This window comes from Equus przewalskii, chromosome 13 (genome assembly GCF_037783145.1).
Source record: "Equus przewalskii isolate Varuska chromosome 13, EquPr2, whole genome shotgun sequence".
NCBI classification, from domain to species: Eukaryota; Metazoa; Chordata; class Mammalia; order Perissodactyla; family Equidae; genus Equus; species Equus przewalskii.
This window is the reverse complement of record NC_091843.1, coordinates 37,441,263-37,700,936: the sequence shown is the minus strand read 5'-3', so window position 1 is coordinate 37,700,936 and position 259,674 is coordinate 37,441,263. Positions and strand designations below refer to the sequence as shown.

Sequence of the window (259,674 nt, the reverse complement as noted above, 5' to 3'; positions counted from 1 at the left end):
TTCAAGAAAATCAATTTCTGTTGTTTAAGCCACCCATTCAGTGGTGTTTTGTTATGGCAGCCCTAGCAAATTAATATATATTCCACTTTTATGTATTCAAGTTACCTTCCAAAAGGGCGCTCTCTGCCACCTATGATGAGGTACAATCTTTCTAGTGGACTCTTTAGCAACTCACATCAAAAGCCTTCAAATTTGACCCATCCTTTTGAACCAGTAATGATGCTTCTGGAAATTTATCCTAAGGAAATGATTGAGGAACTCTGTAAAGATTTAGCTACAAGGATGTTCACTTCAATACTGTTTATAGTAGGAACAAAATTGGAAATTACCTAATTGCCCACAAATAATTAATTACATAAATAAAGAAATAAATATTCTAGCTAAGAATATTATGAAGCATTTAAATTGATATTGTAGAGGAAAAATAGTGACGAGTTTGGGTATGAATCTTATGCCATCATGATGATGTGTGAAAGGTCACATTGCTTGTTTTACCAAATCAAATTAATTCTAAACTTAATTTGAACCACATACTTGGACAGAATGGGCAAAATGTCAACTGGGTCTCCTCTCACCTTTTTTCACTCAGAGGCCTTTGCCTCTCTCCCCTTCCCATCTTAGGCTATCTAAGAGTAATGTCCTCAATAAAATGCTCTTTGTAAAAAAAAAAAAAAAAAAGCCACAATGAGGATTAGCTTTAAAAGGGACCCTCCTGAGGCAAGAGACTACACAGACCTATTTAATCTGTGAGGATGTTAATTGTATCTTGTTCTACTGCCCGTGTATTCCCTTGCCTCAGGTGCAAAATCCAGGCTTTGAGAAGGGATTTATATTTGTTTCCTCCACACAAGAGGGGATGTCACAGGAGGAGGGCTTGGTGTGAAAAAAGGATAGCTCCCCAAGTCTAGGAGAAGTGACCAAACAAAAGGTACAAACTTGTAGTTATAAGATAAATAAGTCCTGGGGATATAATGTACAGCATGGTGACAATAGTTAACAATACTGTATTGTATATTTGAAAGTTGCCAAGAGAGTAGATCTTCAAAGTTCTCATCACAAGAAAAAAAAATTGCAACTATGTTTGGTGATGGATGTTAACTAAACATATTGTGGTAATCATTTGAATTATATATATATATCAAATCATTATTTTGTACACCTAAAACTAACACAATGTTATATGTCAATTATATCTCAATTTTTAAATTAATTTTTAAAAAAAGAAGTAACCAGAAGCTTCTGAGTTTTTGTCCATTGGAGGAAATGGTGGCCCAGCCAGTGTAGAGCACCACCATTCTACCTAAGCTTCCCCCTCCACAAACAAACACACACACAGATAACAGCAGAGGCTGGACACTATCTTGAAAGCAAAGTGTTAACACCTTAGTCTTGGGACCAGATCCACATTCCTGACCCCAAATAAGCCTGGAATTCTTATATGGAAAATTCCAATAACAATAGATATGTAATTGCCAGCCAGATGGGTGGGAGGTTGAGACAGATTATCAGAATTGGAGGATGTTACAGACTGAATGTTTGCATTCCCCCCACAATTCGTATGTTGAAGACTAATCCCCACTGTGCTGGTATTTGGAGGTGGGGCTTTTGGGAGGTGAGAAGGCAATGAGAGTGAGGCCCTCATGAATGAGCTTAGTGCCCTTATAAAGAGACCTCAAAGAGCTTTCTAGCCCTCCTTCCATCATGTGAGAACACAGCAAGAAGATGGCCATCTAGGAACCAGGAAGCAGGGCCCTCACCAAATACTGAATCTGCCAACACCTGATCTTAGACTTTCCAGCCTTCAGAACTGTGAGAAATAAATTTCTATGGTTTATAAGTCTATGGTATTTTTGTTATAACAGCCAGAACAGACTAAGACTTAACAAATTGACATTTCTCAGAATCTCTCTGCCCTAAAACACACACACACAAGTACAAATATATGCATAGACTCACACACAGAATATAAGCCTTCTAAATTAAAAGCATTTAGACCATTCTATTTTCATTTGTTTATCATTTAGTTTGTTCCTTCATGGGCTAGATGCTGAGAGTAAAAGTCCCTAGCCTCCACGAGCTCAACAGTCTTGGGAGAGAGGGGAAATTGATAATGGTAATACACTGAGAAATGGTACGACAGAGGTTGCAAAAATAGTGTGTTAGGACAGAAATGGGCAGAAACCCAGAGTTCAGTAAATTCTTCTAATAGAAGCTAACTTTAGAAATAGGTTTAAGAGTTAGTTAGGCCTACAAGAAGGTAATGGCATTCCAACTGCAGGAAACAGTTGTGTCTACATGTTATGTTTGGAGTCACAGAAGTAAACTATCAAGGATATGATGGTGTATGGTGTATTAGTTTGTTGCTGCTGTAACAAATTACCACAAAATCAGTGGCTTAAAAACCACAAATTTATTATCTTGTAATCTGTAGGTGAGAAATCAGACACACAGAAATCTCACTAGGCTAAAGTCAAGGTGTTGGCAGGACTGTTTTCCTTTCCGGAGGCTCTAAGAGAGAATCTGCCTCCTTGATCTTTCCAGCTTCTAGAGGATACCCATATTCCTTGGCTTGTTGCCCCCTTCCCATCTTCAAAGCCAGCAATAGCCAGTTGAGTCTTTCTTCCATTGGATCACTCTGACACTGACTCTTCTGTCTCCCAGATAATCTAGGCAAATCACTTTATTTTAAAGTCAGCTGATCAGCAACCTTAATTCCATCTGCAACCTATTCCCCTTGTCACGTAACATATATTCACAGGTCCTAGGGATTAAGATGTGGACATCTTTTGGGTACCATTATTCTGCCTACCTCAGATGAGAATAAGAGAAAATGAGGCTGGAAATGTAAGTAGAGGCTGGATCAAGAAGGACTATGCATGTCTTGCTAAGGATTTCCAGCCTTTAATTCTATAAATAACACAGAGAAATTGAAGACTTTTAAGGAAAAGGGTAACAAATCTGCATTTAGAGAGATTGCCCTGTAGGCAATGTGTAGAAGAGAGATTAGAGTAGGATATGATTTGAGAAAGGAGCCCATTTAGAATACCTGTGAAGTACATAATACTGGTGAGCATCTCCAGGGCCAGAAGTAAGGCAGAGGCAGTAGGGATTGGGTGGGAAGGATGAATTATTTGAGAGATATTTAGGAATTGGAATTGACTTGATGTGGTGATAAACTGATTTTAGTGCATTAAGTTTCTTATTTTGTGATAAAGTAGATCATGATTTCATTCACCAAAATGGTGAATTTTGAAGAGAAGGCAGGTCAGATAGATTTCTTGTTTTATAGCTATTGTTGTTGTTGGGAAGGTAGTACAAGAAGGGGGAGAATGGAGACGTGACCTACCCTAATATGCAGTACCTCCTTCTACCTTATAGTAGAACCTATGACTTTTAGCTGGGCACTTGGTTGCCAGGTATAAAGACTTTTCCCAGCCTTTCTTGCAGCTAGGTGTGGTATGTGCCTCTGTTCTAGTCAATGAAATGTAAGCAAAAGTGTTGAATAGCAACTCCTAGGAAACATTCTCAAAAGACAACTAGCACATACTCTTTGCCTTCTTTTTTTTTCCTACTACCTCTACCTTGCTGTTTAAAGTGTGGGTGGAATGGTGGAATAGAGCTCCAGCAACTATCTTGGATCTAGAAGCTGAAAATCACACACTATTGATAAAAGCTGGAGCTAAATGCAAGGAGATTGGATCCCAGAACACCAAGAAGCAGCCATAGATTTCGTACCATTGGGCTTTTAGGTCAGAGAGAAATAATATGTCTATCTTATTTAAACCTCTCCTGTTTAAACTTATCCTAATTCAGACAAGAAGATTCTATGAACTCTACTTTGTCTTGCAAATGCCCACTGGAACTCCAGTGTTATTCAATACCTTGTGCTAAGGGTCATACATTACCTTATTGAGTCCTCACGTGGATCTTGAGAAGTGTATTTTATTATTACGCCAATCTTTCAGGTAAAGAAGCTTTAAGATAACTGTGTTGCCCAAGGTCTGCCAGCTATCTACTACCCTGCCTTTCCTCACACAAAAAAGGTTTGTGCCCAACATGTTAGGTACAGGAAATACAATGGACCAGAAACAGAAATAATAAGGAATAATAACAGTAATAATAAGGAATAAGTTCATATCCTCCTGAATCCCTTTGCTTATATTTCTCAACTTCAAAATTAAAAATTCTTTAAAAATTCAAGGAAGATATTGTCATTTTTACATCATTAATGTGCCTGGTTAACTTCAGCTGGGCATAGATTGTAGTAGTTGCAAATGATCATTTGAGCAAAGAGAATACTTATTGTTTAATCTAAATCTGAATCTTCACACTTGAAGATTCCTCTAGTGAAGGAGCCGCAGGGGAAGAACCAAATGATGGAGGGTCAAAACGTAGGGTCAGAAGGAGGACGGAGAAGGTAGTCCCCTAATCCAATAGGACTGGTGTCCTTATAAGAAGAGGAAGAGACACCAGAGAGTCTCTCTTTCTTCACACAGAGAAAAGGCCGTGCGAAGACAGAGCAAGAAGGCAGCCCTCTGCAAGCCAGAAAGAGAGGTTTCACCAGAAACGTCTCCTGACAGCACCTTGATCCTGGACTTCCAGCCTCCAGAATTGTGAGAAAATACAATTCTGTTGTTTAAGCCCCCCAGTCTGGGGTACTTTGTTGCGGCAGTCCTAGCAAACTAACACATCCACCCAGAAAAGAAGTGCTCTCAACGTCCATGTTCCGGGATATCAGACCTCACTCATTTGTACCTGCAAAGCTGCCCACACATCTTGCATGGATTTCTCTAGGCAACGTTACACCAGATTTAGTGATTTACCTATGAATTCCATAACACACTTAGAGAGTTACACTCATTAAAATTACATAAATTACTTAACTTTTGATTTTGAATTTTATGGCTCTTATTTATATTACCCTAAAAAGGTTTTTTTTCGTGTACTGTTTTTACTTAGTCCAGTAAGAACTTCAAATGTTTTTGAATATTTATTTCCTTCAGCAAATTTCATACTGAATATTTTCCTCTTCATAAGGAATGTGTCTGATCAATGTGAAAATCAAGTTTTTAATCTTCTCTGTTAAGTCCATTCTCAACTTCTAGTTTCAGCCTGTAGTATAGTTGGGAAAGTGGCTAACCCCATATAAAGCTTCCCTTCCTCACTTATACAGAAAAGGGAAATAATTTGCATTGATTGAGATCAAATTTCTATCAACCTAAAGAGTGGCAACTCAGAGTGAAATTTAATTTGTGAGTGTTCTATACTCAGACCTGTGAATAAAGCAACATTCATACCACCATATACGTCTTGAGTCCTCAGGAATCTGGTCCTTCCTCATTTCTAAATACGTGCTGAACAGAGCAAAGAACAGGTTAGTCTACTCAGTAAGCTGCAAGAGCAGGCTTTAGCTGTAGTTGTTCAGGGAGTTCAGATTGTGCATAGAACTTTTCTGGATCTAAACATTTTTAGTTAAATGATATTTATTGTCACGATTTCAGCAGATTAATATTAGAGAAAGAAAATTGCACATTTTTTTCAACTAAAATAGGAGAACAGTGGAAAAAATAAAAATAATTAGCAAAGATTTATATGAATGACAGTGTAATGATGATTAGCAGCTATGCAATCAAGAATCACATGTTCTCGACGAACCTATGACATATGATAATCACTGGCTGAAGTCTCTCAGTATGTATAGCAGTGATTTGTTAGTTTGGGATTGGCCTTGTCTACAGCCTAATTTACCTGAAATCTATTTTATTTTGTTGCCCAGGATTCTAAACATGGTCTATTTTCCAGCTTCTGAAATAACATATAAAGCACTTTTCATTCATCAGTATCAATTAAAGGGGTTTCTTTCAAGAATTAAAATTGCATATAATTCAGTCCTAATTCTAATAGCTTACAAATTCTCATCACTGGTCTTGGAGGATTTATTTTTCACTAAGCTCCGATATGATTGTCTACTGCGTCCAGCCAAAATACAGAGTAATACATTTTCTAAGTTTCATCATAAGGTTTTGAGCATGGTTTTGTAAGCACATCACGTTGATCTCACTGGCACATTCAAAAGTTCTACCAATAGTAATAAGTCGCATTATATCTAAGAATTTACTATAGATAAGACTTCTTTTCACCCTGTATTTCAATTTGAAAAGAATCTTCTTACTTTACATTCTAAAATCATAAGAAGAATAGGACATAGAGAGACCCAGTAGTGGTCATCCAGTCCAAAACTTTCATACGAGAGATGTGGCCCAGAGTTGAAATAATATGCCCGGGGCCACATAGACAGGTAGTGGCAGGATCATATCTTCTAATCTGTGGTCAACTGGCTTTTCCACACATGCCTGAGCCCATAACACTCTTGCTCATATAGTTTACATATAGGCTTCCTTCTTTAGAAAATAAAAACATTGTTAAAGCAGGAATTGGGTCAGCATTCTATCCTTTTAGTCATTTATCCAAAGTCCACTGACAACTTGTCACAAAGAAAGTCTCAGGGCTCAATTTCTCCTGGCTTAAACTGAGATTAAAAGAAATATGAGGTTTAAGTATTTGAATGAGATTTTACATCTAGAAGATAAAGCTGCAAGAAAACTGGAATCAAGCTGGTGTTCGCCCCAGACCCGCTCCCAGTCCCAAGTCAGCAGAGGGAGCACTGGGAAAGGGGAGAGAACAGAAAAGCACCTGCATCTACCAGATGTCAGACTAGCTTGTTCCTTCCTTTCCATCACTTCAGCTGCTGGGTCAGAAAGAATAATAGAAAACCAGGCTTGTTGAGGCATGCTGAGTTCATCTGGCATGAATTTCTGGAAGCATATATCCAACTGAAATATCTCAGTTCTCTCACAGAAAAGGTACAATTAAAGATTTAAGCCGAATTTTTCTGGAAAAAAGTATCTATTCATGTGTAAGTAATTCCTTGCAGATCTTGAGAGCTATAAATGTCTATGGTGAGTATGAAAGTTACTTCATAGTTCTAGGTGAAGAAAACATCATATTCTTTTCCTGTCATCGAATTAAATCTCAACCTAAGCCACCACTCCTCAGGTTGATGGAAATTTAACCTCAGTTAATACCGGGCCTACATCCCAACCCCAGGGAAAAGACATCAGGTTTTACACAGTCCAGAAAACTTAAAGCCAGCCCTCTGATCTTTGGTCCAGACTGGTCACAGCTGATAGGCTCTCTGCCCAAGCCCACAGGGTCTCTTGCAGGAAGGCAGCTCTGCTGCTCCCTGAAACTTGCCTCCCAGCTTATGCTGGGGCTCGTTCCCAAGGCTGGGAACCCCAACACCAAAAGTTCAGGTTCCCACTGTACCACAAAGCCATTCCACAATGAGGACAGGCACATCCCCCCGGGGGTTACAAGGCAGCAGCACAGAGGGACTGGTTCCTGGTCCCCACTACTTCATGGAGCCCTCCCTCCCCAAATAAATCTCTCTTTGCTGTCTCCATAGTAGAATCTCCCTCCTTGGCCCTTGCCTCTCTCCCCTCTCCACGACCATCTCCCATAAGCCCTTCAGTGTGTTTAGGCTTTGTAAATTCATTGTAGTTTGACTTTGTATTCTGTGTACTTTTGCTTTGGCCCTGTTGAACAAAAGCTCAAAGAAAGAAAGCAGAAAAGCATTCTTGGAATAGGACAGGAAAACAGTGAGAATGAAAGGCAAATTAATATTTCAATACATTATCCTATCATGTGTGTCAATTGTAAGGTGTCCTTTTTACTAAATTATTTGAAAGTAGATATGACAGAGGCCACTTCCCCCTCTTCATGTTTCTGAGGTGTGCCTCCTGCATTCACAAGTTTAGGGCAATTTGTGATTGAACTCTGAGGTCAAGAAGCATCCTTGGGCAGTTTCTAGACAAATGGTTGTCTGTACCATTTGGGGGGCATCCTCACTAATGTGCTCTTGGTTAACTGTTTTAGGGCCATAGACGTGAATTATCATATGTCCCCTATGTTGGTGAATGGCACCACCTTCAAGCTGAGGTTCTTAGATATCTTTTCTCTTGACAGCCACTCCACCACCAATTCTACACTTTCTGGTCATGCCGAACTGCTTGCAATTCTCCTAAAAGTCATGCTCTCTGCATATATGTCTCTTAGGCCTTTGCATATATGTCTCTCTCTGCCTAAAATAATGTTTCACAGCCTTTTTCATATTATGGTGCACACAAAAAAAGATACTATTTGTACAACACACAGGGATAAACTGGAAAGAATTTGGAGCTATGTATATAGACCTTGTTGAAAAAAATTCAGTAAAGATATTTAACAGGTTATCAAAACATTATAATGAGAAACTTTAGCTTCTCATTTAAACATAACTTTTTTATTTTTATTTTGAAATAATTCCAAACTTACAAGAGTTGCAACAATAATAGTACAAATAACTTTTTTCCTGAAAGAGTTGAGAGTAAATTGCCAACATGAGACCCCAGCAATTGCTTAAAATTTTAGTGTATAATTGCTACAAACAAGGATGTTCTCCTACATAACCACAATACAACCATCACAATCAGGAGATTAACATTGATCCCTTACTATCCACTAATCTGCAAGCCCTGTTCAAGTTTTGACAATTGTCCCAACGACACGAAAGGATCTAGTCCACGTTGCATTTAGTTGCATTTGCCTCTTTGGTCTCCTTCAATATATAATAGCACATCAGTCTTTCCTTGACTTTGATAAACTTGACTCTTTTGCAGATTATAAGGCCAGTTATTTTGTATAATGCCCCTCAATTTGGATTTGTCTATTTCCTCATCATTACGTTAAGATTATATATTTTTGGCAGGAATGTCACTGAAGTGACATTGAATCCTATCGGGTGATACACAATTTCATTTGTCTCATTACTGGCGATGTTGACTTTAATCATTTGATTAAGGTGCTGTCTGCCAGATTTCTCGACAGTAAAGTTGCTTTTTCCCCTTTGTAACTACTAAGTATTTTGTGGGTAGGTATTTTGAGACTGAATAATATCCCTTTCCTCACCAAACTTTCATCCACTAGTTTTTAATATTCATTGATGCTTCTTCACTGAATTAATTATTACTATGATGATTTCAAAATAGTGATTTTCTAAGTCAACAATTCCCTCTACATTTATTAATTCTCTTTGCCCCAATTATTTATTCATTTGCTCCTATTGGTATGGACCCATGGCTTCCTACTTTATTCAATGGGTTATAATCTGTTATTATGATGATTTATTTTGATGCTCAAAGTATCCCATGTTTGGCCACTGGGAACTCACTCCAGCTGACTTCTATGTTCTTTTCATGTCCCATAATTCTTTGAGCACTTTTTACTTTCTGACCTAACCAGATATTCCAGGCTCATCTTGGACTTTCCCTTGCCCTGCCCTGGAATCAGCTATTTCTCCAAGGAGTCTTGGTTCCTTTTAGAAGAGAATGGTACTTAGAAACCAAGATATAGGCACTAGATATGTTTGCTGCTATTGCTCCCAGAGAGAGACAGAGAACATATGTATGTATACATATACATAGTACATTAAGTATACACATACATTATATGTATGTAATACACATATTTGCATCTACATTTATTTCTGTATCTATGCATCATCAAACCGTAAGTTCACACCATTACCTCCAATTCCAATCCAATACCACAGAGCTCATTCTAGCTTTCTTCCTTTTCCATATTTATGACTCTTTTCTCTGATAGTGAAAAACCTGGCTCCCATTATCCTCGATGTATTTAATTATTGACTCAATCCTGCCTGTATATAATCAATTTCCTGCTCTGCCACCACTCCCTCACAAAGATGTCCTCCTTACCCTGCTCAGCCTCTGAAACACTGCTGGCCTATCACTGCTCCCCGAGACCCCTCTCAGGCAGAGGCCCTCCTCACCCTGCTGAGCTCCCAGGCAAGCCATTACCACCCTTCTGCACAGATGCCCTCTCCACCTCAATCAAGCTCTGACACATGGTGCCAGCCCAGCAAGCACCCTCCTCACTCCACTTAGGTTCCAACAATCATCACTGAGCCATCAACTCCATCCCCCCAACCTAGATACCCTCTTCACCTCACCCAAGCACCCACACCTTGTGTCAGGCTGTCGCTGACACCACCCTCCTGTGCAGAAGACCTGCTCACCTCCCTTGAGCTCCCAACAACCACATAGGCTACTACCATCTTTCCCCTCATGAACACCCTCCTCACTCCACTCAGGCTCTGATAACCCCACGCCAGGCAGCCATCCCCACCATCACACCTTTCCCTGCTCACCTCACTCCGATGCAGATGCCTACCTTACTTAGCCCTACCTAATAATTTTTTAATTGAATTACTTAGCAAAGATGAAAAGAAGAAGGAAAGGGAGAGAGGTAGGGAAGGAGGAAGAGGGAGGGAGAGAGGAAGGAAGGAAGGAAGGAAAGGAGGAAGGACGGAAGGGAGGGAGGAAGGAAGGAAGAAAGGAAAGAAGTTTTATAATTGAAATGGACACAAGAAACTCCTAATCAAGATTCTTAAATGACAATCTCTTCAATTTTTTTAATATTCACCATCCACAGAAACTTTATTCATGAGTAGGTGGATGAAAATTTAAAATAGTTTTTATAACCATTTCTAAAATGAACCACAATTGAAATGATATTTAAAGAATCTAAAACCTCTGCCTTTTCTTTTATTGGCAAATGAAAGCATGCCAGGCTGAGGGAACAGCTAGTGTAAAGGTCCCAAGGAAGCAAGAAGTTCAGTGGGCTGGAGATTTCTGACAGAGGAAGGGAGTGGTAGGGGAGATTTCTTGTGCTAATACAAAAGGATTTCAAATTCAATAAAACTTTGCATATCAAGAACTTAAAAATAATGAAGAAACTCTTATTCACAATCTATGCTATAATAGTTACCTTGTAGTTACCCTTAGATCCCACCAAAAGTATATCTCAGCTGCAGAGAGAGAAGTATCTGATACATATGAAGATAATAATTCAGGAACACCCCCCACCAGCTGTGCCCACCAGGAACCCCTGCCTAGCCCCTCTGTTTTATCTTCCAGACCAGCTATACTCTATACTCATTTAACTCCTGGATCACTAGTTATTCCATTGACTCTACTTGGCCTTTGTCCCCAACAGGCAGCAGCTGGCTCCTGAAAGAGATGTCCAGCTAGTGGATGACTTCCTTGGGCTGCACTCAGCACCTTGTGTTGGGGCAGCAAATGCCAGCTATCCTTCAAAATTTTCGCTATTTGTAGGGATGACGGGGCTTGTGGTCACACGCTGCTCCATTATGAATGCCCTCTCAGGAGTTCAGCCCAGGGATGCTCTTGGCCCTCTTCCCAGGTTGCACCTGAGCATATCAAGGGCTGAGAGGATTAACACCTCCCACATACCCATAATCCATTTGAGACACACTGATTGGATTCTTCTCTCTCCTTTTTCTTCCCCTCTTTGCCTAGATAACTCTTATTCTGATTTGGAATTCACTTTGGAAGTGAGTTCAAAATCATTCATTCAATTAACATTTATTTAAGGAGTGTCTACTAGGTACCCCGTTAAGTTGTGGGAATGCAGCCATGAATAAAACAGACAAGGCCCCAAGCTCAAGGATTTTACAGTTGATGGAGGGGGTGTTGGGAGAGCAGACAATAAACAAACAGACGGAACCATCAAGAATGATTAGCGCTGAAACATGAACGACAAGAAGCAAACCATGTGAAGATCCAGGGGAAGAACATTCCAGGCAGAGCAAACAGCTAGTGTAAAGGTCCTAAAGAAGAAAGGAAGCCAGTGGGCTGGATAATACTGACAGAGGAGAAGAGTAGTAGGAAATGAGGGGAGAGATCTGACAGAGGCCAGATAGTGCAGGGCCTTGAAGGCCAGGCAAACAAATTTAAATTTTTTTTTTTTTTTGGAGGAAGATTAGCCCTGAGCTAACATCTGCCACCAATCCTTTCTCCTTTTGCTGAGGAAGATTGGCCCTGAGCTAACATCCATGTCCATTTTCCTCCATTTTATATGTAGGGCACTTGCCACAGCATGGTTTGATAAGCAGCGTGTAGGTCCACACCGAAATCCAAACCAGCAAACCCCAGGCAGCCAAAGCAGAACGTGCGAACTCAACTGCTATGCCACCGGGCGGACCCCAAACTTAGATTTTTAAGAGCAATAGAAACCATTGGAGGATTTTAAACAAGAAAGTAAGATGATGTAATGTCTTAAAATGTACAAGATGACTGGCTGCTATAATTACGGACTGAGGATAGAAGCAGGGAAGCCAGTAGGGGTCTACACAGTAGTCCAGGGAAGAGACAATGATGTCTGGGACTGAGCTGGTAGTAGGAGATATGAAAGGAAGTGGGTGAATTCAAATACATTGGGGTGTCAGGGTCAAAAGTAACTTGCAGATGGACTTGATATGGGGTGTAAGAGAACTAGAGTAATGAAGAATGGCTCACAGACTTCTGGCTTGAGCAATCAGGTGGATAGCAATTTCATTTACTGAAATTTGTCAGACTGGGAGAGGAGGCAGGTCTGTGGGTAAAAATCACAAGTTCTGTTTTGGACATGTTAAGTCTGAAATTCCTAGTAGACATCTAAGAAGAGCTATTAGGTAAGCAATTGGATATAGGGGGCTGGAGATGAAGGAAGGGTCAGGCCTAAAGATATAAATTTGGAAGTAATTTGCACATAGTATTTAAAGACATGAGATAAGATGACACAGCAAGAGTGCATACCCAGAGAATATGTCTCAAGACACAGCCCTAGGGCACTCCAACATTTGGAAGTTAAATGGAAGAAAAGGAAAATGAAGAGGAAGAAGATGAGATAAATACATAAGTGAGACTGAGAAAGAGCAGTAAACAAAGTAGTAGAAAAATCAGAAGAGTGTGATGTCTTGGAGGCCGAGACAAGACAATGTTTCAAGAATGAGGGCTGCTTTAACAGAATACCAGAGACTGGGTGGCTCAAACAACAGGTATTTATTGCTCACGTTTTTGGAAGCTGGCAGTCCAAGATCAGGGTGCCAGCATGGTCAGGTGCTCTGCGAGGGCCCTCTTCCTGGTGTATAACTTTTTTCCCTGTATCCTCACATGGCTGAGAGAGAAAGCTCTGATTTCTTCATCCCTTTAAAAGGGCACCAATCCCATCATAGGGGCTCCACCTTCATGACTTAATATAACCCTAATTACCTCCAAATACCATCATTGGAATTAGAGTTTCCACATATGAATTCAAGGGAGGACACAAATATCTAGTCTATAGCAGATTGATACAATTAAAAAGTTAGACAATAACAAGATTTGGTAACGATGTGGAAAAATTGGAACCATCATACTTGCTGGTGGGAAGGTAAAATGGTGCAGCCACTTTGGAAAACAGTCTGGTTGTTCTTTAAAAGTTTAAACAGTTACCATGTGACCCAGCAATCCTACTCCTAGATATAAATCCAAGAGAAATGAAAACATGTGTCCACATAACATCTTGAACACAAATGTTCAGAGCAGCATTATTCCCAAACGGAAACAACCTAAATGTCTATCAATTGATGAAGGGCTAAATAAAATGTGGCATATCCATTCAACGGGACATTATTTGGCAATAAAAAGGAACAAAGTACTGATACATGGTACAACATGGATGAACCTTGAAAACATTTTGCTAAGTGAAAAAAGGCAGATACAAAAGACCACATATCATATGACTACATTTACGTGAAATGTCCAGAATAGGCAAATCTATAGGAACAGAAAGTAGATTAGTGATTGCCTATGGCTGGGACAGAGAAGGAGAGGGAAATGAGGAGTGACTGCTAACGCGTACAGGGTTTCTTTTAGAGGGACAAAAAAGTTCTAACACTGGATTGTGATGATGGTTACACAACCCTGTCAATATGCTAAAAACACTGAATTGCACAATTTAAATGGGTGAATTGTATCGTATGTAAATTATATTTCAATAAATCTGTTCAAAAAAAAATAAGGGAGAGGTTACCTAATGCAAATACTACTGAGGTTAGATCAGCTAAGATTAGAATAGAGTAGAGACTACTGGATTGAGTAGCATGAAGGTCATTTGTGACCTTGACAAACAAATGTTTAGTGGTGTGATGGAGACAGAAGTCAAATAGGATGGCCTGAGAGGAAACAAGAAGTGAGGAAGTACCATCAAAGAAGTTTTGTTGTAAAGGGTTGCAGAGAAACAAGGTAATGGCTACAGAGGGATATGAAATAAAGAGATGGTTTGTTTTCATTAGGTGACAGATAATAGAGCATGTTTGTTAATGAGAATGAATCAATACAGAGGGAGAAATTGATAATGAGGGGAGAGAAAATGTTTGTTGTTGAATCCAAGTCCTTGAAAAAGGGATGGATTGAAAAGCACAAATGCAAAGGTTGGCATGCATTCCTTTCAACAGGAGAGAAGGCACAGATGTCAGCAGACTGTAGATAGTGCTGGGAAGCTGAGAGAGGTGCTGCTATTTTCTCCAGGAGGCCTGAAGCAAGGTGATCAACTTAGGGAAAGGACGAAAAAGTATATTAATTACACTGCTGTATAACGAAATTACCCCCCAAAACTTAGCAGCTTATTAGATCATGTTTTCCACACACTTTCCTGGATTTGATCCTTGCCCAGAACCAGTTATTAAATTCAGCATCATTTGCTTTTTGGAGATGCTGGAAATTTTAAGACCAGTAAGTCCTGCCTCCTTCGTGTTTAACCATCTTTCCTTTAACATATCTCTCTCCTCTCAACATTGTACTATAAGAAGAAACTATAAGAAGAAACCAGGCAGCATCTTCAACATTCTGACTGGAAATTTCCTTACCTGAATCACCCAGTTCTTTAAGTACATTTGCTACTTTCCACGTCAACACAGCTAACAGTGTTGCTAAACCTTCTGCCTCTACGTAAAAAAAGATCCCCTTTCCTTCAGTTTCCACGAATATTTTCCTCACTTCCCTTTAAGCCTTCACCCACAGTCTCCTGAAAGGCCACAAGGCTTCTTCTAAAAGACTCTTCAAGACTCTTCAATTTTTCTCTAAGATTCTCCTCAAAATCCTTCCAGCTTCTGCCTACTGCTTGGTTCCAAAACCACTCCCACAGTTTTAGGTCTTTGTTACAGAGGAATACCACTTTCAAGTGCCAAGATTTGTACTAGTTACCTATGACAAATTACCCCCAAACTTGGCAGCTTAAAACAAAAAAATATTTATTATCTAATAGTTTCTGTGAATCAGGAATTTGCAAGTAGCTTAACTGGGTGGTTCAGGGTCTCACTAGAGGTTGTCATCAAGATGTCAGCCAGGGCTGGAGGATCTCCTTCTGAGACAGCTCACTCCCACGACTTTTGGCAATTGGCCTCATTTCCTTGTCATGTGGCCCTCTCTATAGAGATGCTTTCACTCCGGAGTGAGTGATCCAAGAGAGAGGGAGAGCAAGGGAAGCGACATCGCTTTTTATGACATTGTCTCAGAAATCATGCACAGTCACTTCTTTTTTTTTCAGTTCTGTTGAGGTATAATTGACAGAGAATATTGTAATATAGTTACAGCGTACAATGTGATGAGTTGATATATGTATACATATACACAGTCACTTCTGCCATATTAGTTCGTTTGAAATGAGTCATTAGGTTCAGCCCATACTCAAGAGGACATTAAGCTCCAGCTCTTGAGAAGAAGATTATCAAAGAATTTGTGGACATATTTTAAACCACCACAAGGAGGAATGGAGGCTTGTGGAGAGAGATGATGAGAAATAGCTGTTTCCGAGAGTAGGAGAACGAATATAAGATTGAGGGGAAATTTAGAAGGATTTCCAGGAAATTTGGAGTTCTCGTTTAAGATTTGTGCTGATGAATTTAAATGACCAGTGAGCCCCCTGAATTCGTTGGCTGGGTTAGGTGCCTCTATCACATGCTCCTACAGCATCCTATGCTTACCCCTATTATTGCTCTTATCAGGCAGGTTTGCAGTGTTTGTGTACTTGTCTGTTTCCTCCACTAAATTATGATCCTTTCAATGTCAGAAACTGCGAACTATCCCTAAGATGACAGGTATTCAATGAAAATTTTTGAAATAATTAAATCTTTTTCAAACTCCTACCTTTAGGCAAAAAAATAAATAAATAAAACATGAAAAAGGAAGCCACAAATAAAATCTTTAAAACAAAAAAAAGGGGCCGGCCCCATGGCCGAGTGGTTAGGTTCGCACGCTCTGCTTCCGCAGCCCAGGGTTTCACCAGTTCGAATCCTGGGCATGGACATGGCACCGCTCATCAAGCCATGCTGAGACAGCATCCCACATGCCACAGCTAGAAGGACCCACCACTAAAAAAATACACAACCATGTGCTGGAGTGCTTTGGGGAGAAAAAGGAAAAATAAAATCTTTAAAAAAGAAAAAAAGGAAGCCACAACAAGCTGGAAGAAAGAAGAGGGTGAAGATAATAGGATAGATGGGTACTTGAAGCATCCCAACATAACGTGGAAAGAGAGGAGCAACACTAAATTTGCCACAGAAACTAGCTTATTACCACCCTACCTCCAGTTCTCTAGGTTTGCCTCCAGCCTAAATTCGAGCTAGCTCTGCACTGCTCACAATCCAGGCTTCCAGACCCAATTCTAACCAAAACATGAGGTGGAGGCTTGTATTAGTTTTTATCATTGCCGTAACAAATTACCCCAAACCTAGTGGCTTAAAACAACACAAATATAATATCTTATAGATCTGTGGGTGAGAAGTCTGCCACGGGTTTCCGTAGGCTGAAATCAAGGTGTCAGCAGGGCTGCATTCCTTTCGGAGGGCTCAAGAGGAGAAACTTTCCTTCTAAATGCCACTCACATTCTTTGGCTCATGGCCCCCTTCCTCCATCTTCAAAGCCAGCAATGGTAAGTCTAGTTCCTTTCACACTTCAAATTTCTCCTGCTCCTTTCATTGTCCCATCTTTCTCTCTATCTCTATCTCTATTTCTCTTCCTCTGACTGCAACCAAGAAAGGGACTCATATGATTAGACTGCATCCATCCAGATAACCCAAAATAGTCTCCCTATCGCAAGGCCCTTAACCTTAATCACATCTATAAAGTACTTTTTCCATGTAAGGTAATACATTCATAGGTCTGGGGATTAGGAGGTGGACACCTTTGGGGGGGCATTATTTTGCCACAAGGCTACAGAGATAGAAGAGGAGATACAGGTGGGAGATAAAGGAGACCACACGTCCGTACAGATCGTGAAGCCAATCTTGATTCAATTCAGATAAGTGCTGAAGTAAATTTTTAATTTTGACCACTCAGCTTACTTAGCACTGCGTATGAGGTTGAGAATTCCAGATGGTGAAGGAGGGCAAAGGAGGTAAGAGGAGAGTGGGTAATGCATCCAGAAAATACCACAGACAAACAAGTTTCTGTGCCATAAAACTATTCTGTGGTTTGGTGGTTTCAAAGTTTAGAATCACAAACACACACAACCATATATTGCTTTTCTTCAGTAAGTTATGTATTTCAAAATAGCTCAAATTCCTTATTTTTCTTCCAAATGCAATGTTCCATTCACATGCCACCAGATGGCAGAGAAGAGCAGGGAATAAATTCCTAAACACAAACCTGAACAGCTCCTTTTCTTATTCTTGTAGAAGTCCAGCTCTCTGGACAGGGGGCAAACCCAAACATCTTAGAATAGAAAAGCACTTTATTTTTAAAGGCTTCCAGAGACATCAGTTTCACAATTTTCCTCCAACTCATATTTGGGAAGCCTTTTAAAAATGTATATCAAAACAATATAGCCAAGATGAGCTCAGAATAGTTAGGCAAATTCATAAGTTCAGAAAAAACAAAGAATCACACTGGCTTAAAAAGAAACTATCAAAAACAAAACAAAACAAAAGTCAAAAACACAAAACCTACTGCCTTGGCCCTGACTTCCTTGCCTGACATCCCCACGTGGCTGTCCCTCAGGCATCTCAAGTTCAGCTTGTCCCACACTGAACTCACCATCTTCCTTCCACACGCTCTCCTCTCCTGCTCCCTATTTCAGTCAAGAATACTATCATCCGCCAAATCCAGAAACCCTCAAGCCATCCTTGACCTTTCGATAACCCTTAACTTGTACAGAATGAGTATTTTACCATCCCTTTTTCTTCATCTACTGGTTTGGAAATAATGCACAGTTTATATTCTTTCAGTAGTTATCCAAGAAATTACCACAAGCATATTTAATTTATCAAAACTAAAGTTAATGAATATCTTTATCCTGTCCTTAGATGATTTGAGAATCATTTAAAATGCATTATCCTCCTTCTGGATTATATTATGGTTGTTGTTATTATTGTGTATTTTAATTGTTTAACCCCACTGGGACATGATTATTACTGTTTTATACAATCAGTGGTTGTTTAGATTTACCCATGTGTTTCCAGCCTTCTTTGCTCTTCTTTCCTTTTTGCATCTCAAATCTTCCCTCTGGGATCACTTTCCTTTTGTCTGAAGTACATCCTTTAGAATTTCCTACAGTGAACATCTGCTGAAGATGAACTCTCTCAGCTTTTATTTGTCTGAAAAAAAATGTCTTTCTTTTGCCCTCATTCTTGAAAAATACTTTTGTTTAGTATAAGCTCTAGATTGGCAGATATTTTAGGTCAGCCCTTTAAAGATACCATTCCACTGTCCCCTGATTTCCATTGTTGCTGTTAGGAAGTCAACTACTAATCTAACTGTTGCTCCTTTAAAAGTAATCTGCTCTTTCCCTCTGGTGCTTTTGAGATTTTTTTTCTTTGCCTCTTATTTGCTACAGTTTCTATGAAGGGTCTTGGATGGATTTCTTTTTATTTGTCCTACTTGAGATTGTTGAGCTTCTTTAATTCATTCTAAAATATTTTCAGTCATTATATCTTCAAATATTGCCTCTGCCCCACTTTTTCTTTCCTTTCCTTATGTAATCCCAATTAAATGAATAAGTCCTCTTATTCCATCCACCACATATCTTAATTTCTCTTCTATATTTTCCATCTTTTTATCTCTCCTCAAAACATTCTGTATAATATCTTCTGACCTATCCTCTAGTTCACTAATTCTCTCTTTAGCTTTGCTCAATCTTCTGTTAAACCCCTCAACTGAGTTTTTATTAGGTTATTTATTCATCATTTCTAGAAGTTCTATTTGGTTTTTTTTCCAAATATTTTCTGCTTCTTTTTATAATTTCCTCTTCCCTGCATATATTTTTAGGCTTGCATTTTATCTCTTTAAACATTGTAAGCAGAGTATTTCACCTCTTTAAACATCGTAAGCAGATGAGTCATAGAAGCCTAGGTTATATGGCAGTAATAAATGACTCCAAAATCTCAACGGCTTACAACCACAAACATTTTTTTTTCTCTATGTTCACTGTGGGTCAGCTGCAGTACTGACCCACGTCTTCTTTGCTGTGGGACCAAGACTGAAAGATACGTCATTATGTGAATTGTTAATGCTTGGCATGGGAAAAGGGAAAGACAGTATGGGCAAGCACATGCTGACTCTTAAATCTTCTGCCAGGAAGTGATATATATCACTTCTGCCCCCTTTTCAAGTACAATCCTCTTGTAAGGAGGGACACCAAATTTCACGAATAGTAAAAAGTCTATCACAGCCCACCTTTCTTACTGTTAAATATGTAGTTCCCACCCACTGTCACATACAAATATACTTACCTCCTCCTCAAGGGAGAAAATCCTAAAGTCCCACACAGTCAATGCTTTGAGCTCAAAGTCCAAGATTTCTGAGTGATAAGTGTTCATTTCCACACCAGGTCTAGACAAGGTTCATTTTCACCTGATACCTGTGAACTAATAATACAAGTTATGTGTTCCACACCACCCAAAAATATACCCAATAGTGGAATAGGGTCTGGATAATTACAATAAATCTGGTACTGAACCTCTCAATCTCAAGTTTTTGTGCCTGATGCACAGTTAGCCAATCACTGAGCAATTGGTGCTTGGAGATGGAGAAAGTTCTATCAAATTGGCCAAAATGAGAAGGCAGGAGGATAGGTTCTCTCAAATCCACCTTAACAAGAGAAGAAATCAGGGACAGAAGGAGAGAAGAAGCAAAGGGGTAATACTGTTTCTTTCACTCCAGATAAGACCCTGGGCAATCTGACTTCTGGGGTCAAGGGCAGCTGGGGGCTGATCATCTGGTGATCTAATTCCCTGAAGGCATTCTTTTCCTTCTGCCAAACAAGCTCATAAATCCTTGTGACCCTTGAGTCATCCCTCAGGTTAAACAAGAAAACAGCAAATTGACAAGATTAACTCCTTTTTAAATAGTCTGTGTGGGGAATGAGGTTTAAAGGTCTTATTAAATATTTATGGTAATGCTCAGGTACCTGGTTTCAAATATACCCATTTGGAAAAGAGAAAGATGGAAGACACAATCCTAAAATCCCAATGGACAGACAATTACAAGGGGTTCCCGCTCTGGGGAAGGGGAATATTTCTTGAAAAGGTCTTGATTTCACTCCCCAGGATTGAGTCCCTAATCCATTGTTCACCATGGCTCTTGGTTCTGCCCTCTGGCAGGATGTTCCTTTTCAGTTATTCTTGGTCACTGTGAAGAGGGCATTGGAAAATATGCCCTTCTTGGGGACTTAGCAGCTTCCTCTGCACCTTTCCTTCCCATAGAATATTGGGGCTGACAGTCACAGACTCTTTTAATCCAGGATGGTGGTACTTTTGATGTACAATTTTTTTCTCAAAAACATACTTGATTTTTTGACCTATTTTAATCAGTTTGCTATACTAAAAGCCATATCCACCCTTGTTTTCACACACTCCTCCCTCATTCAAGTTCATTCAGATACTTGAGCCTATCAAGCTTCTGTTGGGATAGACACACCCTTAGTCTGTTTTCCTTGATCCTTTTGTCAAACTAAAAAGGACCTAGTAAACATCACTTTAATCTGTTCATAGGTTTTTAACAATGAGTGTATGTTCACACTCTTGATGTGATCCTTGCTTTAGAGGCTAAGAAGTTTTAGACAGACTTTATCATTCAAAGGCCTTAGTTTTATCTTTTACCAGATGGAGATGAGAATCACTTATATCTTCCAAATCTGCAAGTTCTGAATTTCCGTGTTCTCTTAATTTCATTTCAAACTAAGGAATTAACTTCTTTTTCTGCCTGCAAATCAGCCAATTCTTTGTTGAGCCCATCTCTTGCTTGTCATATCTAATCCATCAAATGCAGCCAAAGTAACTAACTCACAATACCCTCTATTTTTCCCAAAAATCTTCCCTCAAGGAAAACTACAGACTTAGATGACTTCACCATCAGGTTCTACAAACATTCCAGAGAGAAATAAGTCCAACACTATCCAAATTCTCTCAGAGAATAGAAAAAGACAGTATTTTCTCCAATTAATTTAAGAGGCTAGTGTAACTGTGATACCAAAATCCACTAAGGACAGTAAGAAAAAGAATGTACAGGTAAGCTCACTGAGGAACATAAATGCAAATTTCCTAAACAAAACATTACCACACAGAAAGCTACAATATACAAAGAGGATAATGCATCATGATTAATTTGTTTATCTAAATAATACAAAACAAATTTAGCAATATAATATCAATTAATATTATTAGCCACAATAACAGAATAGAGAAGAAAAAATATGATCCTCCTAATAATGACAGAAAATGTATTTGATACAAGTTAATACCTATTCCAGATTTTTAACCATAAATCTTAGTGAACTGAGAAAAGAAGAGAATTTTCTTAGCCTGAAAGATGTATTTACAAAATATTACAGTAAACAACAGACTTAATGGTGAAATGTTTAAAGCTTTGAAACCACTTCTTATTCAACATTGTATTGGAGGGCCTAGCCATCCCAGTAAGGCAAGAATGTGAAATAGAAGAATAGAGATTGGAAAGAGAGAAACAAAACTATCATTATTTATACATGGTAAGAACACAAATGTAGAAAATATAAGAATATTTAAGGATCAACTATTAAATTAATAAGACATTGTAGTAAGATGGCTAAATATAAAATGAATCAGCAAAATCAATTGTATTCCTATATATCAGCAACAATTAAAAATGAAACATTTAAAAAATACCAACTATGTTGGCATATCATACATGAAATATCTAAGAATAAATGTTTAAAGATATGCTAACCTCTATATGAAAATTATAAACTTTATTGAGAGAATTTACAGACCTGAATACATAGAGAGACATACTATATCTACAGAATTTGGAGACTCAACATTGGAAACATTTCATCTCTTCCAAAATGAATAGATTCGATGAAATCCCAATAAAAATCACTAGCAGTTTATTTTTAGGACTTAAGCAGCTAATGCTAAAATTTATAAGAAAACACAGAGGATCACAAAGGGCCATGATACTCTTGAAGAAGCAAAACAAGTTGGGAGGACTTATTCTATAACATCAAGACTAATAAAATATAGCAGTTAATATACTGTGATGTTGATGTAAGAGTGGTCAAAAAGACAAACAAAACTAAATAGACAGCCAGAAATAGACCTACACATATAGACCCTTCATAAATGACAGAGATGGCCCTGTGAAGTAGTAGGAGGAAAGACTGTCTTTTCAATAAATGGTTCTGGGACAATTAAATATCTGTGAAAACAAGATGAAATTGTACTTATACCTTACACCATAAAAACATCAATTTCAAGTAGATCGTAAACCTAAATGTGAAAATCAAAAGTGAAAAGCACATACGTGGACACACACACATATATTTGCATGGTATATATAATGGTACCTCTTCTTTACATATATAATGGAATACTATTCAGCCATAAAAAAGAGTGAAATCTTGCCGTTTGTGACAACATGGTTGGAACTTGAGGGCATAATGCTAAGTGAAGTAAGTCAGACAGAGAAAGACAAACACCATATGATCTCATTTATACGTGGAATTTTTAAAGCAACAACAACAACAACAAGCTCATAGATACAGAGAACTGATTGGTGGTTGCCAGAGGTGGGGATTGGGGGGTGGGCAACATGGGTGAAGGGAGTCCAAAGATACAGACCTCCAGTTATAAAATAAATAAGTCATGGAAATGTAATGTACAGCATGGCAACTATAGTTAACAATATTGTATTGCATATTTGAAAGTTGCTAAGAGAGTAAATCTTAAAAGTCCACATCACAAGAAAAAAAATTCTTGTAACTATGTATGGGAATGGATTTTAACTAGGGTTATTGTGGTGATCATTTCATAATATATACGAAATGTTGTACACCTGACAGTAACATAATGTTATATGTCAATTATACCTCAACAAAATTTAATTTTAAAAAACTGAAAAGCTTTTAAAAGATTATATAGGAGAATATCTTCACGACCTCAAGCCAGGGAATAATTTCTTAAATAAGATGCAAAAAGCACTAAGGATTGATAAATTCAACTACATTAATCTCTGCTGACCTTAGGAGTGAGAGAGAAGATAACGAACTGGATCAGAAAATGACAGCAGAGTAAAACGTTAGAGGGGTACACCCAAATGGACTGAGATGCCACAAAGGTGGAAAAGAAGTGGCCTGAAATGGCAAGGGGGAGATAGAAATAAATAGATGATAGGTAAGTAGGTAGGTAGGTAGGTAGATAGATAGATTAGATAGAGAGAGAGAGAGAGAGAGAGATAAAGCTGATTCTCATTATGTATGGTAGCTGTGTTCTATAAAGTCGCTGTGAACAATGAACTAGTCAATACTGAAACATTGCTCCTAGAGGAATATAGGGCTAGGTTCCTGTGAGCCAATTACATAACCTGTTTTGAATGTTCCTGTCTAAAGATACCTTATTTAATATACTCATGGCAACAACAGTATATTCATGCCAGAATGAAGCTTCTCTAACATAAATTTTCTCTATAAGGCACATCACAGCCTTCCTGCACCTAAGAACAATAGACAGAACTTCAGCATTACACTTGGGGAAGTATTTTAAAAGTGAAATCACCAACCAAAAAAAGCACAAAAACATGAAAAATATGGCCCTAAATAGACTGCAAAAAGGACACTTGTTCATAGTATGAGAGATGAAACAAGAAAGCAGAACAGTTGTCTTGTTCATCCTCAACTGGGAACATGCTCAAGGAGTGATTCAAATTTTTCACCACTCTGTACATATCTGTGAATGACCAAGAAAATGCTAAGATTTTGGGGTTACAAATAAATTTTAGTGAGTAGGAGAATTCATAAAAATGAAATCCTAGACTGAGGATCAACTGAATATATACATTCTCTGAGAAGCACCGCTTGAAGCTCTGAATGAGATGGTCAAAAGGGTGCAGGTGGTGTACCTTGCTTGGAGGGGCTTGCATTCTGAGGAACAGATAACGACGACAGTGATGAAAGGGTTATTTGGAATTAACGGACCCCGACACTCCAAATGAAACTCAAATAAAAAGTTCTTTTGGAGGTTTATGCTTTGACATATTCATCTGTCCATTGCATCATAGGACACTGATTAGGTCTGGATATGAGGATACATTCAACATGTTCAAACATCATTGTGTCCCAGACTGTTACTTCCTTAGGATAATTCTTAGAAATAAATGTGAGCTAATATTTAGCCACAAACAAGGTTGCTGTTTATAATGTGGTATTGTTTGTAAAGGACGGGGGGAGACCATCAACAGGAAACTTATTAAATTATGTTCTATCCTTAAAATAGGTTATTACTGTTAAAGGAGTAGTATCTTTGAAATAGCCCCTGATTTGTGTTATCAATTCCCACTTCTACCTCTACACTCCCCCTCCAAACTTGATCAGCCACCATCAAAGAGACATAAGAGAAAGTAGGATCCTATAAGACAGGTATAAAAGTAGGTATTGTCAAAAAATAAAAGATTACTTTAGCTGCCCTCTAACAATCAAGCTAGCCACCAGCTCAAAGAGTTCTTCCTGTAGAGTGAAGAAGATACACTTTCCCCTATTAAAACTTCTCCCTAAAACTGGAATTGAGAAGAGCTTGATGGATTTTGGAGAAGGGGAGAGATATGAGATAAAGTTGAAGAGGTAGACAGGAACTATACCATATAAGACTTTGTAAGCAATAGTTAAGAATTAGAATTTTATTACGATTGCAATCAGACACTGTCAAAAGGCTTTAGGTAAAGAAGTTGTGTGACCTTATTTATATTTTTTCAAAATTCACTCTGATACAGTGTGGAGAAATGATTTGGAGGAGGTAAAAGAAAATCTAGGGAAACAAGTAACTATACTATTGCTTTAGTCCTGATAAGAAATGATGATGGCTTGGACAAGGGTGAGTAGCATAGTAATGGAATGAAAAGGATAGATTTAAGACACATTTTGGAGAAGGCAATCCTCTAAATTGCTAAAATTGATTGCATTACAGTGGCGATATTAAGATTATTTTCCTCCTCATGTTATTTCCCAAGTTTCTAAAAATAATTTTATTACATTTCAAATAAAAAATGTTTACTTTAAAATAATTAAACCCTAAAATAAACAAAGAAAGTACACAAGATACTTCTAAGCAGATTCATGCCTAATATTTGTAGGGTCCAGGACAAGAGCATAAATGAAAACCCATACCATATCTCTAAAAATTTGAAATTTATAAAACAATCTATTAAATAAAACATTTAATCCACATAACTTGACAAAATTAAAAAATGTGTAAAGCTATAATTTTTATATGACTAAAAATTGACAAAATATCAAAGACAATTGAATTTAAGTATTACTGTACGTGTCTGGATATAATATTGATAGCTGGCAATGTATGGATGAATAATAACATAAAGACATACATAATTCATAAATTATAATATATTCCATAAAATTTATTTTTCTTACCATAATTTCATCAAAATCACTACTTATGTTGTTATAAACAAGCTTATAATTTGTGTCATATTGCCAGTAAACCTCTAAAAGATTCAAAATAGAATGTAACTGGGGGCCAGCCTGGTGGCATAGTGGTTCAGTTTGTGGGCTCCACTTCAATGGCCCGGAGTTTGCAGTTCTGGCCCCAGGTGCAGACATGCACACTGCCCATTGGGCCATGCTGTGGCAGTGTCCTACATTCAAAGTGGAGGAAAATTGGCACAGATGTCAGCTCGGCAACAATCTTCCTCAAGCAAAAAGAGGAAGATTGGCAGCAGCTATTAGCTGAGGGCCAATCTTCCTCACCAAAAAAAAAGATTATAATTTATTCAAAATGTATAAAATTTAAAGATATTGTCATCAAAAAATATATACTAAATGTGAAAAATCAAAAATTAAAATTGTTTTCATTTTTGTTTTCAACTGTTATCTTTTTTCTAAACTGTCCAAAATTACCTATAAAATTAAAAGGCAATATACAAATTATAATGAACAAAAACCAAAATTTAAGTAAAAGTATTATAATAAAGTTGAAATGAAATTTTCTGAAAAATTAATTAAATCCTATTATGTATTTTTACAAAAATAGAACTCCTCACTATTCTAGGGTTCAAGGCTCATCCACTGCCAGTGTCAACAACTGACATCACATATGTTATGTCTGGACCTTCACATGTAAGAGTAATATAAATTGTTTAATATTGCAAAATATTCCTCAGCTGCCATGGACCACTATTATAAATATCACCCTAATTTGTGAGTAGAACCACAAGTTGGAATACAAAGAGAAATAAGAAAATAGATGGTTAGCAGTACTGGAAAATGATAATTCATTATGCAAGAATCTATTACATTTATGCTAAATTAATTAATTCATCTTTTCTCTCACCTAAGAACTTTTCCTCAAATCCTCCCCATACTCCAAAGCAGTATCCATAACCAACATCAAGAGCCCATGACATTCAGACATAATCACCTTTTGTTTAGAGGACACAGGGCAACTGATGGAGAGAAGTGTATCTGGGGCCTGCATGGCATTAGTCATCAGAGTGAATGTTTGGATTACAACTTGTTCTTAGCATTTGTGATATGGGGGTCCTCTAAGTACAAGACCCAGGGCAGGGGCCCCTCTCGCCCACATCTCAGGGTGGTACTCTAAGCTTTAGTAAGTAAACAGACCATTGAGGATCTACTGAAATCTAAGGAAAAAACAATCAATTCAAGCAGGTTAATTATAACAGCTTTCCTTTCTTAAAGGCATATAATGAGAGAGCTGTTAACAAAGTCAAGAGTCCTTGACGGAGGTAAAGACAGCTGCAGCAGGGTGAGAAAAATACAGGAAGCCTTTCTTTACCAAGCTTCTGGTATAACCGATCAATTAGAACACAGATGACTGCAACTCTGAGTTTAGATACTACTTAAGTTTTTCAACGTACTGTTCAATCTTGATTTTCCCTAATATGGTAGAACTTTGGGCTCAGAGAATCATCTAAAGTGCTAGTTTATGTTTATCAAGGTGTATCAGATTAAAGACAATAAAATGTGTTTTATAACTAAAAATAAAGCTCATCATATAATGTAATGAGAGAGAAAATATCGAGTCTGCAAGGGCTCTGGAGAGATGGGAGAAATCAGAGACTTGGTTCTTTCTTTGGATACTTTTATCAACTACATTGCCTGCTGTCAAGGCTATTGGCCTCTAAACTAACTTTTGCAATTAAAACATCAAATTTTAACTGAGGCAAATAAAACTTTAGTGCTTGCTAAAGTTTATCACCAATACAGACAGCACAGTATTATACCAAAAATTTAAAAAAGACTCTAGTGTCACCACTTCTCAATTTCTCACACTCACTCTAGACTTCTTTTGGGAAGGGATGCAGCAATAGAAAACAACTAATTCAAGAGCCAGCCCTGCTGGCCCAGTGGTTAAAGTTGAGAGCTCTCACCACTCTGGTGGCCCGGGTTCGTTTCTCAGCCATGGAACCACACCACCCATCTGTCAGTTGCCATGCTGTGGTTGCAGCTCACAGAAGAACTAGAAGGACTTACGACTAGGATATACAACCATGCGCTGGGGCTTTGGGGAGGGGAAAAAAAGAAACGATTAATTCTGCTCTTAACCTGGATTATATTTTTCACTAAGGGATATTCTAAAAAACAACAACAAAAACTACCACTTAATGAATATCTACGATGTGCTATCATTAACCTTCAAAATCTGCTGAATGGACGGCAATATTCACCTCTTAGAAAAGTAATCAAAAACTCAGAGAGAAGCTCAAGGGGACCCAGCTGGGTCACACGGGAGAATCTGGGTTCAGAGCCAGCTCTGTCTAACTCAAGCTACCTCTCTAAATCTTCACCAACATCACAGATGGCTAAGATGATTTCTCACTATCCACCAAACCTGTGGCCACTGCTAGTTTTTGCTTGTATCCTATGTACAGAAAAGATATTTGTTTTTCAATAAGCCCTGCAGTCTTCCAAAGTTTGCTACTCTCTATACTTCAGGTCCAAACAGGTAAATAAGCAATGGGGATACCGCTAAAAAGGGACTGGGGAGAGAAGAGGTATGGACCGCACTACTTTGACCACAGCTGCTCTTCAGGTTCCTGAAGTAGTGCACACTCCCGTTCCACCTTTCCACCTGCTCCACCCAGCCAGTGACCTGGCAGGGTTCTAGAAAACATAAATACACAGTTTCAGTGCTGTTGACTGCCTGGAGATTCTGAGGTTTTTATTGGTTAGTTTGGTGTACTGGGTGGGGAAACAATTGATTTGCATGGCTTAGTTCTAAATTTTGGGGCTTCATCACTGAATCCTTGTGCTAGGAAATATTTCAAAATGTTGCTAGTCTAGCCACTAGGCCAACCCAGAAATATCTTCCTTCAACCACACTTGATAGTCCACAACCTTGTTTCTCAAAGCTGTCAAACACTCTCACTATAAGGAAATATTTCTTATATTTAATCTAAATCTCATTTTTTCAGTCGTTTGTAACAATGAGCAATAGCTCCTTTCTTGTAATAATTTTTCAAAATAAGAGGGCTTTTCAGTCCCCACTTTTATTTAAGCAGCTCAGTTATCAGTTTCAACCTGGTTGATGAAAGTCTTATATAATAATCCATACTTTCCTAGATAATTTGGGGTTAATTTCAACTTTAGAAGAATTTTTATTAATCTCATAAATTATGGCAAAATCAGGAATAAAACCCATCTCTTAACTGATAGTAAATTCTCTAAGAACAACTGTTCATGTTCACTAATAATTTTCCAGGAATATTTAAATCAAATGTCTGATTTTGGCAAAGCTAATTTTAAAAAAAAAAACTATAAATATATGTATGCCAGAAAATGCCACAGATTTTCAAGGTGCATTCTTTTTTTTTTTTTTTTTTTTTTTGAGAAAGATTATCCCTTAGCTAACATCTGCCACCAATCCTCCTTTTTTTTGCTGAGAAAGACTGGCCCTGAGCTAACATCTGTGCCCATCTTCCTCTGCTTTATATGTGGGACACCCGCCACAGCATGGCTTGACAAGCGGTGCCATGTCCGCACCCGGGATCCAAACTGGCGAACCCCAGGCCGCCGAAGCAGAATGTGAGAACTTAACCGCTGCGCCACCAGACCAGCCCCTCAAGATGCACTCTTATTATCATCTCTGCAAGATGATCAATAGCAACATTTGGAACACATCTTTTAAATAGCTCCATCTAATATCACTGCTGCTGAGACTTCTGACTCCTCCCTACTGCCTCGTCAGTGACCTCAGATCCTGCTGGATTCCAGAGCTCGATCCTCGGTGCAATGATTCCAACTCCAGGGAGGAGCTTCTGAAATGAAGCTATAGATTGTTTGGTGGACAAATAAGCCAAGAATAGAGGGGGGATGTTGTGACCTGGAGAGGCAGCTAACATGTCATCTTTTGACAGAGAAATAAACGTAGAAAAATAACCATGGAAATGAAGAAAGAAAACATGTAGAAGACGAAAAGAATAGCAATAGAGCCAGAAATTTCCAACAGGTAAGAAATTGGAAACAAATCTTTAAAATGCTAAAGAAAAATCTTGCAAATGTGTTTTTCAAATGCACATTTCATGTTTAAATAATCCAGTTTTAAAATATGTGAAGATCACTAAAAATTAGTAGTCGTGCTTTCATGCCTAATTATACCAGATGTCTTCTGCTTATGTGATCTGAAAAACAACCCCACAGCTTTAGAATGTACCATTGTAAGAAAATTATCAAGAGAAATTACTAAAAGCTAGTATTGGCATCATGGGGTTATTTTTTGTTTTGTGAATAAAAACTTGGTATACTTATTTTCACGGGCAGAGTTTAGCTCTCCTTTTTTGATGCATTTAATATATTGTAATTTTAAAGAATTAATAACCTCAACATCTCTATAATGATAAGTCAGTCATTAACCTTCAAAGAAAATTAAAGCCAATTCAGACAATCTGTGTTGGCTTGATTTTAAAAGCAACTGTTAGGCTTTGGGAAATGAAATGTGTACATTTTCCTAACACTTTATACGGACTCAGCCATTGTCAAATTCAAGGAGAAACAGGTAAACTATCTCCAGCAGAGAAAATCAAAACACATGTATTAAAAGAATGGATGGGTCTAATATGATCCCAAATCTTAAAAGAGAGCACACACTTCTGCAATAGATAGACGTGAAATCTGATTTTCTGGAATGGGTGAATGGCTGAATAGTATAAGGAGTTTGCATGATGTAGAATAACCAGGCCAATTACATTTTTTAATAAGGCTGTGAGAGAGTAGGCATTTGTTTCTTGATGCTTCTTATGGTTACTTAACACAGTACTTTGTTCTTAGAGAAAGCTCTAAGATGTGTCTTTATGGAGATTCTAGTTCTATTTGTTTTCATTGAACACAAATGACTAATCTGATTTTTTTTAAAAATGAAATGATGAAATAAACCAGAAATACTGCTTTGTGTATGGTTTAGAAAGTAGAATTCTTTATTCCTGGCTCTGCTACTAACTATGTAACCATGTCACTGAGTCTCACCTGCCTTGTTTGTAAAATCAGAATTAAAGTATGATTCCTATTTAGAGTACAGGACGGCTGTAAAAACCAAGTAAGACAGCCCACTTGTCGGTGCCTGAATTCATGAATGAACTAATGAATGGGGTACTACTTTAAAATCATTAAGCCCAGGGCCGGCCCCATGGCCAAGTGGTTAAGTTCGTGCGCTCCGCTGCAGGCGGCCCAGTGTTTCGTCGATTCCAATCCTGGGCGCAAACGTGGCACCACTCATTGAGCCATGCTGAAGTGGCATCCCACATGCCACAACTAGAAGGACCCACAACTGAGAATATACAACTATGTACTGGGGGGCTTTGGGGAGAAAAAGGAAAAAATTAAATATTAAAAAAAAAATCATTGAGCCCTAAGCAGGTGTGAGATGTTATCTACAACAACACAGCCATAGAATCTATATTCCTAGAGGTTTAAGGAAAAGAACAGAGAGTTCTATGGAGGGGTGCTTGCAATGTGGTCCTGCCCTATTTGGGGTGCCTCATACACACACTTAGAGAGGTGGAGGGTGTACAAAACTTCATGCTACCAAGGCCACAGATTCCCTGAAGTTACACAAGAAAAAATTTTTAATATAAAAGAAATAGAAAATGTTCTATTCACTCACTTTTAAAATTAAGAACAAGAAGTACAGAACTTTATCCAATCTATCTAAAATAGGAAGCAGCAGAAAATAGTGGAAAGAGCATGGTACTCTGAGAGCAAGAGACCTGGGCTCTGGTCCCTGTTCTGGCCAGTAATTAACTGCAAAGCTGCAACATCTGTCAAGCGAGAGGTACATATTAGAAGGCCTGTGGACTCTCTCCCAGGTCAAACACCATAGCACCAAATGAAATATAACAAATAATCCAAAATGCGCTTTAATTTTTCCATGTTATGGACAATTAAGGAAAAGGGGAGAACAGAAAAGAGAAGGAGACAGGCAGAAAGAGAGGAAGACAATGAGAGGTGTGGAAAAAACACAGAGAGACCAAGGAGCAGACACACACAAGTCTACCCCCAACATCCCCCACCCCCAAAAAGAGTTGCATGAATAAGAGATAAAGACACACACTAACAAAAAGACATTCCGAGACAGAAATAAATATGCAGATAGAGACTCTAGTGGAGTAGTGTTCTTATTTTGTTTCTCTTGAAATTTTAAAACACAAACTACAAAAAAATGTGTAATGTAATGTTGTACTTTTGCATTAAAAGGCATAAGTGGAGCCAGTTCAAGGCATGCGCCTCATGAGCTAGAACCTTCAATCAAGTTGAAAGTTGAAGATTACTTACCTCTGCCACATGACACTCATATTTTTTGGCAAAATGTCACTTGGTAATTTGAGATCTCACACCCTTGGGTCATTTCCAACCAAACTTTGAAGATGAACTTTCCTAAAATAGAAATGTATCCCAAGAATTTTTTTATGAATCAAGGCTTAGCATTATTTTGCTTCCAGATAAGCAGGATTTAAATATTTGAACTTAATAGTTACCAACTACGTAAAGTGTAAATCCCACATTGCCATTTACTTGCCACATTGGGGATTTTCCTGTTCTTCTTCTCTGTACTGTGTAGAGGGCACTGGGTAATGTAACTGCAGCACTCCCCTTTGATTCCCTCCCAGATGAGGCCCATCTGACCTTCTTCTGGCTTTTCTGGGCTTCAAGCCTCCACAGGAATTTAGAGACTGGAGCTAATTTGTACTTTGCTACTAATCAGCATAGAAAAGAGTAGAGGGGTCTCTACCCAGTTTCAGACCTGCTATTGCAGGATGGTGAGTGATCCCCATTCACTCAGCCCAGACAACCCAGATCAATGTGAATGGGCAACACAAGGGTTCTTTTTTTAGAGGTATGCATTTTGGTTGGGGTTTTTTTTTTTTTTTTTTTTTTGGTGAAGAAGATTGGTCCTGAGCGAACATCTGTTGCCAATCTTCCTCTTTTTTTGTCCCCAAAGCCCCAGTACATAGTTGTATATCCTAGTTGTAAGTCATGCTAGTTCTTCTATGTGGGATGCTGCCACAGCATGGCTTGATGAGTGATGTGTAGGTCTGCACCCAGGATCAGAATCAGTGAACCCTGGGGCTGCTGAAGCAGAGCGTGCGAACTTAACCACTTGGCCACAGGGCCAGACCCCAACACAAGGGTCTTGATGTTTATCCCATCTCTATTACCAATCTGCTAGGAACACTGTAAAATTGTGTGAATTTCTACATCTGTAAGGAGAAAACTGTTCTTCGGATCTGTCTTTGCAGGATTCACAGGAAGCTTTTCTTTCTTGTAGACCATAAGAGCTGAGAAGAAAAAAAGCACAAGACTTTGCTGTTTTGTTTGGTTGTAGCTAAGCTCTTGAGCCTTTCTGTACTTTGGCTTCTGTCTCTGAAATGGAAACATAACACTGCCACCTCCTTCCAGCAGACTTGATGTTGGAGAAAGAAACAGTGCACCAACTATGAAAGCTCTCACAGCTCTCCAGAGGGAGGGAGTCAGATCAGTTCAGTCTAAGCGACCGAAACACTCAACACAGATAATAATGACAGCAATAATGAGCACTGGAATTTTCGCAGAATTTAACAGTTTATCAGATGTTTTAAATATATCATTTCATTGGCCCTTATAACAAGGTGTGAAATAGGGAGGCCATTTTTAAAATTAACTTGACAGACGACAAAATTCAGGCCCAGAGAAGAGGAGTGACTTGCCCAAGATGGAACAGCTAGTTAACAGCAGGACAAGCATCTGACAGGAGTCTGGTGCTCATTCCAGTGTATCAAACTGTACATGCAGTGATTGCCTATTTCCTTCGTTCCTTTCCTACTCCAAGTGAAGCTTGCTTGTTAGCGGGTCGCTAAAAGCAAATAAAGCTTTCTATTTCTCATTTATAGTTCCAGTTCATCGACTGTCATAAAGAGCTTAAATCTCTCTTGACATTCCCCTACAGCCAAGATCTGTGAACTCTAGGGCTGTTGAATCCCTGAACACTCCAAGCCCTAAGCCTTCATTTCAAAGACCACTATTCATAAATTTTGCTACTTCTACTTATCATGTCACATCTGAGCCACAGATCAGTTCCTTGGGTCCTTCTTTACAAAATATGCTGTCTTTATCACCAGTTTCTATTCATCTGTGGTATTTTTATGGTGTTCCTCATTGTGGTATCTTGTTAAAACCACGATAGACATAAGAAGCATTCTTAAAGTGATTTTTTTCCAGTAAGACTCTGTTAAGCCTTTGAACTCAGAAAGAATGTGAGAGCAGTCCAGGGTAATTTCAAACAACAAATAAAAGTTTGTTCTCTTTCATTCCTATTGCTCAGCTTCCTTTATCAATGTTATTTATGTTGTTTTTCTCAAATTCCTAATGAATAAACCAAGATGAAGGGTATTTGCTTTTCCTTTGCCCTCTTTCAATGTATCCTCTTTGGGCCAGAAATCTCAGCATTTAGAATGGTGGGGAGTTCATCATGTCTGCTGTGTATCCTGGTATGAATAATTCCATTGAATACAACCACCTTAAACCATGCTGAGCCATAGAACAATCGCCCCCCTTTCCTCTGGAATTCAGAAGAAGAAGGAACCCCATGAAGGGACAATTGGAGGAATGCTTTCTAAATAAAGTTAATTTTGAGTAATAGCTCACTAGGATACCTTGCCTTGATCTCCAGTATCTGAGCAATGTATCCAGAAACTGCCTGTGCAGAGAATGGCTTTGCCCCTGCAGAGTGGAAGAAGTACAAAGAGGAGAAAGCATACGCTATTCTACAGCAGATGTGATCTATGATTCCAGCCCCAGAATAGAGGCTATAGACTAGCTCTGGGTGGAGCTGACAAATTTTACTCAACACACATACACTGAGCACCTACTATGTGCTCTATCTTGGGACGGAGGGAGAAATTCACTTGCATGATCTCATTTAATCCTCACAGCACCTCAGACAGACATTGTTTATCCCTACTTTAGAGATAAAAAACTGAGCAGGAAGGGTGATTGATATGTCAAAGTCACAGATACCAAGTAGCAATGCTTCAATTGGAACCCAACTCCATACATAGTACTCTGGATTCCACAGCACAGTCCCTATCCTTGTAGCTTTTATAGTCATTTGGAGCAGATGTGTGTATATCCAGATAACAATAGAAAAAAAAGACAGAAGATAAAAAGGATGGAAATGTACACTTGGGCTGCCTTATACAGTGAACTGAATGTTGTCACATTCCCTGCCTCATTAGCTCTACAAGCTATACTGATGGGACAAATAAAGCATCTTGAGATGAAAGGAAGGCCAGGATACAGAGAGACCCTCTATATTTCTGTCTATGTCCTCTCAGAGACACTATTCCACCTATAGAATTGTCCAGGTTGTTAAGAACTTGCATTAATATTCCAGGTTCTGTTTCATCTTTTAGGATCTCAAGAGCATACTCAAGTCATTCATGCGTTTCCATCAAGCACAGACAAAGATCAGGGAAGATTAAACCCTCCTAATTACACTTGGAAGCCTCAGAACAAAGTGCTTCCCAAGAACTGATGGTCAAAATATCCACCTATAATGAGAGTAAGCTTAGAAAAGCTCTTCTTACAACTCTGACATAATGGAACTTTCCCTAAACCAGCCAGCATCTAACAAAACCAATGCAAAGAGCAACAACTCTGCATTTTTCTACTTTGAGTTCTGTCAACTCCCTTCTCTAGCCTTGCTCCTATTATTCACAGCCTATACTGTGGTCTTAATTGTGGGCCTTTTTGGAAACCTCTCTCTCATTATTATCATCTTTAAAAAGCAAAGAGAAGCTCAGACTGTCACCAACATACTGATTGCCAATCTCTCCCTCTCTGACATCTTGGTGTGTCTCATGTGCATCCCTTCCACTGTCATCTACACTTTGATGGACCACTGGATATTCGGGGATATCATGTGCAAACTCACCTCCTATGTGCAAAGTGTCTCCATCTCTGTGTCCATATTCTCACTTGTGTTAATTGCTGTTGAAAGATATCAGCTGATTGTGAACCCCCATGGCTGGAAGCCCAGTGTATCTCATGCCTACTGGGGTATCATACTGATTTGGCTATTTTCCCTTCTGTTGTCTATTCCCTTCTTCTTGTCCTACCACCTCACCGATGAGCCCTTCCACAACCTCTCTCTCCCCACTGACCTCTACACCCATCGTGTGGCCTGTGTAGAGAACTGGCCCTCCAGAATGAACCAGCTCCTCTTTACCACCTCCCTGTTTATGCTCCAGTATTGGGTCCCTTTGAGCTTCATCTTCATCTGCTACCTGAAGATTGTTATCTGCCTCCGCAGGAGAAATGGGAAAGGGGACAGGAAGAGGAAAAGTGAGAGCTGGCTCAGTGAGAACAAGAGGATCAATACAATTTTGATCTCCATTGTGGTGACCTTTGGGGCCTGCTGGTTGCCCTTGAACATCTTCAATGTCATCTTCGACTGGTATCATGAAGTGCTGATGAGCTGCCACCATGACCTGGTATTTGTAGTTTGCCACTTGGTTGCTATGGTTTCTACGTGTATAAACCCCCTCTTTTATGGCTTTCTCAACAAAAATTTCCAGAAGGACCTGCTAGTGCTTATTCACCACTGTTGGTGCTTTGCACCTCAGGAAAGATATGAAAATATTGCCATCTCCACTATGTACACAGATGAATCCCAAGGATAATTAAGATTGGCTCATACATCAAGAGGTATATAAAAATTGTTAACATTTAATGATAAAGCCCTTCTTGAAAGGGAGATGGAGAGGTAATGGCTGTGGATAGGGCAAGATGCATAAAGAAGAAGCCAGAACCAAAAAAAATGAGCAACTTTATACTACCCAGTTTTGCTTTAGGCCAGATCTCTCTGTGTCATACATCTGCCCAACACACACACATACACACACATACACACGTGTACACACGCCACCCTTTTTCTGTTAGGAGAATAACTCTAAATACGCAAACTATCTAGCTGCTGTCATATGTGGCAAAAAAATGACAATGAGAAAGTCAGAGAGGCAAGCAGCATTGATGGCTGGCGAACAAAGTTCCCAGATACTGTTATTCAATGGAATATCCACAAAAGTTATTACTAATTATATGGCTAGTAAAAACAATGCTATAGCTCCTTAGCATTGAAGCAATTTCACTCTCAAATATGGAAATTGTAACTTTCAATCATGTAACTGTTCGATTAATCAGCCAAGTCAGAAAGCCCCATCATAATATACTAATCAGCTAGCAATGTAAGTTTGGATTGAAAGCTGAGGGAATGGTTTTAACTTAAGGTGTAAACTAAGTATTGTAATTATAATTAATTCCCATGCCTGAATGAGATTCTCTAGTTTATGATAACAGTATATTTTCTTCACTAACAATTCTGTTAGCACTACTAGAACTGACCACAAACTCTTTAGCACTGTAATTATACTAGAAATCATATTAACTAACTTATTAATGGCCAACATAGATAGAGCTTTCATTATAAAATAGCTATTTATCCCTAATTCTTTATGTAGATTAAGTTGGGATCATTATGACTCTATCGTTGGGTCTGAGGGATTTCATCAATAGCACTTAGAAAATTAGCTGCAGATTTTTTAAAACCTCTCGTAAATCTTATGACTTAAACTTTTCAAAAATATCCCTTATCCCCAGAGAGTCGCTTACGTAGGAGAATCAGCTAGATTGTTTATCAAAAGGCTACTAAGCTCTAGATTGAATGGCCATCAGTTCAGTGACTTCTAAATCATGACAGCTTTATCTCTTCCTTGGATAAACCTCCCTTGTAATACTAAATTTGAGCTGCAGCTTATTTGCATGTTAAAAATGTAACTGTATTTTCTTCTGTCTTTTGAATAAAGGGTAATGTTTCTCTGAATACTTGTGATTTTTCTATTGTGTTTTTTTTTCTTGCACATTAGCCTTGGTGTTTTTCTCTCCTGAAAAATCTCTCTTCTCTCTTTCTCTCTCTCTCTCCCCCTCCCTCACTACCTCACTCTCTCTCTTTTCCTTCTCTTCAGGATTCCTATTCTTTCTGTTACACAATTAAAATGAACAACAAAGTCACCGCAGGATACCCAAGTGAAATAAAATGTAACCGTCTCACAGAATTAGGTGCAAAGAAAAACTTGTCGAAAAACCAACTTCAAATGGTATCAGCTTAGATAAAGATACAGGACTGCAGCCCCTTGGCCCATAAAGCAGTCAACTCTCCCTAGATACCTTTTCTATCTCTTCCGACAGATAATGGTTAGTTCTATAATTAAGATCCAACATGATATTTTACTTACTTGGTAAAGATACATTGATTCTAGTTTCCATTACTAAAATGATTCTGACCTAGCCACACACTGAAAGCAGGAAAGGGCTTTCATCAAACTCCGATACCACTCCCTCTCCTCACCTACACACATGCTCCTCTGACCTTGACCCCCACCCCTCCCATCTATGATTAAATACTATGGTGTTCTTTCTATCTCCACGATAAGAGCTATTTCCTTCTCCTATAAAACTGATTTGTCTTTTCTTCTAAACTTTTCTTGAGCTTTAGTGAAACAAAAGTCACTAATGATATGACTATCAATAGTAGTCTTTCTTGTGCTTAATTTTACCTCAAAAAAGTAGTAAATTAAATGTACTACTTAATGTATGCCCTTACTCTTAAGGGGCTTACCTTCTGACAGGTAGGAGAGCACGGGTCTATAAACAGCTACTTAAGAAGATGTAGTGAAAATACAACCAAGTGTTGTGGGGTCCAGAGGAGGTAAAATTCATTCTTGAGAGAATTCAAGGAAGGATTTCAGGAAAGTCAACCTGATTTCCTGTTTCGTGGTATTTGTGGATGATTCACACCAATTCGGTCTGCTGTTGAGCCACTTGGCGAATGAAATAAGGCCTGATTTTCTCACTTGCCTCCGCAGTTGTCAGATGGGCCTCTATTCTCCCTTCTAGGAATCTTCTGAGATTGGAACTTCATGATGTACGCCAAAGAGCCCTGGAAACAGGGTTTCCTCTAGACAGTGCCCCAGAAATCTGCTCCTCTATCCCCTGACCTCAAATCTTTTCAGATTGAGAGTAATATGTCAGATCTTTAAAAGTTACCAGAAAAGACAACTATTAGTGGGATGAATAAATATTTATGACATCAAAAAATTAGTAAATTAACTATCTGAATGTATCTGACCAGTGAACCAGAGCTAAATGAGAAAATGTTCCAACATCCTTGCAACAATGCCCCGAAGTTTTCTCTCTGCCTCTTTCTGAAGATCCCCCAGGAGCAATAGGCAGGCAATTTCTAACAGAGAGAATCAACAACATAAGTGATTTAAAACAAAGAATACACAAATGTGGTTTAAATGCATATGGCACATATTTTTCTACGATGGAAAATGCAATGTTCTGAAAAAAGTATAAAAAACTTGACAAAGCAACATGTGTGAGGCTTCAACTCAAAGAAGTTGCTCCCCGCTCTATGCTGAGCACAAACACCATAGTTCACCAGCCCAGCGGAAAGAGTCAGTCTCTCCTCCTGTAAGCTTTGTGTTTTGTAAAATAATAAATCAAGAAAAATATATTAAGTCCTTACTATAGAAAAAGTGTATTTGGTATAGAAACAGTGTAAGACACAGCTTTAAAGAGTTTACAATCTAGTTGAGGCTTTAAAGAGTTTACAACACACCAGAGGGGTAATTCAACATCTCGGTTTTGAAGGCTTTCCTTCAAGGAAAGCTGCCTAAAGGTTGAAAGCTGCCTAAAGGAAAGTTCAGAGTAACTGAAGGCAGAGTTAATGTCAAAGGACTCAATTTACCTGTATACCCGCAAGTAAGAACGTACAGAAGAAGAGAAGAAGCGTCCTAGGTGAGGGATCAGGGGGGTTATTTCAAGACTGATACGCCCAGGAATTCCTGAAATCCTCCCTGAAGTCACTTATGCAATAAATGTGCTCATGCTATAAACTGGAGAAAGAAGATGACAAATATCTCCAGTGGGCTAAGGAAGGCAAAGCAGGTCTCTTTTCCCCATTTCTGTGCCCGAATCAAACTCCTTGTGGAAGCAGGGATGGTGCTTCCTTGCAGGAGAAGTAAAAGGATGTGTGGTGACAGGAACACATGCACCTTACATCTGGTTGTTGACTGTTTCGTACGAGTCTCGATTTTAGGTAGATAAATTTGTTTTTCTCAACTAGACTGTGAACTTTCACAGACCTTGACCTACATCTTTTATTCCTTCTATATCAGCCCCTCACTGCCCCCTCAGAATATTTAAGATAGGACTAGGCAAGGAAAAAATATTTAATACATGTAGATTTTCAAAGTTTTTGTTTTTTTGGGGTTTTTTTTTTTTTGCTGAGGAAGATTTGCCCTAAGCTAATATCCATTGCCAATTTTCCTCTTTTATTTTCTTTTTGTGTGAGCCACCACCACAGCATGGCCACTAACAGATGAGTGGTGTAGGTCCATGTCTGGAATCCGAACCTGGGCCACTGAAGCAAAGCGTGCCAAACTTAACCACTAGGCCACTGAGGCTGGTGCTAAAAGTTATTTCTTAAAAAACAACCTAGGTAGTCATAAATTACTTATTGAACGCCTGAACATTTTCAAACTTATGCTTTACGAATTATCCAATGAGAGCATAAAGACATAAACTTAATTACATAGAGATTATAGTAATATCAATAAACCACAAAATCCTTGAGACTCAGTTTAAACGTTTCTCAACAACCTTCTCTGATCCCCCAGGGCTGTTAGGATCCCCTAGTCACTGCTCTCATCATATTCTGTGTATATCCACCATGTAGAATGATGAAAGCCTGTTTATATGTGTGCCTGCTCCATAGGACATGAGCTCCTTGAAGGCAGGGACTGTGTCTTAATCACTGTAGTGGCTCCAGTGACAAGTACAGCATCTGTGCAAAGTGGGGACTCAATCAATAGTTGCAAACTGTAGATGTAGAATAAATCTGGGGACAACAAATCTTTGTTTGGAAGCGGTATGTGGATCGTAAGTGGGACCTGGACTCCCTGGACTCAGTACCTGAAGAAGTAGAACGCCAAACCTCCACCTGAAAGATAAGAGCCGGTGCCCAGGAAATCTGCACTGGCAGGAGGACAAATACAAACACACCTTGGCTCCAGGGGAGGCTCAAGGGCAAAGTGGACTTTCATGGCTCAAACGTTATTTGCCAATAAGAACTGTGGCAATAAGAGCCAGCTAACTGGGCAGGTCCTGGGACTGCAGGAAAACGCTCTATTAACTTCCAATTAAGTAAGTTGACAGGTTCTTGGAGCAAAGAGCTTTCAGAAATGAAAGGCCAGTCTTCCAGGGCAACCAGCCTCCAGGACAGTGGCACCATTATGACTCTATTAGAAGAAAAACCAGACTCTCTACAAAAGGCCAAGCCAGGGCAGAACTTGGTCTTTTTAGGTGAGCTGCATTCTTCTCCACTAAGAGAACATAAAACCTGAAAGCAAAAGTTGTTGATTTGAAGGCAGTCTTCCTCATCTTGGGATCCCAGAAGGTGCTTTCTGGTTTTTCACAGCAGCAAGAGTCCCTGACTCCTAGACACTGTCACCAGACAGCCATCGCCTGATGATTCGACTTTTACACTTTTCTATCTCCTGCAAAGTTTCTCAATTTAAAAACAAACATTTTAACGTGTGTGTGCACACACACGCATGCATTTGTGCACAGCACCTAGAAAAATGTCTGACAGAAAATATTCCAAAATGTTGACAGTGCTTATGTCAGGTGTCTCTATTTCTTTCTTTCTTGTTCTATCTCACCTTCTATCCTCCCGTCCTCTCTTTCTTTGTGCCTATTTGCTCATCTATATTTTCTACGTATTCTACTAGGAACGTGTATTATTTGTATAATTTTTTCAAATGGGTGAGAAAAAGATAAAACCTTTAAAAAAACAACTAAGAATCCAAAGTCCCTGTGGGTGAGGCTGCTGTGGTACAAGAAGTCAAGAGACATGGGGTCCAGTTGGGGATTGGGAAAATCACTTATCCTTCCTAAGCTTCAGTCTCCTCATCTGTAAAATGCATCATTCATTCAATATTTAATAAGCATCTACTATGTGATTAAATACAATAGTGAACAAGATTTACAAAATTCTCTCCCCTCGTGGAGTTTACAGTCTATCAGAGATGATACACTCTTCAAAAGTAAATTGTGACAAGTGCTATCACAGAGAAAAATATAATACTATGAAGGCACTTAGCAGAAGGAACTAACCTAGTCTGGGGGAATGGGGACAGGAAGTAGATAAGGGAATCTTCTGGGAGAAATAATTTTAAAATTGAGATCCAAAGGATGATTAGGACTTAGCCAGTCAGAGATGAGACTGGTTATGCTCTTAGCTGCTTTGTAATTCTGTGATTCCGTGTTCTAAGCTGTGTTATTGAACGACAGAATCCAAAGGGCCATCTGTCACTCACCTTGTCCCTCCAATCATTAACTCACTTAATTCTAAAAATACTCTTGTAGGTAGATAATGTTACTCCAGTTTACAAATGAGGAAACTGGTAGTTAAGCAAGTTGCCTGAAGTCACACAGTGGTAAATCCTGATCTATCTACTTCAAAATTCCATCCTCTCCCATTCATCACTCAGCATCACTTACTGACTACCTGCCAAGTTCTCTGCTAGACATTGGAGATAAAGGGAACAGTAAGACCGGGCCCCTGCTCTTCAGGAACGCGCTGTTTGAAGGGGGACTGTAAGGAATGCAGACAATTACAAGTCAAGTGCTTAGAAAGAGGAAGAGTGGGTCTATGCCTTTTCGTCAGGATCTAATTCTCTACCTCCCTGAGGAAGCCAGTGGGTACATGATCACTAACAAAGGCTATACAAATTGGTAAATTGGCAACGCTGTAGCTAAAGCCCAGCACCCTCGAGGGGCACTGACAGACAGTTCTGTCTGCGATACCATTAGGCCCTGCCAGTCTGTTCAGATGAAAATCTTCCAGGGGAATGAGTCTCCAAAACGTACCCGTTCATCTTCCTGTGCAGAATAGGCATGTTCTCAGCCACCCAAATTGATGAGGAACTTTAGCAGTAGCATCACAGGCTCCTAGAGAGAGACAGATATAAGCTAAATCAAGCCTGCCATAACCATGAAACACTCCATGAAAATTTTCAGACAAAGCCCCTCCTTACCCTTTTGTCTTCTGAAAAACACCGTCTCTCTCTGATTTCAGGGAATTGAGGAAAGCACAAAACCAGGATTTCAGAGATGCTCCAGGAAGAGCTATAGATAGGAGCTCTCAGAAACAGATGTTAAATCTAATTTGGGGGCCTAATAAAGATGCTGAGCGTCTAGCTTTGTGGAATGGGCATGGGATATGGCTTATAAGTCAATAATTCAATGAAACCTAGACCGACAGTACTGTGTGGAGGGACCTCAACTGTGAGGGAACAGTTCACAGATCTCAGATGCTTACTCATCCTTTAGAGAGGCCACCAGGAGCATCCACTGACTCATACATTCAGACCTACAATAAAAAGATAACTGAAAATAAAATTCACTATCCTTGAGTCTGGATCAGAAAGCTAGGACAAGATGATCAGTCACTATGCGTTTTTTAATTATCTGCACTACGTGTGTTTTAATCGTCTTGTATTTTTAAGAAGTAAAGCAAAGCTCACACCTTGATCTTCCCAAGGTGGCCCTTCCACTCCGGTTAGGATAGTCATTTATTTTGTCCACAAGATATGGTCACTTCAGTCTCCAGGCCTTTGCCCGGGGTGCTCTTCCTCTGGTCTGGAAAGCAACCAGTTTTGACCCATAATTTCCTTCAAGGTTTAGTCCAAAACTCACCTCCCCTAAAGAGCCTTTCCTCAGCAGCCCTGACTCACACTGTGCCTCCAGTCCCTTGACCCCCTCAGCATGTGTGCACAAAGTCACCTATTCCTGCTGCCCACCTCTTCTCTAATTCCACACATAGTACTCTGCCTCCAGGCTGCCAGACTGCCCTAACCAAACTGGGAGCACCTCACCCACAGATTCAGGCCTTACATCTCTTGAGTCCCCTTGAGTGTGCAGCACAGGGCCAGACCTACTTGTTGGTGAAGAAAAGACTACCTAGAGACTCCCTATCAGCTAGAGAAGGTTCAAACTCTAGCAATTACCCAAATTCCCCAAGTCCTAATATATAACAGGATTGAGAATCCTTTTATCCTGCTAATCCTGCCAGAATGAAGAAATTAAAGATTAGTATCCAAGAAGGAAAAAGAAAATATTCATTATTTATCTATCTTCTCACGAGTTCACATGCAGTATCTGTTTTCTTACAAAGTTCCACACAGCTTCACTGTTTACAATTACTAAGAGCTGTATGATAATTCATCAAATAGATATACAATATTTTACTAATCATTTCTGTGGTTAGACATTTAGATTGCTTTAAAGTTTTTCACATTATAAATGACACTGTGATGAAAAGACACTGAAATAAAACTTGGATTGTATTTTGTATTATTTCCTTAGGATAGATTCCTCAAAGTGGATCTGTCAGGACAAAGGTTATGAACATTTCTATTATGCCTGATACATATTATAAATCTAGGATGAATTCTTAAATACCTCTTGCCTCCAGGATATTATAATTCTACTGATAAGAAATGGAATCCTCTTATGGTAAACATTTTTTAAGGCAGCCAGAATAGGAAGAACCAGTCCAGAAAGCAGACTCTGGAATCAGACGCCTGGGTTCAAAGCCCACTTCTATCACTTGCTGACTGTATGGACGTAAACAAGTACTGAATCCTTTTGAGACAACACACATAAAGCACGGGGTCTGGCGCAGAGTGAGGGCTCAATAAATGTCAATCATTATTACTGCTTTTAGATTACCAAAAAGAAGATGAATCTATAATTCGACAAGCCGAGAATTATTCTCAATAATAGAGTAAGAATAAGCATAAAACAAATGACAAAATAATACCCCTGTACCTAGATCATAAGTAAGCAGCTTCATTTACTGTGAATACTATTTACATTGCTGTGGTTATTAATTACATACAACTAAAAATAAATACCATTTTACTGAGTGCCTATTCTCTTTTAAAACTTTACATACACTGTCTCATTTAATCCTCACAATAACCCTGTGCGGTGGTAGTAACAAGAATAATAACAACAGCTAATACTTCCCAAATGCTTATTCTGTGTCATGCATGGCTCTAGGTAATAACTTAATCATTATAAACCTATGAAGTAGGGCTTTTCATTTTACTATTGTCCTCCTTTTACAGACACTATAATTGAGGAACGTGGAGGTTAAATAACTTGTTCAAGATTACATAGCTAGTAAGGTAGATATTATTATGCCCATTCTATAATTAGAAAATTGAGACCTGAAAATTGCCTATAAAGGTAAATAATAAGGGCAGGCTTTGAAGCAGTGTCTGTCGGACTCTTAAGGTCACATTCTTTTATTTTACCACTCTGCCATCTTCATGCGGATTCTCTGTGTACAGAGAATGCCCCGTGCAAGATAGCCAATGTTTAGGTTTGGCTTCCCGCATTCTTGCCTTCTTTTGCCATAAGCCACAGTATACTGAGAACGGTCTCAATTTAACGTGCTCCTCTGAGAAGAATATAATTGGGAAAGCAAGCCTAATGCAAAAGCCCCATACACTGAAAGATGTCCCTTAAAACGATTCTCTCTCCTGAGGCATCTGTTGCAGTCCTAGCAAGCACGGCTGAGAGTTCCTAAGGCCTACTTTTCAGTTACTCGGGGCGTCCTAAGTATCAGCTGCTTCTGACAATGCTACTTCAAAAGGCTTTCAAATTGATGCTACAGAGAGGTCTCCTCTTTCCCTCCGCCTCAGAAGCTCTCAAAATTCTCACCCCTGGGAGAAACAAAGCTGCTTCAAACCTCCCAAAACACCTTGAAAATACTCATTTGCAGAGACTGGACTCACAGGAAGAAATCTGGACTGAAGTCTTCACTCTCCTTTTTCTTTATTGAGGTAACATTGGTTTATAACAATATATAAATTTCAGGTGTGCATCATTATATTTCAACTTCTGTATACACTACATCGTGCACATAACCAAAAGTCTAGTTGTCATCCGTCACTGTACACATGTGCCCTTTTATCCCTTTTGCCTTCCTCCCACCTCCTTCCTCTCTGGAAACCACCAATCTGTTCTCTGTCTCCAAGTGTTTATCTTCCACATCTGAGTGAAATCACACAGTATTTGTCTTTCTCCATCTGTAAGTCTTAACTCTTGAATGAACTGACTGTTTAATCTTGGGCAAATTATTTCCCTTCTCTGTGCCTCAGTTTCCTCTTCTGTAAGATGAGGAGTTGGATTCGATGGTTTTCCAGGTGCACTACGGCTCTGATCCAAGGATGAAAATGAAAGTGAGTTTGGAGTCTATAGCAGTAAAATCCCAGGAAGGCAAGAGTTGTACGAAATCCCAAAGCCCAGAACAGGTTTGCAACCCTTAACTGAAAGCAGTCAGGGCTGGTTTAACTTCAACAGTGGGGAAAGAGCCCTGGGATCTGATTTAAGAATGTGAGTCCTTTGAGAAATTATTTAATACAGAATTGTAGGATTTGGTGGAGTGAGAGAGGTAAAGGATAGAGCACCTTTGCAAAACAGAGCAAAGCAGCATCCAAACCCCTTCCCTATTTTTTCCCTATACTGCAGGTGGGAGCGAAGACAGGATCCTGCTGCCACCTTGTGGCATACTGGGCAGCTTAGAAAGAAAGGTTTACTGAATCTGGATTCCCCAGTCTAAATCCCCTTCAAGAAACCACATCCTCGTCCTTCCTTACAATTACACAGAGCTTGATAATTCACAAAACATTTCCAACCCAATTATCTTATTTCGTTTTCCCAGCAACAAGGTGGAGTGGCAGGAAGGAGGTACAATTCCATTTTACTATGGGAGAAATCAAAACTCAGACAGTGTGACTGACCTAAGGCACACCGTTAGTAACTGGCAGTCAGGACTTGAACCCACACCTCCAGACTCTAAGTCAGGTGACTCATTCACTCTGCTATGTAGGTGTCAGGATGAAAAAGGTTTAGGTATGCTCTAGGCCTAGGAATTTGAGAAAGGAAGCCTTAGGAAGAGGAAAGCTCAATTTCTTCTGCAGACACAACTGGCCACAGGCGACAATCAGGCTATATGTCTATAGAAAAAGCCATCCAAATAAGCCTGGACTCCTGCTTTCCTTCCTGGTTTGCACATTCTTGGTTAACATCTCTAGGCCTCTCCAGCTGCTCTCCCTCCCTCTGCCCCCAACCCCAGCCTACCCATCGAGGCTGGAGACTCATTTATAGCTAAATGCCGAACACCAAATGGATCCCAGGCAAGGAAGCCACAACAACCAGATAGCAAGAACGAGTGGGAGCTCTGCTCTGTCCCTGGGTTAGGGTTCATAATATTTGTAGCTCAGCCTAAATTTCCTTATAAGTTTTGGTGGGAAGCCAAACTGGCTCGTCTCATAATGATGTCGTGCTCACTAAAACCCAAGGGACAATGCTGAGGTTATATGAATGCCAACTGGCATACAGGAAAGGGCTAACGTTAATCTGAGAGTTTTCAATTTCTCCAAGGCAACCACAACTTCTTTGACATAGAATTGCAAAGCCCAGTACCTAAACTTTCCACTACCACAGGTATTCTTTTAGATTCATTCATTCATTCATTCATCTAAGTGAGTAGAGCCCATTCACTAAATGAGTCAGGCACTGTGATAATCCCTTTGATTAGGACTTTGTTGTCTAGTGGTGAACAGAGGGAAATAAGGAAAGAACATAATTACAAGTGCATGTGAGATATAAATATTAAGTGCTTGGGGGTTAAGAGGGAAAAATAGGATTCCTTCTGGCTTGGGGATTAGGAGATTGCGGACAAGAAGCGGATAAAGAACAATTTCACAGATATATAACACATAAAACCGTTCCCTGCCTTCTCTCTTATTACTACTTTGCTCTCACCCTACCATATTTGGAACATAAGTTTCCTTCAGTAATTTAAGGATTAAGAGTTTAGGCTTTGGAATCAGAGAGCTCTTGGTTCTAATCTCAGCTCTGACACATTAGACAACCTTGGGCAAGTTATAGAACTTCCCCAAGCCTCAGTTTCCTAATCTATAAAGTAGAGATTATAGTAATACTCATTTCTAAAGGTTTTTGTGAGAGTCAAGTAATAGAATGCATGCAAAACACGTAGCTTTGTGCCTGACACACAGTAAAGACTTACTGTATAGCAAATAACATTTATTTATCTCTGTGCCTTTGATCATGTTGTTTTCTTTGCCTGACATTCTCACCACCTTCTCAAACTGTTTTACCCCTATTTCTCCGTTAGAGCCATCACGAAAGTCTTTTATTGAGTGCCCCAGGTCCTGCTAGCTGTTCCCCACTAAGTGCTCAGAGCCCTGGTCCACACCTCCTTTACAGTTTTAGCTGATATCAACTTGTATCTGTTTGTAAGTCTGCCTTTCAGGTTTGTGAGGCTCCACAGGGCAGGAGATAGGTCTTACTCATTCTGCCCAGCACCTATCACAGGAAATGACTCATGGTACTACTGGAGAGATCATTGTTGAATAAATAAGATTGTATTTGAGGTGGACCTTAAATAAATAGAAATTAAAGCATAGCTCTGGACCACCTTTTAAATGTGAACATTAAGCTATTAATGTACATTAATAGCATTGGAACCCACTAGAATTGATTATCAAGGATTAGCCTTTAAGATGGGCTGACAGGACCAAAGTGGGTCGAAATATCATTAGAAGAGGGTGGCAGTGGATGCATGGATGAATGAAAGGAGCCTGGAGCCCCGGTGGCAGCTCAGGAAACAGGTGCAAGACTCCCTTGCATAGTGAGGGACACTTTGGGGGTATCCAGTGGAGGAAGGAAAGGAGTCACTTTAAGAGTGGATAAGACGGGGCTGGCCCCGTGGCTGAGTGGTTAAGTTCGTGCCCTCTGCTTCAACGACCCAGGGATTCGTGAGTTCGAATCCTGGGCGCAGACATGGCACCACTCATCAAGCCATGCTGAGGCAGCATCCTACATGCCACAACTAGAAGGACCCACAACAAAAAATACACAACTATGTACCAGGGGGCTTTGGGAGAAAAAAGAAAAATAAAATCTTTAAAAAAAAATAAATTAAAAAAAAAAAGAGTGGATAAGAGATTCAAGGATGGAAAAAAGAGGAAGACAAAAGACAAACATCACAATTTTTCCAGGATGATCCTAAGGGGAAGGCAGCACAATATATCACGTAGAAGGTCACCATGTAGTCTTAAAGGGTTAGTCTACAGATTATAGTTTTCTGCCTGCTCATCATGAAACCACTCTCTATCTTCAGAGAAGCAATCTTGTCTTTCATTACAACAGAAAAAGACGCCTCCAGGTCCTCTTTAGGTGCTTAGAAATTTTTCAGCCATTATTTCTTCAAATATTTTTCTGGTGTTTCTGCCCTTCTCCAACTCTAATTACATATATGTTAGACCATTTGATATTATCCCACAGCTCCTGGATGCTCTGTTCATTTTTTTTCCAGTCTTTTTTCTCTGTGCTTTATTCTGGACCGTTTCTACTGTTACGTCTTCTAGTGTCTAATCTTCTCTACTGCGTCTCATCTGCCGCTCATCCCATCCAATGTACTTTTTGTTTCAAATATTGTATTTTTCATCTCTAGATTTGGGTCATTTTTTTTAAATCTTCCATTTTATCTCCTTCTTATACTCATGTTTTCCTCTACCTCTTGAACAAATGAAGCATATTTATAATAGTTGTATCAATATCTTTGTCTACTAATTCTGTGATCTCTCATTTATAGATTCTGTTTCTATTAATTGAATTTTCTCCATGTCATGATTGTATGATCCTGTTTCTTTGCATGTCCAGTAATTTTTCAGACATGTCATTTCCCTTCCTTTAGAGATCACAGCCCATGATGCCTGTTGTCCAATGTCTGAAAACTGTTGTTTTATATATCTTGTTGCGTTTTTAGTTACTTAAAGTGAGAGGGAAAATTGTCCTCCTGATACTTCATCATGGCTGGAAATGGAAGATCTTGCAACCCCAAATAAATGAATGTTTCTAGGCATTAAGCATCAATGATTGCTAACATCACAAAAAGAGAAATAACAAGACACTGTGTACATCCTGATGACACCACGTCATGTATGAAGTTGTCTTGCAAAAAAAGCATATATCAAACCTGAATCTGATCAAGCCTGCAGATTCAACTACCAATTTACAGGGAATACAGAAGACAGACGACATCTTAAACTACACCACAGGGATACAATCAACAAAATCAAAATTGCAGGAAACTCTATAGGACAAACAACTAGTTTTTTCAACAATTTAAATTATAAGAAAGTTTAAAATGTGGATGGAAAGCTATAGATTAAGAGATTTAAAAGATATATCAATCTATTGTCATGTGTGGACATTATCTGGATCCTGATTCAAGTAAACAAACTGTAAGAAAAAATTATGACACTTATGAAACTATTGGAAGTTTGAACTCAGACTAGAGAGCTGATGATATTAAGGAATCATTATTTTTAGGTGTGATAATGGTATTATGATTATATTTTGTAGAAGATTCATCTTTTAGAGAAACATTCTGTTATATTTATAGATGAAATAATATGATGTTTAGTATTTGCTTCAAGTTAATATGTCAGTAGCAGGTGGGTGGAGTATAGATGAAATAAGATTGGTTATGAATAGGTAATTACAGAAGCTGAGTGATGTACATGTTTGAAATTTTCTATTATCAAAGAATTTTAATTTTTTTTTAAGAGCCACAAAATTGAGATATAGGTTTTAAATCTGGCTTTGACATCATTCTGCTTTGTACCTGTGAACCAATCACTTCCCTCCAGGCTTCAGCTTTCTCTATAAAATATGACATATAAAACTCATTCCAATACACTTTCCATTATCTCCACTTATGAGCTATGTGACATGGGAAAGTTACCTAATCTTTTTAAGCCTCAGTTTCCTTATCTGTAAAAGATGATGAAAATAGTAGCTGATTTTTAGGACTACTTTGTGGGTTAAATTAGGTATTGTACGTTAAAGCCCTCACCATAGTGCCTGGCACAAACTAAGCACTCGATAAATATTATCTATCATTGTTGTTATTATCTCTTGCTACATCTAAGAAATACCAACAGATGAATTCTGAACATTTTTTTAAATGAAAGAAGTCTATAGTTTATTATTTCCTTATCCCTTCCTTCTCCATATCTCCTTTCCTTAGGACAAAGGCAGGGAAAATCTGAAACTTCCCCTCTAAAATTCTATGGAACAATGTGCCCAACAGCACAAGCCAGGAGAGAAACAGCTTGGCTCTCCTTCCCAGTGGGAGTCATTGCTGTGGGTCTGGAAAAACGGAGGCGCCACTTTCATCATTTTCAGAATATAGTATGCAGCTGTTCTTCTGGTATGCCACACATCCTGAGGTTGGTCCCAAGGGCTAAAAACAGAGCTCAGGCGATCGGTCCAGTGCCGCCAAGATCATTCTTTTCCAAGGTGGCCCCATTTCAAATAAAATGGGCACTTTGTATGTACCCCTCTTCTAAACAAGAGTTGGTCTTCCCCACCAGGCTGTGAGCTGCTTGAGGGCAAGGACCTTGTCTAATCTATCTTTATAGTTTATGCCCTTAGCAAAGCACCTGGGACAGAGCAGGTACTCAAGAAATATTTGTTGAGTGAAAGAATTAATTGTTGGGGCTGGCCCTGTGGCTGAGCGGTTAAGTTTGCGCCCTCCGCTTTGGTGGCCCAGGGTTTCACCAGTTTGGATCCTGGGCGCGGACATGGCACCGCTCATCAGGCCGCTCTGAGACAGCGTCCCACATAGCACCAGAAGGACCCACAACTAGAATATACAACTATGTACTGAGGGAGCTTTGGGGAGAAGAAGAAAAAAAGAAAATTGGCAACACGTGTTAGCTCAGGTGCCAACCTTAAAAAGACATACAATTAATTGTTTATTGTTTTGTTTTATTTGGAGTGGGGCAGGAATGGGAAAGGAACATTAATAGGCATACAAAGAACTGATTGTTGAAGGAATCTTTCTAACAGTTTTCGTCAGAGAGTACAAACTTGTTCACAACTTCCAATTCACTTCTTCTCCTTATTTCCCACTACTCATCTTTTAATAACTCTCTTCCATTCCTATGAGTGACTTACGGTTCCCCAAATACACCCTTTTTTTTTAAAGATTTTATTTTTTTCTTTTTCTCCCCAAAGCCCCCAGTACGTAGCTGTATATTCTTCGTTGTGGGTCGTTCTAGTTGTGGCATGTGGGACGCTGCCCCAGCGTGGCCCGATGAGCAATGCCATGTCCGCTCCCAGGATTACGAACCAATGAAACACTGGGCCGCCTGCAGCAGAGCCCGTGAACTTAAGCACTCAGCCACGGGGCCAGCTCCCAAATACTCCAGTGAATATTCTTCCTTCTGAGCCCGTGGCCCATGTTCACACCATTCCCTCCACCAATTTGTCTCCCACTCTCTCTCTTTCTCTTTGTCTCTCTCTCTCTCTCTCTCTCTCTCTCAGAAGAGAACTCTTTCACTCTTAATATGTACATCCTTCAAGACTTGGCTCCAGTACCTCCTCTTCCATGAAACTTTTCTCAACCACTATAGCTGAAAGGGGTACTCTCTTGATTTCCTATAACACTTTAGAGTTAGCTTGAGGCATTCATAATATCCTATCACGTGCTGTCGTTAGTTGTATAGCTTTCATAACATTTACAAGACTGAGGGCAAGGGTCATCTTTGGATTTCTTAAGCATCCAGCATAGTGTTTTGTACACACCAGGCATCTGATAGTGTTTAATGCATTATTGGCAAAACTTTGCAGAATAAGAAATATAATCATTCAACCCAATCTAAGGTATAAAACAAGTGAGCCTTAAAAAGTGTGTTTCATCCATAAAATCTTTTTCCTTAAAAAGTGAACACATTGTTTTGGAAGTTTTCCTACCTTATTATTATCTGCTTTATTAGGCAATATCCTCTATTTCTAGAAACCTGAGGAAAAACTATCATGAGTCCTTTATATTATTTTAGTCAAGTAAATTTAAAAGAAAAATTCACATTAAAAATAATAATTTCACATTTTCTTCAAATTCCGAGATAAGACAGCCCAGGGTATTAAAGAACCAAGATAGGGAATCACTAGACAGTTGTATAACCTTGGCCAAGTCCTTGGTTTTTCCAACTATTGTCCCCAAACTACTTCTCAGCATAGTTATAGGGTACAAAGGAGAGGAAAGCATTGAGAAACTATAAAATATTAAATAACTTTAGGATATTATTCTTCTCAAAGGTAAGGACCAGGATAGAAGTAAATCTCATTTCTTGAAATTAAGGGTGAGCTGAGGCTTCCTTGTTACTTGTTACAAGTTACTTGTTACTTATAATTGGTTTATTTTCTCTCCCAGATGATATACTCTTTGACTGCCATCAGATATTTACCACTTTGTTGCCCTTCCTCTCTTTTCATTCCTTCTAAACTAAAGATTAAGATGTATAAGCCAATGACATCCCCCACCACACCTATTCCAGCAAGCACGTTCATTGTGGCCTCATCAGTGCCATTTCTTAAATTTATCATATTTTATTGCTGGAGCACACTTAGATCATCTAGTCCAACTTTCCCATTTTACACATGAGGAGCCCAAAGTCTAGACAGAGTATACTATTTGTTCAAGGTCACCCAGCTAGTGTCAGACCCCATAGTAGAATCTTGTGTTCCTAACTCCCAGTTCTCAACAATACATTCCACAAAAGCCTGGGCACACAGATGGCCATTAATAAATATTTTCTTGAACTGAAATGAATTTAATTGCCTATTCTTTGTTTGACGAAACAAGTTAGCCACTACCTGGTTGAATGTAGAAGGAAGAGGTGAAAGTGCTGTTCTGAATATTATGGTTAAAAGGCAATTTGGTATACACTCTGGGGCAGACTGACTGAGTTCTGATTTGGACTCCACCACTGTCCATCTGTATGACCTTGGGAAAATCATTTTACATTTCTTAGCCTCAGCTGCCCCACTTTTAAAATGAAGGTAATCACAGAAACTACCTCAAAGGGTTGTTTATTCACTGAATAACATTTGCTGAATACCTGCTATGTGGCAGGTACTGTGTTAGATGCTGAGGATACAACAGTGGACAAGAAAAACAAGATCTGACCCTAGCAGCTAATGTTCTACTAGGATTAAAGGGTATAATCTACATAAAATGCCTCGTGGAGCCTGGCACCTAATAAATGTTGAATAAAAGTTAGTTGTTGTTACCATTATTATTTAAAATGTACTCTTTATCCATATTTAAAAGGCAAATCAGCAAATAAACCTCACAAAGAGACAGCTCCAAGCAAGATTTTAGGGCATAAAACAGCTCACACAGCAGCATTTCATGAGGAAAGATATTACCACCATGGCAACATTTTCCTGAATTCCTGAAGAGCACTTGCTTGACACTCTGGAGGGTTCAGGCATGGTCTGCAAAAACACCCTGTATAGAGAGTCATGTAGTGGGTGGAGAAAATCCTCTCCAGTTTATGTCCAAAAAAGATAACTCCCTCTACAGAATCATTTAATAAAACTTAATGTATAAAATCTTAAATTGAGAAACATAAATTATGGGATAATTACTTGTATTACAGTGAGAGTCATCAAAGATTTCTTTTCAATACCAACCTCCCTAGCATATTCAAAACATGATGTACTGTTCAAAATTCCCCCATGATTAACCAGCACATGAAAAGATACTCAACATCCTTAGACAATTAGGGAAATGCAAATCAAAACCACAGTGAGGTACCACTTCACACCCACTAGGGTGGCTATACTTTTTTAAATGGAAAATAACAAGGTTTAGCGAGGATGTGGAAAAATTGGAACCCTGTACATTGCTGATGGGAATGTAAAATAGTTCAATCTCTGTGGAAAACAGTTGGTGGTTCCTCAAAAAGTTGCACATAGAATTACCATATGATGCTGCAATTCCACTTATAGATATATACCCTAAAGAACTGAAAACAGGTACTTAAACAAGTAGATGCACATGCATGTTCATAGCAACACTATTCACAATGGCCAAAAGGTAGAAACAGCCCAAATGTCAATGGATAACCAAATTGTGTAATATAAATACAACGGAATATTACTCAGCCATAAAAAAGAATGGATTACTGATATATGATACAACATGGATAGATCTCCAAAATATTGTGCTAAGTGAAAGAAGCCAGATACAAAATGTCACATATTGTATGATTACATTTATATGAAATATCCAGAATAGATAAATCCACAGACAAAGAATGCAGATTGTGGTTGCCAGGGGTTATGGGGAAGAAGGAATAGGAAGGAACTGCTTAACAGATAAGGGGTTTTACTTTGAAGTGACGAAAATATTTTGGAACTGGACAGAAGTGTGGTTGTACAACATTGTGAATGTACTAAATGCCACTAAATTGTTCATTTCATAATGGTCAGTTTTATAACAAATATTCTAAAAAAAAAGAGAGAGATGTTATCCACATGGCCTATAAACATATAAAACTGTGAGAAAAAAATTACAAGTGATTGCTTGGCTATCTCAGAAACCCATATAAACAGGGCCTATAATCTATTCACAGGGAAGGAAGGAACAGAGAGCTCTTACTAAAATCCTTGTTTCTTCCTGTTAAAGGATCATTTTTAAGGTGCAATTATGATTGTCACACAAATATAAAATGAGCAAAGGTTTTATTAAACTCATTAATTAAAGAGAGAACCAGTAAGAAGTTAAAAACTGGTTCAAAAAGTAAACAGAAATACTGAGATAAATGTGTTAATAGATGCAAAACTAGCTTCCTGTGTGTGGTGGTGGCGGTCTATTGCACCTCCACAAGATAAAATTTGCATTACCCTCAGTTTCACACAATTTTACAGAGTTTAAAATAATTCAAAGACAATGAAAGGTACAGATCATTAGAGAATCAGATAACTTGGAAGGATACACTAGTCAATGTCTAGCATTCTAAAGGATACCCAGTAAGTTTTTTTTCAAATTTCACAGTTTTTTCTGGCATTCAAGGTAATTCACCACCTTGGCAAATGGCTTCTCTGCTTTGGACTTCAGATCCTTCTATGCTTAAAAAAAAATTTTAAGGAGGAATTAACTTGGATGACCTGAAGCTTGCCTTGATCTTTGACAGCCTGGTAAAAACCAGCTTCCAGGGACCAGATGTCGAGTCAGGTTCTTACAGGTACAGAGCCCATTAAGCCATCAGTACTCATGATCACAGCACATAAATTACTTCTCTTCTGATGGAACATGCCATCCCTTGATGAGGGAGACTATATTTCTAATGAATCATTCCAGACAATTTGCCTTTTTGCACTACTACTGGAAATAGGATTACACTGAATTCTCCCAGCTCCTGTCATGACTAACAAGCATCACTGGTAAACAACTGACTGAAACTAGAGACAGTAGTCTGGAGCTATGAAACAAAATAAAATAAAGAGGTGAGCCTGAGTGAGATGCTCAAAAAAATACTGGCTGAGTTGAATGGCTTTTAAAATTTTTATACCGTGTGTGGCGCTGTAATCAACTGCACTTAGTTTACTGTATTACAGTAATTCTGCTTTACTTACTTAGAGATTATTACTTAGGGAAACTGATTCCTGAGGATCACACTTAGGCTACACTTAGTTTACTATAAATGTCATATGACATTCATGTTTCTTCCTTTCATTAGTACTCTCCCACTGCTCAGTGCTGGGCACACAGTAGGTCCTCAATCAAAACTAACTGTTTAATCATATAATTTATTACAGAGAGGGGAAATCTATACTTATCACAGAGATTTTCAGCTTATTCATGATTCAAGAAGTTTCTCTATTTATTGGACCTAAATTCTTTTTACTGTATTTTAAGTGTCTTGATCAATCCAACACAATCAAAAGCACATCCACCAACAGTGTGTAAAACAAAAGTCTTAAGATTCCAAGAAAAAATGTCCTGTTCCACATACCTCTCCATAAAGATCTACAGCCCTGCATAGATCCTCCACCGAAGTCAATGCTAAGATTAATATTAGATTTCTGAAATCAGTAAAATTGTAATCCTGACCCAAGCAACTGGATTGAGAGGAAGGGTGGCTACAATTTCCTCAAAATGCCCAAACCAAAATTCTTTACATTCCAGCTAAAAACGCTTTGCTCACCATGAGACTTCAGTTTGTGTCCTGCCTTCTATCTCCTCGTTTTCATTTAGATTTGACGCATAATTATTAGTGGTTAACTCAGGGTCACATTTTTTTTTTTGCCCTTCTGTTTGGAGGATACACAGTCCCCAAGTGTGGTTAATTGAAAGCTGGGGCTGCACCAAATAGGGCAGAATAGGGAGACCCTTCCTCATCCCTTGCAGTTGATACCCTAGCCTTTGTGCACACAGCTGTCACTCCAGCATATGCCCCTCCTTGCCAGAGAGCAGGGATCTACCTCAAACAAGCCCGGCCTTGAGGGGCTCTTTCTGTGAGGACAACAAGGAGGAGAAAAGCAGACAGACAACGTGGAGGCTGTGAGTACCTTTGAAACCAAGGCTGCTGGTTGGCTGGGTTTTCTCATATCATAGTGATACTACAGATGAGGAGAATCAAATGTTTCTAATTCCTTGGGGGCAGAACAGAGAATACAATCCTGATGCTTTTAATTTACAGGAAGTCAGTGCAGCGGTTTACCACTTCTGCTCTTGGGACCAAGTACATTCACTCACTCACTCAGACGCTCATCAATAAATACTTACCTAATGTCTATTATTAAGGCACTAATGCAGGAGGGAAATCAAAGATATACTGGAACTCAACATTTCCTGGCTCCAAACATCTGGAGCTGCTAAAGTGCCCGCACTTCCCAGTGCTCCTCTCTTTGGTCAGACAGACCTTCTGAGTGCCAAGCTGGGCATGGGAGACGGGAGTGAGGGCAGTCCTTTCACTCTCTTCAATGTTATCAGGGCCCTTGACTCGGCACTGGGGAAGCCAGGTAGAATTTGAAGAAAGATCTGCAAAAGTCCTGCTGGTGGTTTTGACTGGAAACGACAACCAGCAGGGAAAGATGGAGAATAGTTGTACTGATATAGCCAGAAGGAAAGGAAGAATGTCGTGTGAAAAAAAGAGAAGAGTACTAAAAGGAGAACAATGAACAGCTGATTTCTACCAAGCATGGAAGTGGCATTTTGGCTCACATTTTAGAGCTCAGCCTGGAAGGTCTAGAGCCGATATCTACCTGGGAAGGATCCCTAGAGGAGGAGACTGGACTAAAAAGTCTGTTTTGTACCTTATGCTAAATGCAGGAGAGTGGATGGAGACAGCATAAACATTACTGAATACGTACTTGATCTTTCCTTCCATCCCATAGATTCAGTCAAAAACCTAAGGAAACCCAAGGAATTTGTTTTTGTGTACTGGGTCTATGGCTGGTCTTTTTTCTCTTTCTTTTCTGCCCTATTTTCCAAGTTTTCTATAATAAGAATGAATTTTTTTAATAGAAACGTTTAAATAAATCATTTTACAAAAACAGAACAAACCTCCAGACTTGGAGAGAGGGCCCTGGGTCAGACTGGACAGGGCTGAGTGGACCAAGAAGTCCCAGAAGTCCCAGGGATCTTAATACTAATAGCTGCCAAGGTCTGAATCTGTTGGCTTTTCTGAGTCTAGCCCCAACAAGGGGATCATAACATCTGCCTTCCTAACGTGCTTGTTCTGAAGACTACAAGATTAATGTGTGAAAGCATATGTATCAAGCACTTAACCAGTGTGAGATAGTATTATTCCAGTTAAAGGCAACTTCCTATAAAACTAAAAGAGAGTAGGGATAGATGTAAAGAAGGTAGAGATTTACATGATTTCTCCTCTACTTTAGTTCAAATGAGATCCATAGAGTAATTCCAACAGGCAAAGGCTCTCTGCTCAGGACATCTGAAGCAACAATGGAAACAAATTTAGCAATAAGAATCCTTACTCCACGTCAGGTGACTTGGAGCTTTGTGAAATCTTAGTTCCTAGAATTGAGTTCCTCAGAGATCTTCCCACCTTTCTGACCCCTTTGGGAAAACACTGAAACCCAACTGACATGGAAGTGACCTAGCAAAGGTATATTTGAAACTAGAAGAGATCAAATGATTTCCCCTAAGATTGGTCCTGAGTTTGGTTTCAAGTTCTCACCTTGATGTATTTAGCTATCTCCTAGAGGATTTGGAGAAACTAATTAAGTCTGACAAGAAGCAAACAGTAAGAATATCAGGACAGGCCTATGGACTTTTACTGATGCTAGTTCATGGCCAAATCTGTTTCTCATTCTGGCTCCTGTTTGCACAGTGCATTAGAACAGATGATGTCAACACCAGCCGAGAAGACAAGTTATCTCAATACTCAACTCCTGGCAGGAGAGTTTGTGCCCTGATTTATTTTTAGTGCTTTTCTACCTTAGTAATCTAGTCAGCTGAAGAAAAGCCAGCAACCTGACTGTTCTCTGAACTCACTACCCTTATTTATCCCTTAGCAATTATCAAGACATTTAGTCACTTGGGGGAGAATCTACTAGGAGTTTGGGGTCCCATCATTTGCAAACTTTCAGAGGCCACAAAGGATTACTATCCCAACCCAAGTGGAAGTGTGGGCCTCAGTATTTCATTGGTAGCAAGCTTTTACTCAAGGGAGAAAGGCAAAGAAAGTGAGTTGCTAACAAAACAAGTATGTATGGCCTATCATTTTTATCAGCAGGGTGGAGGATGGGGTGAAAGTCAAGAATTCTGCTTTTCCTTTCATGAAATGCTAGACCTTAAATGAGGGCACACATTCTGCTTATCTTACACATCAAATTGACTGTTGCTAGGAGCTCACAATGAATAGTGAGTGCCTTTTCACCAAGATGCAGCAAGTGAAATATCAAGAGATTAATCAGTCATTTCCACATTTTTGTATTTGGATTTAACCCCAAATATTTAATTTTACTTCAATCTCATACAGCTTGTGAGGACAGATTTATCCAACACCAGCTGTCCTCATATTTAAAAGCTGCACCACAAAGATAAAATTAGAATCAAGTGAGGATCATATTCCTCAGCAGGAATTCTGCTCTATGTCCCACTGATGCCCTGAGCCACAACTGACAAACTAAATACCAGGATTATTGTTGTTTTTCTTGGACATTTCCTAAGCAGCCACAGTGTGGTAGAAACTGTAGATCACAAAAGAAGGCCTGAGGCCCTAAGCTCAGAATTATACCCATGGGTAGAAAATTATTTCCAAGGTTGTTTCTCACCAAAGTGGGAGGAAGCATGTACTGTTTTGACAGAGCAGGGAATGAGTGAAGTCAACCAGCACTACCCCTCCCCCCTACTTTTTTGGAGCTTTCCACTTCAGGAATTTTCCAAACTTGTATGAGGCTCAAATTAGACTGAAGTCTGGGTAAGGTACAACTGTTCATTAAATCAAACAGGAAAGACCAAATGTCATCATCTTGGTGTTAGATATCTTGTGTGAGAATGTATTGCATAAAAAAAAAAATAGGAATGAAGAGTAATCTCAAGATTCTAAAATATTATTTGTTAAATAATCACCTTGAATGAAGTCTAATTGTAAAAGTGTAGCTGTAAAGATACATTGTTAATGTTCTAAATTCAGTTTGGAAGATCATATTTCTCAACAGTTATTTTATAAGAGGAGGAAGCAAAAGCGGCCAGTAAAAACATGAAAGATGCACAACCTCACTTATGGTTAAAGAAATGCAAGACTACAAAACAATGAGATAGGGGCCGGCCCTGTGGCGGAGTGGTTAAGTTCACGTGCTCCACTTTGGCGGCTCATGGTTTCACTTGCTCGGATCCTGGGCGCAGGCATGGCACCACTCATCAGTCCATGTTGAGGCGGCGTCCCACATGTGACAACTAGAAGGACTCACAACTAAAACTATATACAACTATGTACTGGGGCGATTTGGGGAGAAAAAGAAAAACAAAAAAAAAACAATAAGATATCATATTATGAGGATTGTGAGGAAGCTATTCTCAAATAACTATTGAGAAGGTACCATTTTAGAAAAGAGCAATTTGGATCTTACTATTAAAATTTTAAATGCATGTGCTTTATTCCCCTATAATTCCACTCCTGTAGATACACTTACAAAAGCATGCAAAGGTGAATTTACAAAGATGCTCACTTAAGTATTGTTTTTAATAGCCCACATATTCTTCAACAGGGAACTGACTAAGGAAACTATTAAAAACCATACGAAAAATACTATGTAGGAATTTAGAAGAATTAGATTTTTATGTGCTGTTATCAAATGGTGACCCAGATATATTAAGTGGAAAAGCAAGCTGTAGAATAGTCTGTATTGTATTATCCCACTTATGAAAAATAAAATAAAATTATATACATAGCTCTATGCATGTACAGTGGAAATTGGAGTAGAAATTGTAGAAATTTGTAGAAACTAGAGACTGGAAAGGATCAAATTTTACTTTTCACTTTAAACCTTCTGTACTCTCTGAATTTTTAGACTTTTTGCCCTAAGCACCTACTACTTTTATTTTTTAAAATCTTTTGGGGGCTGACCCTGTAGCCTAGTGGTTAAATTTGGTATGCTCTGCTTCAGCAGCCCAGGTTCACAGTTTCAGATCCTGGGCAAGGACCTACACCACTCATCAGCCATGCTGTGGCAGTGACCCACATATAAAATAGAGGAAGACTGGTGCAGATGTTAGCTTAGGGGTAATTTTCCTCAGCAAAAAAAAAAGAAAGAAAGAAAATCTTTTGGCACTCAAAAGTTTGTTTCAAATTTCTGGAAAATTTATTTGCATGGAATATCCCAAGTCTCTGAAAGTACCTTATGAATCAAAAGAATTAAATTATACTCAGAGTAGTTTTAGCACTGACTGTATTTTACTGGATTCTAATTCTCGGAAAATTAGTAATTCCTGTAGTTCAGTAGAATTGACCAGAATTTCATTCAGTTACTAGGACAGATAACAAAGAGGAAAATATTTTTATATATCACTTTTATTTTGAAAATAGATTTGACCTTCCAGAATATATTTCTTCATACATTGGTGTCATTTCAATGATTAGAAAAGATTTAATGTCATATGATCTAATGTCAAGAGAATACTAAGTATGACAGTACTCTTAGGACATTAAATTCCTCCAAGACATTGAAAAATGGACCTCTGATCTCAGGTTCAAGAATCCAGGGGCCGGTCCGATTGCGCAGCAGTTAAGTTCACACGTTCTGCTTCTTGGCGACCCAGGGTGCACCAGTTCAGATCCTGGGTGCAGACATGGCACTACTTGGCAAAAGCCATGCTGTGTTAGGCGTCCCACGTATAAAGTAGAGGAAGATGGGCATGGATGTTACCTCAGGGCCAGTCTTCGTCAGCAAAAAGAGGAGGATTGGCAATAGTTAGCTCAGGGCTAACCTTCCTTAAAAAAAAAAAAAAGAATCCAAGGCCATAACATTGAATAAATGGCAGGCAAGCATGTTCTGAGGTGGGTAAGCAGTCTGTAACTTCTTAAATGGAACAGAAATTTAGATAGTGGAGTGTTAGTGTATTTTGTCGGGGCTACTGACTTACCTGATCTCAACCAGCCTTAGGCTGGAGATAAGTAGTTAAGGATAACTACTTAAATTATCTGCATTTTTACATACTGCTCAGAAAAGCCCACCACAGGTGGAGACTAAGGTGGCAATTTTAATTTCCTTTTCTTACTTTTGGTAGACCTTGTATACAGGATGGATTCTCCATGATGTTACTTTGAATATGTAAGTGCGTAACTTTGAAGTTTTTTTGCAAAAGGACCTCAGGTGCATAACACATGTAGTAAGTCATGCTTTGAATTATGAAATAACATGCATGGCATCTTCTACTTTATTTTATTTACCGGTTCATTTCTTTATTTCTTTTTAAAAATAGAATGAATTCTGTGAACCAGTTATCAACCCAAGAACTGGAACAACACAAATAACTTACATTATCTATGTGCTCCTCCCCTATTTCTTCCCCCAACTTCCCTCAATTGTACCACTATCCTGTATTTTGTGTTTATCATGTCGGTGCCTTTTAAATGGACTTATCGAGGGTATATTATTGTATCTTAAGTCACAATAGGAGAATTAAACAGAATGAATTCGTTCATTCATCCATTAACACTACAAAGAATTTGATGAAGGATTTAGATGGTATTATGCATTAAGGAATCATTGCAGGTTCCTGTACTGGGTATAGAGTGACATGCTAGGACCTCTACTTAAGGGAGATTTATCTGTCTTGTATGAGACAGATGGGGCAGAAGTGCACCGTCCCAGAAGCGAGTGTAGGAACCAGGGACAGCCCTGAGATTAGCCTGACGTCCTCTCTCAGTTCTCCCTAAACCCCAGCTTCTCAATAACCTCCCTGAAAAGCTCCTGCTCAGCCATGTGTCTACTATCATGACCCTTCCATCTCCTGGCACCTCAAGCTGCCCCTTGCCTCCATGTGCTTGTCACTGTCACACTTCTCTCCCCTACTCTGTACTCAGCTTCTCAGTCTCTCACACAGTTCAACATTGCCAAGGTGACAATGAGCTAAATTAAACTGTGCTAAAAGAAGAAAGTTAGGGAGGAAAGACGTCCTGGTAACCTGTCCTAATGACCCTCTTCCCCGCCCCTTGTATAAGTCTTCAGTAAATTTCTTGAGAGAACTGAAGTGGGTGTCATTATATCATATTCTGCAGTGAGGGGTCTGGACCGAGTGAGGATTTATTATTTGTATCTCCCAAATATTTTTATTTACGGAACACACATTCAGTTCTGCTTCTGCCGAGGCCTCTGATGTGGGTCTTTGGGGCTTTGGCCCAAAGCTATTTCACATCCCCAAAATGAAATCAACACAATTATCACACATCTCTCTCACATTTTGCAAACAGCTTTTTACACACTGTCCAGTTCAATTTATCTGAATACCACATATATTTTCTTATCTAAGCAATAAACGTAAACCACTGTCAAAGTTAAGTTTCTAATCCAGTGTCCTGTGTACGAGAAGATTATTGGTGGACATCTCTGTTCATATCCTTATAAGGTCTCTTCTAAACCCAAAGGCTAGTTATAAAGTAGAACCTCAGGCTTTTCATTAAAACCCAGGTCCCCTTTCCTCCTCTTTCCCAAGAAGTACACAGGTCAAGGAAGTATTTTTCTTAAGGTTAAGGCTAAGAGCTCTCTGCTCTAGAGATGGACTGTGTGAATTTTATTCCTGGCTCCACTGCTTACTAGGTTTGTGACTTTGGGCAATTTGTGCAACCTCTCTAAGCTTATGTTTCCTTATTTGAAAATGAGAATAATACTATCTCTACATCTTGGGGTTTTTGTGAAGAATGAATGCGAAAATGCATAAAAAGTGGTTAGTACAGTGCCTGGCTGATAACCTTGTTTTACAGTTGTTAAAAATCAAGCTCAGAGAAGATTGTGTATGGTCTTTTTTTTTTTTTTTTTAATTTTCAAAGCCTGCTTAATGCTGCCAATTCTCCTGTCCAGGACTGTTCTAGTTACACAAGCTCTAGCACATGCCACTGTCCATGTGGTGGGTAACCTGACTCCCAGCTAAGGACAGTATGCGGTCTTAGCTGTCCTTGTGCACACACTATTCCTCTTGGCAATAATTCTATGTGTGTGTGTAGAGCAAACAAAAATGGAACAGCTTCTTTTAAAAATCGGGCATGATCTTACAAAAACTTGCACTTAAGCCAGTGGCATCAAAAGGGCAAACATCCTCTTTCTATTTTAGGTTAAATATCAAAGGAAATAAAAGTTTTGGGGTTAATTATCAGTCTCTTCTGAATTTACCAGGATGCGAAAGACATGAGAAGGAATCTAATCTCCACTACCTCCACGATGACTCGCCAACTGGCTTGTCTGCTTCAGAGTGCCACCACTGGAGAGGCTGTCATTTGGGTTAAAGTAATGGCTCTTCCTGTTTAAAGACAAATGGAGGGATGGAATGTATTCATGGAGAAATCCGTGTCTTTGTCTGAACCAGTCTATTGGAGGATTAGCATAAAACAACTGAGTCTTGATGTGGGCTTGAGGAAGTGATAGCTTTGGACAGCTAAGGCTAAAGGAAGAAAACACTACAAAGTGTGTGAGGGAGACGGTTCCAGGGAGCGAACAGACAAAAGAGGAGGGGAGAGTCCGCAAAATACAAAGTTTGTCAATTTGGCAGTTTTGCCAAAAGTTGGATTGAAAGTTGTTGATTGCTTCCAAGACAGTAAGGCTCTCAGCTCCAGGCAACTTTTCTCCTGACACCTCTCATCAGCACAATCACTGCAGGTGCAGAAGAATGAGACCACAAGTATTGTAGCTTATTCTCCTGGAGTCTAGGCTTCTGCCGCCACTGCTCCTTTGCCCCAGGGCTGGCTCAATTTCAATATTTCATCCTCAAATACTTAAAAAAAATTCCTAAACCCAATCTTTAGGTAAATTCAAAAGTTCTCTAACAAAACAAAGTAAAAAGAAGCTTGCCACATAATTCATGCCAAACATTTGTTTATCTTAGTATTTGAGCACTAAGACCTGAGTTTTTTATAGAAGACTCCCACAAATTGGGTCTTTTAAAACTACTTCCTGTACTGCCATAACTGAGGGTCCAAGAAACCACAAAAAAACAAAGTAGGGGAAATTTTTCTTTAAAAGAGAGAGATGATTCTTGGAACACTTGCTCTTAGAGCTCTAAACCTCCATGTGAGAAAGCCCAGCTATCCTTTGATCACCATGCTTTGAAAAGTCCAAGCCACATGGAGAGGTCCTGGAGGATGAGACACCATGTAGGGGCAGGTGCAGAGGGAGAGAAAGACCAAGTAGTGCCAAGGTGCCATCATGTGAGTGAAGGAACCATCTTGGAAAAATGTACTCTCTAGCCCCAGCTGCTCGAGCCGACACTACATGGATCAGAGATGAACTTGTCCAGCTAACTCTTCTCCAATTCCTGATCTAAAACATCAAGCCACAAGAGAAAGACCATATGCTCCCAAAAGAGCCCCTCAGTGAACAAGAGTTTCAAGATATGTCCCAGTTGTTTCCAAGCCCACTAGGATCTCTGCATCAGGGGGAGGAAGTAGTGACACTTCTGACCCATGACCAGGCATCATACCCTTTGTTGGAGAAGCAGCCTGAGAAGGGCCGTGAGCAAAGCAGACCTTGACAACAGGAAAACAAGTACAGTAAAGGTTGAGCCACATAGATAACCAAATAGAAGTCTGTATGCTAGTTACAGTGCAGTAGCTGTCTTTTAAAACAGCTTCATAGAAAAAGTGGTTTTACATCAAAACACAATTTAGCTATTGGAGGAACCATGAGCACTAGGACAGTGAAAATTTTACTCTAACATGGACAGACAGTATTGATAATCTCCTTGAAATTTGACAAAACACTAGGGAAGAGGCAAAACATTGTGTGATCAAGTAAAATCTCTAGTCACCTAGAAAGCAATAGCTCACCCTTCACATTAGTTTAATGTGTTAAAAGTAAAAAGAGGTCATTTCTTTTTCTGAAATGCTGGAGAGACAACAAAAAGACAGAGACAGAGCCACACGTGAAGGCAGTCTGGTAAAGAATCAAGAGATCCGGAAAAATAAAAATCCACTGTTGCTAGAAAATGGTCTAGATAAACTGGGGAAGAAATGGTGAGGCACATTTTTAGAATTTCCTGAGTACTAAACTTCTTTACGAACTTTTCAAAACCATTATCAAAATACTCAGTTGATGTCAAATATCATCTTCTCTTCCAAAATCTTGAATATGGTTGCAGGTCAAATTCATTCATTTTTGCAGCAACTGACATCAGTGGACCACAAAGAGCAGGAGCTCTGGACTTGCTTCAAAAGTGATGGAAATCATTACACATACACACAATTCACAATTCCTGTTCTGACTTAACTCATGTACCTCTTTCTTCAATAATTTTTTCTCTTTCCTCTTGCTCTGTTAGGTAATAATATGAAATAAAAAGCACATATCTTCTACAATATCTGTTGCTTTGTGGACACTTCAAATTAATTATCTTTCTGTGAATAAAAGTTACTTAGTATGGCATCTGTTATCAAATAGGAGATAAATATTTTAAATAAAGACTAAAATCATAAAATAGGCAAACAAAAGAAAATAAATCAGAACAATACAATAAACTTCTCAATCAAATCAAATAACTTAAGTAACATTTAAAAGGAATGCACTAAGTTTAGCTTATTGTGTGAATTTTCACTAATCATTTTACGGTGTGGATTTTCAGTAAGTATTCTCACTAATGTGACATTTTAAAACATTTGAAATATGATACATTGCTAAACCTGCATTATCTCACTTCTCTTTCCTCAATTTTTCCCTATTGTTGCTACTATCATATTCTTCTGTTGCTCACTTTTAAATGGATCTAACATTCTATTTTTCAGACCGCTGAGCCTACATTATATCCATGAAGCCAGTGTAACTCTACAGACATCCTAGCTATTTAGGCAATGTTATAAGGGCATCATTATTGTTCATTTGTCTGATCTCTATGTATCTTGCCATCTTTCCAGGGTAAGATTGCCAAGGTCTTGGACTCTTCATTTGGTGGAGTCTAATTCTGTTCTCTTTACAAAGAGCTAGGGTTACACTCAGCAAAGGTTACCATTTACGTGAGACACGAAGCCTGCTAGCATAACTCATCACCAGAGTAAAACCTCTAGCTATTTTTTCTCTCAAGGACATCCCCAGTGCTACCTAAAATCAAGAAGGAACACTTCAGGACAGGTCACATATATGGCTCATACACACTCTGAATCCACATTCTCATTTTGATACTCTAGAGTGTGGTATTATTCCATAGCAATAGAGCAAAAGGGGTTTTTCTTTGGAAAATCTTTTCTATCCCCTAAAGGAAAATACATGAGAATCAAATGTAAAGACTACAGCAGCTTTAGCAAGAGAAGTCAATACTTAAGAGGGAGCTTCCTTTTAGAAATTATTTCTTTTCTGGAAAGGGGAGGCTAGTTCTCATGTCTGGTTTTGTTTTATCACTTACCTAAATGAGTTCTGAAAGATTTATTTTCATAAATAAATAACATTTTAAACCGTTTTACTTCTAAAGCTCAGCTCATCTTTCAAACCTCTGCATTCCAGAGCAGCAGTCTAAGCCACAGCCCTAAGTGCTGACTGCTTTTGCTTTTAGTGCCAGTGTTCATCTTTCTTTCTCTTATCTTCTGATAGAATTTCATCTATTCTGGTAATTATGAAAATCAGAGATTTTTAAAGCGTGATCACACCCTGAAATTTGAAAAATATTTTAAAAGAGAAAATAGATCTAGAAGAAATCTTAGGGACCATCTCACTTCTCACTTCTCATTAGATATGAGAAAACTGAGACCCCCAAAGGGTCTTGCCCAAGGTCAAATAACTGATTAATGACAGATCGAGAACCAAAATCCAGATTTCCTCAATCCTAAATTTGTGCTCTCTCTCCCACACTACCTGGCCTTTCTCTCTATTTTTATCCATATCTATACGATCTTTGGACATAGATTGCTTAACTCATGCTAACGAGTGGCATATCCCAAAGTAAAATTCAGGGCATCTTTTGGTTCCATTAGTTATCATTGTCTTCTTTCATTGGTTAGAAGATGAGGGACAGCAGATGGGAAGAACTGCCTGGCCTCGTCACTTCATGGATTAATGATAGCATGGGAACAACGATAGCATTGTTCATGCTTAGAACAGGAAGCATCTGGAATGTGAAGAGGCCAGTATGACCTTCCCTTTATAAGGATTGGATTTTCTTTTTTTTTGTTGTTCTCATAAGCCTGGGAAATGGGACAGTTTCAAGGTGGGCAAAAACCTGAGGCCCATTCACCACAAAAACTATTCTGCTGATGTTTTCTAGCTTCTCCTTTGAGATGTGCCAAGGGGCTTAGAGGAAATTCTAGCCTCTTGAACCAACTGACCTTATATTTATTTATAAGACATGTTTCTTCCAAGTCATTCCACAAGTTTCATACACAATCTCTCACTTAATCCTTCTCTTCCCATGGGGGGAAGCATTTCATTTTTATCTTCCTGCCACAGTCAGAGTTTCCCTGCTGTTTATAAGGTTTCTCTCCAGGGTCTGATACTTAACTTTTAGAATCTCTAGAAGCCACAAACATTCTCAACTGAGGTCTCAGCCAATATTGGTCACAAAGCAAATTCATTCATTCAACTAATACTTATTTAGCATCTCCTATGTGCCTGCCACCCTCCTAGGCACTAGTGATACAAGAGTGAACAAAACAGACTAAGTCCCTGCCCTCATGGAGCTCACATACAAAGTAAAAGGACTGTTCCATTACCCAGTGAATTCAGAACCACAAATACACTCTATCTACACTACAGTATCAACTACTCAGACCAATAGCTGTAGTTTTAAACTTATCTGATAATACAGAGTCCATTTGCTAGAGGCTTACATGAATTGTACTAGAAGACAGGAGATTTGGATTCTAATCCTGACTCTTCTACCAACAGACTGCATGACCTTGAGAAAATAATATAACCTCTCTGATCCTTAGTTTTCTTCTCCAAAGATGTAAGATAAAATTTCCCACGTCTTCTCTTGGTCTGCAATTCTGTGATTGGTTAACTCCACCTAAGATGGCTGGTGTGGAATAAGGACTCACTGCCAAGGTCAAAAGAGGAGGAATCTTTCTATATCAATTGCTTTTATTTGTAGGATGGGGTGGAAGGAAACAGCACAAAGCAATGCACACCTCCTAGGACAACTATGAATAGCATCTCCCTAAGCAATAATCTATAAAATCAATCAACTCCATGCCTACTTTGTGTTTGACACTGGGCTAGATACTTTGGGGATGGAAGACATATGAAAAGATCCCTAATCTTAAGGAGCTTCCAAATGAAAGTACATGGTAATAAATAATTAAAAACAAAAGTATATTATAGAGGTTGTAAATTCACAAGAGAAGAAAATCAAGGAGGGCTAGATTAGAATCCTCTGAGGAAAGGTGGAACATCACCTGGATCTACATATAACAACCAACATCACAATAATAATAGCAGCTAACATTTATTGAGTGCTTGATATGCGGCACGTATGAATTAAGTGTTTTTGTGGGCTATCTTGTTTAATTCTCAAAACAATCCTAGCGGGGCTGGCCCAGTGGCATAGTGGTTAAGTTCGCATGCTCCGCTTCAGCAATCCAGGGTTTGCAGGTTCAGATCTCGGGCGCAGACCTACACACCACTCATGAAGGCTGCTGTGGTGGTGTCCCACATACAAAATAGAGGAAGATTGGCACAGATGTTAGCTCAGAAACAATATTCCTCATCAAAAAAAGAAAAATCCCTAGAAATAAACAGTATTATTGCACTTGTTTTACAGATAGGGAACCTGAGGCTTAGAGGGAAGCCTAATATACCTAACAAATGGTGAATCCAGGCAATCTGATCCCAGAGCGTTCCACACCATTGCATGGTTATGGAATGCTTTCCTCACACATGAGATAAAAGGATAAGCATGGTATCTGGCATGCAGTTTAATGTTCCATAAATGTTACTGACTTCCCTTTTCTATTCATCCCCCGACTTTTCCCCCAAACCCCCATACCCAACTCACACACATACACACCTCATTTTTTCCAATTTCAACATTCTTTAAAGTTCAGTTGAAGCTCCACCCTGGGCAGGAAATTTTCCTAGATCAGTCAAGCTTCTGTCTCCTTTGAAATCATATCATTTACTTCTAACAGTCTATGGGGTAATCATGTGCTGTCTTGTGACATCACTGGCACTATTTAATGTCTTAGAACTATTGTTTCTGATGTCTTATGGCATTTTAAGATGGTATCTCTATTATTATTATTATTATGCATGTTTTGAATTATTGAGCTTTTCATCTAGTTTCATTGTGTCAGCTAACACCAAACTCCTTTGTGTTGCTCCTAGGGTCTTGGCATAGGAAACATCAGGAAGTATTCACCAATTCAAGAATTTGAGTGTTTGTGAAGTTTTCATTCATTACAAAAATGATCCAAGTCAAGTAAATACAGCCAACACTTCAAGGTTTGACTCTACCCCAATTAGAGAGTCTGTAGGTATAGACTCTGTTTGTGCCCAATTTTGGCAGAAAGGTAATCTGTGCACATCTGCAACCCCTTTAGTGCACATACACTCATGGAACTGAACCTATCTTCTTCCGAACTACCAATGAATAATTCTATCTGTTCTGTGAAAAATGAAAAACCAACCAACTAACCCTTAAAAAAAAAAGGTAGTTCCAGTTCACAGATTTATTTTAACCTTACACATTTATTATAAAATACTATACACATAGAAAGGAGTAAATATAATCTATATATACAGTTTAAATAATAATAAAATGTATACTCTGTAGCCACTATCCACATTAAGAAATGAAACATGAAATAGTAAATCTTTCACATCACCTAAATTTTAGTCTAAAGCAAATTAAGCCTAATATGGTTTTAAAACTCCAAGATGATAAAGGAGTTTTTAAAGACTGAAAAAAGGCACCAAGTATGACAGGATTATATATTGAGATTGAAAGAGATTAGATAAATCTAGTCCTAGTGATGGTATCAAACATTATGTGTAAAAGACTTTTAAGTGGAAACTAATTTTTTTCATTAACGCATTGTAGCATATAAAACTAAATTTTTCATTACAGCATTATAGCCTTGATTTGGGGGGAATAGTTATAATTTCTAATATTCTATTTCCATAAAACAAAGGCTTTCTGGAAATTACAGTATTTTGTTATTCAGGCTAGTCTACATCTTCCATCTGCCTCTTCTATCTGGAAATAACAAAAAAGTTCTTTGTGGGGTCATGTGATCTAAATGTTGGTTTTGGGTAAATAAGTCATCATAGATATAGTGAAAAAAAAGTTTCAGGTTACAAGTTTAGGAGACCCTGGCTCTAATCTCTGTTGAATTATTGGTTATGAAGTTAGCTCTAAATTTTCAAGTCACTAATACAGAAGGAAATAAAACCAACAGTAAGATTCACAGTATCTATGAGGAAAAACTAAACTAGTAGCATAGGAGAAGCCTAATTATTCCTGATACTAAGAACTGAGATATATTTCTCTACTCAGTATTCATAGAGATAATATGCACATTGACAACATCCTTCCTTATAGTAAAGACAGCAATGTGTTTCAATGGATTTCTTATTATAACAAATATGCTGAAGACGTCAGACCAAAATGCAAATTCACAGACACCAATATACGCCCTCTGAAATGATGCTTTTGGGAAAAGACCTAGTACCTCTTCTGGGCACAAGTCCTATAGCTCTGTAAAAGTGAACATCTGGATATTTTAAACTGAGAACATTAAAGTAGTTCCATCCTTAGTCAAGAATTCAGATGGGGCTGGCTCCATGGTGTAGTGGTTAAAGTTTGGCACACTCCACTTTGGCAGCCTGGGTTCAGAGATTCAGATCCAGTGCACGGACCTACACTGCTTGTCAGCCATGCTGTGGCAGCGATCCACATACAAAAGAAAGGAAGATTGGCACAGATGTTAGCTCAGGGCAAATCTTCCTCAGCCATAAAAGAGAGAGAGAGAGAGAGAATTCAGATGTTCTAGACTGACCTGCTGTCTGTAACTAATTTGCTGGTTCTAGTGTGAATACAGTACGCTTGAACTAAATTTTACTAAATTCCAATGAGATTTAGACAGACTTTCTGTTTTCTCTTTCTTACAGGTACCCAAGGAAGTAAGAAAAAGTTTTGTCTCTAGGATTGTGCTTGGAATATGCTACAAAAATGTCAGAGTAAGTATAGAATATGAAGTGAATGTGCATTTGTTGCATAAGAATATAGGAGGGATTCCACTTTACAAAAAAGACCCAAAAAACACCTAAAACTTCCAAGACAAATTTCGAAGTGGTTATTTCCCTTATAAGTTATTTCTTCTGGACAATTTAAGTTTAGTAACAGCCCACGAACTATCGAACTAAGACAAAGGAAATTTAAAGTGAAACTATTAGGAGCCATAATCCACTAATAATTGGCCAAAAAGAAAAGAAACTAAAATTATTATGCAAATCAAGAGAAAATTAAGGATCATAGGTAAAAAATGTGATACATTCAAATGTATACAGTGAGGTATTTCTATCAAAGCCACCTTTAATCTTTCTTTCACTGGATTGTATTTGGTTTTGTTTTCCCCACAGGATAAAGAAGAAAACCACTAGAGTTTCTCTGACCATCAGTTCCCCAGTTAATGAAACCTCCAACATCAGATCAAGTTATTCTACCTTAGTTCAACCATTGTGTATTGACCCCCAGAGGGTAGGTTCAGTTTTATGCCTTCTGAGGGGTCCGGGTAAGGGAGACACAGACCCAGAGAAGAAGGAATCAATGCAACTTTCTTGAAAAGTGTATGTGAGGAGAGCCTCCAGCTGCATGACCTCAGAAAGAGCAAGAATGAAATCCATGGGTCTCAGAAATAACTTCATGGCAGTCCTGTGGGTTGGCCATTTGTCTGTGTGCCAGACCATAAGGGACAGTTGGTGTCTACGAGCTCAGACCCATAACAAGAGTATCCCAACTATCCAAGAAGTGAATTCCTCTTTAATTAAAAAAAGTGGGGGGGCAGGGGGGGTGCTTTCTCAAAAACCTAAAAGATCCAACAAGCACAGCTGTATGGAAGAGGAAAAAAAAATCTAGTCAGTAAAATTTAGAAGTTATTTAAATCTGTAATATATAATCTCTAAATAATTGCCAATACTCATTTCTCAAACATAACTGCCCAAAGTTGTATTTCACCATCTTGGCTGATGGAATGCTGAAGATGAGAGAAAAAAGGGTGGCATTGGAGCAGACATCCAAACTGACATTTCAATTAGAAACATCATCCTTTTCAAAAAAGGAAACTTAGGGTGTGTTTGGTAGCAGCTAAAACTGAACTAGTTAGTAGCGCCTAAAACTGATCCAGTTAGTCCATAGCCATCACGCACCTAGGTTTTAGGGCCTTGACAATATGGATGACAGTGTCTCTTCTATTTCTTAAATCAGATGCAGAGTCCCTGCAGCAGCCTGTCAGGATCCACTTGCACTGCAGCCCCTGTGTTTACCAAGGTAACCTATCCTTTACTACACGATGGAGTTTGACTTTATAGATAAATTGTAGACATTATCGACCCCGGGGTGGGGGTGGGGGGCGGGTAATCAGGATTTAAGGGGGAAATTTACCACAATCGCCACCCCTTCATTTATGCATTGTGAGACTAAACTAGCTATTGTTAATAAACATTTTTTGTATATCAATATAACTCTTCATTCTTTAAGAAAAGTTTTCAGATTGTTTATCTGAAACGAGCCTTGAACCCTCAGAGTAGGCTGGGCTTTTTGCTAGCCCTATTTCACAGATCAAGAACCTGAGTTCCACAGAGGTTAAGAGTCTTTTCCGAGTCCTGTGATCAGCTTCAACTAGCTGGTCACAGTGTTGAGATTTGGGCCCATGTCCTCTAAGTCATGATTCAGAGCCCTTAACAAATTACAATGCTGCCCATGCTCCTGTGACCAACAGTAAAGACTAAATCTGTGACTAGGTATGTACTCAACAAAATAATCTAACACAACAAACTGAAGACTTCTCCACTCACCTGTTTTCCATTTTGAAAAATGGCTCTTGGGGAAGTGAATAACAAGTTTCTCATTAAAAACAACTCTATGAAGTTAAGATAAAAATAACCTATACCTGACTGTAAAGCACACTATAAAGCACAAAAGAACGCCCAGCAGCTCCTCATTTTGATTAAGGTACAGTCGGTGATCAATAATTATGATAAAAAAAAAGCCTGCACACGTACTGCAACTGGCATCCCAAATCATTGCATATGGTAAAACAGTTTCTTCCATTCCATAATTCTGTGTTTGTTTTTCAGCATCTTCAAGACATCTCTACAACCAGAGGTCAATTTGTCGTATTTGAATGCCGAGTCCAGGCCACAGCCGCAGTTCAAGTTCACTGGTACAGAGAGAAAGAGGAGATAGCAGACTCAGATGACTTCCGGATTCTGAGGAAAAGTATCGTGATAAGTTTTTCAATTTGCCTTTTATTCCAATTAATCTTGAAATCTAATTCATGTTTTAAAGTTTCATAGCTGATTTGTTACAGGCTCAGAAATCTCTAACGTTAAACAATTGTTATTTCAAATCCAAACAATTCCTAAAAAAAAAGAAAGATAGCTATTTTGTTTTGATGAAACAATAGTTTTAATAACCGTTTATTTTCATAATGGTTTAATTTCATAAATTTATCTTAACTATCTTCCTAATGAGTCCTTGGCATACAAACAAGAAAAAAATGAGAATAAACGTATTTTTTAAAGAGTAAAACAAATGAAAACAGATGCATAACTTTTTAAATATTGAATTAATTTAGGGGTAACAAGTATGATGATATACTTCATGCTAAACAGAGTTTATATTTCCTAAAAGAATTTCTCCTTTAATTCTCACATCAACATTTTGAGGTGTGTTTTACAACCTCCATTTTATAAGTAAGAAAACTGAAATCAGAAATGCTGGGTCACAAAGCTAGTAAATGCTGCAGCCAGGGTTCAAGTCCAAGATAGTTCTTGCACCAAGAAAATTTTTATTTAAATATTAATTTAAATTAATTTAAATATCTATTGACTATAAATTCATTAAAATTTAAATAATAATTAATGTGAACATTTGCACATCACATTTAGGAAGAAACATCTCTATTACACAATATGGTGTTTCTTTTAAAAATAACATATTGCATTTTCTGAAACTAAAGTAATACAAATTTATTATAATGAATCTAGAAAATATATAATAACATAAAGAAGAAATTTAAACTTACAGTCTCATCACCCAGAGAAAACTATTATTAACCTTTCATGTATTTTTCTACAGTAATACTACAATATTTTTATAATGTAATATTCAACTTTACATTAATTAGAGAGATTAAAAGAAAAGGATTTTCTCAGGAAAAAGAGGCCGCCTCAGGCCTAGTGTTTCAGCAGTGGTTCACATTCAGAGGAGAGATATTATCTGGTCTTACCTTCATATTAGAGATGAAGAACTAAGGCCCAGGGAAGTAAAGCAATTTTCACAAAGTCACAGAGCAATTCAGTAGTAGAACAGGACTAAAATACAGTTCTTCTAGCATCCTGCCAAGTGTTCATTCCATTATGCCCCTTTCCTGAGTTTCTACAGAATTTATGGTCTGTGACTCCAGCTTACGGCCAACCTTGTATTTGCTTCAAGTTATTTCTCATATACGTACGGCTCCTTCTCCCAATTAAATTAACTGTCATTATTTAAATTCTCTCTCTATTCTCTGGTTTTATCTTTCAGAAACTTGTTTATCATCCATCCCCGGTAAGCACAATTTTTCAACATCTTGATAATAAATGATTAAATCAAAATTAGCATGAGAAGACTTTGTCTCCTAAATCACTTTTGCCTTCATAGGTAGTTCCAAGGCTACCTTATGCCAACTCTTGAACTGACACAACAGCAAAAGCAAGATAACTGGGATTGATCAGTGTATTTATTCATCTATTCGTTCACTCAACATATATTTACTCAGTACAGACTATGTCCCTGCCCTCATAGAGCATGCATTCTTCCTCTGTTTCCACTTGGCATAGTATTTTTGACTTATGAACTATACACAGAGGTAGTAAGGAGGTGTCCTGACATCAAACATCCAAACTGTTGACTGTTCAAGAGGTAGGTGTGGTGCCCATCACACGACAGCTACCACTGTACTAACATTGGGTCTAACTACCATGGCAATGATAATTTTTAGATCAGTTCAGAAAACCCTTCTATAGGACCTTTATGCTAAGCACTAAAGCTACAGAAATCTAGAAGTCAAGGAGTAAAGTGTAATCCCTGCTTTCAAGGAATTCACAGGCTAACAGAGAAAACAGACATGTCTGAGAGGCAGGTGACAGGGACTATGCTGGGATTGTTTTAGGTTATATTTTTAAGATTGTCTTCACAAGCCCACTCAAAGACAAAAAAATCTGATCAGATCGATTTTTTTAATATCTCAGGAACACTCTATTTATTTCTGGTACCCACTCTCCCTGACACCCTCCCACACTCTTTGTTTGTTAATTTGGGGCAACCAAATACTCTGCTCAAGTCGAATCTCTTTCTTTTCTAGAGGAAGTCTGTACCTTGATTATCACAGAAGCATTTCCTAAAGACTCTGGGGAATTCCAGTGTATTGCAGAAAACGAGGCTGGGACTGCGGTCTCCACAGCGAGACTCTTTGTTTCCCCAGGTAATTACTCTTCAGGATCTCCCTGCTCCAATTCAACCCTGAGCCAAGAGGAAGATTCTGTTTCTACCTGAACTGATCACTAATTATATTTTTCAGCAGGAAAAGAAGTGGAGAAATCAGAGATTTCTCCAAAGTTACCCACGTGGAAATTTTCTCCAAAACTGGCCTCCTTTCCCTGGAGAAGTGACAGCTACACAAAGGACAAAAGTCCAGACAATACCCCAATAAACCTTATGCCAACAATTCCGGAACCAGCCAGTCACACCGAACATGAGATCCAGGCTCCAAAGGAGGATTTCTACACCATCAGTGAAAATTCCTCTGAGCTACAACCACAATGGTAAGGGCAGAGAGACCTAACATTCCCTCATTCAACAAATGTTCTTGGTTCTGTAGATAGAACAGTGAACATGACAAAGCCCCTGCCCTCAGAGAGCTTACATTCTGAAATGAGTCACTTTAACTCTGTCATTTCTCCTTTGCCTCCATCATGCATTTCACCATGGCCGAAATAGTACATCAGGTGCTTAGATCCACATTTAAGGAGACTTACTAAAAAAAAAGAAAAGAAAAGAAAGAAATCAACATGCGGAAATTGCACAAGATTTTAAAAGAGTGGAATCTTTTCCCAAAATAGGATTCAGTGTCCTATCTCAATACAAATATACAAAACATTTTGTGATAGATTTCTTCATGGTCAGTCTTAGAATACAGACAGAATCGTCCTTCTGTTTAGAAGACAAATATATATAAAAGGAAAGATATTACAGTAAGTGAATTTGTCAACCAGGCTATGTTTAAAACAACACAATCCACCACCATTCTCACCCTCTAAACACAAACTTCAAACAAAAATATTGATTAAAATACAACCTAAAAATTGATACTTAAAAGTCACTTAAAATTTTTTTGTGTTAATCTCTAACATAGTCCCCTAAATATTTTACCAGCCTAAAGTTACCTTTAGGTTAAATTTATGTTTAACACCTTTAACAAAACTTAATATATCAGTCTTCTTGTAGCCTCTGTTAGTATAATGTAGCTAGTATAAATATAGCCTCTGTTAATTACAAAATAAAAAGATATTGGAATCTCTTTTAAGACGAGATTTCTAAAGCAGTATTTGGATCTTTTAAGTGAAGGAAATATATCATGTTAAAGATGGAAGAAATCAGAGGTCACCCATGTGAAGCTCCTCTTTCTACAAATAATAAGGACTGTAGATGATTGGCTCTTAGTGTTGAGCTGGTTCCTCACGCTTCCCTGACCTCGGGATATGTATTTCTCCAGGAGTTTCTTGCAATGAAGACAGTGAGGGAAAGAGTTTGGACTTGGAAACTAACAGACCTAAAACAATGTATGTGAAGTACATAGTAGGAATTCAATAAATAGTAGCTATTACTTCACTGAATTGTTTTTTTTTTTTAATCAGGATAAGTATACCTCCAACAAGAGCCTATGACTAATTTCTTAGTTGGTCTCCTGGAACCTCTTTAGCTTCTGGGATCTCTAATTGCCTGGGCAGTAGCTACCCCTATAAGTAACAATTCCTCATGGGGTCCAGGAAGAATGGCTGTGTGGGACAATAGATAAGGCTGCAATTTATTCAACAAACATTTATGTATTAAGCATATTCTATGTGTTTGTCAGTTTCTGTGCTGGACTTACCTTGGGAAGATGGCCAATATTTATAACTAAAACTTTTCTCCATGAGTACCTGCGTTTAGCAGTGAGTCTTTAGGACTTAAGAGGAACTTGAATTTATAATACAGTGTCTTCCATAGGAGATTACCATCTTTTTCATTGATAAAGTCATCTGTAGGGAAAATTATTGGGTTATACTACTATGAGCTACATTGTCCTAAGCAAGAAAAATAATAAACAGTCCCTCACTCAGAAAAAAATTCAGCCTAGTTGAGGAGATGTATCATATCACATAATAGTTCATTCTACAATTTCCTGTTTCATTTGAGTCTCTTAGTAACCCTCTGATTTAAGTTAGTAAAACGGGTACTATCTTTGTTTTTCAGCTAATTATTATAGCTCAGAGAGTTTAAGCAACTTGTCTAAGCCTACACAGCAAGGATGTGATAGAGTGGGCATGTACACTCAGGTCTCCAAAATATATAATAAAAAGGTTAATGCATCCAGAAAGTTGTAGAATGTTAACCAAATAAATGCTATCATTTTTACTGTTTGACTCCAAACCCAGTAGAGTGGCCATTATTATTCCTTGCTGGAGAAGAATGTAAGATTGAGTCAAGTGCTAGAATGGATATTTCAAATTACAAATGCTACAGTGGGATTCCTTTTCACGATAAGTCTATGCAGAATTTCAGTAATCATAGTGAATTATGAATAACTTAAAAATAAATAAAACATTCTTCACTTTTTAGTGCTTTCATACTCAATATGACATGTTCCTTCTCAGTTGATATAGCAGAAATTAGTTTCATCACACACATTTGACCTCTGACTTTTGAAGAAGCTCAGAGCACCATTTCTATAATAGCATAAATAGTTTACATTTTAAAAAACAACAGGGGCTACATATGAAGAAGAAATGAATGAGTGACAGTTAAATAGCTATCCTTCCACTGATGAAGGGACAAGAAGGGATTCCTTTCATGTAGCAGAAAATGTTTCAGTGAAATAGCAGGAAGATACCTATACTTTGTGAGGCATTAAAATGATTTACCAGAGAGCCCTTACTGATAATTTAAAGAAAACAATGGAAAAAGTTATCTTTGGGGGCAGGTTGGAGTATGGTTCACCCACTTGACATCTTAATGATTCTTTCAGTTTTAGGATGATTTTTCTCAAATAAGCAATTAAACCATTCAAATAGCTATATTTTTGAGGAAACATAAAACACCATTCGAAAAAGCAACCAAACATTAAAAAGTAGAAAAACAGGGGCCAGCCCCATGCCCTATTGGTTAAGTTTGGTGCACTCCACTTTGGTGGCCTGGGTTCAGTTCCCAGGCGCAGATCTACGCCACCTATCGTCAGCGATGCTGTGGCAGTGACCCACGTACAAAATAGAGGAAGATTGGCACAGATGTTAGCTCAGGGCAAATCTTCTTCAGCAAAAAAAAAAAAGAAAGAAAGAAAGAAAGAAAGAAAAAGGAGAAAAACAGGTTCCTAATAGATTATTAAATATAGACCCTTAACTTCTGAGAATGGTGTCATAAAAGAGGACTAACTTATTTTTCCTAAATCATCCCTTGATGCCCTTATTGTAGGGAGAAGCTTAGCTTAGAGGTACCATGGAGATATCACACTGTAACTGATGTTATATCTTACAAAGACCTAAGGAAAAAAAGAGGCTACGCTTAAAGGATAAAGAGGAAATGAAACTACAATTCTTCCTCAACTGTAGTATGGTTAGAACCTGCCCTAGACAAAACCGAGTATTTACTAGTTTGTCGTGGGCATCTTCCCTACTTGATCAGCATGGTATATCTCAAACTTCTAGGTACTAAGAGACCTCAAATCTAGGATCTCCTCTTCCTTGCCCAAATCAAACCCTGTTCTTGGGACGAACCAAATATCAGTCACATATTCCACATTTCAAGTGCTTAGAATAGTGCATTAGTCATAGTAAATGCTTTACGTGTTGGCCATTCTTATTATTTGTATTATGTCACTTGCATTTACATTTTAAGTCTCTCTAATTTGGATTGAAAGGCATTGTCCCTATTAATGGAACCTGAAATATCAGTGAGCAGATGTGGAGAAATATTTTGGGAGATTCCTGAAATGAGACTGTGTAGGCAAACACCTACTCATCAAGTCTAGTATGCTTTTTCTACTAAGTAATGGCTGTGTGCCCAGGCAGTGATTATCCGACTTTCTCTGAACACCAAAGGAAGGTACCACTACATGGTCAGCTGGGAAGAATTTTATATGACTCATATGTACTCAAATATGTATTTTTTGGGCCCTAATGTACATCGTAATTAAATCAAGACTGCAGTATCATGAGGGAAGGGAATAAATATGCTTTAAACAATAGAACCATACTAAAATTGAAGCCACTAAATGGGGATAATTCCTCTCTATTGGCCTGATCTTCATGCCACCTACCCCTCTCCACCACCTCTTTTGTTGATTTGAAGGTTTCTTCCTCTGTAATTATTTACATCCCTGCATAAAAATGGAAACCTAAATGCCAAGAGAGTCTCCTTGGTGAAAAAAGGAAGATAACTGTATAACTGTTAGAAGTAAGGGAGATGAAGGAAAGAGAGGTGACAGTACAGAGCCCCAATTGTATATGCTGTTTATTTGTTTGATAGTTTCTTAAGTGTTTCAAAACTCCTTTGAAATAAAAGTAAAAGGTCAAGGAGGCATAGGCCATGCAGATTTAGAAAACTTGCTAAAAAACAAATCATGTTTTTCCACCTCCCCATCTTCCCAGTAACAGTTACCATCACTCTGCTCTCCTGCCTCCACCCAGACCACACCCCCTCTCTTGAAACAAACTGCTTGAACCCCACTCCGCTCTCACTCCCATTTGGAAAGAGAAAAAAAAACCTTCAGATGAACAACTATCCAATGCAACTCAATTTGGAGCCCATCCATCACTGGGCTTATTTCTCGAGATGTCTTACTAGATAAAATGCCAGTCCTAGAATACTATTTCCCTTTTAGTCCTTCTTTCTTCAACAGAAAAGATTCAAGCCCCCACCACAATAAAGAAATTGAGTTTTCTTTATACTTTTTCCCATTTCCCAATTCATTGTTCTTCCCCTTACATGAAACTGCTAAAGCTCATAGTCAAAATTTACAACTAGAATAAGGAGGCTTGCAAGAGAAGCTCATGTAATCCCACGCCTTAAATATCGCTAAGACATCTGAGATATTGTTTAGATTGTGGACTCTTACTTTGACACGCCGGCATAGGTAGATGAACAGGCAAGCACATCAGATGTCACTGTTTGGCAGCTGATAAAAGTCAGTGGTGCTATAATACTAAGCACAGAGCCACTAGATTAGTCGGTGAGGGAAGGGGGTGCCTCTTCCTTCTCTTCAATAGTGGGCTAAACCCAGCTGGCACCCTCTGGAACTACGGGTAAGTCCCTTCTTTATTCCTGCTACAGTTTTGAGTTTTGTTTTTGTTTTTGTTTTTGTCCAAATCAGAGAAGTGTGTGCAAAAATGATCTTCAGATAAAAAGTTTGAAAGCCACAATATCATAATGGTATTATGCAAAGATTCGAACAGAAAGTAACTTATTCATTCCACTGAAACTAGAAGGCATTATAGAAAGAGTAGAAGGAAAGATAGGTGCATGTCATTATTTTTAAATCATCATTTTTCCTTGAAAAGGGACACTTGGTCTGGCTGTAATTGTGGTAATATCCTACAGCTTCAAAATACCCTCAATCAATCTTTTGTGTAAGTCTGTGCTATATAAGAGATAGAAAAATAATGTTAAGATTGTTAAAATAAGAGACTGAAAAGTATCTTATTTATAAAGTCTTTGAAATTTGTTTAACATTATTTAGAATAAAATGATACCGTCATGTAATAGAATCTATTACAGAATTGAATTGTTGAACGGTAACTACAAACATGAAGAAAAGCCTTTCAGAGTTACCTGTGTCAACATCTGTATAAAATTATATGTAGACATGAATAAAATGAATCTTTTGAAAGAAGATATTTTTAATTGAGCTTTAAAAAATAACAGTAATTGTTAACTATGTGAGCCAGTACCAAAATGTACAAGACAGTTGAATTCTAAAAATATATGTAAAGAAAAATAAGGAACTTTTTGGAAAATATCCACTGGCTATTTGTTATAGTTTATTCCTTGCTATTTGAAATGAATCTGAATAATATGCCTGCCCGCAAAGGAATTTAGGAACCAAACTCTGGATTTAATTCTGCGATTGAATGAATAAACCCATAACTACAAAACTACTTGCCTTGAAATAGAGTCTTTTTTTGAGAAGATCTAATTAAAGCCTCCTTCAGGATGTTTTTCCCCAACAACTTAAAGGCTTAATATAGTTAATTACTAAAATACACTGTAGCTGAAAGTGCTTGTGTTCATAAACTTGAAATTAAGGAATATATGACTTTTTAAGTGTTCTTTTTCAATAGAGTCTTTCTCTTGGCTGTTTAATTGCATTTTTGTTCTTTCCTAAGACTTCTAGTTTTAATTTAGCTCTAAACCACATGCACAACCTTAGGTTGAAGTTGTTTGGTCTGGAAAATTGTCATTAAAAATGATACTTTGTTCAAGATAGGAAATTAAATAATTATAAGACTTTGTTTCAATGATGACAAACAATTTGGTTAATTTTACCAGTTAAAAGTCTGATTTATCATTATTTCAGTGTTGGTTTCTACTATGTGAAACAAACTAAATGTATTTTTAACTAAATTACCTGATATTTTGAGTAAAGATGAAATTAATGCTACCACAATTTGTAGGGCTAGTCTTGGTGTATAATGTCTGAATGTAGCCCTGCTTAGATTTACCATACTAATGGAAGAAATCAGCGGCAAATAAAATCCTTCAAGGTTGATTTTTGTGGCAAATGATTCATCTAAGGAAAAATGAGAATCTACTGTAGGAAGTCAAGAGCACCAATGCAGAGATACGTACGAGAAATAGCAGTCACTCTTTCTTGGTAAGGTACAGACTAGCTTCGTAGTTGCCTTACTTCCTTCTGTACATTTTGCTATTGCACAAGAAAAAGTAAGAGAAGAGCTGAAAGAATTTTAAGATTAGTCTAAAATACATATTAAACAGGTAAAAATAATAAAAAAGTAAAACTCTATAAATAATTAGAATATCCAGAACAATAACTAGATAGTATAATCTAAAAATAACCGAAAAAATTTACAAATGGCTCTGGAATACAATCAGTAACATACATTACATACACACAGAGAGACATACACACAGTACATTTCTTTATCATCTAGTTTGGTACTATGGTCAATCTGGACACAAGGGGAGAAAAAGAGGCGTTGAATTTTAAGGCAAAAAATCCACCCAAAGTTGACAGTGAATTATAGATGTTCACTCTACTTTGTGAAATTGTGAAAGGGTGAAGGAGTAAATATGAACATTAAAGTAATGTTCTTTACAAAAGAAGCATATTGCTCCCTTGATTTACCCAGACGTCATTCATCACAAATCACCAGGACATGAATTAACTGGTGTATCAGAAGAGCTGTTGATCTGTTTTGATGAGCAATGGGAAGAATTTGGACTGAATGAAAGCTGACGTTATACATTTAACTGCTGGTAATTTTAAGTCACTAAATTTCTGTGGTTAATGAAACTGTAGCCTCTGGGCAAAAGTTAATCATAAGACCATAAAATTCTCACATTGAGCAACATCATACAATTTCTTTCCATAAATAACCACTTGGCAAACTCAAACTTTGTGCTCCTACATCTTGAAGCCCCTGGGCATGCTTTAAGAATCACCCAGAGGCAAACAAACGTCAATGAATACTTTTTTCTTATTCGTAGGGGTTAAGCCATTTGTGCAAAGACAGAGATAAAGGAAGGGGACGTCTACAAGCTAGGATAGTTTCACCTTAAGGTGACCTTGAAAGCACATAAGATTAAAAAAAAAAAAAAGCACATCAGTTCCTAAAGATGTTAAATAAACAGTACTGCTTTTTACGCAAATATTGTAACTGAATCATTTTCTCCTTTTGAAGGAACAATATTCTTCAAGAGAAGGACACTCCATCAAAGCCAGGAGCACAGTATTCCCAGGATCTCAACAAGGAGGGACAGACCAAGGTTGCTTCTGATTCCTTGCGACCTTCTGTAATTCCAGGCTTGCAGCCCCAAATTCAGGACCCCACCCCTCCAGGAGCAAATCACTATAGTAATAAATTGCCTTCCTCTTCTGTACACCAGCTAAGCATGTTTAATTACGAACGTCCAAAGCACTTCATCCAATCCCAAAACCCATGTGGCTCCAGACTGCAGCCTCCTGGACCGGAAACCTCCAGCTACTCTAGCCAGACCAAACAGTCTTCCATTATCATCCAGCCCCGCCAGTGCACAGAGCAAAGATTTTCTGCCTCCTCAACAATGAGCTCTCATATCACCATGTCCTCCTCTGCTTTCCCTGCTTCTTCCCAGCAGCTTGCTGGCTCCAATCCAGGCCAAAGGGTTACAGCCACTTATAACCAGTCCCCAGCCAGCTTCCTCAGCTCCATATTACCATCACAGCCTGATTACAGTAGCAGTAAAATCCCTTCCACTGTGGACTCCAAGTAAGTGAGTTTTTAAAATATATGTATCTGGATATATACTGCATATACAGAGACCTTATATCTGAGGAGTGTAGGGGGTATGCTATAGTTCTTTCTTCACCATCTAAAAAGGCAATGTAACCTCAAGGTCTTATTCCCTAATTCTCCTGGAACACCTTGACTGACAATAAGAGGTCATCTGACCCATTCTCCAGTGTCCAGGCTGAGCTGGACCCAAATCACCTATACACCATAAAATTACTTACCTATTATTTTCCACCTGGGAAAACAAAATCATTTCCAACACACACAAGAATAATGAACTATTCCCCCAGTTCTAAGTTAAGTTCCTCATGCTGTAAATTTAATGGCTCTCGTTCTGGGCTCAGCTGAGATGAACACCTGTCTGCTCTTCTTAAGCTAGGATTTCCTCTCACATAAGCAGAGGCTATTAAGTTTCTTCTCAGTCTTAGTCTTTTCTTCCTATCTATTTTCCTCTCTGATCCTGAATTTCCACTTAGCTAAAAAGAAAATCTGGGATTCAGACACTCAAGTTTATGAGTTTTCCCTACTATGATCAGAAGAAGGACTTGATCAGACAAAGGCTTATGACCTTAAGGTTTCTTTAGGTAATCAAGACCACACCTTGTTCAAACTGGTTAGGCTGATGGAAATACAGAGAAGAATACCTGCAGCCTTATGCAAGCATGGACTATTTCCACAGCCCTAAAACTGTCCTAGGAGAACCTGATATGAAGAAGGACATAGTGTTGTGCTTTTTTTAAAACATGAACTGAATACTTTGTGCTTATGCAAACTTAGGACTATCAATTTTCCTATTCCTTGGCTGGCTGGAACATCAGAGAATTAAATCAGAGGGCATCTGAAAAATTGTCTGATGGAATATGTTTTGTTTGTTGCATGCTTATCAACAGATTTGCTGAAATTCTTGTTAATTTCTCTCAGTCTTCTCTAGAGGCTAATTTTTCTAGAGATTCCTATTGTTGGTGACAACTCCAGAAATCTAGTTGAACTGACTAAAGCAATTCAACTTGCAAAGAAACCTTTTCAACATTTTTAAAAATAAAAATCAGGAAAGCCAAAAACATTTGTTAGAATCCTACAGATACTGGCGTGAACCGTTTGAAATGGCTGATAGTCAATTATTTCTGACCTACAAAAATGGCATTCTCATAGGTTTGACCTATTTTTAAAAGATGCCTTTAAGAATTAAGAGCTCTCTCTTTCTCTTCCCTCCCAAATTCCCATTATAGTCATTATCACACATTATAGCTTCTTCTTGGTTACATTTTACCTAGACGACCTTTTTCCATTTAGCTTTCAATTATTTCTAAATTTCCTACATGAGCATTTTAAAACCTGAAATAACCTTTTCTGACTATAATATTTTCCTTAGTAAAATCTTTCAATTCTATTCCAAATTCTTGCCCAGAAAAGAAAGCCATCGAATATGTATTACCGAGGCTCAACCTAGCTCTGTGCACAGAACTAACAAGAAAGGAAGAAAGGCAAAAATGGAGAGGATAAGAAACAAAGCATAGGAGGTCCCCAAACCAGAGATCAAAGATCCAGCTTTAGCTGTTCCATTTTCAGCAACCACAGATAACTCTTTTAATCTTCCCACAGCCACTTGATACGCATTCAGTGTCCAACTGCACAGGGTGGAAAGCTCTGGCCCTTTGAACATTTGTGCACAACTCCCTCATTGTTATGATGGGCTTAAGTTTGCCCTGTCTTCTAAAATAATCCCTTGAATTCTGACCTAGAGAAGTTTGAAAGCTTTATTTAACTTTTCATCAGTAGGAAACCCTTTAGCAAACGTTTTATTCAGTTGATCAAACCATAGACTGGAAATTGAGAGGAACTCTTTAATTCTAATTATTCCTTTCTGAAAGCTTGCTGTGTGACAATCAGCAAGTTTATCTTATCTGCTCAGTGATTCAGTTTTCTGATCTCTAACACAATTAAGGATCTGGGTGATTAATAGTAGAAAAAAAAGAGATAAAGCAATGTGCAAGTATAATATTAGTTTATAATATGAGCAGCTATCAAGTCCCAACACTTAAGACATCTAAACTGATAATAATGGGGATATTCGATGAATACAGTGACTGAGGTTACATATACATCAGTGATTCTCAGGCTTGGTTTTGATAATCCTTCTGGATTTCTCAGCTATATTACATTGTATTATGACAGCCTGAAAACAGAATTATTTAATGCTAATTCACTTTAACAAACATGTGTGACTTTTATAAAGATGGTAAGTTAGCATTAAAAAACATAGGTTATTATAATTTCACAGTTAGAGAAATAGGAGAGTTAAGACCAAAGGAATTTTAACACTTTAACCTGGGAATTCGATCTTCAAAAAAAAGGAAAAAACCTGACTATTTAAACACTTGGTGTGGCTATTTACTTAACTAGCAAATCAGACTTTAGTTAAGAATTAATATAGACAACCCTGAAGCTCTGATATGTAAGGAGGGGAAATGTGTATCATCAACTTTCAATACAGAGCATCCTGAATATGTACAGTGGAAAACATTCATCCATTCTACTGATAGTAAGTATCACCTAGACCCAGGCTTTGTGTTAGTGGATATAAATGACACATTGGTGAGTAACAAGACGTCTTTTTTCCTTCAGTATATTTACAATCTAGAGATTATTAACCAAATCCCCAAAGCCTGCAAAAATTAAAACTCTGGCTACACTCAGAGGAGATACCTTTCCACTTAGCTTACAAGTTCTTTTAATGGTCCTTGAGAATATTTGAACAGGAACATGTCAGAGAACAGACCAAGGTTGCCTCATCTGGATTACTGGAGAACATTTCTTATGATAATGGTAAAATATTCATTGAGGGCAGTGGCCAGTTTTCCCACATTAAATAGATATAAGCTAGCACCTGCAGGGTCATAAATGAATAGGTGAAATCTAAACAAAGCACTGTGAAAGTGTGAGCTACCTGACAGATCTGATAATACAAGACTCCCTAAATACCACCCCTGCCCTCTATCAGAATCAACAGGGGAACACTAGGAGGGGCAAGAACAGCTTAGAAGAAAATTTAGGATCAAAACTTGAAATAAGGATTAAACCAAACTTTTCAACTGCTATTCAGATTTGCTTTTTTCCCAACCTCTTTTTTTTCAGTTTACATTTCTTTCTCCTTCTTCCTCTAATCATCCTTTTCTTTCTCTAAAAATCACTTTAGCAATGTTGAAGAAACTGTCATTACTGGAGAAGCTATTTGCTACATAGTGCCATACTTGGATTTTCTAGAATATGAAATTAATAGGAATTGGAATTAATAGGAAAGCCAGAGACTATGTGAACCATAGACTTTATTCAAAACAATAGAATATTCACTAAATACCACTGGTTATGCTGGTAAATGTTTGACAATCAGCTCTGGAGGAAGGAGCCATGATTTGTGGGATTTACCAGTTTCCCTGGTGTAGATACTCCTACCACCACCAATTTCAAACTATTAACATGAGATCACAGGGAGTTGAGAAGAGATGCTAAACATCAGCTCTCTCAAGCCCAGATGAGTCAGCTCTAGCACACCACTGCTTAATATCCACTCATCAACCAAACTTATTAAATTCAGTTGGAAGATTGGAAGAGCTCTCAAGCTGCCAGTAACTAGACTTACTCTCACTTCTTTAGGCAAGATCTTCAAGGAAGGACATCCTCCTCATGTCTAATCTAAATTGTTCCTCTTGCCACTTAATTTTCATTTGCCAAGAAAAGAAAAAAGCTAGTAACCATTATTATAAAATCCTTCTTGACTGTCATTAGGGCAATTGGTGTTTTTAATAACACTAATAGTATTAAGTTGTAAATTCAACCTATCTAAAGGCAACTGACAAAATGAGGCCAACTCTCTTTTATATCCCACATCTTAAAGATCTTTGTTTTATTCTTGTTAAAGCTATCAACAACCTTCATTTGGCCAACCTGTAAATGCTAAGCCATCCCAAAGTGCGAATGCTAAGCCCATACCAAGGACTCCTGACCATGAAATCCAAGGATCAAAGGAAGCTCTGATTCAAGATTTGGAGAGAAAGCTGAAGTGCAAGGACAGCCTTCTTCATAACGGAAATCAAGTGAGCAAGATTTCTGTTTTGTACAAAAAGCCTATTAAACTATAAAATCTAATCTCAATAAGAAAGTTCTTTCTGTCTCACCACCAGCAAGGGATAGGATTATCTAAAAAGAGGAGAATATTGGGTCCTATTCCATTATTTCTCTGCATGATATCACCTCTTGGTTTTCAGTAGTACAAGAATGAAGCAAAGGAAAAATCAATCTGAATGATTTGATGAAAATTTTCTGTTTTAATCATTACCATCTCATAAAACATGCCTGATGACCAAATAACTAATAGGAAATACTGTCAACCTGACTTCTTCGTGTACTTTGGTGTATATTATTGATGGACAAATAGCTATAATTCTCATTATGTAACACTTACTGTACAGATTGTATTAGTCATTTATCTTTGAAACAGTACTATATGCCTTTAATCCAAATTTAACATACCAGTTGCACTGCCTTCAACCAGAAGTTAGTAAGGCAAAAATTCAGTGCTCATTTAATAAAAATTATTTCTGAATGTGAGGACATGCAGACTATATTCAAAGACAGAACTGATGGGAACATGCAGAACAAGGAGGAAGCGAAAGAATTTCCCTTCACTTGGGAGAGACTTATTAAGGGTGATCATGCCTGCCTTTCCCAGGAGAAAAAGAAAACAGAAATGAATATTATAGATGCGGGAAGTGGCACTAGAATGGAAGGAAAATGCTTTAAATGAAATAATGTGCTTTTCCAAAACACAGTATCTAACTGTAATTCAATACACAGAACTGTACATCTTTAGTGTAATTCTTGGTGGTTTTAAGGTAAAGCTATACAAACAACTCTTATTAAATCTCAATACGATCTCCTTAATAACTTACTTCTTTAAAGCGGCTAACATACGAGGAGAAGATGGCTCGCAGATTGCTAGGACCACAGAATGCAGCTGCGGTGTTTCAAGCTCAAAATGACAGTGAAGCACAAGATTCACCACAGGTAAATTAAAATAATATTTATCTAACTGGAGCATTTTTTATTTAAAAATGTCTGCTTTTCTAAGTGCTTATAAATAGCATTTGAAGCAAAAGTCAATCACTTCCATATTCCATCAGCCATGATGAACCAAAAAATATATATATATAATTTTTAATTTTACCCCATTTTCTGATGGTTCTGATATCTGCATGTGAAGTGTCACAAAAGTCAAAACACCAGTCCTAGTCCACAAGAAACTAGGAGCCAAAGGAATGAAACTGGGCACTCAAGAATTCCAAGCTTCTAAGTAAGGAAGCTGAAAATAAGATTTTTGTATCAGCTCAACACGACTAGACCTACTAAAAGGGATGAAGCAGGGTCTCACAGAGCAAGTAGCTAGAAATTCAAAATAGAAATTAAATCTCTTTTTGGCTACTGCACAGTTCACATGCTCATTCATTTAACCAATTTACATGGAGCACCTACTATGTGCTGGGCTCTGGAGATTACAGCAAGAATAAAACACAAATCTATCTTTTTTTAGTAGAAATAACTCAAAACAATGTTATATTGATGACAGTTTATCTTATAAATTCACAGTGTATGATTTCAAGGGCAAGGATGTGTTGTTTTTCTCATCCATTCTTTAAAAACTTTAAAATGAAGGTGACAGCACCAGGAAAAGAAGTAGCAGCCAAACTTATCATTATGAAAGGAGAGAAAAAAATCTTACATTTTTTTGTACACTTCAAACATTCTATTTAAATAATACAAAATGTCATCAAACTAGGTATAATGGAAATATCACATCTGTGAATATGAAGAAAAAGTCAAAAATTTAATTTGGGTATTTCGAGTTTAAGTGGATTATTTTTTTTACCAAAAAATTAGTTGATTTCTTTGATCTCTGAATTGTTGTTTTGACATTTTGCTTAGAGAACCTTAAAGCTAGCCAGAAATTGTTACAGAATTGTAAGAATTTTGTTTCAAAATGACAAAATACATTAAATATATTCATCCCCAAATAAATTATTTGTATTGCTTTGCTGTGTTGCTACACAGATGTTTTTCAGATATTTGGGTAGGGACTATATTTTCCACTCCTTTGTATCTCCCACTATGTCAAGCACAGTGAAATATACAAAATAGGCACTAAATATTTAATCAGTTGATTCTATTAGAATTTTAATCAATTCCTGATTTTATTCTCAGAGAAATAATTTTCTATATATAGATATAAATCCTAAAAAGATCTTTGTTTAAATTAAATATACGCTTATTAAGCGGGAAGTAATTAGTGTTGTTTTTCAAAGCCTTTTCATAGCTCTGCACATATCTTCCATGGTGTGCGTTAGGATTTTGTACCATGAGCTAAAAAGAGAAGTATTTTCCAGTCTAATATGTGTTTACTGCTGTTGGTGCCACTTTTGAGCAGTAGGCATAATACCCTGTATCTACTGCCAACACAAGTGACTTCATGTCTATTCCTGTTTTACGAAAGGACAATCTGTACTGTGTGCTCCCATTTCAAACACACCAGGGGGTCATATCATCCTTTGTTGTAAAAGAGTAATCTGAAAAATGAACCACTATCAATTCGAAGTCTAGCTAATTTTCATAAATCATGTCTGTTGAACAGTCTTATTAATTCTGAGGATTTCTTGCTGGAGTATTAGAAGGTTAGTAGAACTAACCACAATTGTACAAATACAGCCAACATAGAATTGTTCCTTTCAACTACAACTACTTAAGTCTGCTTCATTTCAACCTAACAATTGCATATTAACATTATCATTTTGTTTTAAATTCGAGCAGCACAATTCAGAACACGCACGACTACAAGTTCCTACATCACAAGTGAGGTAAAAATTTTTTAATTTTAAAGACATATATTTTGCTATGTAAAATGTTTTCCGTTTAAAAGTGTACTATTTCGAAAGCCCTCAAGTTTCCTACATAACTTTTATAAAGAACAATGTGAATTTTCTAATGTCCAACATCATGATCAAAATTTTTATCTGTTAATCATCAGACCTATCTCGGAGGAAGTTTTTAAAATGTTTTGGTCAAATAAGCCAGGACCATGTTTCCATGTTACACAAGTTTCCTATGACAATGGAAACCCAATTCTTATTATACAATCTTTGCACATGATAAGAATTGTCCATGGGGTACTCTGCATTTTAACAGATCAGCTTCTTCATTAATTCGTTGCACTGTAAAAAGGAAACAAAGATGTATAATTTGGGCCAGATGTTTCTAAATTGCTACCATTTCTACCAGTCATCAAATATACCACAGCTAAATATAGCCTCTCTCCATTGTTATTACACTATCAGATCAAACCCACTCTAGGATTTTAAATTTGATGACTAAACCATATCTGTGTGAAAGGAAGAGCAATGATAATTTTCCGCATGGTGATGACTAAACTATATCTGTGTGAAAGGAAGAGCAATGATAATTTTTCCGCACGGTGATGATTAAACTATTTTTGCAGAAGCAGATCACCTTCAAGGGGAGATGTGAATGATCAGGATGCAATCCAGGAGAAGTTTTACCCACCTCGTTTCATTCAAGTGCCAGAAAACATGTCAATTGACGAAGGAAGATTCTGCAGAATGGACTTCAAAGTAAGAGAAGAGTTCAAAAGTACTGGAGGAAAATTAACAATGTGATACTAAGTTTTGAAAAATGTGCTCTTCCTCTTCATAGCTTGCTCCACAGCTTGAGAAGCAGCACGTACAGTGGAGAAGAACACCAATTCTAGAGCCAAGCTTACCTGGATTTGGATCCTGGCTCTGCTACTTTCCAGCTGTGTAACCTCAGACAAGTCACTTACCCTGTGCTTTCCTTTTCTTTTCTATTTTTTTTTAAAGATTGGCACCTGAACTAACATCTGTTTGCAATCTTTTTTTTTCTTCTTCTTCTTCTTCTTCTTCGCCCCAAAGCCCCCTAGCACATAGTTGTATGTTCTAGTTGTGAGTGCCTCTGGTTGTGCTATGTGGGACGTCACCTCAGCACAGCCTGACCAGCGGTGCCACGTCTGCACTCAGGATCCGAACCGGCAAAACCCTGGGCCGCCACAGAGCGCGTGAACTTAACCGCTTGGCCACGGGGGCAGCCCCCTATCCTGTGCTTTTCTCATCTGCAAAACAAGAATAACAAATGTACCTAACTCATAAAGTTGTTTGAGGATTAACTGAGTAAATAGGCATAAGGTACTCACAATAGTGCCTACAACCTAATAAATACTCTATATAAGTGAAGCTATCATAATAGGATTTCTAACGCAGAATGCCTCTTTAATTCTCCTCCAATAAGAAATTCAATCAACCCTCCTTTCTCTTGCCCTAGAAGAATTTTTCGGGCTAGAAAGGCCTACATTTTTATTACCCTCATTTTGGAGAACTTTTTCTTAGAAAATGTTTTCCCGAATTCATTATGAATGAAAGGCAGTGCATGGATTTAATTGTTAAGGCTTACATAAAAACACTTAAACTGCCATTTGTATACCAGAACTACAGCTTGAGAACACTGTTTAGAAAAGGTTATTCAACAGATCAGCAAGCCTCACATATATGTGCCTCTGGGACTTCATTTGCAGTCACCATTAGCCAGAAAAGCCATATGACTTCCACATTCTTTGTGGAGACCAATACAACATAATGTTCTAAATATTAATTATATAAGTAATTAAGAGATCTTAAAGAGCCTGAGGTTGCATATGAAAGAGCTAGATGTAGTTTGAGATAGTCTGAAAATACTGTATTAATTTCAAGGGTTTTAATTTCCACTGTTTTGGTAAAAATTATTGAAAGCAAGTATCTTTCTAAGCTCTTGCTTTGCATTTTCAATCACAAACCCACTCAGAAACTGGAATTGTTAAAATTCATAAATGGACAATTGGGTCCCAGTGATGCTATTATTTTAACTTATATCATCTCCTTGTGTTTTCATTTCTAGGTGAGCGGACTGCCAGCTCCTGATGTGTCATGGTATCTAAATGGAAGACCAGTTCAATCAGACGATTTTCACAAAATGATAGTGTCTGAAAAGGGTTTTCATTCACTCATCTTTGAAGTTGTGAGAGCCTCAGATGCAGGGGCTTATGCCTGTGTTGCCAGGAACAGAGCAGGAGAAGCCACCTTTACTGTGCAGCTGGACGTCCTGGGTAAGCATTCAAAGAGATCCTAGAGAGTCCCTTAACATCCTGCATTAAAAAAGAAAACCCCAGAGGACTTCATATTTAAGATTAATATCTATACTATACAACCCAGTAGAATGCCAATTTTTATTGAAAAGCCATGGCGGGGGGTGGGGGGATGGTGGTGTTGAGGGAAACTCAGTGAAACTAGAATGACAGACCTACCATCAAAGCTTTTCTGGAAAGAAAATAAAGAAATGGTACAATTTCAGACATACCAAATAAGGCAGTATAAACATTTCTAGATGTAACTAAAAGGTCTTAAAGTGAAAAATCTTAATGATTTCTCTGGTCTACAGTCTAAAATAATCAATCTGACCCACATTTTCACAGAATTGTCATAATCATGCATAGTTTAAAACTGAGGAATAAATGTCAACCTTTAGCCTCAGACTATGTTCTCGTTACTAGGAAACTAGTCTCTAACTACAACAAAAATATGCCTTCTTGCTTTAGAAAACAGATATGGCAAAACTCAGGTCTCAAATCTGTCTCTAGGAAGGCAGTTCTCATAAAACTGATGTCCTGTTTTAAAATATTACAATTTAAGTGCTTTAAATATATCACATTTGTAATGATTTAAGCCATGGTATATTGCACAAGAAATATTGTGCTATAATTCACTCTTTATTATATAAAAGCTTGATCAATTTAAAGGATGGACAATTTTCTTGAGTTTGTATTCTACCCAGATCAATGAAAAATCTTTAAGATTATTCTATAATAAGGGGCCTCACTCTAAGGGAAAAACCAGTGATCTGGAAATAAAAAAAAATTCAAGGGGCCAGCCCAGTGGCACAGCGGTTAAGTTCGCACGTTCTGCTTCTCTGTGGCCCAGGGTTCATCAGTTCGGATCCCAAATGCGGACATGGCACTGTCTGGCAAAAAGCCATGCTGTGGTAGGCATCCCACGTATAAAGCAGAGGAAGCATGAGCATGGATGTTAGCTCAGGGCCAGTCTTCCTCAGCAAAAACAGGAGGATTGGCAGTAGTTAGCTCAGGGCTAATCTTCCTCAAAAAAAAAAAATTCAAGTGATTAAGCTTTGGGCAAATCCTTTTTGTGCCAGAAATACTATAACGTTAGAGCTGAAAGAGACATTGGTGGGCCTCTGTGTAGTCTCCTCATTTCTCCTTTAGAAAAGCTAGGGTTATAGTGTTTTAATATCATTTCCTCTTTTCCCTCAGGTATTTGAAGAAAAGTAAAGATATAATAATTACTGACATTCATATATTATTTTATAGTTTACAAAGTAGTTCTTCATTCATTATCTCAATTGATCCCCACAATAATTTTGTGTAGTAGGCACAGCAGTCACTATTACTTGGGTGCTATTTTACAATAGATAAAATTGAGCCTTGGAGAAACTAGACAAAATTCTTCTCATTTGGCATGGCTGGTGGGGCAAACAGAGAATTTGAATCAAAGTTGTCTGATACTCTTTTCACCAATCGTGCTGCCTCCCTATAGATAAGATGATAAATAAGAATATGACAAACTCCTTGAAGAAAATATGATTATAAATTCAATGCATCATTACATTACTGTTTAGAATTCTAAATGGTATAATAATACAATAATGTTGTATATTATTTTAACTAAAGCTAAAATATGAAGAGTCCAATCCTGCTGTTAGTACTTTTAAAAACTTTTATATCAACATACAAATTTCATAATACTTTGGTTTGACTTAATCTTTTTTATAATATTTCAAATACTTGAATTTTTTTTTATTAATATGTAGCAAAAGAACATAGAAGAGCACCAATGTTTATCTACAAACCACAAAGCAAAAAAGTTTTTGAGGGAGAGTCCGTGAAGCTAGAATGCCAAATCTCAGCTATACCTCCACCAAAGCTTTTCTGGAAAAGAAACAATGAAATGGTGCATTTCAATACTGATCGAATCAGGTAGGATAAGTATTTCTAGACTTAACCATAGTCTACTTGGGTGAATCCAGTTATACTTTGAAATGCATTATAAATGGCATGCATTTGTGATCTCAATTTGTCTGGTTTTTAAAACATATATAGACATATAATAAACCCCATTAAGCCAGAACCCATTAATCAGAAATTTTAGACATAAAGTAGGCTAGGATTTACCTTTTGACTATAATAAAGAAAGATGTGGCTCAAGGACATAGATGATATAAAGAAGATTGGGAGGGACGTTTAATTCAAGAAAACCAATAGCAATTTGGCAATGACTAGATACTGGCTCAGAATTTCCAAATGCTTCTTTTTTTTCTTATTAGTCTGACTCTGTATGATAGAGGCATCATAAATAAACTTTCATAGGAAAATTAATTCCTATACTTTCATTTTTTAATTGTTTCTTGTCAGCTTATATCATGATAACTCTGGAAGAGTCACCTTACTGATAAAAGATGTAAACAAGAAAGATGCTGGGTGGTATACTGTGTCTGCAGTTAACGAAGCTGGAGTAACCTCATGTAACACGAGACTAGATGTTACAGGTATGTCACGCTGCTATAAAGTGTAATATCAGGTGTTCTAAAGAATTTAACCAGGAAGATTTAATAAGAAACACAAATCCCAGCAGAGTATAAAATCTGAGAGATTTTCCCTATACATAATCAGTTTTGATTTTTTTTCTTTCCTATCTAGTAATGAATACCTAGTGCAACCCTTTTGTTTAGAACAGGATTTCTGAACTAACTTTTATTTGATCTATTTCAGCCCGTCCAAACCAAACTCTTCCAGCTCCTAAGCAGTTACGTGTTCGACCAACTTTCAGCAAGTATTTAGCACTTAACGGGAGAGGCTTGAATGTGAAACAAGCTTTTAATCCTGAAGGAGAGTTTCAGCGCCTGGCAGCTCAATCTGGACTCTATGAAAGTGAAGAACTTTAATAACTTTAGCAACATCGGAAAATGCAACAACTACACTATTAGTAACATATTCAATTAAATTTTTGAAATAAATCCATAGCTGTATTAACAGATTATGGCTTTAATTAGGTAATATAACTAATATATTTATAATATTATTTATCCTTTGACTCTTGCACATTCTATCTACTTCTCTGATTTGTGAAGCCTACAGAAAATCTGGGCACACGGGTTTGTAATTGTAGAAGACTATCTTAAAATGTGGGATTTTAACAACTAAGTCATACACATTTAACGATTACAGGTTATGAGTTAATATCAACTTTTTAAACACATCAAACACACCTAAAGCTTGTAAGAAGATTTACTAGTACTGCTTTCTAAATACTGTTTTACTCATTTTCTCTTATAGGAATACTAACATGGTATAGATTATGAATGCTCCATAATTTTATGTCAAAAAAGAATAAAATTTCAAATATTTCAAACAGACTGTCTCCTCTGCACAAAAGTCTAGATCCTTAAGATAAAACTTCTGGTTTTTATATATTAAACAACACTCAGCAAACTCTATGAATGACAAGTTCCAAAAGAGCAACAACATTATATTCTAGAACAGTCTGTCTTCTTGGTGAAGCTCACTTACAGCTCAGTCAATTCCTCCTGAAACTGAGCTAGACTTTCCATGGTTTGCACCTCAAAGGCAGACACAGTAACTTAAGTCATGAGGAAATCTTTCCTGAAATTGTGATTTTGTTTTAACCAAATGGGTCTCTAATTCTTCAAGATCTTTGAGTCTATTGAGCTCAATGGAATAAGAATAGTCTGTAGAGTCATCTGTTTCTTATATTTAATATAAATTTGTATTCCTATATTTTGGGGGTTTTTTCCTCCTACATTTTAAGTTTAGATAACCCTTTACATTAGAGAGCTAATTTTGTGGGCATCTGAGAGTCCAAGAAGAGACAGGGGCCAATCTTTTTATTAAACTATCAAGCTGGGACAGTAGCCCTTTCTCTCTCTCCGGCCTCTGTTAGCCTTTTGCTAGGCCTCTCCTGTTCCTTTTATCTTTGGTAGTCTTTGACCCTCACTGCTGTGTGGCCTAGTTTTGCTTCTTATCTGTACATAAAACAGCATTTATCAACATCACTTCTCTTTCAGGGAAATAACAAAAGTGGCTTTATTTTTTCGTTTCAAAACAGCTTGGTGGTTTTCTTCACTGGCTGCCCAGGGGCTTTCGATTGAATTCCGTTTTATTTTCCTCTTTACCAACCTGAGCATCCCTCCTGTCTCATACCCTGGCGGGCTTTGAGATACTTTAATTTGCAACCAAATTTGTTTGGCCTTGTCTATAGCTGGTTTACAACCCTTCTTCTCATCTTTGTAAAGCTTCCGGGCCAGATGTGAGTCTGGGTTCCCAAGGACTACCGTTTTGGCCTGCCCTTTTACATAATCACGACAAAGCTGGATTTTTTTTTTTTTTTTTTTTTTAATCTACCTTAACGTTCTCTTACCCATATTGGGTGGAAAAAGGGGTGGCAGCCACTTCTAGCAACAGCTCTCGGTTATCAAGAAGCAGTTTGGGCAGGTTGCAGCAGCAGCGTCGGGTCTTGAATAGGCATTTGGGCTTTGGCCTCCAGCAGACATTGCCCCAATGAGCCATGGACTTTGGTAAACTATTTACCCTCTCGGTGCCTCGGTTTCCTCAGACCTAAAATGAGGACAAAACACCTACCTTTCAGGAAGGCGGTGTGAAGACTAAACAAGCCAAAAAATGTTAAAGGTATGCAAGAAAAAGAAGCCCGTTATAATTAATTACTACGACTTTTATGATTAACCCCAGGCCCAAAGCCAGGTTTGCTCGAGAATTTGGCGCTCCACTGGTGGCAAACGCCGCAGCCTCGGCCCGGCCTCAGGCTAACCCCTGCCACAGCATCCTCGGTGCGCATGCTCGCTTGCGACTTGTAGCGGGCTTGCGCCCTCTGAGCGGCAGGGCCCGCGCCGCGAAGCTACCGCGCAGGCGCAGCAGACCTGTGGCGGTGGAACGGGCGTCGCGGTCCAGGTCGGCCATGGCTGAGGCGTCCAGGTGGCACCGAGGCGGTGAGGGGTGCTCGTAGGGAGTGGGTGGGGCAGGGCCGATTTGGCCGATCCGTATCCCGTGGAGGGTACTCCGTAGCCTAGTATCTATTCATGCGAGAGATAGGGTCTCCAGCAACCTTAGCCCTCACATCCTCCCCTTGAGAAGCGGAGAGGAGAGGGACGGTGATCCCATTTCACAGACAGGAAAACTGAAGCCCTACGGGGGGCGGGCACTCGCCCCTTGCCCGAGGCTTGAGCTAGGGCTGTCGCTTGCTGTCCAATGACCGTCGCTAGGCCAGCGTCCGACGTCCTTTGTTGATGTAGGGAGTCATGTCCTTGACGGAGCCCTGGGCCGAGCTCGTTTCCCCCTCCAGCTGAAGCCCGCCATCCCAAGAAGCCGTGTTGACGGGTAGAGAAAATGTTAGGGGCAGATGAGGGGTTTTTGTTTGTTTTGTATTTTGCTTTTTCATTTTAAGACACATCCAGTGAGGAAACATCCAAGTTATAAAATTCATTAGTATACAGTCATAAAATGACTGCCCTCTGACCCCCATGGGAACATGTAAGTAACGATTCCTCCTTCATAAAAGTGAGAATAAAAAAGGAACCAGAATCCGTTGGACCCTTCCTTCACACACTGTAACAGCTAACAGTGGCTGTGTCTTCCTATCGGTATTTATGTACGTTATAAATTACAGAATGTGAGGGAAATTTTTGTTTTATATCTCACAGGGACTCCGCAACACAAGCCACATTACGGCCGGGAAGTAGAAATTAGAACTACTCTCCAGGAGTTGTTACTCTACTTAATTTTTTTAGTAAACCTATGTATATGTAAGTACACAGATGTAGATGATAACAGTATTTGAACTAAGAAGTTACGTGGAGACGAAAAACAAAACATGGGCTTTATAAAACCATAGGCTTTCAGACTAGCAAAACCTCTTGAAAAATAGTGACACATTTTAGACATTATCTTAAATGAATTTTAGATTGAGGCTATTTCCAGCTCTGAATGGGCAAAACTTTAGGTCACAGATATAATGAGAATCTTTCATGTCAATGTTGATTGAATTAATTATTCCTTTGGTTGGCAGTTCTATCTTAAATATCATTATTCCCTTGAGTTGGCAATTCTAACTTGATTTCTTTTAGAGCTATATAGGTACATTAACTTACTTTCATAGGTCAAACTACAAATAAGGCCAAAGAAGTTAGTCTTGATGTCTGCTTTGTTCTTTCTCTGGCCTGTTGCACAGTTAATAGTGAAATATATTAGTGCTGAGCCACAGAAGGTATGGATCAATGCAAATCCTTAAGGAGGACCAGGAAAACATTTCAGCCTGCATTCCTCCTATTTGTGGGTCAGTAGCATTGACTTAATCAGTATTAAAGAGCATTTTGTCTTTAGAGCACCCAACAGACAGTAGATGTAAGCTCGCTGATGGGACTTATCTCGTGTTGGTATGGCCTACATACTAGCAACTATATATCAATTAACTAATGAATTGGTATTGTAGGGGTGAGTTTGAGTCAGATCTTGATTAAAAAGACAACTATGGTCAATCTTATAAATTAAGATATCTTAGACTGGTTTTTAAATGCTTATTACGGAACATTTGGGGAATGGAAAAATATAAAAAGATCATTCAGAATCCCATTGTTCAGGGATTAAATAAAACCTTTTTATAATTAGGAGGAATTGAAAACAACCTAAATATCCATCAACAGAGGATTTAACATTTTGGTGTACACAGTGAAATAATATGCAACATTAAAGAATGGCATAGGCTCATGTGTGCCATGGACTCATGCTGAAGATAAATGGTTTCTAAAAACTAAAGGGCTTCTAGCAAGAAAATAAAGACACTCCACTCTAAAACCCACCCACCCACCCCTAGAAAGAGAGAGTGAGAAAGAATACTAGTTAATATTTTTAAAATTCTTACCATGTGCCACAACATAGTTTTAAATGTTCCACATGCATTATCTCACTTCTTATAACAAAGCTAGGAGGTTGGAGATATTATCCCTTTGATGGGACTCAAACCGTTATCTGTTTGAATTCAAAGTCCATAGTTGTAACTACTTACCATATTACATTGCCTACTCTCAATATGGAGAAAAAACCAACTTGCAGAATAGTATATATAATGTGATCTCATTTTTGTAAAAATAAAGTTATTTTCTTTATGAATATGTATGCATATAGAAAAATCTGAAGAATATATGCCAAACCTAACTCTAGCAGTGGGATTATAGGACACTTCTTCCTGTTTTGTATGTTTCTATTTTGTTTTAGTTTTATTATTGGTTTTATAATTAGACAAAAATATTGAATTTTCAAAAGAAGGTTGGGAAGAAATTATAAGTACATTTTAATCCTAATAAACTGAGTTTTTAAACATAAATTTTTAAACAAAAAATTCTTCTCTTTAGTGTCTTTTGGGATGGTAAACCCACATATGTATTACTTAAACAAAGTTATGTCATCGCTATTTTTGGACACTTCGGTGGGTGGTGATGAGAGAACCAACTTTAAGTCTATTCGCAGCATAACTGATTTTTGGAAGGTAAGGCATCAGGTGACTGTGGATGAAGTAGCTTTAGGTATTGCGTAAGCAAACCCTTGGCACACATAGTAGGCGCTCGATGCATATTTGTTGAAGGAATGAGTAAAAATGAATATCATTTCTTCAAACTATTAGAATCAACCAAACAGTAACTGTTTATTGAGAATCTGTGTTCTGAGTGTGATAGGGTTCTTATAACTTTTTAAAAAATGACACTTTTTAACATTATCATTGCATGTGGAAAATAGGAGACTTGCTTCTTATGTGGGAGTTAAGTCTATAATTGTGTATAGTGAAAATTACTCTTAAAAGTTCCATAAATTGCCCATAAACTGAAATATATGTGATTTTGGTGTACAATCCTGTACTGTCTGTATGTGTGTTACAGTACTATACAGTATATAATAAAGAGTACATATACAAAATATAATTTTATAGTGTTTTTAATTACTAAGAGAATCATTCCTTCAGCATTGGAACAGATTGTTTTTTCCATTACCCTTAGCAAGATGCTCATATTATGAGGAAAGATCAGTTAAGGGAACAGCAATTTGAGGTATCCCATGTCACAAACATTGGGGTATGCAAGGAAGAGGAAGGGAAGGCTTTCCGGAGGTGATGACGATTCAGTTGAGTTTTAAAGGATGAATAATGGAAGCGCATTCTAGGAAGGATAAACAATATGTGCTATAAGTAATTCTACATATCAAGCTATGTTTGGCATTATAGGCATATGGAAGATGAGGTATAAAAGGCCAAACTATGAATTGGACAGAGGTTAAATCATGAATGCCACGCTAGGAATTTGAAATTTATCAGGGAGACAAGGTCATTTCCTGAGAGTGAAAGGGGAAGTGAAGTATAAGATGAAGGCTAATAGAGGTCATTGGTTTAGGCCAGACGAAATGTGAAAGAGTGATACGAAATTTTCCCTGAAAGAAGAAGTGGAATTCACCCTGCTTCTTTTTTATTGTGCTGTCTTCAGGTATGTACATGGCCAATGGCAAAGAAGACAAAGGCAGGAAAGAAAAAAATGAACCCTGGGTTTGGGATCTCTTAGAAGAAGCAGATAGGGGCAGAGCCAGGAGTAGCAGTCACCTCCACCAGAGTTGTGGAGTAAGAGGGACACAGACAACTCTAAAGTGAAGTCATGATTTGTGGCATGATCTGTTCTGATACTCATGTATTGGGGGATGATTTTCAGTATACCCCTCATAAGGAGAAGGCTTATGCGATTAAATGAGTTAATACTTGTAAAGTGCTTAAAGCAGTACGTAGTGCATACTAAGTGCTCAGTGTTAACCATCTTCATTATCATCATCATCATCATCATCATCATTACCATTAATATTAATGCTGGCTTGGTCAGTAATTTAATTTTCATACTCATCCTCAAAATCACTGATTTTTATACTCTTATGGATAACATAATGACTGTAGATTCTGTTTTACAGTTGATAATGAAAATATTTTTCCCCATAACATTTATCTTTCTCTATGAAGTTTATGGAAGGACCCCTTTTGGAAGGTCTGTACTGGGACTCATGGTACAATAGCGAGAAGTTGTATGATTTAAAGAACAGCAGTCGCATCTACTATGAGAACATACTTTTAGGAGTCCCCAGAGTCCGTCAACTAAAAGTCCGCAATAACACATGCAAGGTCTATTCATCTTTTCAGTCTTTGATGAGTGAATGTTATGACAGATACACTTCTGGAAATGAAGACCTGTCTGAGTTTGGCCTTAAACAGGATACTGAGTAAGTAGTATAAAATTATACATAACTTTTTCTAGCAGCTTAAACAATTGTGAAAATGTGTATTTTCCAAATGATACCAGTAGGCATCTGGCTGGTAAGAAGACTGTTTAGATGATAGTATCAAAGAATACTCAGAGATGCAATGTTTAGAAAAGGAAGAGTGAAACTGTTATTTTTTTGTTTACCAAAGGCTGGAAAGTGTTTTCTTTTTTTCTGACTGTGGTATATGAAGTGCTAAGTCGTATTGCACACAAGGCAAAGTGTCCAGTTTTGCTTTTACAATACTCAGCTTTTCTGGCTCTGGCCAGACTCCCTCAAACCCATCCCAAATGTTCCTGGGGTTCCCTAAGGAGTGTCTTAGGTGTGCCCTGCTGCTTTCCTCCTTTCTCACTCTGCCTTAGAATCAGAAGATTCTGTTGTTGGCCATTACTAAAAAGGGGTAGTTAGTCTCCAGTGGCACTGCATCTGATGATGCCTCCCAAAGATATTATGGCTGCTGTTCTCCAAAGTGCCTGAGGCTCATGCCAGTGTAGACTCATGTCTACACTTTATATTCAAAATGCGAAAGCCCAAAGCCACTGACACTGCCTCCCCTTAACACAGAAGCTTCTGGTATAATTGCTTTTAGGGTCCTATGAAAATCATAGGGGACAGAAAATAAACCTGTTTTTAAAACTTAATGTTTTCAAAGTGATACAAATTTTTATAAAAGTCCACCCTTTCCTACTCATAATTCCCACTCCAGGAGCTGCCACTTTTAGCCCTTTTAGTCATTTCTTCTGGTATATACGTTCTATTTCTAAATAACATGTTTATAGTGCTATTACTTGATTTTACAGTTGTATATATCTATTTTCTCTGTCATGGAAGGTATCTGTCATGTATCCTTCTCCTACCACTCCCTCTACACACGCTCTTCCTGTTCCTCTTAGCCTGTAGTTAAACCATAGTTTTTGTTAATCATTAGTCAATGTTTATATTATAAATATGAACAATGATTACATTTCCTTTCTTGAACAACCTCCCTTGTATCCCCAGGATTAATCATTGCCTTGTGATTTTTGTTGACTAATTTTTCTTTGTATGAGTTTTTGAGTGTCCTTGAGGGCAACATAGTGCTCGTATAATTCTTACAAATCTAATAAATTGATAAGTATAGTGACATATTAAACATTACAGTATAGTCATGTGTTACATAGTGCCATTTTAGTTAACAATGGACCACATATACAATGGTGGTCTCATTAGATTATTATGGAGCTGAAAAATTTCTATCGCCTAGTGATGTCATAGCCATCATGGCACAACACATTACTCATGTGTTTGTGGTGATGCTGGTGTAAATAAACCTACTGCGCTGCCAGTTGTAGAAAAGCATAGCACATAAAATTATGTACAGTACATAATACTTGATAATAAACAACTGTTACTGGCTTATGTATTTACTATACTATACTTTTAATCATTATTTTAGAGTGTACCCTTTCTACTTATAAAAAAGAGTTTACTGTAAAACAGTATGTTGTGTTATGCCAGCAGCAGCCTTGCACCTCTCATGTTCACTGCCTCTCTTGATTGCATCATTTTCTCTTGTGCTTGATTTAATCTTGTGTTGTTTTGTTCATCATGGCCCCTAAGCATACAAAATGTACTGCTAATGTTGCCAGTAGGAGACCACATCAAGTGATTGACTTGGAAGTGAAATTAAAAGTGATTAAGGACTACGAAGGTGGAAAGTCAGTGATGCTTATTGCTCACCAGTCGGTCATGTCCCATTCCACTGTAGCTACAATCTTGAAGAACAAGAACAAAGTGACGGAAGCTGTTAAAGGGTCTGCTTCACTGAAGGCAATGAGACTAACAAAAATTTGAGAAGGGCCTATATCAGACTCGGAGAAACTTCTAATGATCTGGGTTGAAGAGCAGACACAGAAGCCTATCCCTCTTGGTGCCGTGATGATCAAAGCCAAAGCAAAAAGCTTGTTTGTGATGTCGAAAGAAGAGGCTGTACCCAACTACAATGTTGAATTTACCACTAGCTGTGGGTGGTTTAAATGATTCCAGAATTGTTATTCAACACATAACATGAAAGTGAGTGGTGAGCCTGTGAGTGCTGATGTGAAAGCAGCTGAAGGATTTTTGGAAACTCTAGATAAGCTGATTGTGGAGGAAAATTATTTGCCAGAGCAAATATTCAATATGGATGAAAACTCCCTATTCTGGAAATAGATGCCTGAGAGGACTTTCATGTATAAGGAGGCCAAGTCAATGCCAGATTTCAAGACTTTTAAGGACAGGATAACAGTCTTTCTTGGAGGGGCAATGTTGCAGGCTACAAATTGAAACTCTTTGTGATCTGGCACAATGGGAACCCCAGGACCTTCAAGCATATCAGTAAGCACACATTGCCAGCATACTACAGAGCAATAAGATGTCACGGACGACCCACCTCCTCTTCCAAGATGCCCTTCTGAATTTCTGTGCCAGCAAAATGGAGAAGTACTGTTTGGAAAATAACGTACCTGTCAAGATTTGCTTATTGTTGATGATACTCCCAGACATCCCCCTTTATTGGTGATCTTCATCCCAATATTGAAGCTGTATTTCTCCCTCCAAATACCACCTCTTTGATCCAACCAATAGATGAAGGAGTTATAGCAGCTTTTAAGGCCTACTACTTGAGGAGGACCTTTGCCCAGGCTATTGCTGGAACTGAGAAAGATACTGATGCAATTCTGGAAGGATTACAATATCTATGACTGCATCAAGAACCTTGCATGGGCTTGTGGTGATGACACCAAGGAGTGTATGAATGACCTCTGGAGGAACACCTTCAAGAGTTTTGTCTATGACTTCAAAGGATTTAGCAAGGATGAGGAGGTTTCAAAACTTAACAAGGCTTCAGTTGAGACAGCAAACAACTTTAACTTGGGTGTGAGTGAGAATAACATTGAAGAGCTCCTAGAGATAGTTCCTGAGGAATTAACTAATAAGGAATTGTTGGAACTGGAACAGGAATGCAGAGCTGAAAAAGAGGCAAGAGAAAAGAAAACTGCAGAAAAAGAAGAAGAGCCCTTAACAAGGACTTCAATAAGCTCCTTAAAAAGTTTGAAAACATGGACCCCAACACCAAAAGGTTTTCATTAATAGGGAGGAATGTTCATGGTGCATTATCTGCTTACAAGCAAATCTATGATGAAAAAAAGAAAGAAGCCAAGCAAACCACCATGGACATATTTCTGAAAAGAGTGATACCTTCTCAAGAGTCTCAGGCAGGTCCTTCAGGAGGTATTCCAGAAGAAGCCATTGTTGTTATAGGAGATGACAGTTCCATATGTGTTATTGACCCTGAAGACTTTCCAGTGGGACAAGATGTGGAGGTGGAAGACAGTGATATTAATGATTTTGACCCTGTTTGTGCCTAGGCTAATGTGTGTGTTTGTGTCTTAGTCTTTCACAAAAAAGTTTAAAAAGTAAAAAAAATTGAAAATGTCAAAAACAGAAAAAAGCTTATAGACTAAGGATGTAAAGAAAGAAAATGTTTATGTACAATGTGTTTGTTTTAAGGTAAGTGTTATTATGAAAGAATTGAAAAGTTAAAAAAATTTAAAAGTTTATGAAGTAAAAAATTTACAGAGCTAAGCTTAGTTTATTGTTGAGGAAAGAAAAAATTTTTTATAAATGTAGCCTAAGTATACAGTGTTTATAAAGTCTACAGTAGTGTACGGAAATGTCTAGGGCTTCACATTCACTCCACTCACTCACTGACTGCCCCAGAGCAGCCTCCAGTCCTGCAAGCTCCATTCCTGGTAAGTGCCCTGTGCGGGTGTACCATTTTTTATCTTTTATACTGTATTTTTAGTGTACCTTTTCTATGTTTAGATATGTTTAGATATACAAATACTTACCATTGTGCTACAATCACCTGCAGTATTCAGTACAGTAACCTGCTGTCCAGGTTTGTAGCCTAAGAGCAATAGGCTACTCCATATAGCCCAGGTGTGTAGTAGGCTATAGGCTATTTAGGTATGTGTGAGTATTCTGTGATGTTCACATAATGACAAAATCACCTAATGACATGTTTCTCACAAGTATCCCCGTCTTTAAGTGACACATGGCTGTACTGTACACTATTTCTCTTTCAATGAAAAATTACAAGCTAAATCAATTATTTAATTACACATTTTAAATTGGAATCTCAAGACTAATCTGTTGGGCATTCTAATATTCCATATTCTCATAACAACTACAAATAATGTAAATACCAAAATTAACACTATGGATTTGGAATTGTAATACCTGTTACTCCCTAACAACTAATTTGTGCTTGTTTGTCTATCTAAAATGTAGCATTCATTAATTAAAAACATTATCAAAAATTGGAAGTAGGAGAGTGTTGGTGTAACATGTTCTTGTTTCAGTTTAACAATCATGCAGGAAACACTCAAAAGTACATCTAGGGAATTTTCATTAAATATGAGATTTTTTTCTTAGTGGTGTCACTTTTTCCCCCCTCTGCTGAAAACAAAACATAGTGTTATCAATAGAAAAATGAGTTTAAGAGTGCATCTTTGTATAATTGTTCAAATCTGTTTTGGAGAGATGGAATAGGGACTGAAATGATAAATCAAGGCTTTAGTTTTTGATATCCCATAATTTAAAAGGAGAATGGAAACAAAATTTAATTATATACATTTTACTTTCATTTATGTACTTTCATTAAAATAAGATACCTATATAACAGTATAGACATTGTAACAAAGGTTTTATTTATTGGGCATTTATGAAAGGTATATGACCTTTAGAAGACAAACTATGAACACCTTTTTTTCCTGTGTAGAGACAGGTATTTCTGATTCAAAACCCCTGATATTCTTGTCCTACTCAAAGACTAAATATCTCATGAGACAACAGAGACAATGTTAAAGAAAAAAATCAGTCATTACTTTCTAGATTTTAAGTTCCCTGAGGCGACAGATGGATTTTTTAAAGTTGTTTCTCATAGCATCTAGTCCAGTGTGTTGCCCACGATAAACACTAACAAATGAAAATGTGTTAAATCTTAATCCTTTTAATTTAATCTTTAACTCATTGTCTTGCTTCAAAATTACTATAATACTATGAACTTAGTACTACTTCTTTTTTGTACTTCTACTTTTGAACCAAAAATTAGCTTAAATTCTTAGACTACTTCTCAGTCAGGCTTTCTCATATCTCCATTATTCTTTTTATATCCATCAGATGGACATACTCTGCTCCTCGTACCAACTCCCCTTGGCACTGGGGATTTGTTGGTGTTTACCAAAACGGGGGATATATGTTCACTTTATCAAAATTGAAATCTGAAACCAAAACCAAGTTCATTAACCTTCGACTGAACAGCTGGATCACAAGAGGGACTAGAGTTATTTTTATTGATTTTTCATTATACAATGCTAATGTAAATCTGTTTTGCATCATCAGGTGAGTGACTCAAAACCTCTTTATTAGTATATTGAATTTAAAAAGCATTCAGAGCCCTCATTAGGGTTTCCAGTTTGTGCATATTTGTATGAACATTAAAATCATAAGCTTCAATATAAATATAATGTAGTTCTGCCAATAACGAAAAAGAAAGTAAAGCAACATCATATTCAGTGTTTTGTTATTTCAGAATATATTCAAGAATATGAAGAATTACATACAATATGTTAGTTTTATGTTACTTAAGGATATATTGTTTGATTTCTTGTCATTCTGCAGTTGCACAGATCTAACATTTGTTTCGATGATTTCTTCCTCTAAATCAGATCATTCAAATCTGTCGATTTCCTTTCAGAATGAGCTTCTTTAAAGTTATTAATTTTAGTCTCAAGAATGAACAATTTAAATTTCAAACAAATATAACAGTAGCCAGCATCCTAGAAATGAATAGATTCTGTGGTGATTTGCAAAAATGGCCCCAATTCTTTACATCTTTGCCATGTAAACTTGCAGTGCCCTGCCGTCCAAGGAAGGGTGCACTGCCCCAGCCCTTGTGCTCAACCATGTGACTCGCTTTGGTCAATGAGATGTTAGCAGACATGATACAACCAGAAGCTTGAAATGGGTTTGGACATTAAAACTTGCTCTCTTGCACTCTGCCATTGCATAAGAAGGATGTGCCTGGGCTAACTTGTTGGACCCAGGAGGAGGATGAAAAACCACCTCTCCTGAGGTAGAGGAGGAGAGAGAATCAACCAAAGAAAAAAAATTCTTCCCATTAGTCTGATTACCTTAGGTCATCTGCCTAACCTGGACCACATAATTGGCTTAGGCCTGGGTTCTGGAATCAAATACTGGCAAAGGAAATAGGATTACCATGATTAGATCTGTCTGGGGATTGAACAAGCATCCTCTAGTAATCTGAGAATGGGTGGATGCCTGATACACTTCTGCTAGAAGAAGGAATGGGATAATGACCTCTAGACAGGCAAACAATGTGTCCACTACAATTTCAGTGAGCCACTTTCCTCTCATGAGTCTTAGAGTTTTACTCTGAATGGAATGTGGAATTGGCATTTATTCTGATTAGGGGACTTTGCCTTGAGCAACAGTGACAGTGAAACATAACCATGGCCTTTAAAATTTGTAAAACTGAATAAATCAAATGAATTACCTTAAGTAGCCAATGGACATTATACTTTTATTTTATAGTTCTTTTCTTTCAGGAATCAGAGATTTTAACCAACATTATTCACTCTTCCCAATAGTCTTAATCAGGATAAAGTGAAGAATACAAATCATTTCTATGTCCTAAATAAGAGTAAAAATACTGGGGTGACTGGCTTAAAGTCATATGAAAGATGCCTTGTTATACTAGATTAAGTTCAGATTTCTTGTCTCTAGGTTTTATGCTTATTCTCTGTTACCTTTTAAAATGTTATTGTTTAGAAACGTAGCAGATTTTGAGACTGTTAACTGGTTGTGTATCTAATCAGTAGTTGTATGGAAGCATATTGTTTCCGCTAAGACCGTATCCTGGTGGTCTAGTGGTTAAGAGTTGGCAATCTCACTGCCGCAGCCCAGTTAGTTTCCCCGTCAGGGAACCACATCACCCATCTGTTGGTTGTCTTACTGTGGTGGCTGCTGTTGCTGTGATACTGAAAGCTGTGCCACCAGTATTTCAAATACCAACAGGGTCACCCATGGTGGACAGGTTTGAGCAGAGCTTCCAGACTAGACAGACTAGGAAGAAGGACCTGGCCACCCACTTCATAAACACAGCCATGATAAACCCTATGAATAGCAGTCGTGTATTTTCTGATAAAATTACAGGTGAGAAAATGTTGCAAAAATACCAGGCAGGTTCCACTCTGCTGTACACAGAGTCTCTAGGAGTCAGAATCGACTCCACAGCACTAACAACAGAAGAACTTATCCACCTATTTTCCTTTTTGTACATGTATCTGGCAAACTAAACTGAATGCTGTTCTTTTTCTCCCTTTTTATTAGTCTACACTTCAAATCAAAATATTGAGTTTCTTTCACTTCACTCACTTCTCCAACATTGCATACCTACTATGTGCAAGGTGAAACAAATAGTTCTGTTTTCTGTTTGTTACTTGGTTGTTTTGGTTTTGTTTTTTTGGCAGCACCTTATTCCAGTACCAGTAAGATTTGCTAATATCTTTAGGTAAGAATAATTACATTGTGACATTGTGCTAGAGATGCTGGTTCCTTAAATTATTGCCAATTCTTTTTTTTTTAATTATTGAGGCCACATTGGTTTATAACATTATATAAATTTCAGGTGTGCATCATTGTATTTTGACTTCTGTATAGACTGCATTGTGTTCACCACCAAAGTCTAGTTGCCATCACTGTACATGTGCCCCTTTACTCCTCTTGCCCTCCTCTTGCCCTCTTGCCTTCTGGTAACCACCAATCTGTTCTCCATATGGATGTGGTTCTTTGTTTATCTTCTACATATGAATGAAGCCACATGGTAAATATCTTTCTCTGTCTGACTTTGTTCACTTAGCATAATACCCTCAAGGTCCATCCATGGTGTTGCAAATGGCAGGATTTTGTCTTTTTTTAATGCCTTTTCTTTATGGCTGTATTCCATTATATGTATAAACCACATCTTCTTTATCCATTCATCCATTGATGGGCACTTAGATTGCTTCCAAGTCTTGGCTATTGTAAATAATGCTGCAATGAACATAGGGATGCAGATATCTTTTTAAATTAGTGTTTTTGTGTTCTTTGGATAAATACCCAGAAGTGGAATAGCTGGATCATATGGTAGTTCTATTCTTAATTTTTTGAGGAATCTCCATACTGTTTTCCTTAGTGGTTGCACCAATTTACATTCCCACCAGCAGTGTACAAGTGTTCCTTTTTCTCCATATCCTCTCTAACACTTGTCATTTCTTATCTTTTTAATAATAGCCATTCTGATGGGTGTAAGGTCATATGTTATTATGGTTTTGATTTGCATTTCCCTAATAATTTGTGATGTTGAACATCTTTTCATGTGCCTCTTGGCCATCAGTATATCTTCTTTGGAAAAATGTCCATTCAGATCCTCTGCCCATTTTTTGATTGGGTTATTTGGTTTTTGGTTGTTGAGTTGTATGAGTAAGTTACTACCAATCTTAATTATCTGAAGTTGTGGAGAACACTGGAAATACAGTGAACAACTTCAAAATCTTTTTATATTTAGTGTTGGAATTAATTTCTACATTTCTATTTGCATATAGATCTTTGTATCCAACATCCAGTGCCTAAAGTAAACAGAAAAGATTTGCTTTGGTAGAATATGTGACTTGACATTTAAAAGCAAGAAGTATCTCTAATAAGCTAAAGAGGGAAACCATATTTCCCTCCTCTGAAATATTCAAGAATTATATATTTTGGGGGGAGTCCTGACTAATAATAGTAACTAACAGTATAGCATTTTCTTGAACATCATCTCATTCTCTGTGGAGATAAATTAGTATGTCCAGTTATGAACGAGCAATCTAAATACAGACTAGAACAAATGTCTGCCTAAAATCACATCTTACTTTATCATATACATAAGTCTTTGACCACTGTGAATATTCAGAGTACAAAAAAAGTGAAGAAGCCATTAAAAAATAAGTAAATCCACTAGAAACTTTTAAAATTGAACCCACGATCCCAAGAAAACATATTTTGTACAAAATAACTGATTATCATTAAAGTACACACCATCACTGATTAGAAATTTCACATTGAATTAGATACTGAAATGTAAATGCTTGAAATGCATAGTTACTTTCACAAACCTTATTTTACAGATTGGTGGCAGAATTCCCTGCAACTGGAGGCATACTTACTTCATGGCAGTTTTACTCTGTGAAGCTCCTCAGATATGTTAGCTACTATGATTATTTTATTGCTTCCTGTGAAATCACATTTTGTATTTTTCTTATTGTCTTCACAACACAAGAAATCAAAAATATAAGTGAATTTAAGTATGCCTATTTCAAAAGTATTTGGAACTGGCTAGAATTGCTACTTTTGGCAGTAAGTATATATATATTCACATGTATGGTTGAATGGAAACACATCTCAACCCACCGATGAGGGAGGTGTGAAAGCAGAATTTTCTATTCATCTGGGACTTACTTTAATAGCTGCAAGTATCAGTCATAAAATGAACTGTCATAGTAAATATTAATGGTATACCTCCAAAAGGAACAAGTTTTTTTTCTGATTTGGTCCTTGGGAGAATCAGCAGCATAAACCTAGAGGAATAGGTGATTCCATAGGTATTATGATTTAATGTACACAGTAAGTAGGTCTCCCTGCCCCCACTCAAAAATGCGTTCCTTACAGAGCCTCATGTTAAAACTCATGGATCTTTTTGGGCAAGGTCCTTTAAAATGTACTCTTATATGTTGCCTAAATCTGCTTTCCTTCTCACTCTGAGTTTTGAAAGGATAGGCAAAAGACAAGCTTAGGCAGGATGCTGAAGGGAGAGGAGGTTCGAACAGCCAGAAGGTAGCTTGTGGGCACAGAGGACACCAGGATTGGGGAGATAGTCCCTGAAAGAAACTCCAAAGACTGCCAGTTTTGGTCACTGGAACATACTGAAATAAACAGAGATGTAGGCAGGGCAGGACAAATGGTAAGAGCTTGGTTTTAGGAATGATGAACAAACATTTCTGGCTCATACAATCTGATCTTTCACCCTTATTGGCCCTTAGTTACAGCCAATCCAGTATATAAGCTGTGTTTCCCAAAACCAGATTGAAAATTTCTCAGAGTCAGAAAGTGTGCCATCTACCTCTCTGGTTTCCCCAATGATGTTTAACAGAGCATTTAAGTGTTTAACTATTGAGTATTCAGGCAAGGGAAATCACAGGAAAATTTTCTTGACAGTTACAAAGCTCTGATACCTAAGATAATCTGGTTCTGAAATTCTTTTCTAAAAGAGTTGTTAAAGGGATCTAAAAGGGTTTATTTTTTGGAACTGTAAAGTTTTTTTTCTTATAGTGTTACGTGGTGGAAAATATTAAACTTTTAGGCATACATGGAGCAGAAACCCTTATGGCCTAGTCAGAATTATATAATCATTTTATACATTTGTGCTTTATGACTCAAAGAAACAAGCAAGCAGGTAGATTAGGATGACCAGGCGATCAATATTTTTCTACTTTTATGATAATTATACTACCTTAAACTTCTGTAAGTTGAGGCTTACTTCCATTTATGTAAAAGCCTATGTCTTATCTCTCCTTCCCTTTTTGTTGAACTTTTGGTGAACTTTTTCATGTGTTTCTTCATAGGCTGCAGGAGATTTAGAGAAATAATCTCTAATTTAATCCTTCTTACTTTCCCATTTAGTTGTGTTTTGTGGCTGTTTTCCTCAACTCATACTGTATTATACAAGTTTTTCTCTTACTTGGAAAGCTGTTAAAAAATACTGAAGAATATTCAGACTTCTATTTTCTTGCATACTGGCACATTTATTACAACAATATAATTGCTATTACTATCTTCTTTGCATGGATAAAGGTATTTATATTTTATTATACTAGATAAACAGACTAGATATAATATTTTATTATATTACGTACCAAAGTGGGAACTTAAACTACAAAGTCATGAAAAAACAAAAGGATATTCTTAACTGTAAAGTAATATTAAAGGTAGTTTGTCCTTGTAACGATTGCTGGTGAATCCCCAAACACCCCTGACTACCGTTAAGCACTTCCTTTAATTTAAAGTAGATTTTTCTGAAATTAACTTAACTTACTCTAAGTAATTGTAATCTATAATATTCTCCTGTTTCAATTAACTTTGTTCTCTTGCAGATATTCAAATTCATAAGCTTTAATAAGACGATGTCTCAGCTGTCATCAACCTTGTCTCGCTGTATCAAAGACATAGTAGGATTTGCCATCATGTTTTTTATAATATTCTTTGCTTACGCCCAGTTAGGATTTCTTGTTTTTGGATCACAAGTTGATGACTTTTCCACTTTTCACAATTCCATGTAAGCTCTTAGGATAAAGATCATTATATTTTCCAGTTTATAACCCAAAAAATTATGGAAAGCCTATGATAAGTAGTAAGATGAGCTTTAATAAATTTAAACTTGGTTTGATATTTTCACTGATGGCTGTCACAGTCGAAGTACAGTTAGGCATTGAAAGATCCAAATGGGTGGTGATACCCATTTTTTAAGTTTACTAAGTCAAGTTAGAAAAATAAATAATTTTTCATTTTTCACTAGAAGTGAAAATTTTACCTAAGATAAAAGAAACTGGTTCCATGTCTCTGTACTATTTATTCTCTGGGCAAAAGAAATCTTATTGTTTTCCTTAGAGGGCTCTTTAGATTCCTTTTACTGATATTGACCTGGTTGTCCTTTGCTGATCTGGCAAACCTGTGTTTTAAAAATATTTTTATACCCATAAAACAGTCAGCAGGCAACAAACTTACAGAACTGATTAGGTAGAATCCCTAGGAAAGTATTTAGGCTTTACTTTAAAAGTGAATAATTTTAATAAGTTTACTCTCCTTTTTGGGTAAGAAGAGCAAGTTCTGTTTGTATAAGAAAATTATGAAGTCTAAAATATCAGTTCTCAAAATGTGTTCTGTGGAATTGAGACCAAGATTGTCTGGGGGGAAGTGGCTTCATATTTAAGTAAGTTTGGGAAATTTGCAACGCATAGTCATATATGGCTCTGAGAAAAACTGCAGTAACTTTCCTAATTTTAGTTTAGAATTCCCCAAACTTATTTCATGATACTTTGACTCAATTTGGAGGAAAGTCTGGTCTAAAGAAATGTCTTAGGTTGCCCTTTTTCACCATCCACATCTAAATAATTGAAGTACCAATTGTATGAAATTTAACATTTTTCTGAAATAACTCTACTAAATCAGTAGTGGAAAGAAGAGTGGTAGGAACCAGGAGGACATAATTCTACTTTCCTATTCTGCCACTAGCTGTTTAGCTTTTCTAGACCTTAATTTCTTTATCTGTAAATGAAGAGACTGGATCCAGTCACTCCCAAAGGTCCTTTCCAACTTTAAACGACCTATATTTTGAGAAGCCTAATCAGCTTATCCTGAGTGAATAAATGTTTGCAGTCCCAACAACTTCTTGGTCCTTTCCTAGGACCTTAATTCAAGTGTTTCTTAATAATGAAATTTAGTAGTCTTAGGGGCCGGCCCAGTGGCGCAGCAGTTAAGTTCGCATGTTCCACTTCTCAGCAGCCCAGGGTTTGCCAGTTTGGATCTTGGGTGTGGGCATGGCACCGCTTGGCAAGCCATGCTGTGGTAGCCATCCCACATATAAAGTAGAGGAAGATGGGCATGGATGTTAGCTCAGGGCCAGTCTTCCTCAGCAAAAAAAGAGGAGGACTGGCAGTAGTTAGCTCAGGGCTAACCTTCCTCAAAAAAAAAGAAATTTAGTAGTCTTAGACATTGAATATAAGTGTAATAATTTACAGAACCTTGGAATAACCTTGAATAGTGGGAGGAAAGGACATAGAAGGCACAGAATAAGCAGGTAGAAAACTTTGCAATGGATGAATGAGGGGATTTGTGCTTTTGGTAATGATGTGCTATGTTATTTGAACCAACCTCCTCTTCAAGACAATTTAAAAAGCTAGTTGAAATGTAAGAAACATTGAAGAACTAACAAAAAAGTGAGTAATGCCTGGGCCAAAATCAGAAGGCAAGAACCCAGAGAAGTAAGTCCAAGCACCCAAACCTAGTTTTGCACTGAAGGCTTTTTTCTTTTTGTTTTAGGTTGGTAAGGAATTTTTTTATGGTGGTAAAATACACATAACATAAAATTTACCATCTTAACCATTTTCTAAGTGTACAGTTCAGTGATATTAAGTACTTTCCTGTTATGCAACCATCACCACCATCCATCTCCAGAACTCTTTTTATCTTGCAAAACTGAAACTCTGTACCCATTAAATAAGAACTCTCTATTTCCCCCCTTACCCCAGCCCCTGGCAACCACCGTCTGCTTTTTGTCTCTATGATTTTGATTACTCTAGGTACCTAGGAGAATCATACAGTATCTTTTTGTGACTGATTTATTCCACTTGCATAATGTCTTCAAGATTCAACAATGTGGTAGAATATGTCAGAATTTTCTTCTTTTTTGAGGCTGAATAATATTCCATTGTGTGTATATACCACATTTTCTTTATCCATTCATCTGTCAGTGGGCACTTGGGTTGCTTCCACATTTTAGCTATTGTGAATAATGCTGCTGTGAGAACATGGGTGTACAAATATCTCCTTGAGATCTTGCTTTCAATTCTTTTGCATAGAATTACTCGATCATATGGGAATTCTATTTTGAATTTTTTGAGGAACTGCCATACTGTTTTCCACAGTAGCTGTACCATTCTACATTCCCATCAGCAGTGTTCAAGGGTTTCAGTTTCTTTACATCCTCATCAACACTTTTTCTGGGCTTTTTTTTTTTTATAGTAGCTATCCTAATGGGTGTGAGGTGCTATCTGATTGTGGTTTTGATTTGCATTTCACTAATGATTAGTGATATTGAGTATCTTTTCATGTGCTTATGCATGGTTGTCCCCTTGATGGTGTCCCACAGGTCCCTTAGACTCTGTTCACTTTTCTTCAATCATTTTTCTGTTCCTTGTCCTATTTTCAAGTTTGCTGATTTTTTCTTCTGCCTGTTCAGATCTTCCTTTGAATCCCTCTAGTGAATTTTCATTTTAGTTATTGTACTTTTTAGCTCTAGAATTTCTTTTTAGGTTTTCTATCTCTTTAGTGATATTTCAATTTTGTTCATACATTGTTTTCTTGACTTTCTCCATGCCTTCTTTTAGTTCTTTTAGCATCTTTAAGATGGTTGTTTTAAAGTCTTTGTCTTGCAGGTCTGCCACCTGATCTTTCTTGGGGATAGTCTCTATTGGTTTTTTTTTTTCCTTTGAATGGCCGTACTTCCCTGTTTCTTTGTATGTCTTGTCATTTTTTTGTGGAAAAGTGGACATTTAAATGTAATGATGTGATAATTGTGGAAATTAGATTCTTTCCCTTCTCCAGGGTTTGCTGTTTTTTGTTTTTGATTGTTATAGACTGTCTCCAAGCTGACGATCAGCCTGAGGTGTAAACTTACGGTCTTCTCAGGTCTTTTCTCAGCCTGTGCCTTCTTTGGGTATGTATGGTGACTTTCTAATTTCCTCCATTTATGCAGTTGCTTTTGAATGTCCTGGTCTTTAATGTCTGGCTCCCAAAAGGAGAATAAAAGAAAAATGAAGGAAGAGGAAAGGGCACTGACACTTTAAATTCCAAGGACGTTGCTTCAGTCAGAGGGGAAGGGGCTTGCAGCAAAGGCTGGGGAGCCACACACAGGCCTCTGTGAGCAGAAGCAGCAGTCAGCAATCAAAACACAGACCACTGATGTTTAGAGAACAGGGTCCTTATTGCCTACCCTTGCTCCCACAAGCTGTGTGCAGGCTGCTCCAAGTATACCTGCACAGCTGCCTGCCATAGGCTTGGGGATGAGAGATGGATAGCTGCTGCCAAACTAAAAGCTAAATTGACCAAAATTGTCCAAGCCTGTCCCTGGAAGTTGCAAGCCTTCAATAGGCTCCAGAGTTCCAAAATAGTTACATGAGAGAGATTCTACCAGTGTGATTGTTGTCTAGGTGGGAAGAAAGATTCCTAGTATCTACTATCCCCCCCACATCCTCCACCCTGAAGGTGTTTTTGTTCATCCAGAAGAAAAAGTTAAGAAAATGTGTTTCTGGCCACCTCTCAGGGAGAGGCAAAGCCCAGGGCCTGCATATGTGTGTGTGTGAGGGGTGGGGGGAGAGGAAGATTGTCTGATAACCTCTCCACACACCAAGCGGGGAGACTGAAGTGCTACAGCCTCAAGTTAAAAGTGATTCCCTCATTGTGACTTGAAGCGTGAGTGTCCAAGGAATCTCATTTCTTGGACTTGAATTAAGATGGTCCCAGGCTAGAATACTTGTATTCATCTGCAGACACAAACAAACAAAATACTCTCTGGAGAAGATAACTTCATCCTAAGCCTCAAATTACTTCTACAAGTAATTTTTAAAGTATAATTTAATTTAATAATAATTTAATAATTGCTTACAGTCAAAGATAACCTGATCCGTAAGGGAAAAAAATCGTAAGCCATAACCAGCAGATACAGCAGACAACAGAAACAGACTCAAAGACTTCAGATATTGAAATAAGCAATATATACTATATTTAGAGAAATAAAACAGGTCAGAAAATATCTTCAGAGAACAGGATAGTGACATATTTGAAAAAGTATCAAATAGAATTCTAGAACTGAAAATTATAGCAACTGAGATTAAAAACCCAGTTGACAGGTTTGACAGCAAATAAGACAGAGATGAAGAGAGAATGATAAAGTGAAAAATAGGTAGGAAAACATTATCGAAAATGTGGCATAGAGAGACAAAAGGTGGGGAGAGGGTGTTAGACATAAAAGATAGAATGAGAAGGCCTAACAGATGTTTAACCGGAGTTACAGAAGAAGACAGAGTGGAATAGAGGTAATATTTGGAGAATGCTTAGGAATAGATACCACCAAATCATGACTCCTAGTGAGAGACTGGGAAGTCTTAGTAACCACAAATGGTACATTATTATGAAACAGTCTGTTAGCTATTTTATTCAATAAAAGAGAACTCTAGAAATCTAGCAGGGGTATCAAGAAGTTACAAAACTATTTTCACTCAATATAACCCTGTATGCTGAGGAGTCATGGTGTTCCTTTTAGCTTTAAAAAAAAAAAAAACGGATAAACTAAGCTCCAGTTAAGAGGAGAAGTGACAGTTACATTGTATTTTGAGTCTCCAGTGCCTATGTGGTGACAACCATTCAGTAAATTGCTCAGGTGTTTATTACTCACATTATTATTTACAGAGCAGAAGTATTTGAACATTTTCCTGATATGGAAAGGAGTGAATGGAAGACTTAGTTAATAAGCTAATTTCTGGAGAGGAGAAATGGTGCCTTTAACTTAGCTTTTCTTGTATAAACACAACTCAGGGATAAAAGATCAAGTTAGAAACACTAAAATAAAACCTCTTATTCTCCTATGCCAGAGAGGAAACAACATTTGATGTGTTGAAAAACTTTAGCGTCCTTCCAATTCAGCATTTCTCTATCTTGTGTAGAAGAGCATTACAAACCAGTATTACAAGTTGAATAAATACTCTAAGTATGATTTACTCAGGTCTTAGTTAGATACTGGGGATGACATTCCAGATAACTCAACAGTCTTAGGACTCCCAATAGACAATTTCTTTGAATTCATCTTTTTCCTTCACTGTAGATAGCCCTATGGTCCCTTTACGTGATTGGCGAAATCAATAAGGAATAAAAAGTGTTCTCCCTTTTGAATAACCAACCAATCATGAAAAGTATCTACATATTATTAAAAATTCCTTCCCAGGTTTCCCCTTAAAATAAAGAACTCATGTACATAACTTATATCCCTGGTGTGTCTGGCAATGCCATTGTAAATTCATGATGAGAAAATAAGACTTCAGGTTAAGAAATCCTAATTCTATCTCTGCTACTACTACGCTCATTCAAAGCCTTAATTTCTTAATGTTCCATCTTTAAAATTAATAAAATGAAGACGTATATTTTAAATGCTATTTCACATCAAAACCAAGCTTTTATATAGTTATTCAAGAGAATAAAATAAACCTCAGAATCATGTTTGAGGATCATTAGTAGCACTTGTTTGAGACTTAGCAAGTGACAAATTGTTGGCATCCTTATTTTAGCAGAAGAGGTGAAAAAAATTAAACATAGCATTGATGTTAGAAATGCTAGGGCTCTTGAGTCTAAGTACAACTTCAAAATCACTAACTGAACAAGGTCAAAGTATTCTAAGTTTTAGAAGGGCACAGGAATGGCTAAGGAGGCCACTGCCAAGACCAGGTGGTAAGCAGGTACCTCAAGGTTCAAGGCTTGTAGGTGATCATTGGGTTCAAGCTGGTTAAATGAAATGAAGCCCATAATTTCCTGAACTACCTGTTCAGCTATTGAGGTACCTCACGTCTTGCCTTTTAGGGGAATTTTCTACATACAGTTTTATAGAACTCTGTGCTAACATAACTAAAGCCAGAGAACATATGCCATATGAAGCTAGATGCTTTCCTAGACACACTGGTAACCCCCATCAGTTGTCAGGTATGTATAAAGGGATATAATATTTTCTAATGTTTTTCTTCCCATCAAAGATTTGCACAATTTCGAATTGTTCTTGGAGATTTTAATTTTGCTGGAATTCAGCAAGCCAGTCGTATCTTGGGACCCATTTACTTCATCACTTTCATCTTTTTCGTGTTTTTTGTCCTGCTGGTAAGAATGAACATATATGTCCCCTTTTTTGCATAAATTTTTTAGAATAGAAAAATGAAATTGCTAATTTAGAGGAAATTATAGTATCACTGCTTAGCTGTCAGAACACCTTACATTTATTAAGAATGGTGTGGATTCCTAGTAATCTAGGTTCTCTAGTACAGTGTCTAAATGTTTTCAAGTTGTGCAATTGATCACAATAGTTACCAAATGGGTGTTTATTGTGTGCCAAGAATGTGCTAAATCTTTTACACATATAACTTCAATGTCCCAGGTCTCTCCAGCCTGGGACATTCCATAACAGTAGGTATGAATTAGGCCATGAATGAATATTCTGCCCATATTGCAATGGCTTTTGGCCCTTACAGTTGAAATCTCACATCTTTGTGATTTTCAGGAGTCCCCAGAATGGGTCTCTCACATGTGCTCAGGACAAATCTACTTGGCCTTCCTAATCAAAGAACCTTGCCTTCCTAGTCAAGGCACTGCTACTGTCCTCCATGAAAACATTTTTTTGTCATGCACATTAGTTATCCCCTGGTGGTGGCCCAGAGTCTTCAGGGTGACAGAGCTACGCCACAGTGAAAAATGGAGATGGGGGTTGGGGGTAAGAATACCCTCTCCACAATTCTGTTTGTGTTATCTGGACATTAGTAGTCATAAGAGCTGTGGTAAGACTGTGCATTTAAACAGCTTTATAGAATTTTTTTAAAAACACTGCCCCTGTGAACATATAATTACCTTACTCAAGTTTTTTTCTGATATGTAATATTGATAAATTAGTGTGTATATATATATTAGTAACCAGTTCACATGTACATATTTTACCTTCTGCTTTTCTCATTTACCATAAATATCTATGTCCATATCCACACACTGCACTTTTCCTATTCTACTGTATTATAGTCTGCAAAGCCATTTCTCAATTATTGAGCATATGAGTTAATTTTAAAATTTAAATCTAACTTTACAAATCCCAGCACTTGTCAAAATCACTAACATTTAAACTAAATTTTTATTGAAATAATTATTTGAATATTTCTCCTCAGAACATGTTCTTGGCAATAATTAACGATACCTATTCTGAAGTGAAAGCTGATTATTCAATAGGCAGAAGGCCAGACTTTGAGCTTGGTAAAATGATTAAAGAGGTATGTCAAATTATTTTCCTAATTAGAATTCTAAGACAAATCTTGTTCAGTTTTATACTGTTATAGTTTGAATAACACTTAAACCCCAAGTAGTAGTGGGTTTTGAGGGTTTGTTTTTTTGGCAGGGGGGAGTAGACACTCATATTTGTATCATTTCACTACCAGGCAGTGAAATATGCTCTCTGGCTTTAAAAGTGTGGCCAAAATTATTTCAGAGTTCAATATATCAAATAGTAATTGAGCTATTTACTAAATGCAAAGCATTGTGGGGTATTACAATAAAACACTGTCTTCCCTCCAAAAGTTTTCAATTTAGATGCTGGTAAATTTCTAGTTTAAACTCAACTCCATGAGCCTTATCTTCCTCACTTTCCTGTTTCTGTTAATGGTAACACTCTTTTCAGTCACGTACCCCTGGCTCAAAAACCTTGGACTTTTTATTCCTTTGTCCCTTACATGGTCTGTTGCCAAGGCTTGTGTGTAAAGTTCATCTCTGTAGTTTTGCTCATGTTTGTGGAACTCAAGGACACTTTCAATTCTAACTGCCATCACTAGATTAGGGCCCTGAGTACTTTTCACCCCGCCTTCTTATGGTGACATCTTCTTAACTGTTCTAGCCTCTTTCCTGTGCCAGCCCAGCTCTGATCATATCACTTCTCTGCTCAAAATTCTTCAGTTTCCCTGGGTATGTCAGAATAAGTCCAAATTCTTTACTCAAACATTCAAGGCCCTTCTCAAGTCTCACAGTCTCGACCTATCTTTATTCACTATCATTTGACTATAGAATTTCTACCTTCTCTGCTTCCATTTGTAGCACTGTATGTCCCAGCTAAGGTTTTGAGCACAGTGCTGTTTGCTACGCTTGCTCTCACTCTCTCCTCTGGGCCTCTACTCATGTCATCCCCTGACTCCAGGAATATTCCCTCCACTCTCTCACTGGCATTCTGTTCTCCCTGACAGAGTGGAATCTTCCCTGTCCTCTCAACACCTCCCCTCACTTTGAGTGTAGCAGAGTTGTGTGTACCGTCTTGCCCATCTCTGCACACCCACGGCTCTAACCATAGAAATGTTCTCATAGCTGTGGGGTTAGTAGGGTTTAAGAACTCTATCCAAGAACTTACCTGTGAAAGAAAACTATTAATATGTCCTCCATTGAGCTTAATTGTGGGTTTTTTCATCTTTTATCTCTTCATTATGATGTTGGTTATTTGCATTAAATTTTTAACATCCTTAATGCAATAAGTATTAATAATACTCTTTAAAGATTTTTTTTTCAAGTTCAGGTGTGATGTCCACAAGAGAACCCCTTTTTCTTTTTCATCAGCAGGAAGAAACCATAAGTGGTAACAAAGTGAAAGAAGGATAATCATAGCATTTGTCTCCAGATTTCTATAGGGTAGCAGTCCCTAGAGACAAGCATTCCATACTCCCTTTATCTTGATAAAAAATTAACAATAGGGGATACATTTTTTGGCGAACTTTTAACTATTTTTAATTATGCCCAGAGTTACCACAATGTTCTTGAAAAACTCAATCTAAGGAAACCTCAAAAGGATGAAGACAAGAAAAAGTAAGATGACTTTTCTTAAATTTTTAACTTACCATTTTAAAGCTCTAAATTATGAGGAACTTACAATGAGACTAAGGTTCTGATTGCAAAACAATCACCATCAAATGTGCTGATTCCAAATATGTTGTCAATACATCCAGATAGTGCCTTCTAATTTCTAAGAGTGTCATGAAACGCTAAGCTAATTTAAAATTAACGTAAGCATGCCATGCCACTCAGACAAAGCTTTAACAGAATATTGGAGGGGAGAATAAAGTTCCTCTAAAAAGGTAGGAAACAATTTTAGTCTACATTAAGTGCATTTATTTAGCTATCAAAATAAAAACATTTTTACACAAAATATTTAAGGATACACTTGTATTTATTGAATCATTTTGGTGTCAAGATGCTTCCCAAACCCAAACTTCTGGCAGTGGGACACAACAAAAACATTTTTTTCTAGCTAGAGATGTGATACTCTGGAGAACTTATGAATGACCACATTTTCCAAATAATTAGTGTTGTCAAAAAGAACAAATGCAATTCAGATCCTTACTATAGATCTGATTGTATTTTATGCTGGCATTTCCCTATTAACTGTCACATGCCTCTGATTTTTTATATTCTCAGTATGAAAAGTGGAGATTTGGCTGAACAAGCCAGAAGAGAAGGCTTTGACGAAAATGTAAGATTTTAATTTTCTCATAAAGAAATGATAGCATTATCAGAAATATGCTTACAAAAAAGCTCTGATTAAAGATTGAGGGGCTGTCCCAGTGGCATAGTGGTTAGGTTTGCGCGCTTCGGCTACCTGGGGTTCACAGAATTAGATCCCAGGTACAGACCTGCACATGCTAATTGGGCCGTGCTGTGGCAGCCTCTCACGTGCAAAACAGAGGAAGATTGGCACAGATGGTAGCTCAGCAACAGTCTTCTGGCAACAGGAGGAGGATTGGCAACAGATGTTAGCTCAGGGCCAATCTTCCTCACCAAATAAACAAACAAATACAGTCTGTCTCACCACTTTAACTGGTGTCTGGCTTTGTTTAAAAAAAGAAAAGAATTGAAATGATATGCTTTTTTCAGAGCAGGAGTTGCTACCTCCAAATAATTTCTCCCAGAATCTAGATCCTTTCCTGTTTAGGACAAATCATTTGGATTCCAGATGCTCTCTTATTGGTGCTCTCAGCCAGATAGCCTGGTCCTACAGCTGTACACTCGTTGTGGGATCATCACACAGATTTAGTGAGTATACTCAATTGAGATGATTATATAATTTTTCTCTTGTAATCAATGTGATGAATCACTTTAATGACTTTTTTATATTTCAAAATTGTAACATATACATTCAACAAATCACTAAACATATATTTAAGAAATAATGAGCAAACCCTCACATACCATTACCACCCAAGTGAAAAAAATAGAACACTGCTCTACTTCTGATTGCCCAGCCCCCTGAATATGCTCAGAAAGAGGACAGCAGTGTCGAGAGATTAGAATAAGCAAGGAAGTACATATGTTGGAGTGAGGTTTCTCATTGTCAGATAAGGGAGTTACAAAAATGGAAAGGTTGAAGGTTAAAAACAAACTTGCAGTCTTGGATTAGAATTGCAGATGTGTGTATGTGTGTATTTTCTAGCTCTGTCCACTAAGAAAGCTAGAAGGAATGACATCCTAGTAGCAATGACACAACTAGTGCCCAGATCTTGGATTCCAAATACCATTCTCCTCTAAAAGGAACCAAAGCTACTTGGAGATAAGGCTAATTCCAGGGCTGAAAAGTACAAGATGAGTCTGGAATATCTTGTTGAGCTAGAAAGTAAAAGTGCTCAAAGAATGTGGAGATCTATTAAAAAGAGACAAGAGTCAGCTTGAAGGGACTCCCACTGGCCAAATCTGGGAATATTTAAGTACTATAAAGAAGAATGATTTCTAATTCTAATTCATTGAATAAAATAAAATTCCATGAGTCCATAGTGATCTAAACATATACAAGAATTGAAGTCTGAGGAAGAATGGGACACTTGTATACCTCTCCACAAAATACATATTAATTACAAAAAGAAAGGGAGTAATGTCAGGGTGGAGAAGTCTGGCAGATGTCACCTTAATCAGTACTGGAACAAGTTGAAATCATACACACCTCATAGGATGCTAAGAGAACACAGCATCTCTTCTCTAACATTCCTGCTGAAGATGTATAACCTGATGAAACATCATACAAAGCTAAACTTAGGGACATTCTACAAAATAACTGGCCTGTATTCTTTCAAAAGTGTCAAAGTCATGAAAGTCAAGGTAAAGCTGAGGAACTATGCAAGACTGAATGAGATTAAAAGGCAAGTAAATACAACGCATAATCCTGGATCCTTTTACTACAAAAGGCATCATTGGAACAATTGGTAAATTTGAATGGGGAACTGAGGATTAGATGGTCATAATCTATCAATATTAATTTTAAGATTTTGATGGTTGTACTGTGATTATAAAGGAGAACGTCCTTGTATGCAGGAAATACACACTGAAGTATTTAGGAACAATGGGGCATTCATGTTGACAACTCTGAATACTTCAGAGGAAAAAAGTATTTGTATTGTTCTTGTAACTTATCCATAAGTTTGAGATTCTTTTAAAAAAACAAAACTATAATTCAATAAAGCATTTATGAAATAAAAGATGCTGTAAATTGAAAGACATATTATGTATCTGGGAAAAGTACCTAGAATGAACATGAGACTTATCCAAGTAAAATTTGGATTTTATTGACTTACAAGGAAAAGAAAATCACTTTAGCATGACAACATTCAACACCACAAATCAACAGAACACCTAAAATATATTCAAGGAAAGAAAATGTAAGCCAAGGATTTTTATTTCTACCAAAGCTGTGATTCAAGTATAAAGGCTCAAACAGTTTTGATCATGTAAGAACATGGAGAATACTGTTGTATTCCTGAGGATTCTACAAGAAGATCAGCTTCAGCCGACCAAGAGATGATTGGAGAAATTTTGGAAAAAAGAAGGGGGAGAGAAGGTATAAAGTAGAAAAAGCTGACCTATTTGTTCACATGTAATAGCTAATAGTTAAAGAATTATCATTTAGAGTTAATAATCAAGAAGAAACTATACCATATTTAAGAGTACAATATTAAAAAGATATTGTTTTATTGATTTTAAAACACTTTTTTCACATTTTTAACATCTCTAAAATCAAGTTCTCCCTTATGGTTGATTGATAGTGTATCATACTTTAACTGGCAGCATTTTTTCCCCAAATGGTACATAAAATAATGGGGTATTTTACAACAAACTCCATCTCTCAGATACAATGAGATATGTTAATACAATTAAATATTATTGGGTAGTAGAGGGGAAGGAGATAAGGAGGAAGAAATTACAAGCTAATTTTCTTGTTCAACTTGCTTGGTTCCTTGTTGAGGAAACTAAAGCAAGAAAGGGAGGACTCAGGGTGTATAAAAAGATACATGAATAAATACAAACCAGTAAAGCGAAAATGCATACATTTCTAAAGGGCAGAAGTACCAAAACAAAAAAGAGAACAGAAAATATACCACATGGTAAAAGACTTAAAATACAACATAAAACAAGATGATGTAACTGTGACCAGATATATCTGACATATCAGTAAAGGCAAATAAGTTTACTTAAAAAGAAAAAGAAAATATTTTCAGATTGAATCATGAAGCAGCACCCAATTCTATGCTATGTCCTAAAATATATACCAAAAACAAAGTGATTCAGAAAAGTTATATATGAAAGCGTGAGTAAAGGTATAACAGGCAAGCTAAAGATATCAGGGGACTCAAATCTAGACAAAAAGCTCTAAAGGAGATGGAGGGCACTTTATAAGGCTAAGATAAACCTTAATATGTATGATTATCTATACACCAAATAATACTGCATCAACTTCCGTAAGTAAAGACTACTAGACTTATAAAAGGAGAAATAGATAGGAACACACTAAAAATAGAGAACAGATCAAGAAAAGTAAAAGGATAAAAAAACCCCAAAACAATATAATGAAGAAGGCAATCTTAGGGTTATGTATTAAACGTTGTACTCTCAGAAGATACACCTGCTTTTCAAAAACCCATTCATGAAAATTGATCATATATTGGGCTACAAAGAAAATCTTAATAAATTCCAAAAGGTAGTTAATATAGAAAAAAAATTCTCTGAAAACATAACAAAAATGTTATGAACAAAATTAGAAAATAAAAAGATTCCTTAAACCAAGAAATTGTAAACTGTCTATTAAAGAATTCTTGAATCAAAGAGAAAATACAAAATGAAATTGCAGAATTCCTAGAAAATAAAGTAATAAAAACACTATATAGCAGAATCCATGAGATAAAGTCAAAGAATACCCAGAGGAAAATTAATAGCCTTAAATTTATCAATAAAAATCAAAGACTGGGGCTGGCCCAGTGGCACAGCAGTTAGGTTTGCACACTCTGCTTCAGTGGCCTGGGGTTCACTGGTTAGGATCCTGGGTGAGGGCCTACATACCACGTATCGAGCCATGCTGAGGCTGGCGTCTCACATACAAAATAGAGGAAGATGGGCATGGATGCTAGCTCAGGGCCAATCTTCCTTAGCAAGAAAAAAAAGAGGAGGATTGGCAGCAGATGTTAACTCAGAGCCAATCTTCCTAAAAAAAAAAAGGGGGGGGGGGCAGCCCAATGGTGCAGTGGTTAAGTTTGCACATTCTGCTTCGGCATCCTGGGGTTCACCAGTTCAGATCCCAGGTGCAGACCTATGTACTGCTTGTCAAACGATGCTGTGGCAGGCATCCCACATATAAAGTAGAGGAAGATGCGCACGGATGTTAGCTTAGGGCCAGTCTTCCTCAGCAAAAAGAGCAGGATTGGTGGCAGATGTTAGCTCAGGGCTAATCACCCTCAAAAAAAAAAAGACTGAAAAAAAATAATTTTAGCATGTAACTCAAAAGTTAAAAAAGAAGAATAAATAGAAAACAGAAATAAGAAATAAAGAGAAAAGCAGAATTAATGAGTTACAAACAAAAAGCAGTATAAATAAACAAAAAGCTGGTTCTTTGGAAAGATCAGGGAAAAGAAACCACTAGGTAACAAATAGAATAAGAGGGAGAAAGCATAAACATACAAAGTAAGAAATTACAATGGGGAAAGAATGAAGAAACAGAAGGAATTAAGAAATATCACTGAAAGAAACTGAAGAAGACACAAACAAATGGACAGATACTCTGTGCTCATGGACTGGAAGAATTAATATTGTTAAAATGTCCATATTACCCAAAGCAATCTACAGATTCAATGCAATCCTTAGCAAAATTCCAATGGCATTCTTCACATAAACAGAAAAACAATCCTAAAATTTGTATGGAACTACAAAGACCCTGAATAGCCAACCAATCTCGAGAAAGAACAAAGCTGGAGGCATCATGCTTCCTGATTTCAAACTATATTACAAAGCTACCGTAATCAAAACAGTACGGTATTTGCATAAAAGCAGACACACAGACTAATAGAACAGAATAGAGAGCTGAGACATAAACCTATGCATATGGTCAATTAATTTATGACAAAAGAGCCAACAATATGCAATTGGGGAAGGACAGTCTCTTAAATAAATGATATTGGGAAAACTGGACAGCCACATGCAAAAGAGTGAAACTAGACCACTATCTTATACCATACACAAAAATTAACTCAAAATGGATTAAAGACTCCTAAAAGAAACATAGGCAGTAAGCTTATGACATCAGTCTTGGTGATAATCTTTTAGACTTGGCACCAAAAGTAAAGGCCAAAAAAGCAAAAATAAACAAGTTGAACTACGTCAAACTAAAAAGCTTCTGCACAGCAAAGGAAACCATCAACAAAGTGAAAAGGCAACTATGGAATGGGAGAAAATATTCACAAATCATATATCTGACAAGGGGTTAATTTCCAAAATATATAAAGAACTCATACAAGTCATAACTAACAATTAAAAAATGGGCAGAAGATGTGAATAGACATTTTTCCAAAGAAAACATACAGTGACGTCATGCGATTCATGCTTTTAAAAGCTCACGCTGGAAATAAGCCAGATATAGAAAGACAAACTCTGTATGACTCCACTCATAGTTGGAAGTTAACATTTAGACAAAGAGAACTGATTGGTGGTTACCAGGGGAAAGGGGGGTGGGGGGAGGGCACAAAGGGTGAGGTGGTCCACCTACAACACGACTAACGATAATATAGAACTGAAACTTCACAAGGTTGTAAACTATCATAATCTTAATAAAAAGAAATAAAATCATAATAAAAAAAAAAAAAAAAAAAAAAAAAAAGAAAACATACAGATGGCCAAGAGGTACATGAAAAGATGCTCAACATAACTAATCATCAGGGAAATGCAAATCAAAACCACAATGAGATATCACCTCACATCTGTTAGAATGGCTATTATCAAAAAAACAAGAACAAGTGGTGGCGAGGATGTGGAGAAAGGAAACCCTTGCACACTGTTGATGGCAATGTAAAATGGTGCAACCAGTATGGAAAACAGAATGGCGGTTCCTCAAAAAATTAAAAACAGAAATACCATATGATCCAGCAATTCCACTTCTGAGTATTTATCCAAAGAAAACAAAAACACTAACTCAAAAAGATAAATGCACCCCCATGTTCACTGCAGCATTTACAATAGCCAAGACATGGAAACAATCTAAGTGTCCACTGATGGATGAATGGATAAATAAAATGTGGTGTGTATACGTGTGTGTGTGTGTGTGTGTGTGTATACATATAAAAAAAGTCAGAGGAAGACAAATACCATATGATCTCACTTATATGTGAAATCTAAAAGAAAAAGAGAGAAAACCTATAGATACAGAGAATAGACTGGTGGTTGCCAGAGGCGGCAGGTTGGGGGTAGATGAAATGGGTGAAGTTGGTCAAAAGGTACAAACTTCAGTTGTAAAATAAGTAAAAGATGGGGATATAATGTACAGCATGGTGACCACAGTTAATAATACTGTATTATATATTTGAAAGTTGCTAAGAGAGTAGATTTTAAAAGTTTTCATCATACATACAAAAATCTGTAAGTGTGTGGTGATGGATGTTAACTAGACTTACTGTGGTGATCATTTCACAATTCATACATATATCAAATCATGACAACACCTGAAAAAAATCACTGAGACTTTTTTGAATTTTTGTGTAACTCTTTATGCAAATAACATTTGAAAAACTGAATGCAATGCATAATTTTTCTATGAAAATAAAATTTATCAAAACTGAGCCCAGAAGAGATTTTAAAAAGCCTAAACAAATCCATTCTGTAGAAGAAATAACATCATCAAGGAGCTACCTCCAACATAAATCATGCCCAGATGGTATTAACAAAGGAATTTGACCAGATTTTTAAGGAACAAATAATTTCAAGCTATTTAAGCTGTTCCAGAGCAAAGAGAAAATGAAAAACTTCCAAATTATTTTTATAAAGTGACTATATAGTGATCCTAAAACCTGGCAAACATTGTACCAAACAAAAGGAAAAAGAAAGTATGACTTACAAATCTTGAAGCAAAAATTCTAAAAATATGAGCAAAAAGAACCTAACAGAAAACAATAATATATCATGATTCAGATAGATTTTATTCTAAGAATGGAAAGATGGTTCAAAATCGGGTAATCAATTAATTAACGTAATTCATTCCATTAACAGATCCAAAGAGGATAATTATATGATCATTTTCCACAGATGCTGGGCATTTGATAAGACTCAACATCCAATGTTGAGGGGAGGGGGAAAACAAAACAAAATAGCAATCAATGGACTTTCTTGATGTGATAAAAACATATTTATCTCACCTCTAAGCAAGCCCCTTACTTAATAGGGAAACACTAGACATGTCAGGGACAAGACAAGGCAGCACTGAAGGGATCAATCAAAACAATTAAGTAAGAGAAAGAGAAGAATTAAAAAGGAAGAGGTAAAAACTACCTCTATTTGAAATATGATTCTCTTAAGTTCTCTAGGTATATAATAAGCTGAAAAATTATCACAAAAAGTAAGAGAATTCAGTAAAGTAGTAGAAGAAAATAGTTTACATAAACACAATCATGTCACTTAAGCAAACATCAAGCAGTTCGTTAAAAATTACAATAGAAGACTCTATTTATAACAGCAACAAAGTAGGAAATGCCCAGAAATTAATAAAAAGTATTTAAAACCAAGATAAGCAAAAATTTAAAACATTCTTTAAAGACACAAAAATATACTTGACAAAACGAGAAGACATACTTACTACCTGTATCAGTCAGGTCCTAGTCAGGAAAACAGAAACCATATTATGTATTTCAAACAGAAAATTTACTCCAGGGAATTGGTTACACAGGTACTGGAAGACAGATAAAGTAGAAACACTGAGGCAACTAATAAATAATAACTGTAAGAAGATGCTACCACTCCCAGAGCTAAGATTACAAAAGGTGGGGTTATCAGAACCTAGCATCTTAGAGAAGGGGCCTGTGGAGCCATTACTAGACCTCGGAGAGCACCCCCCCATCCCACTCCTGCTGCTGCTGCTGCTACTTCTGAGGAAATGTGATGAGTCTGGTTCTGAGAACGCCAAAAGAAGCTGGACCACTGAAGCCTGGAGCCAACCACTGCTGCTGGAGATAACTACCATTTGCAGAAGCAATGCTGATAGAAAAAGACAAGACGACCCTTCTTCCCTTCATCCTCCAATAAGGCAGAACCTAACAAATCCAGTAGCAACAGAGTCTGGGGAATGAGGTTGGGAAAGCCTGAGACCCAGCATCAGACAGCAGAGTATAAGAATAAATTTTGAGTTGAGAGACATTAGCTAAACAGTCGGCCCAGATCACCCTTCATAAAATGTCCATACTTGCATAAAATGTCAATAACTATTTCAAGTTTCCTTCTAATAAGATGGAACTATCTTTTATGTAAATGAAGGCACTCTTATCCTCTCCGCAAAAAGGGAGAAGCAAAGTCCCAACAGTAACTGTATCCATCTCCGGATGATGTTAAGACCTTTTCTACTCAAACCACAATTCGTTAAGAACTTCATGTTTAAACTAAAAAGTTTATTTTTGGACACAGAAGTATTAAGAGGCACCTCCCAGAGAATTCTCTGGATTCCAAATATAGCCCTCTCAGCACCCATTTTGTAGTAGTAACCAATTTCCCCTTGGTAATTGGGATCAATCACCTCAGTCAATTGAGTACCTGCTTCTTTGTCGGCTGGTTCAGCAACCTGAGGAATCCCAAATGGCTAGGTGGTAGTCTCAAATTCTTAAGTCAACTGTTGTGTCCCTTGGTGGAAGCATGCTATCTATGAGGGTTTGTTTCCTTGGACCTTCCCTGCTATGAAGTTCTCCTCAGTTAGGGTCCAGCAGAAAAACAGAAACACACTAGGTAGTTCAAAAAGAGAGGATTTACTACAGAGAATGTGTTTCTCAAGTATTAGAGGACTGTGAAAGCCAATGTGGAACACTAAATTAATCCACAGTAACTGTAGGAGGCAGCCACCACCTAGAGGGAAGAGGCAGGGTGACTAGAACCTAGGAGCTTGGAGGAAATGCCCCCAAAGAGTTGCTGCTCTGCTTAGGAGGAAAGGTACTACTGTCCTAGGAATGTCAAGGAGGGCTTCACAGAAAAAGTGATGGTTGAAATGGGTTTTTTGTAGAATGAATAAAGTCTACCAGTCTATTCAACCCATATAACTAAGGCATCCACATTATAACAGGCCTGGTCATTTAGAAACAGTTGCAGGGCCTACCACTTTTTTACCACCACATTAAAAGTATTAGTAAATATGTCAAAACATAGGTGCCGTAAGGTGGCCAAAATAAAACTAGATGATTAAAAGCCATCCTTTCCTAGTTCAGATGTTAGTTTAAAGACAGACACTGTCCGATACAGTTTCTCTGACCAGAAGAGCACATATTTACCAGGTAAACAGTGTATGAACTTAGGCATCACCATTCTTTCTGAGGAGGGTAGGCAAACCATTATATAGGGATCCACTTTGCTGCCTAGCATGATTGCTGGAGCAGGGCAGTATCACACTGATTTACTGAGTCCTAGAATCTTATCTGGGTGCACTGTCTCCTCTTTCCCTCTTTTTCTAGGGCTGTGCCTATTTTCCATAACTTACAAGGCATTTTTTTTAAAGTTGGGAAAAAGGCATTTGCACACTAAAAGGGAAGTGGGTGGTAGTGAAGACAAAGCACAGGAAAGAACCCTTTAGGATCAGAGAAGGATACAACCACAAGAATTTTCTGGTATGAGGAGTATATTTTTGGGTATGTGGACAGATTGGAGTGCACAAATTGATGCGATAATTATGAAGAAGGGATTGGGATTGTTAGGTAAGACTGCAGGAGTCTGGCTGAGAAGCAGCTGAGAGGGCAAAGGATCCCACAGATGTACTTTGAAGTACATTTGCTTCATTAAAGAACAGAGGTACAGAAAAGAACATTTCAGCTTTGGCCAAGTGAAGAATGGAGAAAATCAGGAAGAAACTCAGGTGGAGATGCGGGGGGGGGAGGAAATGAAACAAGAATAAGCTGATATTTATAATTTTAAAAATCCCCTAACTCTAGTGCTAAACAGTTCTAACACCAAGTCCTCTGAAGTGACTCTGCTGATGCACAGACCTAAAAACCAGGCAGGGCAGAAAGGCAGTGAGGCTCAAAGTCACAGCCCTGGAGAACAGAGACTAGTTTAAGATTCTCAACTCTGTGATGCTTCTGTGCCAAAGACTTGAAATAGAGAAAAATGTAAAGGTTGCAGCCTATGCTTTTCCTCTAACTTGACAGGAGATTCAAAGTGCAGAGCGGATGAAAAAATGGAAAGCAAGGCTTGAGAAAAAGTACTATTCTACAGAAATTCAAGATGACTACCAGCCTGTCACTCAACAAGAATTTCGAGAGTAAGCATTTGTTCTAACCAGGATACTATGGGTTATCATGATATGGGGATTGAGGACATGACTTACACACATTATTTTCCTGAACCCAGAACCTTATTCTGTTGAGGCCACTTTTAAAATTTTTTTATACCCAACTTCAAACAGAAGGCACAAGACTCGATTTGTTTAGATGTAAGGTGAGGGTGAGGCCAATTGCTTTTATCCTTACATCTATAAATAATTGGAACTGTCATTTATACTTGATATGCATAGCAGATACTGTTCTCCACACAGATTTAGAATATTTGATCCATAACTAGCTATACCATGCATGTTTTAGGAGTTTAAAATACTATCTTCCCACTCAACGCGTTTCACAATAGGCATTAACAACCTGCTGTCTCTTTATGCATGAGAGTGTGTTACTGACTCATTCTCTACTTCCTCCTAAATTATCCTCTAGACTCTTTTTATATGCTGTGGAGTTGGAAAAAGAATTACACTACGTCAGTTTAAAACTAAACCGAGTGATGAGAAAGGTTTCAGCTCTACAATATTGAGAGAAGTGGAGGTGAGAATCTGTGATGCAAGCACTGACCATTCCTAACAAAGATTTATTCTTGTATTCAATTATTTCCTAAACTTATCCCCATTTCAAGTACACTTTAAAACCACCTATCATCAGGGTCATGATAATCATCAAATGATTGCCAGGAATTAAGTGCCCCTGAATGAGACCTACTGTACAATCCATGCATATTACCACATGCCTCCAGAGTATACACACATTGATACACACAAAGGATTTTATAACAAGATTTATTATTAAATTCTAGGGATGTGAAGGAAAAGTACAAAACAATGCTGCTTATAGTTCATGAGGCAGGTCTCTAATGAATAGATCAGTAAGTAGATAGAGACACTTTTCTCAATGTTACACAGAGTATACGAACCGTTGGTGCTCTCATCGTGTACCATGTTCTAACTTCCTCTGTCCATAGATAAATTAAGAAATGCTGAGGATTCTGGAAAACCATTATATAAGACCCCAAGTAAAATAATCTCACCTCCATTCTTCCCAATTTGAAGTCTCCCAGAAAAGGCCATAGCGCAGAAGAACAAACTTGTCAACCACCTAGAGAAATTTCACTAATATCTTCAAACTGGAAATTCATCTAGACACTTTCTAAAGTAATACATTTAACGTTTCCCAAAAGTGCTTCCTTGACTACTTTAAAAGCAAAATATATTTTAAAAAATAAAATAAAGGGCAATGTAAGGGTATCAGAGTTACAAGAAGTCAAGTTATGTTTGTAAGTGTAAATGAGGGTGCTGCAAAAGCCCTGTCTGGATAGTTGGAAAGTTTTATATGGCCAGCATTTTGGAAACTGGAAGGAAATTCTGTTAACTTTTTTTTGGTTACATAAGCCCTCCTAGAAGAGCCAAATGTCCTCTTAGCCCAAGCAACATCATTTGACCATAGTAATCAACTTCCACACTGGTGCTCAAAGTCTCTGGATTTTAAAACTCGAATAAAGGAATTTTTAAATCTACCCACCTTCCTCAAGCCAAGCTCTTCTCTTAGAGACTGCACTTCAAGTTTTCTGAATGGGATAACTCACCACAAGAAAAAATGCCGACTATTCCCTCTGCATCTCCTCCCTAGATTTCCACAGGGAATCAACAACATGGCCTCTCCTTGTCTTACCAGTTCCCAGAGCTGTAGCCAGCCAAGTAGTCTGGTAAACTTGTTGTCCCCCTACAAGGTCCCTGGTTGGGGTACTTCAAAAAAGCCTAAGAACGTTAAGGCAAGGGAACACTTGAGGTCTCTTTTTTAACATCTAGTGAAAAAAACAAAAAACATTTACAATGACTTAGAACATTAAAGTTCTTTTATTACAAAAGTCTATACAATGAAGTGCCAGACACAGCAATGCAATTATACCGGTGGTCGTATATATCTATATATTATTTGTATATAGATATACAGTTTTTACTTGTACCAAAGTAAAACTATCACAAACTGCCTAATTCTACCACCTACTGCTCAACTATGACACACAATACTGTCACATAGCGTTAAGTGCTGCCATGCCACTTTACCTATTCTACTTGCAACCAAACATTAACAGTGAATATAACCAACATCATGAAGCAGCCGTTAATTCTAAAATGAAACCAGTCAGGCCACTGACTTATAAAAATATGGTACTCATATAGATTTAGCATTATAAAGAAGGAATATATTATTTAAAACATTTAAATAGTGCATATGGACATTTTTGCATGTGGTATATAAAATAAAACATTCATATAAAATAATATACAGTGCACATTAAATTAGATGTTTGGATAGACTCCTGTCTGGAGACTGAAAGAAATTAATTAAATGTACACTGCATGATGGATTCAAATCAAAGTGATACACCTTTTGGTGTTTTCAATTTCACTTTTCTAGGTACACATTATGAACTTAGCTGTATAAAAGGAAACCACAAGAAAAGGGGTGGATTTAGTGCTTTATTCCCCAACTACATGTTCACTACCAACGAATATTCCCTCCCCTCAAAAAAGGCATTGCACACACAGGTGAAATGTGAAGTACTAGAAATGCTACTTATTACCAAGCTACTTCATGTGCTTACTATGTTATAGTGCCAGAAGTCTGAGGTTCATGCTTACCTCACCTTATTAAAGGATGTTGCAAAAATCCATTTTTGTATGGAACAAATTGTTAATATTAGCTAGTTAAGAAAACCATGCATGAGTCACTGCATGCAAAACATGGGCACAGTCAAAGTGAGACACTTATCCATCCAAAAAAGCACCAGGAAAAAAGTTTAACACTTAGATCAAGCCTGACCGGATTATGCTGTTATATTGTTAGCATAAACAAAGTCACCATTCTATGAAAATGATTAGCAGAATACCAGGAGAGTACCTTAAGAAAAGCCATGCAAAGCCAAGAAAAAAAGATGTTTATATGTATATGACAAGGGGCATACCACTATACATATTGTAACCAACTGCTTTAAATAGCATGTGAGCAAAAGGTGGTCCCTTTAGAGGATGTTTTCTTAATGGATTTTGCTGATTAAAAGTAAAAAAGAGAAATGATGCAACCCCCCCAACGGTACATGTAAAAATGCAGTGGTATAGCCCTTGTTAAGAACAGATTTACTTCAGGCATAATGATTCTTTTGCCAGTTTAGGCCCATTTGACTGAACACACAAATCTGAGCACCATCAGAGTTCCTACATACTGACATGGCTATTTTCTCACATTATCTGGAGGTGGGTAGGGGGGAAAAAATGCAGGATCTAATCCAGACAAATCACATCATCACCAGCTGATAAACACTAACTGAGGAAACAAACAGTAACTTAAGTCCCATAGGCAGCATGAGAAATGATTCAGTTCTGTGTGTGATGTGCGGTGTGTGTTTTCACTATACTAATAAGCAAGGTCACTTTTTGGTCTACCCTCTGATATCTTCATCCAGGAGCTGTGTGACCACTGAATTGCAAAATTTTGCTAACATACTACCTGCGAGAAAGTGTCACTTTGGGAATTAAACAGAAATGTGTTCCACAGTAGGACATGAAATTTCAGTTGATTTTGGTTTTCTAGGAAAACATTTGCATATGTGCATATTTATAGGCTTTTCTTTCAAATTTTCAGTCATTCTGTAAGAAAAAGGCAACCGAAGAATTCAATGTGAAGATTTTCCTCTCAATTTTCTTCAATAATGAAAAAATAATAATAATAAAGTTGATAATAACAAAAAGCTTGGATTTCCAAAGTTCTTGAAGTTGAAAGGATAAAACACTAGTCTTTTGCTAACAGGATGTATCTGTAGTACAAAACAATGAAGAAAACTGGATGTTTGTTAAAGGTGGAGAGGACAGTCTGTGGTTAATATGAAACATCATGCTCCCTAGAGAGGGTCTACTTACCCTCCCATCACATCTCTAGTGGCACCACAACCAGGTACAAAATGAGACTCTCTGAGTGCCTGACAAAATGAACTCAAGTACCAGCCAAGTACACGATGATAGCTTCAGAGAATACAACTGATTTTATGATGTTTTCAAGGAGCATATTTTATATTGATTTTGAAGAATCTTGTTTGCTGATAAGAACTTCAAGCAGTCTAAGTTTGGCTTTAATTTTCTTGTATTCCCTGTACTCCTCAAGCACTGGAACACGATCCTCTTTCTGGGCATTCCTAGGGTAGAAAATAAAATCTATAATATTCTAGAGATCATCTGGAAAATAAAGTCCCAGAAGTTGTCCTAATGTGAGACACAATGTTACCAAATATAAGTTCAAATAAAAAATTGTGCTGTAAGAAAAAAGATTATTGGACTAATTCCCCTCATGTCCAAGGAACATTTCTAAAATACTTTTTGATGCATTTCTCTACTGACAGATTAAATGATGCTATACTTATTATCAATGATCATTGTAGATAACCAGAGGTAACCAAATCTTTTAATAAGACATGCCTCGATAGCCTCTGTCAGGTCTGTGAGTGTAAGTGCTGGAGGGCTACACTGAGTCATTTCGTACATTTACTTAACTGCGGCTTCGGTGAACTGAGATGTAAAAGTAAAACATCATCTTACCCATAGCAAGCAAGTAGTTTTCCCACTTTATATTAATGACACAATGCAATTCAATCACTAGGTAAAGCATCAAACCATCCTAAGTATGATTGTAAACAAAGTTTTCTTCCAATAAGACAAAGAATTAGAAGGTACTTGGAAAATGCATTCCTACATTTGAGATTTTTTTAACCATTTCTTCCAACCTATACAGAAGACTCTCAAAGTAAACACATTCAGGAATTCTTAATATAGCTATTGGCTTGGTAAGACCGCCCAGTTACATGGAAAAACTTTTCTGAGGCCTGAGATAACCCTCATTTCTGGCCACCATCTGAATTAGAATCTATTTTTCTTACTTTTAAAAGAGGCTCACTGGGTCAACTGTGCATTACCCAGTTAGATAAAGGCATATTGTATTCAGGAGCCACATGACTGCCACACCGTTACACACCTTGGAAATGAGCAGCCTGGAAGGACTCAACATGCAGCCTAAGCAGCAGCGCTCTCAAACTAGTTGAGGATACCACTCATGTTACAGGACCCTTTCTAAAAGGAGAAATATCTCGTTTCACAAACACTTCCAAAAGGGTGAGGATGGAGAATTAAAAAACGAAGAATAACTGCCACTCAACCAAGCCTCCCTAGGACAACTTTGAAATATTTTATCAAATGTTTACTCCAGTTCTGACTTTTTCTGGTCATTAATAGCAGAGCTTCAAAGTATAAACAGGTGTTTTTCACTTTTATTTTCAATGCTAACATACTTATATGTGCAATTTATTTCTATTCCTATACAGTCATGTGTCAATTAACAATGGGCTACATTCTGAGAAATGCGTTGTTAGGCGATTTCATCATCATGCGAACACCATAGAGTGTACTGAAGGGGAACAAAATTTGCGACCCCAAAATGTGTCTCTTTAACATGAGGGTTATTTTTGACTATTTTTAAAAAACAAAAGACTCAGAAAATCTTGTTACCTCCTCCTTAAAAAGAATTCAGGTTAAAAAAACCTGTCTCAGGAAGTGAGCTATCACCTTAGCATAACATGACTAGGTGGCAGACAGGGAGGAACACAGAAAAGCCTGTTCGTTGGGCTCCCCTCTGTGTTCTTCTGTTTCTGTGTGGCCAAGCAAACACCTGATTTCCAAATGTTTACTCCTTTCCACCTACCTGTGAATTGCCTACCTTCCCTTTGAAGTCCCTGACTCTCCCCACCCCCAGTATCTTTTGTCTTTAGCTCAACATGGTATTTAAGGTGAGGGTTTCGGCCATTTTGGCGAGTTACTCAGTTTTCCTGGGTTTCTCCCATGCATATATGTTATTAAACTTTTGTTTTTCTCCTGTTAATCTGTCTCATATCAGTCTAATTCTTAGATCAGCCAGAAGAACCTAGAAAGGTAGAGGAAAATTTCTTCCTTCCCTACCATATTTACATAAACCTAGATGGCATAGCCTATTACACACCTAGGCTATATGATACTAATTTTATGGGACCACAGTCATATATGCAGTCCATCACTGACCAAAACATCATTATGCAGCGCATGACTGTATATTCCTTTATTTTAACATATGGGCACTTGTGAATTTAACGAGAAAGAGAAGTCAATTTTGTGATGCTCAACAAACCTTCCATTTTGTTGATAAAATGCTTCTTCAAATTCCCGTAATGTTTTACGTAGTTTCTTTTTTTCAGCTCTGGCTTTCCAAAGTTGTTCCAGTAATTCAGGCCTAAAATTGAGACGGGAAGAAATCATTATTGAAGGGGTACTCTTGATTCACTATGTTCTTAACAGTGGTTAGAACCTTGGCTGCAAACTAAAATGAGCTGGGAGCTTTTAGAACATACCAATGCCTAAGCTCCACCCCAGAGCAACTAAATCAGAATAGCTGCAGCTAGGGCTCTGCATCAGTACTTTAAAAATTAAATCCTTAGGTGATCCCAAAGTGAAGCTAGGGCTGAGAACCACAGCCATACACCCTATCAGGTAAAGAAGCTGACAGAGAACAAACAAACAACTCTCATCTGGTTCCTGCACTTTTTTATGTAGCAAATGTAGGATTTTAGTTTTTTAAATTTTTAAAACATAATAATGGTTAATATAGAAAAATGTAAATGACAACATGTATTTGTAAATCACATTTTGTAAAAAGGACGATCTCTTGAGCACTGTATTAATTCCCTCTAAATGCTCAATTATTTAAAACTGAATTTCTTGGCATGTATATTTTATTACACAAATAGGCTAAACTCACAAACCAGCATACATACATAGAAGCTGCTCGAGTACTTGACAACCGGAGATCCAGAGCCAGTTTTTCTTGATTTTCTTCAACATCAGATTCTGAGTTTTCCAATGAAGTCTGTGCCTGTACAGCAGTTCTCAAGATATCAGTTAACTCAGGGGACAGACTGACACCATCTTCTTCTTCTTCCTAAAAACATACCAAACAGGCCTTCACTGTTAGAAACTTTTTTCTTTAGGAAAGAGATCAGCAAATGATTTCTCTTAAAGATTACCTTGATTTCTTCAAAAAAATGTGCAGTTTCTCCTTCTATGATTGGCTGTAACATCTGACCCCTTCGCTTGGTGGACGGAGATCCCTGTAACATCAACATACAAATGATTTACATTTTAAGGTTTTAAAGCGTTCAATGAAGCTTCACTTCACCATGGAACAGATACTAAACTTTATTTTCAAAATCCTAACCATATGCTTTTAATTTTTTTAGGAATTCCATCGCTATTTTATTTTTGCTTGTATTTTCTTGTTACGTATGTATAAGAGTGATAAATGATAACTTGTACCTAGGTAATTCTAAAAGAGTTTATTGAATAAATATTCTAAAAATTCTAAAAGATAAGAAAGCATTATATATAATTAATTGGGAGCATTGTTCTCGTTAACAATAGCTGTCAACTCTTTTGGTCTGAGGACCCCTTTATAATCCTTTTTAAAAAACGGAGCTTTGGGGACCAGCCCCATGGCCAAGTGGTTAAGTTCACATGCTCTGCTGTGGTGGCCCAGGGTTTCGCCAGTTCGAATCCTGGGAGCTGACATGGCACCACTCATCAGGCCATACTGAGGCAGCATCCCACATGCCACAACTAGAAGGACCCACAACTAAGAATACACAACTATGTACCGGGGGCCTTTGAGGAGAAAAAGGAAAAATAAAATAAAATCTTTAAAAAAAAAAAACAAGAAGATCCAAGATGGCGGCGTGAGTAGTCTTCTTTGACTCTCCCCCTTCGAATCTACAACTAATTGGACATTCATTGCTTAACAAAGGATATCCATATAGCATGTCAGGACACCTGAGAGACCCACGCTGCTATACATCAGAAGGCAGACGGACTTCCCTCCGGGAGGAGGTGGAGATAGGTGAAAACTCTCTGACTCCGACCCCCGAACAGCCTAGTACCTGCAAGTGGCGTTCTTCCAGCGGATGCCCCCAGAACATCGCCACACACCAAGGGCAGGAGGGAGCGCACACCAGAGGAGCAACGGTGGAAACAGGTGACCAGAGCCCTACCTAAGCCCCCGGCAATTACACCTAAGCCCAGAGGGAAGATCCAGAGTTACACACTGGAGGTGGCGGGGAAAACCCCTACCTGCCATTAGCGGAGAGGCCCCTCCCAGCATCCACAACGCCAGGAGGCTCCCGGAGAGAACCCCAAACAGGGCGGCGGCCTGCCAGCTGCCGCCACCAGCCCCAGTGACCGGGCTTTCACCTGGGTGGGGCTCGGGGCTACCGGAGATCTCCTGGGAGAGGACTGGGGCTGGGTGGAGCTCCAGCAGCCGGCTCCGCGGCCCGAAGGGGAAACTCCAGAGTTCCGTCCGGGCAGCAGGCAAAGTCTCTACCTGCCATTAGCAGAGAGGCCCCTCCCAGCATCCACAACGCCAGGAGGGTCCCAAAGAGGAGAATCCCAGGCAGGGCAGCAGCCGGCCAGCTGCCACTGATCTCAACATCTCTGGCTATCCCTCAGACAGGGCAAGGGGCTCCCCAAAATCCTAGGGGAGGGGATTGGGGCTGGATGGAGTTCCAGCGACCTGGCTCCGTGGCCCAGGGGGAAACTCTACAGTCTCATAGCAGCCTCAGCGATAGCCTCTGCACAGCACTAGTAGAGAGCACCCACCTGGCAACTACAAGGCTGGAAGACCCTGGGACAAAAGTAGCATAGCTAGGTGAGCTAACCACAGACTGCAGAAGATGCCCATAGCTCTGCTGTGACCCATAGTGGACAAGTGAGATTTTGTGGGTGCCGACAGTGACAGAGCTGCAAATATAAGTGATCCTGCCCCTTGCCACTGGGAAAGCCCATAACACCGCTGCAGACCCTAAGGAGGGGGCACGTCTAGGTGGTCTGCAATAGTAGGCACCAGCAGCCTGAAGCCTGCTTGTGATGGCCACCACAGCTGAAGAGGGAACCCACAGGACCACTGTGACTGTGAGGAGGGGCCCAGGCCCGGTTAGCAACAGCTGATAGGGTTCCTGGTTGGTGCAGTATAAACAGCTGTTCCCCCACCACACCAGTAGAAACAAGTGGAAGCAGTAACTAAACTCCATCTCTATGCAGAGGCACAAATCTACACCATCAAGCAATATGAAAAAATATATTAAATCTCCAGAACAGAAGGAAAATGACAAATACACAGAAAACAATCCCAAAGACAATGAAATATATAACCTAAATGATGATGACTTCAAAACAGCCATCATTAAAAAACTCAATGAGTTAAAAGAGAATTCAGATAGACAACTCAACGAGTTCAGGAGCTATGTCACAAAAGAGTTCGATACTATAAAGAACAACCAAACAGAAATACTGGAAATGAAGAACACAAGAGAGGAAATTAAGAAGAATCTAGACGCACTGAACAGTAGGGCCGATAATATGGAGGAAAGAATTAGCAATTTTGAAGATAGGAATATAGAAACGCTGCAAGGAGAGGAGGAGAGAGAACTAAGACTAAAAAGAAATGAAGAAACTCTCCGAGAATTATCTGACGCAATTAGGAGATGCAACATAAGGATTATAGGTATACCAGAGGGAGAAGAGAGGGAGAAGGGGGCAGAAAGCCAATTCAAAGAAATAATGGCTGAGAACTTCCCAAACCTGGGGGAGAGATGGAACTTCATGTGACAGAAGCCAATAGATCTCCAAACTTTACCAATGCAAGAAGACCAACCCTGAGGCATACAGTAGTGAAGCTAGCAAAAGATAACGACAAGGAGAGAATACTAAGGGCAGCCAGGCAGAAGAAATTAACCTACAAAGGAACCCCCATCAGGCTATCAGCAGATTTCTCAGCAGAAACTTTACAGGCTAGAAGAGAGTGGAATGATATATTGAAAAATCTGAAGGACAAAAACCTGCAGCCAAGAATTCTCTACCCAGCGAAAATATCCTTCAAATATGATGGAGAAATAAAAACTTTCCCAGATAAACAAAAATTAAGGGAATTCATTGCCACAAAACCTCCTCTTCAAGAAATGCTCAGGAAAACCCTCATTCCTGAAAAATCAAAAAAAGGAAAGGGGCTACAAAACCAAGAGCGAAGGAGATAAATAGAAGGACAACAACAGAGAGTAGGAGCTCTCCATCAGAAGAGACTAAACCATGGGACGAGAAACAAAGGAAATTGAAGAGAACCGGAAAACAAGACATAAAATGGAAGCGGTAGGCTCCCACATTTCAATAATCACTCTAAATGTAAATGGATTGAACTCTTCAATCAAAAGACACAGAGTGGCAGGATGGATCAAAGAGCAAGACCCAACAATATGCTGCCTCCATGAAACACACCTCAGCCCCAAAGACAAACACAGACTCAGAGTGAAGGGATGGAAGACAATACTCCAAGCTAAGAATGAACAAAAGAAAGCAGGTGTTGCTATACTAATATCAGACAAAGTAGACTTCAAAGCAAAACAGATAAAGAAAGACAAAGAGGGACAGTATATAATGATAAAAGGGACTCTCCACCAAGAAGACATAACACTTATAAATATATACGCACCCAACACAGGAGCACCAAAATTTGTAAAGCAACTCTTAACAGAACTAAAAGAAGACATCAACAACAACACAATAATAGTATGGGACCTCAACACCCCATTAACACCAATGGATAGAACATCCAGACAGAAAATCAACAAGGAAATTATAGAACTAAATGAAAAATTAGCCCAGATGGACTTAATAGATATATATAGAACACTTCATCCAAAAACAGCAGGTTACACATTATTCTCAAGTGCGCATGGAACATTCTCAAGGATAGACCATATTTTGGGAAACAAAGCAAGCATCAATAAATACAAGAGAACTGAAATAATATCAAGCATCTTTTCTGATCATAATGCTATGAAACTAGAAATCAACTACAAGAATAAAGCAGAGAAAGGTGCAAAAATGTGGAGACTAAACAACACACTACTGAACAAACAATGGATTATAGAAGAAATTAAAGAAGAAATCAAATATTATCTGGAGACAAATGAAAATGAGAACACGTCATACCAAATCATTTGGGATGCAGCAAAGGCAGTCCTAAGAGGGAAATTCATTGCAATACAGGCTCACCTCACTAAACAAGAAAAAGCTCACATAAGCAACCTCAAACGACACCTAACAGAATTAGAAAAAGAAGAACAAACAAAGCCCAAAGTCAGTAGAAGGAGGGAAATAATAAAAATTAGAGCAGAAATAAACGATATTGATACAAAAAAGACAGTAGAAAGGATCAATGAAACAAAGAGTTGGTTCTTCGAAAAAATTAACAAAATCGACAAATCCTTAGCCAGACTCACTAAGAAAAGAAGAGAGAAATCTCAAATAAATAAAATTGGGAATGAGAGAGGTGAAATCACAACAGATACCAAAGAAATACAAGGGATCATAAGAGAATACTATGAAAAACTATATGCCAACAAATTGAACAACCTAGAAGAAATGGACAAATTCCTAGACTCTTACAACTTCCCCAAACTGAACCAGGAAGAAATGGAGAATCTGAATAGGCCAATCACAAGTAAAGAAATAGAAACAGTAACCAGAAACCTCCCCAAAAATAAGAGTCCAGGACCAGACAGCTTCTCTGGAGAATTCTACCAAACATTCAAAGAAGATTTAATACCTATCCTTCTCAAACTATTCCAGAAAATTGAGGAAGATGGAGCACTCCCTAACACATTCTATGAAGCCAACATCACTCTGATCCCCAAACCTGACAAGGACAACACAAAAAAGGAGAACTACAGGCCGATATCACTGATGAACATAGATGCAAAAATCCTCAACAAAATTCTGGCAAACCGAATACAGCAATACATCAAAAAGATTATACACCATGATCAAGTGGGATTTATACCAGGGACACAGGGATGGTTCAACATCCGCAAGTCAATCAACGTGATACACTACATTAACAAAATGAGAAACAAAAACCACATGATCATCTCAATAGATGCAGAGAAAGCATTCGACAAGATCCAACATCCATTTATAATAAAAACCCTCAATAAAATGGGTATAGAAGGAAAGTACCTCAACATAATAAAGGCCATATATGACAAACCCACAGCCAACATCATACTCAATGGACAAAAACTGAAAGCCATCCCTCTGAGAACAGGAACAAGACAAGGGTGCCCACTTTCACCACTCCTATTCAACATAGTACTGGAGGTGTTGGCCAGAGCAATTCGGCAGGAAAAAGAAATAAAAGGAATCCAAATAGGCAATGAAGAAGTAAAACTCTTGCTGTTTGCAGACGACATCATCTTATATATAGAAAACCCCAAAGAATCCTTAGGAAAACTATTAGAAACAATCAACAGCTATAGCAAAGTTGCAGGGTATAAAATCAACATACATAAATCAGTAGCATTTCTATACACTAACAATGAACTAACAGAAAAAGAACTCAAGAACTCAATCCCGTTCACAATCGCAATGAAAAGAATAAAATACCTTGGGATAAATTTAACCAAGGAAGTGAAAGATTTATACAATGAAAACTACAAGACTTTCTTGAAAGAAATTGATGATGACATAAAGAGATGGAAAGACATTCCATGCACATGGATTGGAAGAATAAACATAGTTAAAATGTCCATACTACCTAAAGCAATCTACAGGTTCAACGCTATCCCAATCAGAATCCCAATGACATTCTTTACAGAAATTGAACAAAGAATCCTAAAATTCATATGGGGCAACAAAAGACCCCGAATTGCTAAAGCAATCCTGAGTAAGAAAAACAAAGCCGGAGGCATCACAATCCCCGATTTCAAAACATACTACAAAGCTACAGTGATCAAAACAGCATGGTACTGATACAAAAACAGGTGCACAGATCAGTGGAACAGAATTGAAAGCCCAGAAATAAAACCACACATCTATGGACAGCTAATCTTTGACAAAGGAGCTGCAGGCCTACAATGGAGAAAAGAAAGTCTCTTCAACAAATGGTGCTGGGAAAACTGGACAGCCACATGTAAAAGAATGAACATTGACCATTCTTTTTCACCATTCACAAAAATAAACTCAAAATGGATCAAAGACCTAAATATTAGGCCTGAAACAATAAGTTTTCTAGAAGAGAATATAGGCAGTACACTCTTTGACATCAGTTTCAAAAGAATCTTTTCGGACACTATAACTCCTCAGATGAGGGAAACAATAGAAAGAATAAACAAATGGGACTTCATCAGACTAAAGAGTTTCTTCAAGGCAAGGGAAAACAGGATTGAAACAAAAAAACAGCCCACTAATTGGGAAAAAATATTTACAAGCTACTTATCCGACAAAGGATTAATCTCCATAATATACAAAGAACTCACACAGCTTAACAACAAAAAAACAAACAACCCGATCAAAAAATGGGCAGAGGACATGAACAGACATTTCTCCAAAGAAGATATAAGGATGGCCAATAGACACATGAAAAGATGCTCATCATCACTAATCATCAGGGAAATGCAAATCAAAACTACACTAAGATATCACCTTACACCCGTTAGATTGGCAAAAATATCCAAAACCAAGAGTGACAAATGTTGGAGAGGTTGTGGAGAAAAAGGAACCCTCATACACTGTTGGTGGGAATGCAAACTAGTGCAGCCACTATGGAAAACAGTATGGAGATTTCTCAAAAAGTTAAAAATAGAAATACCCTATGACCCAGCCATCCCACTACTGGGTATCTATCCTAAGAACCTGAAATCCACAATCCCAAGAGTCCCATGCACCCCTATGTTCATCGCAGCATTATTTACAATAGCCAAGACATGGAACCAACCTAAATGCCCAGAAACTGATGAATGGATAAAGAAGATATGGTATATATACACAATGGAATACTACTCAGCCATAAAAAAGGACCAAATTGTTCCATTCACATCAACATGGATGGCCCTTGAGGGTATTATGTTAAGCGAAAAAAGCCAGACAGAGAAAGACAAACTCTATATGACTTCACTTATAGGTGGAAGTTAACATATAGACAAGGAGAACTGATCGGTGGTTACCAGGGAAAAGGGGGGGGGGGTGGTGGGGGGAGGGCACAAAGGGTGAAGTGGTGTACCCACAACATGACTAACAATAATGTACAACTGAAATCTCACAAGGTTGTAATCTATCATAATCTTAATAAAAAATAAAATAAAATGAGGGAACAAAAAAACAAAAAACAGAGCTTTGGGGGCCAACCCAGTGGCATGGTGGTTAAGTTCGCATGCTCTGCTTCAGTGGCCCAGGCTTTGCGGGTTCAGATCCTGGGTGTGGACCTACACACGACTTGTCAAGCCATGCTGTGGCAGTATCCCACATACAAACAAATGGAGGAAGACTGGCACAATGTTAACTCAGGGCACATCTTCCTCAAGCAAAAAGAGGAAGATTGGCAACAAATGTTAGATCAGGGCCAATCTTCCTCACCAAAAAAAAGAAAAAGAAAAGAAAAAGCTTCACTGAAATGTAATTCACATACCACAAAATTCACTCTTTAAAGCGTACAATTAGTGGTATTTAGTATAATCACACAGTTGTGCAACCATCACTGCTACCTAATTCCAAAAATTTTATCACCCCAAAAAGAAATCCTGTATTCATTAGCTATTACTCATTTGCCCTCTCACCCTAGCCCTCTGCAAACACTAATCTATCTACTTTCTATCTCTATGGGCTAGCCTATTCTAGATATTTCATATAAATGGAATCATACAGTATGTGGCCTTTTGTGTTTGGCCTCTTTCACTTAGCATGTTTTCAAGGTTCATCCATGTTGTAGCACGTATCAGTACTTCACTCTTTGTTATGGCTGAATAATATTCCATTATATGGATATACCACATTCTGTTTATCCATCAGTTGCTGGACAGTTGGGTTGTATCTACATTTTGGCTATTATGAGTAATGGTGCTATGAACATTTGTGTACAAGTTTCTGTGTAGACATACACTTTCAATTCTCTTGGGCATCCCTGGGAGAATTGCTGGGTGATATGGTGACTCTATGTTTAATGTTTCAAGGAAGTGCCAACCTGTTTTTCAAAGTGGCTACACCATTTTACATTCCCAGCAGCAGTGTGTAGGGTTCCAATTTCTCCACGTCCTCACCAACACTGTTGTTATCTGTCTTTTTGATTATAGACATACTACTAGGTATAAAGTGGTATCTGAATGTGGTTTTCATTTGCATTTCCTAATGACTAATGATACTGAACATCTTTTCATGTGCTTAATGGCTATTTATATATCTTCTCTACAGAAATGTCTATTCAAATTCTTTGCCCATTTTTCAATAGGGTTATTCATCTTTTTATTATTAGATTGTAATCATTTGTTATATATCCTGGATACAAGTCCTTATCAGACATATGATTTGCAAACATTTTCTCCCATCCTGTGGGTTGTCTTTTCACTTTCTTAAGTGTCCTTTCATGCATAAAATTTCTTAATTTTGATAAAGTCCAATTTATTTTTTCTTTTGTCACTGTGTTTTTGGTGTCACAGCCAAGAAAACATTGCCTAGTCCAAAGTCACAAAGGTTTATTCTTCTATTTCCTGAGAGTTTTATAGTTTTAGCTCTTACATTTAGGTCTATGATCCATTTTGAGTTAAATTTTGTGTGGGGTAAGGGTCTAAATTCATCCTTTTTTTGCATGTAGATATCCAGTCGTCCCAGCACCATTTGTTGAAAACACTATTCTTTCCTATTGAATTGTCTTGGCTTAACTTTCAGACTTCAAATTTCTCTTTATGATAATCACATCTAGGAGTCCATAAGATCTACAAATGCTTCCTATAGACTCAGTTTTTAAACATAAACCTGTAGAATTCTAAAATCGCTTTCACAAAGAAATTCAAAGACTATTTATACTACTATGGAATTGTGAAAATGTCAGTGACACACAAAAATACCTTCTAATCAAAGGATAAAATCTGTATTAAATAAACTGTCTTATGTGTAAAGAATAACCCATACAGGATTCCTTGTTTAAAGAAAACTGATTAAACAAGACAGTGTTGAGAGGACCAACTGAAAAAATGGCCAATTAAAACATAATCCATTTGTCTGAGGGCTGACTAGAAAGAGCTCTGAAGGCCAATGTGAACCTTGTAATAACGAGCAGTGAGGCAGACAGAGCCTGCAGGAAACCCCTATGCAAGTGGCTGCTGACACAGAAATGGCCTGGAAGCCTAACCAAACCATAAGCTCCAGTGAATTAATTCCTAGGATGATGCAGAATGGGCTACATTCTGTTTTCTATTTGAGCCTCAGAGAAATCTAGAGCCATACTATCTAATGGTTAATTTGGGGAAAGTACTTAACTTGCACCTAAGTATAGAGTCTCCATTTTTCTCTAAAAATGTACACCAATATGAATAAGCATTATTTTAATAGATTCTTTCATTAAAAATGAACTTGAAAAAAAATCAGTTTATAGTATTGTGCAATTAAGAGCACACCATAGTGACAGCCATCACAAAACTGATATATTTTTCAAAGATGTGAATTTAAACGGAAAGAAACTAGGTGAGGGTCTGAAATATGAGTTTTTTAATTCCACAAAGTAGGTGACCCTGGGTACATCACTCCTGAGCCTCAGTTTCATCAACTGTGAAATGAGGCTATCATCTGCTATGTGTTGTGACTTAACTTGTCAGAATTTAATGACATAATCATACATAAAAATGCTTACAAAAATGCCTGGGACAGGCCAGCCCCATGGCCTAGTGGTTAAGTTTGGTGCTGTCTGCTTCAACGGCCCAGGTTCAGTTCCCAGGTGCAGACCTACACCTCTGAGTGGTGGCCATGCTGTGGCGACCACCCACATGCAAAATAGAGGAAGACTGGCACAGAAGTTAGCTCAGGGCGATTCTTCCTCAGCAAAAAAACCAAAACAAAACAAAACAGCCTGGGAGACAGTAGTAGGCACTTACTATTACTTTCCTATTCTTTTAAAAGGAGTAACCTCACCTTACATATACAATTCTTGCTACCTTGGCTGTTTATCTCTCCAATGTACCACCATAATAATTTTCTTTTAAAGGGTAGATCTTGGTAAAAGGAACTAGATAAATATTTGTGTGTTTTACTTACAAGGACAGGAGTGATGCTAGCTCTTGTCAGCATCTGTTTTACAAGTCTATATCTATCATAGAGAGGTTTAACAATGTGCCTTTCTTCCCTGGTCACCTGAAGCAAGAAAAATGGAAATTACCTAGTCATCAGAAATCTAAAATGTCCAAAACAGTAAGCAATGACTTTCCCTCCAATTTTTAAAAAGCCATTTTAAATAAGCAGGCAATCTCCAAAATGTAGGACACAATGCTCTATAAAACAGCTCTGAAGACTGTAGGCTACAAAAGTGATCCATGCTCTTTTTTAAGATAGAAAATCAAATCTTTTTTAGCAAGAGAGACATTACCGGCCTTCCATGTTGACTTTCATAGTAAAGAAGACTTTTCTGGAGAGAAGTTTTCTCTTCTACCAAATGATCTTTTGTCATTTTCTAGAATTAAAAAAAAAAAAAAAAAAAAAACTTCTATTGGCACCATCATTATTCTCCTCACCCCTACAATGTAAATAATTAGGTTGAAAGGGCAGCCCATCACCATTCTAGCCTAAGCTAAGAATACATAGGTTGCTTACAGATTTGCAAGTAATATTTTTCAGTCTCCTGTAGAAGCTGGTTTTCTAATAAGTAGGTACCAATCCCCTTTGGTGGCTTGATTTATATTTTATCTGAACAAGTTGTGAATACTGGCTTAGCGACCTTGGGTGAGTTACTTAACCTCTTTTTTGTTCAATATCCTAATCTGTAAAATGGGGATACTTCACTCTACCTCATAGGGCTCTAACAAGGACTAAATGAGTTAATTTATGTTGTACAATCATTTACAATAGCGCCTACCTAGCACACAATAAGCATAGATAAATGCCTATTATTTTATTTAATTTTGCACATGGTCTTTTATTGACATTATAACTGAAGTTTTGTGTGTGTGGACAGACACACACACACATGCATACACAGCACAGGTCTTATAATCCAATATTTCTCCTAAACTATTAAGAAAGTCTAGCAGAAGTATAGTAGAAAGACCCTGGAAAAAGCTCAACAGTGTCAATATGTGACTTTAGACTTCTACTCTATGACCTCAGTTTCCCTTCATCTGACAGTGTCTTTACACTGCAAGACTTGTCTCATACCTTTTAGTACTCTAAAGGATAGAGTAGGCAGGACACCCCAAATTTATGTGCCCATAGAACCTTCCCCACTTTGTTCCATAGGACCACTTTTTAACATCCCAATGAACTAATGTTCCACAGATTACCCTATAACACTAGACCAAATGAACTCTCTATTTATTCCCAGGACTAGACAATACTACCTTGTTTCTCACCAGAGTGAAATTAGAGGTAAAAAAAAAAAAATTCAATGAATAGTATCTTCCTTTAACAATATCACTTTATTTACGTATGTTCAGTAGAGGATAGCTGGGTGTAGACTCTGTAAAACATTGTGATTTCAGCCTTAAGCCTGAACCTTAAACCTAGGATAATGAATCTGAATAAAGCTAATTCAATCAAAATCATTTATAGGAAAAGGGGAGGACAGGAGGTTGGTCTAACATCAAATAAAAAAAAAAACAAGATAAATTGGGGAGTGGAGGAATTAGAATTTCTAATCCAGCTCTGCTCAAAGGAGAGTAAGACTCTATTTAGATGGTAAGAGAGGTGTACTCTGTTGTCAGGATAGGAATGCACATCAGGACTCATCACTGCCTGGACAAAAGTTCACCTGAGACCATCCACCTCTGTATTCTCCCAGCAAAACTCATCTGATACATGATTTGGGTTGCCAAATGGTTTGACCAGGACTGCCCTAGGCATGGCTTTACTGAGTGACAGTTCTTCAAAAAGAATTCATTCATTTAATCCTCAATAACAACTATACTATGTTAGTATTTTAATAGACATAATCACATCCATGTAAGTGAGAGCTATTGACAGGACTCAGTGGCAGAATGCACATAATATAACCAGTCAGGGCCTGGCAGAAGCTAAGAGCTCAATACATATAACTATTAAGATACAAGGCGAGGATTCAAATTCAGGTATGTTTCATGTTCTTTACATATTCATCTTGCCAAGTGCCTCCAAAACAAACGAAGAGATTGGCATTCTAGTCTTTTAGTTTTATTATTCAGTCCCTGAATGATGGAGCACTTCTGGCATGCTGATAAAAACATGTTTCTATATCTGCAAGTTTGGGGAACAGACTCAGGCCAGTCAGACTACCTAGACATCTCTATGCCATTGTGTAGTTATTTGGTTTCAGAGACTCTAAAAGCTAGTCTGGGCAAAAATAACAACCCCAAAATTACTTTGATATCTTCTGGAAGACATCTCTCAACCCGTTTTTCTTTCAGTCTTTTCAGAATAAGTTCAAGTGTTGCTTCCTTGGATGGCTTCTTCTCCTTCTGAATGACCCTGGATTCATCTTCATTCTCTTCATCTTCATGGTCTAGAGAAGAGCCAAAGCTTTTTGGAAGAGTGTTACTACGTGGACGCGTCTGAGGTACAAATTCTCCATCAGAGGTTTTGTGTTTTGCATCTACATTTCAGAACCAAGAGGACAGATCAGTAACATTGATTTTAGTTACAATGCAACTAGGTCAAAAGAGTAAGCAAGATATACTATACAACAGGAAAGCACGTATTAAGAGCACACAGGCTCAGATATTTCAAGATCACATGAAATATTTAAACTTAAATTTTATATATTTTACATATATATATATATATATATATATATATATATGCAAGAGACCTCTGATATTCATTCTTTCAACCAATATTCATAGAATGCCTACTATAAAGTCAAACACTGGAGACACAGTAGTAAACAAACAAACATGGTCCCTGTTTTCATGGAGCATATATTCAGAAAAGTAAAAACAAACACAAGCAATCAGATTCATAAAATAATTTCAAAGAGTGCTAAGTGCTATAAAGAAGATAAAATAGGATGGTGTCACAGTGCTAGAAGGAACATGCTTTGTGGAAGAGCAACTACGTTGGATGGGACTGACAAAGGTGGCCTTTCTGAGATGGTGACGTAACAAGGAATAAGGAGTTAACCTAGCATAAAAGATTTAGGGGATTTAGGAGAAGAGCATTACTCCCCAGTGAGGCAAGAGCTCGTGCAAAGGCCCTAAAGCGTAGCATGTTTAAGGAATAGAAAATGAGAAGAAAATGATTAAAATGGGCTAAGGGCAGAGTATGCAAGGCCTTGAAAGCCATGATAGGGAGTTTGGACTTTATTCTAAGTGGAAAGAGAAGCTCACGGAAGGGCTTTGAAAAAGATAGTAACATAGTTTTTTAAAAGATAATTCTGGCTGCTATGTAGAGAATGGACTGTAGGACAGTAAGAGTGGGAGAAAATTGGGAAATCAGCCTACTGCTAGTCAATTTAATAACACCCACTAGTAATACACACAAGGTAATGCTTTTCACCAATGGCTAGAAACTGGCATTAAAGAAGAAAATGCTTAACAGAATTGTAGGGGAAAATTCTAAAGAAGAGGTAAAAGACCTTATCTTAACCACAGATTATCAACTCAGTGACAATAGGGACACTGTCTTCTTGTTCACTGTTACAGTCTCAGATGTCTACAAGTACTTGGTACTTAAAGATACTAAAAATTTGTTGAATAAATTCAAATGAATAAACCAGAATGTGATGCTCCAGATTATAAATCCACAGTACTTGGTAAAGATAATTTTTTACGTTATCAATAGTTATTACAAAGCATGCTCACTAAACACTCACAAGGTAGATATGCCTTAGCAACTGCTGTACTGGGCTGACAGTAACACGAGACCTGGGTTTTGATTCAAGAACACTTATAATTTAGTCTTTGTAATATAAATAGTTCATTATGATCAGATATTCTTAGTCTTAGATGAAATACCTATCAAAAATGAAAACTGCTTAATATATTAAATATATTTCAGATAAACTTTTATCACCTATTAATATACAATCTAGGGCATCTTTCAAAAGAGTATTACTAATAAAAACACAGGAAAGACATTTGGAAGAATATAATACAGTACCGCAACCTGGACCATAACTAAGAAAGAACAAAAGGAAACTTTTTTTTTACAACTATCAAAAATTATAACTATAATTCTCAAGGACATTATTATAAAGAATATTTTTTAACACAAATACATTACAAAAATGGCACATTCTATACCTTTAATTTGCTTCCGCAGTTTGGTAAGCTCTGTCATCCATTTTAATACCTTTGGATTGGCTGCAATATCACTGTACGAGGGCTGAGAAATTAAGGAACAGAATCACTGACACCTTTGTGGTAAGCAATTGTTATTAATTTATTCCTAAATAATATTTACAACTCCTACAGCAGAGATTTCACTTGATCTTCATTTCATCTTACCTTATTTTAAGTAGATAGAGCAGGATATTAAGTAAGGCTCTCAGAGCAGGCTCTAGCAACTGGCTGAAGCCATATCTGAAGATGAGTCTTCTGACTCCAAGTATAGGACTCTTTCCACGTTACATGTTCTAATTATTAAATCTCTCTCTCTTTTCCCCACACCCTTGTACTTGCAGGTTTTGAGGGAGCAGAAACAGAATTAACATCATTTGTCAATGTAAAGTACTTGCTTTAAAAATTCTACAAGCTGTTTTACAATGGAAGTGTAAAGATGCAGTAGTGCAATGGCAAGAATACTGGCCTGGAAATCAGGAGGCTATGGATCTACACAATCTCAGACCCATACGATCACTGTTTCTCTGGGCATCTCAGATTCCTTATCGCTCCCAGGAAAGAGATGGACTAATGCTCTCCAAAGGACCTCTTCACAGTTCTAACAGATCCACCTCACGCTGGGCAATGCTGCAAACTTACTTTGCTATTTCTTTCCCTTTCAAACTGTTCCTCGAATTGTCTGATTTTTTTCTGAAGTTTCTTGACCAATTGATATGGTGTTCTGTCTTCTCTTTTTTCATCTTTTGAACTAAAGGATGATCTTCGAATCCTGAATTAAAACAAGAGGCAAACACTGTGTGTTAGTTAAATTTTCAAGTTATCAATACTATATCTCTTACTGCCCTGATATAACATGATATTATTACCAAAAGTCCCAAACACTAAAGGACAGGTAGTAAAAAGGAACTTACACTATTGCTTCACAAACCACAGAATTAGCTAACACAAGTCGTGATAAAAACAATCTGGAATCATTCAAAAGTTGTTTGGGAAAAGGCAGAAAAGAAACAAAGATATCTAGCAGCTCAGAGCTCTTTAGATGTTCAAACCGCAAAGGAAAGGTTTGACAGTCAATAAATTTAATTTAAAGTTTTAACAATAAAAGCATCAGGGACTGGTGAGCTCCACCTGCTGCTTCCCTTCCAGAGTTCCGGATTTCAGTCATGAATGAATAAATGAATAAATACATGGTGAGGAAATGTCTTTTAGGGAGCAAATCCCCAACACTGCACCTCACTGAATGCAGAATTTAGGGGCCCAAAAAATAAAAAATTACAAAAACATGCTTCAGGAAATAGAGGAGAAAGCTTTGAGCTGCAGATCTACAGGACACAATCTCTTAAAGGACCTGGGTACATAATAGGAATCACTTCTCATAAGTACATAAAAATTACATACCTAGCAAAAGAAAGTGCTTTAGATGAGGATTCCAGCATTTCTGGATCATGTAGGAAACGCTGGCTTTGCCCAAAATCTAAGCTACGGTGTGATAATATTGGAGGACAGTCCTCTTCTAGGGGGTGATGATTCATTCTTCCAGCTTGTGGAGAGAGCTGAGCTTCTCCAGACTCAGAGTCTTCCTGCCAAGACTTAAAAGCAGGAAATGGCTCTGCAAACAAACACAAAGCATAGTACCATGGGTCTCTTGGTTCCAGACGGAAAAAAAGTCACACAATATCAGCTAGATGGTCTTTAAATCTTGTCATTATGTAGTGGAACAGATAATATATATTACATATTTTTTTTTTAAAAAAAAAGGGATACTAGGATCTTCATAAAGCCTACTATAGTTTAAAATTGTCTGAGCTTCATTTTTTAGCCCAGGGTTCTATTTTCACATAAGGAGTTATACGTTAAATTTCTGAACTCAGTCACAAAGCAAGAAAGAACACTGTCAAGCTCTTTAAAATTATATTAAATGTTATTTTTCAAGTAGGGGAAAATCTTCACTTAGAAACAATAAACACTCAATAGTCCTTAGCTGGGAATTTAACTTAGCCAAATGCTGCCAGGTGGATAAATTATCCCTCACTGTCAAGGGGCTATGTTAAGAACAAGTGGAAGCTATACCCCATGCTATACAGAACACTCACCAAATGGAGTTCTCTAGAATCTAAAAGAATTATAACATTTCCAAATGAGCAGCTAACTCACCTGACAGCACCTGGTCTCTAACATTAAACTGTGGTGGTTATTTTCTGTTACAGGACTCCTGTGTATAATATATATTTTAATAATTAAACACCCAACAGTACTATCAAGACAAAATGTAATAGTACTAGTCTTTTTTTTTTTCTCCTGCTGAGGAAGATTCACCCTGAGTTAACATCTGCTACCAATCTTCCTCTTTTTGTATGTGAGCCGCCACCACAGCATGGCCACTGATAGATGAGTGGTATAGGCCCACACCCAGGAACTGAACCTGGGCTGGCAAAGCAGAATGCATTGAACTTAACCACTAGGCCACGAGGGCTGGCCACACTAGTCCTTCTTACGTACATCTATTTTATTGGCGTTATCTTGTATGTTCTCAAATGAAACTATGTTGATATATTTGATATCTCCACACATATAAGGTTTGATTACATACAGAACACATACAGATAAACACACAATCCACAAATATACTCCAAAAACAAAATAACTTCAAGTATCGCTGGAGTCCAGGAAGAGGGGTAAAACTTTTCCATCTATACATTAACTTTATAACTACAATTTAAAACTTTGATGCTATGACTATCAAGACTAGCAAAAATAAGTTTTTTAAGTATTTTTGGATGCAAAGATGGCTTGACAGTGTCAAAAATCAAGAATGATGTTTTTTATTCACACTATAGCTAAAGATTGCTACTTTAGTAATTTAGTTTAACTTTATGCATTAGCAATTTAAAGCACTGAATTTTTTTCAGGGTAATAAGAACATAATTTAGTTAGTTTTTAAAGCCCAGATCAATCTGATAACTAAAAACTGGGTACAAAGCGTGCAATCCCACTATAAACCCAACGATAAAGTGATTTTCAAAGCAACCCTTGTACCTGCTTCCCAGCAATAAGTAACTGGTAATAAACATTTTATGAGAAATCTCCTATGTTAAGAAAAGAGAGAGGTAACAAAAACAGTTTTTTCTGGGTATCATTTTTAACCCAAAACAGTTTTCCTAATATATGGGGACAGCAGGAGAAGGGCTAATAAAAAGGCAAACAAAGTGAACCATAAAAAGGCAAAAAAACTAAACTATGGTGAACCATACTTACCCTCCCCATCTCTCTGCAGATGCATTGTTTTGAAATCAATGAGGGGAAAAGTGATAGGGCATGACGCTAATAAAATGGAAAAAATGGCAAAAAATACTAAAGTGAACACACAGCACAGTCAGAACAAACCATACACATAACTAACACAAAGCCAAAGATACCAAAAACATTTCCCTAAAACCAGTTTAGTCATTCTGCTCAAAAACTTTATTCAAAGCAATTACTACTAACCAAACTTTAAAAACAAACACAAACATACATTTCCATTTCAGCAAGCAAGGCAAAAAATCAAAGTAGTGCTGTTTTATTAAAACTCAAACATAAAACTGAAGAAATGGAAACTCTTAATCAGGTACTGTTTGAAGCTTTTCAGTATAATGGATTTGACAGATAAATATCTCCCTTAGTTTACTCTTTGAAAAGATCCTAGTGTATTTCTTTCAAGAGTTAAAGGAAAGAATCTGAAGGAAAGATGTTGTCCACTTCCATTAAAAGCCAAGACTTAAAAGGCTGCTACAAATTCATTCTGGTGGTAGACATGTGCTACCTGCTTGCTAACTGCAGTTTCCTGACTATCCTTTCAGCAATTCAAAAAAAACAAAACCCATATACTTAGGAAGAGTAAGGTGGTCCTCTTTTTGGAGTCACCCTACTTCTCTATTAAGAGCCACATCAAACAAAGTATATCTCTGATTCCAAATTATCCAGGGTCTAAAGTAATTTGGTCTCTTAAGGAAAACTTTTATTTAGAATATCCTAACTGCTAGTTGTAGAAAATCAGTCTTTATACTTGTAGCAAAGTTGGAAGGAACAACACGGTCTGCTAACAGCCACTCTCCCAAGCACACGCAGGGTTTGTGGCTGAGAAGTTCACTCAGATGTCTACTACCGTGGCTCTCAGAAAATCACTGACTCCTATTCCTGGAAGAGTCAGCAGGAGGCCTACATGGACTTGTCACAGCTGCTGAGCTAGGTGGATAACAGGGCAGATAAGGTGCTGAAAATCAGGATCAAGTAGTCCATAGTTACCTCCTTTCCCTATCACAAGCTGTAAGGGGTAGATTCTGACAGGGAAACAAAAGAGAGCCCAGCATTAGATTCTCTTTGGGGAAGCCTCCCGAACACTGAAGCTAGACAGAGAATGTCGCATCTCCTCAGACAACGGAAAACAACTCCTCTTCTATGTTTAACATGTAGGATCAGGACTCTAGGCCCAAGATTGCACAGGGCTACTTATCTGCATCTTCCAAGAGGAAGAAGTTTAAGTCCTTTGTCAGAATCCCAGCCTTATCTTTCAGAGACTCCTTTCCCACTGTGCCTCCTGGAATGCTCTGTTGACCACCACTCCTTTTCAGTGACTATGCCAGGATAATTAACTAAAGGGGACATTTGATCTTCACTGCCACCAGGATGCTAAAATATCCCCTAACTCTGGGACGCATCTTCATAAATTCCAAACGTCTTGAATAACCCAAAACAAAGCAAATGAAAGACAATTTCCTGATTTAGTGTAAGTTAAGACACATAATATGCCACTGGGCATGCCAAACATCTAGACCAAAAAAAAAGGAGTGGGCGGAGAGACAGCAGTAAAGATTGGCACAGACAATGACTCCGTTGGGGCTTTTTAAAAATTGGCTATACCTTAAAAACAAATAAATAAAAACACTCCAACTGTGATCAGGTGAGTGGACTTGAGGTAGCAAGAGGAGTCCGTGGTACTGGTATTGCAATTACTCTTGTTATTGCCACTGTACATCATCAGCTAACTCGCCAAAGGTGAGATAACCAAGGGATCTTCATCCAAGTAAACAAATACGTAACTTTGTTTAAGACTCCTGAGTTGTCTCATTGTCTCCTTAGCTAGGAAGGTGTATGATCCAAAAGGACTCCTGGATCCAAATTTATTGCTTGCATCCCCCACTGCCAATATTTTATTTGAAAGTTTACAAATATACAGCAAAGTTGAAAGAATTTTACAGTGAACGTTTTATGTACCAATCACCTATATTCTACCATTAACATTTTACTATACTTGCTTTGTAACATTTATCCATTCCATTAGCCATCTTATTTTTACATGGATTTCAAAGCGAACTGGACATATCAATATACTTCCCCATAAACACTTCAGCATGCAAATCACTCACTGGAGCTCAATATTTATTTAGTTTTTGCTCCTTTTGATAAAAAAAAGAAAAACCTATATACAATGAAATGCAAGTCTGAAGTATACATTTGCTGAGTTTTGACAAAGACTTATTTCCGTGTGGCTTGCTTTTAAAATTTAAATTTAAACTTCTCTCCTTTGTAAACATTGTTAGGACCCTACTTGCATATCTTCATAACCTAATACAGAGATACAAGGATATGGGGCAATATTTGCTTAGAAATGCCACTGAAGATCATTAAAAAAAAAAAGTATTCCTGAAGATCATAAAGAAAAGGTAGCTATATATAAGCCCTCTGTTTAGAAGTGCTGAGACCCCCAAGCCCCAACATAGTGGACTTTCAAAGACTGGGCAATAGCACCTGGTTTAACAACTAACAAAAGCCTATCCTGGGTGGTTTTATTTTTTTAATCAGATCTAACATCCATCTTTAAAGCTAATGTATCAAATAATAACTTCTAGTTCATACAAGATAGTTGCCCCATAATCTCATCAGTGCATTTGAATAAAAGCACTCACTAGCTCTTCCTATATGAAAAAGAGAACAGAAAAATTGAAATGAAAAATGTTATCCAGAAAAGGGCAGTAATCTCATTACTGCTTTGGGTAATTTCAGTTACAAATAACACTATCAGGGAAATAATGCGTATGGGTAAAATTACCTTCCCATTTATCACCATCAGAAACATTCTTCAGATCTAAATGTGGAATTTGGACACATGCTGCTTCCCCTTGAACACCAACACTTTGAGCTCCTGGCACTTCTGATTCAGTGTTGGCATTCAAATCACATATCTTGCTACTAGACTCCTGTATTTTAAAATAAAAAATACATTTCACAACCATGAAGTTTTTCACACCCAGCTTAAAGATAACCAGCATATATCCTTCTGCTTCACTAGTTTATTAAGCCTGTACAGTCAACTGTCCCATTCCTACCATCCAAACTATTTTCAAACATAAATTTGCAATTTTATAATATATCTTATTGGGAGACAAAGTTTGGATCCCAAATTCAGGAAAGTGTTTTGATAACCAAGCTTCTTGTAACCAAAAATGGCAAATTAAATTGCTGCCCAATTGTAAAACACTTGGTAAGAGTATCTCTATTTAAATTTCCTTTAAACCTATTCAACCTAACATAATAATTGGTAGATTACATCTACTCGAATTTTTAAGAACCAGAAAAGAAAAGCAATTCTTACCAGAATCAAATGTGACAGTTTACCACTGCCAAATGACACACATTCTTTCCTAAAAATATAAGTAAAGTAATTAGTCTTTTAAGAACAAATAGGTTACTATCATTGCATATTTCTTACCTAGATTCCTCTCTTCTCCACAGAGCTAGCATTTACAGTGTGAGAGAAGAAAATGACAAGAGAACATAGGCCATTCTTTGGAGCCCTATATCTGAAAATCACACACCACTGAAAAGATCCACAGAATCACTTCAGGTTTAGAAAAATTAAGTTAACACTCACCACCCTCCCAGACAACCACCCCTCAAAAGAACATTTTAAAAGGAAAAATAAAATCTACAGTAAGTGGAAACCAAAAGGACTGAATGTATAATGGAAAAGATTTTGTAAAATAAATATGAGTTTTAACCAAATAGCTCTATTCTTCCCCACTCTGGGACGTGTTTTTTCTTTTAAAGAGGATTTTTAAAGGTACAGCTATGTTCTATATTTTAAATATTGTGTTCTATCACAATCAAAACAAGGTTACTACTTCTAAACCTCTCCTTCCTCAAAACATAATGATAACAAGTAAAAAGAACATTTTTAAAAATTTCAATTCACCTTTTAATCCCCCAGAAAAACTAATCCCTATTTAGAAAGTGTTACAGCAAGCTGTCACAAATGATCTCTACCTATTTGACCAGTCAGATCATCTAGTATCATAGTAGGTTATCAATATGCCTATTGTGGGAAAGTTCTTCTCCCCAGAGATACTGTGGTAATGTACAAGGATACACACAAGTGCTATGAACCCTGCCATAAAAAGAGTGTGCACTCAGAAGACAGGTCTTGATCTAAATATGGCAGTCATCTCCTCATATCCCTAATTACCTTATTCTTGCTGAGAATGAGAAACAAACTAAATTCCTTGGCAAGCTCAAAAGCCTTCCTCTGGTTAGAGTGGGAGCAAATGGTGAGATGAGCTAAATTCTACCTCACACACTAAAAGAGCTAATCACCTAAATTTGAGAAACGAGTGTTAAACATGCAAAATGTAATCCAGCTAACCAGGAAATAATTTGGATCTAAAAACAAGTTTGCTAACCTACACACAAGTTGAAGAGAAAAGAGCTTTTTCCAAAAAGATTGAGTCCTCACTAAAAGGATCCTTATTGTTCTACCAAATCCAGATGTCATCATTCTGGAGATGCCTGTTAATGCTGTTAATCTTATATCTTCAGCCCATAGCTCCAATACTCCCTGGGCTGGAAGAGGATCATTCCTGCCTTCTGAAAGGAAGCACAAGGAACTGCTGTAAGCAGGAAATCTGTGGACCTTCAGAGTATGGGGATGCTCCAGAGACATGGCTCCAAAGAATTTACTTACCCTCAGAGAAAAAGTTTCCTACCCACAATTAAGAGAGACAAGGGCATTAATGCAAGTTTACCATTGCCAACAGACCATAGCCAAATTACTAATGCTGTGTGGAATTTCTCAGTATTTTCAATCTAGTCTGCAACTTCATTACTGATGTGTTTTCAGAATATCAAATCATCTTTCCTAAGAAAATTATAACATACTTCTTGGCAACATCTTCCAGAATCATAAAAAGAGTAACAAGACCCAAAACCTAGCCAGTGACTTAAACTATTACAGAAAGCTTCTGTTCAAAGGGACACTATCTATAAAATATCTATCTGTGAAGACTACATCTGGCTGAAATACTCATTGCCTCAGGTATCCCCCTCCCATTACTGCTGGCCAAGAAGGTAAATAAGCAACTGTCTAAGACTGTACTGGGACACCAAAGAGGAATTCAAAGAGGAAGAAAAACATCCTATACGTATTTGCTGAAGCAAATATGTTACAGTCGTTCAGTTAACTATCCATAGTTCCAAGACTATGAACTAACTCACTGAAAGGTATATTCAGAATATCAATAAATTCTCAATTGTTCTACAAATCAACTGAAAAAACTGTCTCCAAGAAGGTTGTGTTCTTCTCTCCAAATGTTTTCCAAGTTATAACTAATGTCTGTCTGAAGCTGCAACCTCTCTGAATATTTATGGACATTTAATATGTTTTATGCTTACCATTAAAACAAGAATCTTGGTTTTTTAGATTATCTAAAATGTATGTTGTAAAGGATAGATTCATCTAAAAATTTCATCCCAAAATTCGTAAGGGACTCCAATTCTCAAAATGATTAATTAACAACAACAGGAGAAAATGCTTACCTCTCAAGATAGCCATCTTCACTATCACCGTGGTCACTGCATGGCTCTAACAGTATACCTACAGACTGACAAAAAGAAGCACTGTATTAATGGAGCTCACAACACTCATAAATGAGAGGAAGTTATCAATCTAAATTAGGATATTCAATTACAAGTTAGTCAAATACTCATCCTTAACTACTATTTATAATAAATAGTCTATACGTGTTGGCATCTCTTTTTACAGAGTAATTTATCTTCCTCAAAACCCGAGTCGTGTGTGTGTGTATGTGTGTGTATGTGTGTGTGTGTGTGTGTGTGTGTGTGTGTGTGTGTATAATGGGGACCCTGCATTTCTCGCTACCCTATTAGATAAAAGGTACTGCTGCTACTATCACATTCCTTTTCCTTCTTTAGAATTCTTTCCTCCAAAGATGATGGTCTTGTGGTCCCACTAGCTAACTGCTGCTGCCTTTTCTCCTCAGCTGCAAAACGTGTAAGTTGGTAACTTCCTACCAAGGTAACAGAGGAGTCATGTAGTTCACCAGATTCCTCTATTACATATATTTGAAAAAACAATTATGAACTTCAGGAAATATGAGAATGCTCCCCCATTTTCCAATGGGCTTAGTGACACCATCCCATCTCTATTCCTCCTTAAAATAAATACCTAACAAATCTAAAAGAAACGTCCTGTGCATTAGTACAAACTATGTAAACTTTTTAATGTTTTTGATGATTACCTCTGAAATCAACAAAAGGTTTGATTCTTCTTAGACTCTTCTTAAGAAACTACCACTTGTCCAGTTTTGTTTAGTATGAAAGACAGTCCATAATTATCTGAAAAAAGCTACTAAAGTATTTTTCCCTTTCAAACTATGTATCTCTGTGAGGCTAAATTTTCTTCAGACTCTTAAAACAAAAGAACTTATAGCAAAAGATTGAATGTAGAAGCACTTATGAGAATCTAGCTGACTTCTATTAAGTCAGACAGGCATTAAAAATATTCAGAAACATGTAAAACAAGGCCACTCCTCAAAATAACATTTTTCGAAAGTAGCTGCTTTTTGACAGAAATACAAGGGAAAGGAAACAATAGAAATACAGAACTGGGAAACAAAAGACAAAAAGGCAATATTAAGCCCTCATATATCAATAATCACTCTAAATGAAAACGGACTGAATTCACCAATCGAAAGACACAGAGTGGCAGATGAATTAAAAAGCAGACCCAACAATATGGCTGCCTCCAGGAAACACATCTCAGCTCTAAAGACAAATATAGGTTCAGAGTGAAGGATGGAAGGTGATACTCCAGGCAAATGGCAAGCAAAAGAAAGCAGGTTTAGTCACACTTATATCAGACAAAGCAGACTTTACAATAAAAAAGATAATGAGAGACAAAGATGGGCATTATATAATGATAAAAGGGACATTCCACCAAGAAGACATACACTTATTAATATATATGCACCTAACACAGGAGCCCCAAAGTATATAAGCAAAGATTAACAGACCTAAAGGAAGAAAGTGACAGAAAACAACAGTAGTAAGGGACTTTAACACTCCACTGATGTCAATGAATAGGTCATTCAGACAAAAAGTCAACAAGGAAACAGTGGCCTTAAATGAAACACTAAACCAGATGGACTTAACAGATACATATAGAACATGCCATCCAAAAACAGCAGAATACACATTCTTCTCAAGCGCACATAGAACATTCTCAAAGATAGACCATATGTTGGGAAACAAGGCAAGCCTCAATAAACTTAAGAAAACTGAAATCATATAAAGCATCTTTTCAGATCACAATGCTACAAAACTAGAAATCAACTATAAGAAAAAAGCTGGGAAAGTCACAAATATGTGGACACCAAACAACATGCTCCTGAACAACCAGTGGATCAATGGATAAATCAAACACCTAGAGACAAATGAAAATGAAAACAACACACCAAAATTTACAGGATGTAGCAAAAGCAATACTAAGAAGGAAATTTACAACAACACAGGCCTACCTCAACAAACAAGAAAAATCTCAAATAAACAAGCTTACCCTATACCTAAAAGAATTAGAAAGAGAAGAACAAACAAAGCCAAAAGTCAGTAGAAGGAAGGAAATAATAAAAATCAGAGCAGAAATAAATGAAATAAAGACTAAAAAAATAACAGAAAAGATCAATGAAACTAAGAGCTGGTTCTTTGAGAAGATAAACAAAATTCACAAACTCTTATCCAGACTCACTAAGAAAAAAAGAGAGAAGACTCAAATAAAATTAGAAATGAAAAAGGAGAAATTACAATGGCCATCACAGAAATACAAAGGATTATAAGAGAATACTATGAAAAGCTAAATGCCTACAAACTGGATAACCTAGAAGAAATGGATAAATTCTTAGAAACATACAACCTCTCAAAACTGAATCAAGAAGAAACAGAGAATCTGAATAGACCAATCACAAGAGATTGAAACAGTAGTCAAAAACCTCCCAAAAAACAAAAGTCCAGGACCAGATGGCTTCTCCGGCAAATTCTACCAAACACTCAAAGAAGATTTAATTCCTATCCTTCTCAAACTATTCCAAAAAATTGAAGAGGACAGGACACTTCCTAACTCATTTTCTGAGGCCAACATACCCTGTTACCAAAACCAGACAAGAACAAGACAAAAAGGAAAATTACAGGCCAATATTGCTGATGAATATAGATGCAAAAATCCTCAACAAAATATTGGCAAATCGAATAATAAAACAATACATTAAAAGAATCATACACCATGATCAAGTGGGATTTATTCCAGGGATGATGGTTCAACATCTGCCAATCACTGTGATACACCACATTAACAAAATGAAGAATAAAAATCACATGATCATCTCAATAGATGCAGGAAAAGCATTTGATAAGATTAAACATCCATTTTTAATAAAAACTCTCAATAAAATGGGTACAGAAGGAAAGTACTTCAACATAATAAAGGCCCTATATGACAAAGCCACAGCCAACATCATATTCAACAATGAAAAACTGAAAGCCATTCCTCTGAGAACAGGAACAAGACAAGGATGTTCACTCTCGCCGCTCTTATTCAACAAAGTACTGGAAGTTTTAGCCAGAGGAATTAGGAAAAAAAAAAAAAAGAAAGAAAAGGGATCCAAATTGGAAAGGAAGAAGTGAAACTCTCATTATTTGTAGAAGACATGATTCTATACATAGGAAACCCTAAAGAATCCACCAAAAACCTATTAGAAATAATCAACAAATACAGTAAAGCTGCAGGATACAAAATCAACACACAAAAATTAGTTGCATTTCTATACACCAATAACGAACTAGCAGAAAGAGAAGTCAAGAATAGAATCCCATTTACAATCGCAACAAAAAAGAATAAAATACCTAGGAATAAACTTAACCAAGGAGGTGAAAGACCTATACACTGAAAACTATAAAACTCTAACACATTACCAAAAGAAATCAAAGAAAACATAAAGCAATGGAAAGATATTCCATGCTCATGGACTGGAAGAATAAACATAGTTAAAATGTCCCTATTACCTAAAGCAATCTACAGATCAGTGCAATCCCAATGATATTCTTCACAGAAATAGAACAAAGAATCCTAAAATATATATAGAACAACAAAAGACCCTCAATAAACAAACCGATCCTGAGAAAAAAGAAGGAAGTTGGAGGTATCACACTCCCTGAATTCAAATTATAGTACAAAGCTACAGTAATCAAAACAGCATGGTACTGGCACCAAAACAGACACATAGACCAATGGAACAGAATTGAGAGCCCAGAAATAAAACCACACATCTATGGACAGCTAATCTTTGACAAAGGAGCCAAGAACATACAACGGAGAAAGGAAAGTCTTTTCAATAAATGGTCTTGGGAAAACTGGATGGCCACATGCAAAAGAATGAAAGCAAACCGTTACCTTACTCCATACACAAAAAATGAACTCAAAATGAATTAAGGACTTGAATTTAAGACCTGAAACCATAAAACTCTCCGAAAAAAATATAGGTAGTACACTCTTTGACATGGGTCTTAGTATCTTTTTGAATACCATGTCTACTCAGGCAAGGGAAACAAAAAAAATAAACAAATGGGACTCCATCAGATTAAAAGGCTTCTGCAGAGCAAAGGAAACCATCAACAAAATGAAAAGACAATCCACCAACTGGGAGAAAATACTTGCAAATCATATATCCGATAAGGGGTTAATTTCCAAAATATATAAAGCTAAAGAGCTCACACAACTCAACAACCAAAAAGTGAACAATCCAATCAAAAAATGGGCAGATGATATGAACAGACATTTTTCCAAAGAAGACATACAGATGGCCAATAGGCACATGCAAAGATGTTCAATATCATTAATTATTAGGGAAATTAAATTAAAACTACAATGAGATACCACCTCATACCCATAAGAATGGCCATAATTAACAAAAGAAGACATAACAAATGTTGAAGAGGATGTGGAGAAAAGGGAACCCTCAGACACTGCTGATGGGAATGCAAACTGGTGCAGCCACTATAGAAAACAGCATGGAGACTACTCAAAAAGCTAAAAATAGAAATACCATATTAATCCAGCTATCCGACTACTGGGTATTTATCCAAAGAATATGAAATCAACAACTCAAAAAGATTTATGCCCCACTATATTCATCACAACATCTATTCACAATAGCCAAGATGTGGAAGCAACTCAAGTGCCCACCAATGGATGAATGGATAAAGAAGATGTGGTGTGTGTATATATAGATATATACATACATACATACATATACACACAATGGAATACCTCTCAGCCATAAAAAAAAAAGACAAAATCATGCCATTTGCAACAACATGGATGGGCCCTGAGGGTACTATGCTAAGTGAAGTAAGTCAGACAGAGTAAGACAAATACTGCATGATTTCACTCATACATAGAAGATAAACACATAGTTAAGGAGAACAGATTAGTGGTTACTAGAGGAAAAGGGAGTGCGGGGAGGGCAAAAGGGGTAAAGGGGCACATGTGTAGGGTGACAGATAAAAACTAGACACTGGTGAACACAACACAATCTATATAGAAACTGAAATATAATAATGTACACCTGAAATTTACATAATGTTAAAAGCCAATATGACCTCAACAAAATAAAGAAAAGAAATATAGAGTTGAGAACACTTTGAAAAAAATAGCTGCTTTTTACTAAGGAAAAAAGCAATCTTATTTATGTTATGTTGAGTGAGCTTACTGTGATATTTAAGTGAATTCAAAAGCATTTTTTAATTTCTCAGTTTTAATTTCTAATATGGCAAAAATTTATATGCAAACCAAAGCTTTTGCGGATCCTGAATAATTTTTAAGAGTATAAAGACCCAAAGCGTGAGAACCACTGACCTAGAAATCAGACTTCAGCAATCTTTATGCTCTGGAATATAGCTTTACGTTCTTAAATATGAAGGCCTCTGAGCATATGAAATAATCATTACCCAGATCCAATATTTAAAATCAGTGTTGATATTTTACACAAAGAATCAAATTCAAGCCCCAGCTCTACTTTCCTCATCACAAATAGAATAACAATCATTTACTTGCCCTTCTTACACTGAATCAAAAGAAATAGCTTACAAGAAAAACTATAAAGCTCTATTATAAAAGCATAGTATTAGCTCACCAACTCTTTCACCTGTGGTTTTTTTTAGTATGAAATAACTGAAACAAAGTATAAAGACTGATATAACTAATACCCTCCAGCCAGATTTAGCAATAGAATTCTTAAACAAATAGTGAAAAGCAGTAAACAGAAAGGCACTTGGAGGCAATATAAAAGATGCAGTGCAGAAGTAAAAGCTGACAGCCCAGCAGTGAAGACGGCAGATGAAATGTGGAGTCAGGTACAGACTTTTGCTCTATATTATGCCCCAGTACAATGACATATAACAGTTATTAGAGTCAGGTTAGAATATGGCCAGATTTCAATGTAACAAACATGTAAATATATAATACTTTCTTTAGAAATTTAAATGTTTCATTACTTGAAGAAATTTTACTTCCTCAGAATTTATACTAGAAAAAAACACTCATTTCTTCGTATATGGGTAGAGAAGAGCTTGTTTTTTAAAAACTGTCAACTAGAAAAATAGCCCATACTTTCTCCTCTCCCTTCTTCAGAAACATCAGGGTCCTCAAAAGGAGGTCAAAGCACTGTGGTCTCAAGTCAGGCAAGCAAGAGAGCTCTGGTGGTGGTGGTGGCAGCAGAAGTGGGAGCAGCAGCAGGAGCAGCACAATCATACTGCCAATGTCTATGGGGCGGTCAGGAGCTAATTAAAGCCTAATGGGCATTTCCAGTAATTTCTCTGGTCTCCACCTATTCCTTAGCCATCCATAATTGGTGTTTCCACATTGCTTAGTTCTACATCTTCCCATCCCCACCCAACTAATTTTGCTCAAGCATGCTAATTACTTCCTTTAAATAGGCTAAATATCCCCACTCCATTCTGCACATTTTATTTGCTTAGCAAACCCCTACTAAATAATATATTAAATACTTCAATCTAGCCCAGTTTCTTCCATTGACTTAATGTGGTCAAAACTGATAAGGTCTCCAGAGCAAAGTAAACCATCAACAAAACGAAAAGGCAACCTATGAAATGGGAGAAAAATATTAGCAAATTATATATCTGAGAAGGGGTTAATATCCAAATACATAAAGACCTCATACAATCCAATAGCAAAAAACAATCTAATTAAAGAACAGGCACAGGATCTGAACAGACATTTTTCTAAAGAAGATATACAGATAGTCAATGGGTACATGAAAAGATGTTCAACATCACTAATCATCAAGGAAATGCAAATCGAAACAATGACATATCACCTCACATGTGTCAGAATGGCTCTCGTCAAAAAGACAAGACCTAACAGATGTTGGCAAGGGTGTGGAGAAAGGGAACACTTGAATACCATTGGTGGGAATGTAAATTGGTGCAGCCACTATGGAAAACAGTATGGAGATTCCTCAAAATATTAATAGAACTACCATATGATTACCAGTAATTCCACTTCTGGGAATTTATCTGAAGGAAAAAAAACCCCGAACTTGAAAAGATATATGACTTCTTTACAATATTCTAGCCCAAGGGTCAGCAAACTATAGCCAAATCCAGCCCGCTGCCATGTTTCTCATGGTCAGTAAGCTAAGAATTGTTTTTACCATTTTTAAATGGTTGGGAGGGGGGAAAATCAAAACAAAAATAATATTTTATGACTTAAAAATTGTAGGAAATTCAAATTTCAGTGTCCATAAGTAAAGTTCTTTTAAATTGAGTTCATGGTAGTTTACATCATTGTGAAATTTCAGTTGTACATTATTTCTTGTCTGTCACCACATAAGTGCTCCCCTTCACCTCCTGTGCCCATCCCCCAGCCCCCTTTCCCCTGGTAACCACTGACTCTTTGTCCATGTGTTTGTTTATACTTCACATATGAGTGAAATCATCTGGTGTTTGTCTTCCTCAGTCTGGCTTATTTTGCTTAGCATAATTCCCTCCAGGTCTATCCATGTTGTTGCAAATGGGATGATTTTGTCTTTTTTATGGCTGAGTAGTATTCCATTGTGTATATATGCCACATCTTCTTATCCAGTCATCAGTCGATGGGCACTTGGATTGTTTCCATGCCCTGGCTATTGTGAACAGTGCTGCAATGAACATAGGGGTATATATATTACTTTGGATTGTTGTTTTTAAGTTGTTTGGGTAGATACTCGGTAATGGGATAGCTGGGTCGCATGGTAGTTCTATTTTTAGTTTTTTGAGGAATCTCCATACTGTTTTCCATAGTGGCTGCACCACTTTCTAGTCCCACCAGCAGTGTATGAGGATTTCCTTTTCCCCACACCCTCTCCATTTGTTATTTTTAGTCTTAGTGCTTATAGCTGTTTTAACAGGTCTAAGATGGTATCTTAGTATAGTTTTGATTTGCATTTCCCTGATGATTAGTGATGTTGAACATCTTTTCATGTGTTTATTGGCCATCTGTATATCTTCTTTGGAAAAATGTCTGTTCATATCCTCTGCCCATTTTTTGATCGGGCTGTTTGTTTTTCTGCTGTTCAGTTGTGTGAGTTCCTTATATATTATGGAGATTAACCCCTTATCAGATATATGAATTGCAAATATTTTCTCCCAATTGGTGGGTTGTCTTTTTGCTTCGATCCTAGTTTCTTTTGCCTTGCAGAAGCTCTTTATCCTGATGAAGTCTCACTTTTTTATTTTTTCTTTTGTTTCCCTTGTCTGAAAAGTCATGGTATGCGAAAAGATCCTTCTAAGTTCAATATCAAAGAGTATACTACCTATATTATCTTTCAGGAGTTTTATGGTTTCAAGACTTATCTTCAAGTCTTTGATCCATTTTGAGTTTATTTTTGTGTATGGCGTGAGATAATGGTCTACCTTCATTCTTTTGCATGTGGCTGTCCAGTCTGCCCAACACCATTTATTGAAGAAACTGTCTTTTCTCCATTGTATGTTCTTGGCATCTTTGTCGAAGCTTAGCTGTCCGTAGATGTGCGGTTTTATTCCTGGGCTTTCAGTTCTGTTCCATTGATCTGTGTGCCTGTTTTTATACAAGTACCATGCTGTTTTGATCACTATGGCTTTGTAGTACATTTTGAAGTCAGGGATTGTGATGCCTCAAGCTTTGTTCTTTTTTCTCAGGATTGCTTTAGCAAATCGGGGTCTTTGGTCACCCCATATGAATTTTAGGATTCTTTGCTCTACTTCCGTGAAGAATGTCATTGGGATCCTGATTGGGACTGCACTGAATCTGTAGATTGCTTTGGGTAGTATGGACATTTTAACTATGTTTATTCTTCCAATCTGTGTGCATGGAATCTCTTTCCATCTTTGTCATTATCTATTTCTTTCAGTAATGTCTTACAGTTTTCATTGTGTAAGTCCTTCACCTCCTTGGTTAAATTTATTCCTAGGTACTTTATTCTTTTTGTTACCATTGTAAATGGAATTGTATTCTTGAGATCTCTTTCTGTAAGTTTGTTCTTAGAGTACAGAAATGCAACTGATTTTTTGTAGGTTAATTTTGTACCCCCAACTTTGCTGTAGTTGTTATTTCTAATAGTTTTCTGATGAATTCTTTGGGGTTTTCTATATATAAGATCATGTCATCTGCAAACAGTGAGACTTTTACTTCTTCACTACCTATTTGGATTCCTTTTATTCTTTTCTCTTGCCTAATTGCCCTGGCCAAAACCTCCCGTACTATGTTGAATAAGAGTGGTGATAGTGGGCATCCTTGTCTTGTTCCTGTTCTCAGAGGGATGGTGTTCAGTTTTTCCCCATTAAATATGATGTTGGCTGTGGGTTTGTCACATACGGCCTTTATTATCTTGAGGTAATTTCCTTCTATCCCCATTTTGTTAACAGTTTTTATCACAAATGGTTGTTGGATCTTGTCAAATGCTTTCTCTGCATCTACTGAGATGATCATGTGGTTTTTTATTCCTCATTTTGTTAATGTGGTGTATCACATTGATTTGCGGATGTTGAACCATCCCTGTGTCCCTGGTGTAAATCCCACTTGGACACGATGTATGGTCTTTTTGATGTATTGCTGTACTCGGTTTGCCAATATTTGGTTGAGGATTTTTGCATCTATGTTCATCAGGGACATTGGCCTGTAGTTGTCCTTTTTTGTGTTGTCCTTGTCAGGCTTTGGTATCAGAGTGATGCTGGCTTCATAGAATGTGTTAGGAAGCATTCCCTAATTTTTTGGAATAGCTTGAGGAGGACAGGTATTAAGTCCTCTCCAAAAGCTTAGTAGAATTCCCCAGGGAAGCCATCTGGTCCTAGGCTTTTATTCTTTGGGATGCTTTTGATTGCTGTTTCAATCTCTTTACTTGTGATTGGCCTATTCAGATTATCTGTTTCTTCTTGATTCAGCTTTGGGAGGTTGTAAGAATTTCAGAATTTATCCATTTCCTCTAGATTGTCCATTTTGTTGGCATATAGTTTTTCATAGTATTCTCTTATAACCCATTTTTCTGTGGTATCTGTTGTTATTTCTCCTCTTTTGTTTCTAATTTTATTTATCCGAGCTTTTTCTCTTTTTTTCTTAGTGAGTCTGGCTAAGGGTTTGTCAATTTTATTTACCTTCTCAAAGAACCAGTTCTTTGTTTCATTGATACTGTCTACTGCCTTTTTGTTTCAATAGCATTTATTTCTGCTCTGATTTTTATTATTTTTCTCCTTCTGCTAACTTTGGGTTTTGTTTGTTCTTCTTCTAATTCAGTTAGGTGCAATTTGAGATTGCTTATTTGGGATTTTTCTTGTTTGTTAAGGTGAGCCTGTATTGCAATGAATTTCCTTCAATATGGCTTTGGCTGCATCCGAGTTGGTATGATATGTGTTCATTTTCATTTGTCTCCAGATATTGTTTGATTTCTCCTTGAATTTCTTCAGTGATCCATTGGTTGTTCAATAGCATGTCGTTTAGTCTCCACATCCTTGTCCCTTTCTCAGCTTTTTTCTTGCAATTAATTTCTAGCTTCATAGGATTGTGATCGGAAAAAGATGATTGTTATTATTTCAATTTCTTAAATTTATTGAAGCTTGCCTTGTTTCCCAACATATGGTCTATCCTTGAGACTGTTCCATGCGCACTTGAGAAGAATGTGTATTCTGCTGTGTTGGATGGAGTGTTCTATATATATCTATTAAGTACAACTGGTCTAGCTTTTCATTTAATTCCACTGTTTCATTGTTGATTTTCTGTCTGGATGATCTATCCATTGATGTGAGTGGAGTGTTGAGGTCCCCTACTATTATTGTGTTATTATTAATATCTCCTTTCAGGTTTGTTAACAGTTGCTTTATGTATTTCGGTGCTCCTGTGTTGGGTGCATTGACATTTATAAGTGTTATGTCTTCTTGATGGAGTGTCTCTTTGATCATTATATACTGCCCCTGTTTGTCTCTCTTTACCTGTCTTATCTTGAAGTCTACTTTGTCTGACATTAAGTATTGCAACACCTGCTTTCTTTTGTTTGCCATCAGCTTGGAGTACTGTTTTCCATCCCTTCACTCTGAGCCTGTGTTTGTTGTTGGAGCTGAGATGTGTTTCCTGGAGGCAGCATGTTGTTGGGTCCTGTTCTTTAACCCATCTCACCACTCTGTGTCTTTTTACTGGAGAATTCAACACATTTACATTTAGGTTGATTATTGATATTTGCAGGCTTAATGCTACCATTTTATCACTCATTTTCCGGTTCTCCTGCATTTCCTTTGTTTCTCGTCCTGTGTATTTTGGTATACCAATTGAATTATGTAGTTTTTTATGGTGGGGTTCTTAGTTTTCTCCTTATTTATTATTTGTGTCTCTGCTCTGCTTTTTTGTTTAGTGGTTACCATGAGGTTTGTATGCAAAATCTCGTAGATAAGATAGTCTGTTTTCTGATGGCCTCTTATTTCCTTAAACCAATTCAGTCCCCTTTCTCTTCCCCTCCTAAGTTGTTTTTCTCACATCTTACTCCATCTTGTGTTGTCAGATTGTGGTTAAAATGACAAGATTATCTTTGTTTTTGGTGTTTTCCTTCCCTTTATCTTTAATGCTATACTTGAGTATTTTCTAACCTGTTGTGATTCTGTCTACCTATTTATCTCCTTAGCCATACTTTGTAATCCCTTTTTCCCTTTTTTTTCCTAAAGATTTTATTTTTTTCCTTTTTCTCCCCAAAGCTCCCCAGTACATAGTTGTATATTCTTCGTTGTGGGTCCTTCTAGTTGTGGCATGTGGGACACTGCCTCAGCGTGGTTTGATGAGCAGTGCCATGTCTGTGCCCAGGATTCGAACCAACGAAACACTGGGCCGCCTGCAGTGGAGTGCGAGAACCTAACCACTCGACCACGGGGCCAGCCCCCGCTTTTTCCCCTTTTTTTTTCCCCATGTATGAGGGGCCTTCTTGAGGATTTCATTGGAGGGGGCGTCCTCGCAGTAATAAATTCCCTTAGCTTTTGTTTGTCTGGGAAAGTTTTCATTTATCCAACACATCTAAAGGTTATTTTCACTGGATAGAGTATTCTTGGCTGAAAGTTTTTGTCCTTCAAAGATTTGAATATGTCATTCCATTCTCTCCTAGCCTGTAAGGTTTCTGCAGAGAAATCCACTGAAAGCCTGATAGGGGTTCCTTTGTTGGTTATTTTCTTCTGCCTTCTTGCCCTTAGTAGTCTTTCTTTGTCATTCACTTTTGCCAGTTACATTACTATATGCCTTGACAAAGATCTTTTTACACTGACATATTTAGGAGATCTGGTATCCTCTTCCACACGGATTTCCATCTCCTTCCCTGGGTTTGGGAAGTTCTCTGCTATTATATCTGGGAACAAGCTTCCTGCTCCCTTCTCCTTCTTGAATACCTATAATTCTTATGTTGCATTTCCTAATTGAGTCGGATACTTCTTGGAGACTTTCTTCATTTCTTTTTAGTCTTAGTTCTCTCTCTTCCTCTATCTGGAGCATTTCAACCTGTCTGTCTTCAATTATGCTGATACACTCCCCAATGGTGTCTGCTCGAGCGTTCAAGGAATCCATATTTTGTTTTATTTCTTACACTGTGTCTTTCATCTCTAATATTTCTGATTGATTCTTTATAGTTTCAATCTTCTTCGTGAAGTAGCTCCTGAACTCGTTGAATTATTTCTCTACATTCTCTTTTAACTCGTTGAGTTTTTTGATGATAGCTATTTTGAACTATTTGTCACATAGATTATATATTTGTGTGTTCTCAGAACTGATTTCTGGGTACTTGTCATTTTCTCTCTGGTCTGGAGATTTAATATAATGCTTGATATTGCTAGAGAGCATGGCTCTGCTTTTAGGCATCCTGGTATTATTTGGTCGCAGTTACCGCCTGTTGCCACTGGGTGGGGGCGGTCAAGAGCTGCGTATTCTGAGCCCTCTGCCTTCTGCCAAGATGCCAGGTGCTGGAGCATGTGCAGGGCAGGTGGGAGGAGGGGTGCTTTCTCCTGCACGCTCTTGGGGTTTTCTCGCTCTGCTCCCGCTATCTGCTCTCCTGAGGTGTTGGTTTGATGAGGTCATCTCCTGCGAAAGCTTTCACTTCGGTAGAGGGCTTCCCTCTAGGCTGCAAGGGCCCTTAGGGATCCTTGATGTTCCTGCCAACGAACAGCCCCTCTCCTTCCCTCTCGGAGGGCTCTCACTGTCCCAGATCACAGTCTTTAGAGGAGGGATCAAAGTTTCCGCTTACCCACCTCCTGTGAGGGGGGCTCCAGCCTCTCCACCCTCTGTCATATGGCTGCATGGGTCTCTCAGACCTTTTTTGTGTTGTGTGGATGTCCTCTGTTGGAGTATGAATGTCTTTGTCGTTGTATGATGGAAGGGAGAGATTACCAGAAAAGCTCACTCCGCCATGATGCTGAGGTCACCCATAAGTAAAGGGTTTTTTTATGCTTTCATGCTACAACAGCACTGTTAAATAGTTATGACAGACTGTAAGGCTCACAAAGCCTAAAATATTTACCATCCAGCCCTTCAGGGAAAAGTTTGCTGACACCTACTCTAACCAGCCTTACAAATTCTCTGGACTCTACTTACTTTCTATCTAAGTCACCTGAATCATGCCACGTCACCTATCTTTTCCAACTCATATTCCCCTCTTCTGGCAACTTTTTCACTTTGCTCACTTCTACTGAACCAGCTTTAAGGCCTCATTTCAAGTTTCCAACCCACTGAACTTGTACTCTGCACCTCTGGCCAACTATTTCAAAACTTTTTTATCAATACTCTTACCAATGTGGAACAAGTTAATGGTCAGCTTTATGTCCTCTAGGCAACTACTACAAGATACTGTCACATACGTAAGCTTGCTTGAGTTGGCTCACTATAAACATGCCATCAAACTTCAGCTAGACGTCTACTGTTATTCAAGTACTACTGACTCACTTCTACTTGATCTCTGATCTACTTGATTTCTCTCCATGGAGGCTCTTATAAAACTTTACCAGGTTCATCAAACCCCAAACCCTATTCCTATCTCCTCATCCTCTGCAGATGAGGCATTTCACTTTAAAGTGGTCAAAAACATCTGGAATAAGTCCCCCAAACTCCTCCCACTTCAAAAATATTCTCTATCTCTTCAATTAAGGATTAAAAGCAGCTTTTCCTATGTAGCATCAGTCACTCAATCTATGTCCTGAATCATCTTGCCTCCATTAATTATCCTGTTTTACTGACATTTTCCTCTCTCTCCCTATTAGTGACTGATTCCCATCCAACATCCTCAAATTTCCTTCCTTCCTACAGAAAGAAAAACACAGAAAAAACAATGCAAAAACTTCTCCACACTAGACTGCCTCAATTGTTCTTTTATTTTCAATGCAAAATTTGTCCAAAAGGCACTTTGCTGCTTCTACCTACTCATTTGATACTCATTCCCCAACCCTTAATATCTGTCTTCTTCCTTGAAATCCACTATCCTACCAAAGTTCCTCTTGCTTTATGAGTAAGTTGCATCACCAAATCCAATGAATTTTAATAGAAATTAATTTTAAATTACTTGATTAAAAATGAACAGAAAGTCAGAAACTTAAATTTCAGAGTATATGGAAAAAAGTAAAATCACCCACAATCCTATCAGCCAAAGATGGCCAGTGTAAATATTCTGCCGCATTTCCTTTGATTATGTGTCAATATTACACAAATTGGGACTGCATTAGTTCTACTATCCAATCCACACTTGGATTTTTCAATATAACTTTATATCATGACTATTCCTCAGGCCTTTAAAACATAATTTTTGATGCCTCAACAATATCCCATTATATGGATATACCATGATTTATTTGACCATCTCCCAGTTAATGAAAATTTTTACTGGTTGCCATTTTTTCTACTGCAAATAAACCCTTAATAAGAACTCTAGGAGACAAATCTTTGCATATATCTCTGATTTGTGTGTACTTTCTTAGGATGTAATCCTAGATTTTGAAATTTCTAAGTAAAAGTTTTTAATGTCTTTTGTTCTTATTGTCAACATGATTTTAAGAAAGTCTGTAGTGGTTTATACTCCTAATGTCTGTGTATTAGACTGCCTATCTCACCTTACCCTCTGCAGCATTAAATATACTATTCCTGGGTATTTTTTATTTTTTTGTTCAATGGTGATGCAAAGGGGCAAAAAAACCAAACACTAATTAGACTTTTAACCTCATTAGCAAGCAAATAAAAATTTAACTTACTCTTGTTATTTTATTTCTGCACATTTGCCTCCCATCCCTTCTTTTTCTTTTAACTATTTTGACAGAATTTCAGACTTAGAAAAAAACCCACTCTTTTTGACATTACCAACTTCTATGGCCATGGCTACTTTCTCTTCTACAGCCCTAGAATATAGATGTTCCCCAAGGCTTCTCTCAATCCCCTTTTTTTCTCTTGTTCAAATCACTTCTTCGGCAATTCCATTCATTCACAGGTAAAAGAGCACCCACCACCAGGCAAAGAACAAGACCCAAATTTTTGTTTCTTACCCACCTTGATATCCTAGTGATGCAAAACCAACCTCTTTTCCACCTTCCTAGCATCCTTCTTACCCAAGTTTACAGCTAAATCACCTGTGGAATTTTCTTTATCCTCCATTCTTTTCCTAGTGCCTGTAGTTCAGACCTTTCATTAAGATCTCACTAAACCTAGTACAAAAACCTACTGACTGTTATACCTACATCTTAATCTTCCCTACAGTCTATTTTCTATATTTCTAATGCAACAGCCTTCTTCCTAAAATACAGATCTGGTTATACATTCCCTTTGCTTCAAAGTCTTCTTTAAGTTCCTTCTATTAAGAAAATTTACAATTCTTAAGATAGTGTTTCAGCCTTTACACATAAACCAAATCTGGTAAAGTTTCCAGAATTATCTTTCACAACATACCCTCCCATAATACCCTGAACACTATGTCTAGCACTATTTCACTAACATGCAACATTTCCCTGTAATTTTTACTCGTACTGTTCTTTTAGTCTCTTTCACAAATCCCTAACAAAATTGAACCCACTCTAAAAGGCCAAATTCAAAACTGTCTCCTTCCAAGAAGCCTTCCATAATTTCCCTGGCCAGAAGTTCTTTCCTCTCTTCTGTAAAACTATAGTACTTCATTTCTACCTCTAACTGCATTAGTTATATTCTGTATTATACACTGTACATTTATAATCTAGATTATCAAGTCAATGAAAACCTAAATCTGGTGTTTTTCTGTTTATATTTCCAAGCAACCAGGTATTACACATTACATTCATTAAGTAAACATATGCTGAACTGAAGTGACTTATTCAAACAACAAGAAAATCAGTCTGCATCTTAGCTGGCCTTCTTTTCAAGGTCAAGAAGCCGTCATCCACAAAGTTTTCCTAAAACCAATTTTAAAAAGAATTAATTCCAGAACACAATAGAATTAAACTAGGAACAAGTAACAGAAAGATAACTAGAAAATCCAAAAATAAGTGGAGATTAAACAACACACCTCTAAACAGCACATGGGTCAAAGAATAAATCTCAAGAGAAATTTAAAAATATTTTGAACTAAATGAAAATGAAAACACAACTTTCCAAAAGTTGTGGGATGCCTGAAGCGATGCTTAGAGGGAGATTATAGCACTGAATGCACACATTAGAAAAGAATAAAGATCTAAAATCAATAATCTAAGTTTCCATCTCAAGAAACTAGAAAAAGAAGAGCAAATTAAATCCAAAGAGATGAAAAGAAACAATAAGAATTAGAGCAGAAATCAATGAAACTGAAAATAGGAAATCAATAGAGAAAATCAGCAAAATCCAAAGCTGGTTCTTTGAAAAGATCAATAAATTTGATAAGCCTCTAGCCAAGCTAGCTAAGAAGTAGTGAGAAAGGACACAAATCACTAATATAAGAAATGAAAGAGGAGACATCACTACAGATCCCAGGGACATTAAAAGAATAATAAAGGAATACTAGGAACAACTCTATGCCCACAAATTTGATAACGTAGATGAAATGGACCAATTCCTTGAAAGACACAATCTGTAAAAGCTCACACGAGAATCAGATAATCTGAATAGGCACATATTATTAAATAACTTCAATCAATAGTTAATAACATTCCAAAACAGAAAGCACCAGGCCCAGATGGGTTCACTGGTGAATTCTACCAAACATTTAAAAAAGAAATATCAATTCTCTACAATCTCTTTCAGAGGATAGAAGCAGAGAGAATACTTCCTAACTCATTCTATGAGGCCAGCATTCCCCTAATCCCAAAACCAAGACAAAGACATTACAAGAAAACGACAGACCAATATCTCTCATGAACATAGATGCAAAAATCCTCAACAAAATTTTAGCTAACTGAATCCAAAACAGTATAAAAAGAATTATATACAAGTATGCAAGGCTGGTTCGACATTTGAAAATCAATTAATATAATCCATCATCAACAGACTAAAAAATAATCACACAATCTTCTCAATAAACGCAGAAAAAGCATTTGACAAACCATTTAACACCCATTCATGACAAAAACTCTTAGTAAGCTAGAAACAGAGGGGAACCTTTTCAGCTTGATAAAGACTGTCTACAAAAAAACCCTACAGCTATCATATTTAATGGTGAGAAACTTGAACCTGTCCCACTTTCCCACTTGAAGCCTTGTAAGATGAAATAGAAAGCAAGTATGTCTCCTTCTCTCCACTCCTTTTCTATACTGTATTAGAAGTCCTTGCTAATGCAATAAAGCAAGAGAAGGAAATACAACACATACAGATTGGAAAGGAAGACATAAAACATCTTTTTTCACATATGATATTGATTGTCTATGTAGAAAATATGAAAGAATAGACGCCAAAAACCCCTGGAATTACAAAGTGATTATAGCAAGAGTGCAGTATACAAGGTTAATAAACAAAAGTCAATTGCCTTCCTATATACCAACAATGAAAAAGTGGATTTTAAAATTAAAAACACACCATTTACATTAGTATGCAAAAAAATGAAATATTTGGCTATAAGTCTAACAAATAGATGTACATGAGGAAAACTACAGAACTCTGATGAACAAAATGAAAGAACTAAACAGATGGAGAGATATTCCATGTTCACAGACAGGAAGATTCCATATTGTCAAGACATCAGTTCTTCCCAATTTGATGTACAGACTCAATGCAACCTCAATTAAAATTCCAGCAAGTTGTTTATGGATATCAATAAACTGATTCTAAAGTTTATATGGGGAGGCAAAAGACCCAGAATAGCCAATACAATATTGAAGGAGAAGAACAAAGTTGGAGATGGATGCTACCTGACATCAAAAATTACTATAAAGTGATAGTAATCAGACAGTGTAGTACTGACAAAAAACTAGACAAAAAGATCAACCAAACAGAAGAGAGAGCCCAGAAATAGTCCTCCACAAATACAGTCAACTGATCTTTGACAAAGGAGCAAAGGCAATACAATTGAACAAAGACAGTCTCTTCAACAAATGGTGCTGATAACAACTAGACATCCACATGCAAAAAAATCCATCTGGACACAGACCTTAAACCTTTCACAAAATTTAATTCAAAATGGATCACAGACCTAAATGTAAACCATGAAACTATAAAACTCCTAGAATATAACATAGAAAAAAACCTAGATGATTTCAGGTATGGTGATGCCTTTTCAGATACACTGCCAAAGATAAGCCATGAAAGAAAGAACTGATAAACTGGACTTCATTAAAAGTAAAAACTTCTGGTCGGCAAAATTCATTATCAAGAGAATCAGAAGACAAGCCACAGATTGGGAGAAAATATTTACAAAGGACACATCTGATAAAGGACTGTTATACAAAATATACAAGGAACTTTTAAAATTCAACAATAAAAAAACAAACAACCCAATTTAAAAATGGGCCAAAGACCTTAACAGACACCCCACCAAAGATAAACATCCTTGCATATGAAAGGGAAAATAAGCATATGAAAAGACACTCCACATCACATATCAGGGAAATGCAAATTACAACAAGATACTACTACATACCTACGAGAACTGCCAAAATCCAGAACACTGACACCACCAAATGCTGACAAGCTTACATAGCAATAGGATCACTCATACACTGATGGTGGGAATGCAAAAGGGTACAGCCATTTTGGAAGACAGTTGGCAGTTTCTTACAAAACTCGTGCCATATGATCTACCCATTATGCTCCTTGGTATTTACCCAAAGGAGTTAAAAATTTACATCTACGCAAAAACCTGCACACATATGTTTATACCAGCATTATTCGGAACTGCCAAAACTTGGAAGCAACCAAGATGTCCTTCAGTAGGGTAAATGAATAAATAATCTGTGGTACATCCAGACAATGAAATAGCATTCAGCACTGAAAAGAAATGAGCTACCAAGCCATGAAAAAACATGGAGGAACCTTAAATGCATATTACTAAGTGAATGAAGCCAATCTGAAAAGGCTATACTATATGACATCCCAACTATATGATATTCTGGAAAAGGCAAAACTATGAAGACAATGACAAGATCAGTGGTTGCTAGGGGTGCCTGCCAGCAGTGGAGCAAACAGGCAGAGCACGGAGGATTTTTAGGGCAGTCAAAAAACTTGGTACGATATTATAATGATGAACATATGTCATTAATACATTTATCCAAAGCCATGAAATGCACATGAGTTTACTAAGGTAAACTAAACTCTAAGTGATTATATATCAATGTAGGTTCATTCCTGGTAAAAAAATGTACCATTCTGGTGAGTGATGTTGATAATGGAAGAGCCTATGCATGAGCAGGGGCAGTGAGCATATAGGAAATCTCTGTACCTCCCTCTTAACTTTGTTGTAAACTTAAAACTGTTCTAAAAAATAATGTCTTAAAAAAAAAGGTTTCCAGGTTTCTTAACAAAGTAAATGATATACCAATTTCATTCAACAAATTTACTGAGTTGCCTACTATGTGCCAGGTGCTATTCATTGGTCATATATTCCACAAATAAAATACCTACTATGTGTTCTAGCTAATGGGGATGCAATAATAAACAAAACAGATGAAAACCTCAGCCTCCATGAAGTTTAGAGTTTAATGGTGGGAGACAGACAATAAACTAATAATTTAAAAGATATGTGCAATGGTGATATCACTATCAAAGGGGAAGAGGCAGGGAAGGACAGAAAGTTCAAGGACTGAATGGAGGTGGGTCAGCGGGAGAGCCTGCTAATACACACAGAGTCATGAGAAGACTTGGCCTCACTAAGAAGGTAAAGTTGAGGAAAGATTTGTGGGATCAGATGAGGAAATAACAATGGGGATATCTGGGCAAATAGCAATCAAGACAGAACCTTAAGATTAAGCTGTCTCAACCATAACTGTCTATCAGTCAGTGTTTCCATAGTGCCTATTGCTATATTTTTATACCTAGATGGCACTGGAAGGTTCTGAGAAGAGAATTGACATTATGTAATCTTCCTTGTTTTTCTAACTTTAAAAATTTTTTCTTTTTTTGCTGAGGAAGATTTGCCCTAAGCTAACATCCATTGCCAATCTTCCTCTTCTTTTTCACTTGAGGAAGATTAGCCCAGAGGTAACATTTGTGTCAGTCTTCCTCTGTTTTGTATGTGAGTCACTGCCACAGCATGACTGACGAACAGTGTAGGTCCACGCCCAGGATCCAAACCCACAAACCTGGGCCACCAAAGTGAACACACTGAACTTAACCACTACGCCATGGGGCTGGCCCCATGATTTTCATTTTAAAAGGATCACTCTGGCTGCTGCGCTGAGAATAGGCCACAGGGAGACAAACATGAAACCAGTTAAGAGGCTACACTAATCTAGGTGAAATGATGTTGGCTTAGACCTGTGTAGTGGCAATGGAAACAGTAAAAAGTGGTCAGACTCTAGACAAACTTTGAAGGTATAACCAACAGGACTTCGTAAAGGACTGGATATGCAATGAGAAAGAAAGCAAAGATAACCCAAGGCTTTTTGGTCTGTGCTTACAGAAGGAGAAACTGCCCTTTACTGAGATTTTAAAGAAAAAAGGAACAGCAAATATGTTGACAAGATTACAAGTTCCTAGGGCCGGCCTGGTGGCGCAGCAGTTAGGTTCGCACGTTCCACTTCTCGGCGGCCAGGGGTTTGCCAGTTCGGACCCCGGGTGCGGACATGGCACCACTTGGCACGTCATGCTGTGGTAGGCATGCCACATATAAAGTAGAGGAAGATGGGTATGGATGTTAGCTCAGGGCCAGTCTTCCTCAGCAAAAAGAGTAGGATTGGCAGTAGTTAGCTCAGGGATAATCTTCCTCAAAAAAAAAAAAAAGATTACAAGTTCAGTTTGGTGCATGTTAAATTTAAGATGCTTATAAGATATTCAAGCAGAAATGTTGAATGTAACAGCTAGATATAGGAATCTAAAGTTCAAGAGAGGGGCCAGCCCGGTGGCACAGCAGTTAGGTTCACACATTCTGCTTCGGCGGCCCAGGGTTCACCAGTTCAGATTCCGGGTGCAGACCTACGCACTGCTTGTCAAGCCATGCTGTGGCAGGCGTCCCACATATAAAGTAGAGGAAGTTGGGCATGGATATTAGCTCAGCAAAAACAGGAGGATTGGCGGCAAATGTTAGCTCAGGGCTAGTCTTCCTCAAAAGGAAAAAAAGAAAGAAGAAAAAAATTTTAAAAATAAAATAAAGTTTAAGAGAGAGGTCTGGACTAGAGAGATAAATTTTGGAACTTTTAGCATATAGTTGTTATTTAAAACCATTAGAATAAATGAGATTACCAAGGGAGTGAATGAAAATAAGATGATCTGAAAACTGGACCCAGGCCACGCCAAATTTCAGAGCTTCAGAACAAGAAAAGCAACCAGCAAAGGGAAAGAGCAGTCAGCCAAGTAGGAAAAAAAACCAAGAGGAGCGAGATATCCTGAAAGCCAAGTGAAGAAAATTTATCAAGGCAGTGGGAGTAATTAATTGAATCAAATTGTGTTCTTTGGTCAGGTAAAATGTGCAATAGGCATCACTGGTGGCTTGCAAGAGCAGTTTAAGAGGAATGGTAGGGGCAAAAGGTTGCCTGGAGTGGGTCCAAGAGAGAATGAAGAATTAAAGAAAACAGATACAGACGATTCATTCAGGTAATTTTATTATAAAGGGAGGCAGAGAAATAGAGGTGTAGCTAGAGTGGGATGAAGGGTCAAGAGAGAGTTTTTACCCCAAAGATGGGAGAAAAAGCAGTATAAATATTTTACATTAATGGGAATGATCCAGTAGAGGCAGCAAACGGTAACCCAGGAAAGGGCAAGGAGACCACTACAGAAGCAAGAACCATGAAGAGATGAAAAAGGATTAACTAATATACCAGTGGAAGCAATAGCATTAACACACAATATCCAAGTCCAGTGAAAGTAACAGCAGCAGCTTAACTTCTGTGAAACGTTTTCTAGTTTATAAAATAATTCTATACTTTTACTTCTTTTGATATTCATTATAATCCTCTAACATAGGAATTACCCCCAACTTACTTACAAAAAAACAAAGAGCAGCTCAGAGTTGGCCAAAGTCACATCGCTATTACGAGGCAAAGCCAGAATACAAATCTCAGTCGGCATGACTCTAAGTTCCTGATTATACCTACTTTAGCTTATAGTTTAGAATGAAAACATGCTAAAGAAAGATACTTAATGGATAAGGAAGTTTATTTTTAAAAGTGTTATCAAAACTGAACTTGGAAACATGTCTTAGAAAATGCTGCTTTGTACATTTATTGAAATGATTTTTAAAAGAATGTTACTATTAACAATTGTGACAGTGAAAATAATTTAGTTATTTTTAAAACGATGTTCATGGATTTTCTCTAATTATGAAAAGATCCCATGTTCTTCAAAAGAAAATCTAGGAAATATACAAAAGCTTTTAAAAAGGACAAAATTCAATCATAATACCACGAACAAACTCAAGTGACATTGTAATTTGTTTCTTTCCATAAAAATATTTTAAAATAACATATTTTATACCTACTTCTCACCCAATGGTGGTTCTTGACCTCTCCTAAGAAAAAGTATGTTCTTTTGACTTATAACCAAGACAAATATATGTGTCAGCAAGTATACTGAACTATGGCTTCTGGTGTCAAAGGAACACATGGACAATCAGTTGTACATCTAGCACATCTAACAGAGAATTTTTAATCTTTGCATTTCTTACCTGGTCATTTTCTTCATCTTCAAATACAAAATCTTGCTGCATAACGTCATTGTCTAAGTTAGTGCTAGCCACAGGTTCTGAATAGTCTCTGTTACTTTCACTGGCATTAAGAATATCATCAGCAATATCAACCCTAGTAATAAAAATTTAAAAATCAGATAAGGCCAAATGTTGAATATGTAATACCTTTAAAATAAATATCAATCAATAATGATTTGAAACTTTTACTTGTTAAAGAAAATGTGCCCTTTTCATAAAAACCCACACTTTTCTTTATCTTGCCAAGGTAGATTATTAAATGTGCTGAGTTTACTTTTGTCTTTCCATGGGATGTTGTGAGTAATCTACCTGTTTGTTAACCCCTTTGAAAGTTTTCAAAAGCAAAGAATGGCTTTAAAGATAATTTATGTGCCAAAATAATGATTTCACAAATGCACACTCTCAGTCATAATAATGACCTGTCTGTTCTGATTAAAATACAAGTCTAGCACTAGGCACCACAGTGTCCAACACTTTACCAAGTACTACAAGAATACCTTCCTACTGCAGGTTTTCCCACCTTACATAATTTAGAATATGCAAAACACTGCAGGGTTTTCTTTACAAAGATAACACTACTACTAATAGAAAGAGTTATTTCCCCAGTGATAAAAATAAGAATATTGTCTGAGCATGGGCATTGGTTTTCAGGATCTCTAGCTAAGCTAAGGACAAACTCCAAGGAATCTGCTTATATTATATCCTTTGAAACATTTTCCCACTACTTCCAATTTTTAGATACCATTTTTTTCCTTCATATTCAGCCCAAATATTCCCTATAGATCCAGTTGAATGAGTTCTAATCATGCGTTCAAAGCACAGAAACGAGGGCCATCACAGAGCTGCACGGGCTGGTGATGCCATCCATGCAGAATACCTGGTACACCTGCAGCTGCACAATATGGTATTCCTAAAATAAACATATTCCCAACCATTGGTTTTCATATCTGTTCATTTTTTCAGCTTCATCTCATATTTAATAACTATTCCAGTATACTAGATATATTTGGCTTTTAAAAAATCTAATTCTTAAAAAAAAAAAATCACTCGACTCAATCATTTGTTTTTTTACCTTCCTATAAATCCTCCAAATTCGGGTACATCTTTCCCATCTGTGCCCAAAATAAAAACTGATCAATGAAAACTATGAAATCATTGCTTGTGGTCTCAGAGGAAGGCACACATATATCCTAAAGTGCAGGGCTTGAGGTAACAGGAAAGGAGAGGAGGCTTTTGTCCATTTAAAAGTAAAGAGTCAGATGAAGAGTAGAGTAATATCACACATCATAACAGTACAGAGAGGTACTTTTAACTTATACAAATTCAACTTTTAACAGCTAACCTAAAAAAAGCATGTAGGGAGGGCACAGGCTGGTGGCAAGGGATAACAATTCAAATAGCAAAGGATGATTCTGCTCACCATTTCACTCAATGACCACATGCACTAGGAGTGATGTCAATCTGCTGCCCCTGTACCTATCTGTCTAGATCACCACATGTCTCTCATGGCATGACCATCTGTTGCACAGAGCACAGGTCTAACTTTTTTTTTAAGTTATTTTTCATACAACATAGTCCCTAAAGGTAAGCTCACCACTTCATCTGGTGTTCAGGGAGGAAACCCTGGCTGTGTTGGACTTAACGTCTACTACTTTAATGGAAGATTTATGAGACTTTCAATGTTAAATAAGTCTATGCAAATTATATACAAGTATATACAAAGTCACTTTTCACAGTGACTTTCAGAAATCCCCAAGTGAGACTCAATTATTTAAATAAGAATATAGTTTTTCAAAGAAAACAATTTTACAACTCTTAACAAATAACGGTAAAATTTTTTTAAAGTTTCTTACTGGTTATTAGATCCTTCCCCATCAGAATTAACACTTCCTGCTTCATTATTACACACCAGACTTTGCTGTTGTAAATTCTTAAGATCATGATCTATGCTGCTCTGCAGATCAAAAAGGTGCTGTTCCACAGCTGCTCTAATTGTTCTTTCTAAAATGCTACAAAACAGAAAACATTTTAGTGAGAAGCAATCACCCTAACTGGGTATTTGGCCACATAAACACAAATGTTAAAACCTACAACCAGTGAAACAAATTAATATGGTATTTAAATGGGTACGGTAGAGTGTAGAAAGAAATACATACAAGGAATACATGATACTGGCTTAAAATTTAAAATGAAATTTGCCCAAATTGGTATTACACAAATCAATCATGTCACCACTACTACTGAGGTGGGAAGGATCAGTTGTCCCAATAACTCATTCCTCAGTGCTATACAGACAGCCATTTAAAAAGACTTGTCAATGCTACGTTTATAAAGCAACTTACCAACATTCAGCTAAATAAAAGAAACTGTAAGTATACTATCTATATTTTTTACATGAAGTCTACATGCTAAAACTTAATTTAAAAAAAAGCTCTAATGACATTTTTCAATCATTTCAAAGGAACAAAAAAAATCATCTGAGGAAAGCTCATCTTTATTTTGTGCATTAGTGCAACATGTTCCTTCTCCATTTGTTCCTACTGCAGTACATAAAATACGAACTAGTTTAACTGTCTTAAGTGCAATCCTTCCTCAAAGTAAGCACAACAAATACATGATTTTAATTTCTAATGTTTAGTAATACTTTTTAAAAATTTTATAATTATCTTCTATAAGTATACTACTTACTCTGCAGAGGCTGGTAAGATGCTGATAGGAGATATATGGGCACTGTAATCAGAGAAAGTAATTAGCTATAAAATTTTCCAATACTAAATGACTACAAAACGTGCTGAAAACTGCCACATTTGCACTATCTTGACATAACCAGGAGAGCATGTACTAAGCTTTATGTTCATCTCTAGCAGAGTATGATTCTAATTCTCTAAAGAAATCATTTTTCACACAAAAAGATCCTTCAATATACATTGTGTGTGTGTGTGTGTGTGTGTGTGTGTGTGTGTGTGTGTGTGTAGCCAACTACTTCACTTAGAGGTCACTTGGAGAAACACCAACCTATCCCAAGGCTGAAGGAAAAGAACCTGACTACTGACTGGCCCAACAAAAGCATCCCATTTAGGATAGTATGAAGGAAGGCCTCAGTGCTAGCCTGTACTCCTTGCCAGAAGTAATAGCATATGCTACTACTCTGAGAATGTTCTCAAGCTACAAAAAGAAAAGGCAAAATGGATACGAAAATTCAGACCACCTCATTCACTGTGGCAGTAATAGACTCTCCTCAGCAAATTTTGCACTATACTATCTACTCATAGTTATAAAAATATAGATAATAGCCTCCTTTTTTTTTTTTTTGAGGAAGATTAGCCCTGAGCTAACATCCACTGCCAATTCTCTTCTTTTTGCTGAGGAAGATTGGCCCTGAGCTAACATCTGTACCCATCTTCCTGTAGTTTATATGTGAGACGCCTGCCACAGTATGGCTTGATGAGTGATACGTAGGTCTGTATCCAGGATCTGAACCAGTGAACCCCAGGCCGCTGCAGCAGAGCGTGCAAACTTAACTGCTACGCCACCAGGCCAGCCCTAATAACAGCCTCATTTTTACCACAGTTATCAAAAGTGCAACTTAAACACACAATGAAATGTGGATACCACTAAAATGCTTAAAATTAAAGTGTTGGTGAGGAAGTGAAGCAACTAGGACTTTCACACAATGCTGGTAGGAATACAAAACATTCCAACCACTTTGGAAACCAGTTTGGCAGTTTCTTATAAAACTTACCAAACAACCCAGCAAATTGTACTCCCAGGTATTTACTCAAGAGAAATGAAAGCATAAGTCCATAAGAAGACTTGCACAAGCATAGCAGTTTTATTTATAATAGCTCAAAACATTAATCTACCCTAACAGGTGAATGCATAAACAAAGTGTGGAATATATCCCTACAATGGAACATACTTGGCATTTTTTCATAAAAGACATGAACAACTGATACATGCAACAACATGAATCTCAAAAACATTACGCCACACAAAAGAAGCCAGACACAAGAGTATCTACAATATGTGACTCCATTTACATGAAATTCTAAAATAGGCAAAACTAATCCATACAGTGACAGAAACAGATCAGTGGTTGCCTGGGGCCACAGACTAGTGGGGAGGGGGCAGGATTTACTGTAAAGAAGCATATGAGGTGATAAAAATAGTCTCTATCTTGACTGTGGTGGATGTTAACAGGTGTAAATATGTGTATGTTTGCATTTATAGAATAGGTGCATTTTATTGTATGAAAATTATAACTCAATAAAGTTGATCTTTAAAGGAAAAAAATCAGTAGCAGGAAAAACTAATTACAACAATAGAAGTAAGACATTGGCTACTTTTGGGGAACAGGGAGATGGTAGTATTTGAGAAGGGACAGGAGCAAATGACCCAGGTAGTGGTCATACAAGCTGAGTTCTCTTTCTGATAATTCAATGACCTTATGATTTGTGAACTTTTCTGTATGCATGTCATTCTTCAATAAAAAAAGTCATTTTTAAAAAGTGAATTTAAATTAGTTTTATGAAGATCCTCTATAAAATATGCTAACAGAAATTCTAACCAACATGAGGAATGGGATCCATCAGGTTAATATTCTCAGGCTATCTGTAGGAACACAATGAACATCATTTACCATTCACCCAGTAATCTTCAGGTCTCCCTTAGATCAAACACAACAGTAGCAAACTGCACAACTGCTTTATCAGACAACAGTAAGCCATCCTGGTTTGGTACACACAACCTCTCCTAGCTTTAAAAAAACTTTTTAACTGCCAATATTATTCTCGTTTTCATGAATGGATTATTCTTAGCTCTAAATGCTTTCATGCTGATACCCTTAAGAGAAGTACTTAAAAATACTTTCATATTTAAATGAAGTTTTTTGGGACTTTATTTTTGAAATGAGGAAGACCTGGGGGAAAAATCACATATATGTGCACAAAGAAGAGTGCAGCCATCAGTCTATTTCTAATAGTTTCAGGTGAGTTGAAAGTTAAATATTTAGTGACTTATGCAGGAAAAAACAAAAAACAAAGATAAATGAGGCTTTCCCTAAAGAGTGTTTAAATGTCAACTAAGATGATAGATCTTTTTCTGATTATTTTACTGCAATGATCTATTGTTTATATTTTTTTAATTTCGGTTATGAGTTGCTATTTAATTATTAAAGTCCAATCTTTACATGGTGTTATCTGTTATATTTTCCTCAGTAATATCTGTAATCTCTAAGCTTAGACAATTCCATACCTATGTAAAAATATTCATTTTATTTTTAATACCTAACTGTAATCCACTGACAGAATAGTACGTTGAATGGTGTGAAGAAAATTTATAAATCCAACACCCTTCTCTTCACCATTTATTTTGTGATTTCTGGTGAGTCTTTGCTCTATCTGACAGCAAATTCGCAAAAAGTTCTAATTCTCAACTACTTAGTCCATCCATCTGTTACTAAAGCTTTATATCATGTTTTAATTTTTGATTGAGCTTATATCTTCTCTGCTCTTTTCCAAATTTGCCATTGTTAGCCATCTACTTATTCTCCCAGAGGAATTTTCTCACCCTTTTTTTGTCAGATTAGACTATCAGTAAAATACTAGTAGACAAATAGACACAAAACAATTCACAAAGAATTAAATAAAAGAAAAATAATCAACCTAACTAGGAACACAAATTTAAAATAATGATTAAGATAGAACTAATATATATTTTTGCTGATCTTAATATACTAAAATGATAAAGGCATGAAACTGACACTCATATGTTGCTGGTGAGATGGTAAATTAGTACAACTCTTAGGGAAATCAACTTGGCAAAGTGTTTTAAAGAGCCCTAAAAGTATGCATGCTTTAACTCAGAAATTCCACATCTGCAATTCTATCTAGAGAGTCTATCAAACCTACTAAAATCTATCCTAAGGGCTGGCCTGGTAGCGCAGCAGTTAAGTGCGCATGTTGCGCTTTGGAGGCCCGGGGTTCACCAGTTCGGATCCCGGGTGCAGACATGGCACCACTTGGCAAGCCATGCTGTGGTAGGCGTCCCACATATAAAGTAGAGGAAGATGGGCACGGATGTTAGCTCATGGCCAGTCTTCCTCAGCAAAAAGAGGAGGATTGGCGGCAGATAATAAATAGCTCAGGGATAATCACTCTTTCTCAAAAAAAAAAAAGTCTAACCTAAATTAAAAAAAAAACTTTATACTATAAGGTGTTCTTTGAAGCATTATTTTTTTACAATATTATAAACATTTTCAAAAATACATAAAAGTTGTACATAAACACCCTCAGATCCACCATCTAGATTCTATAATTAAAATTTTACCGCATTTACAGAATTATTTTTAAGAAATATCAGCAAATAAATATACAAAATGGACTATAGTACACTCAATGGACCATTTTTCAATTATTGATGTTCATAAAGATTAAGAAATATATGAAAAAATGTTTTTATATGTGCATAAGTAAAGTATGCAACTATATATCAAAATGGCTACATTTAATAAATGTGTTTTTACAGTAATTACACACATAGGCTAGTAGAGATTAAACTAGAATTTGGGAGCTTTCTTACTACCCCTAAAACAGGATGTCATCCATGGACCACTTGTATCAGACTCTCCTGGAATGACAGTGTTTTTATTGGAGATCTGGACCCTATCCCAGACCTCAAATACCATAAAGCCAAAGTAAATAAAATAGCATGGTATTGGCACAAGAACAGACAAACAGAACAGAAACGAACCCATGCACATACACTTGATTTAGAACAAAGGGGGCACAACAGGCAAAAGACAGTCTTCCCAAAAATGAGTACTAGAACAACTTGGTATCCATACTGGAAAAGGTTACTGGGCCCCCTCTCACATATCAGAGACAAAAATCAATTCCAGGTAAATTATAGACCTAAAATGAGAGGTAAAATGACACACCTTTTAGAAGATGATATAGGAATGTATATTTTTAAAAAGATTTCTTAAGCCAGTCACAAACATCAACCACAAAGGGAAAAGAAGGATAAACTTGATTAAAATCAGAATTATTCATCAGAAGACAATATGAGAAGGAAAAGGCACAATATACAATGGCAAAAGGAAATTTGCAACACATTTTAAAAGGGCTCCTACAATTCAATAAGAAAAGAAAAATTCAATAAAAAATTAGGAAACAGACTTGAACAGTCATTTCACAAAAGAAGGAACTGGCCAATACACATATGAAAAAGGGATAGACCTTATTAAAATGACAACAAAATACTATTATACATCCTCCAGAATAGTTAATATCAAGTGATGGTAAGGAAGGGAAGCAATGGGAATACTCATACACTATTAGTGAGGATATAAATTTTAAGCATTTTGGAAAATAATTTGGCAATATTTACTGAAGTTGAAAGACAGGTTTATGTCTTCATATGTATGCATGTGTGTACCAGAAAATGTACACAAGAATGTACATGGTAATGTTATTCACAATAGCCAAAAAGTTAAAACAATCCAATTGTCCACAACAGTAAATTGGATCATTGTGGTATAATTATATAATGGAATACTTTACCAGCAATGAAATGAATAAACCACAGTGACATGCAACAACAGAAATGAATTTCACATATAATGTTTAGCAAAAGAAACTGGATCAAAAATACACATGCAGTCAGATTTAATTTTCATAAAGCGCAAAAATATGCAAGGAAGTTGATGCCATAATCAGCATAGTGGTTACCTTTAGTGCAGAGGGTAGGGATCAGAAATGTGAGACCTACCTAGGGTGCTATCAGTGTTTATTTCTAAATCTTGGTGGTGGTTACATGGATATTTGCTTCTTACTAACTTGTTTTGCTACACATTTGTTTTACGCTTATTTCTGTATGTATGTTTTCATTTCCCAATTCAAAAAAAGGCTTCAAAAAAGTAGATTCCTGGGTCCCTCCCCAAACTCTGAGGTAGGGCCCCAAGAGTCTACATTTTTAACAAGCACCAGTGATGATTTTCATCCATTCTAATAAGTTTAAGAAACACTGGCTTAGATCCATATCTAGCCTCCAAAAAGACTAAACTTTAACAAGATTTTCCAGTTATCCAAAAGACCAAAAAAGAGCAAAAGTTCTGATAGTCTTAAATTGGATGGGTAGGCAGAGGAGTTGATCTTTTTATTTCCTACCCCTTTTAAATGCTATTGGAATTAAATTACAAATATATAAAAAGTAGTGGTCAGCAAGCTACATTATTAGTATAACAGTAAAGATTCTTCAGCCCTGAAGGCTATATGCTGGGACAATCAAATAAACAGCTCCTTTCAACAAGGACCCTCTCCCCACCCTGAAAAGCCACAGTAAACAAATCAAATAAATAGATTTTGTACTTTCTGAATCAGATTGTCACCCACAAAGCTACAAAATGGACTGTACAACTTTGTTCTCTGAGCTTCTGAAGGACAAAGGACTGATTTAGTTTTCAGATTTCAAAGAATTTAATTATTCTTTGTTTTCAGACTTGAGCCAAGTTCTGTGGGTTAAAAGCATTTATGCACAAACCAGGGTTAACACACACCTATGACTGTAAAAGATTTATCAATACAGTTATACATCTTCAGCCACAGCAAAACAGCATAAATATCATAAGGATGTGGGTTCTGGTTAATAAAGACACAAGAAAAATAACTGCGGATACATTTAAGGTCAAATTATTTAGGGACTATAGACAGACGCCATAAAGACTACCTAAAAATGCTAAGTGTTTTCACTAAACTCCAAGATCAGGAAGAGCAGACTGAAAGGACAAACATGAATCACAAGGTACATATTTTAAAGTCTTCAGTCAAGTGTAACACTAAAAACTGTAGTCATTCTCTGACCTTTTTGTTTTTTTTTAAAAGATTTTTTTTTTCCTCTTTCTCCCCAAAGCCCCTCGGTACATAGTTGCATATTCTTCGTTGTGGGTCCTCCTAGTTGTGGCATGTGGGACGCCGCCTCAGCATGGCCTGATGAGCAGTGCCATGTCCACGCCCAGGATTCAAACCAACAAAACACTGGGCCGCCTGTAGCGGAGCGCGCGAACTTAACCACTCGGCCACGGGGCCAGCCCCATTCTCTGACCTTTGCTCTCTTCTGCTTTTAACTCTATTTTCAAATCTGTCTACAATCACATAATCTTCTTGAGAACATATAATCACTCCTACAGCCATTTATTCCAATTATTAATTTTTTGTAATTCAAACACAATCATCATAGGGATCAACTATTATTTTAATTTCCCAATTGTAAATATTTAATGTTACAAACAATAGTTCAATAAAAGTACTGCAGCTCTGCTTCAGTTAAATCTGATAAGGATCACTTTACCTGTGCAATAGAGCCTTGGAAGCCATTCTGAATACCATGGCTTCTCCCAACAAAACATCAAGTAAAGACACTTCAAATACCACAAAGGATGGTGATGGACTTATAAAAGCTTCTGAGCAACTATCAGAGCTTCAGTCTAAACAGAAGCAGGCTGCTACCTGAGGTAACTACTGAGAAGGAGGGACTCTATCAATAGTCCACAAATTTCTCCCCAAGTATTCTGCAACTTTGTGGAAGGTAGGCAAAAGGGGACAAAATTCTGTATCTGGCTAGAACTCCTATAAAAATATTTAAGCCTAACTCAATGTAAAGCAGAAAAACCAATCTGTCTGTTTCCATTAGTCATACTACTATAATCAAGGATATAAATTACAACAAACAAGAAATTACTAAAACAGATGCACAACAGGTAGAGTAAAATTGTTTATTATTCATTTTCAGAAAAGCATTAATTGTTAATTTTTCAAATCCAAAATTAGGATGATTTCCAGATAATTTATGCCAGAACCATGCCAAAATTACCAGTGAAAAACCGTGGTAAAAAAATAAATATATAAAACAAAACAGAAACAAAAATCACATATCCCTTTCAAGCCAAAAACAAAAACCCTTTTTCATTTTCCCCATCACCCTTGGGAGTACCCTATACCTACGACAAGAGTAAACTGAAAGATTCCTCACTATAGAAAGTGAGTAAGTTATAATAACCATAAGTCTTAAAAATATCAAATGCATTATTTATAGGGCAAAGGGAGGGAGGGAGAGAACCTGTCAATATCTATTATGCTCTAGTACTTTAAAAAATGTTTTACTTTAATATAACTTTCTTATGACCCAAAGCATAAATTCTACCTTTTCCCACCCAACGTTTCTGATACTCCCACCAAAGTACATGAAAATGTGGTGAACTGATAAAATCTGTCGACTGAAATATTTTGCAAACTACCTGACTTAATGGCTGAAAGAAAAAGTAAAAGTTACTACTACATTTCTCACGCCCCTGTAGTCAACTGAAGGCACATTTCCTCAAAAATAAGGCATCCACAGAATGAAGTGGAGACCAATCTCAAAACCATACACTGAGAGCTCTTCCTTAATCACTATACCCTCTTTCCTGCATCACACCTAAAATTGAACCATCAGAAACCAATGAATGAATTCACAAAAATGAACCTCTAGCATCAACAGCCCCTAAAGAGAATAGTGAATTTCTCATTCTTTCTAAATTCCAAGTTTTAACAAGGTATTAAAAGCACAACTTTATTTTTTTTCTAAAGACTGGCACCTGAGCTAATATCTGTTGCCAATCTTTTTTTTTCTTCTTCTCCCTGAATATAATTGTATATTCTAGTTGTAGATCGTCCTGGCTCTGCTAAGTGGGATGCCACCTCAGCAAGGCCCGATGAGTGGTGCTAGGTCGGGGCCCAGAATCCGAACTGGTGAAACCCATGGCCATGGAAGCAGAGCGCGCAAACTTAACCACTCGGCCATGGGGCCGGCCCAAAAGTACAATTTTAAATGAACTTTGTAATAATGCCAATTAACTGTTTTGATTTTTGGCTCTGTAAGCATGAGTATAAATTAAAGGTTACCTAAACCTCAAGCCAAAATAAACCTTTCTGATACAGCCTAAGAAAAAGATTATGAAGCACAGAAAAAAGAAAGTTAAGAACTCTTCAGAACTCATCTACCTCCTTTAAATTTTTTAAAGGTAAAGATTCCCCTAAAATTTGCATATTTAAACAACAAAGCCAAATGACAGATAAATACGTGGATATAAAGCAATAATTTTTCACCTACAGACACAGGCACTTTAAAAACAATCTTGAGGGGGCCAGCCCCATGGCAGAATGGTTAAGTTCACACACTTGGCTTCGGCAGCCCAGGGTTTCCCCAGTTCAAATCCTGGGCGTGGACATGGCCCAAAAATACACAACTATGTACTGGGGGGCTTTGGGGAGAAAAAGGAAAAATAAAATCTTAAAAAAAAAAATTAAAAAAAAAAAAAACAATCTTGAGACTTCCAAGGACTTCATGGATAAGACTGAGCCTAAGAAGCAACCAAAACTGCTTTTTGTGCACCCTAGGGTACCCATCTCCTAAACCCCACCATCTTTTCCACTCTGAACTCAAATCTTAACAAAATATGGCTAACTGCAAACAACATATAGAAATAACAGATGCACAAATACACCAATCAATACAATTCATACCAAATATTCAAACCACTGGTTCTCAAAAGGCAGTCTGTCAACCAAAAGATCAAAACTATTTTTATAATATTTGCCTTTTTCACTGTGGTGATATTTGCATGATGACGCAAAATCAATGGTAGAAAAAACTGCTTGGAGTCTTAGCATAAGTCCAGGCAAGTGGTACCAAACTGTACCACGGCCATCGCATTCTTCAGCAGCACCCACTTGCGATTTTTTTAAAACGGGGCTGGTCCTTGATGAAGCAGTAAAAATTATTAATTTTACCTCAGCCCTTGAATATATTTTTTAATATTTGGTGCAGCAAATGGGAAGTACACATAAAGTATTTCTGCTGCATAGCTTACTAAAATGCTTCTCTTGTTTGAGTTGAGAGTTGAACTTTTATCATGAAACACCATTTTTACTGGACAGATAGACTGACAAACTACAGTTATTCCAACTTGAATTATCTGGCCAACATTTTCCCCAAAATAAGCAAGACTTACTTCAAGAAAGACAACTGACTACTGATAAAATCTGAGTTTTCAAGCAAAAATTGGAATTCTGGAAAACCTATATCCTCCACCATATGCTCAATAGCATCCCAGTACTTAAGGATTTTTTTTTTTTTTAAAGATTTTATTTTTTCCTCTTTCTCCCCAAAGCCCCCCAGTACATAGTTGCATATTCTTCGTTGTGGGTCCTTCCAGTTGTGGCATGTGGGACACTGCCTCAGCATGGTTTGATGAGCAGTGCCATGTCCGCGCCCAGGATTCGAACCAACGAAACACTGGGCTGCCTGCAGCAGAGCGCATGAACTTAACCACTCAGCCACGGGGCCAGCCCCCTTAAGGATGTTTTTGATACAATTAGTGGTGATATTAAAGACCATGAGCTAAAAAGTATCATCATTTGGAAGATCTGAATAACTCGGAGAAGCAGTATTTTCCAAATGACCAATGTTACATGGGTAAAAGATTCTCTTAAAGTGCAAGAAAGACCAACAGATCAGAGTAGAAAAAATTCACAGATACGGTTTCAGGTTCCACATTACAAATAACCTTTAAGAAACTACCACTTATCAAATTTTGGTGTATTGTCAAAGAAGAGTATCTATAATTATCTGAAAAGGCTATAAAAATTCTCCTCCTTTTTCCAATTACATACTGGTGCGATGCAAGATTTTCTTCACATACTTCAACCAACATATGGCAACAAACTAAATGCAGAAGAAAATGTAAGAATCCAGCTGTCATCTATTAAACCAGATAAAGAGGTTTATAAAAATGTAAAATAATGCCACTAAAAAATTTCTCACTAAAAATTTTGGAGATTTGGAAAATAGTTAATTTTGATTAAAAATTTTACATTAACATGCAATAGGCTTATTGCTACTTTAAAAAATAAATTTCTCAGTTTTAATTCCTAATAAAGAAAATACCAATAGCTATAACACACAGAAACAAAAGCTATTTGGGATTCTTAGCAATTTTTAAGTGTGTATCGGGGTCATAAGACCAAAAAGTTTGAGAACCACTGACTTAAAACTAATAAAGGAGGAATAATTTATCAATTAAAAAACTGTTCTGTGGGCCAGCCTGGTGGCATAGCAGTTAAGTTCACATGTGCCACTTTGGCGACCCAGGGTTTGCTGGTTTAGATCCTGGGCACGGACCTACACACCACTCATCAAATCATGCTGTGGCGGCATCCCACATAGAAGAACTAGAAGGACTTACAACTAGGATAGGCAACTATGTACCGGGGCTTTGGGGAGGGGAAAAAAACAAAACAACTGTTCCGTCATAAATAGTTGTATTTCAGCTACAAATATAAGTGTCTTCCAAAGTATAAGTCAATAAAGAAACACTCCCAGTGGTTTACATATGCTGTTTCAATTTATAATATGGTAAATGCCAATAGGTATAATCAAAATTAACAAAGGTTTTGGAGTCCTCGCTAATTTTTAACAGTACAGTCATCTGTCGTTTAATGATGGGGATATGTTCTGAGATATACATCATTAGGCAATTTCGTCATGGTACGAACATCACAGAGTGTACTTAAACAAATCTAGATGGTATAGACTACTGCATACCTAGGCTATATGGTACCACTTATGGGACCACTGTCATATATGTGGTCCATCATTGACTGAAATGACATTATACAGCACATGACTGTATAATGTTTGAAACCAGAAGTTTGAAAACTGTCACTAAATGTTTATTTCCCTTAGGTTTCTAATATATCTTCCTACAGCTACTTCTGAAGAGAAATACAAAGTAGGCTACCTAAATTTCCAGTAAATGTTTGCAAACTACCTCAGAGAAAAACTCAAAAAGATGAAACATTAAGTTACCAAAAGTTTAATCTCCAGTTTCATGCAATACAGTCTCCACTAATTCCCTAAAACCTATCTGAGAGCTCCCTATTCACTAGGCTCTGTGCATTCTAGGGATAGTTCTCTCCTACTTTTCTTTTGTCCAAGATAGGTAATCAAAGAATGTATTTTTTACCTTTATGCAACCAGCCAAAACTAAAATAAAAAGTTAATATATAAATATTAACTGAAATGTATAAATATTATCAGTAAATCCAGAAGACTACTATGGCAGACACATTGATTTTTCCTGCCTGATTTTCCTACCCCTTTCTTTTGGTAACAGCCCCATTTTCCTTTGGCAAACTAGCTCCTTTCTCTATCCAATGGTCTTGGGAGACATATAAATTACAATGACTAGCTCCACCATGACCAGAGGGATGGACACTTGACCAGTTTAGGCCAGACCCTCTCCTCTGCCACCCCACAGGAATCTGATCTTGAATAGAATGACAGACGGAAGGAGATAGTTGGAACTCTCATAGCAATAGTCACATGCTAAAGAGATTCCTCCATGACCCTTTGTTACTAAATTCTCCAGAGATGCCCATGTTCTTATCTCTGGTTTTCCTTTTGACTCTGATCTATCCAGCATTCTTCTAATAAATTGCCTTTTTTCTTTCCTTTAACCAAGGTCTGTTTCTATGACTTCCAATTAAGGAATCCCAACTACCACCAAATCTCCAACAAATCCATCTAAAAATGACTGTGTTGAAGAGACGGAGAATTCTCTACAAAAACTAGATGAATGACCAAAGAGAAGTAATGTGCATTTGAAACAATATTTAATCTTGCTGGAAATTAAACAAATAAAAAAACTTAACAAATTTACCCCTCTAAATCAGCACTATCCAAAACAAATTTTTGCAATAATAGAAATGTTCTATATCTGCACTGTCCAATATAGCAGCCACTAATCACATATGACTACTGAGCACTTGAAATGTGGCTAGTACAATTGTGAAAGTGATTTTTAAATTTTATTTAATTTTAATTGGTTTACGTTTAAATAGCCATATGTGGCTAGTGGCCACCTTACTGGAGAGCATAACTCTAACACCCCATTTAAATCTATTGTTTTCAGGTCCTCAAGAAAATATTGCTAATGGCAATGTAAATTTGGCCAAGTCTCTACTTAAGCAGTTTGGAAATACTTATCAAAAGCCATAGAAAAGTTCACTCTTTGAGCCTAATAAATGTATCAAAATAATTCAAAAGAAGGAAAAAAGGGCCTAAGAACAATGGTTGCTTAGCAGCAGTATAGTATTGACAAGCTAAATGAAATAACTCAAAACGTTCAAAAAAGAGAATGACATCAAACATAAAATTAAGATATAGTTAAAATCTCAAGAATCTACTTGTGAGGTCATCAAAAAATAAATCAGAAGGTCATGGAAACACAGAAAAGCACAAATTAAATGTTAAATCAAGGGCAAAAGAGTAAACAAACATGTTAATACACCACAATTACAAACATGTCTGAAGAAACAATATATAAGATAAAGATCTAGAGGCTCATTGAGAAATGTAATTATTTCATTTAGCAATATAAATTTTAAATTTCTTTAACATTTTTCCAAATAACATTGGATAGTTCCTCCTTTAGATATTACTAGTTATTTTTAAATGATATTTTGCTTTCTGACTCTTAAATGCGCTTTTTAACCACCATTCCATTGAACACAAATTTAACGAAAAATATCTAGTGGCCTAAATATATAGCTGTCCCCCTAATTAGAAAGGGTTAGTAAACCATGGAGCTTTACAGAGAACTAGCAGAGAATTTAGCAAACCTAGAGCTACGTATGGGGAGTTCTTGAATTCTCTAAAGCTTCCTAAACAGTGTGTCCAATGGTCCCAGCTATGTGCTGGATAGTGCCTCCAGCCTATGACATTTACCAACTTTACCCAGTATGTCATATAAATATTATCACTTTATACATGAAAAAGATTGGAAAGTACTATCTTAATGGATCACAGAGTTCTCTTCTTACAACCTAGTTCAACCTAGTTCTTCTAGCCTAGAAGCTAGAAATACAAGTCAATTCAACCACTGTCTTTCTCTAGCAATTCTATTTCCAAAGGTTCTGAAATTTTACTCAACCCAACTAATATGCTAATAATACAAAAACAAACTTTGCTGTTGTTAGTGCCGTCCAGTTGATTCCAACTCCTAGTGACCCTGTGTACAGCAGAAGTGAACCCTACCCAGTCTTACTGTGCCAGCCTCTCACCTTCCAGTGCTCTATCAGACAATGTTCCACTATTCATAGGGTCTTCATGGCTAATTTTTTTGGAAGTTAAGTGGCCAGATCCTCCTTCCTAGCCTGTCTTAGTTTTGAAGCTCCACTGAAGCCTGTCCACCATGGGTGACCCTCTTGGTATCGGAAATACCAGCAGCATAGCTTTCAGCATCACAGCAACATGCAGCTGCCACAGTATGACAACCGACAGATGGGGGTGGTCTGGGTCCCTGACCAGGAAACAAATCCATGTGCGGTGGTAAGAGTGCCAAATCTTAACCACTAGACCACCAGGGCTGGCTAAATAAACTTTAAGAAGAAATATATGTAAGAGGTTATACTTTTAAAGAAAGGTATAAATGCTAATAACTGAAAATTCCTTAGCAAGGTTGCTTCTTTAAAATTTTCTTGTTGCTCTTTTTCATACACAAACCAATCTTTCACATACTGTTAACAATTTGCCTGATTTAGTGCTTGAGTAAATCTACATCTAGAGTGAAAGACTCAAAAGCTAAGGTTCTTTCAAACGAAATACTACCTTGTTGATGCTGTAACACTATTTGGCTCCAGGATGTTTTCAGTCATCCTTAATTGTACCACCTCTGGTATGTCATTTGATTTTTCTGCACCCTCTTCTGGAAGTTCTTCTATATGTTCCAATTTTTCATCTTCCTCTTCTTCCTCAGAAAGTTCATTAACCTATATAAATAAAAGAAAATTGAGACTTAAAATAGAATGAAACTGTTATTTGACATAATCTAAGATATACTATTCTAAGAAAATTTTAAACACAAACAACTCATTTTTTACTTCATTTCCTAGGACTAATTTCTCTCATGGAGTAACTGCCAACTTTTCCATATCAGAATAAAATTACAAACTAGACAAACGTAACATTTTAAAGCAAAAGTAATGATTACATTAGTACATTGCTAGGAATATGAGTAAGACTGCGAACTATGAAAAAGCCTGCACACTACAGTTAGTTAATGTTAAGAAAGCTTCATTTCCTAACCAACCAGTTTTGTAAATCTAATAGCTACAAAGACTTCTAATTGATCTCTCCAATTTCCAGGTGCATTAAACAAATGATTTTAATATAAAGTAAATGTGAAAAAAGAAGGGCACAGAAATTTTGCCTTAAGGTGTTAACATGTTTTAGAAAATGTCAGCTAACTTCTAAATGATTCAGACTGAATTTCTCATGACGAGATTGGACCTTACAACAAGGGGGAACTCGCTGTTTTGACCATTAAGCACAACTCAAGGTTATAATTCTCTTTCTGGCAGGGGCTATAAAACATCTTCCATTATCAAACTGGCTACATAAGTAAATAATCACTCTAATAAAAAGACACTGAAATATTAAAGAAGGAAAACCAACAAAATATTTTCGAGTGAGAAATATTTTTTAAGCTATTCCAAAGAAGAAACTAGCCGTAAACGGTCTTGACATCTTTTGTAAATTAATACTGGTCATTAAAAACATTAAGCAGTAAAAGTATACTTTTGTCCATTCTAGCCAAATGCACTCCAAATACCTAGAATAAATTTACCACTACATGTAACAGTGGTGTCTTTCCTGATGGGCAGGAAAATATAGTTGCTAGAATACTCAGAAAGTAAAAGTTCAAGCAGAAGAAAGGTAATTACACTGATATTCTACCCCACTCTTAATCAACACATACAAATTGCCTGCTCTTTCAAGTATAATACAGTAAGTACTTAAAAACCAGAATTGGAGACAGAAAGACCTATGTTCACATCCTTACTGTGTCCTTAACTATCTCTGATAACTTACTTAACTTCTCCATGCCTATGTCTTAAATGGAGATGCTATCCTACCTGCCTCAAACAACATATGTAAACTCTTCAATAGTGTTTATATATAATAAGCAATATGTAACAGCAATCATTGGAACTGGAATTGTTATCTTATTTCTATATAGCATAGATTCTAGTTTCTACATGTAATATCACTTTTTATAAGAAATCAAGAGAGTATCTCTCATCCAAACTACCTAAAGCAGGAGCTTTCAACTTCTGGTGTATCAAGGTCACTAGTTACATAGGTCACTAAAAACTCATTATTAATAATAGTTAATGACCTCAATTTGTGAACCATTTACTTTATATATAAAGCATATGCAGCAGATTCTGTTGAATTTATTGTACCATAAATCCAGTCCCTCGTCTATCTCCTAGCATGTTTAATAGTGATGAAAAAGACTGAAAATCATTGGCCTAAGTGGCTATTAATTGAGAGGTAAGATCTGTACACAAAGGTGAAAATTTCAAATGATAGATCAGTTTTTAAACTGGATCAAATGCAAAATTACCCTCTTTCCCCATCTACATATTTAATAAATTAAAGTCAAGAATCTACTTAATGAATATCTGTCTACCTGGTAACCCACGCAAGAAAAAAAGCTGGCAAGAAAATACTGTTTTCAGAAGTATAAAATGGGAATTAATGTGGCTGATTAACAAAGGCTTTGGTACAACAATAGACTATTAAAAAAAAAACTTAAAAGGTGGCAATTTAAACTGACAAGAGATGAATATTTATTCGGTCCACAAATTTTGGTACAGAGGTACTACTATTTTAACACATTATATCATACTTTTAAAATTATTCCAAACCTACAGTCAATAGCTCTTAGGAACAACAAAAGCTTTATACTCAATTATATTGAATATATTATATTCAACTCAATAAGCTTCATGAAACTTGACATTCTCCAGTATTTTCACCACTAATGATCAACTAAGATATGCCATGAACAATAGCCTATCGATTTTTCTTCTCCCCACTTCCAACTCCTAGGCCTCCCAATATAACTTCCTGTAGTAAGAATGGACTAAATTAGTTTGGGTAAGAGTAAACATCAAAAACTTAGATAGGGGCCGGCCCAGTGGCACAGTGGTTAAGTGCGCACATTCCACTTTGGCGGCCTGGGGTTCACCGGTTTGGATCCCGGGTGCGGACATGGCACCGTTTGGCAAGCCATGCTGTCGTAGGCGTCCCACATATAAAGTAGAGGAAGATGGGCACGGATGTTAGCTCAGAGCTAACCTTCCTCAAAAAAAAAAAAAAAACTTAAAGAAATATGTTCTCTCTCTCATCCCACACTTATTTTCAAAAGTTCTTCTTGATCCTCTCCTTGTCAACTTGACCTGCTTATCAACACTAATCCATTCATAAGTATTTCTGAACCTGCCTACATATGCAGCCGCCTCGACTCCACTTTTGGAAAACCTTCATCCATACTTACATCTCTTCTTTCTTTGACTGCTGTAATTCCCTTCTCTAGCGCCTCGTGAAATGCCTGCTCTCCAGACTCCAGCTTGTGGAGAACGCTGCTACCTGCCTTCTCAAACGTATAAAGAAACATAATTACCACCTATATCTTCAAACCACTCTACTGGATTCGCATTCATTTAAGGATCCCATACAAAGAACCTGTCCACTGACTCTGGGTCATTTCTCAAACACTCCCTATTCATCATCTCCAGTCATCTCTCTCATACTATTAATAAAAATATCTACTACCTTGAAAAAGTTCTAACAACCAAACACTCGCATTAATGAGGTGAAACTCCAAAAGGAGAGAGTGCTAGATAAACTTTGCTTCCTTCAAATATCAAAATCAAGAGAAAAATCAAAGCACTGCCAGAATGGGCCAGGTCTGCCCACAACTTTAAATATGTAGATAAGAAATTCGCAGCATTTAAGTTATGCCAACCAAAGTGTGCTGAGTTTGAGGAGATTTTACTTTCACCTAATACCTTTGAATTCGGCCTCACAAAGTCAAATTGAACTTATCAAATCTCCTTTAAAGAAAACAAACTTTCAGAAATCTGTTCTTCTATTACCTGTAACCCACTTATAATTCAGAAATCTAATAAAAATAGATAAGAAAATAGATCTTGGAACTAGCAATATGGGCCAAGATAATTAAATATACATCACTCTTTCAGGACTCAGTGCACCACCCTGTTTATTGAGCATATTCTGTTCAACATGCTAATATCCTCTTTTCTATTGGCAGGCAAATCTGCAGAATTCAACATTATCTTCTGGTGTTAACCACCATTCTTTTTTTTAAAGATTTTTTTTATTTTTTTCCTTTTTCTCCCCAAAGCTCCCCCATACATAGTTGTATATTCTTTGTTATGGGTCCTTCTAGTTGTGGCATGTGGGATGCCGCCTCAGCATGGCTTGATGAGCAGCGCCATGTCTGTGCCCAGGATTCGAACCAACGAAACACTGGGCCGCCTGCAGCGGAGCACGTGAACTTAACCACTCGGCCACGGGGTCAGCCCCCATTAACCACCATTCTGTTTAACGTGAAGCACAACACATTTTAAGTGTATCTTTCTAGTGCTTAAAAAAATACAAAAATACAGGGGCCAGACCCATGGCCAAGTGGTTAAGTTCACACGCTCCGCTTCGATGGCCCAGGGTTTCGCTGGTTCGAATCCTGGGCGCAGACATGGCACCGCTCATCAGGCCACGTTGAGGCAGCATCCCACATGCCACAACTAGAAGGATCCACAACTAAAAAGTACACAGCTATGTACTGGGGGGATTTGGGGAGAAAAAGCAGAAAGAAAAAACTCAAAAATACAAATGCAGTATGTGTGAGAAATGGATATATTTCAGCGTATACAAGGAAGCTGCATGATAATAGAAATATCAGAGAATTGCACTACAATATAAAACATAATCAGGTTATACCCTGCACACGTTAGAGGACTCAAGATTTAAACATTAGGTCAAATTGACATCATCAGTTTCTTACAAGTCAAATCATCGCAGAAATGTAGAAAATTAATTAATAACACAAATATATGTATATTATTTCATTTTGAGGAGCCATTAATTTTATTTTAAAAAATAAATTACTAAACTAAAACATAATTTAAAGAAAAGATAGGTGGCATACAGAATTCCTCAAAGATGGGGATTTCTCATGGACATAAAAAGACATTAAAGGTTTAAGGAATATCTGTCTACTTGTCCTCTTTTTGCCATTTTCCTTTAAGCAAGAATAATTTTGAAGCAATCTGTCAGTTCTTTATTTTAACCAAGTTTTTAAGTCAGGAACTGTATGTGATAGTTGGAAACATTAAAAAAATATGCCAAAAGTTCCATGGATCATTGATTCAGGCTACAAATTCTACCCACTTGATTTACTTTACAAATATATATATGCATACTGATTTCACCCTCACTTTATACATTACAAGCTGCAATCTGGCATCTGCTACTGTTTCCTTAAAGCTTCTGATACTTGAAAAAGAAAGAGAGAGCGGAGAGGAAGACAGGAAGGAAAGGAGGGAAGAAGGGAAAGAGGGAGGGAAAACCAGACAAAGATAAAAATGCTTACATGAAGAAAACATGAAAAACAAAGGAAAAGTACGAACCCCAGATATTAAAAAGACTTATCCACAAAAGTTCACAACAGTAAAGAAATTTTTAAATAAAAGCTAGGCAACCCAGAAAATAAAACTCCTAATTCACATAACCAGAGCCAAGACCTTTAAGAACTAATGAAAATCTGTATGATAAACTACCTTTCAAGAGACATTGCTTTATAATCTAAGAGCAAACGAAGGGAAGCAACCCAAATGTTCATTAATAAGTAGTAGTGCAGGGGCCGGCCCCGTGGGGCAGCGGTTAAGTGCGCACGTTCCCCTTCGGCAGCAGGGGGTTCGCCAGTGCAGATCTCGGGTGCGGACATGGCACCACTTGGCAAGCCATGCTGTGGCAGGCGTCCCACATATACAGTAGAGGAAGATGGGCACGGATGTTAGCTCAGGGCCAGTCTTCCTCAGCAAAAAGAGGAGGACTGGCAGCAGATGTTAGCTCAGGGCTAATCTTCCTCAAAAAAAAATAAAAATAAATAGTGTGACCATATAATTTTTCACTTAAACCTGGATATATTTAGAGTGAAAAGGGGAACCACTAATAATTACATCAGAAAGCAGATATAAACCAGCACTATTCTGAGAAAACTGGGATGTACTATCACCTTTTCAAGCAGGGACTGGTACCAAAAATCAAATAAATTATGTTACAACCATACAATAGGGAACTATACAGATGTAAAAACAAAAGGATACGTTCTCTATATTCCAATAAGAAAAGATCTCCAAGATACACAGTTAACTAATTTTTTTAAAAAGTGCAGAACAATGTGTACGGTATTCTACTTTTCTGTCAAAAAACTGCAAGGAAATATTTACTCATGTTTACATAAAGAAACTGAAAAAACAATGGAGGGGAGGGAGAGGGTATGGGCAAGAGTAAGACATTTTATTGTATATTTTACCTTTTTTTTAACCAGGTGAACTATTATTCATTAAAAAAAAGTAGCTGCCCCATCTCACAACCAAAATATAAATAACTTCATAGGTGTTAACCTACTACAACTTTCTTGACAAATCATTTCACTTAAGTGCAAAAGAAAACCTCCACAAAGACCTAAATCACAAATTCTAAAGCTGAGAAGTCTAGATTAATGTGGCTTTACACCGAATTAATTACTCAGCATCAATATTCTCTTTATGAAGATAAAGCAGAAAGTAACTAGGATCCTTGTACAATCTCAATCATCGAGGCATGGCAGTAACAATAAAATATAATGTCGCCTAAAATGGAATTTAATATTCAAGAGCTATGAGAGGTAAGAAATCATCCACAACCTAAACTTACTCTCCTGATGCTTCCCACTAACGACAATGATTGCACTGCTGTACCAACTTGCTACTTTAATCACAAAAAACTTCTTACTTTTAAAAGTATGTATGTGTAAATTTGGTATTGAATAATTCCCTCTACCTTCTAATTCTCAACCTTTGCCTACATTCCTCTATGCCGGCAGTTTCTTTGCAAAAACAAAAAAAACACACTACTCTTACAAAATAATGCTTACGTTAACAAGAAAAACACAAAAAGCCCCCCCACAAAATCTCTTCCATATACTCTGGTTTTAATACCTATTCCGTATTACATAAATTGAGGAACGAGAAGTTGTTCAGAAAAAATATCACACTCATATACTACATGGATGTACCACCTACAACTACACAAAATAACCAAGAGAACTACTTCCACAAAAGTAGTTCTAAGTTTGAGTTCTAAAATTCCACCTAAGTTTGTGACAAGCCCTTAAGAGCATATTCTTTAAAAAAACATTCTCCCTCCAAGTAGAATATTTAAAATAGTCTCACCTGTTCAGTAATTGAACTCAAATCATTAGATGAGAAATCTTCCTCTTCATTCTCAAAAAACTCATAGTAATTTTCCAGAAGTCCAGCCATTATCCTGCTCACTATTTCTTGCTCTTTCAGATCCTCCACATCTGTGTAAATGCTAAGAATAAAGTCCAAATTGAATTTTGAGTTCTTAAATCAACCACAGGTAAAGTTAGGAGACAACCAATGAGTCACTTTATAAACCTCAGCAATTTATGTCATCATTTTGTGCCTCACTTTTCCCATCCGTAACGCTTACCTAATTTGTACCCTGTTCACAGAAATGCTGGGAGGATTAATCACATCTACTATAAAAAAAATAATGGTTCATTCAAGCAACCTACGATCCTTGGGAGATAGTATATTCATTCTACTTCACAAATTCATTTTTTTTTTAATTAAACAAAAATTTGTGAAAAAACTTACTGAAAGACATCTGGACCAAAGACAGCAGCCAAAGAATTTGCAGACCAAAGTTCTTCATGATGTGATGCTACATTGGCTAAAAATCTACACAGAAACTTTAACAAACTGTAATTAACAGGTGGAAGCTGTTGCAAGAGGAACCTCAACTTTCTTCCAAATTCATCTTCGTTATTATAATCTATAAAACATAATGACAGGTTTTTTTTAATGATGTAAAAGCAAAGCTCAGATATTTTGCCAGGTTCACATTACTCCACCCACATCATCTTTTTACTATAACAATTCAAAACCTCTTCACTTCCTCTACTAGAGTCCAAATGCCTTAGGGCTTTGCATTTCACTTATTAAGTGAAAGAGAAGAGATAGAGAGAAGGAACTCAACCCCTCAATTGCTGGAGGATGTTTTCTTCATCTGTTACTCACTGGCCCCAATTCTCTCTCTAATTTATTCTTTTAAATTCTCATCATACTGTCTGTTGCATGACTGTACCTGTGTTTCCAAATTATTGCCGACTATAAGAAGTCAAACGCACTGGCCAATGTCACTCAACACCAACTACTAGTGAGAAAAGAAGAGAAGCAACTTAACTGGCTAATAGTATCAGTGATACTTTTCCACTTGAATGATGGGTAAAACAAGAAAGGAACAGAGTGTGAGTGACTTTCTTCTTCCCCTGACATGCTGAAAAGAGAAATTAACTTCAGCAATATCAGTAGAACTAAATAAAAAAGAATTCCACTTCTCACTTGTTTTTCTTCTCTAAGCTGACGGTGGTTTCTGTTTACCAAGTGAATTTTCAACTAGCAGAAGCTAGGCCCTGTATTTATCATGCCAATGAGTTTTCATTAAGAGAAACCAGGCTTGTATCAACCCCAATGATGAGTGAGGGCCCCACTTAGGAGAGGTAATTTCTCAGAGGTGCTGTTAAAATGAAGTAATGGTGAAAATCAAGCCAATTATATTTCATTTTATATTTTTCTTCAGGTTCTTAAAATTAATTTAAAAACTAACTCTTGGTTAAAAAATTCTTGGTAAAAGGTTATCATCATGACCATCAGCCATCTCTGCAAAATAACACAAGTCTAAGAAGTTTATCAGGAAAGGACATACAGTCATGCACCACATTATGATGTTTCAGTCAAGAAGGGACCACATATACTGTGGTGGTCTCATTAGATTAGTACCATATAACCTGGGTGTGTAGTAAACTATACCATCTAGGTTTGTGTACATACACTCTATGATGCTCACACGACGAAATCACTTAAGGAGATGCATTTCTGAGAACGATGGACACATGATTATAGTCACATGAGAATTACTTACAATTTAAAATGCAACCAACAACAATTTTTCTATATTTTGTAATATTACCAACTGTCATTCAAATGCAGCAGGTACTTTGATTTTATAATTGGACAGACCAGTCCCTGGATTAATGTTTTTTAAACTATCATGCCTATAATTGGTGGAAATTTTTAACAACCTGAGCATTTAGCAGAAAAAACAATATGCAGCTGAACTCAAAAAATATATGCAAGCAGAGCCAGCCCCATGGTGTAGTGGTTAAGCTCAGCGTACTCCCTTTTGGCAGTCCGGATTTGCAGATTAGGATCCCCGGGCACGGACCTACACCGCTCATCAGCCATGCTGTGGTAGCAACCCACAAATAAAGTGGAGGAAGACTGGCACAGATGTTAGCTCAGGGCTACTCTTCCTCAGCAAAACAAACAAATATATATATATGCAAGCAATTAATACTATCAATATGATGACTACAGCAACACTGACAAATCCTATATAACATCTTCTCTAGCTTTGTAGCACTTATCATCTAAAATGCCTATATATTTATTTTATCATCTATGTCTCCTCTATCTCCCCTTATGCCCTTTAGAATTTTAGCTCTACGATGGCAGAGATTTTTATCCAGTTTTGTTCACTGTTGCATTCCCAGAATCTAGAACAGTGCCTAGCATATAGCAGGTATTCAATAAATATTACTTGAATAAGCTGAATGAATACATAATAACCAAAAAAAGATAGTAGACAACTAAAACACTGACTTGATAGGGCAGTAAGATTCTGGGCAACAGTGTTTTTACTTGAAATACTGTCCATGTTGTTCTACTTTTGTTTGTGTGCATTTCTACTACACAAAAATATTTATAGACACCAGGCTTCTTCTAAAGTCTTCAAATAAGGTAGAGAGGCATTTCAAAAAATATATATATATTACATACGTGCTTAAATTTCCTTTTGAAACTACTTTCTGGTTAAATCATATCCATGAAAAATACATGTACAGTCACATGTTGCTTAATGACGAGAGCACACATTCTGAGAAATGTGTCATTAGCCAATTTCATTATTGTATGAATGTCACAGAGTGTACTTACACAAATCTGGATAGTATAGCTTACTACACATCTAGGCTCTAATACTAATCTTTTGGGACCACTCTCATATATGCAGTCCAACACTGACAAAAACATCGTTACGTGGTACATGACTATATATATCAAAGAAGTTTCCCCTGACTAGCAATTCTTTCAAGCATCATAACATTTTTTGTAAATATTAAAACAAATTTACAAAACTGGGAACTGTTTTCTACTAAAACAATGTATAATTGGAGAAAGCATCACAGTCTAAACCGGTGGCTGACATTTGACAACGAATGGAATGGTTGTCATAACTCGGGGGAAAGTGGTGCCAGTGGCATCTAGTATGTAGAGGCAGGGATCCTGATAAATATCCCACAATTCACAGGACAGCCCCCTATAATAAAAAATTATCCAGACCAAAATATCAACAGTGCCAAGGTTGTGTAATCCTGGTCTAAATAAAGATCTAACTACACCAGAAATGCCACATTACAGTGTCCTGCTACCACAGAAAAAGAAAACCACTTTTTTAAAAGCACTAACTCAAATGCAACTGCAAAAATGCTCCCTCCATGATCTTAAAAGCAATAATCTTCTCATGTACTTATGAATGTCAATTAAAATATTAATATAATATTTATCTACAATAAATCTTTGTTCAGAGAAAAGAATCTTTGTCCAGAGACCTAGACATCTTTCCAAAAGAATGAATAAAGGACGGATAAAAATATAAAACAGAGGGGCCAGCCCAGTGGCATAGAGGTTGAGTTCACGCACTCCACTTTGGCAGCCCTGGGTTCACAGGCTCAGATCTCCACTGTGGACCTACATACCACTCATCAAGCCATGCTGTGGTGGCGTCCCATATACAAAGTAGAGGAAGACTGGCACAGATATCCGCTCAGTGACAATCTTCCTCAAGCAAAAAGAGGAGGATTGGCAACAGATGTTAGCTCAGGGTCAATCTTCCTCACCAAAAAAAATTAAAAATAAAACAGACATTACAACAGAAATGCAAATATTACCTCAAGTGCTGTCACACCTCTCTGCATAGCTATTAAAGAAATGGTGGTGTATGTGGGTGTGTGTGCATGCATACAAACACACGCTAATGGTTATGGAAGTGGGGAACAGAAGAGATTGGTGGATTTCTCATATTATAATGTTAAAGGACTCATGGATCACAAGCATTTTTTGCATACTTTAAATTCCTTCACAAGTGAATATTAAGAATAATTAATTAGTAAGATGCATACTGTAATTCCATGAATGATAACATGGTGTGTGATGCTGTCATATTTTTAAGTTAATACCAATCAAAATGATAATCCTAGTGATAAAATAGCTTCTCACAGGTAGTATGAATGACAGTCAGTGACTTTATTACCAGGAAATCTTATTCCAACTATTCATTTATAAATTTTCATTCAAGATTAAAGATTATCTGATTCTTGGAACTTTAAAGACTTGTCTGCAATTCAGCTAATAAAGGGAATATGGAACTCTATCACTATAAAAACAAAAATGGCTCAAGTCATAAATAGGGCTCAAAAAACTAACACAATCAGTTTCATTACATATTTAATGGATACTTATTGGGTGACTCAATATAAACATTTTTAAAAATTTCTACAAGAAGAGGAAGAAATGGATTCAGAAATTCAAAACAAAAAATGTAAAGTTTGTTAGGAGAAAAAAATCAAGTTATATTTTGAAAAAACGAAACATTATTGACATTTCATTTTGAAACATGTTTTGTGATCAGGTAGCAAAACAAAAGAACAAAATTGAATCAGGCTAACCATTTCTGAATACAGAAAGTTCAAAGTGAGTCCTATCATCCAGCTGTAAAGAAGAAAACATATATAAAGGGTCACAAAATATCTTTGCATTGACCTTAACACATAAATCTGAGGCATCCAAAATTTAGGCTCACAGGTATTTAGAATTTAAGAAAAAGATAGATAAATACTCTTAAAAGGAAATTTTCCTTCTCTGACTACATACTGCTTAAGGATACATACAAACATATTATAAAATGTCCAGCTATGACAGCGATAGACATTAAAGAAGTAGTTATAATTTCTTAACACAAGTGAATTTCTCTAGAAGCCCCAATTCAAAAAATTAAAAAGACTCCATAATACAGAGAAAAGCTAGAAAAAATAATTCAAAAATTCAATGAATGTGTAATATTACATGCGAACTTTATAAAGTCCCCATATAATGAAACACGTCACTTCATTACGTATACATGAATACCATTTGGCTCTAGGAAGAGATGCATTTCCTTACCTCTTGATTCTTTTACCTGTCTGCCTACCTCTACCTTTATTTTTCTTGTCCCTATTCCATTCCAGCTCTACTTTTAGCTACCACCAAAAAAGCAACCCAACAAGGATAAATCAATTTTTTTTCTTTATTTGGCTTGGTGTTTGATGTCCACTATGATACCTTATTTCCTTCAGGCAGGTGTCCAAGAACAAGCTTTAGGTTATAGTCCAAACTTAGAATCAAAGTTGTCCTCTAGTTCTCTCTAGGAAGTTCTATCAAACCAGGAGTAAATATTCTATAGTAGCATCACCATTAAGCAACACCACTAGCTATTATCAGACATTCTGCCACACATATCACCTTATATATATTTTTCTTCCTTCTTTCCCTACTCTCCTACTCCTTTTTCTTCTCTCCTGCCTTTCCTGCTTCTCCTTCTCACCCTGTATCTTAGGCTTACCAAGACCATTCATAAAAAGTAAATAATACTACAGGAATCTAACAAGTTGCCATTCCCCTGACTAGACCATACATCCCCAAAGAGAGTATGTCCCCAAATGGGAACATATGAAATTAATTTCAGAACTCCATAATTACTGTTTTCATGCCAAGACTTCTAAAAGGTAAGGACTTTGAAATTAATGTTAAATGACTGACTGATAAGAATCAAATTACGTTACCTTGAGAAAGCTGCATCAGGTGAATATGCAAACTGCCGGGGATAACAGGTTCAGGAAGTTCCTGGAGGAAAAACCTAAGAAGACTAATAGCTGAGGGAACATCTGCTTCCTTAACCAAATCCACCTCTTCTCCACTGTCATATCTCTGCCGAAGCCACTCCACTGTCTCAGCATTTCCATTGACTTGAAAAAGTCCTTGTTGCTCCAGACCTCCTACATTAGTCCAAGGCAAAAATTAAATAAGCCTCAACTTTGATTATTTGGCCTTACATATTCATTCTCCAATCAACTTAAAATATTCATACTTTTGGAAAGCCAGCCTTGGCTCCCCTGATTGGGCTACACATATTCAAAGTACACATCTAGAAACATACTATCTCTGTCCTGAGGGATATTCTATTTTATCCCACCCCCTATTAGCCAATAAAAATATTTCTATCAACACTCCCACCCCCCCACTAAAAATGCTCTGAGTGGGCATTTCTAAGTATATGACTTTAAGTAAAAAACACACTAGCATGGTAAAAGGAATTTCTACTGTTTTTCCTCACTATATTTTGGACTTTCCACACTAAAAAAAAAAAAAATCCAAGGTCAAAAAGGTGTAAGTTGTGTTTATTAAAACAAAGGCTAGCCCTCAAAGTAAGGAAATATATACCATGTTCCTCAATATAGTCCACAACATGGCGGACTATGAACGGAACCTCATTGTCTGGATGTCCTCCCTGCTGCAGCTCATCAAGTGGAATTCCAAATATTTTGTTAGCAAGAACGGAGTTGCAGTTACTCAAGGAAGGGGAGGAGCTCTTCCTCATATCTTTTTTGCAGCCAGAAATCAAAGCTGTCTTTTCTGCCAAATGAAAGACAAAAAAAAAACTATAATGATTAACAGGTGGCAATATGACTAAATACATTAAAGTAAAAAGCTTTACACCTGAATGTGTCCATCTGCTAAATATGTTCCAGTTATCAGGCCCGTAGTGCGTTCTACAAATAAAGCTCAATATAATCATCTAAGCATTTTCTCTACTATGTAGAGTTAGTTTTGAATGCTCCCTTTACTGTTTGCATATTTATCAAACTACAGCAAAATTGATCATTAAACTTAGCAAAGAACATTAATGTCCCAAAGACAAATTAAGGGGCAAATCTGGCTCCAAGAGGACCTTCACTAACCAAGCTTATTAATAACACAGGTAAAAAGCCAAACCCAATCATTTCTGGACTCTGCTATACGAAGCTCATCTAATCCCTCAATTCATAAGCGCCCAAACAGCAGAGAATCACTTTTTAATAAAGTGATGGGCTAATAATCACATTTTATAAACAATGGGCTAATAAGAAAAAGATTAATCAGTTCTTATTTCTACATGACAGAGCAATCATAATATGTTTTTATAAACAAGGGAAATTTTTCAGTTCTAGACATCAGCTTTCAATGAAAATGTTCTTCTATCAATCCTGCTGTTTTATAATTATTCAAAAGAAACATTTCCACAGCCAGACTAGTTGAAAAGACAAGTTATCTGTCTTAACTTTGTAGGAATTGTGATCAGTAAACAAAGAATGGGAGAAAATATTTCCAATATCTGAAGCATCAAAGAACAAGTCATCCCAAGAAAAATTTTTCTAAGAAACATTTATTAATTTATGCGGCAAAGGAGTATTTTTAAAAGACAGAAAAATGTTTTTCAAAAGTTGATAACGAACAAAACAACACCAACTGGGCTTTTTTCATCCCCCCAGAGAAACAACTCCTTTCGTACTACCAGAGAAAGATAGAGCAAAAAAATAAATCTGTTCAATATTCTAAAGTTTACAAAAATAAGGTCCATATATACAATAGGTACACCCACTGGATAAAGAGAGTGTCACAACGTGACTGGGAAATAAATCCATCCAATTTACAGAAACAGTAGAATTTAACTTAGGATCAGCAAAATGCCAAAAATTTAAATAGTTTTAGATAAACAAAAGCCATTCTTCAACACATCTGGTGCCAGCTAAAAACTACAAAATCTCAAGTTAATAATCAAATAGCATCAATAGGAGATAAACTCCAAAATTTCTGTGGATTTATACAGCATGAGATAGCTATCATTTTGAAAACTTACCTTTGATTACTTAAACACCTAAGTTTAAAAAACGGCTTCTGCACCAGCTACCCTCACTGAGCAAGCATTCTTTTGTCATTTATGGCTGTTTGAGATTATGGCAGAAGATCAGCCTGTAGTTCCTCATTGAAGAAACACAGAACTCGATCAGTACTTCAGCAGTTAATCTAGAAGAAAAAAACAATTCTTTTAATTTCTCACAATATCTTTGTAAGAAGAGACTAGAATATGCAGTGAAGTCCCTTTAGGAAGGAGCCTATCCTGAAAAACATTCTCCTGCCTTAAAAAATCTGCCTGTGACCTAGTTAGAGGCAAAATCTTACACAAGATTTCAAATTATGATGGTTAGCTTAGGTAAGAATCTTTCTGCTAAAAATAAATAAATGAAGGACTTGCACAGGAGACTCGCTGACAGTACACATCTTCAGGGATTACATCACCCAAACAATCCATTTTCCTCAATAGACCATTCATTTGTGCACACACACCCCACCCAGTTCCATTCCAGCCACATACACTCAGAACTAAACATGGAATCATTTTCAGATCAAAGAATGAAAGCCATGATTTTAAGCTTGGAACTGAACTTATATACTTTATTCTTTTCTTTGCATAGAACAAATATTTTGTTAACAAGAACACAGTCATCTGAGCTTTCTGATTGGGAAAGGCAATAGCACATGTTGGAAAAGAGCAGTTAGAACCAGAAAGGCATACGTTCAAACATCAACTCCACCATTCTGTAGACGTGACCTTGAACAACTTTCATGTCTCTAAGCCTGGGTTTCCATATATAAAATAATACCTATACACCTGTTAAGTTTAACTGAGATAATACATGCATGTAGTAGACAAAGAACCAGTTTCCTTTCTCTCTTTGCATGATGTTAAAAGATGAGCGAAGAGGCTGCAGAGAGAGGGGAAAACCTGTCTGGCAATGTGTTCTAATATTTGGTCTCATCATCTTCTATGAATGCTGGTAATCTATTAAAGAACCTTTCAGTAACTTCAGTAAACTACACTGCAGCACTCTGCTCAAGAGGGTTCAGGTAAGCAGAAGAGCATTATCATTCAATGTCGTTTTCAAAAAAGTCTTATTAGTAACATATACCTCCAGGAGAAACATTAAAAACCGTCGGTAGAGAAAACCATATTTCCACAACAAATCTTTTGTTTTTGTTTTGTTAGCCCTGAGCTAACTGCTGCCAATCCTCCTCTTTTTGCTGAGGAAGACCGGCCCTGAGCTAACATCCGTGCCCATCTTCCTCTACTTTATATGTGGGACGCCTACCACAGTGTGGCTCACCAAGTGGTGCCATGTCCGCAGCCGGGATCCGAACCAGCGAACCCTGGGCCACCGAAGCGGAACGTGCGAACTTAACTGATGCACCACCAGGCCAGCCCCTCCAACACAAATCTTTAATAGATGATTACTTCCTAAACACCCTCAAATGCCTGCTAAAACATGTAGTCTATGCATCTCAAAAACAACTTCAAAGTTATATAAGATCCTTTAGAGAGCTTAACTTCAGGGATAAGATGTTTAATGAACTTACATTAAAAGTCACATTGATACCCTCATGACATAAAGGAAAGGGAGATTTGCTTGATGTACAATAAACAAAGAATCTGTCAGACGCAAGTTCTACATATCACTAAAAGGGTGCTCAGTGTTTAGTGTGTCCTGTTAGTGAATCCAGGAACCAGTAACTCATCAGGAGCCAGGAACTCATCCTGTGTTCTCTACTTCCAACCTCTAACTAGAAAATCTAAAAAGCCTATCTTTCCTAAGGCGAAGCTGGGTAGGAAATTCCAAATATTTTGTTAGCAAGTTGTGTTTATTAAACACAGTACATCAGTACAAATTCATCCTTACTACTATGAAAACCCAAGGCATAAATCTTTCAGGTGGTGAGTCTTTCTCCTGAAGAAGAGCATTGATGATGATGAAGAAAACAGCAGCAGCTAACATTAAATGAGCAGTTACTATGTGCCAGGCAGTTCTATGTATTTACATGTATTCTATGTTCTAGTATATACATATAGCTCTATGTATATATATACACACGTAATATTTTACATGTATTGATAAGGTATTATTATTTTAACCCTTACTTTAATGAGATATTGTATAGAAGTTCATCAACTTCCCCACAGTCCACCCAACTAATAAGGGTTAGAGGCAGAATTTGAACCCAGAGGGTTTGACTCCTAAACTCTTTGCTCTTAATCACTATACTATACTATCGCTCTCTGTAAATTCTCACAATTTAAAGTACCACAGAATCTCACATTTTATCACTGAAACTGACCACAGAGTCTGACATACATTTTAGGAGGTTATTTATTCCTAGCTTGCTAAACAGTACTTAATAACTGCAGGCCTATGCTACAAGCTCTACTGGCCAACGATTCACTTGAGACCTCTATCTAGAACACACTGCTGAGGGCATTGAGACTAGAGTGGCCCAAAATAACATTCTGCAAACTGCAAAGTAGTTTTTTACATTATTTAGTCCTGTTTCCTGCCCCTTTTTAGAGCTTAAATGATGTAAATATTCCCTTCATATCTATAGTGAGTTGAATAATGTCCCCCAAAAATTCATGTCCACCTGGAACCTCAGAATGCGACCTTATTTGGAAACAGGATCTCTGCATATGTAATTAAAGATCTCAAAATAAAAATCATCCTAGATTTAGGGTAAGTCCTAAATCCAATGACTGGTGTCCTTATAAGAGGACAGGACACACAGAGACACACCGAGGGGAAGAAGCCCACGTGAAGACGAACACAGAAACTGGAGTTAGACTATCACAAGACAAGAAATGCCAAAAGCCACCAGAAGCTGGAAAAGGCAAGGAAGGATTCTCCCCTAAACTGGCAGTGACAGTATGGCCCTACCGACACCTTGATTTTAGACTTCCGGCCTCTTGATCTGTAAGAGAAAAACTTCCATTGTTTTAGAGTCGCCCTATTTGTAGTAATTTGTTATGAAAGCCCTAGAAAACTAAAGCAACATCTAAACTACAACATCCAACTCTCAAAGGAAATAGCAGATACCACAGAAAAATGTCCCAAAGAGATCTGATGAAATGTCTTAGCAGACAGGATCAATAAAATGCAAAGAAAGCAGTTACTAAATAAAAGACTTGAGACAAGAGAATACATGTAGACTTTCAAAACAGACAAGGATTTCCAAAAGTATAATTTTATTATAAACAAAAACAGCAAAATCATTTTAAATACAAGTGACAGCTGCGTAGCCTGGTGGTACTAACAACCAATAAGAAATCATTTTCAATTTTACATCACATACTTTACCATGAAGCCAACCCTAGTAGGTTCAGCACCGTCACCACCCTGGCCCAGGTTCACTTCCCAGGCAGGGAACCACACCACCTGTCTGTCAGTTGTCATACTGCGGCGGCTACATGTTGCTGTGATGCTGAAAGCTATGCCACTGATTTTTCAAATACCAGCAGGGTCACCCATGGTAAACAGGTTTCAGCAGAGCTTCTAGACTAAGACTAGGAAGAAGGACGTGGCCACCCACTTCTGGAAAAAATTCACCATGAGGGGCTGGCCCCGTCGCCGAGTGGTTAAGTTCGCATGCTCCGCAGCAGGTGGCCCAGTGTTTCGTTGGTTCGAATCCTGGGTGCGGACATGGCACTGCTCATCAAACCAAGCTGAGGCGGCGTCCCACATGCCACAACTAGAAGGATCCACAATGAAGAATATACAACTATGTACCAGGCGGCTTTGGGCAGAAAAAGGAAAAAAATTAAATCTTTAAAAAAAAAAAAATTCGCCATGAAAACCCTATAAAAGGCAGCAGAGTATGGTGCAAAAAGACCAGGCAGGGAACAGCTCTGCCGTACACAGGGTTGCTAGGAGTCAGAATCGACTGGACAGTACTAACAACAAAACAACTTCACCATGAGACGAGAGTAATAAAAATAATACAATTAAATACCAATTATCAATAAAGCTAGGTGATGGGTACATTCAGGAAAGTGTACCTTCATACATCAGCTATCAACTTGAGTTCTGATAACGCTCAAGGTACTTGTGCACTCCACTCAGTTCTATTTACATAAACATATACATGATAGCAACCAACACATCTTTTTTAGTAGATGTGTTTAAGAATCTTTAAGTTTTAAGTATCTAATAAAATTAGTAGTGAGGGGGAGCCGGCTCCATGGCCGAGTGGTTAAGTTCGCACGCTCCGCTGCGGCGGCCCAGGGTTCAGATCCTGGGTGCGGACATGGCACCGCTCGTCAGGCCATGTTGAGACAGCGTCCCACATGCCACAACTAGAAGGACATGCAACTAAGATATACAACTGTGTACGGGGGGGGGTTGGGGAGATAAAGCAGAAAAAAAAAAAAGATCGGCAACAGTTGTTAGCCCAGGTGCCAATCTTTAAAAAAAAAAAAAATTAGTCGTGAGGGGCTTTTAAAAAAGGGTGGAACACCAACATCAACACTATGGATAATAACAGCAGAGAACATAAACTGAGTTCCTACAATATGCCAGGAACTATTTTAAGGGCTTTAACTGTATTAACTCATTTAATCCTTACAACAATCCTATGGAGATAGATACTTTCATTATATTCATTTCACTGATGAGAAAACTAAAAAGCACTGAGAACTTTTTGAGGAGATGGAAATGTTCTGTCATGATTGTGGCAGTGATGGTTACACGCTTAATACACTTGTCAAAACTCACTGAACTGGACATTTTAAATTAGTGAATGTTACTGTATATAAATTATACTTCAATAAATCTGAAAAAAATTTAAAAAAGAAATCACATGAATAAAGGCATAGCATTATTAATAGATTAACTATTTAATGCCAAACTACTTTTATTACAGAATACGACATTTTTAAAATATACTTTTCACTCACAAAAAGAAAATAAAAGGTTTATTTTAATCATATTTCAAGAATCAATTCTGTTTTGCCCTTCTTTGCTATTTAGCATTCAGAAATTACTAAATTTTCTATATAGCATAACTAAGAAAAACTGAATAAAGTTGCACTGAAGACATGATAAATTTTAGACACTTGTTTAAAGTCTTTTCAAAGCAAATAATTCAAAAAAACACTATAATAGTAGTAAGATTAGATCAGCAATATACTAACAAAGTTTTATCATTTTACGAATAAGGCAACCAGAGCAGCATCTGTCAAGATAAATTATCATTTTCATGTGAAAAAGTTTTACCTTCAAACTGAATAGAAAGGGACAAGAAAAGTCACTTTGCCCCAAATGTTTTTGACAAAATAGGATACAATTCACATAGGAAACTTCAAAAGAGCTACTTCAGTAACTGCTAAAGCCAAAAAAAAAGTCCTAGCAACAGTATACAAACAGGGAAAAACTAAGAGGGAGCTGGGTCTCAATAAAGACGGTAAATTTTGGGAACAGAGATTAAGTTTGTAGACAATTGCTGTAACTAACTCTAAGTCAATGAGCCAAAGTTTAAGGAAAATAAATTTACCCTTGCTCCATACATTCAGCTTTTCATTAGTGAGCGTTAAACAATTCACCAAAGCAAAGGAAAAGGCACCTCTTCGATTCTAACTCAACAGGATGATACTACAAAAGTTGCCAATATGCTACATCACTGATTCCTTCCTGGCCTGAGAAACTGACAAGGCATTAATTTATCTGAGATCCTTAACAGTACCAAACAAACACAAAGGCTGAACAAATATCTCAACAGCACATAACTTATCTATCAAACTTATCTATCAAGTGTTCATAGATGCTACTTTGATCAGGAAAACAACAAGTCATTTAAATCTATCATTAAATTCATACTGACTTTGCCCTTAAGCAATTTATCAAAGTATAACTAAAACCAAACTTAGGACTATAAAGTTTTTAAATTAAAGAGAGCGCTAATACTCAAAAGATTAGGAACTTCTTTGCCTTAAAAACAAAATAAAAGCAAAAAAGAGTATAAAGTATTTCCTGCAACAATTATTATCGCGATGCCCGAGGATCTGTTTGTGTGTGTGCACTTTAACATACTACTTGAGGAAACAATCCTCCTGCATGATGATTACACAAAACTACAATGGAATCAAGCATATTTTGTAGGACTACACTTGCCAAATTGCGGTACTAGATATAGCACATATATTTCTCAGACTGCAACCCACTCAATGTAAAACACTGAACCTTCAGACAGCTCATTATTCCTCTCTTACACAAAGTACTCAGGCAAAAATTGGTTGCCCCTAGAGATAATCTATTGGTAAATAGCCTGGCTAATTTTGAGAAACTCTCAAACAGGTTTCATGGCCACATTCAATTACTTTATAACCACCAACCATGATTTCCAGCTATTCAAATCAAAGCAAAAGTAATAAGCCAGAGGGAGATAAAATCCCCTGTGACTAAGTCCTCTCATCTATTCTCCTCACTGATCTCAAACCCTGTACAAAATTCCGCAGTTGTGAGCCTCAAGTCAACTCAAATTCAAAATTTGTAAATGGTGATGCCAGAATGTGCCACTAGATGGAATCACAAATATTTCTACTGAAAGCAATTTAGGTCTTAAGAAACGAGAACATTAAAATGAGCACTATTAGAAGGGCAAAAGACTTACTCTTGGATTCACTTGGAAACCAGCCACAACTGTGATTCAAAGAGCCACGGAGACCATGAGGTTTCTGGAGTTAGTCTCCAAGATTAGATGAAGAAACTTCCCCCGAGGATGACCTCTTAGAGCTATACGTGGTTCACACACCAGTGCACGAAATACAGGAAAGAGTAGTAGAGGGATGTTTAATCCTCCTTATGAAAGTAGGAGCAAAGGTGATACTTTAAATGCCTGTTCCCTGATTAAAGGGTAAGTCTGTAATGTGCTAGAGCAAGATGGCTCCCAACAGGTTCCCTTCGCCCATATGTCACTGGTCCACTAATGTCATGGTCCACTAATTTAGCGTGATTTTCTGTTAAGTGAAAGCAATTATCTGCTAAATTAGCTCTTTCCACTAAGTATCAACACAATGATTGACTCATTTTAAACCAAAGAAAAAAAGCATTACAATTTAGAAGGTGACACAAAATATCTGAGAAAGCATACATACATAATAGAGAAGACATATTAGGGACCTGCCCTGTGGCACAGTGGTTAAGTTCACACACACCATTTCAGTGCCCCTGGGTTTGCAGGTTCAGATCCCAGCACAGACCTAGCACAGTTCAAGCCATGCTGTGGCAGCATCCCACATAAAAAACAGAGGAAGATTGGCACAGATGTTAGTTCAGGGCCAGTGTTCCTCACACACACACACAAAAAAACATATTCTAGTCAGTTACATGTGCGCACACAATCTCAATTTTGACAAATACTGACTCTTCAAGACTCCCCTATTCCAGTAACCTTTCATTTCTTCTCCACTGAAAACACACACCCAGGGCCTACCACACCTAGGGCCTACAACCTTAAGTAAGGTCTTAAAAAGACTAGATTATCATTTCTTACTGCTCATTAATCCAAAACTACAACACACTTCATTTTTTCAGGTAAGGGGTATTGAGGGTAATTCCACAACTTGTTCTAGCCAAATGGGTCCCTTGAGATCAGAATATTTCTCTTTTGCACTCACTTGTGTAAAAACTGCTCTGGGGGAAAAAAAAAGGAAGCTGGCACATGAACAAAAAAGCACTGATTATACTTATTTTTGTATTTGTCTTCCCCACTAGACTGTGAACTTCAAGAGCAAAAAATATGACTTTGTCTTTGTTTCCCCGTTTGTGAACACTAAACAACGGCAGATCCCCAATATGTGAACTGATGCTATCATTTCTGGTGTACTTTCCAGTTCACTATTGAACTGAATCCTCACAACCAGCCCTGTGAGATAAGCAGGGCAGATTACCATTCCCTTTCTCAGAAGAGGAACAAAAACAAATCTCAAAGACAGCTGAAGAGACTAGTGACTAGAACTCCGTCAGCTGTCTTTTTAGGTGGATGCTCTTTCAGGCAACAACGACTACAGTCATCACTGAAAATTTTGTTTAAAATTTCGCTGAAATGTATGAAGCCACACACAAGGCAATTCATAAAACACAAATATTTTGTACTTGTTAGTCAAAAATCATTATTCAAACATTAAAATACTACTTAGAAAAAATATATCTTTTGAAATTATTATTTTCAAAAGTGATTCTACAATAACCATAATATGGTCTGCTTTTCCTATAAAAATTCTCTCATCTTATCTGATCCTTTGCCTTTCCAAATTTTTAATCCACTGTGACAGGTGTTTGTTCCAATTATGACCACAAAGCACCTTCCCATGGCCTCCTCCCAAAAATATTAAGCACCTACAATGTCAATCAACGAGTGGTTTTCAGCTTTATTTTCACTTTTTCTTTTCAATTGTATGGAAGAGTAGCTTGATATACAAAAGCAAAAATAAATATTTTAATAAGTAAACAACTCAACTTTTCTATTTTTCTATTCCTGAAAAGGACAATAATAGAAACATGTCAGACATCTCTCCGAAAACTGTTTAAAACCAGAAAGATAAGAATTATTATACATCATATACACAAGAAAAAGTACATATATACTACAGCTAGGTAATAACCTGACAGAAAAGATTTGGGGTACTTCCTTCTCTAGTAGAAATCCAGTAAATTTCATTAAATCATCTTGTCAACCCACTGCATTTTCCTCAACCTAACATCTTTTTTTTTTTGAGGAAGATTAGCCCTGAGCTAACATCTGCTGCCAATCCTCCTCTTTTTGCTGAGGAAGACTGGCCCTGAGCTAACATCCATGCCCATCCTCCTCTACTTTAAATGTGGGATGCCTACCACAGCATGGCTTGAGAAGCAGTGCCATGTCCGCACCCGGGATCCAAACTAGCGAACCCCGGGCCGCCAAAGCAGAACGTGCGCACTTAACCACTGCACCACCAGGCTGGCCCCAACAACCTAAGACTTTTGTACATGCTGGTTCATCTACCTAAAATACTCTCTCCCACTTCCTCCTACTCATCTTCAGCTCTCACTCAAGTCCCATTCTTGGAGGGGCTTTCTCCAACCCACTCAATCTAATGATGTCCCCTGTTAATTTCACTCAAGGTGTATCATTCCTTGGCTCCAAAACATTCATCACAAGTTTTATTATATATTCCTTTCTGTGTTTGTTTAATTTCTGTTTCTCCCCAAAGAGTATAGGCTCCTTGAAGTCCACTGGTGGGTTGCTTTAAAAAAAAAAAATAGCTTTATTAAAGTACAATTTACATACCATAAAATTCACTCATTTCAAGTGTACAATTCAATGATATCTAGTAAATTTACAGTTGTGCAACCATCACCAAGTGACTGCTTGGGTTTTGCTCCTCAATGTATCTCTGGCATTTAGAAGGAGATAAATAAGTATCTGGTGAATGAATTAATCAATCAGATAATGAGTTACTGCTGTAATCTCATTATTACTAATATCTAATGTTCCTCCTGATTACGCGGTTGGTGCACTAAAACTGCCTTTATTACATTCCATTCCAAATATTCTTCATTAATTCCATTTCCAATCAAAATCTGTTCTATGAGGCCCCAAAGTGAACCTACTTATTTATCAGCCTACTGCCTCACCTAGGGAACGCTGACTCAGGTCAAGTTTATGTGTACATACTACACTTCCTTTTTCTCCAAGTAAATCCCTCCTCTGCTCCTAGCCATGTTAACAAAACACTTTATAAACAAAGAAAAGTGCAGGAGCAGTAATCTTACTCATTGGTGAGGACAGGGTCTTCATTTAATGGGTACACCTTTGTAATACCGAAGTGATGGAAAGAAGTTCTTGGTACTGATATATATCTAATTGAGATCTAAATACAGTGTGACTTAATAATTGGAGAACTTTTTCAGATATAAAATCAGTCTCTTTGCTGTTTATCCATCTGTAAAAAAGAAATGTTCTGTTTTTAAAGTTTCAATATTTTATCCATTTTAATAACCTAAGGTTTTCAGGTAAAAGATTTAACTCAAATACAAAATAACTTTAAAAAGTTACTTTTGGGGGGCTGGCCCCATGGCCGAGTGGTTAAGCTTGCGCACTCTGCTTCAACGGCCCAGGGTTTTGCCAGTTCGAATCCTGGGCATGGACATGGCACCACTGATCAAGTCATGCTGAGGCGGCATTCCACATGCCACATCTAGAAGGACCCACAACTAAAAATACACAGCTATGTACCGGGGGGGTTGGGAGAAAAAGGAAAAATAAAACCTTTAAAAAGAAAAGTTACTTTTGGCACAGCCCAGCAGCATAGTGGTTAGGCTCACCGGCTCTGCGTGGCTGCCTGGGGTTCGCAGGTTCCGATCCCCAGCCCAGACCTATGCACCGCTCATGAGGCCATGCTGTGATGGCATCCCACATGCAAAACAGAGGAAGATTGGCACAGATGGTAGCTCAGGGACAATCTTCCTCACCAAAAAAAGTTACTTTTAAATAATCTTTTTAAAAAAGTAACTCCAACAACAAAGAAACAAAAACTAATTCAAAAAAGAGCAAAGGGCTTGAATACACATTTCTCCAAAGATGATATACAAATGAAAAGATATTCAACATCACTATCTCTTAGGGACAAGCAAATCAAAACCACAATGAAACACCAGTTCACGCCCAAGAGGATGGCTATTATCAAACAAATCAACCAACCAACAAACAAAAAGGGAAAGTAACAACTGTTGGAGAGGATGTGGAGAAACTGGAATTCCTGTGCATTGCTAATGGAAATGTAAAATGGTGCAGCTGCCCTGGAAAACAGTTTGGATGTTCCTCAAAAAGTTAAACATAGAATTACAATATGATCCTGCAATTCCACCACTATGTATATAACCAACAGAACTGAAAGCAGGAACTCAAACAGATACTTGTACATCAATGTTCACAGCAGCATTATTCACAAAAGTCAAAAGATGAAAACAATCCAAATATCCATTAACAGATGAACGGATAAAGAAAATGCCGTATATACACACAAAATGGAATGTATTATTCAGCCTTAAAAAAGGAAGGAAATTCTGATACACGCTACATCATGGATGAACCCTGAAAACACACTAAATGAAATAAGCTAGACACAAAAGGACAAATGCTGTATGATTCTACCTATGTGAAGTAGCTAGAATAGGCAAATTACAGAGACAGAAAGTAGAACAGAGGTTACCAGGAGCTGGGAAGGAAGAGGGAATGCGGAATTATTATGTTTGGGATGATGAAAAAGTTCTGGAAATAGATAGTGGTAATGGTTGCCTAACATTATTAATATACTTAATGCCACTGAATTGTACACTTAAAAATGGCTAAAACGGAAAATTTGGTTGGTATATTTACCACGATTTTTTTTCAAAGTATAGCTACAGCAATTTATACTATTATATTCTCCAATAGTATTAAAGTTAGTGTACAACAAAGAGAGAGCCATGCACAGACTGAAGTTATTAATAAATGATAAATGTAGTTATTTTATTGATAGGGAAAAACTGACAAGTCACAACGTATTTTTTTCAGCCATTTTCTCTGTCCTAAAACAATGGCATTCTAATAAAAAGTAAACATTTACTACACCCAATGAAGAATTTTATGACACTGTGATGTGTCTTTCTGCATCTTCCCAAGGATTTAAGCTGTGTCACAGATCCCTAATTGGTGACACAATTAAATTGGAAAAAATACTGCCCCAATTTTTTTTTATTGAGTTAATGATAGATTACAAACTTGTAAAATTTCAGTTGTACGTTATTGATTGTCAGTCGTGTTGCAGGTGCACCACTCCACCCCCTGTGCCCACCCCCCACCCCACCTCTCCCCTGGTAGCCACCAATCTGTTCTCTCCGTCTACATTTTTAAATTCCTCATATGAGTGGAGTCATACAGAGATTGTCCTTCTCTAACTGGCTAATTTCACTTAACATAATTCCCTCAAGGTCCATCCATGTTATTGCAAATGGAATGAGCTGAGTAAATACTGCCCCAATTTTAAAAGCAGCACAGATTAAGAAAGTAAGAAGGGGCTCTGATGGCTATACAAATAACGACCAGTTTATTCAACTCCATTCAACAAGGACTTACCAAGTGCACAGTATCTGTGAGAAACCCTGGCCAACAAGTATTGCAAGGTTACAAAAAGGAAAGCTGAACACATTCTCACATTAACCCAGAAAGTCAATAATTCAAAATCATCCTTTTACGTCTGCCTTGAAAAGTTAGCACATCACAGTTATTTAATGTTCATAGCCTGCATTTTCTGTGGTTCCTGTTGCCATTTTTACACTATCAGAAACTTGAAAGTAAGGTAAATGCCCAACTTTAGGTACTTTTTTCACTGATTAGACAGCATATTGGGGAATCGAGTGTAATTCTGCAACTGCCTTCCTAAAAGTCAGTTTGATTTTTAATTTATTACAAACAAAAGTTTACCAATTTCCTACTGGGCAGGTGTGGCAACCGATTCAATTTCCTATAACCTTATCTCGGAAACCAGTCGCCCCATTTGAAACTTAATGCTGTAACTCCTCTAGCCTGGCCTATGCACAATGCATTCTACACAAGTCCCCAGTGCACCAACAGCCCAATTTTGGCTATATTCTCTGAGAGATTTAAGGAAGTCAGCAACCACTCATCTCACGTGATCTTAAAAAGGGGCGCAGCTGAGCCCGGAATAAACCACACTTTTTTTTCTGCATCAACTTCACTGCCCAGTATGAAGGAAGTGGGCAGGGAGGTGGCGCAGGTCCAGTGTGCAGAGGAGGCTAGCAAACAAGCGTGGGTTGCTGTGCCTTCTACTTCGGGGGAGCTAGGTGAGAAGGCACACTCGCTCAAGCGCACTGCAGGGGCTGAAAAATCGAAGACTGCCACACCCCCCAGGAGCCAGGGGCATAGCTTCATCTCCTCTTGCTCCACCAAAAAGGGGGCCCTTTCTACGGAATGCCTCACCCGCCGGGCACTGCCCGGATCCCCCGCACCCCGACGTGCAACGCCCTTGAGTCCGGCGCGGGTGGGACACGGCGCTGGGGGGCGGCAGAGGGGGGACGGCCGCGGCGACAGGGGACACGCGCATGCGCAGATATGGGTACCCGCCCGTTCACCTACCGTTGGAACCGCGACGCCCCGTTCCCTGGCCGCGGCCGCTTCTCCAGGACCCGCGGCGGCGGCAAGAGGGCGAGAACTGAGGCCCCGAGAGGCTCCGCGGCCGGCGAGCTTCTTCCTGCGGCGGCCGCTGGAGGAAGGCTGAAGCGACGGCTGTAGCGCGGGGCCAGCCCGGTAAGCGACCCCCGGATGCCCCCGGCGGTGGCTGCGGCGGAGACGCGGAAGAGGGGGCGGGAGCGGCGACGGTGGCAACGGCTGAGGCGCAGAACCTCCCTAACGGTGAGCGGGAGGAGAGCGGAGGGCGGAGGGCGGAGAGCGGGCGGGGGCCGGGCCGGACGTGACGTGCGTGGGAGGGGGCGGGGCGAGGAGGGGCGGGCCCGCGGGAGGAGGCGGGGCGCGCGGGCGCGGGGCAAGGGGCCCCAGACCCCATAGCCTCTGGCCTGCAGCTTGTGGGTTTTTTGCGCTGCCGTGCTTCTCCCACGCCAAATTTGGGCCTCTGAATTGGGGTGCCGGAAGCCGGGCCGGGCCTGAGGGAGATGTCTGAGGGTCCTCAGTCTGGGGAGGTTGGACAGAAGATAGAGGAAACTGGGGAGGGGACGTAGGAGGGATAAAAAGCAAGCCGGAAGACCGAGGTCGCTCCTGGACTCTGAGGGGGCCGTGCTCCCCTGCAGAAGGCCAGAAAAACCCGGGTGCCCTTATCCGGATGAGGAGCACGGAGCCCTTAACAGAAAACCGCCCCGCAGACCGAAGCGGTGACTCACGTCCCCATTCCCAGCGATGGGCGTCAGATCGGGGGCCCTGCCCGCCCCGCACCCTTCGTCTTCAGCTAAGGACATGACCTAGGCTCCAGAGAGAACACAGGTGCCTCCGTGCCGAAGGCGTCTGGGAATATGAAAGTCGATAGGCTACGTGCTCACAGGGAGCTTCCGATGCTAAACCCGAGTCTCAGAGGCAGATCGGGGAGTTCCGAGGGAGGCTGTACTTGGATAGCCGCCCCCGCGCGCTCTCAGAGGTATGAATGATCAGCCAATCTCTGCTTTAGTCTTGTAAGGGCTTTGAGATCTACCGTGGAGTGAAACGCGCTGTTCTGCCTTTGGACACCTTGACGGCGGGTAGATCCAGACCTGTACAAAGAACTCTGGGTGTCTGTAAAGATATAAACCACCACAGTTCGGTTGTCCCCTACCTACCTGTGCTGGAAGCCAGTAACCCGGAAAATATAAAACAAAAACCCTCATAGAACTTGGGACAAGATTTAAAAAAAAAAAAAAGAAAAAGTCACCCTATAAGATGATCTGTAAATGTGTTAAAGAGGCCAGGGTGACTCCCAAATTTCATCAGAGAGTGAAATAAATCATCTGTAACGTAAGTGTCACATGCCCTGTTGATGATGTCATAAAAGAAGGGTGGGGTCCATAAAGAGTCTAGAACCAGCAGAATCTGAATAAGAATGTATGGTGGGCTCCCACTCTTATCCAGGAGAGAGGCTACTGATTCTAATGACTAGGACATTATCAGGACAGTTAAAACACTCAATTCAGATCCAGTCACTCACTCAACAAATACTTATTGAATGCTTACTCTGTTCTACATCAGCAAGTAAGATCTCTGCCTTTATTGAGTTTATATCCTAGCAACCTTAAATTCTAGATATCCTTTAAGAATATGCGAAGACCCCTGTTCTGATTCCATACTCATCAAGTAGCTTTCCCATCACTCGAGGGGTCTCAATGCACCCAGTAAGAAGTCGTTGTCCAAGGCACATGACTGGTACAAGTTGTAGTAGCTATACAGTCCTTCTCAATTAATAAATACACATCACGGTTTGTAAATCAGCTTCTGTTCATTGGGTTATAAAGTTGTTTTATCCAAATTAATTTCTCAGAGCCTGATTAAGTTTGAGTAAAGTGAAATTAACTTTCTGAATCTGCCAAACTGAGGACCAGACAGACTGGGTCCATAGAAGGCCAATCAAGATGCAGCCTATGCAGTCAGCCTTGCATCTCTCTTTAAACATCTTAAATGGAAGCTTTACCTGTGATTCCATGCTTGAAGAACAGGGGCAACATGATTGCTTCTACAGCATAATCGTAAGCTAGTTAAAGTCTTGAGAGTAAATCGTTAAAAAACCCTCCTGAACCTGCTTTGCCTATGCAACACAGGCTCTTGTTGACATAACTGGCTGTAACAGGTACATTACTCTCAGTATGAAACCCAGGACTAAGCTTCCTGAGGACAGAGACTCCCTTGCATTTATGTGCCCTACTCCGAAAGTATGGACTCTCAAAAAACAAATGAATTGATTTAACAACCATTTTCTCCTGTAAAACTTGACAATATGTCATTGGATGATATCTTTTCCAGATCCTACTTTACAATATGTAACCAGTATGTTCAATATGCAGAATTCAGGGATGTAATTTTAAACAACAAAAAACTTTTATTTCTATCTTTTGTCATCCCTTTAGTTCCGTGAAGTGGGAGTAGATCTGTCATATACCTGATTCAGGCAGGTTCCGTGAGTTCTCTGGTCCCCCATGGGAATTGAAAGTCCTGTGGTCATTGAGTCACAAAGAGTGAAACTTTCCCTTCTCCTCCAGCTGGGGACAGCTGGCCCACTGCTTGCCCTGGAAAGACATCATACCTGGTCTTTCTCGTTCTCTCTCAGCTTACCAACCAGAGGCAAAGGGAAGGAGAAAGGGGAAAAGCAAGGGGAGCAGGAAGGTTCTTAACTTTTACTTCCATGTGTTGGTTTAACGCACTGGGCCTGGTAGATGTTTAAAGCTACCTTTTTTTCTGATGGATGCTTTTATGCTTACTTCAGAAACCACCACCATCCCCAGTCTCTGGTGGTTTCCCACCCATAGTTCCCTTGATCTGAGCAAAAGCACTCTATCCTGGCAGTTCTTTACTCTCTCTTTTAGCATCTAGGAATCTGGTGGCTGACCTCCAACTCCTGGTCTGTGGAAACCTGTTGGTCTCTGTAAGGGCCCTGTCAGATAGTATCTAAGATAGCTCTCACTCTGGCCCATTTGCAAGTGGTCCTGGTGCCACCCCATATTGTTGTGCAAGGTTGTGCAGTCCATACCCTAGGAGTGACATTCACATCATCCTCCTTGTAGATTTGTTTATTTATTTTGACAGTTTTCCAGCAGGTGGCAGTAAAGTGTTTTGTCCAAACTAAGTTAGTGTGACAATTTTCCAATAGATGGAACTAAAGTGTCTGGACAAAGGAGAGCTCTTTTTTTTTTTTTTTTTTTTTTGAGGAAGATTAGCCCTGAGCTAACATCCACTGCCAATCTTCCTCTTTTTGCTGAGGAAGACTGGCCCTGAGCTAACATCTGTGTCCATCTTCCTTTACTTTATATGTGGGACGCCTACCACAGCATGGCTTGCCAAGCGGTGCCATGTCCACACCCCGGATCTGAACCAGCAAACCCTGGGCCGCAGAAGCAGAACGTGCACACTTAACCGCTGCACCACCGGGCCGGCCCCAAAGAAGAGCTTTTTTCAGCACCATCAGACATTTTTTCCGATGGTGCTGTTTAGGCCAATGGCAGCTCTGTATGGTCCACACCTGGACCACACAAAGCTCTCACGTGCTTCTTGCCCAAACAAACTTGGGAGTACAGGCCAATCCCAGTGCAGCTTCAGCATTCTTCTGCTCTGCTGCCGAAACAGCTGCCAACCCTTCTCTTTTCCTTTATGTTTTCCGGGCAGGCGTCAGACACAGGTCCACTGTGCCCCTCTAAGTGCAAGAGATACATCTCAAGTACTCTGAGTAGTCCCATTGAAGGGCCCTCTCAGCGTGAGGCAGGAGGCAGGCAGGCAACTCTGGTAAGAAGCACGGCATACCAGCAACCCCTCCAAGAAACACTCCTCAATGATTCTCACTTGACCTTTTGTAACTTGTGAGCGTTTAGTTATCCACCTGATTTTGTCTAAATTATCTCATTTCTAGGGGAAGTTCATTTCAGAACTCACTTCTGTGAGTTTTTTTGGAGGGGGTAGGGGGAGTAGTTGGGTTTTTTTATAATATCTTGATGCTTCAGTTAATATCGTATTTTTCAACCAGGGATTTTTTTTTTTAATATCTTAGCAGTTAGAATTACCGAAATCTGTTGTTGTTTTTTTCTCCCCAAAGTCCCAGTACATAGTTGTATATCCTAGTTGTAGGTCATTCTAGCTCTGCTGTGTGGGTCACCGCCACAGCATGGCTTGATGAGCGGTGCGTAGGTCCACACCCAGGATCCAAACAAGTGAACCCCTGGACACCGAAGTGGAGCATGCGACTTAACCACTCAGCCACAGGGCCAGCCTCTGGGGTAATTTTTATGCCATATCTGGAGACATTTTTGGTTGTCAAACTGGGGAGGTGCTGCTGGCATCCAGCGAGTGGAGGTCAAGGATGCTACTGAACATCCTACAATGCACAGGACAGCCCTCCCCGCACAAAGAGTTATCTGACTGAAAATGTAACTTCCAGTTTGACATCTTGTGACAAACAGTTTCTACTCTTGGCAGTCACTAGGAGAATACCTCAAAATTACATCGCTTTTTCCTAAAATGCTTTACCTGTAGATGTAGAGGTCACATTTTAATATATAATTAATGTCAAAATCAGCATTTCAAATAGCTGTTTGGTCAGGATGAGAAGTGATTGATGTATTTCTAAGACTTCTTCTGGAGGTGAGGCCAGGAAATTATTCCTTGAGGTGAGATTTTGTAGTTATTTCTTTGCAAGATGACTTTTATAGCCCAGGGATACAAACTTTTACCCAACTTATCTGAGCAGAGGCTTTATACCTCTCAGAAGTAAGGTCATGAGTCAATTCACTGTAAAAGGAATATATATTCACTGCAACCCCAGACCATGTCCTAGATGCAAGGGAGGACATCAGCATGTCTGCCTCCCCAGTGTCACCAGTGTCAGCGGGATGTGACTTGAGGTCAGGGAGTAGCTGTTTCTGTAGTCACTTTACAACTGATACCCTTATTATTCATAGAGAATGCAAATAGACTTCTCCCCCACCACCAAGAACATAGATTAGTTTGATTAAATTCAGCTCTTCCAGATGTACAGGATGTTGAGCCTACCTCTTATGCTACCAATAAGGAAACTTTCGTTATTCAGGTGTCCTCCTCACCCTTACTGATCTCATCTCTGACCAAGGCTATTTGATTACTAGAAAATAGATTAACTTTTGTTCAGTCAAGGCTGCTATTATCTTTTTTTAATACAATGTTCATAAGAAACTGGAGCCACAGTAGCCAGCAAGAGCCAAAAAGACATATCCCATCCCCACCAATTCTAACACTTAAAAAGTAAAAAGGACAAACATTCGATACTTAATGAATGTTGCACTTGCAATAAGAAAACTTGTATTTGAGTTCTAGCCCTGTCACTTAGTAGACGTGTGACTCTGGTCAAGGTACTTAACCTAAATGCACCTTAGAGTCTCCATTGGTAACGTAAGAAAAATAATAGTAAACTGGTATGCATAAAAGTGTTTTATAAGCTGTATACTACAATTTGTTTCACTCCTCTCTCCTACAGCTTTCACAGGCCTAAAGAAATTTCTGGAAATGTTTGGCCGCTATATCTGGGTTTTTGTTGCTAGGGATGAGGCCGCATGTGGAAACTTGTCTTGGCAGAAGTTGCTAAATACTTCCCCATTTATTTTTAAATGAAAACCAAGAACCCCCAAACTCATGGTGCTGTTTTTAAGATCTTCTGAACCTTCTGAAATACGATAAATACAAGCACACCCCCTCCCTAATTAGAAGCATGTTTACACTGCCCGCTTATAGACTAAGACATAAGTATAGATAAGGTTGGGAAAACATGCAGTTGTGCATGTGGGAAAAACTCCTGCACAAGGAGATGACGTTGTAGCTACTCTGACTCCTGCAGAGCAGTAAAATGCTGTCAAGTTCAATCAAACTCAGCTAATTAACTTTCTCTTTTCTGAAGTACTCATCTCTACTGGGAAAAAAGAAAGAACTGAAAACCCAACAAAATTAAAATCTTATGATAAAGAAGCAACTCACCATTAGAGAGTGGTATTGCTGGCTCTTCTCAGGAATGCAATGGGATCTATCTGTGCCACTTCCCCAGAACCATTGTACCAGTGTACAAGAATGCATGTTCTTCATAAACGAAAAAAATATTACGAGCTGCAAAGAGAAGAAACTGTTCCAGGGTGTACAAATCCCACGCCATCCAAAATAATGGCAAATACTGTTCTGATCTTAGCAACCCTAAGTAACCTTTGTGCCATTTATTTATTCAACACATATTTCTTGAGCAACTAGTATGGGCCAGGCACTGTGTTAAGCGATATAATCATGATCTCCGCCCTGAAAAATCTTCATCTTACATATCTCTGGAATAGAATATTTTGGAATAGAACCAAAGTTAACATAATGTTGATTTCAGCTTCTGTATTCACTCACACAACCACTAGTGCCATCCAGTTTGAGGAGCTGGAACAATTAACAGTAACTCTCATCTTTGCCAACTCCACATTTTTGGCCTGATAACTTGGAATTCAGTGTATGACAATAATATAAGCCAATGAGATCATCAGCTATAAGACTAAGTTGTTTTGCCCTCTTAATTAAATTCCTATGGTCAACTAGATATTTTTTCGACAATCAGAACTTTTGTGGGTTTTTTTAGAAAAAAAGAATAGATATCCCTTTCTCCTCTTCCCTATCCCTATATCCACATAAGGGAAAGAAAAATGTGCTCAGAGATTCAGTGAGATTATGATCTTCACAAAACCATGGGCCTCCTGCTGCCCCTTTAGCCAGAACTCCAGGTAGGAGGGTCTCACCATTCTGTATACGCTACCTCTTCCTTAGAGGCCTTACACTTTTGGGCCTTCCTACCATTTGACCAACCAGGCTTCTTCTCAAATGCCTTTCATTAGGACCACATCTTCTGTGGCAAACTGACAGCCCAAATATTTGCAGATTGCAAACTAGCTAAAACCATATTTTTGCCAAACATTTACACCTGATTGCCCTTTTCCACTAAAGGCAAGAGTATAACGATTTGCAGAAGCATTTAGTGTTTTCTCAATCCTCAAGCTCATCAGCAGAGAAGCTCTGAAGCATAAAGGCTCATACCCTAATTTTCAGCTTTCATAGTGACATAGTGAGAGAGAAGCCAATCTGTATACACAGGGAAGAAGTCTTATAGTTATTATGTATGTATTGTCTTATCCCTGTTAAAGTATGGCACTGTCTGTATCCTAAATAATTGTCTTACCAAAAACAAGTACTGTAAACACACTTGTTGAAAAGAGAAATGGCCCTTAGTTTAACCAAATTTGTTTTTTAATAAGGTTTTGCTATTTTTTTCTTCTTGTTTGCTTTATATGTATTGTTTCCCCCCACCTGGAATACTTTGATACTTCTTATTCTGCCGCACACTTAGAAATATTTACTGAGCACCTAGTATATGCCAGGTACTGTGCTAAGTGCTGGAGACACAGCAGTGAATACACTAGATGTAATTCCCACCTTGAGATGAAGACACTGTAAACATGCCCATGGCATGGCAGAAACCCACTTGTTCAGTAAGCCTAAGTTCAGTTTAAGTGTCTTAAGTGTCACTTTATCTGGGTGGGCAACCTGTGTGACTGCATCTCGGTTGAATAAGGCATCCCTATTCTCTGGGCCCTGGGCATCTTGCCCATATATTACATTGGCAACCTCCCCAAAACTAAGATCCTAGAAGGGCTACATCCTCAGTGGGAGAACAAGAAAAAAACCGGACCTACAGAGGGAAAGGGTAAGGATACCCAACTATCTCCACTTAACTGTGGATGGAGCAGAAAAAAAGAGAAAAAACTCTCCTCTGAGAATTCCTAAACAAGTTTGTAGGCAGATCGGGGGAGGGGCGGGGGGGACAGGACAGAATTTCACAGTACCTGTGTGACCCAGAAAACCCTGAGTTGAAAATTTTACAGGTGATACTTTAGTGACCCAGGCACCTGGTATAGGCATAAGTAAATCTTCTCTGGAAATTCTACAGGTAAGTTTCCAAAATATATGACCTTGTAATAAAATATGACTAAAAACACAAGGAAATAATGAACTTCAGAATAATAACTACAATGACTGCAAGTATTCTAGTCATCAGATACAGAATACCATCATGTGCTACATAACAGTGTTACAGCCAATGAGGAACCATACATACAATGGTGGTCCCATAAGATTAGTACCATATAGGGGCCTGACCCCTGGCTGAGTGATTAAGTTCGTGCTGTCTGCTTTGGCAGCCCAGGGTTCACCAGTTTGGATCCTAGGTACAGACCTACACACCACTCATCAAGCCATGCTGTGGCAGCATCCCACATAGAAGAACTAGAATGACTTACAACTAGGATATACAACTATGTACTGGTGCTTTGCAGAGAAAAAAAAAAGGAAGATTGGCAACATATGTTAGCTCAGAGCCAATCTTCCTCACCAAAAAAAGCATACCTTTAAAAAAAAAGAGATTAGTACCATATAGCCTTGGCGCATAGTAGGCTATACCATCTAGGTTTGTGTAAGTACACTCTATGATGTTTGCACAATAACAAAATCGCCTAACGATACAATTCTCAGAACATATCCTTGTTATTAAATGATGCATGACTGTATATGTGTGATATTCTGATATAATAAGAAATATATATTTGGTCTTTGTCTGCAGTTCCTGGCACAGAGCTCTTAAAACCCTTGTAATTTCTTGAGTGATAAGGGCAAGAGGAATGTCTTTTCTTATTCATAACAAACCCCTTTCCATTAAGCCTTAGCTCATGTTAATAAAGTGATTTAGAGTGGGGCCCCTAGATAGCCTCAACCAAGTGATTAGAAGGTTGGAACTTTCAGCCTCACCCTTGATCTCTGGGGAAGGGAGCTGGAGATTAGGCTCTATAAAAAGTCTTGGACAAGACTTGATGAACTTCTGGGTTGGTGAATGCTTCTGTGAGCTGGGACAGTGGTACTCTCCAAAATCCTCAGGGACAGATGCTCTTGAGCTTAGGACCTGTTAGAATGTTCAGGCCTCACTCTATGTGCCTCTTCTTCTGGCTATTCATTTGTATCCTTTATAATATCCTTTTTAATAAACCAGTAAGAGAAAGTAAAGTGTTTACCTGGATTCTGTGAGCCATTATAGCAAATGATCAAACCTGAAGAGAGAGTCATAGGAACCTCTGATTTGTAGCCAAGTCAGACAGAAGTGTGGGTAACCTGGGGACCCACTACTTGCGATTGGTATTTGAAGTGGGGAGCAGTCTTGTGGGACTGAGCCTTTAACTTATGGGGTCTGCACTAACTCCAGGTAGTTAGAGCCAGAGCTGAATTAAATTGTAAGACACCCAGTTAGTGTCCACAGAGAATTGTTTGGTGCAGAAAGCCCGCACATTTGGTATCAGAAGTGTTGTGAGTAGAGAAACAGTTTTTCCTTTAGTATGTTCAATATTTTTGAAGGAATTAGTGGAAATAAAGAGAACGAGGAAATAAAAGACCATCAAAAGTGACCAAGCAATTTGAAAAAGAGCTAAATAAACCTACAAAAATAAAGAATACAATAGTTGAAATTAGAAACCCAAAGGATAGGTTAGCCATCAGATTTCACAGTTGAAGGGAGAATTAGTTAACTGAAAGATCATCTGAAGAATTTGCACAGAGAGAGACAAAGAAATGGAAAATATGAGAGGTCGAGATGCATGGAAGATAGGATAAGACAATTCAACAAATATCTAATTAGAATTCAAGAAGGAAATAATAGGGAGAATGGAGGAAAAGCAATATTCAAAGAAATAATGGCTGAATACTTTCCAGAATTGATCATAACTATCCTAAATTCTGGAAGACCAAAAATTGCCATGCTGAAAAAATAAAATGCTATCCACATTTAGTCACCTCATAGTGAAATTTCAGAACATCAGAGAAAGAGAGGATCTCAAAATTAGGCAGCAAGAAGAAACAGATTAATATTCAAAGAAATGACAATTCAGCTGACAACTGACCTTTCAACAGCAACAACGGAAGCCAGAAGACATTGGAATATGTCTTCAAAACATTAAGAGAAAATTGTCATCAACACCAAATTCTTTATCCAGTGAAACTACATTTTAAGGATGAGAGCAAAATAGAAACAGTTTCGGATAATATAAGATTTGAAAAAATCAGATAAACTTCAGATTTTAAAAGAAGAGAATTTACTACGAATAGATGTTTGTTAAAGGAAATGCCAAAGGATGTACATTTGGAAAAAGAAAAGTCATCCCAGAAGGAAGATCCAAATGCAAGAAGTAATGGTGGCCAAAGAAAATTGTAAACGTGCTATAAATCTAAACAAACACTGGGTGTCCAAAATAATAGCAACAATGTCTAAATTCTACTATGACTGAATAATTTTACATATATTGGGAGAGGGTAAATGGAGTTAAAGTATTATAAGGCTTCATCTTGTTTAGGAGGAGGCTAAATATAGTAAGTTTATAATTTGTTGAATTAAATATGCACGTCAAAATTTCTATGTAATCACTAAAATAAATAAAACAGTATGTTTAACTTCTAGTATATTAGAGGGGATAAAATGGAATGGGAGGAACTTAATCAAAACAATGGCTAGGGACCAGCCTGGTGGCATAGTGGTTAGGTTAGTGCACTCTGCTTCAGCGGCCCTGGCTTCACCAGTTTGGATACTGGGTACAGACATGCACACCACTCATCAAGCTATGCTCAGGCAGTGTCCCACGTAGAAGAATTAGAAAGACATACAACTAGGATATACAACTGTGTACTGGGGCTTTGGGGAGTAATAAAAAAATGGCTAAGAAATTTTAAAAGCAGGAGAAATAGTAAAAAATTAGCAGAAATAAATCCAAATATATGAGTAATTACAATCAATGTTAAATATATTAACTCTTCTATTAAAAGGAAAACAAATGTCAAACTGAATTTTTTTTTTGAGGAAGATTAACCCTGAGCTAACTACCACCAGTCCTCCTCTTTTTGCCGAGGAAGGCTGGCCCTGAGGTAACACCCGTGCCCATCTTCCTCTACTTTATATGTGGGACACCTACGACAGCATGGCATGCCAAGTGGTGCCATTTCCGCACCCAGGATCCAAACTGGCGAACCCCAGGCCGCCAAGAAGCAGAACGTGCGCATTTAACCGCTGCGCCACCGGGCTGGCCCATGAATTTTTTTTTTTAATGCAGCTAAATGCTGTTTACTGCAGACATACTTAAAACATAAGAACACAAAAAGGTTAAACTTCTTTAAAACATTAAAAGTATATATATATATACAAGAGAGTTTAATATACACATACCCTAAATTTCATCAGTGTGAGTCATACCCAACAGAAATGTGTGCACATAGGCATTAAAAGACACATACAAAATGTACATATCTGCATTTTTCATAATGGCAAAAAACAGAAACTCGAGTAGGTATCAATGACAGAACAATGAATGATAAATAAGTTCTAGCATTCATACCATATGATACTATACAACAATGAAAAGGAACTAACCACAGCTACAAGCAACGACATGATGAATCACACAAAAATAATTTAAGTAAAAGAAACCAGACACAAACACATACTGTATGATTCCATTGTAAGTAAATTTCAGGGGCCGGCCCCATGGCCTAGTGGTTAAGTTCAGTGTACTCCACTTAGCAGCCCAGGTTCAATTCCTGGACGCAGACCTACACCACTTGTCAGTGACCAAGCTGTGGTGGCAACCCACATACAAAATAGAAGAAGATTGGAACGGTGTTAGCTCAGGGTGAATCTTCCTCAACAAAAAAATAAATACATTTCAAAAGGAGGGAAAACTAAACTGGTTTTAGAAGTCAGGATTCTGGTTAAGGAGGAAAGCCTTTTGGGGGAATGAAGAAGTCAGTGATTGAGAGAGATCACGATGGAATATTCTATATCTTAACCTAGGAGGTGGTTGCATGGGTATATTCACTAGAGACAATTCATCCAGCTGTCTTCTTATAATACGTACATTTCTCCATATGTATTTTATACTTCAAAAAGTTTAAAAGTAAAAATTAGCTCCCTACCTTTTTTTAAAATTTGAAACTAAATATAAGTGTTTCTGAAAAAAAGCAAAAATAAACCATCATGTCTAGGGATACATATTTGGTGGAAAAGTTTTTTTTTAAAAAGACCAATAAATGATTAACATAGAAGTTATGGTAGTGGTTCCTTTGGGGAAGAGGGGCAAGAGTGGGTTGTCTGGGTGCTAAACAGATTTCTATTTCTTTTGTTTTTTTCAGAGTTCTATTTCTTGATTTGAGTGGTGGTTACATGGGGTTTGCTTAGTATTAAATTATTGAGCTGTGTATATCTTTGTTTTGGGCATTTTTCTATATGAATATTTCACAGTAAAAAATATTTTAAAACAAGCTTTAAAAAAAACGATAATATAGGAGATTGTCTTCATGATTTTTTTTTTTTTTGAGGAAGATTAGCCCTGAGCTAACACCTGCTGCTAATCCTCTTCTTTTTGCTGAGGAAGACTGGCCCTGAGCTAACATCCATGCGCATCTTCATCTACTTTATATGTGGGACACCTGCCACAGCATGGCTTGCCAAGTGGTGCCATGTCTGCACCCAGGATCCAAACTGGTGAACCCCAGGCCACCAAAGGAGAATGTGCGAACTTAACTGCTACACCACTGGGCCGGCCCCCATCTTCATGATTCTTAAAACACAAACTCTTTCACCATAGGGAAAGGATTGATAAATTCATCTACATTGTATTTGACACCATAAAAAGAGCCAAAGAACTGGAATAGTTAATTACAAAGCATTCAACCCAAAGAAGACTATTATCCATAGTATATAAATAACTCCTAGAATTAAAAATTTTTAAAAACCAGACAATCCAATATTAAATTGCACGCAAAAACCTTTTTTATAGGGTCTACACATAAGAGGAAATCCAAATGGCCAATAAATGTATGAATACTATTCAACCATATTAGTAATCAGGGAAAAGCAAACTAAAATGAAATACATCCACCACAATACACCACCAGAATGGCTGAAATTAATAAGTCTGACAATACCAAGTGTTGGCAAGGACGTGGAGCAGTAGAATCTCTCATTCACTGCTAGTCAGGAGACAATTTAGCATTATTTCCTAAAGTTGAAAACATAAAAACTCTGACTAAGCAATTCCACTCCTGAGTATATACCCTGGAGGACCCTGTGTACATAGGTACCAGAATACAAGTGCAAAGATGCTCACAGCTGCATTGATTGTAATAGCCCCAAAGTGGTAACAACACAAAATTCCAGCCACAGAAAAATGAACCATACAATGAAATACATACTGCAATAAAAAATGAATGAACTAGACCTAAACCTACAGATAATAGCATGGTTGGGTTTTATAATATAGAAGGTAAATAAAATACCAAAGAAACGTAAAGAATGGCTGTTATGTAAAGTTCAAAATCAGACAAAGCTCAACTATACTATTTGGAGGTACACACATTGGTTGTAAAATTACAAAGAAAAAGCAAGTGACTGATTACTGTAAAAGTCAGGATAGTGGTTTATTATGTCTAAGAGGAGAGAGGAGGTTAAGTGATAGATAAGGACCACGAGGGGAGCTTTGGGGAAGAGGTGTTGTCAATGTCCTATTTCCTAAATGGGATGGTGGTTACAAAGACATTTGCTTTACAATTCTTTTTTATACTGTACATTTATAGTTTGCGCCCTATTTTTATGTGTGTTCATCTGGCAATTTAAAAAATTAGAAATAATGGGGAGCACAAGTGGTCATGTCTGAATTACCTTATTTCCCCCTGAAGCTGAACTTGGAAATATTGATAGATGCCCAGAGTTTAATGTCCAGAAAATACATTTAGTAGTCACTTTGTGTCCAAACACTGTCGCTATATCAAAATAAGGGTATTAATTATTTTCATTTGCTCTGAAAACAACTCAGACTTGACCAAAATGGAGTGAGCTATTTGTAAAAAAGAAACAGTAGGTTTTTAGATGGTGGGCAGAATGAGCATGTGGCAAAGGAGTGCACAAAGACGGCTGTGGTAGCAGAATAATGACGTCCCAAACATGTTCCCATTCTACTCCCTGGAACCTGTGAATATGTTAGGTTACAGGCAGAGAAGAATTAAGGTTGCTAATCAACTGACCCAGAGATGGAGAGATTATCCTGGATTGTCTGGGGGGACCCAATGTAATCGCAAGGGTCTTTATAAGTGGAAGAGAAGGCAGAAGAGAGAGGTTGCAGTGATTAGATGTGAGACTGACTCTGAAGAGGGAAGGGGGCCATGAGCCCAGGAACGTGGGCAGCCTCTGGAAGCTAAGAAACGCAGGAGAACAGAGCCTCCCCTAAAAGCCCCGAGATTTTCCCCTAGAGCCCTGATTTTAACACAGTGAGACCCACGTCAGACTTCTGACCTACAGAACTGTAAGATAATAAATGTGTTGTGTTTTCTTTCTTAAAACAGCCTTTTTTTCCCCTTTCTCCCCAAAGCCCCAGCACATAGTTGTATAGCCTAATTGTAAGTCATCCTGGTTCTTCCACACAGGTTGCCACCACAGCATGGCCTGATGAGCAGTGTGTAGGTCTGCAACCAGGATCCAAAGTGGTGAAACCCCCGGGCCACAGAAGCAGAGCAAGGAAACTTAACCACTTGGCCACGGGCTGGCCCCTAAAACAATCCTTTATTTTGGAATAATTTTAGATTTACAAAAAAGTTGTAAAGATTGTACAGAGAGTTCCCAGCTTCCCTTTTTTTAAAAAGATCTACATATTACGTTTATGTTTCCATTTTAAATATCTTTTACTCTATAGCAGTCCTCCTCTCTCCCTCTTTTTTTTTTACAGCCCTGAGCTAACATCTGCTGCCAATCCTCCTCTTTTTGCTGAGGAAGACTGGCCCTGAGCTAACATCCGTGCCCACCTTCCTCTGCTTTATATGTGGGATGCCTGACACAGCATGGCTTGACAAGCAGTGCCATGTCCGCACCCGGGATCCAAACTAGCGAACCCCCGGCCGCTGAAGTGGAACATGCAGACTTAACTGCTGCACCGCTGGGCTGGCCCCCACAGCTTCCCTTAATACTAGTACTTAATGGCTTTTTTTTAAGTAGACTTTAGAGCAGTTTTAAGTTCACAACAAAGTTGAGCAGAAGGTTGAGACTTCCATATACCCCCTACCCCCACATATGAATTTGTGTTGTTTTAAGCCACTAAGTTTGTGGCAATTTGGTATAACAATATTAAAAAATGAATGCAATGGCAAACGGCATTTTTAAGATGAAAAAAGAAAGGCAGATGATTTAGGGATACATACATATATGGTAAAATGCTGAAGAAAAATAAGAGAACAATTAATCCAAAATAGCTTCTAGTGGAGGGTATGGAGCATATGGGGGGGGGGGGCTCCCCAGGAACAGGGCTGTGCTAGCCTGTAAGTGGCCTCTATGGGAACTAGAAAAAGGATCGTTCTCTAGGCAGATGAATTAGAAAACGACAGCCCAGTGGGCCCACAGCCTAGCGGTATATGACATTGTACCCAAGGAGAAGACCCCATCTTTCACGAGGAGATCCCTCCTCCCCTTGAGAAGGACCAGTTTGCAATGCCTAGTTTGGACCACAGTGCTGGCAGCCCCACCAAGTCCTTTAGAGATTTTGTAATATTCTACTTCTCAAGCTGGGTAGAGGGTACATGTGGTTTGTTTTTCATAATTTATCCTTTAAACTGTACATATACATCGTATACTCTCTTTTATATAGATATTGTTCACAATTTTTTAAATGTCAAAATATTGAGCAATGTGATGAAATGTAGTACCATTGCACCCCATGCAGACCTTTGCCAGTGCTTTGGTGCCATTCCCCCTCTGTGTACTACCTAAAAGTCAGGAAGTTCTTGATTTCAAAATATACTACAAAGCTATGGTAATCAAAACAGCATGGTGCTGGCACAAAATCAGACACACAGATCAGTGGAACAGAATCAAGAGCCCAGAAATAAACCTACATATCTGTGGACAGCTAATTTTCAACAAAGGAGCTAAGAACATACAATGGAGAAAGGAAAGTCTCTTCAATAAATAGTGTTGGGAAAACTGGACAGCCACATGCAAAAGAATGAAAGTAGACCATTATCTTACACCACACACAAAAATTAACACAAAATCGATTAAAGATTTGAACGTAAGGCCTAAAACCGTAAAACTCTTAGAGGAAGACATAGGCAGTATGCTCTTCGACATCAGTCTTAGCAGTATCTTTTTGAATATCACGTCTCCTCAGGCAAGGGAAACAAAAGAAGAAATAAACAACTGGGACTACATCAAACTAAAAAGCTTCTGCACAGCAAGTGAAACCATCAACAAAACTAAAAGACAACCTAACAACTGAGAGAAAATGTTTGCAAATCATATATCTGATAAAGGGTTAATATCCAAAATATATAAAGAACTCATACAACTCAACAAAAATAAAACAAACAACCCAATTAAAAAATGGGCAGAGGAAAACAATAAATAAATAAGTAAATAAAAAATTTAAAATGGGCAGGGGATCTGAACAGACATTTTTCCAAAGAAGATATACAAATGGCCAACAGGCACATGAAAAGATGGTCAACATCACTAATTTCTAGGGAAAAGCAAATCAAAACCACAATAAGATATCACCTCACACCCATGAGAATGGCTATTATTAAAAAGACAAGAAATAACAAGTGTTGGAGAGGATTTGGAGAAAAGAGAACCCTCGTACACTGCTGGTGGGAATGTAAATTGGTGTAGTCACTATGGAAAACAGTATGGAGATTCCTCAAAAAATTAAGAATAGAACTACCATATGATCCAGCTATTCCACTTCTGGGTGTTTATCCAAAGAACATGAAAACACTAATTGGAAAAGATATATGCATCCCTATGTTCATTGTAGCATTATTCACAGTAGCCAAGACTCAGAAGCAACCTAAGTACCCACCAATGGATGAATGGATAAAGATGTGGTATATACACACAATGGAATACTACTCAGCCATAAAAAAGATGAATTCTTGCCATTTGCAACAACATGGATAGAACTTGAGGGCATTATGCTAAGTAAAATAAGTCAGATGGAGAAAGCCAAATACTGTATGATTTCACTCATATGTGGAAGATTAAAACACCAACAACAGTAACAAGCAAACTCATAGACACAGAAAATAGATTGGTGCTTACCAGAAGAGGAGGGGGAAGGAGAGAGGGTGAAAGGGGTAAAAGAGCACATGTGTACCCTGAGAGATAGCAGTTAGACTTTGGGTGGTGAACATGATGTAGACTACACAGAAACTGAAATATAATGAATGTATACCTGAACTTTACATAATGTTATAAACCAATATTACCTCAATAAAAAATTAATTAAATAAAAAAATAAAAATCAAGGCATTCTGAAGGTTATTAGAATGATGCTTTTCTTAATTCCATGTCAGCTCCTTTTAGAGTTGGGGCAAATTACCCATGAGTAGGTAAATAGGATTTCCCTTGTTTCGGCGTCTATCCCTATCTTAAAGAAGAGGTGTTGTCTGTTTTCTCACCCAGATATTGTACACAGTGGTAGGAGCTAAATGTGTAAACCACAGAGAAGTTGGTGGGAACCTGTAATCCAAGAAAGTTCCCTGGGACTAAAGAGAAATTTCATTTTTAGGGATCTGACATGTCTGATAAAATCTGACATGTTGACCTGAAAGGAAGAAAAGAGGCAGACAGATGAACTCAGAAGGTTCTGTGTCAGCCCAGGAGTCTTGGATTCTGAGAGAGTACAACTCTGAGATCGCTTTGACTCTTCCAAAGAAGCCCAGAACCTTTTTTTTTTTTTGAACAGATCATCTTGGGTAGGATGGAAGGCTACTGAAACACCTCTCTCTCGCTCCCATGCAGTCCTGCTATCTTCAGAAAGGGTCACTGGTCCAACAATCCAAGCCCTGAACCAGGAAGAGGAAGTTTTGCTTCTTGCATACAAGCTCTTCCCACCCTTCCAGACCTAAGAAGAGCTTGGCTTTACCCAACTATGATGTTGAATCTAGACAAGTACACACAGAAGGGCTGAGAAATGGTCTAATTCACACCACCACCTTTTTAAAATTGTTTTCTCAAATACAAAAATAATATATAATCATTGGGAAAATTTTAAAATTTTAGAAGAATAAAGAAGAGAAAGCAAAATTCTCTCTTCACCCCCTAATCTTACTCTCCTCCCCAAAAGTAAACCTTACGAAGTATATCTTCCTAGACCTCTTTTCATACATTTACAAAATGCACACGCATAATTATTTTTCTTAACATACAGTAATCATACTGTAGTGTTCTATAATATGCTTTTTATACATAATATTTACACATAATATTCCATAGAAATCTGTCTCTGCTAAAAAAAAATTAGGTTGTTTCCAGTTTTCTCTATTAAAAACAGTAGTGCAATAAATATCTGTACTCGTGTATATTCGTGTGTAACGGATTCTTAGAAACAAAATTGCTGAGTTAGAGTAATGAATTTACAGTTTGATAGGTATTGCCAAACCTACCTCGGAAAAGGCTTTATGAACAATATAGGAAAATGCCTATTTGCTTAAACTTTCAGCAAAAACGGATATTACGTGAATATAATTATATATATATTTCTTTTCTTTTGGCTGATTTGATGAGCAAAAACAGTGGTACACATTATTGAACTTGCATTTCCCTAATTACAAATGAGGCTGATTACATGCTTCCTGGCCAGTCGTATTTCTTATTCAGCAGATTACCTATCCATCTCCATTGCCTGTTTTTCTGCTTGCAACTTCCTCATTTTGATCCTAAGAGTAGCTACTATATATTGAGCACTTGGCTGTGTGCCAGCCATTGTACTAGGAGCTTTAAAGTAAATTTTTTCTTAAAACAACCCATTTTGCAGATGAGAAATATGAGAAACACATGGAGATGAAATTCAAACCGTGGTCTTTTTTACTGGCATGTTTGACTCTAAAGGCTACACTTTCTCCACTATATCACTATGCCAAAAAGCCTCATTTTACCCAAATGTGGAAACCCCAAAGGGAAGTGACTCACCCAAACACAGCCTCGTAGCTAGATGCCCATCTCAGCCCAGACCATGGGTGGGCTTTTCACCACCCTGGTCTTCCCAGAAAACAGGGTTGAAAACTGCCAAACGGCTGTTCAAGCAAACATATCAGACTTGGCTGCCTATTATCTGTGTCCTTAGAGATAAAGAACCAACCCTCAGGACAAGGGTCGAAGATAAATAAAATATAAACTCCAAGAAACATGGAGACCTTGGCCCCAATTCCATCCATATCACAGCCAAAGCAGAGGGCTGATGACCCTACAAGTCAGCCTTAGAGACTAGCATGGTTTCTAATCACCTCCCAAGACCCACCTGCCATGCTGAAATTCTTTTTAAAACTCTGAGACTGCACAAACTATTAATCACAGGTATGAGTAGCAAACAGTCAGTTTTAAGGTTCTGCTCTTTATAAATTCAAGATGTTTATTTTATAATCCTTTTATTAAATAACTCAGAATGAAAAGTGTCCCTAAGAATTTCACCTCTGTTTTTCTCAAATGTGATTAACCTAATGAGAAGTATAGGAAATGTGATTTTCTGATTTTATTGTTCATGTTGATCACAATCTTCTAAAGACAAGGAGGATGGGGTAAATTATGTCTAAGAAACTGCCAAAATCTCTTCCTTCAAAAAACATTAATTAAATGTCTGTGTAATGAGTTGATAACAGTTTGAAGCTGGGTACATGGAGGTGCATTAAACTATTCTTTCTACCTTTGTATAATTAGAATTTTCCAAAAATAAAAAGTTTTTAAAAAGTTTTACATGCCGGACACTGGGCCGGGCACTGGAGGTCCCGCAACGAGTGGAACATAGTTCCTGTTCTTTTGAGGAGCTGCAATCCCTTTCATTGTCATGTTAACATGTTACATGTGACAAAGCATTTTCACATGTATGATCTGATTTATCCTATAAACACATTTATCCTGGAAACACACATGACTACAAATCAACCTGGAAGCCTTCTACTTTTTATTCTTCCTTTTCTCCCTGGTCTGTCTTTGTGTTCGCAATAAAATCTAACCTGGGGCGGGGGTGCCCAGATCTCTAACAGGTCGGATCAGGGTTGGAGGTAGGAGGGGTGAGCGAGACCAGGGTAGGGAGAGCTTTATCTTATGGGTGGAGACCCAGGTGGAGTTAGTTTCAGGATGCTTCAGGTACTATTATCAGAATCTTAAATGCCATCTCCACCTTTCTAAACACTTAGGGTTAGCCTTTCACTCACAAAATCTTCCCTCGAATTCAGGGTGATTCTCCTATTTCAAGACAGTTAAGCTGGGTCATAGAAAAAGAGCCACTTTCCCAGGATTAGATAACAAAATGGAGTAAAATTTCATTCCCTTTGGCTCCCAGAATCTCATTCTCTGAAGCTCCATGCAAGGCAGAAGACTGATGCTTACAACTAAATTATGTTTCAAATCTGATTGATGGCCTACTCCACAGAGCTCCCCTTTGGAATGCTGTCCCTCTTAGCTCTCAGAGGCCACAAAATATGTTCTGCTTCAATTCTGTTTTAGAAGTTTCTACCTACTAATTTTTTCCCGTGTTGTTGTAGGATCCTATCCATGTGTACAATGTCCGCTTCTTCTTAACCTGTTAGACCTGAAAAACTTCCTCAGAGAGTTCAGCCATACTGGGTATACCCTTTTGCTTCTTTGTTGTCTAATTCTTTGTGTGAAAAGGACCATGAGTTTATGCCCAAAGACTAGCCTGGTCGTCAGAGATAAGCACTCGCCTATTATCCCCACCTCACCCACAATTACTTCATCCTTCCTGCCTCAGTTTCCCTATGTGCACACAGCGTAACATCAGATGCTTCCTCCTTCCTTCCCAGAAAGTTGAAAGAGTTTGATAGAAAAGCAGGGCCACAGGTTCTCTCTCCAAGTTCTCTTAGGGACACAGGTAAACAGTTGTTTCCTTGTCAAAAGATCTACACCAGCCACTATCGTGCAGACAACACAATCTCCCAGAACAGAGGTAGACAAAGTAAAAGGTAATGTAAAGAGGGGAGATGGCTGGAAAGAAGCCCCAGTTCCCCTAATCATCACCCCTCCAGCTTTGTGGGGGAGGTGTAGAGGCAATCAGCCTACCTCACAGCCAGCGCTCCTGCTCCGGGGCCAAAGAGGTTAAGAAGTGAAACACTGCTGGGCCCCAAGGTCGCTAGATGACAAGCATTATGGGATATATTTGTCCTAGGACTGGCTGGCTTTTCTCTCAGCTCTTCAGAGTTCAGTGTCAGCCTCATTTCGTTCATGTTCTCACTGCTGAAAATCCTAGTTGCTGACAAAGGAATGGGAATAAAGGGCCAGACTAGAAGACACCCCAACAGCCCCAGGTAAAAGAGCTGGTTCAAGTTGCAGGACATCTAATTGCTCAAGAAGGAGAACCTGAGATTTTCCCCAGCGGCTCGAGGCACTTCTCTAAGCACTGCCTGTTTTCAGCAACTCCCTGCACCAGCCATGCTACAAGAAGATTCAGTAGAGCCGCGTGAATGGTCAGAGAAAAAAACTCCCATTATCCATAAAACAAGCCCACTTCACTTCCCAGCCTCTGGGAGAACACCGAGTAAGGAGAAGGGCAACCAATGAAGTGCAGGCTGAATGCATTACCTCATCAGGGCGAGCTCCCATTGGCTGAAGTTACTCGGGGCAAGGCTTTCATGCAAGTAAATTAACCCTTGTCAGGAACACAGACCCCACAGGGGACCCCTACTCTCCCCTACTGCTCATTATTTTCAAATTAGGAAAAGCAGTGAGTGGGGAACGATAAACCTTTCCGTAACGTTTTCTTTAAGCCTAAGTAGTTATACAATGGCTATGAGAAGGTTTAGATCTCCTCTCCCAAAAAATTATTATTTGGTGACTTTAGGACAAAAAAGGAGCCACCTGCATCAGATTGATAAGGGAGAGTCAATGAGGATGAGGCAAAGAAAGCAAATTGTCAGTCTTGTTCTAAACCTGCAGTGGAACCATCAGAGGGACAAAGATGAAAAGAATAATAAAAAAACACCTTGGGGCAGATTGGCAAGAAACTGACATTGTTTTTGCAAGTTTTTGGGTTTATTGTGTGGTTTTTTGGCTGAGGAAGATTCATCCGGAGCTAGCATCTGCTGCCAGTCTTCCTCTTTTTTTTTTTTTTCTTGTATGTGGGCCACCACCATGGCATGGCCACTGACAGACAAGCAGTGTAGGTCTGCACCCCAAACCGAACTCAGGCTGCCAAAGCAGAGCGTGCTGAATTTAATCACTAGGCCACTGCGGCTGGCCCTGAAACTTAGTTTTTAAAGTTATCCTCAAAGCTACAGCCTCCATTTTTATTGCAAACTGCCAAGATATCCTGTTTTTAAAAAAAAAACGCAAATATCAGCAGACAGAAATTCTAGTTTATAACTTAAATCCTATAATGAATAAAACTCTCAATAAACCTGTAAAAACCCCATATTTGACAGAACTAAGAACAAAAGATTGTTTTATGTATGTTTCAAAAACTTTGCTTTTAATGATTAAAGTCCAGAGAAAGGAAGGCACTTCTCCTAAGACAGACTTGTGGCCGTCAAGTGGAAGTCACTAGCTCTCACCTGAGACCTGATTTGCAAACCAGGCCTGAAAACCACTCTAATTTCAAATATTTAGAGTTGAGTATTTGAAGTTGTCCTGTTTCCATACTATAGGCAGAGGCTCTTTGGGAACATAATTTTCTCTTTTATTCTAAATTGATTTAAATTTAAAATTGACAGAATACGGGGGGTGGATTGTTGTGGATTGCTGTTGTTTTCCTAAGGGCTTAAAAGCAGCTGTTTTTCAGTGAAGTAGGCCAAACCAATGGCTGGTTTACTGTGTTACAAAGTGACTCACACTCAAGAGTTTCTGCTTTGTGGCCAGGCCTGTTGTGAGCCTAGCCCAGACTGAGACCAGCAGGTTCCAAACGTGGCAGAATCTGGGGCAAACTCTTCAAACTGCAATTCTACAACAGAGCAATTCAACCACATTACAACAGGGCTAAAGACCAAAATCCTCTGGAGAACAGACTCCGACTTGGGGATATCCTTGAGAAATAAATCGTGCAGGTGTAGGCCATTAGAAAGAGACAAAGGACGCTGAAAAAGTGATTATTCACGTTGGTGATTATGTCCCAGTTTCCTTGTGAAACTTTGTGACACTCACTCATTCAGCTGACCTTTATTCAGCACTTCTCTATGCCTGGTGCTATTGTTACAAAGATGTGTCTGCCCCTGGGGACTCCTCTTGATACAAGCTTGGCTGCCATCACTACCAGAAATACACTGTAAGAGGTAGCTCAGCGTTCCTTTGTGCAAGTTTTCTTAATAATTTTTACCATTTGTTGAGTGCCTGCTGAGTGCCAAGTTCTTTCCACATATCAGAGGTTCCCAAACTTTCACAGGGCCCACAGTGTCTCAGTAAGTTTTCCACCATTCCCTTAGGCCAAAAGAAATATCCAACAACTCCATTTATTAAGTAAATTAGATCCAAACAACTTAAGAAGCATTAATATACCAATAACTTAGCAACTGTTGGAAAAGAAAATGATACATGTAAATTGAAAGAAAAATATTATTTTAATTTTATTCTTAGATAACCGCAATTACTTATTAATGGGGTGCGTGCACCTATTGCACACTGCTCAAGTTCTTACTCGGATTGGACACCACCACCCTCATTTCATGTTCCTGTTGATTTTCACATGACACTTGCTTTTTCTGACACTGAAAACCCAGCTTTGTGAAGATATGACATAAGGCATCAAGGAGTATAGCACAATCTAATGTTGAAACGGTGAACTACCTCTGGTACCCAACATATGTCACTGTGTTTCCCTCAAAAATTTGAAAGAGCCCCTGGTGGAACCCGTGTGAGTTCACTGCAGAGCCTTAGGGTGCCTCAACACACAGTTTAGCAACCATGGACATACAGTTTCATTTCGTCGTCACAACAGACATGCATTGTAGGTACTACTCCAATTTTATCAATCTGGGAATTGAGGCTGAGGACAGTTAAATAATTGACAGAGTTCACATAGCTAGTAAGTGTTGGCGCTGGGATCTAAACCTAGGTCTGCCCGACTCAACACCCATATGCTCTTCCTGTTAGCCATGCCGCCCTCTCACCACCTTTGCAAGATATTAGAATCACAGACTATCAGAGCTGGAAGGGATCTCAGGGATAATCTAAGCGCAGCACTCTGGGTTTACAGATGAGAAAACTGATGACTGAGAAGGAAAATGATTTGACCAAGACATACACTGCTTAAAGGCAGAGCTGGAGGGCAGGCCTCCAGACTCCTGGTCTAGAGCTCTTTCTGTTCCACCAGACTGACTACCTATCAAATGAGTGTAAGAGGAGGAATAAATTGTCCTCTCTGTCCCCAGAAGTATCTGCCCCATAAGAAGTTTCCATGTTGGGGTTCAAGAGGTCCTCAGAGGTAAAGGATAGCTACCCTGCAAAGGTCAGGGGCTGCTGTCAGGACACAGAAGGTAATTCCGCTTTCCTCTCTCTAGTGTCTTCCCTTTGGGACCAGGCCTCAAACTAACCGCTGCTCACACTGGGCTTCTTGGGCATCATATCACCATCAGGTAAAGCCCCACCTCCTGTGTCCCCTCTCCCTTGAGTCCGGCAGTCCAAGGCAGGGTCTTTAAAGTGCTTAGAAGAATGGTGACTCTTCTTCTCGCTGGTGGTCTTTGCTATTCTGATGCAACAAGGAATCATTTACACAAGAAATGTATCTGCACCTCTATCATCACTAAACAAGCAAAGCGCCAACAGGTTAGGCCATACAGAGTTACAACCGAAATTTCAAAAGGAATTTTAGAGTTGCAAAATCTTTATGGGAACAACAGCTCTTAGAAAACACCTTCCTGAGTTCCAGGTTCACACTGAGCTGTTAATAAATACCGACTGCAGCTCAGAAAGCAGACATAGGACAGCCGATCTTCCCATCCTTTCGCCCACTTGACAGCTGTAGAAGGAGCGGGAAAAATAGAAAATACCTTAATTTTCTCTCTGCTAGTGATATGTTTTCAGAACAGGAAGCTCCAGATTCAACATTTTTGTCAGTGCAGACATAAAACTTTTTGTTGGCCAAGCATTAATCCTCCTCCCTTTGACTCCTCCGGAGCACATCTCACCCCCTCTATGGAAACCAAGATCTGAGAGCGCTTGTTCAGGAGTGGCAGGGTGAGGATGACGATAATGATGTTGACAATGATGTTCAACTAACACTTAATGTACTAATGCCCGGCCAGGCACTATTTTGAGGGCTTTATATTTATTATTTATTTTCTTTTTATATAACATTTTTTAAATAATTTATTTTAAAATATAACAAAAAGACAGAAAATGGCATAGAGCAGATATATATATAAAGTATATATACGTATATGTGTGTATATATATCTTTACAAATAGTGATAAAGCAAACACCCGTGTATCCATCACTCAAATCAAAAAACAAAACACTGCCAGCACCTCAGAAGCTCCTCCCCCAATCACAGCCCCCACCCTCCTTTGTTGAGGTAACCTCTATCCTGACTTTTATAATCACCATTTCTTCATTTTTCTTTATAGTTTTACCAACTGTTGACATATCCATAAGTAATATATGGCCTTAGACAATAAACAGCTTCCCTCTAGGACCCAGACTCCCACTCCAGGTGCCCCTGCTGCTCAGTGGCTCCCTTCCTACCTCCCTTTATGTCTTCCTGGCAAATCCTCTACTTCCTGGATCCCTCATCCAGTTGCTTCTTGAGAAACAGTGCATGGGAAGTGAAAAGAAAAAAGTCAGAACTGCATATCTGAAATGTCTTTATTGTTGTATCTTCAAATTTGATTGACAGTTTGGCTCAGAATAGAATTCTAGGTTAGAAATCAGTTTCCATGAGACATTTGAAGGCATTTCTCCATTGC

The 259,674-nt window shown here is 37.8% G+C and overlaps 5 protein-coding genes and 1 long non-coding RNA gene across 63 annotated transcripts; 4 read left to right on the top strand and 2 right to left on the bottom strand.

Moving 5' to 3' along the window:
• Window positions 1-35,513: 35,513 nt before the first annotated feature.
• Window positions 35,514-36,716, top strand: LOC103546916 (neuropeptide Y receptor type 6-like). Its single transcript, XM_008513822.2, has one exon. The coding sequence runs from the start codon at window positions 35,514-35,516 to the stop codon at window positions 36,594-36,596; it is 1,083 nt and encodes a 360-aa protein (XP_008512044.2). The 3' UTR covers window positions 36,597-36,716.
• A 20,533-nt stretch (window positions 36,717-57,249) lies between these two features.
• Window positions 57,250-77,845, top strand: LOC103546914 (palladin-like). 3 transcript variants are annotated; one of them, XM_070570932.1, is made up of 9 exons: window positions 57,258-57,505; window positions 70,930-71,046; window positions 72,715-72,783; window positions 73,186-73,303; window positions 74,030-74,092; window positions 74,902-75,043; window positions 76,352-76,375; window positions 77,172-77,291; window positions 77,388-77,845. In XM_070570932.1, the coding sequence occupies exons 3-9, from the start codon at window positions 72,776-72,778 to the stop codon at window positions 77,633-77,635; spliced, it is 723 nt and encodes a 240-aa protein (XP_070427033.1). In that variant the 5' UTR covers window positions 57,258-57,505; window positions 70,930-71,046; window positions 72,715-72,775; the 3' UTR covers window positions 77,636-77,845. The 3 variants fall into 3 exon arrangements, with proteins under 3 accessions (XP_070427032.1, XP_070427034.1, XP_070427033.1); XM_070570931.1 differs by lacking the exon at window positions 70,930-71,046 and having other exon boundaries at window positions 57,250-57,505; XM_070570933.1 differs by lacking the exon at window positions 70,930-71,046 and having other exon boundaries at window positions 57,256-57,505; window positions 77,391-77,722.
• On the bottom strand, window positions 61,968-94,828 carry LOC139075306 (uncharacterized). 2 transcript variants are annotated; one of them, XR_011525564.1, is made up of 5 exons: window positions 93,632-94,828; window positions 78,960-79,107; window positions 77,733-77,843; window positions 74,827-74,984; window positions 61,968-62,405 (listed from the first exon to the last, which is right to left on the bottom strand). It is a non-coding gene; the product is annotated as an uncharacterized lncRNA (long non-coding RNA). The 2 variants fall into 2 exon arrangements; XR_011525563.1 differs by lacking the exons at window positions 61,968-62,405; window positions 93,632-94,828 and adding exons at window positions 71,273-72,483; window positions 83,909-85,470.
• MYOT (myotilin) lies at window positions 81,915-98,164 on the top strand. Of its 5 annotated transcripts, XM_008513812.2 has the most exons (11): window positions 82,233-82,365; window positions 84,982-85,066; window positions 85,418-85,548; window positions 89,492-89,666; window positions 90,532-90,636; window positions 92,431-92,477; window positions 93,116-93,248; window positions 94,582-94,789; window positions 96,565-96,730; window positions 97,166-97,299; window positions 97,523-98,164. In XM_008513812.2, exons 5-11 carry the CDS (start codon window positions 90,553-90,555, stop codon window positions 97,693-97,695), a joined length of 945 nt encoding a protein of 314 aa, XP_008512034.2. In that variant the 5' UTR covers window positions 82,233-82,365; window positions 84,982-85,066; window positions 85,418-85,548; window positions 89,492-89,666; window positions 90,532-90,552; the 3' UTR covers window positions 97,696-98,164. The 5 variants fall into 5 exon arrangements, with proteins under 5 accessions (XP_008512036.2, XP_008512035.2, XP_070427027.1 ...); XM_008513813.2 differs by lacking the exon at window positions 85,418-85,548 and having other exon boundaries at window positions 81,918-82,365; XM_070570926.1 differs by lacking the exon at window positions 84,982-85,066 and having other exon boundaries at window positions 82,158-82,365.
• A 1,203-nt stretch (window positions 98,165-99,367) lies between these two features.
• On the top strand, window positions 99,368-139,422 carry PKD2L2 (polycystin 2 like 2, transient receptor potential cation channel). Of its 2 annotated transcripts, none has more exons than XM_008513810.2 (15): window positions 99,368-99,774; window positions 100,486-100,587; window positions 102,193-102,326; window positions 103,830-104,086; window positions 109,328-109,549; window positions 113,374-113,602; window positions 114,926-115,096; window positions 115,396-115,577; window positions 121,819-121,939; window positions 122,989-123,090; window positions 124,596-124,660; window positions 125,270-125,324; window positions 135,487-135,599; window positions 136,042-136,149; window positions 139,261-139,422. In XM_008513810.2, the coding sequence occupies exons 1-14, from the start codon at window positions 99,504-99,506 to the stop codon at window positions 136,136-136,138; spliced, it is 2,121 nt and encodes a 706-aa protein (XP_008512032.2). In that variant the 5' UTR covers window positions 99,368-99,503; the 3' UTR covers window positions 136,139-136,149; window positions 139,261-139,422. The 2 variants fall into 2 exon arrangements, with proteins under 2 accessions (XP_008512032.2, XP_070427026.1); XM_070570925.1 differs by having other exon boundaries at window positions 99,746-100,315.
• On the bottom strand, window positions 137,453-252,888 carry FAM13B (family with sequence similarity 13 member B). Of its 50 annotated transcripts, none has more exons than XM_070570871.1 (25): window positions 239,655-239,899; window positions 220,471-220,637; window positions 219,015-219,206; window positions 218,357-218,569; window positions 213,015-213,192; window positions 212,565-212,706; window positions 208,601-208,696; window positions 205,864-206,024; window positions 191,845-191,886; window positions 191,010-191,165; window positions 189,118-189,250; window positions 165,866-165,930; window positions 163,650-163,698; window positions 163,107-163,254; window positions 160,274-160,339; window positions 158,417-158,627; window positions 157,658-157,787; window positions 156,980-157,061; window positions 155,102-155,331; window positions 153,139-153,222; window positions 152,811-152,906; window positions 142,715-142,798; window positions 142,466-142,629; window positions 141,823-141,924; window positions 137,453-139,807 (listed from the first exon to the last, which is right to left on the bottom strand). In XM_070570871.1, the coding sequence occupies exons 3-25, from the start codon at window positions 219,169-219,171 to the stop codon at window positions 139,684-139,686; spliced, it is 2,913 nt and encodes a 970-aa protein (XP_070426972.1). In that variant the 5' UTR covers window positions 219,172-219,206; window positions 220,471-220,637; window positions 239,655-239,899; the 3' UTR covers window positions 137,453-139,683. The 50 variants fall into 50 exon arrangements, with proteins under 50 accessions (XP_070426972.1, XP_070426974.1, XP_070426971.1 ...); XM_070570873.1 differs by lacking the exon at window positions 239,655-239,899 and adding an exon at window positions 234,794-234,949; XM_070570870.1 differs by lacking the exon at window positions 239,655-239,899 and adding an exon at window positions 233,607-233,747.
• Between the last annotated feature and the right edge of the window lie 6,786 nt (window positions 252,889-259,674).

Bases quoted from the DNA above. Each gene is read 5' to 3' on its own strand.
- LOC103546916 (XM_008513822.2), top strand. From the start codon at position 35,514: ATGGAACTTTCCCTAAACCAGCCAGCATCTAACAAAACCAATGCAAAG.
- LOC103546914 (XM_070570931.1), top strand. The intron at 75,044-76,351 runs GTATCGTGATAA...TTTATCTTTCAG, and splicing joins CTTCCGGATTCTGAGGAAAA to AAACTTGTTTATCATCCATC. The intron at 76,376-77,171 runs GTAAGCACAATT...TTTCTTTTCTAG, and splicing joins TTGTTTATCATCCATCCCCG to AGGAAGTCTGTACCTTGATT.
- MYOT (XM_008513811.2), top strand. From the start codon at position 85,193: ATGTTTAATTACGAACGTCCAAAGCACTTCATCCAATCCCAAAACCCA. The intron at 92,478-93,115 runs GTAAAAATTTTT...CTATTTTTGCAG, and splicing joins GTTCCTACATCACAAGTGAG to AAGCAGATCACCTTCAAGGG. The intron at 94,790-96,564 runs GTAAGCATTCAA...ATTAATATGTAG, and splicing joins TGTGCAGCTGGACGTCCTGG to CAAAAGAACATAGAAGAGCA.
- PKD2L2 (XM_008513810.2), top strand. From the start codon at position 99,504: ATGATTAACCCCAGGCCCAAAGCCAGGTTTGCTCGAGAATTTGGCGCT. The intron at 113,603-114,925 runs GTAAGTATATAT...TTTCCCATTTAG, and splicing joins TAGAATTGCTACTTTTGGCA to TTGTGTTTTGTGGCTGTTTT. The intron at 115,578-121,818 runs GTAAGCTCTTAG...TTCCCATCAAAG, and splicing joins TCCACTTTTCACAATTCCAT to ATTTGCACAATTTCGAATTG.
- FAM13B (XM_070570871.1), bottom strand. From the start codon at position 219,171: ATGAGGAAGAGCTCCTCCCCTTCCTTGAGTAACTGCAACTCCGTTCTT. The intron at 158,628-160,273 runs GTAAGTATGGTT...GTTTGTTTGCAG, and splicing joins TCTGCAGAGAGATGGGGAGG to AGCCATTTCCTGCTTTTAAG. The intron at 142,630-142,714 runs GTAATCTTTAAG...GTATGTTTTTAG, and splicing joins ATTTTTTTGAAGAAATCAAG to GAAGAAGAAGAAGATGGTGT.